This window comes from Gambusia affinis, linkage group LG08 (assembly GCF_019740435.1).
Source record: "Gambusia affinis linkage group LG08, SWU_Gaff_1.0, whole genome shotgun sequence".
Classification (NCBI taxonomy): Eukaryota; Metazoa; Chordata; class Actinopteri; order Cyprinodontiformes; family Poeciliidae; genus Gambusia; species Gambusia affinis.
Genome location: NC_057875.1, coordinates 3,312,094 through 3,553,433, shown reverse-complemented (window position 1 = coordinate 3,553,433; position 241,340 = coordinate 3,312,094). Strand labels below are relative to the sequence as shown.

The window sequence follows — 241,340 nt, the reverse complement described above, 5'->3', positions numbered from 1 at the left end:
CAATGAAACAACAAAATAAAATGTTGAAACTTAAATTAAAAACAAAGCAGCTTGTGTGTCTGAATTATTTGATTGTTCACAGTTTTCAAACGTACAAATATACAAATAATTCTAGAAAATCAGAAAGTGAAATTCATTCATCACAACAAAAACACAAAATCTTACCAAGTATTTTTGTTAGTACTAAATATAACAAAACTAACTTACAAATAGCATTTCTGTCAAATCTAGGAATTTATTTGAACTCAATGATTCCTTAATATTGAGTTAAAAAAAGTAATTTCTTTGGCAGATTAATTCACTTATCATAAGTAAAATAATCTGCCAGACAAATTAGCTTTAGCAATAAATGTGTTAAAATTTAGGGATATACACTGAAAAACATAATATGTTACCACGTTGGTCTAGTTTCTTGTTCAAATATCATTGTACACTTGAAACAAGACAAAACTAGATCCAAAGTTGATTTTCAGCAAGATATAGGAGCTTGTTTTAGGTAAATAATTCCTTAATATTAATTAAAATTATTAGTTGCACTGTCAGATTTTTTCATTCAAGACATTTACCCCATATAATTTAAAGAAATATAAATAGTAAAAGTATATTTATAGAAATGAACATGCTTTTCAGAAACCTGACATATCTATTTAAATATAATTTTATTTATCTTATGTAATATTTAAATTTTCTTAGACACTGAGTTCTAAGTTTTATATTCATCTAAGCTACAAGAAATAAACACATATGTAGAGAGGGGGTATTTTTCTAAGTATTAATAATTTGGTTCACAGAAAATTGGTGAAAAAGTTCACATTTATTGTTACGAGACACAATAAATGTGAACTTTTTACATTTTAAAAAAGTACACCCCCCCACCCCCCCGCCACACACACACACACACACGTTTTTTTCAACTTTTCAACGTTTCACCTGCATTAAAAATTATTTCATACTTATTATCCTCGCCCAGACTGATCAGACTGATATATATATATATATATATATATATATATATATATATATATATATATATATATATATATATATATATATATATATATATATATATATATATATATATATATATATATATATATATATATATATATATATATATATGTTTATTTTTGTTTACGCTGCTAATCTATTTCTGTTCTGTGGCGGCAGAAATATGTGGAGATATTAGTGGTTTAGAAAGAAACAGCGCTTCCTACTGTCATAGGCGTAGAATTGTATCCGAATGAGTTGCTTGTCAGGAAATATGTGAAAAATTTTGACTTTATTTCGGTTGTCTTGACCTATGCCTTTATTTGTATAATTTAAAACACGAGAAGAAACTAAACCATTTTTAACAAACGTGTACTCGTTTACTTTTGACAGCAACCGTCACTGGTGGTTGATCAGAACGTAAAATTACAGTTTAGGTCGGAACAAATGAGTTGGTTGTCGGACCGTTTTCAGCGTTACACCAGGTGGTGATAAATAAGAGCAGGTTTTTAACCGCTAGCCGTAAACTCGGTAAGTTTTGAAGATTAAACAATTAATTCAGCTAATATAAACTGGCCGAATAATTTCTCCGAGGTTGTGCGTGTTTAGCATCTGAAAGTCAGACGTACTGCCGGTTTTGAATCACTGATAGCTGCAAGAAGCTAACGGAGCTAACATTAGCTTGTGTCTCGCTCCATCTGAACTGAATAGATTATCGCTACACACCTTGACAGATGCCACGTTAACACATATCACTCTGAAAGCTTTAATCGGTGTGACAAACTTTCATTTAATAGTATTTACCTGAATAGTTTAAACAGGGGCGGTCAAGAACAGGCAAAGTCTGGGGGCAAAGCCCATATTCACAGAGGAGTTGTGTCTAAAATAAGGATCGTTTTGTTTACAATTTAAATGAAGACTTGCAAAAAATAATCACAAAAAATGTAAATTTCAAAATACTTCTTTGGTATTTCCCTGACTTATTGAATAGACATTACTACCTATTATTTCCTACAATCATCAGTTAATAAACTTGTAATACTAGTTGTGTTTAGTGAAAAATCCACAGTAATTTAAAGTTTCATATAAATAGAGTTGAAATCGAAAGAATTTATAAGAAAAATGTATGTATAAGTGTAGACAATAGACTTAGAAGCCTCACATTGAGTATAGAAGACAATAGTAAAGTCCATTGGAATATTGCTTAAGATAAAATACTTAATAAATATAAATTGTTTGTATGTTATATACTCCTTGGGAATTTCCTGTCTGCCATATTATTCAGAAATATGTAATGTGAATAAAACAAATATTGACGTAGTGGTTAGGTTACAAAAGAGAAATTAAGTAGCATATGAACCAGTTAATAAACTTTTTATTTAATTCTTTAAAACATATAGCGCTTGTGCATATATAAAAATACCAGAAATAATGTATAAATCAACAAAGAACATTCTTCCTTGAAACTAAAGTGCAGATATTTTGTTATTTCAGTAATTATTTATTACTTTTAATGAAGTCTAGACCGTCCTCTGGCGAAGCAGAAATACGGTTTATTTAGTCTGACATGGCTATGTTAACAGAAGGAGAAAGAAATGTATAACAAAGCATTGTTTTGGGAAGGTTATGGTTATCATAAATATGAAGAGCTGCAGCCTTCAGCAGCAGATAAAAGTCTGTTTTAGAGAGAACGGTTTAGCAAGATTGGAGCTGCTGCTGCTCATGATAGCAGACATTTTTACAATGTGGCAAAAATAAAGTGATTTACTATCAGCATAACTGGTGCTACTGTAAAGTGCAGAAAAAATACACTTTCAATTATTTTATTTTCCTTTCTATAACCTTAATTTGACCAGGAAGAGTACGTTTGTAAAAGAGTTGTATATCATGCCAAACAATTTAAGGTAAAAAGAAAAAACAAAAAAACATAAGGTTAAAAATAAAAATAAATTTAAATATAGCAGATAAAAACTAGGACACATTACCATCAGTTAATCCACTGAAAAACAATTTAAAATATAAAAAAATATTGCTTAGAAAATTAGGAATACATTACATCAGTGGAATAACCCTTTTTGCTCAGCAATATTTTCTTTCTTTTCTTTTTTAACAAAATAAAATAAGAAATACATAAATAGAGTAGTATTAATATAATTAAATCCCATGCCAGAGTGGTGCAACAAATACAAAAAGCATCCCAAAAACAAAAAAAAGTTTAGTTCTTTCCCTCTTCAGACTTCCTCCTAAAGTTAATCATTTTGATTATATTTTTAAATCTCTAATATCCATTATGTTTACATGGTAACATACAAAAATATCAAATTTCCCTTAAACCGTGTCCCGCTGTCTTTAGGGTCGCTCCGATGGCCGGGGGAGAAGCGGCGGGCGTCGACCTCAGCAGGAAGTTTGTATCTGAGTCGGAGCTCGACGAGAAGAGGAAGAAGAGGCAGGAGGAATGGGAGAAAGTCCGGAAGCCCGACGACCCGGAGGGTGAGTGCGGTGGATCCAGAAGACCCGGATCCGGCCGACTCCGGCCCTTTTTAACACACGTTTGTGTCTGTGTGCTCACCAGAGGTCCCGGAGGAGGAGTACGACCCCCGCTGCCTGTATGACCGGCTGCAGGAGCAGAAGGAGAAGAAACAGCAGGAATTTGAGGAGCAGTTCAAGTTCAGTAGGTCCTTTTAATCCCACTATACTGCAGCATTCTACTGTAAAAACCCTTAAAATGTGGATAAAAGCTTTAAAATTTGTATGGTCACCGCTCATTTTGTTTATTTTTTACTTTAATTTCGGGGTGGCGGCCATTTTGCCTTCCATTTCTGAGCGTTTATAACTAATTATTGCTATAAAATGTTACTCATTTTGATGACATTGATTAACTTTATGACTATGACCATCCTATTTATACAACTTATAAGTAATAATATGAAGGAAAATCAGCCATCATCCTCCTACCACTTCCTGTCAACTCCTTCATCTTTTTCGCCATCAGTATCATCCGGTTGTTGATCACATGACTCATGTGATGCGACAAAAGTCTGTAGATTTTACAAAATACAGTCATTTCGATAGAGCTGAAAAACCACCTCATCCTAGACATAAAAAACTTTATCAAAAACGGGAGCTTTTTCAAAATGGCCGTACTTCCAATGTGGTAATTTATTTTCATAATTCTAATTTGCATAATTTTAAGGTAAATGGAAATGTAGCTACATTCCTAATTGTTAGCCTTAGATTCTGCTAATTTTGTGTTTAACGTTAGCATCCAGTAATTTTCTTACATATGTTTAGTGATTTAGGGTTAACTTAGCTAAGATTCTTGTTTAATTAACCTAACTTGTGCAACAACCACTGTAGATTTTAGCGCTAACGGAAATTCTTCATTACAACCATTTGGAAAAGTGTCCACCAGGGAAACATATCGAATTTCTATGTTTTAAAATATGTATGCTTTGATTGATCTGGGTCCAGTTGTGTATGATTTGACACCAGAAATATTCATCTGTGATAAATGTTGGTAAATCTTCCTTGACGACCATCTTGAATTTTTTAGTTTTCTGTTTAGCGGAAAGCTAAAATCACTTGCTTAGCAAATTACTAGACAATGAAACTCTTTGGTCAGCTCTGTCCACCACTGGCAATAACTACTACTAATTTAAGGTTTGTTGGAATTTCAAGGATTATTTCTATTTGCTAAGCGCTGGAAAACGTAGTGAGAATATTTTTCTTGGTAATTTTCTTTGTATATTTTGTTTTTGCATTTAACTTTAGCAGGAAGGTAATTTACCTTAACACATATTTGGATTGTCTCAATGTAGTGAATATTTATTATCACTAATTTCTCAATTATTGATTAATGTGTGTAATTGAAATAAAGGTTGACATTTATATAGTACTAAACAACATTGTTGAAATTGGAGGGTTTTGTTTTTTGTTAAATAAATGTTTTTGTTCTTTGACCAATCAAGTGTAAAGGATGTGAGACATTTGAAAACATAAAATCTGTTTTATTTTAGTTAATGTTGTTCCTGCTGTAGGATACACAGTGCTATCATGCTACAGTCATAGTAATGGTAACAAATGATGTATAACAGTGAATTGAAACTGTAATTTTTTAGTTTGTGTATGTTGTTTTTATCTCCAAAGTGCAGTGCTGGAAATGTTTGAAAACTAACCTTGAAAATGCCTGAAAAATGTTTGATTTTTACTATTGCAAAAGTGACCGAACCCCATAGACAGAGGTCACTGTTCATTTTTGGATCTCTCAGATTAATGCCGTTTCTGTCTTGCCGTACTCTGACAGGAAACATGGTGAGGGGACTGGACGAGGACGAGAGCAGCTTCCTGGACGAGGTTTCCCGGCAGCAGGTCCTGGTGGAGAAGCAACGCAGAGACGAGGAAAAGCAGGAGCTGTTGGAATACCGAATATCCTTCACAGACTTAACTCTGTTTTATTATTATTAATGTTATTATTCATCATTTTGTGATTTTAAAGTTGCAGAAGGATGTTAAAATAGATTCAGTTGTTTGCAAGAAGTCTTGCTACTGACCATAATTTGATGCTGATGTGTTAAAAATAAGTATTTCTATTTGTAAAACCAATATCTAAGTATTATTTCTCAAAATGTTCAACAATCCTCATTTTATTCTCATATTGCAACCTTTTCTATCGTATAATTAAGATATTTTGTATCATTCCGTCTTTTGTTGCCGTAATATTATGACATTCTCAAATTATCACAATTTATTCTCATATTTTTCAACCTTATTCTCATATGTTATTTTTCAATATTGTAGTAATCTGGTGTGTTTTTTTTTTTCTGTTTTTCTCGTACTGTGATAAATATTCTCATTTTACGTCTTTATTTAGAATAATTATGACTTTTTTACTTCTATTATCACAACATTATTCTCGTATTTAACAACTTTATTCTCTTTCATTGTGACTTTATTGTAATTTTCTTACTTAGTTCTTATACAACATTTTTGTCGTAGAATTATGACTTTCATTGTCACAAACCTTCATCTCAACATATTAGATTATAAAAACTGACTTTTTTTCATTTCAGTAACTTAAGTTTGTATATAATCTATATCCGTCACATAAATTTAGATATTTCCAGCCTTCATTATTATTTTTTTAACTTTTTAATTGTTATAGGGTAGGGATAATGAACAACTAAAATTCTGCCTTAAAAAATGTAAATATTGAGGAAGAGTTAAATATGTGGACCTCATGGTGTCACACGCTAATCAGCTAATTAACTCTTTAATTAAAATGTTTTCTGCACCTTTAAATGTTCTCAATCTTGGTCAGCTGTTGTGAAGAAGCCACAAGTCATTACTAAAAAAGCCTGCATACAGAGCACTATATCCAGGAATATCCACAGAAAGTTGAGTGGAAGGAAAAAGTTTAACCTGGAATTTTAAACGTATTTGAAATAAATTTGATCTATCCCTGTTTGATCTCCCTAACTCTCCACCGTCACAGCGCTCTGGTCAAGCAAGCGTCGGCATCCGCGGAGAGTCGGAGAGAGTCAGAAAAGAAGGCGGGGCCTAAACAGACGGGGGCGGAGCCAAAGACCAGCCACCTGTCTCAGGCTCATTTATTAGTGGGAGCTGTGAAGAGACGCAGGTACGAAGTTCTTCAAAGGTTTTACGGAAACATGAAAATTACTCTTGGAAAGTAGAAAACTGAGAGTATATTAGTATTAATATTAGTTTTTTCTCCTTTTAATAGATGAAAAGTCAGGATTTCTAAAGATAAATGAACTTATGAGGGGAAAAAGGAAAAGGAAAACTTCTAAAATTTTCACAATTCAAATTCACAATTCACATTTCAAATTTTTCTGTATTTTTGTGTGATGACTTTGGAAACCATGGAAACGGTTTCTGAAGCCTCTTCTCTTCCTCTCAGCTCCTCGCAGTCGTCAGACGGCAGCAAGAAGCCGAGGGTGGAGAACACGAGAGGAATTGGAGACAGACTCGCAGGTGGGCCTCGGTCTGAAACAGAAAAATAAATGTTTTGGTTTTTAGCAGCAAAGATGCAGAAGAAGAAATTATTCGGAAGAAAAGACACAATGACTCAGAAGAAGGAAGGATGATCTAAGAAAGGAGAGGAGAAAGGAAGGAAACTAGTTTTCGTATCGTTCCCTTGTAAAAAGGCTAAAATGTTTTCAAAAAAACCTCAAATGAAAGACGGATCGTGTCGTTTTCACCAAAATATTGTGGATATTTTGTGTCTAAATCAAACTTTTTCTTCAAATTTTCTCAGTTCTTATCGATCTTCTTGAAGTAAACGGCGGTGCTGATTGTGACTGTTTTCCTGTCCAGAGCAGGACGGAGGAAGCAGGGAAGCTGAGGACCGCCGAGCCGTCCCCGGCCTCACGGCAAAGACGCCGCCGTCGGCCGCCCACGGCATGCTGCACCTGCCGTCGGCGGCCGTGTGCGTCGGCGTCTTACCGGGCCTGTGCGCGTACTCTGGCAGCAGCGACTCCGACAGCAGCTCGGACAGCGAAGGTAGCGTGGACGCAATCATGTCGCCGTATCCGCGGCACAACAGGGCCTACAGATAGACACACACTCACCCACCCACAGAAACACTAAGCGAAGCGTTCAGCCGCAGCTCCATAGCTGCACTTCACTGTAAAAATCCTTCAACTGTGGATACAAGCATTAAAATGTGCTTGCAGCAGAAAAATGGCAGCCATCTTAAACTATCAAGATGGCTACCATTATTTAATATTTGCAAATTTAGTGCAAAAATAAATTTTTCTTGATGACTATCTTAAAAAAATGGCAACCATCTTAGATTTTTCAATGACAAATGGATGGAGTATTACAAATTTAATGCAAAAATACATTTTCCTTGACAAACATTTTGAAAAATTGCAGCCATCTTGAGTTTTCCACGATGCTTGTTAAATATTTGCAACTCTAGTACAAAAACAAATTTTCCGTGATGATTGTCTTGAAAAGTGGCAGCCATCTTTAATTTTTCAGTGACTAATGGGTTAAATATTTGCAAATTTAGTCCAAAAATAAATTTTCCTTGATGGCCATATTACATTTTTCAAGATGGCTGCCATTTTTAGATATCTGCAAATTCTCCTTAAGGATCCTTTTGAAAATTTGCAGCCATCTTTAATTTTTCAGTGGCTATTGACTTTTTTTTTCTCCAAGAATTAATCCGCTGGGATTATTTGTGCCAGTTTAGGTTCTTGTATCCGCATGTGAAAGATTTTGCTGAAATCTTGAGTTACCTGCTGCAGCTTGTAGAGGTGTGTTCACTCCGTTCCTCTCCCAGCTGTGAGTTTAACTGTTTCTCTTTGTCTCCAGACAAAGTTCAGCCCTAAATCTCTACCTGATTTGTGCATCATTTCATGTTTTTTCGTCAATGTGGCTCTGAAATGTGACTCCTTCCCTCGATCACGTCTCACGCAGTTTAAGCCGACCCCCCCTGAACCACAGCGACTGCAGGCTGTGCTATTGGCTGAGGGAACAGAGACTGACAGCTGTGGAGCGAAGAAGAGAGGCCCCTTTAGGACTCACTGTAGGATTTTACGTTTGATGTGTTTTATCATCAGAGGAAACTTCTTTGTGTCTCAGATGTTGAAATATTCTGTGTTTACAGACAGATTTGTGAGAGTGTGTGACAGAACGACGGCGCTCCCTGCAACTGTCATGTTGTAATAAACTGATTTATTGATCAGCATCCAATCACTTGGATGTTTTTTGTTTTATTAATTTCAGAATTTAAGGTTTAATTTTCTGCACAGATTCAGTCACCAAAAATGAAAACAGAAAAATGTTCAAATGATTTTTGTTTTGTGGGTTTCTTAATTTAGTAGATTAGTAGTGTTGTTTTTTTATTTGTTGCTTTTTGTCCGTCCTTCCTCGCCTTTTGCTCCTTGTGTCCTTCCGCTCTTTCCTAACTGAATTCCTCCCTTGTACAGTTTCTGTTTTCGTCTGTACCTCTTTCACTCCTTGTGTCCTATGTCCTTTCCTTCTCTTATTTTCCTGTTTTGTTTTTTTTACCTTGTGCCTTGCCTCTATTTTCTTATCTTTCCTTTGGTCTGCTCTTCCTCGCCTTTTGCTCCTTGAGTCCTTTCTCTCTTATTTCAGTTAATTCCTTCCTTTTGTACTTCCTTCTTTCTTTTCTACCTCCTTTGCTTCTTGTGTCCTACTGTCATTCTTCCCCTTCTTTCCTTGCACACTTTCTTCTGCCCTGGCTTCCTTTTATCCTTTCTCTGCTTCATTTCTTCATTTCTTTCCTTCTATCATCACATTCTTGTCTTCTTTCCTTTCCTGTTATAGTTTTCCATCTCCTAACCTTTTTTGTTGCCTTTTCCCTTCCACCCTTGTGTCCTTCATCCATTTCCTTGTCCTCTTTCTAATTTTTTTCTACTTTACTCTTCTTTCCTTGACTGTTCTTCCACCCATGTTTCCTAACTCAATTCCTTTCTTGTTCACTTCCTTTTTCCTTCCTTTGCTCATCGTGTCCTACTGCTTCCTTCAGTCCTTCTTTCCCTCCTTGTGTCTCCAGGGGCTTAAACATAAATTCACATTAAATATTCAAACACCAACAATGTGATTAATCAGTATATTTATCGCCACATTGCAGGTATTAAAGCTCTTAGTCTACAAAAGATCATTGCACAATAATTAGGAATCTTTTTTTTAAATATGACGCTGACTGTAAAAAAATGTGAAATAATAAAAGCTGCTTTTATTCTTTAATAAACATTAACATTTTGTTTAAACTCTGGTACAAGGAAACAGAACTGCACCTCCTGATGCATCATTTATCTTTAAAAACATGTTGCATACAGCAGGAAAAACATCCAGAACTCAAGATAAAGAGAAAAATTCTCAACATGGGAAAACTATGGAGCGCCGTTTGTAAAGTTACATAATGAAAAATTAACAGCTATAATTTGGTCTGTTTATGCCAGAGAAATAAAATGTGGGTGTTCATTCTTCAAAACCATGTTTTCACATACTAGACATACTCTAATAATAAAATAAAAAGTATATTAAAATATGTTATATTAATTTTAATATTCAAACTAAATATTGGGCTTCTGAATTCAATATTTAGTTAGGCAGCTAAATATTTAGAAAACTAACTTTTGTTTTCTAAAAGTTAGAAAACTAACTTAGTGGGGACCTAAATATTTAGCTTCAAAACTAAATACTCTGTTCTGAACTAAATACTTATTTTAAAACTAAATATTTAGCTTCAAAACTCAATATTTAGTGCCCATCTAAATATTTTAATTAAAAGTAAAATATGTAGTTTGTGAATTAAATATTTAGTTTTAAAACTATTGCAAAAATATTTAATTCACAAAGTAAATATTTTACTTCCAAACTAAATATTTTGTTCCAACAAAATACCTAATTAAATATTTAAACTAAATATTTAGTTGGAAAGCTAATTTTTAAGTTCAAACTTAAAACATTTATTTGGGAACTAAATATTCAGTTTCCAAAGTAAATATTTAAATTAAAAGCTAAATACTTAGTTATGAAGGTAAATATTTGGACATTTAGAAACATGAAGAAAATGGTGAAAACATTTTATTCAAAAAAAAACACGCACAGTTTTTTTTCTCTGACAGGTGAAATAAACCAAAATATTGCTGTTAATTTTTCTTGTGTAATTTTACAAACGGCACTCCGTACAAAACTAGAAACCAAATGTGGAAGAAATGTTGGACGTTTTTTGGTAAAAAAAAAATTTTTTTTTAAATGACAAAGCGAGTCCAATCTCTAGGCGTTCGGTACTTTAGTCCAATCAGTCGACGCCCTGCGGGTCCTCTGTTGGTTTCGGAGTCAACAGATACCGCAGAGCCCAGTGTAGCAGAGACGCAGCCACTCGGAACCGGCTGAAGTCCTGGAGGTTCTGACCCGACACTCTGTATTTGTAGGAGAACGGTCTGCCGTCGCCGTGAGTACCTGGGGTCTTTTTCGGGGCGGGTCCGATCTGTTTTGGACTGTCCTCTTTTCTGGGAGATCCAATCTGGGAGTCAAAGAGCCAAGATGGCGGACTTCCACTGACTTCTTCCTCCTCTACTTCTTTTTCTTCTTCTTGTTGTTCCGCCTCGCATCGCTTTCTCTTGGGCTTTCTATAGCTTCCTGGAACGGTGTCGGTTCCGTCTGAGACGGGAGGTTCTGGTGGACTCACGGTGACTGATGAGGAGCTCGGTGGGAAGCTGGCGGTGGGTTGGTTTTGGTAAGGAGGGAGGAAGCTGGCAACCGGAAGCTGGGTGCTGGCAACCGGAAGCTGGGTGCTGGCAACCGGAAGCTGGGTGCTGGCAACCGGAAGCTGGGTGCTGGCAACCGGAAGCTGGGTGCTGGCAACCGGAAGCTGGGTGCTGGCTACCGGAAGCTGGGTGCTGGCTACCGGAAGCTGGGTGCTGGCTACCGGAAGCTGGGTGCTGGCTACCGGAAGCTGGGTGCTGGCTACCGGAAGCTGGGTGCTGGCAACCGGAAGCTGGGTGCTGGCTACCGGAAGCTGGGTGCTGGCAACCGGAAGCTGGGTGCTGGCTACCGGAAGCTGGGTGCTGGCTACCGGAAGCTGGGTGCTGGCTACCGGAAGCTGGGTGCTGGTTTCCGGAAGCTGGGTGCTGGTTTCCACGGCAGCAGAGTCCAGTTTCGGGGTGGACTCCGGGGACGAGTCAGAGGTGGAAGGGCTGATTCCCAGAGGGGGGTACATGTCCCAGGGGTTGGCGGAAAGCAGGGCGGTTGGGTCTGGGAAAGGAGCGACGTCCTCCATCAAAGGACGGGAATGCTCACCTGCGTCCCCCGCATCTCCCGCATTCTGTACTGGATCGCCACCTGCAGGAAGGACACGGTAAGTACTTTCTCAGGTAGGCAGACGCAATATGGCACCCAATGGGGAGTTTGAATGTAAAAACAGCTGTCAAATACTATGAAGTGGTATTGGGAGCACGCTAAAAATAATGAAGAAAGACAAAAATAAAGTTGTACAGAAAAAAGTAATATTATGATAATAAAGTGACTTTATTCTGGTAATATGAAGTTATGCTTGTAATACTATGACTTTTATTATTTCAACTTTATACTGGTAATATCACTTTATTCTCATAGGAGTTTATTCTTGCAATCTTTTGACGTTATCCTTTTGCTTTTTATATTTTATTTTTTCTTAGTATGGCTCTCATATACTTACAGAAAAGGAGTAGGGCCACAGAATTATGATCTGTGTATCAGAAGATTCCGCTGTTGTTTTGCGCCCCTATGAGTCTATACAGTACCATACCCACCTGCGGGATCGGTTATCTGCCACGCCACGTCCTCCACAGAGCAAGCCTGTTCCCTGCTCTCATCCGGAATGAGAAGCAGCTTCGCCGGGACGGTGAAGCTCGGTTCCCCCTTGTACCTGACCCGGTCCAGGTCCCACCTGGTCCAGTTCGGAGGCGGGGTGTGAGCAGAGGTGGAGGGTCGGGTGTTCCTGAGAGCCAGCAGTCTCTCCCGGATGTCCCGCAGCACTGTCTGCAGGCAGTCGTGCTGCCACTCTCCTAGCAGTTCGGACAGGTCCAGTCCGGCCTGAGTCCGCTGGGAGTCCTCCTGACCAAGAAGGGACCTCCAGGTTCTGCAGATCTTCATCCGGACCGAGGCCGAGCTTGTGCAGCAGGGCGTGTTGTCTTTAACTGGACCTGCCGCGGTGGTGGCCAGTTCCCCCACTGACAGGAAGAACCGGCTCTTGGTCTGTTCCGGGTCCATGTGGAACTGGAGCCGGTAGTCCTTCAGGCACACGGTGGTGTTCAGGAGGCTGCTGAAGCACTCCCGGTCCTCCTTCTCCTGGAGCTGCTCCCAGCCGGAGGCGGTGAGCACGGCCGGAATCTTGAGCTCTCCGTCGGACAGGAAGAGCAGCCCCGTCGGGCCATCGGAGCCCTGAGCCTGAGACTGGGTCATCTGGCCCACCCCGATGACGTGAGCCCTCAGCTGGCTGCCCGACTCATCCCCGCTCCCGTAGCTAAGGATCAGATTCTCGATCCAGGGAGTCAGTTTGCTCCAGGGGGGCATTTGTGGAGTTTGTTTTCAGCTTGATGGAGTGCGCCTGCGACTAGCTTCCGACAGGAAAGTAAGTACATAAAATAGGTTCCTCCATAATAACTTGTTCAAAAAGCTTTATTAAAAGCTTCGTTTGGAACATAAGTTTACAAACAAAACAAGGCAACAATATTAATCCAAAGTTTATGAATTCACAGATTGAGTTGCATGTATTCAAAATAATATAGAATAATGCGACACAGAACCAAATATGGAGGTTTACAGCAAATCAAAGTTATTAATCAAAGTACAAAGTTGTTGAGCAGATTTACTTTAACCAAAATCAATTTAGAAAATTTATCAATTGACATAAATTTGGATTAAGTTTTAAAAGTCTGCATTTATGAACAAAAAACCCAAAACATTCCCAGTGTAATTAAATTATTAATTCAAAATTCAGTTTTAACTTGTTTGCATAAGTGAAAAGAGTGAAGACAGAATATGTGTGTATATATGTGTGTGTGTGTGTGTGTGTGTGTGTGCGTGTGTGTGTGTGTGTGTGTGTGTGTGTATGTAGCTGCTACTTAATAATATCAGCATATTAAATAACTAAAGAAGAAAATAATTTAAATGACTATTTAATAAGTTATAATAAGTTAAAACTTTGAAAAATTTAAAGGATGCCAATACAGCTGCTGTTACTACTATTAGTAGATGCAGAAGCAGAAAATAAGCAAAACTTTATATATGACATTTCAAGATAAAAATCACAAAGTGCTTCAACAACAGCGGGGCTGCACAGTGGCGCAGTTGGTAGAGCTGTTGCCTTGCAGCAAGAAGGTCCTGGGTTCGATTCCTGGCCCGGGGTCTTTCTGCATGGAGTTTGCATGTTCTCCCTGTGCATGCGTGGGTTCTCTCCGGGTTCTCCGGCTTCCTCCCACAGTCCAAAAACATGACTGTCAGGTTAATTGGTCTCTCTAAATTCTCCTTAGGTGTGAGTGTGTGTGCGCATGGTCGTTTGTCTTGTATGTCTTTGTGTTGCCCTGCGACAGACTGGCGACCTGTCCAGGGTGTACCCCGCCTCTCGCCCGGAACGCAGCTGGAGATAGGCACCAGCAACCCTCCCGACCCCATTAGGGAAGAAGGGTGTAAGAAAATGGATGGATGGATGGATGCTTCAACAACAATAAGAAATACAACAAATATATTTGAACTAAGGCAAATTTACTAGTGGTATTAGCATTAGTAATAACTAACGAATAAAGTAGTATACGATAAAATAAACTTTTGATGTCCATATGAATCACGGGACTAGTTTAAATAACAATGAATTACACCAGTGATTTTTTTTCCACTGGTATAATCTAGAGTGACTGACATTATCTAGCGCTGCGGTGAGAACTCAGTCAGGGAAACCTTTAAAAGTCTTCAAACCTAAACTGTGAATGGAGTTTCTGCTGGGATATATGACAGAGCTAGATGTGGAGCACAAAAGAAGACTGGGTCTATCTAAATATTTGACAGAATACCAGGAACATTTTGCTTTTATTTTCCTTGCAAATTTCTTTAACATTGTAAATACCTCTCTAAATAATGGATTAATAAATTAAAGTCAAGAATGACAGCCAACTGTGGTATTATTTATTTATTTATTTATTTATAAAGTTTGGATTAAGCTTATTGGTGGGACGCTTTTACCTGAACTCTTTCCGCCCATTTCAGAAGGCGTTCAAGAATCCAAGACAAATGCAATACACGGAGTTGTAGACGCGTTTTTATGCAAATTTCCCACCAATTATTAGTGTAAATGAGGAGTTTTGTTGAGTATTTATATGTGCTGACAAATACACATTTCCTTTATTATTATTATTCTAAATATATATTCTGGTACATATGTCGTACAGTTTTGTCCTATGTTCCTGAATGCAGCATGTAACACATGCCTGTAACGTCGACTTCCAGCCTTTTGGAGCGATTCATGGTATTCTGAGTACAGTCCAGGGCACTCCCTGTGCCCCAAAATACAAAAACACAAAAAAAACTTCAGGTAAGACTTTACACAAGTAAATATTATAATAGAAAACTATATCATGTTGTTTTAGCCCGTGTCGGAGCCGTTAATCTAAACTGTAGATTGTTTTGCTGCTAGCGTAGCTTTTCCTGCCGAACTTGATTTAAAAACTGGTTACTTTAATACGTTCCAGCTTGCAGCACCTGTATGCCCTGCTTATAGAAAATACATCTTTGTTATTTTTAAAAGTGGTGCTTTTACAAAGTATTCGGCTCGGTAATGGATAAATATATTAGCAGCATTAATTAGCAAACGTTTATGAAAAACAGTGTGTACGCTTCTCTTGACAGAAGGAGACCTGTCCCAAGTCCAGACATGCCGAACTCCGCAGCCGGTGATCCCGGTTTGACGGTTTCGGATCCGCAGCACTCCCAGAAGCTCTTAAGAGTTCTTCGGACCTTCTGGCAGGAGCAAAGCTTCCACGATGCGCTCCTTGTGGTGGACGAAGAGGAGCTCCCCGTGCAGAAAAACATCCTGGCTGCAGCCAGTCCTTACATCAGGTCAGACACTCCTCCTGCACACAGCTGGTCGGACATTTATTGTGTTTATGGCAGCACTATGAGGGGTGTGTTCACTTTCATTAGCTGGGAGTGATTCCAGGCAGCTTTTATTTCATGTTGTGGCATATTCTGCTGTGAATAATTTTGTTTCAGGACCAAACTGAACTATAATCCTCCTAAGGAAGATGGGTCAACCTACAGAATTGAACTGCAGGGAGTCCCTATGGCCATCATGAAACAGATCCTGGACTACATCTTCAGTGGGGAGGTGATTCCCAGCTTTTTATCTTAAAATGTACTGTGTTCTCTCATTTATCGGGTCAATCTACACGATTATGTTAAAAAAACAAGGTATTGAGGTCAGAGATATGAAAAAAAATGGTGCAAAGATGTTTTTGTTATGGCCTACTCCAGTGATGTCAAAACTGACAAATTTAAACTACTAGCAGGTCATAAAATTCATGAAATTTAAAATGCAAAAATTTGTGACTTTACAGTAACATTCAGGTTTTTATCAAATCTATAAATTTTTGAACATCTAAAACAGGGCTGGGCAATCCTGGTTCTCGAGGGCCGGTGTCCTGCAGCTCTTAGATGTCTCACTGATCCAACACACCTGAATCCAACAGCTGCATCACCTCCAGAGTGCAGTCAGGTTCTCCAGAGTCCTGCTAATGACCTCATTATTTGACTCGGGTGTGTTGAAGTAGAGACACATCTAAAAGTTGCAGGAGACCGGCATTCGAGGACCAGGATTGCCCCTCCCTGATTTAAAACTTAAAAAAAAAACTTTGGACTGTCGCTCCAACTGACAGTCATTTTAGTAAATAATAAATCTATTGATTATTTTGATGATTAATTAATTAGATTTAAAAAAAGTTTCATCTAACCCATTTTTATATGTTGGCAAATTTTATGATTAGTCAATTAATGAAATAATCTTGAACTAATTTAGTAATTGATTAATCGTTAACTGGAGTATACAGACTAAAAAAATGCCATGTGGGGAAAAAAACAAACATATTCAGAGCAGTAGTAAAGAGAAAAACTGTAGGAAAAATATATACATTTTGCATTTAATGTAAAAACACCTTTGTAAATATGTTTCAGCCAAAACTCCCACATGGCAGTTTGAGCTTCGCCAAGTTCAGATTTACTAAAGGAAACATATTTATTGCATTTTAGGCAGAAATTTTTTTATTTTCTTATCTAAAAACAGAATTGAATAATTTGTTTATTTGCATCTTTTAATGTTTTTCTAATAGTATATAAAAAAGTTTAAGTGGTTAAATGAAAAATATGTAGGAAGTGGCTTTTTTTTTTTCTTTGATTCTTTGATCAGAATAATCAATTAATCATTCACTAAAATAATTGTTAGTTGCTGCTCTAATAATATGTAATGTTAGAATTTTTCAGAGAAGCTGAATTTTAACAGTTTTATTCTTTGTAAAGCAGAATCATAAAACACCAGTACAGTTGTTGGATTTGTTTCATATTCCCAGATCACCCTGAGCGAGGAGACCGTCCAGGACATGGTGCAGGCGTCCGACCTGCTGCTCATGACCGACCTGAAGCTGCTCTGCTGCCAGTTCCTGGAGAGCTGCATCACGGCGGAGAACTGCATCGGCATCCGCCTCTTCTCGCTGCATTACTGCCTGCAGCACGTCCACTACGTCGCCACGGACTTCCTGCAGACGCATTTCCGCGACGTGGCGCTCACAGAGGAGTTCAAGGAGCTTCCCCACAGCCGGCTGTGCGAGCTGCTGAGCATGGAGAAGCTCAACGTGGGCAACGAGAAGCACGTGCTGGAGGCCGCTGTGCGATGGTTCGCCCATGACCCGGACGACCGCAGGGTGAGGAAGCTTCACGTTCTCCAAAGCTGATTTCCAGCAGCCTGTCAAGATGATAACTTTTGTTGGATATTAATGTGATAAACGATAATATTGCCGTTTTGAGTAGGGCTGCACCAATTGCAATTTTCTGGCCAATCACCAAGTATCGATCTTTGAAAAGCCTGACATGCCAATTCCAATGTTTTTTGTTTGAAATGTTGCTAAATATAGCAAGAAAGTCGCTGAGTTGGTAACGGTGGGGTGACGATTGTTAACTGCAAACGTGCAGACGTGACCTGGTGGGTCTGTCGATCAAGTCTCATTTTTAGGCATTTGTTGAGGTAAATAAGATCAGGGGAAGATTAACTCCAAATGTAAGTGTCAGCTGATCACCATTCTGCCAAAATTAAGGCAGTTGGCACCAGTAAATCGACACAGGCCTAGTTTTGAGACAGTTTTCATGTAATACATTTATAATGGTAAAATAATGCAATAACACATTCTCAAAATCAATAAGCGTTACACTTTATTGAATATTTGACACTGGAACTGGAATACATTTTAAATATTCAAAATAACTAAATAAAACAACAAATAAAATGAATTATGTAGTGTCTGTAAACAAAATTGTCCCCAAAAAGGGACCAAAGCACCAGACTGAAGACTTAACATCCAAAAGAGAAAAACAATAAATAATAAATTCATCACGTGATTAATTGATTTATTATGACGGGCCAAGTTGTTTGCCTTCACAGTTTTTCGTTTCTGTGTCTTCAGGTCCATATGAAGGAAGTGATGTCGGCCGTGTGGATGCAGGGCTTGGACCAGAGCTACCTGAGAGAACAGGTGCTGCTGCAACAGCATTTTACACATTAGTATCTGTAGATTCTCATGTGCCATTTCAAATTTCTAATTCTCAATAATCTGAAGGTTAATTAATGTTCTAAGAATATAAACTCAAAGAAACTGAAACACTTTATTCCTCCTTCACCTCCAGCAGACACTGAACTGCAGCCATAGTTTCCTAGTAATAATTTTTACATAAAGTGTTGAAGTTTAATTAGTTTTTGTGTTTTCGATGTTTATTTTGTGTCATGTGATCAGTCCATGGCTGAGCCGCTGATGAGGGAGGTGATCAGGGAGTTCTGCCAGAAGGTTCTGACGGAGGATCCGCCGCAGGGCGAGGCGATGCTGACCGCCTTCAAACCCCGAGGTTACTCTGAATGCATCGTCCTTGTAGGAGGAGAAGATCGAAGGTAGGAATCTGTATTTTCATCTTCAAGTTGGAACACAACTTACTGCAGAACTACAACATGTTGGGAGCCGTTTGGGTCCTTACTAAGCCTGTCTTAATGAATTAAATTTACCTCATTAATTTTCATTCAGATTAGCATTTTTTCAAGAGCAATTTTGCTGACAGTCATTATGATCTATTTATTATTGGTTTTGGTTGGTTGTGTGTTTTTATTTTTTGTTGTTGGTTCTCATGTTTTATTTTGGACATTTAAAATATCTTCCAGTTCCAGTGTTAAGTGTTCTTTACAAAATTAAAGTTTATTAGTCTTGGTATACAACATTTATTTATAGATAAATATATTTCCATGTCCATTCTAATTTGTTTTAGGGAGGTGTATTTCAGATGTAATGCGGTCAGTGACCTCTGTCTGATCGACTGTTTCCCTCCGAACAGAACCAGGAAGCCGACCGCCGTGACGCGCTGCATGTGCCCGCTATATGACACCAGCAGGCAGAAGTGGATCGAGTTGCAGCCGATGAGCTTGGCCCGTCTGGGCCACGGCGTGGTCGCTGCCGGTTAGTGCGCCATCGGAATCTGTTCCAGAATAGAAAGGCTTGCGATTAATGCTTCTTAAAATTAAAATCAGTTCCGATGAATTAACTATAAAAAATAATGTCCGCCGGACCATCTTTTAGTGTTGTAGTTTGTTCGCCGTCCAGCAGGGGGCGCCGCTGTTCATCCTTAAGCGGAGCCTTTTGTCCAGAAACAAAGATGGCGGTGGGATAACAGAAACGGTCGAAACAGAGTCCGTCGTCGAATGGAAAATGCACTTTATTCTGTTCTGTTTTAAAATATCAACACTCGACAAGCTCATTAAGTTAATTTTTATCGTTATAGCGGCCATTTAGGTTGACGGAGCAACGTCAACCTCTCATTCAAAGATTGTTGATGTGCTACGAAGACGAGGTGACGTGGTTGAGATAACGCAGAAAAAACTAACATGATGACAATTAGCAATGTTGATTTTGAGGTCTGTCGTGAGTTAAAACACTTCATGTAGCGAATTTTTAACATTTCTTCAGGAGCACAAAAGTTCTGTCTGAATATGTCTGTTCACGGGCAATTAAGTGTTTCATATAGCGTCACCTCCTAAAATAATGACCTAAGAAGTCATTTGTTTTTTGCCAAACAAACGAACAACAAAAAAAACACATCAGTCTTTCCAAAAGATGTTTCAGGCAAACACATTTTGCCTGAAAATATGTTTGCCTTAGGCAGGTGGTGATATGTTATTCTTTTCCTTTCATATTTTATAAATATGTCTAAGTTTGTGAGGAAACTGAACTTTTCTGTTTATTCAGTCGATATTATATACGGTATATACATATATTTGTTAAAAATGGAACCCTTCATGTTATGGAAATACTGTCGGGTCTCTTAATACAAGAGAAAACTCTGCTTATCGATTAAATTAGACAAAGTCATTAATCGATAACTTGCATCCTTAGAGCAGAGCAGCAGGTGGGTGGTTGACGTGGCTGTTTCCTGTGTGTCAGAGGGCTTCCTGTTTGTGATGGGGGGAACAGATGAAAACGGCACGATCCTGGATACTGGAGAGAAATACGACCCGGACTCCAACTCCTGGAGCCCCATCCCCCCGATGCTGCAGGTACCAACAGCTGCTCCTGGTTAATCTGAGAGATTATTAATCTACAAACTGCATCTGTCCGTCTACTGCTCTGTTGACAACCTCCATAGACATCCAAATTGTTTGTGTTTTCACCTTTTGACCACAAGGTGTCAGTATTGCTTTCAAAGTCAAATCACAATAAAAAGTGGCAAACTCGTTATTTTTGTTTCGTTTCTAATGCAGTTATCTTAGTACACATGAAATAAGACAAACTACCTTGCAAGTAAAATTTCCAGCTAAATCTAGGAGTTTTTGGTAGCACGTTAGTTGAAGGGGTGTGCATAAGATTGATATCACACTGTCATGAACATGGAGTCTTCAGACATGTTTATGACTTGTCATGAAGTGTCACTAAGTAAATAATGACATTTTTAATGCAAAGTTAACACATTTAATTGACTTTTAATGCAACTTGCATTAAAAGTTGCATTTTAATGCAACATGTAAAAAATGTTGCATTAAATTGTCAACTTTGCATTGAAATAATTTACAAATGTTGATTACAAAGTACTAGTTCTGCTGGCAGACTTTCTCACTTATAAAGAGACATTTTATAAAAAACTAGTCACTTTTAAATCAATATTAAGGAATTATTTACCCAATACAAGTTTCTATAACTTGTTGAAAATGTACTTTTAAGTTAGTTTTGTCTTAAGATGTTTGCTGGACATAAATACTTTGTAAGATTCTGTGTTTCTGCAGTGTTTGCACTAATTTTTACTGACTTTAGCACCTTTTTCTTTCTGATTTGGTTATGATGGGAGTCGCAGCTTTCCCAGTTTTAAGCACCTTATCTGATCTCAGGTCAGCCAGTTTTTACACACACATATTGGCTTTAAATAAAATCTGTTTCCTGCCTGATGCTTGCAGCCTCGTCAGAACTTCGGCGTGGTGGAGATGGAGGGGCTGATCTACGTGCTGGGAGGAGAAACCGAAGACCTGGCGCTGACTGCGGTGGAGGTTTTCGACCCGCATTTCAGCACCTGGAAGATGCAGACGAGCATGACGATGATGCGGAAGGTAAGCAAGGAGAACTTCTCTTCTTTCCAACGTTGATTCAGTTCTTTGAGATTCACTGACACTAAATTTTACACATCAATACAAAATAAGATCGGGACCATTGCAAAATCTTGATTCTTTAATATTGTTATTCATTGTGTTTGAATTTAATTAGATGTAAAGGTAATGTGTTTATACATATAATTTCATTAAATTACCAAAGATAATTTGTTGAACATAATTTAAATATCAGCTTTGTTGAAGTTTTCTGCACACAAACCAGGAATTTGACTTTGGTTCCACCTTGTTCTTAATTTTAAATATGAATATGCAAAAGCACAACCAAAAGACAAGGTTGAATTATTTACAGTTTCTAAACTTTTAATAATTTAAAATGAACTTACACACAATAACATTTTAAATAAGTAAATAAATGATAAACATATGACAATAAATAAAGAAATAAATATATATATATATAATTTTTTTTTTTTAATGGTGAGCATGAGCAGTTTTTTGAAAGTTCACCTCTGTGACCTGCAGGGGGCGCTGTACCACCTGTGAAGAGTTCTTGAAAAAGAAAGCATTACTTAAAATACTTTTTTTTTAGCAAATCAACTATTTAATACTTCCTAAATAAAAATAAACTTTTTATAGACATTAGTGATTACAGAAAAATGTTCCACAGTCACTGATTTGAAAACACAAAATCCCACAAAAAGAGCTACAATGTGACTCATTGACATTTTTTTCTGTAATTTCTGGTTGAGTGTGTAATTTCTTATTCTTGCATCGTCTGTCAGAAACATGCTGTGCAGCAGCAGCAGGACTGTCTCAGGGCCCAGTCAGCATGTGTGTGGTGGTATCTTATCATATTTGTAATTTGCTTTTATATCCGCCTCCTTTACTTCTGTTATCTGAACTTGTTGTTCCAGCTGAAGCTGCTCTTTGTGACGTTTCTTTTCTGTTTCTTTGTAATAAAAGACCATTATTGTGATGGAATGGCTTCATGTTAGGACATCATATGAACCGGCACCACAGACTTCTGCTGAGCTTTACAGCCTTACTTTATAAAACTGTGACCAACATGAGGTTGTAACACTTATTTCTGAGCCACTCAGAGGAGAACTAGACTTTAGAACACAAATTAGTCGAATAATGATCATTTTAGATTGCTATTGTGAGGTGAAAACTGCCAGATTTCGTTATTTTTTAGAATATTTAGATTTACCTTGCACCTACAAGAATTATTTCAACAACCCTGAATCAATAATTTATGCAAGTCTGAGATTTTAACACCTTAATTGCGATTAAGTACATAGATTTTAATACATTAAAAATGTTAACACAATTAATCGCTATTTTTTATACGGATATACAAAACTCCTGAGATGGAACCTTTGTGTTATTGTGTTTCCAGTACGCCCATAAATATGGTGCGCAAGCAACATCTGCAAACGACAGTAATGGACGTGAAATCTGCTTCGCTCTGACCACTGGGAGTTATTTTCTGGCACTTGAAATTATTTTATTCGGCCCCTGACCACAACTCAAGAAAGGTTTAAAAAAATAAATAAATCTGGTCAACAAATGGAAAAGTATTGATGACCCAGAACATTTCTAAATTGTCTGTTTCTTTTAATAAGGCAGCAGCCCAAAGGCATTTTTTCGTTTTCAGTTTTTAATGATGTAAAAAATGTGTTTATTGTTGAGCAAGTACATAAAAAATGTTACTTAATGAATTTTGTGCCATTTTTGGAAATGAGTGCTAAAAGTTTGGGCAATGTTGCTGTAAGTACTTGGATTTTTAACAGTCAATAACCAAAACAAAGAAAGCAGCCAACTAAATTGGTTCTTTAAAAATGATCTGTAATAATTAACTTATCAGTCAGGTTTATTTGTTTATTGCATGTCAGCAACAAGGCAGTTCAAAGTGCTTTACACCATAAAAACTCAATTATAAAACATTTTAAAAAACAATAAACAATTGAGAAACCAGAGACGAACATTACGTTTTGATGAGTGCCATCATCAAAACCATCAACACATCAAAAATGTTGGTCAACGTTTCATTTACTACAATTCAAAAGCAAATCTGAACAGGTGGGTTTTAGTCTGGGTTTAAAGGCACTCAGTGTTTTGGCTGTTTTGCAGTTTTCTGGAAGTGTGCTACAGATTTGTGTAGCAAAATGCTGAATGATGCTTCTTAGGGGAAGCTAAGTGCACTAAATGCTTTCAAAGTTAGTTAAACAGAGCCATTACTTCTGCTTTTAGCAGACGTAGCCCACGACTGCTGTTTTTGTGTTTAGTTTGTGTTTTTAAGTGTATGTGCTGCAGCTGAGTAAATAAAAACACAGATTACATTTTTTGCTGTTAGGTGGGATGCTATGCCTCGATGAATAAGAAGATCTACGCCATCGGCGGCGGCTCCTACGGGAAACTCTTTGACTCTGTGGAAAGTTTTGACCCAAAAACCCAGCAGTGGACGGGCCTGTGTCCTCTGAAGGAGAGACGGTAAGCATGACCCCGTCGGGTGACCGTCTGCACATCGGCCATGACGCCACGCGGAAGCACGAGTTGCTCAACAGGAAGTGAAACGAGGCTTCTGTCGCAATTCTGGATGGGTTAGCGTTAGCTTGAGCAGCGCCGCGCCACATCCACACTGACACATGATGCTGTGGAGTCACGCTGCATTCAGTCTGGAAAGCTCTTCCTCTTCTTCTCATCAGCTGTGGCGTCGATGCAAAACAGCAACTGAACCAGAGTTTTGGTTTCAATCATCATCAGATTCTTACCTGTTGAAGCCGCTGTATGTTGTTTTTTTGAGGGGTTTCTTTGAATAACCACATCCCAGCTCATATCTGTGGTTTTCACGTTTCCTCCATAACCTGATTCACACACTCACTTACTTTTCGTCTGCACTCCTCTCATTAGTGAGGCTGAATCTTAAGATCTTGTTTTTAGTCACTCGTCAGATCAGAAACTCATCACTTCAACTTTAAAATATCACATATTTAGAAAAGTTTTTATAGTTTAGGCAATGGTAATAAATGTTTCTGGACGATAGATCGTCCCTGAAATTATTGTGATAAACGGGATTTTTTTGAGACCAATTTGAAGTAATATAATGGTAATGGCATAAAAATCCAAGAACACATTATCAAAGATCAATAATCTACATTTAACACTTCAACATTTTAAATATCTGAAAGAAACAAAACAGAAACAACAAACGAAATGAATCAAGAAGTTTCTGTAAATGGACTGAAGACTTATCATCCAGATTTTTGTAGAAGAGAGAAAGGAAAAAGAAAAAACAAATCATGAATTATTGAGCTCTTTTAATTTAACGTGATTAATTGATTTATTACTTATTGACTGTTTTGAAGTTTTACTGTGATCTGGGTTGTTAAACAAAAATGACTCAAATCTGTTGAATTTCTCTAACTTCTGCGATCGGAAACATTCAGCCTCGTCAATAATCAAACTTTATTCCAACCCAGATTCAGCTTTGATTGAATTGTTTGAGTTGAGAGAAACAGAAACTAAACAGAGGGCAGGATGTGGTGAGTGTGTGTGTGACCATTTGGTCAAGATAAGTCATGTCACAAGAGTCAGCTGTTTGAATGGAAATAGAAACATATATTTTGCCATTTTTTCAGCTAATATTTGGACAATATATCAACATGTAGGCCTCATCTTCTGCTAGAGCTGATTTTAATAAATCTTTTCTCTTTCTTTTTATAAAAAAGTGATTATAAATCACAGAATATATTTTCAATATTATTTCTATCTCCGTTGTAAGTGGTACGACAAAGTATTAAGGTTATGCTATGAGAAGCTTTAATTACGAGAATATAGTAATAATCAGTGACGTGCGGTGAGGTTCATAGCTGGTGAGGAACTGACTTAATCAAAATCAGATTTACAAATAATTTTGCTGGAGGGCTAAAAGACCATTTTTCTCCATGTGATGCCAAGCTGCTCTGCCGCCGTAGAGTAATTCTGTTAACTCAATCAAACTTGGACATGTAGATGTGATTAATTTCATGCTGTGCTCCACAGCAAAGGGAGAAACCGTTAAAGTACAACTCAGAACCACTTCTTTCTCGCTCTCTGCATCAGCGCAGACTGGTTGTGCAGTTAGCCAGAGGTCGATCAATCCCCGGTGAGGCTCGGCTCGCTGCTGCCTCTCCAGCTGCGCTTTCAAGCATCTGAATGGGAAAATAAAAAATCCAGCGTGTTAAAATATTCAATATTTTTACTTGTAAAACTTAGAACAAAGTATAACTTTACAAAATGTTCAACGTTACACAATTTTAATTTTGGGGTATTTTTTGTGTTGAAGTTCCCATAAAACTGCTACTTTTTCTTCTAATTTTATAACTTTATGTATCTAAATTTCTGATTTTGAAGACGTAGATAAATAAATCTCTTAAATATTCTGTCTCTCTTTATTGTGACATTTATCAAACAGAAATATCTGTTAAATATGGTCTAGAAAAGATAAGTTTGGTCTGATCTCACTTCAAACATTGAGAAAAATGTTTGTGTCCTTTTATTCAGTATCAGCTGTGGAAAGATGTGGTCTGTTTTTGAAATTTCTGAACATTCTTTGATGAAACCCAGGAAGTCATGTCAGATATGTGTGTTGATATTCCTGTTTTTTGACACACTTTGTCCCGCTCAGGTTCGGTTCGGTGGCCTGCGGCGTCGGTCAGGAGCTCTACGTGTTTGGTGGAGTCAGAAGCCAAGAGAGTGAAAATCCTGAACAAAGACAGATGATGACCTGCAAGTCCGAGTTCTACCACGACGAGATGAGAAGGTCCAGTTTTAAAAGCTTAATCCAGATCTTGTTTTTAGTCAAGATCTTGTTTTTAGATCTTGTTAAAAATGAGTTTTAACTCACATTAAACTCATTTTAATGTGAGCTTGAATTGAGACAAGTAAAAAACGTGACTATGAAACGTCAATTATTTCTTATTAAACGGAGGCGGTAAAAACATTATGTCAAATTTTCCCCCTTTTACACTGGAACTGAGAAAATAAAAATAAGTAGCAGCTAGGGGCCTGTAGGCAGTGATTAAATCAGGGGTGTACAAACTTTTTCTGTTATTATGTAACTTTTGTAACAATATATTTTTTTACATATTTGTTGAAACTGTCACTATGTTGAGACAGTTTAAAACGGGACAGATAATCGGTGAAAAGATCGAGCTCCTCTGCCTCCCAGTGCTACCTAGAAACAACGAATCACAGCTAGGAGGCGGGTCTTAGCGCTGTCAGTCAGTGTTTTGTACAAGCTGCTCATGGACCTTACCAGAGGGGCCGCTTTTCATTGGCTGATGCCCATTCTACGTGGTCACGTGGGTGGCCGTCTCACAAACACGAGCTTCCCGTTAGCTAAGTACAGCATAATAGCAGTACTGATACAACGTCTACACCTTGAAGCTTGTCTGCTACACAGTCTTACGTTAGCTAAACAGATCAATATGCAACGTGTACTGTGACTAGAAACCGCGACACGTTGGACCGGGTCCTGCAAAAAAACAGGACATTTCCTCACTTTCTAAAAATATCCCGAGACGCCCGGGACAGGACGTGAAATACGGACATTATCCCGGGAAATACGGACGTTTGGTCACCCTAGCAGAAAAGGCTTTGGACTAAACTGTTACTCATGTTAGCCACTCTAGCACCAAGTACAGCTGGTCAATCAACCATCGCTGTGTTCAGGGAAGCGCTGATTAATAATCCAGAAATAAATATCAAGCCTGGAAACTTGATATCGTAACGGACTGAATGTTTTGTTTTTAACGTAATCTTTGCTCGTCTTGCGGGGCGCAGGCGATTGATACGGTAACAAGTGTGCTTAAACTATAAAGAGAGAGAGAGAGTAAAAAGGTACGACTGGTTTTGAGTTGATCACCTGTTCGGATTATTTTAACTTTGTTTACCTTTGCTGTGGCGTATTACAGCCGCTGTAGTTTCTAAACGTTGGACTAATTGCCTCGTTTGTTTGTGAGTATACGTCATTCATAACAAACATCAAATAAAACAAATAGATTTCTTAAAATTTTAACAAACAAATGGCGTCTCTTTACCTTAACAGAGCTCTATGGTTCCTCTTATCAGTCTGTAGCTTCTCATATTGAGGTCATCAAACCAAATTTCAGATCTACCGTAACTGACTGACTGACACCTGCTGGCCTCAGGTTTGCAACCAGCTTGTGACTGAAAAACCAGTAACCTCCTCCCAGAAGATGACATGACCTTGTTATTTCCTCTGTCTATTGTAGTAGATGATATATTGTAAAAATCCGGTAGAAATGATGCACTAATGGAGTCATGTTTACATAGAAATAATGCGCTACGAGGCTTTGCTTGTGAGACTTGCGGTCACGTGGGTCGGTTGTGGGCGGAGCTAGGTAAGGTCCATTGTGACCATACAGTAGTTCTTTGCTACGCGACTGCTAGCGTAGCCTGTCATGAATGCTAAGGCTAGTTAGCATAGCCTCTGACGACGTGGATAAACGGTTTTATCGTAACTGTAAGTTGTTTTCAGACAAAAGAAAATTTTTCAAAATTGTTTTCTTTCATTAAAAAAAAAAACGTAGGAAATTTTAACAAAAACTTTCTCAAATACGAGTAGCAATTCATAATAAAATTACTCAAGTAAAAAGTAGAGTGTAATATTTGTACAGTGTTGTAAAAATATTCCTAAATGTACTTTTTTAAAAACTGTTGAACTTATTGTAATTGAGGAAATGAAACTAGTTGCTAACCGACTCTGCTAACTGGGTTACACTCTGAGCGTGAAAAGTTGACGTGTTTTCTGAACGTTGTGCTTCAGTTGGATGTTCCTTGACGACCAGAACCTGTGCATCCCGGCCAGCTCCTCCTTCGTCTACGGGGCGGTTCCGATCGGGGCCAGCATCTACGTGGTGGGAGACCTGGACACGGGTCGGTAAAAAGAACAGCACGCGGTGCGTTCCAGGTCGGTCACGTCGCTAACCCGTAGCTTTTTCTTTTTTTTCTTTTTCTTTTTTTGCGTGTGCGTAGGGACGAGCTTCGACTACATCCGGGAGTTTCGGCGCAGCACCGGGACGTGGTTCCGCACCAAGCCCATGTTACCCAGCGACCTCTCCAAAACGGCCTGCGCCGCCCTTCGCATCGCCAACTGTCGCCTGTTCCGCCTCCAGCTGACCCAGGGCATGTTCCCCATCAGGTTGTGATTCCTGGCACCCCACGGCTCACTGCTGCCCCCTAGCCCCCGATCAGGCTTACGGTGTCACAGAAAACTGTTGGGGATCGTGGATCTTTACCGTTTGACTTGACGAGACTAAAACTCATCAAAACAAGTTTTTCATGGTGAAGGATTTTTTCCCTTTTTATTTTTTAGGAATTTTAAAATATTTTCTATTTAACTTGGGACTTTATCTTTCTGTTCTTTTACAGATTATTCCTCATTGTTTTATATTTACTGGTGGGTCGGGGAGAGATTGAGCACTAATATCTAAAAAATTATGATGCTCACTTAATTTAGAGGAGATTTTTAAGGAACTTTTACCCTCGGCACAGGTAATCCTTTAGCATTTAAGTGATATTCCTAAAATGATCCACATATTAGATGGTAAACACTTTTAAACTAAATGTTAACATCTATTTAATTTGTTCTGGCTGAGGCTTGTTAAACTGGGATGGAGATTTAACGGTTGTGGTGTTTTTTATTTTTATACAAAATCTTTTAAAGTGGCGCTTTTGATGCAGCTTCACTCCAAAAATCCAGAGAGTCAGAAAATGTCGAGTCACTGGTTGCTATGGCGATTTCCCGCCTTTCCCAGAGAGCAGTGGAGGCTAAATTTAACCCTCAAACAAAAGGCGACTGTATAAAAACTATGGTGTCAAAATCAATTATGGCCCATGAATATCAGAACCTTCTGGTGGATAAACTTGTACATTTTTATACATGTACAATGTTCTAAGAAGAAGACATGGAAAATTAAATAAGAATGCATAAAAACTATTGTTTCATGTGGCTTAATGGGAGTACTGTGTGTTCTGGGAGAATTTGACAGAAAATTGTAATTCCTACAACAGTGAAAGGCACAGTTTTTAAAGTTTTTTTTAAAAAAGTGATCCATAGAAAGAAATATTTACGTTTCAATATATAAACTGTAAATGTGGAGACAAAGCTGTAGATGTAAAAGTGGTTTGAATACAAAAAAAACTTCTGAGTATTTTCCAGGGTAGGAATTCAGCCACGCCTGATTTTAACGTATCATTTTATTTATTGAATATGAAGCTTTTTTTATTTCAAACCTATATTCTTTCTTACTTGAGCTGCTGATTTAGGGCAGTTTTGTGATTTGAACCCAGATTTATTCTATCAGGATTACATTATTTTCTGGAGAGAAAAGGTACCTGCCTCAAAGATCTGGAGACGTGAGGCATATTTGGAAGTTATTGATGGATTCCCCAAATATCTTGATAATAAATTTGTTTACCCAGAAACAGATGTTTATTCAAAGTGTTTAAATGTGGATAGTTTTTAATTTGTGAAAGTGTTGGTGCTTCAAGCTGATAAAATGATGATGTGTTTCCAGATGAAACATCCATGTGTAGACCTGATTATTGTGCAAACACACCATTTGTTGCGTCGTCACTGTCGATCATTCATAGTTGCCGAGTCGTGAACATGTTTGAACAATTTAACCTGCTGGATTTTCTGGAGGTTCCCAGAACTCGTTCCTCTGGAGGAAATCAGTTCCTGGAGGCGGGAAACGAGTTTGCAGAGTCTACTTCATGAAAATGAATCTGAGCAGATCGATATTGTTCCACAGCACCAGATGTTTAGAATATTTGACTGAGAAGGAAATCTTGTTTTTAATCTTTTGAGCAACATTCAGTCAAGGAAAAATAAAGTTCAATTAAAGAAACGGAAAGAAATCCAATTTCTGTAAGAAAACAATAGTGGTGTGAAGGAGCATTTTTCCACACAGTCCAGTATTTACAGCACTGCATCACTGTTGTCTAAACACGCCTCACTTTTCACTAAGTGCTGAAAACAAAACGCTCGTTTTGTTTGAACACAGACATTTTCACATAAACATCACCTGCTAAACATACTGCTTTGTTATCCATCCACATGATGGCAACTTGGCTATCGTATGGGTAGGGTTGCCACCTTTCAGAAGTTAACATAAGGGACGCTCACCACGGCGCGTGTCGCTCTACTCTCATAGGGTGGGATGGCCGCTGCAGTGACGGAGAATATTTTATGGCAGTGTTTTTTATTTTGAAAAAGTGATTCATAGAGCAGTGGTTCCCAAAGTGGGGGGCACAAGAAGCGGTATGGATGAATAATAATAAAAAAAGGTACACAAAAGTGTTTCACTGTAAAGATGGTTTGTAGTTTGTTTTGTTGCAACCTGAAGTGTGAAATAAACTTCAGTGGAGTTTGAAAACAAAATATGTGTATAGGTTTATGTCTGTTTGAACGATGTGTGTGCCCTGTTGATTTTTTTTTTTTCTTTTTGGGGGGGTGGGCAGGGGGTAACTGTAATCCATGTGGGGGGCAGAAAGTCCACTGCCATAGAACAACCGTTCATACATAGAGGACTCCAAAATTGTACTCCAATCAGAATAGCATACCTTAAACACGTTTAATTACTAATTTAATATTCAAAATGTGTCCTCAGACAGGGCTCAAAAAGTATTAAACTTGTGTGAAAGTTCTGGTATTGTAAACAGTATTACTAAAATATTTATACAAATAAGGAGTTAGTTTTGGAGGCTGGTTTTAGACCAAATTTACCACAGGGGCCAGTGTACCAAGTGTTTTTTCATGGGGACACTTAAAAAAAAAGAATGAAACAAAAAAACACAGCAATATTTCATCATTTGATATAATAAGTGAGCCAAAGAGCCACTGGTGTCTCCAAAGATACAGGTTGCAGATTCTGATCTAGCAAATAAAAAGTGTGATCCTATCTCAATACAGCAGCTAATACATTAAATGAACACTGAATTAATTAAAGATGTCAACATTTCTTAATATAACAAACAGAAAGCCCTAACAAACCTTTTTAAAGTAGGAAATATTTATGAATTTACTGTTAATCTCTTAATATGATTTGTTCTTTAAATAGCCATTTGTATTATTTTGTCTGATACGACTATAAATTAAATAAGCAAATAATTGATTATTTAATAATCAAACCATAACAGTCTACTAAAACCACAATAAAAAAACTTAATCATGTCTAAATGTTCAGCCACAGGAGATGATTGAGGACTAAGAGACTCTGGTGTCTCTTCGTCTTTTACCTTCTGATGGGTCTGCAGTTCCTCTCCTGATCCATTCTGTCTGACATCACGATCCAGGACGAACACATTTGTTTTAATTGACTGTATTCATCCTCACTAACATGTTCAGCCTGGGATTTGAGTCTTCCCTCTCACGTCTGTATCTTTACGAGAGGTTTTGCTTCTAAGGACATGATGGTATCGGGTTGAGGATGTTTTAAAAACACGGCGGTTGATAGCAGCTCATTTCGCCTGCGTAGTGTTCGTCTCTAGGCAACCGTCAAAGCTACGGACAGCGTCGGTCTGTAACTTTCTTGGGGGTCCTATTTACATCCCGCCACGACAAATTAGCTGACCTTAATATATCCTGTCTTTTATTTTGGATATTATTGTTATCCTTGATTTGCGTGTGATACGCGAGTCTATCAGACATTTATAGAAATACGGAACAAATTGCGTCCCGTATCGGTTCAGTACGGGACGATTCCGTATTTTAAGGGACAGGTGGCAACCCTTCATATGGGGTAAGTAAATGTTAGTCAACACGCTAGTTATTACCTATACGAATGGTAGCAGTTAAGTTAACATTAGCATTTCAGCATATTTTAATATAAAAACTACTGTGTACTAAACTGATTAAATCCATATTGGTCAACATGTTAGCAGCTAGTGACACCCCACAAGTCTCAACCGGAAGTGATTCGCGCCATCTTTGTAGGCAAGCACAGTGCAAAGCCTACACAACCATGACTTTGAAACCAACAAAAACAAAATTGTTGCTGTGGGGATCAATCCCTATTAGTCAAAAAATGGAAACATGTCAGATGATGTGAACAAGCTGCCTCCAATCTACCATTATATAATTCACTACTTAGTGAACATAAAGAGTACATGCACTACGGACGAGCTTTGTAACCTGAAATTGATAGATGCATACTATCAATGTTTCAACGGTTTTGTAAAGGACATAGGAACTCTTCATGTGAATAACAAGGTTCTGGTGACTGGCAGAGTAAGTAGAACACACGTAGGCTACATGTCCATCTTAGCTTACAGATAAAAGCTACATTAGCTAAGCTAATTTTGTTAGTTCGACAGTATTTCTCTTAGTATTACTCAGAGGTGGGTAGACTACTCAAAATGTGTAACTGAGTGTCCAAATGTACTTATTTTTTATAAGGTAGATAAGAACAATATTTACCTTATGATATTGTCTAAGCTTAGATAAACTAGACAATGTTTAGTTGAGATATTATCTAGATCTAAACGTAGAACTTAGATATAGTTCTAAGCTTGTCGATTGTTTATTGTTGTCATAGCAACTCCTTAACAACTGTTTTAACATTTAGTTATGGTACCTACCAAGATGGCTGTCGGCTACAAAGCTCGTGGAAGTGTGATGTCACACGAGAACTTTGTATAGACTACAATTAGCTAACCTTAGCATCAGAGCCGCTGTTCGGGGGCACTTTGGTAGGCCTCTTTTAAATGGCTTCACTATTTCTGTTAGCACATGCTACCACTTATACACCCTGCAAGACTCTTCAAATCCAACACATTAGAAACATGTTTTGTATGTCCACTTTAATCATCTCTCAGATCAACAGACACTGTTTTTCTCTCAGTACATGTCTAGACAAGTGATTAAGGAAACAGGATTATAGAGTGTAACGTTACAGGAGGGGATGGGTTTTAATTAAAGCGAGCGGTTTAATCCATCCAACCCAGATCATGTGACTGATGGCAGCTAAACAACCAGTTTAAATGAGTTGATTGAAGAAGCATGCTGCTAGAACTGTTTAATCAAACAACTCTGTGCATTTAAAGTGTTGTGGGTCAACCGTTTTGCCCTTTGTGCAACAACCAGGTCAGTTTTTACCAGTTCCGAGTCCCGACCATGAACCCCTCAACTTTCACCTTTGGACAAATGATGAGAGTTTGTTAAAAGTTTAACAGGATTTGATGACAAAATGATCAAATGTGTTACAATTGTACAACAGGAACAGATACAGAGTGACATTCACCATCGCAGCGCTGCGCCACACTTAGCACACCTTATGGATGACCGTAGCTGGAGCGCATGTTTAGCTTTTTATTCTTTTCTGCGATCTGTACCCTCCAAGGGTTGTCTAATCAGTTTTGGTCTGTTTATGTATGCGTGGCGTCAGTCATACAAAAACATAGTTGTGTAAGCTGTGGCGTGTGCATGTCAGCAGATTAAAAAGTAGGCTAATAGATATAGAGAAAAAGATAGAATGTACAACACTAGACTAGAATAGAAATATACTTTATTGGACCACAGTGGGAAAATTCAGATGTAAAACAAGTTAAAGTCATAGAATCAAGTCACAAAAAAAAGAGTAAATAACATGGGATGTAAACTCTAGAGCTATGTACAACCTTCTCATGCTGGTTCAAGCACTGTTGTGGGATAACATTCCATTCAAAAATGGTCAAGTCAGCCACTGTGGTTGTGTTGGTACTTGTGACACAAACACACTGAATGCCTGACGTGGGACATGCTGGTTGAGGTCAGAACAGAAGACTGGTCATTCTAGCAGCCCCAGCCTCTGGAGGTAGACTGATAAATCTGTTCAAGTGTTGACATCTTGGAGTAGAGATTTATTTTTGCACCAAGACTATTGAAAAATATTATCCACGTTTCTGTTGCAGTTCCACCCATGTTTTAATGTTGCGTAGCACAATCTTTTTACAAAGTTTCAAAGTTTAAATTGGCATTGCTATGCAACTTATCTGGCCTTTTTTTTTTTTTTTTTTTAGAATTTTTTTACTTTAACCAACTAGATCCATTCTATTAGATCTAATGCTGTGACCCGCAATTAGAGCGTTGCAGTTAAAAGTCAGGTCTCCAACATGGCGACGCCCATAGACATTGTTTGCAGTACATTGTGCAAACATAGTTTTAGGCTTTACTTTCAGTAAGCAAACACCATTTAAATCTATAAGTTTAGAATTGCAGGTTTTACACATAAGATTGATTTTAGACAAATTCGTACATAAGTATCTAAATAAATAAACATGTTTCCATCACAGACGCAAGGAGTTACCATATTGAAGTCCGCCGTAATGCCAGTGATAGTTTCTTCCAGTTTCCCAACTTTAAATCCAACTTCAGAGGGCTTTCCAGTTGATTCTTCTCGACTGGGAAGTCAGAATTTTCAAATTCTCACTACAACTGGAAAATAGCATCAGAACCAAGACAGCAGAGTTCCAGTTAAAAAGTCAGGATCCCAACATGGCAACACCCATAGACATTATTTGCAGTAGTTCTTACAAACATTATTTTAAGCTTTACTTTCCATAGGCAAACACCACTTTTAATTTGTTCAGGTTATAGTTGCAGGCGCTACATATAATATTGACACTCTTGCATGTGTGTGTTGTAAAAGAAACGTTTCCACCACAGCTTACTACTGTTGATTCGAGGAGCGGCCATAATGAATCACAAAGTCATTCTTAAAAAGTTTTAACTGGGTGGCAGTTGGAGTTACTTTACAGTGGGAAATCTGACTTTCAATTGATTTATCCGACTAAGAACTGGGATTTTCCAGTGCTTACTACAACTGGAATGCAGCATAAGCTGGTCAGGACAGAATTTGAATATTCTGTCAGAATGACTTTATATTCACATATTATTATATCAGTAAATAAAATAATGGAAAATACTTTGTATGACATAAAACCAATACGATGGCATATTAAGGCCATTGTAGATAGAAAAAAGAAGAGTAAATTTCTGCCAAAAAATCTTTTTGAAATTTTGAGGTTAATCTAAGAAAAATTCTGGAAATAATTTAGAATTTTTTGAGATTTCAAAAGTTGATTTTTTATTTTTATTTTTTTACTTTTAAGACTCAGAAATCCCCCCATTTCCAAGTTTTTCTTGGCAGGAATTTACTCCATCTTTTTTCTTTGTACAAATGCCCCAATATTTTGTTGAAAACAAATGCATAGAAAAGATTGGAAGAAAATTTAAATAATATAAAAAAGGAAGTAGCTAGTAATAATCATCATCAAAATATTATTAATAAGAAGAATAAAGGTTGGCAGAAATAGAAAATGGCAAATAAATTATAACAACTCTACAGTATAATTAATTTTCTTTAAGTCAGATGAAATTCATCAAACAAAAAAGATCTATTTGGACTCTACGATAAACGTAAGAAGAGATGGATAGATGACCAAATGAATCAAAAAATGGATGGACATTTGCTTGGTGTACATACAGAAGGATGAATCGCAACCAAACAGTTTGTCTAGTAAACGATGTTCCTGTGAAAACTTCAGCGTTCAAACTGAAACAAAAACAAAACACTTCATATGCTTTTCAGCAGATTGTGAATTTAATCCTCTGACGTCAATGAAACACTCAGCAGAAGCCACTTGTTACAAAACTTCCTCCTGAGAACAAATTGAAGCAATCCCACGGCCTCTGTCAGGTTCTTACTGTTTCCTCGCTGACAGACAGTCACAAGGTGCCAACAAGTGAGTCGCTGTTTAGACAACATAATGCAGTGCAGTTTTTACTGTAAATGCTGGAACATGTGGAAAGAACCATGAGGCACTCCTTTAAACTTGAATATTGTTTCAACTCAGAAACTGGATCCATGTCTGTGACTTTTTTAAAAATCAAGTTATTCTTCCTCTGCTGCATGTTGTTAAAAGACACAGCAAGATTTCCTTTCCAGTAAAAGGACATTGTAAACATCTGGACTTTAGAAGAGCGCTGTTCTGCCTTGTAAACAACATTTATTACCAGCCTCAATTACTGCTTTTTGTTAAGATATTGAAATTATATACACATTTTATGCAAATGCCTGAAAATTCCAGGTAACTTTTATCTGGAATTAAAGTTCCCTGTTGACTTTTTTGATTCAAAAAGTTTTTGAATCAAAAACTTTTTGATTCAAACCACTTTCACGTCTACAGCTTTGGCTCCACATGTACAGTTCTTCCATCAAAACTTAGATATTTCTGTCTGCTTTCATCTAATATGTTGCTCACAGTGGTAGGAGTTACTGTTTTCTGTCAAATCCACTCAGAGTGCAGAAAACACACATCCCACCTCTCATTTGCTCCCGTTATATTTTTGCTATCTTTTTTTATGTTTTATATCTTTTTTTCAAAAATCATGTAGAGGTACAAAAATGTATTTATCCACCAGAAGGTTCTGAAAATCATGACTCATGAATGATCTTGATACCACTTATAGTTTTCATACAGTGGCTTTTTGCTTGTTAATTTCGGCCTCTGCTGCTGTCCAGGAAATGTGGGAAATCGCCATAGCAACCAGTGACTCTGAGTTTCCTGAGTCTCTGAATGGATTTTGGGAAATAAGTTGCATTAAAAGCTTCACTTTAAAGGATTTTGTATAAAAATGAAACATTACCACAACCCATAAATCTTCATTCTGGTTTAACAAGCCTCGACAAGAACAAATTAAATATAAGTTAATATTTAGTTTAAACGCATTTATGATCTAATATGTGGATCATTTTAGGAATACATTGTAAATATCACTTAAATCCTTAAAGATAAACCGCACTGCAGGACACAATTGCTTAAAAATTTCCTCTAAATTAAATGAACATCATAATTGCATAAATGTGTATGTATTTATGAAAGAAAAACAATAATTTATTTTGAATAAAACACAGACTGAACAGTCCTGTACTGTTGATGATATCAGGGACAGTTAGCAGAGGATACATTTCTATAAAAAGTTGGGAAAATAATAATAATGACACAGTTTACAGATAAATTACAACAAAGTAGCCCTGCAGACATCCTGTCATGAAAACTTGTCATGATGGACGTTCTGGGAAGCTCCTCCTCATCATGGAAATTTCATAATTTTCGTGATTTCCTAATGAATATCTTGTGATGCCTGGCATTCCTCGCTCTTTCCAACCTTCTTCCTTGTATTCGCTGACGCACTGAGCGCTGACACAACCTGCAGATATTCTGGCCTGTTTGAACCTGCAGCACCAGACAGCCGGAAGGATAGTCAGAGCTGCCCTAAAAGACGCAAATGATGACAGAACGGAAAAAAGACGGTTCCTCTTGAGAATCTCAGGTAAGACATTTGTTGTTGTGGCCTGGGACCCCTGAGATGGGCCGGCGTGAAGCTTTTATTCCCCGTCTGAGTCACTCACCTGTTCTGGTTTCTGCAGGCTTTTCCCCAGAATGTTGCCCTGATACAATGGGAAAGATGCCTCTTTAACAATTTTATCGACCCGTATTTGATTGAAAATGAAACCTGATCTTCTGCACAAGTGCCGTCTGCGAGTGGGAGAGTGGATGGATGACTCAAACATGTTGATGTGAAACTTTATGTCATTTCAAATTGGTCAAAAAGTTTACTGGATAGCAAAAACTGATACCTCTCACAAATTGCCAAATAAAAAATGCATAATTTTATGGCTTTCCATTAGTAGAAATACAACACGAAAATATATAAAGAATATTCAATTGAAAAATACATTTAGATTAAACTTTGTCGAAGTTAAAACTACTTTGCGTTTAAACAGAATGATTAATTATCATGTCTTTGTTTTTATGTCTATGTAAATAATTTAAATGATATAATAAAATAAAATACAATATAATACAATATAATATAATTTAATATAATAAAAGTAAAAGCTATATTTAAGATTAAAGTCTAATATAATTATATCAATATATTGAGAATTTGGAGCTATGATAATTATTAAATTAAAAGAATTTAAATTTGAAAACTTTTATAATGTCATAAAGTAGCAATAATTTTTTTTTCACTTTATTCTGAGTAACTAGAAAATTTTAATCCTGGAATAATGCATCATTTCCAGGGAAGAAGAAAAGTGGAGGAGGAAAGGGAAGGGGAGGAAGAGGAGGAGGGTTTTGCTTGAACGCCATTTTTTATGCGCGCGCACCCAGGGAGGGGAGAGCCGAGCGCGCGCGCGCCCTCAGCAGACACACTCTGGTACAAAAGACGCACGGCTCATCCGCTCGCCTCCCAATTGACGTCAGTCCGGCGTCACGTGACGGGGCAGGGTCCAATGAGCGCAGAGTGCTGTCTCCTGTTCACACTGAGACGGTCAGCAGGAAAAGCGGAGAATAAAAGCGATCGGAGAGGCAGAAATGGCCTACAACACCCTCTGAGGACCCCGGAGACGCCGGAACCAAGTGTTTTTCTGCCGATTCGACCCGAGGATTTACCGAGTCCGGCTCCGAGGTGTACCCACTGGTTCAGGCCATGGCCCTCACACTCTGAGAACGGCGCTGTGTCCGTGGAGTGGGGGGAGTACGCGCACCGTGAAGACTGTTCACGGAGAGGAAAATGGTGGATTATTGTCAGTGAGTGATTAAACGGTTGAAACATCTGGATCTGCTGACGTCCTGTTCGTGTGTTGGTAGGTAAGCTCCCTCACCCCTTCCCTTCCCTCCGCCTCATCCCAACGACCTTCTGATTTATTTTAAAGCAAACAAACAAACAAAAAACCCTCCACGACCCTCCGTCAAAACTCCACTGGGAACAATAAATACTGGGATTACTGGGGGAGAAAATGGATTACAACAGCGGCGGCGGGGGACCCAACGAGCTGCACAACAACCAGTTCTACCAGTGCGAGGAGAGCAAGCCCTTACTGGGGGAGATGTCCGAGGGCAACAACAACACGAAGCTGGGCGCAGGGCCGTGCAGGAGGTCCCTGCACCACTGCAGCAGCAGCGGGATGCGCTACAAGCTGCTGCACGAAGGGGACATCCAGGTGTGCGTGGTCAAACACCCACGCACCTTCCTCAGCAAGCTGCTCACCTCCAAGTACCTGCGGAGGTGGGAGCCGCACCACTTGACCCTGACGGACAGCGGCCTCAGCTCGGCGACGGTGAGTGTTGAAAACTGTAAGACACGCGTCTGCGTGGCTGCGGTTGTGAATGTGTCGGTGCGTGATGCTTCTGCATTCCTGCACCGGAGCCGGTCTTGTTTGGACGCGCATTCTGGGTTTTGACGCATTTCGGGTAAAAGGGGAAGCGGGTCGTAGACAAAGACGCACAACATCCTGAGGACACTTCTGGTCCTCCAGGTGAGGAGAGGAGCTTCCAGACCAGGGGCGCAGCTAATAGCCTATATCTGTTACCTTGGAGGGCCAAGATTAGAAAAGGCATCAAAAAAATAAGCATTAGCTACTTTATTCCAATTTCAGGTTCAATGTTTTGAGAGGTGAGCAGAGTACTACAAAAAAAAAAAAAGAAAAAGTAGACATCCAAAAATAAAAAAAACTATTTGGTAAAAAGTCAACTCAAGTACTGAGGAACTGATCAAATTATCAATCATTTAATACTTAAATTAAATAATCAATAGACCAAAATATAAAGTTATGTTTGGTCAATATTTTGTCATTGAAAATTGGTATGCCAATGACAAAAATGACAATAATTCATACAGATAACCAAAAGAGAATTTTTACAAATCAGCTTTTTCAATAATAATAAAAAAAAAAAACTTAGAAAACTTCAACACAAACTGCAGGTGTGTGTCTGAACGTTTGGTTAAAACAAGTTTCTTTTTCATTCAGTTACTCACAGTGGGTACAGTATCCAAAAATTTTACTCAAGTAAGAGTAACGATACTTTATTATAATTACTCAAGAAAGTGTAAAAAGTACAGCGTAGTAAAAATACTCCTAAAAGTTTTTCTTTTCAAAAAAAATTTACTCAACTAAATACAGTTGAGTAAATGTTACTATCAAATTAAGCAAGGTTGGAGAATATAATCACAATAACAATATTCTTTCATTAAACCTTTATTTAAATCTGAAATATGCAACATTAACAGAAATATGTTTTTTCAATATTTGTCACAACTGTCACTCTGTCTTGGCAGTACATGAGACAGATAATCTGAGAACAAAAAAATGAAGCCTCTCTGCCTTCACCCAGTTCTGCCATTGCTAGAAACAACCAATCAGAGGCAGGAGGCGGGGCTTACAGCTACTACCCATCAGCAAAGCCTGTTGTGAATGCTAAAGCTAGTTAGCTTAGCCACTGTTGATGGCGGATAATCAGTTTTCCCGTAAAGGTGCGTTGTTTCTCCACCATTAGCAGATTTAGCGCGTATACGAGATTGATTGACAGCGTGAAGACCCACCTCCTGGCTCTGATTGGTTGTTTTTGTTCTGTATTGGTACATTTCTTCTGATAGTTTATGAAGAAGATCAATCTTTTCACAGATTATCTGTCTTATATTCCAGTGTCAGGACATGGTGATATTTTTAACAAATATGTAAAAAAATAAAAATAAATCACACTGCAACTTTAACTAGGATAAAACTCTTTTTCACAAGAGTGTCCTGACAACAATACAGTTAAACAATTAGTTACAAAAACACAGTACAATATCAGTAACATCATTAAATTAAAACTGCTCTCCTAAAGTTCATTTAAACAGAGGCTTATAGACTGTTTTCTGTTTTCTGCTTAATGCTCCAAAATAACGACATAAACGCAGCATTTACTGACAACCTCAACAGAAAGGAAATAACTACAAAATTACAATTCTAATGTGACTAATGCCTTTTGGGTTTGGAAACATAATCTACTAAAAATTTGTTATTATAGCAAGATGAGTAATTGATAAGGGTAATTTGTTCTTTTTATGACGATAATAAATCCTACAGCTATAGTTATAACAAATTGCTCATACTGTTTACATCAAACCCTGATTCTGATGGTCGCTTCTTCACAGCAACTAACCTTCAACAGAAATGGTATTTTATAAAGTAGTCAGCTTTAATCAAACTCTGGTTTGTTTGGGGAGGTGTGAAAACATGATAGAAAACTGACTGGGACCAAAAACTCAAAAAGTGAAATCTTAACGAGGTCAATCATTTCCATCGGCATGATTTGTCATTTCTTTCTTTCTACCAAAAACTGGATGACTAAAGTCTCCAGTATTGTGCTTTGGTCCCAACAATTTTGTTTACAGAGACTTGATAATTCATTTTATTTGTTGTTTCTGCTGTTTGTTTATTTTAGATATTTAAAATGTCTTCCAGTTCCAGTGTTAAATTTTCATTGAAATTTAAAATTTATTCATCTTTGAGAATGTGTTTTTGTATTATTATGTCATTACATTGTTTTGTTTAAATATGGTCTCCAAACAACATTATTTTTTTGAGAGCTGCTGGGACAACGTATAAGTTTGTCATTGTGATAAGCTTCTCTAAAACGTAGGTTTTGGTTCAACTGAAGTGAGCTCTGGTGAATTTTGAATGCATATGTGAACATAAAGCAGACCGCTCTAAAAGCAGGAACTGGATTACGGCGCAGGGCATTCTGGGTAATTCTTGCTCGTAGTCTCTAATCAGAGACAAAAGAAAGATCCTGTATCCGATAACATCTTTTTGTCACATTTAGTGAAGAAGAAAGTTGTGTTCATATCTTCTTCAGAGGCTTTGGTGTAGTCTCCTTCAGTGTTTCTTGGTGCAGCGCCCCTACAGGTGAGGAGGGAAACAGGTTTTTGAATTAGTTTGGATTAATTTGACTCGGTGTGAAAGCGAACCGCAGCAGCTGAAAAGGTAGCAAATGTTGCAGCCTTGGTCCCCAATCAAATCGTGTCTACTAGATTATCAGGTGTGAAAACTCTCTCAATTAGCTGCAGAATTTTCTGAATTATTAACACAGACCTTTTGGGGAACGTAATTCGCCAGCTGGTTGGTCTGAGAAGATGTGACAGATGAACCTGCCTGGATGTTTGCTCTGTTGTCCGTCGTTCTGCTTTAATCTGTAAGACCTGATTCTGGGCAATAATTAACCCCAGGCATCTTTGTGTAGTCATCTCTTGTAATTGTTGGTAATTCGGCTGAATAATAAAACCTTTTTAGTTCCCTCCCCCGTTATCATCAACACCCTTGACATTTTCCGCTCGTTGTTGTATCAATACACCTCGTTAAGCACTTTTTAGACGTGTGCCCGTCACACCACAGAGCTCCGCTGCATCACGGAGAATATTTTTGTTGCTGCAGGAAATGCATGCATTTGACGGGGCGTGGGGGTGGAACCCGTCTAAGTTTCTTTTATTTTCTGTACTTATGCTTCATGATTCGAGGCCTGTCTTTAGGGGAAGCGTATTTTTAGCAGCTCACTCATAAGTGTTTGTTGCTTCCTCTTGTTGGGGGTGGAATTAAAGACCGAACTACTCTAAGAAACCCGGAAAGGCCTCGCCATGTTACCGGACGAACAGGAAACTAAATCATTTACGGTTTCATAAATGTTTTTTTTGTTTTTTTAATGAGTATGTTGAACATTTTCAGTCAGTCAATGAGAATTTGTAATGCGGTTATTTTATTTGTCATCATTTCTCCTAAGCTTACAGATACAATGACCAAATTCTAACAGAACTTCTTTTCTACATTTTCCTGAACTAGATTTTTTATTCCTGCTTTATTACTACTCATACATAAAATAAGGCTTTTTGTTCAGTAATATGGGTAATATTTCCTTCTGTTTACTTTTATTTATCTGAAATGAGGACTTCCTTAAGCTTTGACATCAGTTTCAACACCATGTAATTTTTTAGCATTATTTTTTTTTCGGAATGAAAGAAACATTCACAGCAACCTGCTAACTGTTAATGCTAATTAAATTGTACTGTTGAATTTTAACTAAGTAGCATAACCATTAATAATAACATTTTGTGTCATAGATAACTGAAATGTACCTGGAAAGTTTCAAGTTGGTACTTTATGAATTCCCTGTTTTCTGCATAGGTTTCCTGTAAGTTATTTTGTAAATAAGCTATTAAAACGATGCTTCGCCATCAACCTCCAACTACTTCCTGTTGTCGTCTTCTTCATGGTTTGTCCCAGTAGTAACATCTGGTTGTTGTGTGATGCGAAAAAAGTGTTTTCATTATTTCCATCCAAACATTTTTTTAATCCAAAACCACATTTTTTTGTTTTTAAATTGGCATTATTCCATTCAACAATTTTTTTCCCAAAATGCCACTTGCTCAGTTAAATATAAATACCCTGTGATATCTGATGCAGAGATGAGTGACTAAAGCGAATGGTATTCTGTAAGGTAGCGATGCTCCTTGCTGTTGCATGTTTTGTTAACAAAACAGAAAAACACGAGCGCTCTTGTGCGCGGCGTCATCCGTCAGCCAAAGTCCTTTACTGAGCCGCAGTGTGCTTTGTTTTTATGGCAGGAAGCGCAGACTGTGACGACGCTGCTCCTTCTTTTTGTTTTGAATCGAGTCATGCGGGTGATTTATCCAGAAATTCCTGTATCATGTGTCTGCGAGTCGTCACATATTCCCAGCCCCGCTCCGAGGCTGAAACATGAGGAAGAGGGCTGGTGTTGAGGGAGGGATGAGGGAGCGAAACGTGCCTTTCCTGAGTGGGGCCGTTGTGCTGCTCGGCGTCCTGTGTGGGCTGCAGAACAATGCCGACCCGTTCAGAGAGTCGACTCCCAGCGAGGAGAGGCCGATCACATCCCCACGCTCTGCAAATAACTGAGATGATTAGGAGGAGAAAATGGAGTCTGAGCCAGCAGGGTTCACATGGGATCAGTTAAACCAGTTCCACTCCCTTTAGATCAGCATCAGCTCTGTCTCTGTGTGTTTTAATCAACAGAATGACATGTTTGTGTCAGCTGCATCGAGGAACAGTTGCATCTTGGGAAATTTCCAAGTTTTCACTGAAAAATTTCGGAGATTAATATCAGAATTTCTCATTTTTTTTCTGCCAAATTTTCAACTTTTCAGAACCCGAAGATTTTCAAGTTTTATACATGAAGATTTCTGCGATTAAACACACAATTTCTGAGGTTTTTTGGTGGAAATGTTCTCTTCCTTTTTTACTTTTCTCTCTCCAATGGGCCTGATACGCCGTCGTACTGAAGAGATTACACACAAAGAAGCATCAGACATCAATTCCGATCGACGACGCCTCCACTAGTTACGATTGATCTTCTGTGTTAATTTAGCCTAAATTATTTTAACCAATAGTCAATATGAGGGCAAACAGAACGTTTTTATCTGATCTGGAAATTTAGCAGGAGATTCAGACGGGACCTTACAATCTGGTGCTGATGCTGGGAACATAACACACACTGACCATCTTCTCTGTAGAAAAAAATAGATTTTATGGTTTTATTTCCTGTTATGTCAGCAAAAGACATGTCAGGATTGTAGAATGGGTCAACTTTAATTAGTTCTTGCTTGTTGGAATTTATATTTGTAAGAATTTGCAATAATTTAATTGTCTTGCAGTGGCATGGTGGGACTTTTTTTGTTACTTTAAGCAGAAGCTTCACATCTAATTGGTCTTTTACTGAACTGACATTTTGATACATTTCAGGTTTTACACAATCAGTTTAAATTTGATTTCTTTAAGATTTTCCCACCAAATGTTCAGTGATGAAGTCACGCCGTCTAGATTGTAAAATCTTCAGGATTCATTTGACTTGAATTGCTCACAGTTTCATCTCCACATGTACAGTTTATACATCAAAACGTAGGTATTTCTGTCTGCTTTCACCCAGCGTGTTTCTCACTGTGGTAGAACTTAAAGTTTTCTGTCAAATCGACCCGGAGCTCTCATTCCCTCTCATTGTATTTCAGATTTAAATTGTTCTTTCCGAACTGGAACTAAAGGCTTCCTTTAGCCTGTCTTATCTCCTACATGAAACGACGTAGAAGCGTCTAAATTTACACTTATTGCCACTAGAAGATTCTGCCACTTATGGTAGAAATATTTATTTGATACGACTTACGGTTTGCTCCATGGCTGCTTGTTTAAGACTTAATTTCTTATTTGCTTGTGAAACGGTTGCTGCTCTGGGCTCCCAAATCCCCATAGCAACGAATGACTCAGCATTGTTATAGTTTTGATTTCTTTTTTCAATTTGTTAATTGCTTGAACTCTTAAATAATTAAGTGAAGCGTTCCAGAATCGAGATGTAAAACACACCTGAAATACAAACAGAATGTGTTATTAAAATTTCAAAATAAAACCAACATCTGTTCCTCTTCACAGGAACAGCCTTTGTTTCTCTTAGTTTTATTTCAGTAAGTTCAGTCTGGATTCAGTGTTGGTAGCTACATTTGTAACCTGCAAAGATTTCAGATTTAAATTCATTTTAAAAGTAACTTTTTGTTGTGCTCAAATAAATGGGTCAGAAAAAATGTTGGCCTGCCGTTTCTGAGTTCCAGCTCAGCTGTCTGCACATAAAGAGTATTCAGCCAGGCTTCCTCATGTGGTTGCTTAATGCGTCATTCAGCCTCAACTTGAAGTTTGGCCTTAATCCTAATCTCAGCAATCTCTGAACGAGACCTAAACATCAGTCTGATTGGTTCCAGGCTGCACAAAGGCAGGAAGCTCTGCACAGAATCATACCTCATAATCTTATCGGACTTCTAGAAAAAAAAGATAAAAGTTGTGTTTTTTTTTCCTGCACAAATACAGCTGTAATGACTTTAACGACAGTAACGAGTTCACACCCTGAGCCTTGACCTGCACTGATAAACCTTCACATTTCTGTTTGCTTCTGTTAATGATGGATTTCTAGGAGAAAGGAGAGATGAAAGTTCAGATCAGACGATTGGGTCGTGTTTTAAAAAATGAAGAGAAACGTCCCATAAACTCCTCCAGACACACTTTCTTACTACGGTGTACTACAGCCTTTACGAATGCAGAAGAACGGAGTAAATTTCTGCAAATGATTTTGAGACTGATCTCAGACGTTTTCTAGGAAAAACACTTGGAGTTTCAAAAGTTGAAAAAAAAAAAAAAACTTTTGGAAATTTTCTGACTTCTTAAAGCAGATAATTTTTGTCTCTTGAAATTTTTTAATCTAAAAACTTCAGAGTTTTTTTTTTTTGCCACATTTTTAACTTTTGGAACTCAGAAACGTCCCTTTTTTTTTTCTTGAATATTTCCTATATGAATCTAAAAATGTCTTAATTTTATCTATCATGTCTGACTTTTCACACTCAGAAACTTCAAAGGTTTTTTCTAGAAAATTCCAGAGTTTTTTGGTAGAAATCTTCTCCTTTTTAATGTCTCTAATTCTCTCCTCATCCTTCCTTCATTGTTTGAGAAATGCTGCTGTGATGCAGAGCGATGGGAGAGGTTCCCATTGTTCTGCTACGCTGCAATAATAGAAAACATCATAAAAAAAGCCTGCACCTCTGAAGCTGTTTAACTTTCTTTTCTTCTACATCTAAAATCTGCATTCCATGTAATCCTCTTTGCATGCTGCGTCTCCATGATGTCACACCGCCACCCGTTTTTCCTGATCGTTTGCATGCCTTTGTTTCACGCCGCTGCGGCGAGATAACGTACGGGGGAAGAGCTGCCATGTCTGCCGGGCGTTAAATGTGGAAGATGAGAAATGATCTGAAAGCCGAAGTTGTTGCTTCGTTGTTCTGGTGAAACGATGCGAAGAACTGAACGGATTATAGTATCAGACTCTAACCTCTGAGGAAGGGGTCAGAGGTCAAGCGGTTCTGAGGAGGGAGGAGAGGGGCTGGAAACGAGAGGGTGAAGTGTTGGGAGTTTCAAACTCAGCAGGGCCGGTCAAAACCTTTTTGAGGCCCTAAGCAGGTTTTCATTCAGGGCCCCCAATACCAGCATGCCAACATTTCATCTTTCCCAGAGTTATAATAATAATAACATACCTGCTGTTATTGTAACACATTTTGTTGGACAATAAATTGTCCTAGAAGTTTTTGCAATAAACGATAATATTTCTGTTTTGAGAACATTTTCAAGTAATACAAGACTAATGGCATAAAAATGCAAGAAAACATCCTCAAAGATCTACACACTTTAATTTCTAACAAACATTTAACAATGGAACTTGAAGACATTTAAAATATCCAAAGTAAACAAACAAAACAACTGAAACGACAAATAAAATCAGTTATGAAGTCTTTAAACAAAATTGTTCTTAAAAAAAAAGACTCGTTGAAACCAAAGCAGCAGACTGAAGACTTTTGTCTTTCTTTTTAATAGAAAGAGAGACAAAAGAGAAAAACAGTTTATCATGCATTTAAGCTTGTTTTAATCTAATAATTTCTTATTGCAGCAGGCATTTTTATTTGTGTAATTTGTAATTAGCTTATGATGTACTGGTTTTATTATGGCTCCTGATTTTAACCTTAAAGGAGAAGCAAACAAAAAAAAGATGCCGTAACGAATTCATATTTTGAAATGCAGTGGTATTTACTCAGTTTAACTACTGAAAGTAACATCTGCAGACGAACACTAAACCTACAGAAAAGAAAAGAGCAAGTTTAATATCTTTTGTTTTAAATATTTTGAGGAATGTGTAAAACATGCAACTTATAACTGCAAAGTAAAGTCAAATGATGCTCTTGTATCCAGTCCTATTTACATCGTTCTGGATCAGAAATGAATTTAATTAGCATTTTACCTAAAAAAAATGTCGCAGACTTAAATAAATAGAATCGATGTATTTCCTGTGAGTCGTTTTGGTGTTTCCCAGGGAGAAAACAAGCTACTTGTTTATGTGTAGACCTGCTAACCACAAACAAACCACAATCAGCACCAAGCAACCACAATATTTGGTTGGATGTCATATTTCAACGACCAAATGTGCAAATTCTGCAAATACACGGTGTATTCGTCCAGTTGGTTTGACCTTCCTTGCCAATGCCAACACTTTGTCGATGCGAGATTCATAATCTGCATCATACAATGTTCAGCCAGAGTATCACAACTGTTAGGTGTTCAGTGTAACATTTGTGGCAGAACTCGACAGAGCAGCAACAAAGGGTTGCACATCTGTTGGTAGCCATTTTCACATGCGAGTGTAAACGTGAAGTTAAACGGAGGAGACTAAAATTTCACTCTCTAAGAATCATTTTGTGCAAAACATTTAATGGACATGTTTTGTATAGACCATAGACTTAAATCCTAACCGTCATAAGAGGTCACTGGAAACTGTTTCAGGTTTCACCAGGAGCTTTGTGGTTGTGTAGAAAGAGCTTCTCTCTCAGGGCCCCATTTATCCAAAGACAGCCTCTGGAGTCTTCCGTCGACCTCTGACCCCTCACAGCTCTGCTGCTTTTCCACAGTAACCCTCCTGGCTTGCGGCGGCCTTGCACATGCTCGGCGTCTGCGCGCTCCGTGGGTCTGATTTACGGTTTTGTTTAGATAACGTTATATTTGGATCAGAGTTTGGAGCTGCTGGGAGTTCAGGACCGTCGGTTGCTCCTCCGTCGGTTGCTCCTCGGTCGGTTGCTCCTCCGTCGGGGTTGCTCCTCCGTCGGTTGCTCCTCCGTCGGGGTTGCTCCTCCGTCGGTTGCTCCTCCGTCGGGGTTGCTCCTCCGTCGGGGTTGCTCCTCCGTCGGGGTTGCTCCTCCGTCGGGGTTGCTCCTCCGTCGGGGTTGCTCCTCCGTCGGGGTTGCTCCTCCGTCGGGGTTGCTCCTCCGTTGGTTGCTCATGTTTTTTGTTCGTTTGCTCTTCATCGCAGGCGCTAAAATCATCACATCCAGTTATTCAGTAGTGACTGAATAACGCTGTAATAGTGGAAGGTTTTCAACACGTGCTTCGCTCTCATCACGACCCGTGTTGGTAAAGATGACGAAGACTTTGAGAAACTGATTCAGCTGACATCGTGTGTGTGCGCGTGTGTGTGTATGGGTGTGTGTGTGTGTGTGCGTGTGTGTGTGTGTGTGTCCTCCTCTGTTTGTCATGTAGATAAACAAAAAGAACAAAAGAGTCTTTCTGGGAACTGACTGTTAATTTTCATTTGAAGTTATAAAGATGCCTGAAAGATTTGGAGCAGCAAAATGCAAAAAACCCCCGAAATATATATTTACTCAACTGCAATTTGCCTTTTATCCACGGGAGCAGAAGGTCACTTTTAATGTACGAATCCTTTAAATGGAACAAATTATTCAAAATCCACTTTTTTTAGCCTTTAAAAATGTTTTTTGTGTACTTTTAGTCTCTGAGTGCAAAAAAAAATATCTCTGCATAAATATCTCTATAATGAGAATAAAGTCATAATACTACAACTTTATCATGGTAATGTTATGACTTTATTCTTATAATATTATGGAAATATTATTCTGATAATTTTCTGACTTTATTCCCTTCATTTTATGTTTACATTTTGTGTGTGGACCTCCTTCGTTCTCGTTTTTCAAAGTGTTTCCCATCACTTTAGTTTAAAGGAAATGCATATTGGCCTTCTTTGTTTTCATATTAACTGAATTCTTTAATGTACTAATTGAACCATCAGACTCAGTTAATGTTTACATGATTTTAATTCATAGTAAACAAGGTGTTTGTGTTTTCTTTACTTCTCATAACGTCTTGTTGCGTGATGCATTCGTATTGACTCTGTTCTTCAGCTTCCTCTTCATCTGTCATGAGTTTTGTTTTGTTTTTTTGGTTTGTTGCTCTTAGAACAGAGTTGAAAACATTCACAGAAAATCAAAAATATGTTACCTGTGTCATTAATTCTTTTTATCTGCTTAATAATATGGTTAATATGCAAGATTTTAGTATTTTTGTATAAAAGGAACATTTTGTTGGTTCAGTCTTTTTGTTTTGGCCTAGAAAAATATTATTTGTTGACATTTAGCAACAAGAACAGGCGATTGCTCCGTGCCTAGTTTAATTAGTGCCTGGGAAGCGGGGGGGCTTGTTTGAGGGTCAAACACAAACTACAGAAAACAATTAGTGTTGTGTTGAACATGTTTTAGTCTTAGATTAAATTATTTTGTACAAATAAAATATATATATATTCTAAAAAAGTTATTCTGCTGTTTTAGGAATTGAGAGTTTTCAGTAAAGTGCAGAGAGGAAATAACCAACCATTTACAGCTACAGGAACTCTAATTCTCTTTTAGTTGACATATTATCTATATAAAACACTGTAGACATATAAAAATAGATATGCATGTCTGACATTTGGCTCTGACACAGTTTAATAACTTCACTTCTTCAATTTGGCTTGTAGTTTGTAACAGTAACAGTTTAAGCGGTAAATGCTCGTCTCCGTTTCTGAGTATTGTGCTCTTCTCCTTCATTTTTCAGAAAAGGAGGGAATTGCCATAGCAACCAGCAGTGGTAGCACGGCTGACTAAAGTAAGCTAGGCTAATCCTAAAGCTGTAATCACAAACATTAGTTCCGCTAAAGCGTTAGCAGAGCTAAACATTAAATAGAGGAAGCTAATGCTAAAGCGCTAACTTCAAATTAAATTTAATCTTTTCTTCGAAAGGCTACAACCGTCAAGCAGTTTGATTTTGACCCAATCTACATCTTTTCTGATGCCCTTTGTTTATATATATATATATATATATTTTTTTTTTTTTTTTTCCTGTTTATATTTTGTTCCATGATGTTTCATGCTTTAAATAAAATTGAAAAACAAAAATGGAGAGGAAATAGAGGTGCTGAGTAAACAGTTTTAATCCACTTTGAAATAAGAGCATCAATATAAACGTTTAACTAAGTGATGTTTATAAAACAACCACATTTATTACAAGTTGGTGCTTTAGAATTAATCTGGGAAAAATAATTTAGGGGAAGCTAAGTGCGCTAGAGGTTTTAAAAGTTAGCTGAGGTGTAACATGAAACCTCAGCTCTGCCATTAATGGAGTGGGGGAAGTGTGCCCACCAGTGGAAACCAGGGTCATGTTCTTGTTTGCTTCCGCGCTTCTTTATTCTTTATTTATTCAGCGTGAAGTTAGTAGCTTCATTTGCAGCCGTAGAAACTTGATACATTGTCAAAAAAAAAAACCACGCGGGAGTGTGGGCCCGGGTTGAAATGCTTATGTTTCTGAGAAGACCCTGAATGTTTCCTGGATGTTGCACGCCAAAGTGTTTATACTGATCACAGCAGGAAAACACTGAGCAGAAACTGCTGCTGCTCTCCTGCAGGAAGTGCGAAGTGGCGTTCCTGTATGCATCGTCCTGCTGCAGCTTCAGTTCTTGATTACGTTCTTACTTCCTGTCTCGGGTGACGCTGAAACTTTCTCGGAGTCGTTTCTTCACAGAAGCCTGCAGCTGCGCCCGCCCACGCAGCTGCAGACGTCAAACCTCACAGCTGCGTCGTCATGCCAAACGGCGGTCTACGCCCCTCTGTAGCAGATGGAGAGGTTGGAGCCGCCGATGGCTGGAAGGAAGTGACTCCGTCGCTTCGAGAGCCGCAGCTTTGCATGAGGTGTGACGAAGTCTGGCAGCAATCACCTTCTGTTCAGGAACAAGAATTATTAGTGAAACTGCGACTAAAGTGACTTTGAAATGAAAAGACCCGGCAGGTGCTTTATCATTAACAACCCTGGTGGTTTTGTTGTTCCAGCTGTGTTTGGTTTGGTCAGCTGACCTGCAAAATGGCTGCTTGACCTTTCCAGTGGCGAGCTGAACACCTGTTGGGTTTCTCCTCGGTCAGCTGCTGGTCTCCTCCTCATCTTCCTCCGCTTTGGTTTCTCTTTCCTCTCTGGTGCTCCAGTGTTTCCTCGTGAGTCATCCAGAGAAGACGGGGGGGGGAAAAATCCAAGTTTTCCTGCAACTCAGCAAATGTTGCTCATATAATCAGGAAGATGATGATCGCAGAAAGAGTGCTGAGTTGTGCAGAAGGTTTTAGTTTTCAGTTCTTACTTTTGCCTAAAAACGGAACCATAAAATGTACCAAAATGAGGGTGAAAGTTGCTTTGGTCTCAACTGGATATATTTTTGAAGGATAATTTGGTTTACAGGCATCATAATTCATTTTATTTGTCGTTTCTGTTGTTAATTTATTGTGGATATTTAAAATGTCTTCCAGGTCTAGTGATATTTTAATATCCATTAAAATTTAAAGTTAATTGATCTATGAGAATCTTTTCTGGGATTGTTATGCCATTACTATGATACTACTTGAAAATGGTCTCAGAACCACACGATAATTTTTCCTGAATAACTTCTGGGACAATTTATTGTCCAGCAAAATTTGTTATCATGATGAGCCGAGGTGAGATGCCAAATGGACCGGATTAAATTTAATTAAAATGTACCAAAATTTTATGCTAATCAGTATGGAGTACAACACAAAGTCAGCCAAAGTCTGTGTAGCAGAGGGGGAAACCCAGATTGGCTGAAATGGACAAGAATGAAGTCAAATTGAGACAAATGTGGCAGAAATCTGGTCCAAATGTTAGTCCAATGTGTCCACATTAAATGGAAAATATTCTGGAATTTAGCATAAATTAAACTGATATTTGTGGGAAATTGTAAGCAAGACACCAAACTAGATTAAATTGGTAAGAATTAAGGTTGCTTGAAATTGAGCTCAGTCCAACAAAAGAATGAGATGTTGAGCCAACCAAATTGAAATTGAACTCAAAAATGTTCGAAATGAGGCAAAACAGGTGGAGCTGAGAATTTCATCCACAAAATTTGAGCTGCAGATGCGTAATTCATCAGCATTCACTCTGGAACGTCCAAAATCAGGCACAAAATTTGACCCAAATTGGTGCAGAACTTAATGAAATTAAACCCAGAATGGAAATAAATCCCAAAGCATTCTTAAAGGGAGGAGAGCAAGACTTGACCTAATTATACACAATTCCTGAATCAGGTGCCAAGTTGGCCAAAACCAGACACCAGACTGGCAAGAACTGGTTTCAAAACGACCAAAAAGAGTCATAAAGTTGGCAGAAGCAAAGCACACAGTTGGCTGATGGCCGGGTTGTGGTCCGCTTGGGGTTTTTTGTTGCAACTTACAGGCTTCTGTTTCCAGAAAACACTGAGTTTTCTGGAAACTAAAACTCCAGTTTATTTTGGGGATGTGGCGTTTTAGGAACATTTCTGTTTTTGTGTCGGATGAATTGTTAAAACAATGTTTCATGTGACTGAACATTTCCCAGAACGTCTCTCAGGTTTTGAATCTGCCTTATGTCCTCTCTTCCCTTTATCGTTTTTTTTTGTTTTTTGTCTTCATCATTGCTCCGTCTGCTTCTCACGGTGGGGGAAAAGCATAACATACATCTCCATCCTCTTGTTTCTATGGCAACGCTGCAGAGAGCAAAGGAGCCGAGAGTTGCAGGAGGCTCCTTCATCCCTCGTTTATGATGAAAGGCAAAGTGAAAAGAGACGGAGTAAGGGGAAAAACGAGGGCTGGGAGCAGAAAAACGGTTATATGGAGGAGGAGAGGGGCCGGCGCTCGCTCTTGTACAGGATGTTGTATCTATGGCAACCTCGGCTGGTTATCAGAAAATTGAGGTCCCTTCTGTTCGTTCTGCTCTGCCTTTTCAGAGATGCGGTGCCATTTATCTCCCGCTTCATATTCTGCTCTTCATCTCATTACTGAGTCGTGCGGCGCAGAAACAAAACAAAACAAAACAAAACCCGGTTCGGCGGCCTGCAGACGGAAAGACTGCAGCCGGCGTTTACTCTTCCACAGAAAATGAAACATCTCCCCTGAACCAATATTTGCCGTGGACGTGGTCTGTAATGAAAATCCTGCGCGTGGAGACAGCCAGCGGTCTATGAGCTGCAGAGGGATGTGCACATGAAGGAGGAGCGTGTTTGTTCTTCAGCAGAGGGAGGAGGAGGGAGCTGTTTGCTCTATAGAGCGAGAGAAGGACGCAATTACAGAAGAGGAGCGCCTGTCTGTTGGAGTCGCCGAGCCGCTTTCATGTAGCGGCTCGGGCGAGTTTCTGTGAGAAAAACATGAAAGAAGGAGAGAGAACCCAATCCAGCTGAACGGTTTAGGTCAGGGGTGTCCAGAGTGTGGCCCGGGGGCCGATTTTGGCCCTCAGGAAGGCTACGTTCACATTGCAGCCTGAAGGGAAAATAGATGGAGATGGTAATTGTGCTAACAATGCTAATCGCTATTAAAAATAGCAAATTACATAATTATTTGTTTTCTTTCACTGCTGTATGCGATGTACAATGGCTGCTGAAAAAAAAACCCAAGTATTTTGTAGACTTGTTCAGAAACCATTTGCTGCATTCTTGTTGGCTGTGCAGGAGGCTCCACTTCTGCTTTTTAAACGTGTACAGTTTAGAGGTGCAAGAAAAAAAATCTATTCTATAAAGAATCATAATTCTTAGTCCAGGAAAGTCTGAGTCAATTCAAAGTACTGAAAAGTTGTATACATTTCTAATAATTCTGTTATAGTTTTTGTTATTTCAGAGAAACCCAGGCAGCTGAGGCTACATTCACACTGTGACCCAAATCCATGTTTTACACTCTGTTCCTTTGAGCATAAAGGATTTAGACAGCTTGGCAGAACTTTTGTTTTAAATCTGGAATGATTTACACGTCTATAGAAATCTGACTGCTTTTCAGTCACTCACTGCTGGAGAATGTTTTTAATATTTACGCCTCACTGTTTGTTTGGGGCTTTAAGTTGTTGTTGCTGCTCCCAGAAAAGGCAGGAATTACCAGACCTGAAAGTTTCTGACATTAGATCCACTACAGAGGATGTCCTCCTCCCTGCTCATCTCGCCACTAAACTATCTTCTGCTTCCTTTTATAACTGGTTTTATGGGAACTTGGTCAGATGTAATTTACAGTTAAGCAGTTCTCTCACATCAGCACTCCTTAAAAACCTGATTGCGTGTCGCTCTGCTTCATCTGCTGTCGTTTTCAGCGCGTCTTTGTGCCTCTCCTCCTTTGGGATCATAAATACTAGCCCACTCTGTGAACTCTTGGGCAGCAAAAAAAAAAAAAAAAAAGAAGAAAAGTAAAAGAATAATAAACAGGTAATTGTTAAAGAGCAGAGCAGCAGCTAAAGCTTCTGCAGATGACGTCTGCTCTGGCTTTTTGTGTTAATCTCCCACCAACAATAATTGCAAGCTAAATCATGCAATGACGCTAATGTCTGCAGAATCAGCGGTGAATCATTTGTGGCTCTTATTATAGAGCTGCCTTAAACATTTCTGTGAAACTCCTCCCATGGGTTGAGGAGGGAGAGCTTGGTTTCCTTGTGGTTTTGACTTGCTCTTGATATTTTTATCTGCTTGGGTCACGAACGCACACATGCATATTTCTCTTGCGTCCGGAAACTTGTGGTAATTTGTCAGTGTTTGGGACGGTCTGGGATCGCTGCTTCCCTCTCCTCCTCAGTTCAGTTAGTTTTTCCACCTGGTTTTCTACGTGTGAACACAGCATCACCGGCTGATTACACCGACTAAAGTACCTGCAGGTTAATTTGCTCAGGGCGGCTCGGGTTAGGAGATGTTTCTTTTTGTCTTTCCAGTTGACTGGCAGGAAAAATAAAAGCCTTGTTTCTGCTCTGGCTCTGCTCCAGCAGACATCTTGTACTGTCAACAACATGCAGGCTGACGCTGTTGTCTTCTTTCTGCCCTGCCTGCAGCCCACCGGTTACATGGAGACGACTTTGTCCTACAGCTCCATAGAGGACCTGCAGCTCCTCTCCTGGGACAATGCTCCCAAGTACTGCATCCAGCTCAGCATCCCTGGAGGCACCATCCTGCTGCAGGTGATTCACACACACCAGGAGGATGGAAATCAACTCCTTGAACCTGCAGAACCCAACGTCAGCTACCTCTGTAGCACAAAACAACACCAAAAACATGTTTAAAACCTCCTGGTTAATCACATAAAAGATAAATAGGTACAAAAAGGTGAAAAGTTATAAGCACAAAGATCGAGATAAAGTATTTTTTATCGATATCAAATTAGCAAACTTTTTTTTTTCTATCTACAGTGGCCCTAATATGCCTTTGTAAACAAATCTATGGAAAAAATCTAATTAAATAATATAAAAAAGAAATAATTAATAATTGAATGAATGTAGGCAGAAATGGATAATAAATCCTGAAAACTATAGAGAATAACGACATTTTAAAAGATCTAGCTAGCTAGTTATGTTGCTAGGTAGATTTTTAAAACCTCTTGAAAACCTTTGAAGAAAACACTGAGCGCAACTTCCTTCATTTTGTAAACAAAAATGGAGTTTCGTCAGATTTCTCTTGTCGTTGGTCAAAGACAATGAGCCGGCAAAGTGTCTAAAATCTGTGATTTAATAACATTAAACTAAGCAAAGTATCTAAAATCTGTGATTTAATAACATTAAACTCAGCAAAGTATCTAAAATCTGTGATTTAAGAACATTAAACTCAGCAAAGTATCTAAAATCTGTGATTTAATAACATTAAACTCAGCAAAGTATCTAAAATCTGTGATTTAATAACATTAAACTCTCATCTTGCTCCTTCTGGAGACATTTTTAATCAGGGACAGGAATAAACACATTAAATTGGATTTAAATTTATTTAATAACCTGGCAGTAAAAAGGGTTTTGAACTGAGAATGTTGCTTATTTTGTCGATCATATGGTTTTCAATTAAAATACAATTGATTTATTATAAACCCTGGAATTATCTCAATAAGAGATTTAATTCCATTTTGTCCAGAAGAACTGCTGGGCTGACATTTGCATCTTCCCTCTTTGTTTTGATATGTTGATCATTTTACTTGCTGCGTGTATTTCAGTGATCTAATCAAAAAGACACAGGATGACCTAAGGGACTAAAAAAAACAACAACAAATAAACACTGAGGGAGACACCTGGTGACTTCGACAAGGTGTTGGACGACCTCAGAGATTCATGGCAGCCTTAAAGACAACCAGGGCTGATTGACCACAGAGATTAGCACTTTAACCAAACCTTGAAGACGCTGTAACGTCTTCATGTAATTGTCTTTCCTGTAGGGCTGGACAATAAATCAATAGTAATATATGTTGCTACAAGTATGAGATCAATATCAGTAGATGGAGATTTAAATGAATATTCAATCTGTGGAATATTCACTGAACTCCAGAACCGCACAGCATCATGGGAGATGTAGGCAGAGGAAACACTTCAGCTACTCAACCTCTCACAGCGAGCTAAGCTAGGTTGATGGCTTCAACTCACTCACTCTTTGGTTTCCTAGCAACAACTGGAGTAACTTGCGCAGCAGCAGTTTAAGGTTCTGTGATTGCATGAAAAATAAAAAATAAAAGCATGAAGTGGAAACTGTGGATAGACCAAACTAACTGTGGATAGTTTGGCAACATTTCAGGTATTTGAAACAAAAAACTAGTCAATAAACATTGAATTTGATAAGTATTCAGTAGCATCCAGATGCGTTTTTCAGCCGTATCGTTCAGCCCTGTTTTCTGGTCTTTCTCCTGAGTCGTTTCCTGTCCCTGTTTGTTGTTTCTGAGATTATCTTTAGCTGTTTGTGGTATTTTGAATCATCATTCCTAGAAACATTTTATCGTCCTGACACGGTTTTCTCCCCCTGACCTCAGCAGCAGCTCTCACACGGCGCTGGACACACTGTCCCCGCTTGGCCGTCCATAACACGGACCATTTCTTTCTCCAAACACACACCGCGCCCTTGCTGCTCCTGTGCTTTTTTTTTTTCTTTTTTCTTTGACAGCAGTCGGTCGGCTTAAAGTCACCAAACATGACTCTGTTTGTGTTGAGGAGTGCAAACCGCTCTGGACGCAGGCAGGCAGGAAACAGGTGAAATGATTCCTCCTTTGCGTCGCAGCAACAGTTCCCCTTTCCGCGGCGTCAAAGACGATTGTGATTTAGAGACGCTAATGAGTTATTTACGGCCCCGCCGGCTGTGTAAACACTGGCTCGTCGAAGCAGGCATGTCTCGGTCAGAGGTGAAGCTCGCAGGATCGTCGTTAAACGGGCAGATTTATGTCTCGCTGCAGGTTGATCCAGGTCTGTTATGGATGCGCTGCAGCAGCTTTGTTTCACACAGGAAGCTCACAGGAAACCTCATGTTTTTGTCTTGCATTCATGCCCCTTATTCATTCGCGGGATGCTACAGACTGATGTATTTTGTTTGGATTTTATCTGTTAAGTTGAGCTTTTGTTCCTTTTTTGGGTGCATTATGTATTCAACCCCTTTTGAGTGAATACTTTGCAGAACAAAGTTCGTCTCGGTTACAGCTACAAGATAAACAGACTGAAAGTTATGGAAAATAGCTGAAGACGATCTGATCTGATCTGATCTGATGTTGAGCGGCGAGCAGCAACTTTCAGTTCTTCCCACAGATTTTCAACTGCTTTTAATTACGGAGTTTGACTAGGCCATTTGTATGCTTTCAACTCAACAGTACTTTATTTATCTAGACTTGTCAGAAAACTAATTTTGCTTGAAGACAAATTGTCTCGGTAGTTATTGCGATAAACAATGACACGTTATTTTGAGACAATTTTCAAGTAACATATTAAAAATGTCATATAAATGGAAGTTCACCCTCAACAAACAGTGGAAGACATTTTAAATATCCAACATAAAACAATCTAAAGAGAAAATGAAAACCACACACAACCAAAACCACAAATAAAATAATTACAAAGTCTCTGAAACAAAGAACCCACCTTTCAAAAAGTATCAACCATCAAAATGGAAATGATCAAACTAAGTTTAATTGATCATGCAATTAATGGCTTATTTCAACAGTCTTAGTTGTCTAGTATTTAAATCCACACTGTAAAAACACAAAACCATACCAGGTATTTTTGGTCCAGTTTTTACTGAATGTTAGTTTTGTCTTATTTCAAGAGTTCTAACATTTCAGAGAGATTTAAGAATTTTTTTTTACAATAATTCCTCAATATTCAAGAAAAAATATTATTTCCACTGGCAGATTATTTCACTTAAAATAAAAAAATTTTCCCATGTTATAAGTGAAATAATCTGCCAGTGGAACTAATAATTTTTCATCAATATTGGGGAATTATTATAAAACAATCTCCTATTTCTAACTGAAAGTTACTTGTAAAATAGTTTTCTTTTATTTCAAGTGTACTAAAATATTTGCACTAGAAACTGGACCAACAATATTTGGTAAGGTTTTCTTTTTTGCAGTGGATTCTCCATTTCTGTCTTTATATAGGTTTTGAATTTATAATGGTCTTAAAAAGTTTTACATTTGAGTTTGAGCTGAAAAAGTCCTTTAAAACCCGGTCAGAGAGATGTTGGATTAGGGGATGAGATCTTTGGAAGAGGTGCTTTGGACTTCCTCCTCCTCTCTCTGCTCCTTTTCAGCTTCTCTGGACTTTGGGGTCAAAGTTGAGGTATTATATGAGCTTTGGACACCCTGATCAGCTGCTCCAAATTGACAAGAAAGGATAAATAACTTGCTGCCACGGTTACGCATCATAGCAAATGTGCAAAAAGTAATAAAAAGTTGAAGACCAAATGTCAAACCAAAGCGGTGAACTAATGTGTAGAAAAAGAACAAATGAGGTTTGATGAAGAAGTTTCTCACCAGTTTGTTATTTTCATGTGAATGTAAAAGTTTTTGTTTATTTGGACCTGACGCTCTCTTTGTCTCCGTGTCGCTGCAGGCTGCCAACAGCTACCTGAGGGACCAGTGGTTTCACTCCCTGCAGTGGAAGGTGAGCTTTCTGTTGTCTTTAACTATTAATTCGTCAGTTTGGTTACAGAGCTCCTCACTCCCAGACTCATTCAGGAAAAGGTTTCTGCTGTTGTTGCTCAGTTTGTCACCGATCTGACCTGTAAAACCTGCCGACAGCTGAAGCCGACACCGTCGCTTCCTGTGCTGCGGATTTATAATCCATGTGTGTCCGGAGGTCTAAACATGAGGGAAATAAATTATACTGGATAATATTTGATACGCTGCTGCTTTTTTAGACTTATGCATTTAAAGTTGTTTTGATCCAACCTTTCTGATGGGGTTTCAAGTTAAATCTGTAAAAATAACAGTTTAACAGTAAGAAAATTAGTTTGTTTTATGGAAGAGGATTAGTGGCCACTGAAAAAAATTACTTTAATCTCACAGTTATGACTTTAATCTTCTGAGATCAACAGTCAGAATTCTGATTATTTTTCTCAGAATTTTGACTTATTTTCAGAATTCTGTCTTTTCTCAAATTCTAAATTTTTCCTCAGAATTTTCAAGCTTTTTTCTCAGAATCCTGTTTTGTTTTGTTTTTCTGAGAATTTTGACTTTTTTTCTTGAAATTCTGAATTTTTTCTCTGAATTCTGAGGAAAAAAGCCAAAAATTCTAAGAAATAATTATTTTTCTTTTTTAAAGGCCCCAATCCTCTTTCATATTTAACCAACAAGGAAATAAAAAAAATTCCATTTAAAGCTGGACTAAAATCAAAGAATTACAAATAAAAACTTTCTAGCCCTCCACAGGTTTGGAAACCTCGGGGCAGGTCTGTCTACATGGATGGAAATAGGAAGCAAACAGATTTTTCGACGTTCCTTTCCTCTGATTGTATATTTCTCCTGCAGAAAAAGATCTACAAATACCGTAAAGTCCTGAACAACCCGAGCCGCTGGGACGTGGTGCTGAAGGAGATCCGAGCGCTGGTGGACATGGCTCTGACCTCCCCGCTGCAGGACGAATCCATCCACCAGGCCCCGCTGCACATCATCTCCACCCTGCTGGCAGAGGCACGTCTGTCCCTCGCCTGTCCCTCGCCTGTCCCTCGTCTGTCCCACGTCTGTCCCACGTCTGTCCCTCGTCTGTCCCTCGTCTGTCCCACGTCTGTCCCTCGTCTGTCCCTCGTCTGTCCCTCGTCTGTCCCACGTCTGTCCCTCGTCTGTCCCTCGTCTGTCCCACGTCTGTCCCACGTCTGTCCCTCGTCTGTCCCACGTCTGTCCCACGTCTGTCCCTCGTCTGTCCCTCGTCTGTCCCACGTCTGTCCCACGTCTGTCCCTCGTCTGTCCCACGTCTGTCCCACGTCTGTCCCTCGTCTGTCCCTGAGTCCAGTTGGCTCCTGAATCGCTTCTTCTAGCCTGGGCTTAAATATTTGTGCATAGATTTTAGAACAGAAGCTGCAGTTTGCATGCAGATCCTTTTCTGTTTACAACCTTTGTTTCTTCTTCCACTGGTGTTTTTTCCCACAATAACCGATTCATCTGGACACCTGCACTGCAAAAACACAAAATCTTACAAAGTATTTTTGTCTAGTTTCTTATGCAAAGAAACTACTACTAATAACTTTAAATCATTTACAAACTTTAAATAAATTACAACACTTGAAATAAGACTAAACTAATTTACAAGTAAATTGTCAGATTATTTCAGTTATAACAACATATTTTTTCATGTTATAAGTAAAATATTTGTTCATTAATATTAAGAAATTATTTACTTAAAATGAGCTACTATATGTTGCTGAAAAGTTATTTGTCAGTTAGTTTTGTCTTGTTTCAGCTGTAATGAGCCAGAGGTTTCCAAAGTGTGGCCTGATTTTGTTTGGCCCCTAACGGCAAGTTAAGGGCCAAAAAAACAGTTTGGGCAGTAAAACAGGAAACGATTGATGACACAAACAATTTGGAAATTGTCTAAAGCGTTTTTATGTTTTTGTTCTTTCCTGATACACTGTTTTAAAAAAAAGTTTATTATTGAGCAGGTAAACAAAAATAAATCAACAATAAACTAATTTTTCATTTTTATTTTCATAAATTTTGATAAAATTTTCCAGTTTTGTGAACTTGGCTCCAGTAGTTTCTTGTGTTGACAGTTTTCATTTCTTCCTGTCTGCAGAACTCGAACCTGAGCGCTCAGGATCACGAGAACATCATCGTGGTGAGTTTCCAGGTGAAACCTCTCCAGCTTCCCGCCGTTTTGCCCTTTGACCCCCTGGACGTCGACCCCTGCAGTGTTTCTGGCTGCATGCGGAGCGCCCGTGTTTGTGCAGCTCACCTGATCCTGCGGCCTGGCGCCCTGCCCAGGTAAATACCAGATAGCATATGGAAATATTTATCTGCGTGTCTCTTTTGCAGGCGATTGCTCCGCTTTTGGAAAACAACCACCCGCCGCCCGACCTGTGCGAGTTTTTCTGTAAGGTGAGACCAGCAGCAGCAGCAGCAGCAGCTCAGCTGTTGAACTCTGCAGATTCAGGATTTTTTAAAGAAGTCTTCCTTGTTCTGCTTGTTGCAGCACTGTCGGGAGCGGCCGCGCTCCATGGTTGTGATCGAAGTTTTCACGCCTGTAGTCCAGAGAATCCTCAAACACAACATGGTGAGAAACCATGAAAATGCTCTAAGATTCAGGGGGGTTTTGTTTTAAATCAGTGAACCTGGAAACCTTTTATCAGCTGCAGAGTCTCAGCAGTGAAAACCACTTCCTGTCCCGGCGTGGGCCCACCCTGCCCAGTTCCTTTATGGGATGGCAGACTGGTAGTTGGCTTGTTTCCATTAAACATTATATCCCAGTGTTTTACAATGTAGGGCCCGTGGGCCCCTGAGGGGACGCGAGGCGCTGTGTGGGGACCTCAGATAATTGGAGCAAAGATGAAGGAAAAACATGCAAAAGTAAAAAAAAAATTAATCCCATAATTTAATCTTAAATTTTTCATTACTGTTTTTGTTTTATGTTTTTAAATCATTTTAAAACAAAATATAAGTTATGAAAGTCATAACATTACGACTTTATTCTCATAATTTTCTGACTTTATTGTCATGTTGTTTCAACTTAATTTTTTACAGTTTTATTCTCCTCGTGTTATGCCTTTACTCTCGTACTTTTGTGATTTTTATTTTTGTGATACTTTATTTTATGTTATTTCGACTATTTTCACACAAGTTTATTCTCGCAGTTTTGACTTGATTTCTTAATTTTATGACTGTATTTTTGAAATATTTTGACTATATTGTTGCACACCTTTATTCTCACAATTTTATGACTTTGGTATATTATCTCAACATTATTTCTGTATGTCTTATTTTTAGTTTTTTCTCAGTAAAGCTCTAAGACTTAGTAATCCTCAAACTTTGTGTTTTTCTTTTCTTCTGGCAGGACTTTGGGAAGTGCCCTCGGCTTCGTCTCTTCACTCAGGAGTACATTCTGGCTCTGAACGAGCTGAACGGCGGGATGGAGGTGGTTAAGAAGTTTATCCACAGGTGAGCGAGCCTCTCTGAGCGTTTAGACGTGGTTCCGCCTGCAGAATCTCTGGATTAAACATGGTTGTGTTGTAGCATGCACGGTCCGACGGGGCAGTGCCCTCACCCCCGTGTGCTGCCCAACCTGGTGGCCGTCTGCCTGGCGGCCATTTACTCCTGCTATGAAGAGTTCATCAACAGGTCAGTCATTTCCTGAAAGTCATGCTGCTTTTCCACTAGAAACGCTAAATCTTCAAACGCTTCACTTTTAAAGCTAATTACTGCCTTTTATAACCCGTAGCTGCACACTGAATGCCTCTCCGGACTGTTTGGGGGGTAACCCCTTTTGTAATCTCACATTTTATGATCCCAGTGTTTAGCTAGAGCTGTTGACCCAGAGGAGCCGTGGCGATGTTTGCCTCCATGTTTCCATTGATTAGACAAACCCCAGGCTGGTAATTTCCCACATCTTGCAGCTCTAATATGAAGGAAACGGGACAAACAGTCATTTCCAGTTGTTACCAGGAAGGCAGCCCATAATCGGATCGGTCATCAAACCCACATTATGCCATTTATAGCCCTAAACTAATTTGCAGCATCCCGCAGCGCCACAGAAAATACACAAGCAATTATAGGAGAAAGAAATAAATGGAAAATAATTAAATATATTGCATGATCATTGGACTGTGGAGAAAACTCTGAGGCTTTTTATGAGAGCTGCTGTTAGTGGTTTTTTCTTGTCAACAAACTCTTTATTGAGCTATATTAAATTTAATTTGTTATACATATGAAACAAATGTTTTATATCCTGTAAAAAAAGAAAAAAAAAAGCTGTTGGAGCGCTTTGTTTTTAGTACTTTCAAGTACATTTCCTTTTCTCAGATTTTAATTTTACAGTTTCAGTCACATTTCATCATCTTACCAAGTTATGTTTTTTACATCTTTTGTGGTGGAGATTTTTTTATTTTAATTTTTTTACATACTCAACAATTAACTAAGAATGAACTATTTTAATTGAGCAAAAAAGATAATCTTTTTTTTTCTTTAGGAACAGGATTATACATCCAAAACCTGAAATGTTTTTTCTTGTTAAATGAAGGAATGCCATTTTCCTTCATTTAGTTTTTCTTACCAAGAAAAACTAAATCCAGTTTTGTCTTAATTTTAAAACACTTTGTGTATTTATATTTGTTTTAAAATCCAACATTAAAAGCAGATTTTGTGCGCACCAAAGTTTACTTTAGAGGATAGATCAACGAACGGATGTGGCCCTAGTTACTATGACAACAGAAGGAGAGCGGAAAGCTCGGAAAAGATGATGTTGCATCTATTGTTCATCAAAAGTAGATTTTAATTTGAATTTAACTCTAAACCCAATCTGACTGAGCTGGAGTTATTTTGCAAAAAAATAAAAATAAACAATGAGCCAAACTGTTGAGACATTCGACCTGTTGCTGTTTGAATATTTTCGCAAAGTGAAATAAATTACAGGAATAAAATGAAAACAAGAATTACATCACCGAATGGAAACACTGCCTTGTTTACCCGGCATTTGACCTCTTTCCAGGAATTTTTGTCTGGATGGTTCCGGTTGTTTTCTTTTGGGTCTTTATTACCTTCAACCCCAAAGCTTCTCTTCTCCCAGAGCTTCCGTTGCCATGGGAACCGTCACCGTGGCAGCCATTTCTCCAGACTCCGTTTACATCTCTCTTGCCCTCTTATCTCATTTCCATGTTTACCATGCGTTGGAAAGTTTGACTCGGCTTCATTTCTTTTCTTTGTTTGTTTCCTGACTTGTATACTCTTTTATCACGGCTCAGTTCTGATCCTTCCACCCAAAAAAGATTCCACCTGCAGTACTAATTCTAGCAAGATATAGGAGCTTGTTTTTGATCAATAATTACCCAATATTGATAAAAAAGTACTAGTTTCACTGGCGGGTTATCTCACTTATAACAAGATAATTCTCCGATGCATTTAGAGCAAAAATCTGCCAATGGAATAAGTTTTTTTTTTTAATCAGTATTAAAGAATTATTGAGCTTAAACAAGCTGGTATATCTTGCTGAAAACTTACTTATAAGTTACTGTCTTATTTCAAGTGCACTAAGATATTTGCAGTAACTAGACCATGAAGACTTGAGCATCAGCCTGCTGTTTAGACGCAGCCATGATGGTTTGTGATGTTTCTCCCACCTGCAGCAGAGACAACTCTCCCAGCCTGAAGGAGATCAGGAACGGCTGCCAGCAGCAAAACGACCGCAAGCCGCCGATGCCGCTCCGGCTGCTGCGACCAGAACCGCCGACGCCGCCTCCCTCCACCATCCTGCCTCTCTCCAGCGCCCCCCAGCCGTCTCCACCCGCTAACCTGGCGGCTCCGTCCATCCCCATCTCCTCCCCGACGCCCTGCCTGCCGCTCTCCCCTCCGCCCTCCATCGTCAACTCCAGCGAGATCCTGGTGGAGCTGGAGCGGAACAACAACACGGCCAACGCCAAGCGGAAGGGCGGTCCTGCAGGGGGCGACAGCGAGCCCAACCTCATCGACTGTCTGCTGGTCAGCCCGGCTGTGAACACGCTGTCCATCCAGCTGCCGGCGCAGGCCGACCGAGTGCTGGGCTGCTTCGCCCTCATCCTCAAGATGCTGTGAGTTCACACAACTAGCTCCTACTTCAACAAAACATCATATTAACATCATTTACTCAGCTGAATTGATTGACAGTGTTTAATCAATCACAGTTTAAGTTCAATGGACTTTTTGCAGATTTTCCCACAGAATGTTCAGCTTAGACTGATGACGTTACATCTAGATTCTGACTACCATCTTTTTCTTTTAAACTGCCTTCATGCTCACAGTTTCATCTCTACATTAGCAGTTTATGCATCAAAACGTAGGTATTTTTCTCTACTTTCACCCACTGTGACTCCCACTGCTGTAGAACTTACAGTTTTCTGTCAAATCACCCCAAACTGCAGAGTACACACCCAAACCCTCATTCAGTCCCATTAGAGTTCAGTTCTGATTTTTGTCTGTCTGGACTAGAACTGAGGGCTTTGTTTAACCCGTTTTACCTTCTACATAAAACATTATTCACATTTATAATTTTCCATGTGAGCCCATCAGAAAGTTCTGACCCTCTGCGGTCAGAAATGCATATTTTGTTACACAGTAACAGTTTGTTTAGGGCTTCTACTCATTTCTCCCTGCTTCCTGTGAAAGGCGGCAATCGTCATGGAAACAAAAGATTTGGAATTGAACCTCTGGTTTCCATGGCGATTGTGGCCTCAGAGTAATTTCTTCTTTAATATGTTATTAGACTTCCTGGAACTCTACACTCAAAAGTGCTCAGAAAATTATATCTGACGTATGATTTTTTTTAAATGTATTTATTTTTATTTTGTACTTTGGCCCTTTTGCGTTTACGTATGTGAGTGTGTGGCGCAACAAAAGACCTTTCTCAATGCAAAGTACTCTAATATGTTCTTGTGTGCTTGGCAGTTACGTACTGGACATGTACAGTTGAAAGTTCATTCTTGCTGTGAACAGAAGTATGCGGTACGGTAGTTCTGCTATTGGAACAGGACGTAGTTGCTAATGTTGCTCAGATAAGATGTAAGGTTTTCTTTATCGTGACCTTTTCTCATTTATGTATGTGAGTCTTTGACGCAGGAATTGGCCATTTTTTAGTACCAAAATACAAAATACATTCCTGAGTGGCAAGTAGAGCTGAAGGTTTTTTTGACAGTTGAAGATCTTTCCCACAGTTTCAATAAATGTTCCAGTTTTACTTGGGAATGGGATTATTTTCACATCAATAATGGATAGTAAAATAAGAAAAAAATTTCTGCCAAGTAAATAGAATTGAGAAGAAGCCATTAATAAACTGAGCCATTAATATTTTTTGAAAATAACGTCAGAATATTACGAAAATAGTCATAGTATGACTTTATTCTCGTATTATTTCTTATTAAAGCCATGTACAAAAACAAGGTTTTCTCTTAATTTTATTTTATTTATTTGTCGTAAGAAACAGCATAGAGGTTCATTCTAGTAGGCGGAGCCTGAAGAAGCTGACCAATCAGAGCAGTTTCTGTCTTTGGAGTAAAAAGCTAATTTTAAACTCCTGCTTTATTTTGTAAACATTTAAGCTGAACTGAACACTGAGCTGTTAAATTGCCATTATGTTAAAATCTCTGTCATCCACACACACTAACTGGAAACACACACACTAACAAAGCGCTTCCTTTAGTGATAAATGCTTTCAGCAAACCAGTCAGTGTCCCAGTTAGAGAAAGGTAAGTGTGTGAGCCCCCTGACTGGCTGATCGCTGCTGATTACAGGGTGAAAGTGGAGCGGCGGCAGGGCGTAGACCCAGAGACTAAGCTGACAGGCTTAAAAAGCAACAGTGTTTGTAGGGTTGTAGCTTTTGTGACAAAGCTGGAGTTACTTAATCTGTGTAATCTGAGGCTGCAAGAGCTTCTGTTACATCAGCCCAACTGTTAATCTGCGTCATCGCAGCGCTGCTCGGGTTTCACTTTCTGCTGTCTTTTTTTTTTAAATGCTACGGACCTCTTTGCATTGCCCTCATGGATTTCTTGCTTTTCTTTTGTGATTTTTCAGGTCGGACTACGATGACTGGAGACCGGCTCTGGCCAGTCTGCTGCAGCCCATCCCGTTCCCGAAAGAGTGAGTGCTCATATCCTCACTTCCTGCTCAGCCTAAAAGACTCAGGAGTCAAAAGCTCCTGAATAAAATAAGCAAGGAGACGCTTCTGTTTGTTTTCACTTCACTATGAGAAATGAATTAAACAAGCAACTTGTAGAACCACCTTTAGAAGAAATAACTCTCTGGTTGAGGTCTGGACTTTGATTAGGCCATTAAAACACCTTGCCTCTTGTTTTCAGCCATTTTGCCATCGACATTCTGCTTTCAAATGAGGTCAAACCATCAACCCTCCTCTACTATGCTAGTTATCATGCTAGGTGTTAATGTTGTGCTGTAGGGTTGGCAGAACTAAAGTTTTAGTTGGTGGAACTGATGTTTAGGTTTAGTGATTTGGTGTTAGTGCAACTAGCGTTTCAGTTAGCAGTACTGATGTTTCTGATTAGTGCTTTAGGGTTAGCACAACTAGTTTTTAAGTTGATAGCAGCATATTTATAAAATATGTTTTAGAGCATTGGTGCGGTTCTTCTAGTTTAGTGTCATTGTCTGAATATGACGATTCTGAAGGAATTATTGAACCTCCAAATCTTTTATATTTCTGATTTGGCTTCAAATCCTGCCACGTTGGTTTCCCTCCAACACCAGTAGTGCAACCATGACCTAACCTCCTTCTGGCTCCATTCGCTGTGGATGTAGCTGTGTTTCTAAGAGGCTCCTGCGGGGGCCGGCTTCCTGACGTAGGTGTGTGAAGCAGCGGTCCCAGCCTTCCTGCCCCCAGAGAGCCTGCTGTTATTGGACAGGAGCAGCCCAGAGCTGTTGTTGGCTGGCCCACCCAGAGCTTCATTAGGGTTGACTGCTGAACATTTTGTTGTTTCTCCAACGCTGGGATGCACCTGCTTCTCACCTGCACCACTGCTGCCCTGTTGGCGCTTTAGGCGTCATTGGGAAGGGCAACAAGCTGGCAATAAAATGAGTCATCTTCGCCACGCATGAGGAGAGGGTTGATTTATCCGACTGAGTGGCTGGAACAACACAAACCCAACAGTTAGCACGTTAAACGTAAAGATCCATGATAGGAAAACAACTGGGTTGTTTGGAGCAGATGTTCTCCCCAAACAGAACAAATAGGAAAAATAGGAATGTTTGGCAATGATGCACAGAAGCAAGCTGTGCATGGTGGAGGAAGGCTCCTGGTTGGGCAGCTTGCAGTCACTGACACAGAGCAAAAAATTCAAACACAGCAGCAAATCCACAATAGAATAAGTCTCAAATGATTAATCGTGATTAATTTATTACTTCAATAATTGTCAACTGATTTAGTAATTGATTAATTGTTAACTGGAGTTTTCTGTGTGTCTTTTTTTCTCTTTCAAAGTCTTGTTAGGGCTTTGGTAGAGTGTTAGCAGTTTGAATTTCAAACAAGAAAATCTCTTTTTTTCGCAAGAAAGCAAAGTCTTCAGATTAATTGTGATTATTCAATTATTGAAATAGTCGTCAACTAAAGTGCAGAGTTGTTTATTTTTTCATTTTAGACCATGAAATGTTTATTTTTCTAATTAAAAAAATTTATTTAGTTATTTATTTACATTGTTTTATGTATTTTAAACATAAATTTATGATTGAATAAAAAATCTGCAGAATATGCCAATTTGTAGCAGATTAATCGATTGCTAAAATAATCAGTAGCTGCAGCCCTACAATAGAAAGACTAAGAAATAAAAGAAATCAATAGGTTACAATGGCCTAGTTAAAGCCCAGAAATCAGCCTGTTTGAAGTGCTGCAAGTTGACAGCAGCTCAGACTGCAATAACAAAGTGATACAGAACCTTTCACTAATTTCCTCTAGAGGACAATTAACTCTCAGCAGTCGGAAAATATAACGAGCTCGTTGGCCTCCTGAAACCTGTGAACTTGTGTCATCAGCGTCTCGTCACTGCAGGTGAAACAAAAAACTCTCCTGTTTCACACATCTGTCTTTGTTCTCCTCCCTGCAGAGCTCTGGCTCACTCCAAATTCACAAAGTAAGTATCTGAAAGTAGCAATGTATGCAAACCCAACTCAGTGGCTTCATCTGGGCCTGACGCTTGTTCCTCTGAATGCACAGGGAGCTGAAATACGTCATCCAGAGGTTTGCAGAGGATCCCAGGCAGGAGGTGAGTGGCTGCTCCTCTGTGTGAGAGAGAGAGAACAGAGGAGGAAAAAATAGCAACATCTGTTTCCCTGTGGCCTTCAGGTTCACTCCTGCCTGCTCAGCGTGCGCTCGGGCAAAGATGGCTGGTTCCAGCTCTACAGCCCAGGGGGCGTGGCCTGTGATGACGACGGCGAGCTGTTTGCTAGCATGGTGAGGCCATTACTCCAAAGGCTATAAACGAATGCTAATATTAGCGTTATAAATTCTGTTTTGTTTTATATTTTTATTGCTACTACAGACCAGGATTCTTTGTCTTTAATAAAGCTTGAATTAAATTGGATAACATCTTCCCACATCCTGGACACAAACCGTTTAGACTTTTATCTTCAGGTCAGCGCTACAGAACGCGAGTCACTAAAATCTGCTGCCACAGAGACGATTCTTCTTTCTTGTCCTTCTCCTTTGTAAAGACAAATACATTTATATATTTATTGATTTTGTCCAACGTTCATATTAAAGTGTTTTCAATAAGAGCAAAGTGGAACCAAGTCCAAATTCCTTGTTTGTGTGCACAAACTTGGCAAAAAAAGCTCTTTTTTTTATTTCTCTGAATTAATTTAGTCTCAAGTGGAATAATTTTCTACAAGGGCTCCATTTTGCACCTTAAAGCACAGCTACTCATTCAGAAGTTGGATGCTTCCCTCCTGGTGAGGAACTGTTGTCAGTAGTTTTATGTCTAACATGCATTGATTTGTAACTTCGTTGTCCGGTTTCCATGTTATTGTTGATGTTTTCCCATTGAAATGAGTTAACCTCCCTCTCTCCTGCAGGTCCACATCTTGATGGGTTCCTGCTACAAAACAAAAAAGTTCCTCCTCTCTCTGGCGGAGAACAAGTTGGGTCCCTGCATGCTGCTGGCCCTGCGAGGGAACCAGACCATGGTCGAGGTCAGGATACAATTTTTACACTTTTTTAGACACTTAAAGGCTGAAATTTCCTACTCAACCTTTGACCTCCTGGGATGATCATGATGATCAGAATTGCACCTTTTTTTTTCACCTGGTTTATGAGACATTAATATTTTGTGTTGCAGCTTACATTTACCATTTTAAGATTTGCATTCGTCTCTTTTCTTTTAAAATCTACCAGAATATTTTTTTTTTGGTAGATTTCTTAGTAGGTTTCAATAGCACTGAAACCTACTGAGACAAAAGCCATTAGTTTTACAGATTTTGTCTTTGTGTTCTCAGATTTTGTGTCTGATGCTGGAGTACAACATCATCGAGAACAAAGACACACAGCTGCAGATCATCTCCACTCTGCAGAGCACGCAGGTGGGCTTTCGGATGTACGAGCAGCTCTGCGACCGTCAGCGGGAGCTGAAGGAGCTGGTGAGTTTCTCTTCCCACTCTCCCCTGAAAGATGCATGTTTTTAATAATTAATTTAGGGGAACCCATGTGTGCTAAATGTCTTCGAAGTTAGGTAAAGCGTTAAACAAAAGATTAGCTTTGCTTTTAGCAGATTAGTGTGCCTACTACTGGTTTTCTGCGCTTTAAAAAAGAAACTTATCCTGTGTATTTTTTTACAACTCCAACTTTTTCTTTTTGTTCTTTTCAGCAAAGAAAAGGAGGTCCCACCCGGCTGACTCTGCCCTCCAAGTCCACGGTTAGTTCACCCTCAGTCTGTTAAATCAACTCTCCTTCCTGGCTGGCAGACAATAAAAACATTTGCTTCGTCTCTTCCTCACTGCAGGATGCAGATCTGGCCCGCCTGCTGAGTTCAGGCTCCTTCGGGAACTTGGAGAACTTGAGCCTGGCCTTCACCAACGTCACCAGTGCCTGTGCGGAGCAGCTCATCAAGCTGCCGTCACTCAAACAGCTCAACCTCTGGTCCACTCAGGTCTGCAGTCGCTACGACGCGAAACAAACCGCAGGCGGACGAAGCTGTGAAATGACTCACCTGTGGTTTGTTTTGTGCTCCGCAGTTCGGGGACGCAGGACTCAGGTTGTTATCCGAGCATCTGGCCTGCCTTCAGGTCCTGAACCTGTGTGAGACGCCGGTCACCGACGCCGGCCTGCTGGCTCTGAGCTGTAAGAGATCGCTTGCTGATAAATCTTCTGATGCGTTGGCAGCCGTAGCTGATGGAGCTGCTTTTTGTGTTTCAGCCATGAAGAGCCTGTGCAGCCTGAACATGAACAGCACCAAGCTCACAGCCGACACGTACGAAGACCTCAAGGTAACTCCCGGCAGCTGGAGCAGAAGTTACATGTGGAGGACTCCAAGGTTCAATCCTTGGATCCCTTCTCTTTATCTGATCCTGTTGTTTTTGTTGGAAAGTTCTGAAGCACAAAATCCCTGTATTTACTTAGAAAATCAAGACCCTGATAAATTATTTTTTTACTTTTTCCACCTTCAACGTGACAAATTTGCTGTTGACAAATGTGCATACCTTGGTCACATGTGGAGTACCCCAAGGTTCAATTCTTGAAACCCCTCTTATTTAATATCTACATGCTCTCTAACTTTGAACTGCCTTGTTGCTGAAATGTGCTTTACTAATAAACTTGACTTAATAATGTAACAATCAGCAGATTTTAAGTCTGGTTTTCTCTCCGCAGGCCAAACTGCCAAACCTGAAGGACGTTGATGTCCGGTACACGGAGGCCTGGTGATCCGCCACAGCCTCCTGCCCCATCCACGATCACACACACACACACACACACCCCACCATCAACTGCATCGACCCGAACCTCAGCGCCTCTCCGCCAGCCAGGTATGGAGGAGATTTCTTCAGCTTCAACCACTTCAGGGTGCAGCCGTGAAGGAAAGGTCAACATTTCTCCGTGGACGTTTCATCCCTCCTCCCTTCCACCCTTTTTTAAGGATCTGTTTTAATCAGACTGCACAGGGGCCACACACATTTCATCCGTCCTTGGCCCTAAATGGTCTCTGAGTTTTGAGGCTCCCTGTGATGAACGCTGGAGACGTTCAGGTGTTGTGTCCGAAACCGTTTTCCCTCTAAGATGAGTTCCTCCCACCAGTTCTGACCTGATGTAGCGTCAATAACCTCAGGCTGCATTCAAATACAATATCGTATTCTAGATTAAATACGAGTTTTAATCTAGATTAAATGAACTTAAAATCAGACAATCAAATTTTAATATCATGAAATACCACTAGACTTAATCAGCACTTTCTAAATATTTATCATATATTTGTTTTCTTAATAATAATTCAGAAAAGATGGAGACAGAAATCAATTTTTTGTTAAACCCCCATTACATTACCAATAAAACAAAAAGTATTTTAAACGTTATTTTCAAGAAGCCGTGACTCAAACTTATTGAATATGGTTATATTGGAAAGGGTCAGGTTTAAGTTTTCTGTTTTGTATCCAGAAGTTTAGATTATCATGTTGAATTTAATTTTATTACATTTATCTAATAAAATAATGTATAACACTGTTGATATCTGACCAGATCTGGAGGGACACTGTCCCCTGTTAGCCCCCATCTAGAACCACCCATGGTCCAGATGGACTTCAGCCCCTGAATAATTCTGCTTCTGGATTTTTTTTGTCCAGGTTATAAAAATGCACAATTTAGAAACTTGTCATGAAATTCTGGATCAAGGTTATGGGCCAAGCCGTGAAGAAAAGACAGCTTTTCTCCAGATTATTACACCACCATGGGACATTCAAGTCCACTCCTAAAACAGATAAAAAAAAAAACAACTAAATTTGTTTCACAGAAATTAAAGTTCTTTTTTATCTATGAATATAATAATAAATGTTAAACTGTTGCACTTTTAGCTTCAGTCGTATTGAGATAAAATCACAGTAGGGCTGAGCAATATGGCCAAAAATAAAATCTGATTTTTTAAATCAGTTCCAGTTTTTGATAATAATAGATCTGTCTCACTTTTAAAATAAAAAAAAAAATAAGAATAATAATAACAGAAAATATTTTCTATCATCTCTTCTGTGACTTAATTCAGAGTCACAGAATTATTGGAGCTAGGCTATAAAAATGTATTGTTTAATTTTGAGAATATAGTCATAATATCAGCAGAATAAAGACACAATTTTACCACAATAAGTTACAAGATTACACAAAAAAAGTTGTTTTAATGAGAAAAAAATCTTTTGGTTATCGAAATCTAATGTAACCAGTTCAGCAAGTATTTCCTTGAAACAGACGGTTTTTTGCACAATCATTTCAAATTTTTGCTACTGGATAATTTGATGACGGTCACCATTCCTCATTTTAAGTTTTTGTATAGGAGTTATAAAATTACTACTTTCTTCTAACATTAGGACTTTATTATGGCTATAGTATGGGTTTATTCTCATATTACTTTGTCTTTATTATTATACAGCTGTGTTCTTGTAATATTCTAGCTTTATTCTCGTAAATAATTAAAAAACAATCTTAGGTTGGCCCTAAGTTCAAAATCTAAATAAACTGAAGACTTGTCCAAACACGATGGCGGCCCTGGGCGTACCAACATCAAAATCCAGATTTTTTCAAAAATGTAATCTTCGAAAAACAAAAAAATCTATTAATTGATTACATTTTATCTAGAACCGCGTCTGGTGTAGATTTAATGGTGTTGAATTTGCATTTACTGGTGGAGAAACTCATTTTGCAGCGGAAACTTTGCTCTGCACAATAGCCGTTCGTCTCCGAACCGATGTAGCTCCCTGAACGGACCGACCGAACTCTATCGGAGTTTGGGCCTTTCAGTTTTTCCTAAAGAAAACAAACAAACTACTCCTAATGTTCGTCACATGGGAAAAAAAACAGAATTTTTTATGATCTTGCACATATTTTTCCAGATTTGGAAATGGATGCGTTCGTGTTCCGCTTGTTTTCGGGAGGGAAAACATGGCGGCTGCTGTTTCTTTTTCTTTTCTTTTTCATTTGTATCCGGACGAAAGAGGAAAACCACTAAACCCCGAGTGACGTTATGTTAAGTCCTCTCGGACATTTTTTGGCTCTGGAAACAAACTGTTGTTGGACAATTTTGCCAAAAAAAAAAAAACAACTTCTATAGCCAACCAACTTCTGTCGACACTGTTCCGACTTTGAAGAGAGAAAACGATCCGGACGGATTCATTCGTGTACATATTGGATCGGAGCAGTTGTTTGCTACATTCCCTCGGAACCAACGTTTTGAACTTTTTGTTCCCCTCCGGTATCAAACACACGTCGGACGTCCTCTGTCTGGTTAATTTATTGGCGTCAACCTGCCGACCTCTCCCACAGGACAAGACGTTTTGTTTCCTATTTATTTAGTGCCATCGAGGCTGTCTGTATCGACCCGTAACGGTCCGAAAGGTTCGGTTCCGGTTGTCCTGTACATACCGGTGTACATAATCGTCTTTTTGGAGTCCTTTACCTCCTCTTCATCCCCTTTTTTCTTCTCTAAGCCTGATTTCAGCTGCAGGCTTGTGTTGCCTTCATCTTAACGTTTGTTTGTGGTTGTTTTCCTTGTTTTTTGTTTTATTTTTTCACACAAAGTGCACTGTAATCATAAAAAAAGGAAATGTTTTAATGTATATTATTTTAACGGTTTTCAGCTCTCCTGATAATTTAATCACTTTAATCAGTCTTGTTTTCTGTGTTGTTGTTACTCTAGGTTTTTTTTTTGTTTTTGTTTTTTTTGCACGTATGCGTTGCTGCATCATCTTATATTTGTTTTATATATATATATATATATATATATATATATATATATATATATATATATATATATATATATATTTATGAGGTTTGTAAAATCTGATAAAAGGGGCGGGGAGTTTGATCACTTATCTCCCGAAAATGAACGACTGAAACGGAGGGATTTGATCCCTCAAAAGGCCAGTTCAAGGGGGGTTGATGAAAGCCGATCTGACCGTAGCTGAGCTTTATTCGTTTAATGTGGCCATTTTTTATATAAAACAATAATGATAATGCACATATTTCTCGTTTTTCTTAAAGAATGTTGTTCAGATAATCATATCAGAGGTGAGACCCAGTGGTTCCACATTAGCAGCTCGAATTTTACTGCGTTAGCTCATCCTTTAATACTTTTTAACTTTCATTGGAGCAGGTAAGAGGGAGGTGAAGAAAAGAATGTTTATTTAATTCTTTAACTTTGCTGATACAGCCAGGAGCCAGTTAGGTTGAAAGATTAAAAAAGCGCAACAAAATTATCCTTATACGTAGCTTTAAATGCAACATTTCATGTAATATGAAGGTTTAACACAAAGTGGAAATGCGTTTGGAATTTTCTGTCTTAATGTAGAGAACGGTTTAAGCAGATTTTTAGAAAAATTTGATTTAAAAACACGCAATTCCTGTTATCCTGGCACTACCACATTATGACCAGCAGGGGGTGCTGATTCCCCAGTAACGAGCTTTTAAAACACAGAGGGGAATCGGTGGAAATAAGGAGTCATAATCAATAAATTAGAATATTTATTCACTCCAGCAACTCCATAATTAAGTGAAACACATTATATAGACTATTTGCACAAAGATGAACATTTTCAGGCCTTTATTTGTGTTAATTATGATGATTTTTCTGCTTGCAGCTAATGGAAACACATTAAATTCTGTGACAGTGCATCAAACAAATACAAAAACAATTTAAAGACAAAAATATGCACTTAATATAACATATGGTTGAATGTTATTTTGGAAATGTGATAAGGTCACGTTTCAATTACTTTAATGTGATTTCCCAGCATAATAGACATATGAATGCTGCACTTTCTCACCTAACTGGCTCCTGGTTTTGGTTCCCAACATGCAGGCATGAGGCGGATCTCCCAGAACCGTTCCTGTAAACAAGTGGGGCCTTCTGGGCCGCAGCGTGTCGAGGTTTCAGTGGTTGAATAGAGACTCCTCTCTCCTGTTTCGTCTCTGTATCCTGTGGAGCTTTGTCCTCATTTCTTCTGCCATCTGTTTTGTTATTTTTAATTATTATTGTAGCCAATCTGTTAAGAGTTTCAACACACATCTGTGTCAAATCTTATCAGATTGTGAGGAAGAAAAGCAGCCAGATGTGGCACAACCTGAAAAATCAGGCTGGACGTTTTTTGTTTGCAGCTGGAAAAGTGGCGCCCATCACGTTTCTCTCTTTTTCAGTCGCATTGATCCGCTTTTTCTGCTGGGTTATTATTACTGTTATCAATTATTATTATTATTGCTGCTGCTGCTGTGTGGCTGTTGTAATAAAAATACAAAGGCTCTGACAGGAAAAATAACTATGATGTGAAATAATTTCAATCAAAAATAAAATGTCTGTGAATATGTTTCAGCTGACCGAGTCATGTGTGGGTTTTCTTATTAGGCTTTTAAGAATAAATTAAATGTCTTAGAAAAACAATGCAAAAACTGGATAAAAATTCAACATTTCTTTTATTTAAAAGAGCAAGAACCAGAAACTGAAATACTTTTTGTCCAGAGAAAAATCTCAAAAGTAAATTACTGTTGTGGTTTTTGCATATTAAAAAAACTTTTTGATCTACTTTTTATTCTTTCCCCCCTTTTTTTAAATGAATTTAAAAAATCAGAATTAAATTAACAGTTGAGCTTAAGTGACAGCAACCAGTTATGTATGGAAAGCAATTCAATCTACAGCAATTATTGACATTTTATAAGTTATCCACTGTTTCCATTTTTCTTTAGTTTTAGAATATTTTTTTGCATGTTTTGACCCTTCTAAGCCACCGTACTCTGATATATTAATGCACACACAGACGGCTGGTTCTCAGTTTTCATTTTATCAAAACATCTCCAATAAACTGGAGACATTACTGTGATCCTGATGACTTGATCGCTGTTTAGGTGGCAAACTTCTTCTGCCGGACAGGAGCGGGGAGCTGAGCCACGATGTCCTCCAGGGGGCGCTCCACCACAACCAGAGACAGATCCTCCATCAGGTTCACAGACAGCAGGTGCTGAGGGACAAAGCAATAACGTTCAGTCTGTGGAAAGGTTTGTGAGCTGATACAAGTGTTTTGCAATGTTTATGATTTGTTTTCTACCACATCATGTTAGGGGCATTGCAGACAGAAAAAAATAAAATAAAATTTCTGCCAGAAATATTAGAAAATTTCTAAAAAAAACTATGAAATTTGAGTTTGAAAAGTAGAAAATTTGCTGGAACAAAAATCTGATTTTGAGGCTCGTCACTAAAAGTTTCTAGAAAAAACTTTTTAAAATTCAATATTAAAAGTCAAACATTTGCTTGAAAAAGTAAAAAATATTAAGACTTCTGAAACTCAAAAGTTCAAAAATGCAAAAATTTTGACTGTTCAGTCTCAGAAATTGGCAAATTCAGACATTTTGAAGCTTTTTGTATAGAAATTTTTAATTTACATTTATTTTTGCCCTTTGACATCTACATACAGTACGGACCGAAAGTTTGGACACACCTTCTAATTAAATTCAATCCGAAACGTGAAAATTTTAATCATAGTTTAGTATGTCGTCCGAAACGTGAAAATTTTAATCATAGTCTAGTATGTCGTCCGAAACGTGAAAAATTTAATCATAGTTTAGTGTGACGTCCGAAACGTGAAAATTTTAGTCATAGTTTAGTATGACGTCCGAAACGTGAAAATTTTAGTCATAGTTTAGTATGACGTCCGAAACGTAAAAATTTTAGTCATAGTTTAGTATGACGTCCGAAACGTGAAACATTTAGTCATAGTTTAGTATGACGTCCGAAACGTGAAAATTTTAGTCATAGTTTAGTATGACGTCCGAAACGTGAAAATTTTAATCATAGTATAGTATGACGTCCGAAACGTGAAAATTTTAGTCATAGTTTAGTATGACGTCCGAAACGTGAAAATTTTAGTCATAGTTTAGTATGACGTCCGAAACGTGAAAATTTTAGTCATAGTTTAGTATGACGTCCGAAACGTGAAAAATTTAATCATAGTTTAGTATGACGTCCGAAACGTGAAAATTTTAGTCATAGTTTAGTATGACGTCCGAAACGTGAAGAATGTAATCATAGTTTATTATGACGTCCGAAACGTGAAAATTTTAGTCATAGTTTAGTATGACGTCCAAAACGTGAAAATTTTAATCATAGTTTAGTATGACGTCCGAAACGTGAAAAATTTAGTCATAATGTAGTATGACGTCCGAAACGTGAAAATTTTAGTCATAGTTTAGTATGTCGTCCGAAACATAAAAAATTTAATATGACGTCCGAAACGTGAAAATTTTAGTCATAGTTTAGTATGACGTCCGAAACATAAAAAATTTAGTCATAGTCTAGTATGACGTCCGAAACGTAAAAAATTTAGTCATAGTTTAGTATGACGTCCGAAACATAAAAAATTTAGTCATAGTTTAGTATGACGTCCGAAACGTGAAAAATTTAATCTTAGTATAGTATGACGTCCGAAACGTGAAAATTTTAGTCATAGTTTAGTATGACGTCCGAAACGTGAAAATTTTAATCATAGTATAGTATGACGTCCGAAACGTGAAACATTTAGTCATAGTTTAGTATGACGTCCGAAACGTGAAAATTTTAGTCATAGTTTAGTATGACGTCCGAAACGTGAAAAATTTAGTCATAGTTTAGTATGACGTCCGAAACGTGAAAATTTTAGTCATAGTTTAGTATGACGTCCGAAACGTGAAAAATTTAGTCATAGTTTAGTATGACGTCCGAAACATGAAAAATTTGGTCATAGGTTAGTATGACGTCCGAAACATGAAAAATTTGGTCATAGGTTAGTATGTCGTCCGAAACATGAAAATTTAGTATGACGTCCGAAACATGAAAAATTTGGTCATAGGTTAGTATGTCGTCCGAAACATGAAAAATTTGGTCATAGGTTAGTATGTCGTCCGAAACATGAAAAATTTGGTCATAGGTTAGTATGACGTCCGAAACATGAAAAATTTAATCTTAGTATAGTATGACGTCCGAAACGTGAAAATTTTAGTCATAGTTTAGTATGACGTCCGAAACGTGAAAATTTTAATCATAGTATAGTATGACGTCCGAAACGTGAAAATTTTAGTCATAGTTTAGTATGACGTCCGAAACGTGAAAAATTTAATCATAGTTTAGTATGACGTCCGAAACGTGAAAATTTTAGTCATAGTTTAGTATGACGTCCGAAACGTGAAAATTTTAATCATAGTATAGTATGACGTCCGAAACGTGAAACATTTAGTCATAGTTTAGTATGACGTCCGAAACGTGAAAATTTTAGTCATAGTTTAGTATGACCACCGAAACATGAAAAATTTAGTCATAGTTTAGTATGGCGTCCGAAGCGGAAAATTTTGGTCATAGGTTAGTATGTCGTCCGAAACATGAAAAATTTGGTCATAGGTTAGTATGTCGTCCGAAACATGAAAAATTTGGTCATAGGTTAGTATGTCGTCCGAAACATGAAAAATTTGGTCATAGGTTAGTATGTCGTCCGAAACATGAAAAATTTAATATGACGTACGAAACGTCAAAATTTTAGTCATAGTTTAGTATGACGTCCGAAACGTAAAAAATTTAGTCATAGGTTAGTATGTCGTCCGAAACATGAAAAATTTGGTCATAGGTTAGTATGTCGTCCGAAACATGAAAAATTTGGTCATAGGTTAGTATGACGTCCGAAACATGAAAAATTTGGTCATAGGTTAGTATGTCGTCCGAAACATGAAAAATTTAATCTTAGTATAGTATGACGTCCGAAACGTGAAAATTTTAGTCATAGTTTAGTATGACGTCCGAAACGTGAAAATTTTAATCATAGTATAGTATGACGTCCGAAACGTGAAAATTTTAGTCATAGTTTAGTATGACGTCCGAAACGTGAAAAATTTAATCATAGTTTAGTATGACGCCCGAAACGTAAAAAATTTAGTATGACGTCTAAAACGTGAAAATTTTAATCATAGTTTAGTATGACGTCCGAAACGTGAAAATTTTAGTCATAGTTTAGTATGACGCCCGAAACGTAAAAAATTTAGTATGACGTCTAAAACGTGAAAATTTTAATCATAGTATAGTATGACGTCCGAAACGTGAAAATTTTAGTCATAGTTTAGTATGACGTCCGAAACGTGAAAAATTTAGTCATAGTTTAGTATGACGTCCGAAACGTGAAAATTTTAGTCATAGTTTAGTATGACGCCCGAAACGTAAAAAATTTAGGCATAGTTTAGTATGACGTCCGAAACGTGAAAATTTTAGTCATAGTTTAGTATGACGTCCGAAACGTGAAACATTTAGTCATAGTTTAGTATGACGTCCGAAACGTGAAAATTTTAGTCATAGTTTAGTATGACGTCCGAAACGTGAAAATTTTAATCATAGTATAGTATGACGTCCGAAACGTGAAAATTTTAGTCATAGTTTAGTATGACGTCCGAAACGTGAAAATTTTAGTCATAGTTTAGTATGACGTCCGAAACGTGAAAATTTTAGTCATAGTTTAGTATGACGTCCGAAACGTGAAAAATTTAATCATAGTTTAGTATGACGTCCGAAACGTGAAAATTTTAGTCATAGTTCAGTATGACGTCCGAAACGTGAAAAATGTAATCATAGTTTATTATGACGTCCGAAACGTGAAAATTTTAGTCATAGTTTAGTATGACGTCCAAAACGTGAAAATTTTAATCATAGTTTAGTATGACGTCCGAAACGTGAAAAATTTAGTCATAATGTAGTATGACGTCCGAAACGTGAAAATTTTAGTCATAGTTTAGTATGTCGTCCGAAACATAAAAAATTTAATATGACGTCCGAAACGTGAAAATTTTAGTCATAGTTTAGTATGACGTCCGAAACATAAAAAATTTAGTCATAGTCTAGTATGACGTCCGAAACGTAAAAAATTTAGTCATAGTTTAGTATGACGTCCGAAACATAAAAAATTTAGTCATAGTTTAGTATGACGTCCGAAACGTGAAAAATTTAATCTTAGTATAGTATGACGTCCGAAACGTGAAAATTTTAGTCATAGTTTAGTATGACGTCCGAAACGTGAAAATTTTAATCATAGTATAGTATGACGTCCGAAACGTGAAACATTTAGTCATAGTTTAGTATGACGTCCGAAACGTGAAAATTTTAGTCATAGTTTAGTATGACGTCCGAAACGTGAAAAATTTAGTCATAGTTTAGTATGACGTCCGAAACGTGAAAATTTTAGTCATAGTTTAGTATGACGTCCGAAACGTGAAAATTTTAGTCATAGTTTAGTATGACGTCCGAAACGTGAAAAATTTAGTCATAGTTTAGTATGTCGTCCGAAACATAAAAAATTTAATATGACGTCCGAAACGTGAAAATTTTAGTCATAGTTTAGTATGACGTCCGAAACATAAAAAATTTAGTCATAGTCTAGTATGACGTCCGAAACGTAAAAAATTTAGTCATAGTTTAGTATGACGTCCGAAACGTGAAAATTTTAGTCATAGTTTAGTATGACGTCCGAAACGTGAAAAATTTAATCATAGTTTAGTATGACGTCCGAAACGTGAAAATTTTAGTCATAGTTTAGTATGACGCCCGAAACGTAAAAAATTTAGTATGACGTCTAAAACGTGAAAATTTTAATCATAGTATAGTATGACGTCCGAAACGTGAAAATTTTAGTCATAGTTTAGTATGACGTCCGAAACGTGAAAAATTTAGTCATAGTTTAGTATGACGTCCGAAACGTGAAAATTTTAGTCATAGTTTAGTATGACGTCCGAAACGTAAAAAATTTAGTCATAGTTTAGTATGACGTCCGAAACGTGAAAAATTTAGTCATAGTTTAGTATGACGTCCGAAACGTGAAAAATTTAATCATAGTATAGTATGACGTCCTAAACGTGAAAATTTTAGTCATAGTTTAGTATGACGTCCGAAACGTGAAAAATTTAATCATAGTTTAGTATGACGTCCGAAACGTGAAAATTTTAATCATAGTTTAGTATGACGTCCGAAACATAAAAAATTTAGTATGACGTCCGAAACGTGAAAATTTTAGTCATAGTTTAGTATGACGTCCGAAACGTGAAAAATTTAGTCATAGTTTAGTATGACGTCCGAAACGTGAAAAATTTGGTCATAGGTTAGTATGTCGTCCGAAACATGAAAATTTAGTATGACGTCCGAAACATGAAAAATTTGGTCATAGGTTAGTATGACGTCCGAAACATGAAAAATTTGGTCATAGGTTAGTATGTCGTCCGAAACATGAAAAATTTGGTCATAGGTTAGTATGACGTCCGAAACATGAAAAATTTGGTCATAGGTTAGTATGACGTCCGAAACATGAAAAATTTAATCTTAGTATAGTATGACGTCCGAAACGTGAAAATTTTAGTCATAGTTTAGTATGACGTCCGAAACGTGAAAATTTTAATCATAGTATAGTATGACGTCCGAAACGTGAAAATTTTAGTCATAGTTTAGTATGACGTCCGAAACGTGAAAAATTTAGTCATAGTTTAGTATGACGTCCGAAACGTGAAAATTTTAGTCATAGTTTAGTATGACGCCCGAAACGTAAAAAATTTAGTCATAGTTTAGTATGACGTCCGAAACGTGAAAAATTTAGTCATAGTTTAGTATGACGTCCGAAACGTGAAAAATTTAATCATAGTATAGTATGACGTCCGAAACGTGAAAATTTTAGTCATAGTTTAGTATGACGTCCGAAACGTGAAAAATTTAATCATAGTTTAGTATGACGTCCGAAACGTGAAAATTTTAATCATAGTTTAGTATGACGTCCGAAACATAAAAAATTTAGTATGACGTCCGAAACGTGAAAATTTTAGTCATAGTTTAGTATGACGTCCGAAACGTGAAAATTTTAGTCATAGTTTAGTATGACGTCCGAAACGTGAAAAATTTAGTCATAGTTTAGTATGTCGTCCGAAACATAAAAAATTTAATATGACGTCCGAAACGTGAAAATTTTAGTCATAGTTTAGTATGACGTCCGAAACATAAAAAATTTAGTCATAGTCTAGTATGACGTCCGAAACGTAAAAATTTAGTCATAGTTTAGTATGACGTCCAAACATAAAAAATTTAGTCATAGTATAGTATGACGTCCGAAACGTGAAAATTTTAGTCATAGTTTAGTATGACGTCCGAAACGTGAAAATTTTAATCATAGTATAGTATGACGTCCGAAACGTGAAAATTTTAGTCATAGTTTAGTATGACGTCCGAAACGTGAAAATTTGGTCATAGGTTAGTATGACGTCATACACGTGAAAATTTTATTCATAGTTTAGTATGACGTCCGAAACGTGAAAAATTTAGTCATAGTTTAGTATGACGTCCGAAACGTGAAAATTTTAGTCATAGTTTAGTATGACGTCCGAAACGTGAAAATTTTAGTCATAGTTTAGTATGACGTCCAAACGTGAAAATTTATCATAGTTTAGTATGACGTCCGAAAATTTGGTCATAGGTTAGTATGACGTCCGAAACATGAAAATTTGGTCATAGGTTAGTATGACGTCCTAAACATGAAAAATTTGGTCATAGTTTAGTATGACGTCCGAAACATGAAAAATTTGGTCATAGGTTAGTATGGACGTCCTAAACGTGAAAAATTTAGTTTAGTATGACGTCCAAACGTGAAAATTTTAGTCATAGTTTAGTATGACGTCCGAAAGGTGAAAATTTAATCATAGTTTAGTATGACGTCCGAAACGTGAAAATTTTAGTCATAGTTTAGTATGACGTCCGAAACGTGAAAAATTTAGTCATAGTTTAGTATGACGTCCGAAACGTGAAAAATTTAGTCATAGTTTAGTATGACGTCCGAAACGTGAAAATTTTAGTCATAGTTTAGTATGACGTCCGAAACGTGAAAAATTTAGTCATAGTTTAGTATGACGTCCGAAACGTGAAAATTTTAGTCATAGTTTAGTATGACATCCGAAACGTGAAAAATTTAATCATAGTTTAGTATGACGTCCGAAACGTGAAAATTTTAGTCATAGTTTAGTATGACGTCCGAAACGTGAAAAATTTAATCATAGTATAGTATGACGTCCTAAACGTGAAAATTTTAGTCATAGTTTAGTATGACGCCCGAAACGTAAAAAATTTAGTATGACGTCTAAAACGTGAAAATTTTAATCATAGTATAGTATGACGTCCGAAACGTGAAAATTTTAGTCATAGTTTAGTATGACGTCCGAAACGTGAAAAATTTAGTCATAGTTTAGTATGACGTCCGAAACGTGAAAATTTTAGTCATAGTTTAGTATGACGCCCGAAACGTAAAAAATTTAGTCATAGTTTAGTATGACGTCCGAAACGTGAAAAATTTAGTCATAGTTTAGTATGACGTCCGAAACGTGAAAATTTTAGTCATAGTTTAGTATGACGTCCGAAACGTGAAAAATTGAATTCAATTAGAAAGTGTGTCCAAACTTTTGGTTCGTACTGTATATAAAGGGCATTATAAATAAAATCTAATATTAAATTCTGAGATTTATCTCAATTTTTTTTAAATTTTCGAACTTTAAATTTGTTTTAGGCAGAAAATTTCTCAGATTTATTTAAAATTCTCTCTTTTTCTACCTACAATGGCCCTAGTATGCAGTTGCAGTTTTCTGATTATTTTGCAGCAAAAGGTTTTTTATTAAAAAATTTTCAGCCCAAACTGCTGAGCTTCACAGATGGTCAATTCCAAACCTGCACATTCAGAGCGTGGAGGTTTTACGTCCGAAACGTAAAACCTCCATAAATCTCAACTAAAAACCCACTTGTTTAGAGTTGTATTCAAAACGTAATCAATTGCAAATTTATTGACGGAATCTGACTATGTTGTGTTTTTATTGTTGATTCTATGTTGCATTGTATTTTTGTGTTTGATTTGATGTAAAGCACTTTGAAATGTCTTGATGCTGAAATGTGCTATACAAATAAAGTTTGATTGATTGATTGATTGATTTACCTGGAAGTTTTTGCAGATCTTGAAAGCGTGGCTTTCTCTGAGCCTCTGTGTCTGAGGAAGACTCCGGAGAGTTATCTGATTAAAGAACTTCGTCTTTGCTTCAGGAAGAGGCTGTGCAGATAAAACACTAAGTTAACCAATTACAGTTTGGAAAAGGTCTTGTTACACAAAACATTTTCATTACCTTTTTTTGCACAAAATCATTCCTAGATAATGAGATTTTAGCTTTTTTAGGGTGTCTTGTTATTTTAAATGCTGCTGGCCACGCCCCAACTCAACGTTTACACTCAGACATAAAAATAGCTGTTAACAGATGAGCAATTATACAACCATACGTATTTGAAAAGCAACAATTGTACCTCCTGCACAATCAACAAGAATCCAGTAAGTGGTTTCTGGAGGATAAGTCAACAAGAAAATACTTGTGTTTTCCAGCAGCCATTGTACACCACATACAGCGGCAAAACCAGCTGACCAAATGCTGAAGAATTGTGACCAGGTGGCTTTGCGTACCAGACTCTGGTCGATGATACAGAACATGAACACGTCGTGCAGCAGGATGTGCGCCGGGTTGCTGGGGTTGAAGGCGATGCAGGTGATTGGTGTGTCGCGCTGCAGCCACAGCGGGTGCAGGCCTTGCCTCTGCAGCTGCCGGCTCCACTCGCTGTACTCCTTCTGCTTCAGGGAGAACTCAAAGATCTGCAAAACAACGACACAAAGTTAGCAGGTTCGATCCTCGCGGTGAAACAGAAACGTTGCCGAGGCGGCCACCTGCTGGTCGGCGTGAACGGAGACGAGGTTTCCGCTGGTTGGGTGGATGGAGACGGCCGTGGGGCAGGAGCTGTAGGCCGGGACCGAGCAGTGCAGCTGCAAACCACAAACAGATTCTGTTTCCTGTCGCTGTTCTGCGCCACGATGTCCAAACAAAAGCAAACGTCTGAGCACACCTTCATCTTTTGCAGGTTGAAGATGTGGATCTCGCGGTCTGTGTTCGCCGTCGCGAGCCAATGACCGTCTTCACTGGGAGACAGGATGTGGACCGGCTGTTTGGAGCCTGGAAACACAAAAAACATTAAGAATCAGGGAACATTTAACAGAAATGGTTCAAAAAGGGACTAAATAAAACATTTCTGCAAGGTTTCACCTCCAAACAACAGTTTTTTTAGACCCGGAACAATTAATCAGACTAATTGTGATTAATTGATTATTCAAATAATCATCAGCTAATTTAGTAATCAATTGATCATTAACTGGATTTAAAAAAGAGAACAAAACACTTTGAGCAGTAATTAAGCCAAAACTGTTCAGTAAATAAATACATTTTGCATTTCAAATAAAAAAAACAAAAAACTTTTGTTGTCTGTAAATGTTTCAGCCAGAACTCCTCAAGTGGCAGTTTTACCTTCACCTGCTTCTGTTTCAATTGGTTATTATTAAATTTGTCAACAGATTAGTTCTATACTGTATCAAAGCGGAAATTATTAATTGAAATAATCACAATTAATCAGTTATTGAAATAATCATCAACTAATTTGGTAATCGATTAATTGCTAACTGGAACATACAGACTCAAAAACTGAAAGAACACCTTCAGAGCAGTAAATAAGTTGAAACTGAATAAAACAAAAATACATTTTGCATTTATGAGAACAAAACAAGTTTGTCTTTAAATATGTTTTACCCAGAACTCCTCAAGTGGCAGTTTTAGCTTCCCTTAGTTCAAATTCTGTGAAAAATAAAGCAAAATCCCCTATTGAGCACCGTTTGCTATCCAATTAGTAATCGGTTAATCCAAATAATCGTATTCGTTCAATACCTTATTGGAGCTGAAACGATGACTAAAAGATTATTGAAATAACCGTCAACTTAGTAATGGATTAATTGTTAACTGGAGTATGTAGACTCAAAAAAAGGCCAGTTGCTGAAAAAATATTCAGAGAAATTATTAAACCTGAACTGTATAGATTTTGTATTTAAGATGAAAATACTTTTATCTGTAATTACATTTTAACCCCAAACTCCTCAAATGCCAGTTTCAGATTCACCTTGTTTAAACTCATTAAAAGAATGTTATGTTACTGCATTTTAGGCAATAAAATCTTATTTTCTTCTCTGTTGATTTGCAGCATTACCTCAGTAGTTAACCAATCAGAGGCTTCTGACGCTGTGACATCATCGCCTGCCTCTGAGCAGCCATCCAAACAAACCTCCAGTGAAACTCACCAGAATTGTGTTTGAGGGTGTGAAGGTATTTACAGTCCTTCTGGTCGAGAGCGACGACGACGACGGAGGAGAGGCTGGAAGAGGCGAACAGCCTGCAGGAGTCCGAGGAGAAGCAGAGCTGATGCACCGACTTCAGCTCTCTGGGCAGCTTGGACACCTGCATGGAGGACGAGACGATAAAACAAGAGACGGGTTTCTGAAACGGTTCTACATGCTGCGCTTTAAATATCAGGATGACTGCAATTAAGAGCATAAAACAGCTGAAATAATTTCTAGTTCAGACTATCTGTTATCAAAGTACTCCGCTCATTACAGCTGTGATATGCTTTTTAATTAAAATATTTATTTTTTCTCACAGTTTTTGCTTTATTGAAATAGATTGAAGACATCAAGAATTTTTCTAAATTTGACAAAACCTTTACTCTCTTTGAAAGCTACACACTGTAAGCCATCAACTCCATTCAAAGGTCACACAGGTCACAAAGCTTTTACCTAACATCCAGTGAAGCAGCTTGTTGCAGTCTGCTGCCGTTCTTCTAAAACTGAGATTTAAGTTTCCTGCAATATTTTACAATTTTACAATGTAATCATTCTTCAGCTGCTACAGACTGCGCCCTCTAGTGACTGACGCTGTTCAACATTTACTGGTTTTTCACAAAAAACTTCTGCAGTTTTCACTACAGAAATACAGAAATAATACAGAAATAATTTATGCATCAAGACGGAGCCACAGGTGTCAGCTTTTGGGGAAATATAAGAAGAATTGCTGTAGGTTTTACAGTTTTCTCCATATAAAATATTTTAATTCTTTCTGTTCAGTTAAATTTCATGGTTAAAATCTGTACTCCATTATAAAGGTCCAAATCTGAAAGTTCAAATAAAGAAATCCTGCTCTTTGTTTGGCTGTTTGCTGATGAAGATGTGTGTTTCCTCACCTTCTGGATGCTGACGTCGTTGCTGATGATCTGCAGCCTGTAGAGACGAACGGTGGCAACGGTGGCGTAAGCTAACCAGCTTCCACACGGAGACAACGCGCTGCAGCAGATATGGTCCTCGCCCTGCAGGGGGCAGCAAACACAACAATCAGTTCAAGTTTGATAACTTGTGTTTCACACAGAGAGAGAAAACTCCAACAGAACCAGAACCAGTCACCACTAACCAGGGCCCAACTGTTGTTCATTCAGCAGTTAGAACGGCCAGTTTCTGTTTCTGTCTGAAATAATTTAATTACTTTTGGAGCAGAAAGAAAAAACACTTAAATCCAATATTCCAATTTACTGAATCAGTCTCTACTCAAAAAGACAAAAGGTAAAAAACAAAAGGAATTTTTAAGGGAATTAGTACAGATTAAAAAACAAAAATAGCAGTTATATTTTGTTGTGGAGTTGACCGGAAGTCAATAAGACACACAAGTCCAACAACATGGCGGTTCTGGGCGTGGTGACATCACTCTCAACTATGGAAACCCAAATGGTCCAATGGTGTAAAAATCCAGATTTTTCAAAAATTACATATTAAAAAATCAAAAATCCAATTAATCAAAAAGATTGATTTATCCCCCAGCCCTGCTGTGAAATTAAAACTGATCAAATAAATTTATGAATCCTAAAATATTTGGCTGACATGATGATGTCATGATTTTCCTGCTTTTAAAATGATCAACCAAATAAAACACCCCGAATGTTTTCCTTCAGAGTAAAATCACTGAGATGAAAAGCTGGAACCAGTCAAACCATTTCAACATGTGGAACCCAGATGGTTACCGTGGAAACACAACTGTCCTCTACCTACCTTTGTCTTCAGCTGGATCAGTTTCTCTGGTTTCCTCTTCACAGGTAGACTCTCTCCAGGTGTTCCTATCAACACACGGTAGAGAGTATAATCATTTTAAGGATAAACAAATATAAAAATATGAAACTAATGACTTAAAATTCTGATTTTTAGGTATTAAAATACTTAAAATGAGGTAACTTGGCCTAATTACGTTATTTACAGTAGCTGTAATAGTTATCTCCAACTTGGCCACTAGATGTCAGTAATTGGATTAACTAACATTAGTTAGGGTAGCTCTATGGGACACTGGCTCCTAGGTCACCGGAACTCTGCTGGGGTTGCTAGGTAACGGGCTGGGATTTGCTGGGGTTGCTCGGTAACGGGGCAGTGCCTGCTGATTTGTGTCCTTACATTTGAAAGGTTTTTGAAACAACTCGTTTTTCAGACATAAAAAACCCCATGCACTTATTGCCGTAAAACAACAGTTTGTTTTAAACTGTTTTTAAAAGCAGTAGAAACCCGAATGAAAGAACAAAAAAAAAAGAAAAATGTGAATTTTTCATTTGACATTTGTTTAATTCTGCAATATTTGACTTCCCGCTGTCTCAGTGCTGCCCTCTTTGGGTTGAATGACAGCTACTGCAGTTAAATTTCCTATTAGTTCCAACATTAAAGCTTGATTAATCTTTACTGAATGCAATGCTTAGGAAAAGGAGGCAGATCTCGCTGTTCACTCAGTCAGGAAGGTTCACGTGTTTTCGCTGTAAACGTCTCTAATAACAGAAAAAAGTCACTCGATTTGTCACTTTAAAAATAAAAGTCTAGAGAAAAGAAAAGTCATTAAGTGTAGCAATAAAGTAATTAAATAGGCCATCCTCGTCCTGACCACACCCCTAATTAACTCCCTATGCTCATCCACAGTCTTGGCCACGCCCCTCGATGTATCTTGGCTCCGCCCACTTCGGTGGAATTTATGCTTTTTTTTTTTTGAGTGAACAGTGTTGCATTGCAGTGTTTTATGACCTTATAATTTGGTTTAATGTGTTTTTCTCACCATGTCTGTCGCTCTCTCCAAGCCTCCACAGCTCCAAATGATCGGGGAACTGGAAGAGCAGAAGTCCAGCTTTCTTTGCACAGCTAACAAGGTTTCTCTAGAACAGAGAGGATGCAGGTTATTTCCAACTAACAGCATTTATACGACACAGTCATGTGAAAATATTAAGGCATGATGTAAAAATGTCAGTTTCTTGTTTACATATTTAGACATATGGATATTTAACATCAACACAAATGAAAAAAAATAAACAATGTTTAACTTTTTTTTTAATTAAGTAAAAATGCAGTTTCTGATGAAGAATTAAATTAGAATATCTCAGCATCTCTTAATTAAAAATCAATACTTAGGAGTTTAAACCAGTGTTTTCCTGTTTAAACGTTAAATATTTAGCTTGTTGCGCTCCTGACACTTGAGGAAAGAGAAAACGTGGTAAAATCCACTCAGAAAGAAGCTGAGTGGATTTAAATAAAAACTGAAATCATGGCCAAGTCAAGCTGTCCAAGTGAATTCATCCAGGAAGTTTGTTTGTTTGTTTTTATTTCATATTACTTTGTCTCATACACAGTAAGATTTTCTCTTTCTGGACTCACGTGTGGGAAAGCAATTTTACAAAGCGCAGACTCCTGGGTGTTCTTCTCCACTTTGTCCAGCAGGGGTCTCACCACCAGCTGGGTGTCCATACCTGAAACAAACCAATCAGTTCATCTTTAAGCTTTAAAAATATTTTATTTTCCTAAAGATGAAGGCTTCATCTGGATATATAGTTGAACAAATGAGACAAAAACCTCAATGCAAAGTAAATATGACACTCAGATGTAGCAGCGAATCAACTCTGACCTCCAGAAACGACAGCCGAGTCGGTGTGAACCAGAGCCCTAACGTCATGCGAGTGGTTCTTAAAGGTTCTGGTCTGGACCCAGAGTTTGTCCTCCTGTCCCACAGTGGAGGAGATGAACTGGAACTGGACAATGGTTCCTTCAGACGTCCCGGCGATAACACTGCTCTCATCCTGTCAAACACACCGTTTCTTTGTTTTTCTTTTCTTCGGATAGTGATATTTACATTTCTTCTGATAAATTAAATAAATACAGAACTGTAGATATGATTTAAGTTCATAAATAAATAATCAGTTCACATTCAACACATGCTCTTCTTCTTCTGTCTCTATCCGGTTTTTGCTTGTAAAAAGAGAAATGAAGAATATAAAAACTATAGATCAACATTCCTCTATGCTGAGTCAGTAAATCTTGTTTAGGTTTGGACAATATGGTTGAAAAACATATCACAAAACTAATTATGATACGAGTCACCAATTATAATAATTTGATAATTATTAATTAGTTTTTTGTTTTAAATATTTTAATTATTGCCAAACTGGTGGCGTGACCTTTCCTATTTTATCCAGTTTAACTTCATGCTGTTATTTTTATTTTTAAGCAGTTATTAAGCTCAGTGGTAGAACCTGAAACTGCTGCTGGGCAAGTTACTCAACAGCTTGTTGCTAGGTAACCAGAGTGAGTGAGTGAGTTGTTGCTAGGAAACCAAAGAGTAAGAAAGTTACTTGATTCCACAAAGCGATATTAAGAGGCTAAAGACTTTCCTCTGACTGCATCTTCCAAAACGCTGCGCGTTGTTTTCTAGAAAATAACGGAGATTAATCTAAAAATTTCTGAGTTTTCAAGCAAACTGTCGACTTGTCACACTCTGAGTTCTTTTCCGACAAATTTTAGACTTTTCAAACTCAGAAACTTCTAAGGTTTTTTTTTTCCTTCAGAAAATTTCTGCGATTGATTTAAAAAACTTTTGAGTTTTTTTCCAGCAAATTGACTGGAAGCTAACTTTTTTTTCCTATCTTCTATGGTTCTAATACGCCGTTGTACATATTTGCTAAAGTCCAATTCCAACATGCTTTACTTGTCTTGGGTTTGGTACCTGTGAAACGGCCAGAACCAGCACATCCCACTTGGTGACCAGATGGGTTCTGATCAGAGTTCCAGTCAACCCGTCCCAGACCTGGACCTTTCCTGCAGAATCGCCGCTGATGATGGTGTGGTCGTTCAGAAAGGCGACGCTCCAGACCACCACCTCCTGGCTCTTTGAGGTTCCAACGCCTCGGTCCACCAGCAGCCGGTGAGTGGCGCGGCCTGCAGTCAGAACCAAACAGGAGGAAATAACGGACCCAGAAGCCAAAACCTGAGCAGGTTTTCTGTATGGGTCGTTTCAGGATGAAGTTACCTGTTTCCGAGTCAAAGATCCTGATCATGTCCATCATTCCTGCTGCTATCTGAGCACCAGACGGATGCCAGGACAGCGATATGATCCGACCTGAAGGATTAAAAATGTATCTGACTTTTCTGATCGATCAAACTGTGACTCTAGTGAGTTAGTTTTAATTTATCATGCAATTAATTCATTTATTACTCACTACGACAGGACTATTCACTATGACATAACATAATTTATTACTCTTATTATAGTGTTCTACATAGCAGGAAATATGTAAACTAATCAAGCAATTCAATAAATTTAACTTTGACTAAACCACTACAAATTGTATTTTTCTAGCCATGCGGAGATGGACTTTCTTTCTTTAGTGAGTTGCATCCCTGTTTTTCTTTCTAAGTCTTTATAAAGAAAGAAAGTGTGTAATTTGCCAGTGTGTAGTTTAAAGTGTGAGTGGTGGGAGACTCACCTTTCTGTCTGCTCAGGTTCCTCTGAAACTGAATCCTGTCCTCCAGGACCTCAAACATCTTCACAGTCCCGTCTTCACAGCCAGCCTGTCAGCGAAAACAGAGCTGGATCAGTCAGACCCAAAACACAACTTAAATCTAACTGGGACCAGGCCTCTCACAATAACACATTATTCTGGACGATAAATTGTCCCAGACGTCTTTACGATAAAGAATCATATTATTGTTTTTTAAGTAATATAGCCGTAATGGCAAAATAATGCAAGGTCACATTCTCAAAGACCAATAAACTTTAAATTCTAGTCAACATTTTAAAATGTCAGTGTCAAATTTATTCAAATACCACTTTTAAAAACAGCTTTAAACTGCTGCATTAACAATAGAATGAACAAAGAATGAAACTAAAACATCACAACGGAAAAGTTACAGGATCAGGCCTCAATTAAATGTCAACATGTAAAAATAAGTTTTAAAAAGCGATTTAAAATGACCCAGACTGCAGGCCGGTCTAATCTGGAAAGGTAACTTATTCCAGAGAATAGGAAATAAACAATAGAAACAACAAATAAAATGAATTATGATGTCTCTGTAAAAAAAATTGTCCTTCAAAAAAATGGGCCAGTTTAAAAAAAACACCAGATTGAAAACTTTCTTCATCCAGTTTTTGGTAAAAAAAAAAAAAAAAAAAAAAGAAGAGAAAAACAATAAATAATGCAAATGGAAATTAATCAGTTTGTTTTAATTAATCATGCGATTAATTGATTTACGCACTGCCAGCAGTGTCCCCTGGCTGTTGCCGCTGATTGTCCAGATTGGTCCTCCGTAGGCCTCGATGCTGTAGCGGGGCCTCAGGTTCTCCAGGTCATACTCTGTGATCTCGCCGTCCAAACCGGCGCTGAACAAACGACAGCCGACCCAACAAAGTGCCTCGATGGACCGCCCGTTCCGCCCGGCGATGACCTGAGCATCAACCGATCCAGGAATCTTTTCAGTGAACAGGAGACTGTGGAAACGTTCCAACTAACTGGAAATTTGATCCTTTACCTTCTCCTGGAAGTAGTTGTCGGCAAAGTTGAAGATCTCCACGGCGCCATCTGCTCGGGCCACAGCCAGCCGCTCCGTGTGGCTGTTGAAGGCCATGGACCGGATGGCGCTGGGCATGTAGTCAAAGAAACGGACCCGGTGCACCTTAAACTCCCCCATTTGGATCTGAGACAGAAAAAAACATATGAAGATACTAAATAACCAGTTCTAAACTCCTTAAATATTATAGCTATTAAGTATTTTCTCTGTATCTCAGAGAATATACTTTAAAACAGAGTTCCTAAAAGTAAAGGCAAAAAAAAAACCCCATATGCAGATAGTTGAACCCATTTGTGTAGTTTTAAAGTGATATCAGTTAAAAAAACATAAAATCTAATCATTAAAAAACGATTTAAACCACCAAAACTATAACTACAACATTAAATTACATCTTTTTAGTTCCTCATATAGACAAGTACTTTCTGAAAAGTTTAAATCCTAAACTGCCAAACAACAATTCCTTAAATCTAAATGACATTTGAAGGAACATGATATATACATATAAAACCTTTCATCGTCTCATTAAGAAACACTAGTTATTCCGTCATAATGCCGTTAATAATCCGCAATTAAAATTGTATTATTATTTTCGGATTCGATGAAAAGTCAGCTTAATTTATCATTTTTATTAATATTATTTCTCTTATTAGATATCAGAACCTTTAATGGGACAAATGTATCATGAAGCCGCACAATTGGCTGTAAAATCCTGTTTAAATCTAAAGAACGTGAAGAAAAAAATAACAGTTAGCTCCAAATTCTAACGATAACTGAAGCGATCTGTCGTTTAAAAGCACTAAAACGCCTCCTTACTCAAGTACAACAGATAAAAACTTTCTAAAACTCTCACTTTACTTTATTTTCGGCCAAACTCACCTTAGATTTAACGCTGCACGTTTCAAAACATCAAGAACCACGTTGACGACGACCCGGAGCAGGAAGTCCAGGGGGAAGTGCGTCATGACGTAACCTGCACGCATCACTTTCCGGTTGGCGGGAAGCTGAATGTAAACAGAACAGTTCGGATTCCTTGTACAGTCGTTTTGCCTTTATCTTAATGAACGTTTTCATGCGGGTTTAAAGACGCTCCGGCCGGTTGGTTTTCAGCAGGATGGTTCAGATATTCATACGGTAAGAACTGCGATATTTATCATTTTATTTCACAGAAGGTTTTCGCATTTTTAGCGGATGATTTTCCAAAAGATCCAGAATAACAGCAGAAGGTTTAGATTTGGAAAAAAAGTATTATAAGAGGATAGCGGGGCTTATTTGTGAGTCATAAAAATAATCATAAATGTTTATTTACTTCCCTCTAAAGTTGTTAAAATATTTTTTAACAGGTGCTCCTCAAATATCGTTCCGATGTGTAAGCTGCAGGCGAAAACATTTTAATTTTAATTAGGTAATGTTATAAACCTTATTTATTATCTCCTAATTTAGCTGAAATTCACAAAATATCATTATTTTAATGTATAAATTAATATAACTAATATTACTATCTCACTAGGTAGCAAATGAAAATATCAGATAATTTTTTTTATTTTATTAACTAAAATATTCACGATTGTGGGATGTTTTATATTTATATTTTTATATATAATTTTCTGTTTAAACTATAATTTTCTTTTGTTGATTGGTCATTTTGCTGTTATTTTTCTGTATGTTTTCCAACAGCTGATTAGCACTGGGGTTCTTGCAGTGCCTAGCGAAATTATTTGAACCCTCGAATTGCTCCAGATTTCATTTTTGCTCTGTTTTAGTTGCAGAAGTGATGACAGAACTTCCTGTTTAACCGGACCGTACTGCGTGTTTGTGCTCCTGCAGGGGCAGCGTGGACGGCAGCAGCCCTCCAGAGTGGCTGCTGGTGGAGCTGCAGGGAGAGATGATGTCCAGACGCAACTCTGGGCTGGCGGGTAACGTGATGGGAGACCTGCTCTACACCAAGGAGGTGGAGATCCTTCACACCCATTGAAACCATCCACTCACAATCAAGATCAGATGCATATTTTAACTGGGCTAAAACAATTAATAGTGATGAATTTACTAATTTGGTAATTGATTAATTATTTACGGGAGAACAAAGACTCAAAAAAAGTCAATTTGCTTTAAGGAAAACATAATCAGATCAAAAATTAAACCAAAGCTGGAAAAACATAGATGCCATTAATATTTAATTGTCTTTATAAAGAGCAAACTTTTATTGTTTTACATCAAATTATTCCTATTTACTAAATGACATAAATCTTAGCAGAAAAAAAATGAATTTTTTTGTAACTTTTTTTAAATTTAGTATTACAGTTAATTGTCTTTCAAACATATTTTGCATTTCTTCAATAAATGTCTCCAAGACTTTTCAATTGTGAATTGAAACTATCTTTTCAGTTCACATGTATTGTTTTTATTTCCAAGGTGTGGTGCTGGAAAAGTTTGAAAACTTACCTTGAAAAGTTCTTGAATTTTGCTCTGGTGAAAAGTGTTAAGGACCTACAAACATTTTCACTCGACGAAAAAAAAGAAAAACATCCACAGTTTGTGTTTTAGTCTCTCAACTTCCTGTGCTGTTCATCTTTTGTCCACCAGGGGGTGCCGGTGCTGGTCGTAGGACATCACATTCTCTACGGGAAGCAGGTCAAACTGGAGAAACCCTTCGCTGTCCTCACCAAACACTCCGGACATTCACAGGACACTGATGCTGCCGGTGACGTTACCATGGAAACGGACCATCAAGAACCTTCCTCTTCCTCATCCTCTTCCTCCACGTCCTACTCGGTGTCGGCTCTCATCAAACGGAAACTGATCTTTAAGACTCGCCCCAAACCCATCATCACAAATGTTCCCAAGAAAGTATAGAAGGACGATTACTGGCCGGTCCAAACGGGTCAGAGGCTGGTTCTGTGTTTTAAAGTGCTGCTTTGTGACGTTTTTCTCCTCTGTTTGGGTTGAAATGTTTCTCTCTCCTATTCCTAACGTAATTAAATGATATCTAAACTGCAGGAGCGGTTTTGATTGTTGCCTTATAATCTGTTCAGTTATTTTTTGCTTCAGTTTATTTAAATCAGCCACATTTATTTACAGCTCTGATAAAGATGTGTCAAACATACACTGAGGCTGAAACGATTAATTGGATTAATCATCATGAATTGATTATTGAAATAATTGTCAATCAATTTAGTAATCAATTAATCATTAACTGGAATATTCAGACTCAAAAAAGCCATTTGCTGGAAAAACACATTTGTCTGTAAATATGTTCTAGCTTCACCCCGATCACAATTAAAAGAAATGCTGTTATTGCATTTTAGTTAATGTTTACGTTCTTATTTAAAAAAGGGAATTATTTGTTGTTTTTTTTCATATCTTAATGTATTTCTAATATTGTTTAAAAAGGCATAAATGGTTAAATTAAAAAATCAGGTTTTATTTGTTTAATCTGTTAATCATCAGAATAATTCGTAATAATCTAAAATAAACTGATAACTCTAGGATTTAAGAAAAGGAGGATAAAGCAGTAGGTGCAAATATCTAGCAGTTAGAAACAGACACTTCTCAATGAGGATTTTTGTTCTTAATGAGATAAAAATTGTACTCAGATTACATTTTTCCACCATAAAATATTAATTGATTTTAAGGTATTTTACACATTTTTACCTATTCGCTATAAAATTAGGGTTAATCTCCCTAATTTGACAATCTGTTCAACTCACGGTGGTTAAAAAAACAGTTTAGACCTCCCGCCTTCAGAGAAAAACCACTATCTGACCAGCAGGGGGCAGCAGTGACAAACCGAATAGAAAGTTCAGGTTTCATCCAAAAATCATCAGAAAACATGTTTGCTGACAAACATTCGGGGTTTTCCCCTCTGCTGCAGCAGCAACATGTTACCAGAATGCTAATAGCTCATAGTGTGTGTTTGATGAAGGCGTTTCCACACGTTTAAAAAAAAAAAGGCCGCCTGTCAGAGGCCCCCGTGACTGAATAGACCAATTCATTGAGCAGCTCACCGATACACACTTCGCAAACTTCTAAACTTGCTTTCCAAAGTCAAAAATTACGAATTTAGTGGAATGGTTCCCAATGGTGGGGATGGGTGCCATCTAGGTTTTAAGAAAAGGATGATAGAGGAATAAGTGACCAAATAAAGGTCACTTATTTGTAAAAAGGTCACAAATAAGTGACCTTTTTACCCATCCCAGAGCCACGGGCCGCGGGAGCGCCGTCGGTGTGAACGCCGTTCAAGAAGCAGCAGAGATCAGGGTTTTAATCAGTCAGGACTGATACAGGGTGAGGGGTGGGAACGGAGCCTGGGGGGTTTGGAACCACACAGAACCAGATCCACAGTTAGCTAACACCGAGAAAATAACAAACACTGAAACAAAATAAACACTGAAACAAAACAAATATTGAAATAAAATAAATGTTGAAACATTTCCGCTGATAAAACTAAAAACGGGAATTAATGGAGAAAAACTATAATAAGAACGACATTGGGCCTTTAAAAAGCTAACGAAAAGAAACTGAAAATACAGATTACAACTTTCTTTATTTTAACTGACAGGCAGTTGCTATGACAACAAGAAACAAGCCACAACAATACTAGTACAACTATTGCTCATTTACAATTTTTGAGTCTTAAGCCTGATAATAAAAACAAGGTTTAATCAATCCGACCCAAGTTTCAACAAGATTTAGAAATCAATAGTTATAGTTTTTATCTTTTACTTTTTCATGTTGTTGTAAATAAATAACCCCAAAAATCAACAAATCCCCTCATTTTTTCTGAGTTTATCAAATTTTTTCTCAAAATTGTCCAAAAACATTTGGTGACCGCTGTCTCAGCCTCACTTGATGTCAAGTTATAGTGCATGACTGATAGAGAGATTAATAAAAGATCACATTTAACATCATTTATTAGCTCAAATATCATAAAAATTCCTTACAAATATTTCTAAATTAACATCACAAAATCTGTGATGTTTGCAGAAAACCACAAAAACAATCCTGGACGGACTGATTAGTGTGAAAAGATGTTCAATATTATATTATTTTAAGAATTATTGAATGCTGAAACACCTATATATTGATATTTTAACAACTGGATTGTTTTTTTATCAGTACGATCTGGAGCAACAGGCCCTTTATGAACATTCAGGTTTTTGATCTGGTCTAAATGGAAATGAGTTTGATGCCCTGATATCTGGGATAAAAACCAGTGAATCCTGGACTATTTTGAATGTAAACAAGAATAAAGAGTGAGATATTTGGTGGAGGAATGATGTCACACCACCAGCAATGGAAGACTCTGTGATGTCACCGTCACAGGCTGTGATGTCATCAACTGCAGAATTGTATGCAACACAATTCTGCATATTTTTCATTGCTCGCAATAACACTGACCAGTTCAGACGTTCGCAAAGCTCTTTAGAGAAGTTAACAGATCAACGATTGTAGTGATTGAATTAGAAAATGTCTCATCAATCACCGAGATTCAACAGTGGGACGATGGGATCCCACTGGAGACGGGGAGGCCAGCAGAACCCCCCAGGCAGGTTCCCTCCTGCACACCCGACTGTCTTCCACGGGGAAATCCAGCGACTCAACTACCTCCTGGAAATGGAGAGAGCTGGAAGGGACCAAAAACTGTCCCACCTGGAGGCCGAACTGGAAGAAACAAAACTCCAGTTAAAGAAACAAAAAGATCTGAAAGAAAGTTTCATCAACCAGGCCAAAGAAGCAAAGAGGGAACTTCAGAGATTAGAGAAGTTGACCCAGCAGTCCTTAACGCTGTGGTCATTGCTTCCAAGGTTCACAGTGACATGAAGTACATGAACAAGAAGTCCTTGCAGCAAGTCTTTGAGGAGTTGAAGGTGGCCCACCTCCTCAGCCGGGAAGCTTTTGTAACTGAAATTCAGGCTGAGAGGAAGAAAAGTGCGGCGCTCCAAGAACAACTGGACCAACTCCAGACTTCCTTCGAGGAGCTGAACTCCAAGCATGAAGCCAACGATGCTCTGCTGAGGGAGGAGGAAGAAAAACAAAAGATTCATGAAGCGAAGCTTCATGAGGAACGACGACTGCTGGAAAACCTCAAAGCTGAAAAAGACCAAATGTTTCTGGAAATGTCCCTAAAGATCGAGTTCCTGCAAAACGGCGAACAACTTCTGAAAGAAGAATTGACTCAGCTCAGATGTTCTTACAGTGAACTGAACTGTCGATATGAAAACGACGTTTCTGAACTGAAGCAAGAAGCTGAAAGATATCAGGAGGAGCTGAGACAGGAGAAACACTCTAACACTGAAAGAGAGAAGGAAAATCTGCAGCTTATCAACGATCTGAGAGCCGAGAAGGCGGAGCTCTCCCTAAATATGTCAGAAGAAATCACCATCCGACAGAAGAGGGAGAAACAGATGCACCATGAACTGGACCAGGTTCAGGTTTCATACGAGGAGCTTAAATGTAGATTTGAACAAGACGTCATGAATTTAAAACAGGAGATTGAAACCTACCAACAACAGTTAAAGGAGGAGAGAAAAGATCACATGGAGAAAATAGAGGAGGACAAAGTGATTCTGGACACCATGAGAGCTGAATATGCCATCCTCCAGGAAAACAAGACAACAGAAATCCAATTCCTGCAGGACAAAGAAAGGAGCATCCAGGCTGAGCTGGAGGAGGTGAACGGTTTATACCAAGAGCTGAACTGTCGGTACGAAACCGAATTAACGGCATTAAAACATCAGGCAGATCAATACAAGGAGGAAATCAGACGTGTCCAAAATGACCTGGAAACAGCAAGAAATGATTTACTGCTGGCTGACACACTGAGAGCTCAGGAAGAAGATTTCCACCTGAAAAACCTCAGAGTTTCCCAAGACATGGAGAAAGATCATCAGAACCAACCGGACCCGGTCAAAGTGTCAGAGGTTTCTGCTGAGGAGGAACTCTCAGGAGAACCTGTATCTGGTTGTTCCACCGATCCACAAACCTCAGAAGAGACCAAGGTCTCTGGAGAAACTGTCCAGGAGAATTTGGACCAACAAAACCTCCGGGACCAACAAAACCTCCGGGACCAACAAAACCTCCGGGATTTGTTGGCCCAAATCCTGGAGGACCGCAAAAAGAAGAAATCCAAAATTTCCTTCTGGAAAAAGATCCAAAACGCTCTGCGGTGGAGGAAGCCAAAAAACAACCAGAACAGTGAAGAACATCCAGAACAGGCCTGAAGTTCTGGATTGTGATATTTAGAGGAGGAGAAAGACGTGCAGGAGTCGAACCGAGGACTGGAATCGAACGTGTGGAGGTCATAGCCTCCATGAACGGGGCGCCATGACGCTCCGTCAAGACCAAATTTTAAAAGTTTTTCCCCTGATGACAAACTAGAAATTAGATCCCTTCCCGACCCAATTAGAAAAAACGAGGGCAGCACGGTGGTGCAGCGGGTAGCGCTGCGTCTTCACAGAGACCATCTGTGTGGAGTTTGCATGTTCTCCCCATGTTTGCGTGGGTTTTCTCCGGGTGCTCCGGTTTCCCCCCACATCTCCTAAAACATGTCGGTCAGGTCGGTTGGTCGCTGCAAATCGACCCAAAACAATTTCAGAAACTCCAAACCATAAAGTTCAGTTTTATTGTTAAACTGGTCAGATTAACTGGTCAGTTTTATTGTTAAACTGGTCAGATTAACTGAATTAGCCAAACGTTACGTTTTGCCCTTTTCCCTTCACTGGTTTAGAGCCACAACAACACTGGGCTCAATTTTATAGCAACGTATTGATTTAAGAGTTAAAATATTTTCTTTTAATAATAATAATGATTTCTGTTTATTTTCACTGTACTTTGTGCTTTTAATGGTTTGACCTTTAGTTGACCTTTTCTACACACTTTTTATATTAAATTGCACTGAATTGTAGCTCATTAAACTGTTTAAATCTGTATTTTAAAAAGATTATAAAAAGGATCATGCAGTGCCTGTTTTAGTGTGACTGTGGCTCAGCGGGTAGAGTGGTCGTCTTGTGACCAGAAGGTTGCAAGTTCGATTCCAGTTTCCTCAGCCACATGTTGAGCTGCCCCAGGGCGGGGCACTTAGTGGCAAGTTGCCCCCCGACCTGCATGTGTGTGTAAATGTGTGTGAATGTGACTGTAGTGTGAAAATCTTTGAGTGTCAACATGACCAGCAAGGATCAACACAAGTTCAGTTCATTCTCCTGTTTTTATTTGATAAATCCTGTTTATGTTTTTATACCAAACATTAAAAGCTGATTTAACAGGTTTGGATTTCTTCAGGTTCCAGGATGTTAATTGAAGATTAGAGTTTAATCTAATCATAATTTAATACTCTGGACCATGAAGAAGATCAAACTTGTTTTATCTGGTTTGTTTGTTATAAGAAAAAAACGTTTTTATCAAAAATAACAGTTACTGTGAGATCTTTCCGTTAGTCTTTATTTATAAATACAGATTCAAGATAATATAAGAAACTTAACAAAAAAGTGCAATTTAACATGAAAAACTGTAGAAAAGGTAAAAAGAAGAAGAATCTATGAAAGCATGAAAACAGAGAATTTAATCAGAAATCGATTCTTAAATCAATACTTTGTAATAAATATAAAGCTTTTTTATTGTCTGCTTGTATAAAAGAGAAGGAAAAGGGGCTAAGAAATGCCTAATTCAGTTATTTTTTTAACCAGATTTATAGTAAAACTGTAAATGATGTTTTATTTAGGACGTTACTTCTAGGTTTTGTTTGTCAACCTGGTTCAATTCCCAGTCCTGGGGAATCAGCTGCATGTCGTTTCCTTCTCTCTCCTCCCAACTTCCTGTTCAGCCTGTTAAATAACGGCCTAAAAAACTTTATTAGAGCCTAAAAATCTTTTTAAAAAACTAAAAAGATTCATTTCACCTCACAGCTGGACCAAAGGTCAGAATCTGTTTCCTCATCTTAAAAAACAACTTTCTTCCTCTCTCTCTCATTTTAACAGGTTACTTCATATTTACACACAAACACACCTACACACACACACACACACGCACACACACACACACACACACATCCCCTCCATGGGCTGCCACCTTATCGTGGTGGGGGGGTTTGAGTGTCCCAGTGATCCTAGGAGTCTTGCTGTGGGGGCTTCATGCCTCTGGTTGGGCCCCCCAGTGCAGACGGGTCCAAGGTGAGGAACCAGACCAAGTGCAGCCCAAAGATCCTGATGATGAAAACGACCATTGGAAACAGTGGTTCTGCTGGCCCCTACATGAGGCCCCACCCTGGTGCCAGGCCTGGGGGGGAAGGGGGGGGGCACGTTGGGGAGCCCCTGGTGGCCGGGCTTTAACCCACAGAGCCCGAAAAGAGCCGATGGGTTCCGGCTAGAAAGAGTCGGACTCACTGCAGTGCATGGTTCTGGTTCTGGAGCCAGTCTCCTTGAAAGGGGTTGGATGTTCTCCCACCCTGGAGTTGCCCCTTGTGAGAGGCGCTGGGCAGGAGTGGGCTGACTTGTTGCCCCCTGTCTTGGTGCCTGTATGTTGGGGTGAACAAGAGGAGCCTCTTCCTCTGCCTACGGGTTTGGGTCGGGTTCTGACTGTCTACCCAGCCTTTTTATGTCCTTGGAGGGGGTACTGGAGAGTGCCCCTCCTGGGAACTGCCTTGTTATACTGGGGGGTTTTTCTCTGCAGGGTCTCTGGGCTCCTTAGAGAAATCCAGGAGTCATTGATGTTGATACATTTATCCAGGGTTTCCCCCAGCACATCATAACCACCTGACCTCCTATATGGAGGTAGGAGTCCAGATTAAACCTCCTACATGGAGGCAGGAGTCCAGATTATCTTAAATTAGTTTAAATAAGCTATTACCTATTTTCTGACTTATCAGCCATGTTTAATATACTGAATGGAGTAACTTAATCATGGACAACATCCTAGTGATGCCCCTCATGCTACTGACAGCATTAAGGCTTACGCTAGCATTTAGATAAAATGCTAAATGCAATTTAGCTACATGCTAAAATTAGCAATTAGCCTAAATTAGCCAATGCTAAATTTAGCTAATCATTGCATTAGCAAAAATTAGCTATATACTAATTTAGCTAATTAACACTTAGCTAAAATGCTAATTAGCTAAATTAACATTTTGGCTAATATTAGCAAAAATGCCAAACATCTTGGCTAATGCTAACGTATAGCCAAAAAGTTAGCATTCTGGCTAATTTTAGCTCATACGCTCATTTTAACACGCTGAATGGCACAAGTCCGTGTCAGTTGACGTTCTTGCGATTCTCCTCATGCCGTCGATCGCGCTGCAGCTTTCTATAGGGTCGAAGCTAACTTTCAGTGTCGGAACGCCGGGTCCAGACCGACGGGCGCGCTTTGGCAGGCCCCGTTTAAACTTCAGAAATTTACTAGTCTTCACTTCATGTCCGCTGGTCTCACCCTCCGATCTTTACCGTCACGGTTCTGCTGTCCTTCTTTGTTCTTTGATTTGTTCGAAAGATTTGTTTGTGACCAAAAAAAACCTGAAACAAGAAATTTGTAAACTTTTAAATTGTCTCGGAAATAAGTTGTTTAGGATTTAGCTTCCGCTGTCGCTCCAAGATGGCGGACCAAGAACTCATATGACATCTTAAAAAGACATTTTTTTCTTTTAATGTACAAGTTCTTTTTGAAACTATACATTTAAAATTGAACAAAACAACAACAGAAAAACATAAATTAAAAGAGAAAGTCCCACTGGAGACACGCTCCAGGATTTTATAACTTAAATCTCTTTGGTGTTCAGTCTTTACACGGTTTTGAACAAAGTCCGTTCGACGTAAATGACCAAAATATCAACAGTTAAAAGAACAATGTTCGGTAGAAAAACATCACTGCTACACAGATGAAAGCTGGCATCCTAGGAAAATGTTTAAAACAATCTCTGAATTGATGAATGAAACTGTAGTAGAGGATGTAAACGGAGACTTGGACCCTCATGAATAATAAATTAGTCCTGGACAGCACCAGAAATCCAGATGCTTGATGATTCAGATTTTCTGCTTGGAGCAGATGATTGTGCTGTTGTTGACCAGTGGGACGGAGTCAAAGCTGCTGGTTTCAGACTCTGAAAAAACCAGTCATACAAATCAGATCCCTCATTTCTGTCTGCATACAGTCATTACAAAACTGTTGAGTTTTAAGTTGCTGAATGTTCCATACGTGATCATCTTTAATATGGTCTTGATCAGTAGCTTTCTAATGTTTTTTTTTAATTCTTTGGACTTTAGCTGCCGTAAACTAATTTTCACTCAAATTGTTGCGCTTGACGTTGATAAATACAGAGTGGGACTTAAGTTATCATGAATGAGCTAATCTTATGATCAATAAGCGGCCATTTTCTTAAACCCCTCCGTTTTCGAGCCGGTGTTCTATCAGAATAACATACATGCAGTGAGTACACATGCCTGCGCATGCGCATGAAGAAGTCCGACTGTCAAAGGAACTCAGTTCAGCATACGGAACAAGTTGTGACAAAAATGAGTCATTAAATTGTTTTCAATGATAACTAGATAGATATACATTCATTGTCGTGGTTTGTATAAAAGCAGGGTCTAGCTGCAGCCAACTACAACACACGCCCAAGAAAAACTCATTAACCTACTTAACCGCTAAATCAGAAAGTCAGACAGACAAACAGGCGTTTGACAAATTCAAAAGTGTATGACTATCTACGTCATGATTCTATGTTGCTGATTAAATAAAATCCTATGGTAATGACAGTGTATATTTGTCTGATAGATATAGCCATCAGTTTGTGCTAAACGTATGACGATCTGACAGAACACCGACCGTCTTTCCATCACATAAAGGGTAAATATTTTTATAATATTCTGACGCTGGTGAGGTAAACCTCTCCAGTATTTACATTTCTAAACAGGACCGCTATAAACCGTTTCTCTTTTCCGTTCTGCGATACCGCCGCCATCTTTGTTTATATCAACTGAATGACCAGCGGTGCCCTCTGCTGGATGGCGGCCAAACTACATTATAATTATTATAAAAATAAGAAGTTAATATTGGCACAGACATAATATTCATCTAGGCACGTTATTAGCAGCTGGTGAGCTCACTTCACTTAAAAAAACGTTCAAATATTTATGAATATTAAAATTACAAAAATGTGATAAAATTTGTTTTGTGTAGATTATGCCATCTTCATAATCTCACAGATTAATTGTTTGTGGTATTTAAGATGTAATTAGGTAAGATAATATATTATCAGATAGACAACGAAGTCTGAACTAATACATGCTAAATCTGGCTAAACTAATCTAAGGCATTATGAGCTTAAGTAAGCTAATAGGGAGTAAAGTCAGATACAAAAAAAAAAAAAAATCAAACTAAGATAATCAAACACAAGATAGGACTAAGTAGAAAAATGATAAGATATGCTAAGGTAGGCTAAATTCAGTTGAGCTAAGTTTATGTTGCCAGAACTAAGGTAGGCTAAGCTAAGACAGGCTCAGCTGAGCTAATGTAGCGATTTTTATGAGGCAGAGAATAGTGTTAACATTTCTACAGTTCTTAAAGGTTTTCAGAGAAAAAGTATAATTTTTATTTCAGCGAAAGAAATGCAAACAAAATGTGTTTTGGTGACTGGCTTCTGGTAATGAAAGATGTCTAAAGATCAAATTTAACAAAGGTTTCAGTTATCTAATGACTCAACACTGAGTATTGAGGTTATGAAAATTAGTTAAAATGAATTGGCTTTACAAACAAAATGAAAACTCTGAAAATGGTCAGGTGTAAAGACTAAACAGAAAACAAGTGAAAAACAGACAAAGTTTAAAGAAATTTCATAAATCTTGGAGAACTACTAATCAAGACCATTTTAAAAACGAATCTCTTGCTGTGTTGAAAAAATAAAAATAAAAATACACTATGAATAGATCAGGACTTTAAAAAAATGTCCCCTGAGTGCAAATGTTCTCTGTTTCTTCTAAATATTTGGATTCTGGACTCCCCACATTATCTTGAAACAAAACAGCAAATGCCAGAAATAACTGATTTCTTCAGGTTCTGCTTCATAGCGATCACCTTCAGATTGTTCCTGGATAACTGAAGCTTCGATTCCACCAGCTGGGTGTTGACTTTTTCAACATATATTGCATTACTAAGCACTTTTTCTAAGACTCTTGTTGCTTCATATCAAGATTTTGTGACAGAAATACAGCAGCTCTTGAGCAGTTTGTGTTGTTTTGACAGAAGCTGAGAGAAACTACTGACCTTTCAGTCCAACTTTTCACTTTTTCACCAAACATTCAGGTATTAGTTTTGTCACTGTGGTGTGTTTTCTTTATTTTTGACCAACTGAGAGCTCCCCTTCTTCCAGCTGTTTTAATTTAATCATCATTCTAAAACTAGACTTGCACTACCCTGAGATCAGTGCATGTTTTCTTATTGGTTGATTGTACATGATGGGTGCCATGACCAGTCCTGGAGAGCTGCTACTCAACTTTTAGTTGGCTCCCTTGTTCCACACCTGAGTCAAATTGTTCATTAGGACCTTTTTGCTCTGCAGAGGCCTGATAATGAGTAATTAATTTGAGACAGGTGTGCAGAAGCAGAAACTCATTTAAAAGTTTGCGGATAGTAGATATGCAGAGGTGGGCAGAGTAACTAAAAATGTATTCAAGTAAGAGTAGAAACAAAGTTGCCATCTAATTAAAAGTAAAACAGTATCAGGTGAAAAGTCTATTAATAGGAAATTTAGTTATTTTAAAACTCAAAGTGAAAATAATTAATATAAATATGGTGTATTATAAGCCTGGCGGGCCACCAGGCTTAATTTGTTGACTCAACATTGTTTATTAATTATATTAACAGTGACAGCAAAGACGAGTTAAAGAGTCTCTGGTGAAATGGTTGGAAGCACAAAGGTAGCATGATGTGGTCAGTATGTCAACACATAGGAAACTGACAACAGGAAGAGGACAGGAAGTGAAAAAGACTTTTTTACTCTCTAATCACTTCCTGTCTTCACCGATCTACATGCTAGCAACAATAAGTAATGGATAAAAGGTCCCAAAATTTTGGACAGTTAATTTCGGATTAAACAACTGAAGTGCAAAAAATCATATTTATTTTAACTGTATTTTTTATGTCTGCCTTTCTTAAGACTTTGTAGTTGGTGTTTAGGTATTGCTATTAATACAAAATTACAAACTGATATTTTCAAACTTCCTGTCATCTATTAACATTTTTTAACCCAAAAACATGGCAGATGACTGGATCGCCCCAACCACCAGGCTTAGCACGTTTTCTGAAATAACATCATTACAAAATAATAAAATAAGGCAAAAGGGAAAAAAAAAATCCAAATCAATTTCTTTCAAAATGAAACTTCTGACAGATTCATACTAAAATAAGTTTGTTCTTCATTCAGTGAAGTTATTCACAGTATCCAGAAATTTTAATCCAGAGTAGAGACACTTAATTATAAAGTTACTCAAGTAAAGGTTAAAAGTACAACATAGTAAAAATAGTCCTAAAAGTAATTTGTTTTCCAAAAAGTTACTCAAGTAAATGTAACTAGTTATTACCCACCTCTGTACAGAACCGGACTGGGACTGGATTTAAAATATTTTAAATTTTGCCTCAGGCACATCAGGGACTTTGACGTTTCCTCCTCTAATTTTCTCACTTCTGGTTTGTAAAAAAATGTCAAATAAAAAAAAATCACAGGTCTGCCACTAACGTCTCCTCAGTACCTACATGTCCGTCTGAACACTGTAAAGCTGCAGACGTAATGTTTATAAAAATATGTTTTTTACATATTTGTTAGAAATGTTGCATGCCATGACAGTTTGTTATGAGACAGATAATCTGTAAAAAGATTGATCTCTTCCACTACTACTACTTTTCATCTGTCTGAAGAAAACAACCAATCAGAGTCAGAAGGCGGGTTTAAGCGCTGTCAATCACAATCTTGTGTAGTGCTGCTCATCCCTTTCCATTCCCTGCTTGATTCCTACTGCAGCTTTTCCCTGTCAGCAGATCTTGTTGTGAATGCTAAATCTAGTTAGCATAGCCACCGATGACGGTGGATAAAAGGATTTCCTGTCATCTAAGGTGTTTCCGCCATTAACACATTTAGCGCCAGTATATGATTGATTGATTGATGGCGCTAAGACCCGCCTCCTGGCTCTGATTGGTTGTTTTTGGCCTCAGGGAGGAGATAAATCATATCAATCTTTTCACAAATTATTTGTCTCAAGACATAGTGACAGTTTTAAAACATATATATATTTTTTTATAAAAGTCACACACTGCAGCTTTAAGACCTGAATCTAAACAGTGGAAAGCACCATCCATCTCTCAGATTTCAGATTCTCGTCTTTGTAGCACCAGTGTTGAAGATCGCAGCTCTTTGCTCCACCTTGTAGAGTCAAACTGCAGTGAAACCTGGGAACCATCCGGCCGCCGCGGTTCAGGACTCTGCGTACGGCAGGTGATACTGCTCCTCCCTCTTGTTGCATCGTTTAGCTACGATGGCTAAGTATAGCACCAGCAGGATGAGCCAGTAGCAGGCGTACAGCACCGTCCCCGCTATCAACAAGGCCTTCTCCGTTTCGCTGAACGGCTCCTGGGTTTCACAGTAGACGGTATACGCCACGCCTCCCAGCAGCACCAGCGCCCAAACTGTGACCGGCACAGCGCCAATGAGGTTGACCACTATCTTCCTGCGGCCAGACGTTCCCCATCCGGCCTTGTTGATGGTGAGCAGGGCAAACATTTTGGCAGGAAGCAAGCTGGACATGTAGAGCAGAGAGTAGAGCGACATGAAGATCATGACCAGACTTCCTCGCAGGAAGCAGGCGTAGGTGGCCTTCACCATCCCAACCAGCTGCACCGTCAGCAAGAAGAGCAGGATGTTCCACAGCCGCCCGCGGTAGAACAGGTGGATCACTGTTGCGACCAGGAAGAAGGGGAAGAACCCGGTGACCACCGACTCGTAGGTCATCCACAGACTGTGCTTGTGGAACCAGAGGGCGTTGTAGAGCCATTCACGGAAGTAAGACTTGCTCCATCGTGTTTGTTGGTTGAGCCAACGCAGATACTGCGTGGGTGTCTCCGTCTGGCACTGCGACCGCGCCGTGTATTTAGTCTTGTAGCCGAAGCTGAGCACCCTGTTGGTGAGGTGGCGGTCGTCTCCAAAGCTGCACTTGGAGCCCAGGAAGGTTTGGTGGTACCAGGGCTCCAGGAAGCGCTGCAGCAAGGAGTTCCTGTACATCCCCAGGGGGCCGCTGATGCACTGGACGCAACCAAAGTAGGACTGGCAGGCTCGCTCGATGTTGAAGGCCATCCAGTAGCGCACGCTGCTCAGGAACGAGATCCACGAGTCGTACTTGTTGAGGATCTGGAGGGCGACATGGTGCAGAGAAACGTCTTGTAGAAAACAAAGAATTTTCTTCCAGCAAAGAACAACACAGTCAGAACAGAAATTAAGCCGAAACTCTCCAAAAATACAAACACTGAGCATTTAAGATAAAAAAAAAACATCCCCTCAACTCTGCTACTCCTTTTAGCTTCACCTGGCCTAAATTCTGTTTTTAAAAAATCCTATTTTATAAAATTATTAATCAGTTTATCCAAAAAAATAATCAACACATCAGACCTGCACTGTATTGATGTTAGAAGTGTTTTTATTGATGCATGAAATGATCAGGTGAACATTAGAACAATGCAAAATGTTTATTTTCTAATTTAAATTAGGGCTTGAATATTGCATAAAAAATATAAAATGTATATATAAACGACTGTCTCAAGTAATTTGTTCTCCAAAGATAAACCAAAAATAAAACAAAGCACACAAAAAAGCCAGCAATTATTTTAACAAGTAGGTGGATAAAAAGATAACTAAAAAAATAAACAAACAAATAGAGGTTACAGAAAATTAATAAAATACAAATTAAACAGAAAGCGTAAAAATTGGGGCATTTAGTACATATGTTGGTCATTGTTCTGTTAAAAACCAGAAATAAATTATAATTTAAAAAAACTGTAACCTTTTTTTTTTATCCCTTTAATTGTCAGAATAATCTAAATTAATCGTTAGTTTTAGCCCTAATTTTAAATTCTTTATAACATGGATCGGGTGTTTCAGTGTTTCTGATGGATTCCTCCAGACTGAGAGCTCTCTCGGCTCTGCTCACTGCAGAAAACTAATCACAAAGATCCTTCAGATCGACGATCAGCTCAGCTTCCCTACCTGCACGTCCCCGCCGACTCCCCCCACCATCGGGTCTTCCTCAAGAACCTTCAGCATCTCTATGGTACAAGCCGGGTCCAGAACAGTGTCCGAGTCGCACACCTGTACAGGAAGACAAAGGGTTGAATAATTCAGAAGGTCAAATTCAGGCTGCAGCTGCTGCAGAACGCGGATTGCTGATTATGCGTAAAAAATCTGCAGAGAAATGAAGGACTGCTGACAGAGAAGTGAACTGGATCATTCAGGTTCCACATCAGCAGGTCGGCCTCTGACCCGGAGCGCGACGCAGCAGATGAGGGGTTTTAAGTGTTTAGGCTGTTTTGGGAGAGGAAGTACAAAAATGTCTAAAATCACCCACCGCTAACACTAACGTGTCTTAGAAGCCGAATATTGGAGAGTTTAAGAGTTTGAAAACCGTGAAAACGTGAAACATTTTACTCAAACGTTCTAAAATATGGAAAATATGGAAATTGATGGAAATAAAAAAATTAAATAATGATTTGCTAATCGATGAAAGTAAAGATCAGGGCCATTGTAGGTAGAAAAAAGGGGTAACTTTTAACCAAAAACCTCAAATTTTTAGATTAATCTCAAAGGTTTTCTAGCACAATGGGCGCGCTGCGGTGGCGTAGGGGATAGCACGACCCACGTTTGGAGGCTTTGAGTCCTCGACGTGGCTGTCGTGGGTTCGATTCCCAGACCTGGTGAAATTTGCTGCAAGTGTTCTCCTGTTTCCTGTCAGCCTACTTTCATATAAGGGACACTAGAACCCACAAAAGAAAAAAGTTTTCTAGAACAAACTTGGAAAATGTTGAGACTAAACTCAACATTTTTATGATTTTACTTTATTTCTCTTTCTCCTACAAAAATTTGTCTTCAGTTTGGTAATTTGGTCTCTACTATCCATTTTGTGAGGGACAATTTGTTGTTTTGTTGATTTATTTTGGATATTCAAAATGTCTTCCAGTCCCAGTGTAGAATCGAATTTAAAGTTTATTGATCTTTATGAACGTGTTCTTGCAATATTCTACCATTAGCATAATATTACTTGAAAGATTTTCTCAAAAAAAACAAACAATATTGTTAATCGTAATAACTTCTGGAACGATTTATTGTCCAGCAAAATATTTTATTGCGACATTTTTCATAGGAAAAGCGAAATTTTAACAATTGAAGGAGTTTTTCTTACCTGAACATAATCCACGCTGTCACCCAGAGCTTTGAAGGCGGTGTACATCACCTCCCGTTTCCCGCCCCACTCCTGCATGACGCAGGAGTAGCGGCGGCCTTTAACCAGCCGGGCCACCCGGGACGCTTCCTCCATGTGCACCGCGCTTCTCCTCCCTCCTCCAACGCCTCCTCCTTTCCCGCCATCGCTGTGAAAGTTCCCCTTCCACACCATGCTGCCGGCCTGCTCCGCTCCGCCCATCACCTCCTGGAAAATGTCCATCATGTATCGGTCCTCGGGCCGGTTCCCGTCCACCACCAGCACCACCTTGAGGCCCGGGAAGGAGATCCGCCGGACGCTGCGCAGGCATTTCCTCAGATAGTCCGCGTCTTCCTGGTAGGCAGCGATGCAGAGGGCGACGGAACGGCGCAGGTGCTGAGGCCGGGCCGGGCTCCGCATCCGCCGGTGCTCCAGGAAGGCGAAGAGGCTCTGGAGGAAGAGGTGGAGGGAAAGGAAGGCGCCGTAGAGGCCGAAGGAGAGGTGGTGCTGCTCGGTGTGAATGAACTGGTAACCTTCAGAAACCAAACATGAGCGTCACAGTTTCTCCTCATGGAGACTTTACACTGAGCAGGGCCGACCAAAGACTTTTTGGGGCCCAAGGCAGATTTTCATTTGGGACCATCCAAACCAACAAGTTCATTATTCCTACTCTAAGTGTAGCTGTGTTTCCATGACAAATGTGTGCAAAACTTTGTCAATATGCTGCTAAAGTTGGATAAATAAAACAACCCAACAACACAGTTTCGCTTTTTCCATTAAAAACAAAACGCTTCTGGATATTTTTTTTCACACAATAAAACATTTTAAAAAATGGTGCGCCATCATCCTCCACCACTTCCTGTGGTCTTCTTTGTCATTTCCGCCAGTAGTAACATCCGGTTGGTGATCACATGTGATGTGATGCGAAAGTGTTTCTAATGCAGAATACACTAATTCCGAAATGGACGAAAAAGCACCTCATCCTAGCACCAAAACACGTTTTTTTTTTGTTTGTTTTTTATTTCCATGTTTCCATTAAGCTAATTTATTTTCATAATTCCAATTAACGTGATTATATGTTCATAGTAAACGCAGCTGGTGAGAGGGTGAGAGAAGACAACCTGTGACGTAGGCCAGTAGGATGGTGAACAGAACCACCGCAGCAAACAGGGTGGTGACCACGATGTTCAGCGCATTCCTGCAGCGAGAGGGCATCTGGTGGAGGAAGTCCAGACAAGGAATAAGAGGAAAAGCAACAAAAAAATAAAATCTGTTCGTCTATACAGTGCAAAGGACTTTGGAGAAAGCTAAAGTGGCTAAATTCAATAAACCTTAATGAACATTTGAAATTATGGACAAATATCCAAAATAAATAAACAAAACAACAGAAGCAACAAATAAAATGAATTATGAACCAAATTGTTCAAGTTGAGATCAAAACACCAAACTGAAGACTTTTGTCATCCAGGTTTTAGAGAGAAAAGAGAAAAACAATGAATAATGCAAATGAAAACGATTGAGTTTGTTTTAATTTATCATGTGATTAATTGATTTATTGCTTATTGTGACAGGCCTGGTCGATATCTTTTCCATTTTGTGGACACATAAGGAAAAAAAATTATGTTTTTTTATCTCAGTACAGGTTCAGAGAAACTCGTCTCTGGACAGTTCATTCATCCTACGCCAGCAGAGTTACGCATCTTTTCCTGAGCTTTTATGAAAGTCACCTGAAAACACTCCATCATCATCGTCACAGACGAAGTCCCGCTGCCAGTCCAACCAGTCCCCTCCTCCCAGTCTGCCCCGCTCTGGGTTAATAGCTCCAATTAAAGGCCAGGCGGGGTTTGTCTGGAGCTCAGCACCAGTTGAAACAGGAACAATTCTGGCCTTTCATTCATAAAATTACCTCCAGCCTCCACCTGGCCGCTCTCACAGCACAGACTCACAGACTTTCCTGACATCACATTCAGCTCTGAGGGATGGAGACGTTTATCGCCCAATCTGAGCGATTTTCACCGTGGATGATCCGGGATAAATGACATTCACGACAGAAAAAAAGAACCCGGCAGAATTTCACTGAATGAACCAGACATTTCTCCACAGTTATGCTCATGTGTCATCAAAGCCATTTAGAGGGAGTTTAATCAGAAATCAGAGCTTTGTACAAATCCTGGCTTCTCTAAACCTGCAACTCATTTTAGCATGGGCTAACACTGCAGAACAATTTATAGAAAAAGGTTCTGCCTTTCCCAGAAAAAGAAAACTTGATGTCATACAATGCTTCTTTGAACAGCTTAGGATAGGTTTATGATCTACACAAAACACTTTTTGGACAAAATAATTCTTAGATAATGAGATTTTAGCTGTGTTAGAGCCTTTTGACATTTTAAATCCAAGTAAGCTCCTGCTGGTCACGTCTTCCAACTCAAGCCCAACACTCACACGTGAAAATACATGCAATTACACAACCGTGCATCTTTGAAAATCATAAAATGGAACCTCCTGCACAAATAACAAGGATGCAGCAAGTGGTTTCTGGATTGCAAGTCAAAAACAAAACTCTTGATTTTTCCAGCAGCCAGTTTACAGCGCATACTGCCGTAAAACAAGCTGACCAAATGTATTGAAGTTTCGCTTGGGTTGCTAGGTAACAGCAGAACTCTGCTGGGGTTGCTAGGTAACGGACAGTGCCTGCTGATTTGATACAACTTATTTTTCAGACACCCAAAAATATTAATTTCCCAAAAACAGCTGTTTTTTAATTGCTTGAGCTGTTTTATGCTTAAATGGAAGTAAAAAGGTGTTTTAAATGTGAATTTAAATTTGATAAGTAAAATCGTCTACCACATAAAATATTACTTTTTTCATTAATATTAAGAAATTATGTGCTTGTAAAAACCTTTATCTTGCTGAGAAGTTTATTGTAAGTTAGTTTTGTGTTATTTCAAGTGTACTAAGAAATTAAGCACTAGAAAATAGACCAAAAATAATTGATAAGATTTGTGTTTTTGATGTTCATTAGCTATAGCTGTTATTTAATTATGATATTTCAACAAACTTCTCATATGTAGGCATTGTTGTGTTTTTCTTTTGAATTATTTTGTTGAAACCTTGGACACAATTTAAATAACATTTACAAATGTCAACGAAACACTTTAATAACATATTTATACAATAAACAGAAACAATATAAAAACTTAATTTTGTGTGCTTTGTTTTCTAATTAATGGCAAAAAATTATTGTTGGAGAGCAGATCACAGTAAAATCTTTTTGTTTTAAAAAATAAAATAACATTTCATAAAGGTATCTGAAACTAAACTATCAATCTTATCACATTAGTATTGATACTGATACTGTCTTTGTATTGATATTATCAATATTTTGTACCGATCCGCCCACATCTAATGTTTACAGCTTAGACAATGCATTCGTGTTTACAGCTCCGTGTGGGATATAATGGAGAGAATATAAATTAGTCAGACTGGAATTTTCCCCTCCGTGTTCCTGTTTTGCAGTGCCGGGGGGCCAGACACATTCTGGGGGAAGACGGGTGTAAAAATAATATCTGGACCCCGGCCTCAGACCTCAGAAACGCAGAGTGATGGATCCTCTGGGAAATCAGAGGCAGGTGGCTTAAATGAAGTGAGGTCTGTAGCATGAGTGCTAAGGAGAGACGTCCCAAGTAGAACCTGTTGATTCATTCCAACTGTAAAATTGAGAAACTCTGGTCCAGAAGACATTTCTCCAAAGGTGTCTTGTGAATCCTGTGAATCCTGTGAATGAGTGGATGAGCAGGGAAGGGTGGGAGGAAGAAGGGAACCAGTCGCTCCGTCTCCAGTCAATGTTGCATCAGCTTGTTTTGGAACGGGTTGTTCCTGATACGCAGAGGGATCCATCCTAATCAGACGTCCTCGAGTCTGTTCTTCTGAAGCGATGATGACGTTGCTGTCGTTGTTGATAAAATAAAAAAGGTTTGCAGTGAGTAGCTTTATCCCATGTTTATTAAGATTGCGTCCGCCTCTTCCAAAAAGGTGAAAGCGCTGCCAATAGATCCAGAGGTTATCGATGAAGGTCACTGAGCTGGTAGAGCAGGTTTTAATCAGCCATTTGTTTATCATGCCCAGCCTGGAGTGTTTTTCATCTCCCCATTGAGGTGATGGAATTGGACCACTGAGAAATAACTTCATTTTTAATTTTCCCAAAGTGTTCAGAAGAATATTAAAGTCCTTTTTCAGAATCTCAGATTTCTGCTTCGCCAGATCGTTGGCTCCAACATGCACAACTAAACACTCAATATCTGGCTGATCAGCGGTTAGAGAGAAAACTTTTTGAGTTAAATCAGACACAGTGTCACCAGGAAAATAAATCACTCTGGTTTTCTTGGGATTGCAGACGTGACGGATTCCATTTACTGCTTCATCTCCAACAATAAGCACTTTCTGCATACCTTTCGTTTTCCTGGTGGTCGCTTTGTCCTTTGGGGCTTTGGGGGGTGGATGTGTTGGTCTTGCCTCATTGTTGATGTTTGAAAGTGAGGTTTCACTCAGAGGCTCAGGCTGGAGTGCAGAAAATCTGTTTTTCAGTGGGATTCCCACAGTGTCAGAATGTTTTGAGGTTTGGGCTGGTCGCTCTGTCCTTGGGAGTCGGTGGAGCTGTTTTGGTTGCAGCTGCTTGTTTGTTTTTCTTCGGTGGAGCAGGTGTTGAAGTTGAAGGTGGGTTTCGGCTCAGAGCCGGCCACGCCGATTTGTCCAGGTGAGGGGTTCTCCCTGTCAGTCGTCTCATCGGATCTACAGTGAGAGACATTTCCTTCGACTTGGCATCCAGAGCGTTCCAGGGTGGGCTGCTTGATGCGAGGTGTAAATAACTCAGGCAAAGTTATCAGTAAGGACAAGAGAGAGCAGGATAAGCTGTTCCTCCTTCAGCTGCCACAGAAAGCAAAATTACAAAAATACCTAAATTAATTAAGGGCTTGAATTTCTTTCTAAAGGGAAAAACCACCACAAAACCAGAAACCAAACCCAATACAATAACGCATTATCAACACTGTGAAAGTTTAGTGGAAGCAAACAAAGCATCACCTTTGGTCTGTTGAAAGACTTTAAGGGGGTGAATTATGCAAGATTCATAATTTGCACATTTTTGTAACTCAATTTGGGTTTCCACAGATTCTAAAACAGCCCAAGTAGTTTAAACAAGATCCAGTTAATGTTTTTCATGGATAATGAGCCAAATTAAGAGACACTGCCTGTTACCTAGCAACACAAACTGAGCTCCAACATGTTTGGTCAGCTGGTTTTACTGTTGTATGCGTTGTACAATGGCTGCTGGAAAAGTCAAGTATTTAGTTTAGTTGACTTGCCATTCAGAAACAACTTGTTGCATTCTCATTGGTTGCGCAGGAGGCTCCACTTTTGCTGTTCAGATATATACGACTGGATAATTGTGCCTCTGCAGCCATTTTCACATGTAAGCGTAAACGTTGAGTTGGGGGGACTTGGCAACAGCAGCTGAAACAGCCTAAAACAGCTCATTCTGACAGGCGCTCCAATTGGCAGACCAAAATCTCATTATCTAAGAATGATTTTGTTTAAAAAAATTGGATAGCCCATAGATCTATCCTATTGTGATCAAGGAATTAGAATAGTTCACTTTTAAACTTTGCTGAAACGTCAGACACTGCTTGTTTATTCCTTCTGCAAGAACAAACCGGAATGTGTGATAATTAACTCCATCTCCCATCAGGCCTCACTTTCCTGATTCCTTTGCAAATGTGAGTCAGTGACTCTTGTGTAAAATGAGTAACATTCAGAGCTGAGCAAGCCTGCAAACACTAAATTGCTTAATGTGAGGAAATATGATAAACCACAGTAAAGTAAAGCAGGTACATGCTGCCACTAGGGGGCGTCTGATCAAATAAGGCTGAACAAGAAAGTCCTCTCATACAGGAATCACACAAATAAAATCACACGAACTGAGGTGGCCATGTCAGATCTTGTTAAGTCTAGAAGCGTTTTCTCATAAATTTAAAATGTTCTTCTAGAATTATGACTATATTTTTGTAATTAACAATTCTGAGTCTGTCCATAATATTTGTACACCTGACTGAAATCAAAGCCATTCTGTGGAAATGCGTTTATTGTCATTTACAATTACTTATAAAATATGGAAATTATTTTTTTAGAAACAAAAGTGACAACAAATCAATTAAAATAAGAAATCAGATCTGGTATAAAATCAAACTTAATTTTTAAGCCATATTGCCCAGCCTTGCATAGTGAGAGGAAATCTCTCTGGTTATATGTCAATCATTTTCAGAGACATTGGAGTGATTTTCTGAAGTCTTTAATGTCCTGATACATAAAAGCTTAGAGTATAAAATGGGTTGCACTTTTTTCTTGCCAGGACTTTATGTTCAGACAGAAGCTATTTGGCTGATTTACTGAAAGTAGGACTAAGAACAGCTTATTAAAGCACATATTGCCACTTTTATTCAGGAGGGAGACACATTAAGGGATTTGTAAACTAGGACATGGCAAGAAAAATAAGAATCTTTCCAGCAATAACAAAGAACTACTACAAACTGACCTTCAGCTACAGTACATATATAGAATCATGGGTTCATCTTCTAAATCAGTGAACAAATGTGCTGAGGCTAAAAAAATCTGAATATCCAAAATAATATATAAATATATTCTTATTATATTGTATTATTATTCACTCTTTGAAGAATATAAATTAATGAGTTACAGCAAGATTTAACTTCCCTTTGGGATTAATGAAGTATTTCTGCATTGAATTTGAATAGAATTGAATTTACTGTTAGAGTGCGGCCGCCATCCAGCAGAGGGCGCAGCTGCATCCTTAAGCGGAGCCGTTAATACGTCAGCAAAGATGGCGGCCGTGCTAGAACGGGAAACAGAAACGGTCCTAACGGAGTCCAATATGGGATGCAAAATGCACTTTATGTGGTTCTGTTTTAAAATATAAACACTCAAAAAGCCCCTTAAGTTGTTTTGAAATATAAAACCTCGACAAGCTCCCTAATTTCCAACTTACTAATGGTCATTCGTCAACTTCTCTTTCAAAAATGACTGATGTGCTGCGGAGGCTAGCATGCGATGAGAGAAGAGGCACAACAGAGAAAAATGGTAACGTGTATAAGTAATTATGCTTAATTTTGAGGCTGATGGGAGTTAATGAATGTCATGGAGCGAAATTTTAACATTCCTGATTATAAAAAATATATATATAACGCTACACGAAAAATGCCAAATAAAGGACCATTCCGTGTCCCTATTTGACTGTAAATTTGTTCATGAGGAATTACATGTTAAACACGTTTTCATCTTTTATTTTTCTATTCAGCAACCCAAGAGGTTCCTGTTGTATTATATTTTATGTCAAAATTTAGTAATAACAGAAAAATCCAACACATACAAAATAATGTTGAAATTAAATGTTTTTTTCTTTTTATATGTAGCATGTTATGAAAAATGTTTATATTACGGAGAGTAAATTGACCTTCCATCGATTAATTGTTAGTCGATCGATGTGGTCCATCAACTTTATATTCGAAAAGTCCCACAGAATAAAACTGGAAATATTCTTTCTGCATCTCTCTGCAAACATGAACCCCTCAGACCTGAACACTGTCCTGCACTGTGGCCGAGCCGCTACTTATCCCAAACTTTCCATCCAGTTTGTGTCTCTGAATGCATCCATTCATTCAGCGTTTGCATCAACCTGCCAGACGTCAAACCTCATCCTGCTTCATCTCAGATGTCTAATCTCACAATTATTCCGTTTAATTAATCCAGTTTCTCTGTCTGTGGGTCATTAAAGTGCTTACCTTCCTGATCCAGTGGACCCTGTGTGTGTTTGTCTCCCCCCCCAGATCTCCGTCCGTCCAGCCGGGACGTCCAGCCGTCGCCTCTCCTCAGCACAGCGCTCTCCTTGTTCTGGCCCCCTCCCTTCTCCAGCTCACACTAAATCTTTATTCCAGCTTGCTCGCTTAATTCAGGAGATCCCACATCCAAAAATACAGCTGGCAGCTCAGACGGCCACCCTCCTCCCTGCCTGGGGGCCGGCCTCCTCCGCCTATCCTCCTCCCTCTAGCTCCTGGTCCCGTCCCGGAGCATGGAGACCCTCCAACCCCCCAAGCTGGGATTGATCCGAGGCTTTCAGCCTGCAGATGATGCCGCTGCAGCTTTTGGGTTGCAGTTACTCTCCATCCCGACTCCTGATCCCGACAGTAGGCCCTGAAGGATGAAGTCTGAGGGTCAAAGATTCAGGTTTTCCTCTCTCCTCTCTGCAGAGTCAGCTTCTCTCTGCAGCCTGAATCTTTGTCACTTTGTTCCTCCAGCACCCCAACCTGCTCACTCTCTCTCTGCAATGCAGCCTCCAGCTTCCACCCCTCTCTGGCTGACTCAAAGCATCCCTTTATGGCTTTATTTGTCTTCCCTCCACCTTCTCCTCCGTTCCTCCCTACTGACGTCCTGCAGGTCGGACAAACCGCTGCGGCTCTGGGAATCAATACTATCCACGCTACTCAATTACATTTCATTCAGGTCAAGTAGCAGGACTGCAGATAAACAGATAAGGTCATTTTAGTGCTGAGGTTCCTCACATGAGGATTTAACCACATTAAACACTGCAAAAACACAAAGTTTGACCAAGTATTTTATTACCCTTCAAATACGACAAAACTAACTTACAAGTGACTTTCAGTGAAACATGGGAGCTAATTTTAGATAAATAATTTCTTAATATTAGTGTTGAAACAATAAATCAATTATATCAATTTATTTAAACTTAATGGATTGACTCATTATTTCAATGTAAATTTGATTGATTAACAATTAATCATAATTGGATTATTGTGATTAATCTATTATTTAAATATATTTGTATTTGATCAATTAACAACCGATTAATCATGATTAATTTACAATTAATCACAATTGTGTGGTTTAATCGTGACTGATTATTTTCATATAATTAAACTTAATCTGTTAATAGATAAATCATAACGGATTAAAATACAAAATTAGTTGATTATTTGAGTCATTGATTCAAATAATCACCATTAATTGTGATCAGTTATTTCAATAAAATCAAACTTAATCATTTAACAATTGATTAATCATAATAATCAATTGTTTCAATATAATTAAATTTAATCAATAATACTAGATTAATCATGATTAATCACTGATTGATTATGGAAATAGTTGTCAACTAATTTGTTAATTAATTGCTAACTGGCATAAACTCAGAAAATGCTGTTTGCTGGGAGAACAAAACTCAGAGCAGTAACTACACCAACACTGTAAAAAAATACAGTTTGCATTTAATTAATGTGCCAATTTGTTTTTTCTGACTAACCGATTAATAGTTTTTAAATATTAATTGGCAGAATATTTCACTTATAACATGGGAAAATGTCATATTATGAGTGAAATAATCTGGAACTAGTTATTTTCACCAGTATTAAGGATTTACTCACATATTACAAACTCATATCTTGCTGAAAAGTTACTCATAAGTTAGTTTTGGTGTTTTCTAAGCATACCAAGATGTGTACAAAAGGAACTAGACCAAAAATACTTCTATGTTTCTGCAGCATTCACACTAATAAGTCTGTTGCCATAAGTTGGTGGTTTATCAATCCTGTTGCATCATGGGAAGCATGTTGGCATCTTAATGCATCATCAAAACCCTGAAACTCCATCCGTGTTTCAGCTAATTATTCACACCAGCAACTTGTAACTTAGGAGATTTTGGAGACTCTTTCAGTGTAAAACTCTCAACCATTTCTCCTTTTATAGACTCTTAAAACTCCGGAGCCAAAATATCTGCATGTTGCCTCATCCTGAAAACATCTGCAGACTTTAGATAAGTTTGTTCACAGAGCTATTTTTGGTCTAGTTTCTGGTGTATTTCTTAGTACACTTGAAATAAGACAAAACTAGCTTACAGGTAACTTTTCAGCAGGATATGAGTTTGTTTCAAATAATTCCTTAATACTGATGAAAAAGTGCTGGTTCTCTTGGCAGATTATTTGATTTACAACACGGGAAAATTAACAGTGAATCAAATCTGCCAATAAAACTTGTAAGTTTTCATCAATACTAAGGAATTATTGTATATCTTGCCAAAACATTACTTGTAACTTGTAAATAACTTTTCACCAAGAAAAGTTACTTATTTGCATTAGAAAATAAACCAGAGATACTTGGTGAGATGCAAGTAAAAATTGTTCTCACTACTTCAAGGTATTTTTACTAAAAGTAAAAAGTAGCCATTCAATAAATTACTCAAGTAAAAAAAATATTTGGCAAAAAGTCTACTCAAGTTCTGAGTAACTGATCAACTTATCAATCATTTTATATTTAAATATGAGATCATAAGACAGACCAAGATACAAAGTGGAAATTTTGCTACTTTAAGAATGAAAATAATAATTCATGTAAGTAACAAAAAGCAACAAAATTTTGCAAAAGAACATTTTTCTAAATCAGTTTCTGTCAATTTGAAACTTTAACAGGAAGTGCAGGAGAGTCTCTGTGCCTGGTGGGTTTCTGGTTAAAACATGTAGGCAGAAAATCCAGATATTTTACTCAAGTAAGAGTAGAAATACTTCATGATAAAATTATTCAGGTTAAATAAAATGTATATATTTTTTAAAAAGTTACTCAAGTAAACGTAATTGAGTAAATGCAGCTTGATGCTCCTCAGCTCTGCATGAGGCAGACGGAAGGATTTTAAACATTTGAAGCGGCTCTGCGTGACGTTTTTCTGGTAAAACATCAGAGTCTCGCTGTGGGGGAGATCTCAGACTGCAAACAACTCAGACTGTTGCATATTCATATGGAGACAGACCAGGGGGTCAACCCTTAAACCCTGTTAGCCTTTTGCTAAACAAACGACAACAAAAGAAGGAATTCCTCTCCGTCAGACTCCAGACCACACATAGGCTGGTTGACACAAAGCAGCGCAGCCTTTGTTGGATATTTCTGCCCAGATCTTCTCGCCATGAAGTCCAGACTTCATTGGGCTTCTAAACATCTAGTAGGAGAAAAATAAAGACACCTTTGAGTGCGAGTCTCATTCAGGCGCCTCCTGATTCATGGCATACAACTCCTGACCTAGTCTTTGTTTCTTTAGATTTTCTTTCTTAAGATTCAGACGGTTCTGCAGTCTTTATTTTTTCTTAACATTTATAAAAGCTTGGAATAGTTGTTCAACGCAAGACTGCAATTTCAAAATTGAATCTTTTTCCATGATCAAAACGAGTCAAAGTTATACAGAAAGGCTGAAACTTACCCACAGACCTCCAATATTTACTTAGTAAACAAACCACCAACTTGTTATACTTAAAGATTTGTTTGCAGCATTTTGTTTGAAAAGTTGACCCAGAAAAAGTTAGCAGTTTAGTCCTATTTTTTTCTAGCGCCTAGGTCTTGGTACATTTGAATTCAGACAAAACCAACTTACAAGAAAACCTGAAAGACACAAGAGGTCGTTTCAGGTCAGTAATTCCTTCACACTGATTTTAAAATGTACTTGTTGCACTGGCAGATTTTTTTTACTTATCACATTTTGACCTTGTTATAAGTGAAACAATCTGACAGTGAAACAAATACTTTTTAAAATCAATATTAAGGAATTAATGACTTAAAACAAGCTCTTATATATAAATCCTGCTGAAAAGCTCCTTATGTTAGTTTAATCGTAATTCAAGTGAACTAAGATCTTTGTGCTAGAAACCAGCGTTATGGTAAAAAAAAAAAATCCAATTTTCCAAATCAAACACTGTAAAGTCACAAATCACCTTGGTAAAAACAATGCCGATTTTATTTATTTAGAAAAAAATGTTAAAACTAACTTGTGAAAATCTATTAACTGGGATTAACCAAGTTTTGATTTAATGTTCAAGTCTGATAACTGCCAGAACCTTCCTGCCAACCTGAAGTAAATTTAAAAGAAGTAAATCATTAAGGAGAAAATGAGACTAGATGAAAAACAAAGTGACATCGGACCGAACAGAAGTTTCCTTTATTGAACCGACTCATTTCAGCTTCTACGGCAGAACGACGATCTTCTTCTCCAGCTTCTGCTCTGGGAAGACGAACCTCCTCATCACGTCGTCCAGCTCCTCCAGAGCCAGCTGCGCGTGGAGAACGGCCGCCTGGTCCGGGTCCGAGCGGACCACCAGCTTCAGGGCCCGGTACAGGTCCAGGAGAACGTCGCTCAGGACCTGCAGGAGGCAAACAGAGCAGCCACACGTCAGGGCTGAAGCCGTTTCCTGAGTTTCATGTGAACCATATTTATTAACCCAGAAGGTAATAAATGGTGTGACTGGATAAAAAAATGAGCCAATCAGAAGCCAGGAGGTCAAAATTTACTGTTAATTTCTTTCACAAATATAACAAACTGTTGTGGTTCAACAGAACATTAAACAGTTTTACAAAATAAAATGGAGTATTAGAGCCATACTAAGAAAAAACAAACAAAAACCCCCTTACACTTAATAAAGCTACAAGAATAAAGTCAATATTACCAGAATAAAGTTGTACAAGAAAAAGTTTAAATATTACAAGAATAAAGTCAATATGACTTTATTCTTGTAATATTTACTTTATTTTTTGGAAATATTATGACGTCTCATATTATTCTGGCTTTATTCTCATAATACTGACTTATCTTTGTCTCCACTTTATTCTCGTATTATGACTTTATTACTGAAATATTATGACTTCTTATATCATGACGTCTTCTTCTTTGTTCAAGCTGTTGATCATATGGCTACAAAAAAAAAACCCTTTCCCTTGCAGTTTCACCAACTTCGATACATTTTTTAACCCCCAAATCGGCATGTTTATATTAGGCAAATCTATTTTATTATTCTAATTTATGCGACTTTACAGTTTGTGGAGGAAATCTCAGGTTTCACCTCTAACGACTTTTGTCCATCCGTCTTTGCTCTCACATCTTCTAAACCATCACTCTATCCCGCCCTACTCTGACCTTTGCCCTATTTTTACTTTTCCCACATCCCTCTGTTATTACAGTCCAGCTGGTTCTGCAGTGATGACAGGACTTGGACCAGAACCCAGAGCTGGAAGACAGCAGGAGCCACAGCACACCTGAGCAGGTAGACAAAGGTCAGGCGAAGGAGAGCAGACCAAGGAAATAACACTTTTAGATTAGAAAGATCTTCATTTCTCTGTTTCAGTGAAGCTTTTCTCGCTTTTCGATGTCTCCATTCGCTTTTACAAACACATTCATCAGATCTGGCATTGAAGAAACTAAGAAATGAAAAGGTTAAAGTGCCACTATGTCCATTTTTTTCTGTGAAAATGTCTTACAGAGTCCAACAGTGCGGCGTTACAAACTCCTCCATGTCTTTGTAACATGTACAAAATGTTCTTTTCCATCATTTCTGTGAAAAATACTTTTTTTTTTTTTTACCCATAGTTGAGATAATTTTAGCCTCCATATTCAAAAAGCTGAGTCACTCGTTGCTACGGTGACGGAATCCCAGTCGTCTTAAACCTCAGCTGCTGCGTAAAAACTTTAAGTTATGCTGAAACAGTTCTTGACCCATAAACCTTCTGGTGACCGAACATGTACATTTTTATGAGTCTACGGTGATTTTTGTCACAAATACGAGAGTTTAAAGAGAAACTTCAATTTCAGCTCAGAAGGAAAACATTCAGACCCTGAATATCATGGAAGTGAATGAGAGGTCATGTCTGCCCTCTGGGCTGATTTAACAGAAAACTGTAAGTCCTACAGCACTGACAGACACACTGGGTGAAAGTAGAGAAAAATACCTACGTTTTGATATATTAACTGTACATGTGAAGATAAAACTGAGGGAATGAAATCAGTTAAAATAAAAAAAAAATAAAAAATCTGAATATTTTACAGGGTCAGAATCGAGAGTCACATTAATAATCTGAACATCCTGCGAGAAAAATCTGGATATAAATTCACCAAACTTAAACTGTGATTGTGTGAAAACTGTAAAATGAATTAAATAAAGTAAAATAAAGACCAAATTTCCATCAGCCGTTTAAACGAGGATTTTAATGTAAAGTATGGCTGAGATACGGAGTTTTAGTTCTTTTACCTCTTCCACCAAAATCCCATCAATTTTCATCTTATTTTGTGAACATGGTAAAAAATGTCACCACCAATATGGAGAGCCAAAAGGGACAAAATACAAGCTACATCATTAAATTATTAATTAAATGTGCCATGAAATAAATGTTTAATTTAAATATTTAGATATTTTTTTAATATGCTACATTTGCAAATCATTGAAACAAAACTTAGAATAACTGAAGCAGAATAATAATTAAATGCATATTTAATTGCTTCATGTTTCCTGTTCCTATAGCGATACCATTAAATAATTGTATCTATAAAACTCTGATCTGTTGAGCTCCACTAGTTTAAATTATTCAAACATTTAATTAAACGTATATTTATTTCATGGTACATTTATTCAATAATCTAATGATTCATTTCTTGCTTCATTTTTCCACTTTTGACACTCCGTATGCCAACATCACTGCTCTTTATTCTTGATTGAGCTGCATTTTAACTGCTTTATTTGCATGTTCTTTTTTTTTTTCCAATGGTAAGAAAAGAATTTAAAAACTTTAAATTATAAAAAAAAGGATGAATATTAACAATTAATATCTTCATAACTTTCAAGATACAGTTTGAATTACTTGGGATTATCTAACAACAAACAGGAAAGCTTATTTCTTTAACTCCAAAAGTTTAAAAACAGAAAGCAATTTGCAATTTCAGCAACAATGTTTTGGAAGTAAATCTAAGATTAGACGTTAATTTGAGCACATCGACATAAAGAGTTTAACTTTTCTCAAAGTGTGAAGAGATTTTCTAACCTACTAACCTAAAAGCGCCAGAGATGCCATAAGATCAAACCATTCAGTTGTCTGAAGAGCTGCAGGAAACAGGAAGAGGTCACGCTAAGGTTTCTGACCCCGAGGCAGGAAACAAAAATAAAGGAAAACACAAACACACCTGAGACCACCAGGTGGAAAATTACAAGCCGTGGAGTTTAAGAAACATCCATTATGTTGAGGAGCTGCTTTGTAAATCTGACAAGCAGAACAAACAGTGAGCGTCTCAGTTTCACCTGCAGGTCAGGAAGTTTCCTCCAAAGCCCAACATCAGGACAGCAAGTTTCAATTTTAGATGATAAACCAACAAAAGCAGCTTCTAAAGCACGAAGCAGAAAGAAAATGACAGGTTTTTACAAATAAAAACCCAGAAAGTGTTGCATGTTTTCACCTTCCCCGAGTCAATATCCTGCAGAATCAGCTCTTAATGCAGCTTATTTAACTTTAGGTGAACTTAAAGTTTAATAATCTAATGTTCTCTACATGTTTTTAACTGTTTTGCAAATATTTCTGATACATTTCTCGCACAAATTGCAAAAGTTTGCATTTATATTTATACAGTTTTCCCTTTTTTAAATGTTATTCCATATTATTTATTTAACTTTTTATATTATTTTATAGTTTATCAGCTGGTTTCTATTTGTGACCTAATATGTATGGTAATTTCATCCTCTAGTGCATCTCTGATGTTTAAAGATAATCTGGGTTCACTGCAAAACCTCACAACCTTAAAGTATTATTGTCTAGTTTCTAGTGCAGATATCTTAATATCTAACTAACTCAAAAGTAACTTTTCAGTAAAATATAGAAACTTGTTTTATGTCAATAATTAATTAATGATTAGATGGCAGATTGTTTCATTTGGAACGTGGGAAAATGTTTTATAACCGAATCAAATCTGTTGGTGCTTTTTCATCAATATTAAGGAATTATTTACTTAATCTCCTATATTTTGCTACATGTCTGTTAGTTTTGTCTTGTGGTAATATAAATGTGGTAATATTTAGTGTTTTTGCAGTGCAGGGTGACGTGGTGCGTTGCAGAGTTTTGTCACCTGGGTGGTTTTATCGCTGAGGCCTCTGAGCAGCTGAGCGACGACGTGGACGGCGGCTCTCCTCACCTCGGCCTCCCGATCCGTTTTAATCAGCGCAGTCAGACACGAGCTCAGCTGCATGCAACAATAAAAAATAAAAAAACGTGTCACCATTTAATATTCACAGCAGGAAGAGGCAGGAAACCATCAGGAATCAGTGGAAATGAAGGCTAAACCCATGAAAACAAGAAGTTCTGAATTCACAGCATCGTTTTTGGGGTGTCCAAACTGTGGCCCGGGGGCGATATGTGGTCCCTGGTCTGACTGTGTTTGGCTCCAACAATTATTTAAAATTTACACGGTTTCATGAAGAAAAAAAAAAAAAACTACCAACAGCACCAGTTAATATTTCAGATAAAATAAAAACACTTTGAACTTTGTGTCAAAACGTTTGTAGCATTTTTCTAAAGTTCAACGATATTAAAGGGAATCTCTTAATGATTGTTGTCCAAGTGGGGATTATTGAGCTGACTTTAATTTATCATGTAATCAATTGATTTATTACTTATTGTATCAGTCTTGGCTAAAACTTTGAGACATTCTTCACATCTTTAGAGACAATTAAATTTAGATTTGCATCATCTGAAAACCAGGATCGCAGTCTGAGAATGTTTAACCTCATTTATGGCACTTTAACTTTTCAAGATGTACTTGTAGACATTAATATTTATCTTGGTGTATGAACTGAAAATATGAAGACTTAGACATAAAAGTGATTTAAATTGATATTTCACAGTCTAGAGTGTTTGATATCTGTAAAAAAAAAATCTAACTAAAACTGTGACTCTGCAAAAGCTGTGAAAAGTATCAGACTATAAACTCCTGATGCACATGGTGTTGCCAGTGTGAAAAAGATCTCAGGTTTATGAATAAGCGTCCTGTTCATCCAGCTGACACTGGAGCTCATTCAGAACGCGGCGCGCCGCCGTCGGAGCCGCAGACCTCAGCACAGGCAGTTCAGCCTCACAGTTTGTGTTTGAAAACTATTTTTATATCTCAATAACATTTAATCTGCAGCGGATTTTTCCTCAGAGGAACACAACCGTTACCTCAGTGTTTCCAAAAGTTGGGGCGAGGACCCCACTTTGGTCACAACTCAACACGAAAAATCTGCACTGCAAAAAATCTTTAAAAATCCCAGTAAGTTATTATTCTTTCATCTCACTGCAGAAACAAAAATCTTACCAAGTACTTCTGTCTAGTTTCTAGTCCTTATTACACTTGAAATAAGACAAAACTAACTTACAAGTAACTTTTCAGCAAGATATCAGAGATTGTTTTAAATAAATAATTACTTAATATTAACTTAAAAGGGCTACTTGATAAATTCACTTTTTTACAAGTCATTTTCCCGAGTTATAAATGAAATAATCCGTCAATGGAACTGGTATTTTTTCTATCAATAAAGGAATTATTGACAAAGTGAGTTACTTCTAGAAACTAAACAAATATACTTGGTAAGATTTTGTTCTTTTGCATCGTTGCCTTTTAAATAACATTTCTTGTATTTTAGTAACTTTTCACTCCCTTGTGAACAATAAATGTTTTAGTTGAATTATACTTTGACATGTATAACAGAGTTTTAGCCAGACTAAGCTACAAATATTCTATAAAATCTGCTAATCTTGAACAAATACATAAAATAAAGCAGATTTCTGTTAGAATATTGGAAAAGCATAATTGAAATGTGAAATATGTAATTTTTCAGCGGCGTTCTCACCTCTTGTGCCAGCGGTCCCAGAGAGTAGTCCAGTCTCTGGCAGAGCTCCCCCAGGTTGGACAGGCTGCTGGCCCGGACACTCGGGTCCGGATCTCTGGTTCCCTGCAGGAAGACGCCCAGCAGAGGGCGGCCGAGGTGCGGCACCAGTTCCCCTGGAGGACGAACACACGCAGCGCAGGGCGAGACTCTCAAACCAGATCCCAGAAAAAAAACTTCACATGTTGTATCCGGTTTGGTATTTTTGTTTTCTTTCTGTTGTGTTTTTTTTATATGTTGTAGCGATTTATGAAGGCATAATTTAGTTTCATTTGATGAGAACGACAGACATAAATACTACCTGCATGTTTTGAGTCAAGTCGTTTAAATTGTTGCTGTGTTTTGAACAACATGGCTGAAAAACGTATCATGACAAAAACATTTCATACGAGTAAATATCAAAAATGTTGAAGTTTGTTATAAATATCTGAAACATAGCCAAACTGGTGGTGTAAAATTATCTCTTGTTCACAGTTTTCACTTCATGCTGCTGTTTTTTATATTTAAGCAGTTATGAAGAATAGCAGCGGAACTTTAAACTGCAAGTTACTGCCAAAGGCGTTGCTAGGTAACCAGAGAATGAGTGAGTTGCTAGGTAACCAAAGAATGAGTGAGTTGCTAGGTAACCAGAGAATGAGTGAGTTGCTAGGTAACCAAAGAATGAGTGAGTTGCTAGGTAACCAAAGAATGAGTGAGTTGCTAGGTAACCAAAGAGTGGGTGAATTAGTTGATTCCACCAACTAATACAGCTGGCCGTGAGAGGCTGGACAGTTTAAGCCTTTCCTCTTATTATTGAATATTAATTATGTATTGTCTATTGATGTTAATCACATTTCTATTGTGATATATATTGTTTTATCGTCCAGCCCTAATTTGAAGTATGTATGATAAATTATTTGATAGACAGTAAATAAATAAATTCATTAATAAGCTCTGTCATGATGTAGACTTTTGCGCTCCAGATTCATAAAAGGCTTGAAAGATGAGAGTTCAACTGTCAGTTAAAACTTACAAAAATAGCAGCTTCATCTGCAGATTTGAACATTTCTGATGACTTCTTCTGGTTTATCTACATTTCAACCAAACATGTCGACATTTGATCCTGCATTTCTGTGGATTTTTCCTGCAGTAATCATCTCACAAGCATCAGCAGAAGCTTAAATTTCTCTTCAGTCAGAGGAGATGCTGTGTTTTGCTGCGTTCATTTATGTATTTTTCTGACTCAGCTCTGGTTCTGTGTGCCAGATTCCCATCGTGCCACTTTTCTGGGACAATCAGGGTGTTTATATCCCTGTGTGGAGGTTGGAAGGAGCTTCAGTTTGCCTCTCGGACAGCTGCTGTGTTTGACTCCAACGTCCCAACCGGCCAAAATGTGTCTTTTTGGCCAAGCTGTGATTTTCTAATTAGAAGGTTTTCTTAACCGACTGGACGTTCAGAACCTAGTTTTCCTTTTCTGGTTTGTTCCTAGTTTCTGGCAGAGAAACTTGCAGACTCCTTTGCAGAAGTTCTGCACTGAAAATGTTAGTAAGTGAATTTGTGGTTGGGTTTGATGCTCGCTGTAATGAAGGGTCAGTGCTGTGTTTGTGTTTCAGTCGGTCAGTTGGACGCCTCGGAGCTGCTTGGCTGAAGCAGCTGCAGGCGACTCTGTGCTTTGTGTCGCCCACAAACAGCTGGTTCCACAGCCAGCGGCAGCAGCAAACCTGCTTAAACTAAATTATTTCAACATGGCCGCCTCCTCTGAGTAGATATCCACGTCCCTCTTATGCAAAAATCAATAAATCAATTAATCACATGGTAATTAAAATGAGCTCGATAATTTCCATTTGCATTATTTATCATTTCTTCTTTCCCTCTTTCTACCAAAAACTGGATGACAGAAGTCTTCAGCCTGGTGCTTTGGTTTCAACAAGCCCTTTTTTTGAGACTTTATAATTGATATTATTTGTTGTTTCTGTTGATTTGTTTATTTATTTTGGATATTTAGAATATCTTCCAGTACCAGTGTTAATTGTTCATTAGAAATTAAAGTTAATTGATCTTTGAGAATGTGTTCTTTCATTATTATTTTTATGTCATTATCATTATATTATTTGAAAACTGTCTCAGCAGCAAAATTAGTTATTGTAACAGATCTATTCACATCCCCTAAAGGGGGCCCAAATTAACATTTAACACGTTTTTGATCTTCTATTTGTGTCTCTGCTGCCTCTAAAAACAGCTCAAGCACTTAAAAAACAAAAAAAAACAATAACAGCTGTTTTCCAGCTATAAGTTAATGTTTTTTGGTGTTTGGAAAATGACACCAAAAATGTCAAAAACCTCTCAATTATCGAGTCACCTTCATTGGGAACTATGCCGCTACCTAGCAACCCTAGTGGAGCTCCAGCAGGTTTGGTCAGCAGGTTTTACTGCTGTATAATGGCTGAATGAAGTGGACCACTTCCTGTCATCTTCTTAGTTGTTTTTCATCAGTAGCAACATTCGGCTGTTCGTCTGATGTGAAAAACGTGTTTCCATTTCGGTTTTACAAATTAAAGCTGTTTGGATGCGGCTGAAAAACCACGTCAGCGCAAAAACATTTTATCAAAAGGGTTTATTTAAATTGGTGTGTATCCATTAAGTAAATTTTAATGTTAATGTAAAGTCAATTCATGTCTCACTGAAACAAATGAGCCACACAGACGCTGTCTGATACTCACCCATCGCTCTGCTGGCCCGCATCAGAACCTCCCCGACCTTCAGCCGGGTCTCCAGGGAGCGCTCCTGCTTGGACGAAGGGAGCGACGGGCCGCGCTGGAAATCCTGGAGGAGCCTCTCCAGGATCTGACCCGGGTAGGAATCAGCCAGAACGGCCAGACCTGAAAGCAGTTCGGACTCGGTCTCTATTATCATTGTGAGCTAAAAGGAAGCTAACAGGAAGCTGAAGGTAACATAGAGCTAACATCTAGCTAGAGCTAAGAGGAAGTCAACAGCAAGCTTCAAGCTATAACAAAGCTAACAGCAAGACGAACAGAAATCCAGCAGCTAGATAAAGCTAACAGCTAGTTGACGTAACCTTAAAATGACTCCATATACAGAGAGTTATAAAAATAAACACGAGAGCGGAGCCGTTACCTTGGATGGCCGACAGGTAGACGAATGAGTCTTCATGTTCCAGGTTCTCCAGGAAGAGCTGGACAGGACACAGAGAGACGGGGAATTATGGAGATCCAGACCGAGGATCAGCCAGTCAACAAACATCAGAGGGAATAAAACAGATGATTGATCCGAGGAGAACCAAACCGGAGAGGAAAATCAATATTGGGGGTTTCTGCAGCATCAGCAGGGGCCTGGAGCAAAAGAGAATCCCTAAATAAGGGGCATCTTTTCCTTAACAAGCCCCCAGGAGGGCAGCGGCGTCCCACTGAGGAAGACTGCCTCATCCATTATGAATGTCCCAGGAGACGAGGATGAAACGGGAAACCTGCCGATACTCACGTTCGGATCACAAAGCCAACAAGAACTCCTGAATCTAGGAATTACAACCTGGAAAATTCCTGGATGCAAATCTCAAACTCAACAAAGGTTCGTTATCATTATTTTTAAAACCTACATTTTAAAAATAATGTTTTATTTTTGTCTCAAACTAAATATCTCAGTTTTCCAGGTTTTCATATTCAGAAAGTCATTTTGATGTAAATGATGTTTCAATATTTAACTTGAAAATGTTAAATATTAACTGGCTGTGATTCGGTGGAAGGAAAAGTCACAGTCGTAGTTTTTATGGAAACGTTCTTCTCTGTGTTTTTAAAGTGAAATTTGCAGCTGAGTTCACCAGCTTGACTCTCCTCACTCACGTGTTACTCTACACTGTTGACCGCAGTACAGGGCCATGTAACGCGCTGCTGATGCCCTGGCAACCCTCCAGAGGAGAGAGGCTTATAGGTCAAAATGTGATTGATCTGCATATGTAATATTAATGCGTTAAAGACTTTAGATTATGTTTATGCCATATCAGCCATCCCTACCTGAAGAAGAAACATTATGAAAGAATTTGCCAGTAGTCTACGAACCGTGAGGACTTTCTCCTGAGCCTGGACGGCCTCTGGGTGTCTGTGCTGCACCATCCGGGTCACGACCCTCAGGGCGACCGCTCGGGTGGGCACGTCTGGGTCGCACGCCTCCAGCAGCCAATCAGAGAGCGGTTTGTTACTTGGATCAGGGTGAACGGATCTGGATGGCGGACTGGGACGCTGTGGGAACCTGCTGACTGGCGTCTGCTGGTTTCGTCCTTCGCTCTTCGCTTTGCTGTTCTTTGCAGTTTCGTCGGGGTTGCCACGGCAACGAGCAGCATCAGCGGTGTTTTCGGGCCGGTAGGCGCCGTGAGTGGCGATGACGGCTCTGAGGTTGGACGCCAGCTCCTGGATGACGACATCGGGATGCTGCTGGGCCAGCGCCTCCAGCGGCCGGAGCAACTTCAACATGCAGGAATAATCCTGAGCGCTGATCTGACAGGGCAAAGTTAGGAAAAGACAACCAGAAAATCAATCAACTGCTGATAAGAAATGCATGTTATTGATTAATGAGTTGATCTAAAGTTGATCAATCTTAATAATTAAGTTGTAAGCGGCTATTTTCTTAAAAATAATCAAAGACATCAACAGCAATTCTTTTTTATTAATATACCGATCAGTTTGTTTTAATTTGCCATACAATTAATTAATAATAAGTAAAAGTATACTTTATGTCACAAAAACATTATACAGTCTCCAGTTGTGAAACCAGAAACAAACATTACATATTTTTTCAAGCGTCATCATCAAAACACATCAAATATCATAATTATAATATTAAAAAGAAATACATATGGTAATTAAATTTTAACATCATTTTACCAGCTGCATTCAATACTGACTGACTAAACAGAAGTGTTTAACTAAATATTAAATTTAGCGATATTTAGAGAGTTCAACATAACAGGAACGTCAGGTTCCTGAAAACAAGAATAAAAGATGAAAACTTAATCCTTCATTAAAAGAAAGATATTCATACAGAAGCACCGAGCTTTGGGAAGAATGTTAAAACTTTTATCCATCAAGTGAATTAACTCACAAAAGTTCTTAAATTTGTTTTCTATCACGTTACAATTTTTCGGCGAAATGCTTTCTGTCATCACTTTCTCACCTTCGTATCACAGCTTTCATTCTTGGTTGAAAATTTGACGCAGCTCGGCTGAATGAGGGTTAATAAGATGAAACTTAACTTAACGAGCTTTGCGAGTGTTTACATTTCTAAACAGAACCGGGAAAAGTGCTTTTTCCACCCCACAACGGACCCTGTTAGGACCGTTTCTCCAGATCTCCGCCATCTTTGCTTTTGGTTCCGTTAAGGATGACCAGCGGCGCCCTCTGCAGGTTGGCGGCCAAACTACAACAACGAAATTAGGTCTAAGCGGCTGTTATTAGTTCATAGATTGGAGCTAATTTTAATCTAATAAACAATTTATTGGTAATTAATTGTAAGTTGGTTAATTTCATGAGCGGTTTGAGGGATTTTGCACCTGAGGTGCGGACAGGAGCGTCGCCACCAGGCCCATCCCCATGCTCAGCGTCTGGCTCTCCACCGGGTTCCCAACACCTGGCGCCGAGGTCCCATCCAGCCCAACGCAGGCCCTCTGGAACAGGGACACCATGAAGTCCACAACCTGCAACCAGAACAGACGAATCTTGGTAAAAGTCCTATCCATCCATCTTTTTTCTCCATTCATCCACCCTCATCTTTCCCTCTCCCTCCCTCCCTCTCCACCCATCCTTCCCTTTATGCTCTGACCTGTGAGGTTTTCCTCAGCAGCTGCTCCTGCTCCAGACTCTCCACCATCCCAGCCAGCGCCTGAAGCAGAGTTAGCTTCTCTGCTCGCCTCTCAGCTCCACCCAGCACCTGCTGCTCCACCTCCAGAAGCGTCATGGCCGCCACATCCACCTCCTCTTCATCCTTCAGCTCTTCATCTACAGCAGCCGCCCAACCAGTCAGTTCCTGCAACAGACGCCATGTCAGCAAAACATTTCTGCATAACTTGAAGAGTTTGGCGAGTGTTTAGTTTTCTAAACGGGATGGAAAAAAGTGCTTTTTCCTCCCCCCAACAGACCCTGTTTGGGCCGTTTCTCCCTCTCTGAAGGAAAAACGCTTCAGTTTTTCCTGACTCCTGAAGCTGGCTGCTTCCAGGTGCCTGGGATTAGTCAAGATTCTGAGATTAAAGTCATTTTTTGGAGATTAAAGTCAAGGTTCAGTGGGAAAAACATGGAATATTTCTGAGTCATATTTTTGAGAAAAAAGTCAAGACTGAAGAAAAAAATCAGATTTATGAGACTAAAGTCATATTTCTTAGATTAAAGTCCTATTTTTGAGATTATGGACAAAATTCTGAAAAAGAGGCATCATTCTGAGATTAAATTTCATTGGCCTTAGTCCTTTGCTGTATGCTGGAGAGTTTCTTCTCTTTGTTTTTGTTTTTTCTCTGCGGTCTGCATGTTCTTCCGTGATGGCGGTCCTTTTGGTACCTGCAGCAGGTCCAGGAAGAAATCCCCGGCCAGGTCGGAGTCGCTGAGTTGGGCCAGCAGCTGCACCAGACACTCCAGCCTCCACTGCTCCCCGGACAGCTTCTCGTACAGCTCCTCATCCTCATCGCTATGGTAACAGCAGAAACTCTAGAGTTACGCTGAAAGCTAGAGACGCTCAGATGACTACAACTCAGCTCTGCATCGCCACCTGCAGGTCTGTCTGCAGACGAGCCTGACGCCGCCGTCGCCGCCCGCCGTGAAGTGGAACGCAGCCGCCACGTCGTTCCTACGCTCCCTCAGGCCAGAGAGTTGCCTGAGCAACGACAGAGCTGCAGATGTCTCCGAATGCTTCAGGAACCAGAGCAGGATCTCCTGACAGGGGGCGCTGTGGTGCACAAAGAAGACAACACGATTAATTCCTACGTTCGCTGCCGAGACACAGCAGAGAAGATTTCCAGTTAAAACTCACCGCAGATGGGAGATGCTCCGTTTGGTGAAGCAGAAAAGTGAGAAGATGACGGGAAGAACGTCTTGGAGTGCCGCAAGGAGAGTCGGACACGGACTGTTTCCAACGACCCAGATCTGACCCACAAAGAAAAAATGTCAACAATGTCACCCTGAAGCATCAATAATCACATCTAACACTGTATATAGACAAGATGAGATAATTTACTTTATTTTTCCCTTTGGCATTTTCCCTCATGGAAATTGTAATTACCGAATACCACAAAGTACAAAAAAAACCCAAAATATTTTGTAGACAGGTTGTATTTTATTGTTTAGATTTGGAAATTTTGCACATCCACACAATGCTGGAGGGCAAAAATAGACTATTCTTTTTCTTGCCATTGGTAGCCGTGCTGCTGCGGTAGAACAGCGCCGTTAAAATGAAACCGGAAGATGTAGGTGTTGTTAATTCAGTGCAGTAAATGGAAAAAGAACGCAAACAAACTGTTGAACAATAACTCAAAGCCCCTCGTAGTATTCTTGTTTCTCCCTGTGTCAACCACACTACATGCAGACCCGTTGCCATAGCAACTAACGCACCACAGCTCCACTAGCGTATCAGAATTCAACACCAAAAAACATGCAAAATATTTCCCACACAATATTACATTTTCAGACTTAATTTAAATTGTGCAATTATTAATAAGTGATCACAGCAGTTGATTAGCTAATTTTAACTCCTCCTCTACTGATGAGCTGTCTGGGAGTTGGTGTTTGGGTCGCTTTATTGTTTTGAAACTGAACTGAAGCACACCTACTTCCACAGCACATCTTCTTTTTTTTGTTTTCTCCCCTCCAGGGGCTCTTTTGTGGGCTCTAGTGTCCCTTATTTGAAAGTAGGCTGACAGGAAAGATGGAAAGAGGAGGGGTGAGACATGCGGTAGATGTCGACAGGTCCAGGAATCAAACCCACGACAGCCGCGCCACCACAGCACGCCCATTGAAACAGTTTGTTACCCAGCAGGTTGTTGCTAGGTAACCAAAGATTGAGTGAGTTAGTTGAAGTTACCAACCTAGCTTAACTCGCAGTGAGAAGTTGAATGCTGTGCAGTTCTGCATCGGAGTTCACGATTATATATATTGAATATTCCAACAAATGTATTACTGATCATTTCTCTATCACCATATTGATATTTATTGATTATTGTCCAGTCCTAATTCAGGGTACATTTGCTAAGAATGAGGTTTAAAGTGGATCTTATAAATTTCTTTATCAGATACAACTTATTTCAGCTCATTTTTCTCAGAAAAAGCGTAAATAAAAAAACGACCTTGTAGACATCCTCCAAACAGCGAGTGAGATCCGACTCCTCCACAGCGACATGCGGATGATCTTCAACTACAAAACAAACACAAGAGATGGTGATGAAGGCTATGGGTTCGTGTAAGAGTAATAAATTAGAATATAACTGAAAACCTTATTTATTTCAGGAAACTTATCACTAAGAAAAAAAACATTATGCATATTAATCACAGCTGTTTTACAAACATCCTTTATTTCTGTTTATTATGGTGATTTTTCCCACTTAAAGTTGATAAAAACTGACATTTAAAATTAGAATATTATATCAAATCAGTAAAAATATGTTTTTAAAAGAAGCATCACCAGACGGTTCTGACCCTAACTTTTTAAAAATACTAAAATATGACTTATAGTTTTTGTACAGTGGCAGTTTGTTTGAGCCTAAAGGAGGGAATCACCATGGCAACCAAACACTCAGCGCAGTTGTTACGTTGTTTACTTGTTTCTTCTTTTTTTTTTTTTGCCTATCATTAAATAGGATCCAAATTATCACAACGCTATCAGCAAGTACGTGATGTCTGTTGAATTTTTTAGCTGTATTGACCCCTTTAAAAAAACTTCTCTGAATATTTAGATATTTTTAAACTACCAATTACTTCTTAGTTACTTTAGTAACTATTTGAACATCAGGCCAGTCTGCGGACGTGTTACTGACCGGAGGTGGTGATGCATCGGTGCAGCGGGTCTAGCAGTGGGGTCAGCAGGTATTGCTGAGCGAAGGTGGGCCTTTCCTGAACCATGGAGAGTGCCGCCCTGGTGGCGACTCGCTGGAACTGCTGCGCTGTCAGTTTGTCTCGGAAATGCAGGAGATCAAGGATCTGAGAAGCATCAATTCGTTTTAGCCACAAATATTTATAAACAGTATTAAAAAGGTTGCAGAGGACAAACTGAGTCACACAAAGATTACACAGGTTTGCAGTACAATAAACAAAAATACAATAACTCAACAAGTACTGGTAGGTATGTTGACACAGTGGAATGAAAGGTTTTCAGGGGTGTGTCTTGCTAACCTCTGCAAGTCGGTTAGCAAGGAAGATGGATGGATACTTCTGAGAAGGAGTAGCTGCTAGCTATAGCAGCTAATCAAAGAATTAAGGAAGGTTTTCCAGTGCAGACTGCTTTCCATGCAAGTCTGCATTCCTGCTGACCAGCTGATCCAAACCGCAGGTAGGAATGAGGGATGGGGCTAGCTATAACGAGGTACAGGTGCAGCAGTCTACCTGCAGCACCGTTAAGCAGCTGGAGGAAAACGATCTGATCAGCAGAAACCCTGAGTCTGTTCCTGCTCAGATGGACGACCTGCTGCCTGCGTCACCCTGCAGAGGAAACAGTGATGCTGACCTGAGGACAGACCAGCCTGAAGTATCCGTCCGCTGAGCCCGACTGCTGAGGGCAGGCTGCCAGGATCCGCGCCACAGCGTCACATTTCCTCCAGTCCGAGTCGCCCCCTGCAGGAGGAAAATGGACGTTCAGCCAGGAGAACTCATGAGTGGTTTACAGAAGCAGCATTTATTATTTTCATTTAATTCCTTCTCCAAATTTGTAACTTTTCCCCAACATTAAAGTTATTGTGGCATTCAGGTTGCCAGACATTTAAGAGTTACAGCTGGTATCTAATCTTATCTAATATAACCATTTAATATCTATCTATCTTTCCACATATATCTAAATGAATTTGACTATATAAAAAATATATATTTATGACAAGTACAAAAATACATATAGCAAAATAATAATTAATTTTTTATTTAAGATATGTATATTTTTATTGTTTTTTTTTCTTTAGTTATTTCTTTCTTTACTATTTTTTCCTTCAGTAATTGTGTGTGTATATATATAATTTTTCCCTTTAGTTATTATTTTTAGTCTAGTTTTTCTTTGGTTATTAAGTATATATTTCTTGTCATTCTCATCCGCCCTCTGGGCCCCCCAATGGTAACAGTCTAGCTCCGCCACTGCTGATGGGAACCTGCAGGAAAACATGCAGATTATCTGTACATCATCTCTTCTCCTCTTGCTCTTCCTCCTCACCTGTTCCTCCCTCCAGGACGGCTCTGACGACCGCCTGCACGCCGTTGGGTTGCATCAGTCGCTCAGACAGCAGCTGACCACAGAGACGCCTCAGCCAGGCCGGCGCGGATCCCAGAGCGGCTCTGGAGCTCCCAGCTGGACCCGACTGGAAGCAACCAGAGAGGAGAGGGATGCGACTCCAAAACCAGCATGTAGGAGCATAATGATTCATGGAACCAACACAAGTTTCATCAAAACTCAATGAACAGAAAAACCAGAACCGCCTTGAAAAAACATCTTTTCTTGCTGGATTTGCTTTCCGTTTTATTATTATTACTGATCCTATTATTATGTTTTATTTAAACGGAAGCTCATTTCCTGCACTAGAATAATATTTTGGACAAAAAAAGGTCAAAAACAACCACAGTTAGAGGAGTTTGTTGTTGGTGAAGAGTTATGGTTTTCAACTCATTTTTGCTGCCATCATGTGGACAAAATAGATCACTGCAGCCATGAGCTCAATATCTGTTAGGATTTTTCAGATCAGCAGAAAAAATTTAATGGAAAGCTCCAAAATCTGATAAACAATTTCTGATATTTGCAGGCATGATCATTTTTTTAATTGGTGGATAATTCAGAAGTTTATTCAAAATTCTTGAAATCCAAAAAACTTTTCTTTCATCGTCCATTTCCTGCATGTTGATGGCTGCAGCTTTTCTGTAGAGAAATTCAGTCTGCTCATTAATTCATTCCAGATGGATTCTTCTGCAACAATGTATCAACATGATGCTACACGTACATCACAGGGCTAACAATTATTTTAGTAATTGACTATTCTGACTAAAATGACTAAATAAATTCAATTTATTAATTTTAATCAAATTAAAAAATTTAATTTTTAACTCTTAAGCTTAATTTATATAATTTTACATAATTTTAGAACTGCATAAAAATGCAAATAATAATTAAAATTCCTTTTTAAACTAATAAAATAAAAATGTTATTGCTTAAAATACAATATTGTAATTTTCCTTCGGGAAAAGGTTGATTATTTGTACCAAAGAATTAATCAAAAAGTTCAGTTCATTTCTGCCTGACTTTACATGAATACATTGTAGAGCTGAACTGGTGATTATATTTTGATGAATGAATTAATTGCTAGGTAGCAAAAGTTACTTACCGTAATAAGAGAGTTAACTAGAATTTGAACCAGGCGAAGCTATAACTGCCACTTGATGGATTTTTTTTGAGTGCATATTTTTGTACAGTTTTTGCTTAATTACTGCTCTTTATTCTTTCTGCAAATTACTTTGTTTTTTTTTTGAGTCTGTATATGCTAGGTAACGATTAATCAATTACTAAAATTTGTGGATTCATTGTTTCAGCCCCAATACATATCAACATATGATGGATGATTCTGTTCTCTGCACAATAAAAACAACATTTGGGTCAGAACAGGAAGCGGCACCTGTTTGGGTCCACCCTGCAGGACCAGCAGCTCCTTGACGACGATCGGCTGGTAAACTTTTCCAAGCAGATTCCTGAGCGCCTCTTTGCACGACCGACACTCCTCCGTGCTGAGTGGCTGCATCAGGGAGGAAAAACAGAAACCAAAGCAGCAGGACTGAAACGGTCTGAACTACATTCACACTTCTTTCATAAGTTTGTAATCAGAATTTTCAGCCGTTGTTTACACTTGGATTTACCACATCAAGAATTATGATACATGTCTCACATCAATGATTTAAAGGGGAAACATCATGTAAAATCAACTTTTTTGAGCTTTGCATCATGTTCTAATGTCATCCCCTCATTAAAAACAAACCTGGAGTTTTGCTCTGATTCTTTCATACATGTTTGAGAAATCCTTTAATCTCCATGGCAACTATTCAGCTGTGCAAAATGCCTGGTTGGACCTAGCTCCGCCTCCAAGACACAGCTCCTCCTCAGAGCTGCAGTTTCCAACTCAGCTCCTTCAGACTAGCCAGCAGCAATTAGCAAATACCTGGTGGAACTGTGCTCAGAATAGAAGCTACTACTCAGTAAAACGATGGTAAAAACGTTGTTAAAGGGTTAATGGAGGAGAGATGTGATTTCCTGTATTTCATGCATTTCAGGAAGAACAGGAGCTTCTTAAAGAGACAGAGGTCCAATTTCAAGATGTTAAATCAGGACATAAAATTTCTTATAAACAGACTTTTTATAACAATTGAAGGTAAAATAGTTACTTGATTGTGGTATAAAATGCCATGATGTGCCTGGAAAATACATAATACCGAACCTTTAAAAGTTGGATAAAATGCAACATGGCCGTAAGGCTGCAGATCGGTCTGATTTAGTTCCACATTTGGAAGTGGCAGAGATCATGGGTTGTTTTTAGTGAAAAAGCCGGAAGAAGCTGGCATTTGGTAAAAAAAAAAAAGCGTATTTGGGTCTCAGTAGCATGTAGGAGGTAAACCCACCCTGTGGTCCTCTCGGTGCGGCTCGTAGCCCAGCTGGCACAGAGCTGCCATCACGTCCCCCAGATGTCTGCTGAACACCAGCGTGGCAAGAGTCGCCAGCTCAGCCACCTGCAGCAGGACTCTGGTTGTGGTGATCAGACGGCGACCTGCCGGGGGCGACGCGTCCCTCCGGATCAGCTTTTCCACCACAGCACCAAATGCAGACCTAATTAAACGATCATGAAGTTTATTAATCTGAGGGCTCGAGTATTTCTGACTCGACAATTTTGGCTCACATGACAAAAAGTTTGGGTATCAAATCTGGTTCGCACTCCAATTCAGAAGGCGACAGTAATTTTGTGTGGCCATTTATTGCACCATTTATAATTTATTATGAAAAATTTCTGATCATGATCATTTCGATAAATTGTTGGATGTTAAAAAAAACAAACTGTCAGGATGCTTGGAAATGTTACTTTTGCCATTGTTATTTCATATAACATGGGAAAATATTATTTAAATCACAATTTCTAGAAATATTTTTAAAATTAAATGAATAAAAACTTAATTTAATTAAAGAAATTACATATTTCTTTAATTATCTAAATAACCGTCAATTTGAAAATATAATTAAAGGCAATTGCTGTTTTTTAGTTATATAAATCACACTTTTTAAATAAAGTGGTGTCCTGAAGAAGCTTGTTTTAAATGGTAATGTTTTTTCAGAACAATATTTGTGTTTGAATCCTGTGCAATGCAGTCACAGGCATACAATTACTGAAAAAATAAGTTTTTTATTGTTAGTACCACAAAATATCGTGAAAAGATTCTAAGTCTATATCGTGCACACCTAAAAGCTATTTTCCAACCGCCGGTAAAATCATAGAAGAAGAAGAATGCCCACCTGCGGCCCAGTGGGACGCCGACCCCGGCGCTCAGGTAGGGACAGACGCCCAGAGAAACCACGAACTGCAGCGCGGCGCCCAGCGTCTTCTGATTGGAGACGCTGAGGACGTCGGGCGGAAGCGGCGGCGCCATTTCCGGCGTGCGGAGGCTTCCTGAAGGGGGCGGGGCCTCCTGGAAGCGCTTCAGCTCCTCAGTCAGGTGTCGGGTTAAGGCGAGGAGGAGGAGGAGACACTCTTGGACGAAGCTCCAGGTGACGTCATCTGTCTCGGCGCAGTACCAGTCAGCTTCGCCCTTCGTCTCGTCCCTCAGCCGCGCCGCCCGCTGCAGGCTGCCGTCGCTCCGAAGCCGCTCCAGAAGGACGGACCTGTTGGTCCCCAAGGCAGCATGGAGGGCCTCCTGCTGCGACGTCTGCGCAGACACTTCTGCAGCTGCAAACGCAGAAGATCAGCGTGTAACAGTATTTACGTTTAATGTTAAATTGAGCTGTATGTCAAAACTTTCCCTTTTGCACCACCTGGTGGTAAATCATAGAAGGTGCAAGTTCCATCTTAGATGTTTTGGAAAGAATGTAAAAACTTTATAATTTTTAATCTTGATACAAAATTTTTCCTAAGGTATAAACAATTAATCTAATTATTATATAGCACATTACATATTCACAAGTGTACATTTTTATTACCTTTAGCCGTTTTTACATTTTGGTTAAGGAAGTTGAATTATTTGTATCTATTTCCAAAAGTACACACAGAAAAGCTGTAAATATACATGAATGTTGTAGGTTACTGAATGTTTTTTAAATTTGTCATGTCTGCAATATCTCCTTTCTGCTTTTTTGTGCCAATGTATTTACTGCAAGAGTTTACACCCTGGCATACATTTTCATATCCCGTGTTCTGTTCATTTGATTTTCTCTGTATTTGTAAACAAAGAGCAAACGAGCAAAGCTACTGATGTATTTAAATGTGCTATAATGGTGGAAAGTTATGAAACAAATCTGTAAGCTTGTACATTTATGCCTTTTTTTAAAAAAAGAAGAAACTTTTTAAGTCAATTCAGCACTGTTTTTTTCTGTATTGGATTGGCATTGGCCAATACTAAACATCAGATATCCGTATTGTAAGTGAAAAAAGTGGATCGATGCATCCCTATTATTTGCAAACACTGGAAATTTGCAAGGTTGCAAATTAGGGCTGAGTGGTATGGCTTAAAAAAACATCTGATTTTAATTGATTTCCCTCCCTCCCTCCAAGCCTTCCTTTCTAAAAAAACGAAATTATAAATTATCAAACATTTTCAAAAGGTGACTTATTTCAATTTTCCCCCCTGTGTCTGTTTATTAGCAGAATAAAGACACAATTTTACCAGAACATCTTAAAATCACGAGAATTTTCAGTAGTGTTCAATAGTCATTTGATAAAACGACATGTTATCAAATGCCATTATCAGGAAATATACAATAAATAAATTGATCAATGCTCCAGTTATTAATCAAAGGCAGCTCTCAACAGATGGGGTTCCAGCCTCTATTTAAAGGAACTCAGTCTTTTGGCAGTTTTCTGGACGTTTGTTCTAGATTAGAGAAGCATAGGAACGGAAAGCTGCTTCTCCATATTTGGTTCTGGTTCTGGGGATGCAGAGTAATCCAGAAACAGAACGAAAACTCAAGTCACTTTGAAACCGTTTTTAACTAATATAAATGATAATTGAGAATAGTGAGAACTCTCAAGTATTCTCAAAGCATACTTGAGAATCCAAGTATGCCTTCTCAAAGATCAATAAACAGTGATTTCTAAAGAACTCTGGAACTGGCAAATATTCTGCAAAATAAATAAAACTATAAATAATTTGGGTTCTGGAGTCTCTGTGAACAAGATTACTCTTCAAAAATATTATTCATTAGATTCAGAGAAAGAAACAGACAAAACGATCACGTAGTACTTTTATAAACAAAAACTACAAACTAACAAATCTATAACAGAATTGACGCAAACCATGTCAGAAATTGCACAGAATCAGATTTCTGAGAATTTATCGCGGCTGAAACTCACCGCCCAGAGGTTGGGTCAGGATATTTATGGCGGAGAGGATCTCGGAGGTCATCTCGGACTGCTAGCTTTCATCACCGCTCTGACAACAACACGCAACTGTTATTTATTTCTGATATAAATCCCGCAACATCAAGGTACACGCAGCTTCGGCTAAAAATATATACCGAACGGACGCTTGCGTCTGACGTCATAACGCAGCGCCGATATGAACGGGAAATGATTGGCTGACACTGTGGTGCATTTAGTGGACAGCTGAAAACGTCAAAAATGTATTTAGTTCAACTTAACTCGGATATCAGACTCTCCATTTAACAGTCTATAAGTGAGCCTGGTGTGAATATTGTGTTCAGAACTAGGTACATTTCCTCCGTTTGATTTTCTAAATAATTTTTTAAAATTTATTTATTGTTTTTATAAAAGCTGTTACTGTTCCTTCTATGGTCCAATCCTCACATAGGCTAACAGTAGAATCTGTAGTGTGAACAGGTTTTGTATTAGAAATGACAAGGACAAGAACATTAAAAGTAGTCAGTCAAGGTGGTCTGGATGGTTTTCCCCACCTCTATGATTCATGAGCCCAGATTTCATGAAGTGACTGTAAAAACTTATTTTGGGCTTCAAGTTTCTCAAATAGTTTCACAGTGCAGCTTTTTTTTTTTTTAGACAAAAACAAGATCTCACCACTAGTCATTTTGTTTAACCAAATAGGTTTTGACACTTGTACAGGTAGTATATTGGTTTAGAGATGGTCGAGGGTAATACGACCAACTTAAACCCAACACACCATAGACATGTAGAATACAAGAATGTATACATTTAGTTGAATTTGATTAAAGTTTTTAATGTAGAAATTTTACGAACCACACTCCACACCAGTAGTGCATACCTTAAGTTTCTTAGCAAAAAAGAACCTCTGGTGGCTGGAGGACAATTGGTTCTGTTGGGGTGTAGCGGAACTGGCTGAACCTCAGCTGCTTGCGGTTGTAGCGCGACTTGGACTTGCACCTCACAGCTGGTGCATGCATGCAGAAATGTGTAGATTTAGTGTTAACATGTTGTTAGTCCTTGAGGGCCAAGGGCTTCTTTCTAGAATCTTTTAAACCTAGCTTGCTCAAACTGCCAGCTTACCATGCCTGGTAACTTGTTTTGGATCTGCTTGACGATGTACAGAGGATCTGATAAATTATGACCAGTGGTTGCTGACCATAATTGCGTCAAAGGTGACACATTATCCTATCATTGAACAGGTTAGGTTTATGGGAGACTTTTTTTTTCCACCACATTTGTCTGATCGATTCTGCCAGGCCCACTCGCCACTTTAAATCAAATAAGCTGCTGCTGGTTACATCCAACTTAAAATTCACTTTCACAAGATGGGCAATTATACAACCATACTGCTCTGAAAAGCAGAGCCTACAACACCTGGTGTTAAGTACTTAAACTAGAAACAGTTGAGAAGCATGGATGGAAGTATGTAAGCGATATGAATTTTGCATAATGGGTCACGTTTAAGTTATCAACCCCTGATTCATCAAAGAATCTACAGGAGTTCTCAACTTAGGAACTCCTTTCCAATGTAATTGTAATTTGAAATACTGTGCCAGTAAAACTATGAAATTGTTATCCAGGGAGTAGACTCTCACCAAAAGTGATATTTTGCTCACAATGTCTGAGTCAGACATTGTGAGCAGTAAAGCCCCACATTTGAATCATACTGAAAGCACAACCTGTTGACATCTAACACCAGCGTGCTGCATATTTGCGGTCCAACATTTTGCAGAGGGAAGACCCAGCATGCAAATGCATTGTTTTTGACATATCTAGGATCAGTTAACTCGTCACAAAACAACAAACCATCTTGACAGTTGCTATGGGGACCAATGTTTACAACCGTTTGCCACATTGTCTTTCCTGTTGAGCAGAGATATTTGCTAGATTGCAAATCAGACCAAGGGTCTCCCCCTAGTTAACTGAGGTTTTTTTTATGAGGATGGGTAGATATTTGTTTTTCACATGTACAGTTTAGGATTAGTCGGGCAGCCGCTTTCAATTCTATTAATTGTGTGCAGATTTGTGATGTAAATGCAGCCACTCATGCCTTCCCAGAGGAACTTTTTAACTTTTAATGTAGAAAGTACTCCTGGCTCAGTTATCCTGTATTTTTGTACATCTGTTGCTACATGCTAGTCCAGGAGGAGTGAATGCTGAAGGTCATTAGCTGCGTTTCCATCGTTACTGTGCGAAAAACTTTGTCAATATTCCATTAATGTTCGAAACCCCCCCACAAACATTAGATATTAAAATCAAGTTAATCAATTTGCCCATGTGAAAAGTCATTAAACATGCTGTGCCATGATCCTCCCATTCCCGACCGTCCTCTTCTTTTTATGGCGGTTCAAGTGTGCTCTACCGCCATCTACTGGACTGGAGTGTGGATCGGGATGCTAAATACATCACATACATTTTAAAACTAAAATAACCAAAACAAAAATAAATAAAATAAATTCTCTCTATTAATTTCGTCTTTTTAAGGTACCTGAACAAAAATAAGATAAGGAAGTGGAAAGTCCTGTAGCTAATACGTAACAGTTCCGCCTTCTTTGTCTTTTCCGCCAGTAGTTATAATATCCGACTGATGATCACGTGACTTGTTATCGGCTACACTGATGCACTAATTTTGATATAGCTGGAAAAAAACACATAATCCTAGCTTTATTTATTTTGATCAAAACCCATCTTTTTTTCCCCAAATTGCTGTGTTTCTATTAAGTTGATTTATTTGCTTAATTCCGTGGATTTTGTGCAATTCTAAGGTCAAAACAGCAGCTAACTACTGGGTTTCTTTAAAATTGTTTGAAATAATTTGAAAAATAGACTGAATTTAATGCACCGATAACTACGATCAACTGGAATGGATTTGTGATTGAACTGAACTTTGTCAAGATGACATTGTGAATTGGTGTTTTACAAATAAAAGGAACCAATTTAGGCCAAACATTTAACTGCAAATCCATTAAAAATGTATTTAAATATTGACTCGGTGTCAAACTTCCTATGAGTCGCTCAAAATGAGAAGTTTCTGCTGGAAAGTGCAGAGGAGCTACAAATAGGGTTGAATTTTCTTTGAGTTTTGTAAACAAGGATATATAAAAAATAAGGCTTAAAATAAAAAATATGGCAAATAGTACATGTTCTACAATGCTTTTGCAGTGGCACGATTTATTAAAAATGAGAAGCGGTTTAAAATGTTGCAGAAAACAAACTGGGCAGATGATGTTTGATGGGGAAGGCTGCATTTATTCTGGATTTTGAACATACATAAAACCATATGTGCCACTGTAAGCAAAAATGTGAATATTTACAAGACAAAAAAAAAAAATCAATATTCACAGAAGAATTATAATACAAAGAGGAAAAATCCTTCAGTAACCCTTACAACAACATAACATCCTTTAGAAACGTGAAAGTTTTGAATTTAGCAAAAAAACAGAGGGTTGTTAGATCTGCAAACTGCAGCCACATTCTGAGTTTTAAGGAAATAAACATTAAGAGTGTATCTGCTTGCTCAGCATTTTTCTTCAGTGCATTTCACTTTAGTTTAAAATGTAACTCAGAACTGAAAACGATAAGAAAACCTCAGTTTCGAGGTGTAATCAGAAGATAAATATTGTAGTGTTTGTTTCCACCGCTTCCAAACCAAGGTTCATAACTCACCGAATACCTCAGAACTGAACGCTCCTCCAACTCTGATGGGTTTTCTTTGTTTGTTTGATTTTTTAAAAGATAACCCAAGCAGTAAATTCTGGTTTGTTGTGGGAATTTTTAAGCTGAGGATCCTCAGTCAACTGTTAACAAACCTGGGTCAGGTTCTTACACATTCCAACAACTCCGACATATTTTGAAGGAAAATATGGATGTTTTTCACAAAGTAACAGGTCACCCTCCCCATTCAACCATGTTGCTACAGCTGCAGTTTGCCACTAGATGTCACTACAACCTGCACCACGTACCTCTAAAAACAGCTTTATGCTGTCCTACTTCTATATTCTTCTAAACAAACTTTAATGCACTACCACCTTTTAGTCACTGAACTGATTTTTTAAATAATCCATGTATGTTTTCTGCAAAACGGTCTCAGAGCTCATCTACCAACTAGAAAAAATGTTTTACTGGATGAAAAATGGTAAAAATAAACAAGTTATTTCCTTCCCAACCAACTTTGTGCTGAAAAAGCAACTTAACGATTCCAGCAGCATTTCAGGAAGCCCATGTTTATTTATGTAAGGTGCTATGAAAGCTGAGTTCGATTTACATCAACCAAACTGTTCATAAATCCAGGTTTAAACATAAATTTGTAGACTTTCAAACTGAAAGCTGGAGTTTATAAATGCAACTTGGAACTGCAGGTGTAACTCCTGACTGAAGGGCTGCTTGAAAATGTCGTAAATAGTGTTTATGAATGTAGCCTGATGTTTAAAACAGAGATTAGAAATTAGATAGGTGATAAAAAGCCACACTGATCCACTGATTTGCAAACAAACATTATCTCACTGCAACACAATCTCTCCAAAAATTCAAAATGGAGGATCAAACTAAAGCAGGTTGATTCAAGTTTAGCTCTAGAACCAGTGTGGTGGTAAAAACAATTATTATTCATCCTGCTGTGAGAAAAAATATTACTTTTTGTCTTCCTGTTGTTGGACAATGCCATCGCCACCTAGTGGTCAGGTTTGATCATTTCAGGCAAAAGTGGCTGCGTAAAGTAGACGCGTTTCTGTGCTTTGATAGTAAAATGGAGGAGGGCGACCAGTTGACTGAAAGTACGATTTCCAACGGTAAACACTTATAAACAAAGTTAATCCTCTTCAACACGAGATTCTCTGCATCTTGTAAAACTCTCCCAACCTTCGGAGGTGAAAGTTGAAAGTCTCGTTCGCTAGCAGAGATTTTATTCCCACACAAACAGAATTTTTTTTGATGAAATACAGAAACTGTTTCAGTTGTGTTGTGCAGACAGCGGTGCTGCTCACCTCGACGGACCAGAAAGCAAAAAATAAAAAAACAATGAAAAAACAAAAACGAAATCCCGAAAAATATTAATTGCAGATAGCAGCTAGTTTAATAAACAGTTTCTGTTCCCTCCGTCGGGAGAAGAAGAAGATGGTGGCCAGGCGGCGGTTCACCCCAGCAGCAGACCCGACAGCGCGTTCAGGTCTCTCATGTACGGGTTGTCGCTGAGGATCCGGTCGATCCGCTGCTTCTGCTCAGGAAAGATATCGTACAGCTTCCTCTTCAGCTCCAACGTCTCCCCCGGCGACCGCTGCGGCGGCGGGGCGGGCGACGGCGAGGGAGAGCGGCGCGGCGGGTGCCACTCGGGCGGCCCAGAGTGCGGCCAGTGTGCGGTGGGGTGGGCCGTCAGGGAGGCGGGGTTACGCAGAGTCTGGACGTTAACAAGCGGCTGCTGCTGGGACGAGGCCCGGAAATCCGGAGGGGGGAACAGCGGCGGTGAAACTCTCCTGGAGAGAGAAGAAGAAGAAACAGGCTGCAGATAAATCCCAAACAATCAGAGTCACAGATCCACATCGCATGACTCACCTGCTGTCTTTCCGCAGGAAGTCGTCCAGGTGGGGTCCGTCTTTTCCAAGCGGGTCGTCGGGAATCATGAAGTGATCCTCAACGAAGGTAAACTGAAGAAGCCTGTCAGGAAACACAAAGTGCAGCGTTCACACAAATGAAACAGGATTTGTTTTAAAAATTAAGTATTCAAAAACTAACAGCAATTTCTAGAGGGGAGCTTTTATGCTTCCTTTTTCTGGCTAGGACAGGTCTGTTTCAGCGCCTCTGCCACTTTAAATCCAAATAATCTGCTGCCGGCCAAATCAAAGTTTACACTCACAGGTAGGGATGGGCATTTACAGTATTGTCATTTATCGTGAAAAGTAAGCAACAGAGCAGTATTGTAAAAAGTCCAAGACTGTTTGACTCTTTAAAATAAATATCACATTCAGTAGAATTTCCTATAAAATATCCCCAGAAAACTCGTTTGGTTTTCTCGTGCTCATCTTGATGTAATACACAAACCAACCAGTAGGTGGTGAGGAAATCACACAGAAAATAAGATTTCAAAGTTTCTGCAGCTGAGTTTAGGATTTAAACGTTGAATAAATAACAGCTGTTAACACTCACATTTTTCAGCAAAGCTATTTACATTGCCATGTCTATTTAAATGTTTCACCACAAAACTAGGAATAATTAACATTTAAGATTTATTTTGATGAAAAATTATTTTGTTCTCTGGTCTGTAAATGAATCTAAGAAACATTGATCGTCTCCAATTAAAAAATAATTTTACGTTCTATTAAATTTTAATAAAAATGTGACTTAAATGAAAAGACAAATAGAAAATGTGCCACTGATATTATGGAATACACTAAACAATAGAATATTTTACTAATAAGAACAAGTTCCTGTGATGATTCTGTTCCCTGTTTCTCAGAGAAACCTTTTCAGTAAAGCTAGACAAGCTATAAATCTTTATTAGTCAGCTGCGTCGCTGGACTTTCCAGCACCTTTTCAGAGTAATGAAACACGTCAGCGTCTGACGAACTGAACTCTACAAATCCCAACCAATCACCTCTCTTGAATGATGCGACGCCATGTGTCCGAGGTGTCAACAAAGTCCCGCAGGTTGTCGTTAGTGACGATTATCCCGTCTGTCTTCTCTGCTAGGTGGAGCAGGAACCTGAAAAACAAGGAAAGAGAGACGGAGCGGATTGTTTGGATTAGACACTCAGGATTTTCCTGGCGTTCAAAGGTCAGACATTTCCAGAGCGGAGAGGAAAACCTGAAGAGCTCAGTCAGGATCCTGTTTCAGTCTGGAGGCATTTATGACACAATCTGACCTCAAGTGGAACCGGTAAACTTTCAGAGATATTTCCAGAATTTCCTCAAATATCTGTTCAGTGCCAATGCTTCAAATTTAAGAGATTTAACAAAAGGACGAGGCTTTTCTCGATCATTTGTAGACCACCTGAAAAACTTGAATAAAAGTTTCATTTGAGTTTTCTTCCACCAGATTTTCCCGTTTACAGAGAAATAAATTAGCTTCTTATGCTAGCTACACTTTACCTCATTTTAGCTTATTTCATTTTTCTATGTTGCTAGCTTACTTTTTCTAGGTTTAGCCCTTTATTGTTCTTTGTTTACACAATTTAACTTTATCTTATCGCTTAGTTCATATTGGTAGTTTAGCATGGTTAGGGTAGCCAACTTAATGTTTTCTATGTAGGTTTACATGCGTTTCTGTGCTTTTTAAGCCATTTTTATGGTGGAAAATGAGGTGAAAACGTTTTTTTTATTTTTACCTGTCGTCATGTGAAGATATTCTCTGGCCGCAGACTTCTCTGGAGGGGGTGAAGGACAGCAGCCGCAGGTCTTCCAGCTGGTTTAGAAAGTGTTGCTCTGCAATAAAAAGAAATTTACGGATCAGAACCAGATATTTGGAGTCAAATGATGATCTGGAGTCTTTGAGTAATTTAAAAATGTCCCTGAATTTGGGGTTTATGAAAAGAGGTTTGTAATATTCCGTATTTTGGCAAATACAAGGCCAGTATCTCCAACATTGATATCGTTTCTTTTTATTATTTTTGTTTAAATTTAAAATAGAAATAAACCAAACTTAAAGGTGTTGCCTAATCATTTTAAGAACACATTAATAAGATAAGAGAGAAATAATAATAATAATTTATGTTCTTTTTTTTATCCAAATAATTATCAAATCTGGAAAATCTAAAACTAACCATCAATCTTACCTCTAGTATCGATCAGATACTGAAACCAACTTGGTATCAATATTATCATTAAGGGCTGGAAGAAACGGCTGAAGACTTATATCAGTCGATATCAATAATTATTGATCAGGTTGTTGTTTTAAATACCTGAATTACTGACCTTTCCTGTTTTAACTGTAGTTTTCACACCACATCTTCTTTTTTTTTAATTACTCTTAGGCAGTTATGAGGCAAAACCTGATACTGCTGCTGTACAAGTTACTTAACAAGCTGTTGCTAGGCAACCAAAGAACAACTTCCCACTTTGGTTACCTAGCAACCTTGAGTCTGACCAGCTAAAGTCTTTCTTTTCTTTAATTCCCAACATGCTATAAATATCGATTATTGAATATTCTATTGCACATATTATCTACCGATATTAATCGCGATACATATTGTTATTGATTTATTGTCCAGCCTTATTGCCTATATAATAAAAAGGTAAACCCTACTTACTTTTGTACTTTTTTGTAATTATTTTTGGTAAAAGAAAATTGGAATCAAGTAGTTTTCTGATAATGTAAATTTCAAAATAATTCTAAGATAAAGAGTTTCAAGAGTCTAGATTCCATCATCGTTGCAATATATATATATATATATATATATATATATATATATATATATATATATATATATATATATATATATATATATATATAAAGCACCTTTCTGTGTTTAGTTTTGAACTTTAAGGGTTTTGAACTTTAAGGTGAGCGTCAGGTTTACCTGTAGCGAGTCGGTCTCTCTTCTGACGCCACTGTGGAACGAACACGGTGATCTCCCTGTGGCCTCTTCGCCAGAACATTTCCACGGCCAGAGCAATGCCGCGGCACGAAAAGAACCGGTGAAGGCCATGACTAGAAAAAAAAATAAAATAAAATAAAACTTCAAAACAATGTAAAAAGATGCAATGCAGTAGGTCTGAAGCTAATGGTTATTTTAGTTTTCTATTAATATGACAAATTCTGCAGATTTTTTATTTAATCTCTTAAACTTGTTGATGTGGAAAAATTACAATAAGGTCACATCTACTAGTTGTATTGCTATATATTTATTCCAAGTTCCTGTACATTCCCACCAAGTTTTGACTATTTGGGTTACTTATACAAGGTTGGACGTCGTTTTTCACCAGTCTGTTTCCCATGCTGTAGATCTCTTATCCTTTTTGTATAAAACTCGTGTGTTGTTGCTTTTCATCCAGACTTGCTTCATTATTGATTGTCCTACGAACTCTCTGAGTTGTGCACAATTCATGAATAAACCTGACTGAGTGATTTTACCTGAACAGTGCTTGGAAATAGTTTTTTTTCCATGACACTTGTTTTGTAACATAGCATTCCTTTAGAAATTTAAGAATTCATGATAAGAATTTTGAACATCATTAATGATGTTTAATACACATTTAGCAGAAGTTTTCTTTAATTTCAGATGCAACTTTGTACAAGTGTGGGGAGAAAAAAAAACTGAATCAGAGAAAACAGAAGCTCAAAAAGGGTAAATCTATTTAATTCAGCGGTGAAACATACGAGTCTTGCTTTGCTTTGCAGAAATTCACCTGAATGCACAAACATCTGTGACTATGATGCAATCAGAAACAACAAACCCAAACATTTTAAAGATTAGCAACAACTTAAAAAAAACACAGGCTTTTATTAGCCTCTACAAAACTTCCAGGAGACACAATTTAAACCATCAGTTGGCACAAAATGTTGCCGGTGACGTTCACAAACTGCAAGCGGACGTCAGACGGCTCCAATTAAACATGTTGGTAGATAGGGCAACAAAAACCACAACGCAAACAACCAGCAGCGGCAGCCCAGATGAGAAACTCCCTGAGCAGGAAGCTGCAGACAGATCGCACAACTATAGACATTATCACAGCCAGCAGATCTCTGGTGCTGTTCATCAGGCCCAAACCACCAAACCAATACGTGTCAGGGATTTTTCTTTTTGCTTGTTTGAGCAGCAATGTTTGACAGTTAAAAATAGCACAAAGTTTCTTTCATCACTGATGGATATTTCAGGTACAATGATTTTTAAAAAAATCCTGGAGGCAAATTAGCTGCCTCAAAAATGTATTAAATATTGTGTAATAATAATAAATACTGTTAAGCTATTCAGCGCAGTGTGGTCTGGCCGGAAGGTTATTTATGTTGCACAACTTCGCTCTTCCGTCTGCTAACGCCTACACGTTGACGCAAGTATGCTAGGCACTATTTTTAGCTGTGGAGGAAGATGTAGGCCTGTCACAATAACAAATGTTTCTGGACGATATGGTTGCAACCAACAATTTCAATTAACGATTATTTTATTAATCGATTATTCAGATGATTAATTGGATAAAATAGATGGCCACATTCTGCAAATTTTTCATTTAACCAATTAAGAGTTTTTTTTCTTTATATAACAGACAAATATAAAAAGATGCAAACAAGCAAATGATTTAATTCCTTTTCTAAATAAGAAAACTTTTTAAAAAATGTGTTGTCAGCTTTCATTTAATGAACGCTGGAGCTTTTGAAGCAAAAGATGAATCTGCAGCTAAAAAATGCTTCTAACATTAAAAGGTAAAAATTTCAGCCTTTTTTACTTATGAATACGGTGTAGAGCTGATCTGTTGATTATTTTAAAAACAATTAATGAGATTAGTTGTGATTAATCATCAACTAACTTAGTAATCTGATCAAATATGATTTTTTTTTTTGCATTAACCAATTAATAATTGGATAGCAAAAGAAGTTTTTTTTTTAGATTCAAGTGAATCTTAAACTATGCAGTTTCGTCTGAAACATACTCTCAGAAGTTAAAGTTTTTGAATTAAAATTCCTCCTCGTCATGAGAATATCTCTCCCTTCTGCGCTGGTTCTTTCCCTTTCTGCTCGGGTTACTATCGGGTTTACAGATCTGGACTCACGTGAGCTGTGGTTTTACAGAGACACATGCAAGCAGCCTGAACAGCTTAGTGACGCCACAAACAATATTTAGCAGCTTTCCTTCCAAGCTGATGTTACGCGGCCAAAATAGCAACCGAGGAGGAAGATTATTGGGACTTTTGGGGCAAACGGTGATGCAACGAGTTATAAAGCTGCAGCAGAAACAGGCACTAAAACATGGCAGATGCTGAAATCATAAACTAAAGAGATAAAAAAAAAATCCAACTTGAAATCTGACAAAGTTGCTGCTGAGACTGATGATACTGATCAGGGGGAAACATTACAGACCCGTTTCACTTTTCCTGGTGTTTGCAACTCTGTACAAACATGTCAGAGTATAAACAGGGGGCAGACAGACGTGGATCATTTTCAGCCAGGGGTCAATATATGCAAAGAGCAGGGAAGTTCCCACAGCTGCTGAGAGAGAAAGTGATGAATGACATGAAAGCGGGGGTAAAACGTGTAATAACCACCAAACTCTGTCGTAACGCAACCCAAGGAGGGAAAATGGCTCAACCTCGTTTGAATAATTTTAAATATTTGTTTTTAGGATCAGGGCATGTCCTGGTCTGTAAACCTTCACTGGGACGTTTTAAACAAAATAAAAATATTTTTGAATTATTATTTAGTGATAAACTCTCAATAATTCAGATTTTATTAAAAAAATTCTGACAGATTTGATCATTGAAGAGGTTATTTCTAACTAGGGGTGAAACGATTAATCAGAATAATCATGATTAATCAACTAATCGTTAACTGGAGTACAAGAATTCAAAAAAAGCCACTTGCTAAAAAAAATTACACACTCAAAGCAGTAATTAAGCAAAAGCTGTACTAAAAATAAATACATTTAGCATTTAAGATGAAAAAAGAACCTTCTCTGAACACCACACTCAAAGCATTAATTCATTGTTTTTATCCAATTAATCACCAAAATAATTGATAAAATATCTTCAGACCTTTACCATGGAGAGAACAACTGTAGAAGTAAATATCAAGGCGGACCTTTTTATTTTGTGCTGGAAGAAACTGTTTACATAAATCACATCTGGACTTTGCTATTTTAAAAAGATTTACTCTGTTAAACTAGTACTTTTCCATCAATATTAAAGAATAATTAACTTAAAACAAGCTCTTATATCTTGCTGAAAAGCTACTTATAAGTTAGTTTTGATTTATTTCAAGTGTACTAAGATATTTGCACCAAAATATTTGGTAACACTTGGTGTTTTTGCAGTGTACTGAGGGTTGTTAGAGTAAATGGGGTTGAAAATAAATGGATGAGATACTTTCTGCTATTTATTCATCACATAAAATCCCAGTGAAACACATTAGTGTTGTAAGAAAAACAGGCACAACCGAACTGCTGGTCATGTTGAAACATTCGGCTGAGTCAGAGGTGCATTATGGGTACAGTTCGGGTAAAGCCGGAGGAAGGAAGGAAGAAACCAGAACGTGAAAGGAAGTAGTTGCACAAGTGAAGAGTCAGGATAAGGTCATGCAGGATGAAGACCGAACCCGTAAATCAAAGTGAAAGCAAAAACTCCTTTTATCTTCATCTGCACATCAAGTTTGGGACAAACAACTTCTGGATCAATCAGAGATTGAAATCGCTGATTTTCTTTTTGTTACTAGAAAAGGTATTTTGTTCTGAGAAACACCTCCGTAACGAGCCGCCCTCGCTTCGACATGGTGCTACAGCTGCTCTGAGGCCTGCTCACAGTCATACCCAAACACGATGAGTCATGTGAACATGTGAAGGCGTGGGCGCGCCAACGACGCCGGGGTGGTAGCACAGACCTGCACGCGTGGTTTTGTGTGGCGCGTGCGTGAAGCGGCGATGGTGCTGATGGGAAGGGTGGCGGCTTCACGAGTCAAAAGGAGAACATGTAGTACGCGGAGTGGGACGTGACACCAACTTAACACAGAATCGATTTGTCATCGGATGAATTGCAGCTTCACACAGATTCTTAAATTATTAAAAAAAATAAATAAATCAAACTAAAACTGATTCTGATTAAATATCAACATGAGCCGGTTATGACTGGCACTTATTACCAACATTTACTCCCTTCTTTGTTTTTGTATTATCTCAGAAAACGAGGACTGACTCAAGAAAATCTCAATTTCAGCCAAAAAAAAGCCAATGACTGATCGCTTATGGTGTGCCAGTAACTCCTGTTTACACCTGAACCACAGCGGTATCACATTTATCACCCCAAAGGTGAGGGAGGTGAACAATTCTTATCAAAATGTTAGTCACGATTTTTCTTAAAAAGTGTAACCAGATTGTGATTCTGTCACAAAAATTCTTAGTTGAGGTTGTTGCTAACAATTCTTAATCCACTTAAGGCTTTTTTATACAATATTAGAAATACAGAAAACGACTTGATTCCGTTTTTAAACAAAAAAATATTTTTGTATATGTTTGATTATTTGTAGCAAAGGATGAATCTGCATATAAAAAAGGCTCAGATTTTCCTCTGACTTAACATCAACACATGAAGATGCTAATCTGTCAACTGTAGATTTTTATTTTACTACTTTGTACCAAGTACTACTCTGACTGTATCATTCTTTCAATAAAAAGCCTTTTTTGAGTCTGTATTCTCTAGTTAATGATTGATTGGTTGACAATTATTTCAATAACTGATTAATCACAATTAAGCCGATTAATCATTTCTTAAAATAATCAATAATACACTGTATTGATGTTACGTTGAACAGAAAGGACTGAGATTTTCACAAGTATTTAATAATTGATGCTAGAAGTATTTAATAGCTGCAGATGCTATAAATGATCAAACATACACTTAAGAATAAAGTATTAGTCAATGAAATGTTTTATTTTCTTATTTCATAAAACTGATTTGTTTATTTTCATCTTTTAACGTATTTCTAATATTGTATAAAAAAGGCTTAAATGGTTTAACAAAAAATTTGCAGAATCTGGGATTTTCCCCCGATTAATAGTCAGAATAATCGATTAATTTACAACTAAAATAACTGTAAGTTTCAGGCCTACTGTAATGGTTTATTTTCAATACACACATGTCAGTATTCTTTATTTATTGTCAATCATACGAGATTTTATCTGGCAGGAAAAGGAGCCCACATTTCTCCTCCAGTTCATCATCTCAAGAGTTTTGTGGCGACTCAACCCTTAAAGGACCGAAAGTGACCAAGAACTGAGAGGCTGTGCAGACTCACGCCATCGCCACGTTACTGCCGTCTATAATGATGTGCCTGAGGTCCGGGTTCCCCCGCTCGTTCGGCAGGTTCAAGGTGAACTGGGTCCGCAGCGACTGGTGGAACCGAGCCAGGCCGGTGACCGGGGGGGCTGGCGGGTCGTTGGTAGGCGGGGTCCGGGCCACGCCGCCCTGGAAGTTCACGTGGCTGATGGTCTGGTAGGCAGAGGCTGCGGTCCGGTTGATGGGCTGAGCCGACTGGGAAGGAAACACACAATGAGGGGTGGGAACTCAGAGCAGCAGCTCATCCTCAGCTTTGTTCAGTCAAATCTGGGTGAAAATAACACCACAAAACATTTAAAAAACTAATAAAAAGGTAAAAAAAACCCAGAGTAATTACCAAGACTGGAGTCGTGTAAAACTACAGAATTAAAAAGAACAAAAGCTCAACTAGTCTAGGTCCAACTTAGTTCTACTTAATGTAATTATATAAATAATATCTTATCACAAGTCATTTTTAACGTGTTGTAATAGAAAATCTATTTTTATTATTGATTTTTTTCCATCCTGGTTATTTTTAAAAATCAAGCTAATTCATTCAGATGTTTAAAAAAAAGCTAAATAAACTCCAGTTAAAGGCGCATTTCTAGCGTTAGCGAGAGAAATTTTTATATTTTACCAAAGACAAATAAGAAATCCTACAACCGCTAAAACCTGACACAACTCCAATTTTTGTTTACATTTCAAAAAAGTAAAAAAGTAAGTTACGCTCAAGTTCTTCTTCAGAGGTTTCAGTAGGAAGGAGCAGCGCCCCTACAGGCGAGGAGGGGAACATGTTTTCACTCAGTTCAGTATGACAGAGAACCGCAGCAGATAAAAATATATCAATGTTGTATTTTTGGTCTCAATTAAACTGAGTCTACCAAACTGTCAGGTGTGAAGACGCCTTCAATCACTTTTCATAGTACTTAGTAAAACTGGAGTACGAGTCAGTGGCCGATTTGCTATAAATGGACCAACAGGGTAGCATCTTTTACGGCATAACTACAATCAAAACCTCAGCACTGAAAAGACACAAAATCTTACCAAGTATTTTTGTGAATATTTTATTATACTTAAAATAAGAAAAACTAAATTACAAGTCATTTTTTTATCAAGATGGCAGAGCTTGTTTGAAGTCAATAACTCTTTAATATTGATGAAAACGTACTTAATCCATTGGCAGATATATTTACTTATAACAAGACATTTTCCCCCTGTTGTTAGTGAAATAATCTGCCAAGGGAATAAGACCTTTTTCATCAATATTAAGGAATTATTTACCTAAAACAAGCTCCTGTTTCTTGGTGAAAAGTTACCTATGAGTTAGTTTTGTATCAAAGTGTACAAAGATATTTGCACTACAAACTACACAAAAATACTTGGTAAAATGGTGTTTGTGCCGTGCCTGATCCTGGACTGGATGGAGAAATTAACACATATTCCAACAAAAACAAACAAACAGAAACTCACGCTGGGAGTTGAAGCCAGAGAGGCGTTACTCAGCCACTGCGGCGTGCTGCGCAGCGTCGTAAGGCTCTCCACCTTCACCGGTCCGCCCAAAGTTTGAGTCCCGCATCGAGACAGGTAGTCCCGCTGCGTGACTCCGCCCCCTCCCCGCGCCAGGTAGTCTGTTCGGGATCCGGACTGCGTGGGGTCAGGGTGCGGCATCGTCATTATCCGGGACATTCGACCGTCTGCCGTTTTGGCGCTGGTGGGGATGATGTTGTCGTCATCGTCGATCGTAATCACCTCGTAGTTCCCCGCTCCGCCCTGAGCACTGGAGCTTCTCTTGATTGTGATGGCCTAAAAATGATGTAATACACAGTAAATACATGTTTATTTATGTAAACAGATCCAATCAAGGTAATCTCCAACACGAAATATTGTTACTATAAAGTTTACGTGTGGAGATTAAAGTCTGGAAGCAGCACAAATTTTTTATTTTTCTCTGCAGAGCTGCTGAAACACTGAATTTCTTTAAATCAAAACTAAAACCCCCATTTGTTTAATGGGGTGCACGAATTTATCAGCAAGCTCATTTACTGGAGCTGATTTAATTAATTTTGGGAGATCTGTGATCCATTAATACTTAAATGTGAAGCCGATCTATCTACCTCAACAAAGGTCTAGAAATCAACCACCGTCCTCTTCTGCTCTGCAGTGAGAGGTTTGACTGACAGACCGGCCCACCAGGTCAGATAAAAAAAATTAAGTATCGGCCAAAATCGGAATAAGCAGGTCAGACTTTGGTAATCGGAAATCGGCCAAAGAACTGCAATTGGTGCACGTCTAGTCTGTAGATCTCTTAAACCCAAGTAAAATATTCAAGATCCGTTCATGGTTTGACAACATTTATTATAGTCTAGAGTGATTCTTTATTGTCCCTTAATAACAAAATGTATTGGTATCAACAGGAAATTGATAGATTAATGGAAGCTTTAAAACGTATGGATTGTGCTGTAATGGCCTGAAACGAGGATTATGGGATTATTTGTGGTTTAATGTGAGATTACCTGCTGAGTGCTCGTCTCACTGCCACTGCACTTCCGCCGGTGTCCCAACCCGTTGCTGCTTCCTCCTCGCTGGCTCGGCTTTATGTTCTCTTTTGATCTCCCAGAGTCTCCCAGCTCCCGCTCCTTTTCCCTTTTACCCATTGACGAGGTCGACGAAGACGAGGAGGAAGAGGGGCAGAGGGTGTCAGCGGGACGCACGGAGTTCATTTGTCTCTCTCTGTCCCCTACTTTGCAGTCCTGATCACAACGTTTGGTTTCTTCAACTATTTTCTCCAGGATTAGAAAGGTGTCCTCCGTCTGCCCCGTCGCCTTGACGACGCGCTCCACCACTTCCTGCTGGTAGCCCATGGTTCTGGAAAGGAAAAGTAGATCTCACAAGGTAGCTACAACTTTTAAATGGCACCCACAGTAAAACTCAAGCACTTAAATTAAATAATTTGTTACCGTTATTAATTATGTTTTGTGGTAGTGTGCTATATTTTACAGCAGGGACAAAGTTAACTACAATTTTAGGTTTTGAAATGTCTCTCTCACCTTATACAGAGAACAAATTTGGTGCACTGTACAAGATTATACTCGCATAAACTAATTCAAATTCAAAAACCCTTTATTGATCCCAAAGGAAAATTAAATGTTATAACTCATATAAATTCAAATTAATTAATAAATTAATTAAAATCCAGAGTCCCTTGGCAAGTTACAAAAACAGATTTAAACATCTCTTCCAGTAGACTGAAAGCGCTGGAGCTCAGCTTGGGTTGCTAGGTAACGGGCGGAACTCTGCTGGGGTTGCTAGGTAACGGGCTGCGCTGTGTTGGGTTTAGTAGGCAAGGGGCCGTTCCTACTTTTAAAAGGTTTTTGACACCAAAAACATGAACTTGTTGCCAAACAATGACTGGGTGTTTTTGTTTTTAAAAGCAGCTGAAACCCAAATGGAAAAACAGAAATGTGCAAGGTGTGAATTTCCCTTTAGAGGTTTACCTGAAAAAGTTCACCAGGCAGCGGAGGTTGGTTTCCGGGCTGACGGCCTCACCATCGTCTGGTACGGCCTCGCCGGACTCCTGTGTGATCGGACCGGCCACTGTGTTCGCTTTCCCTGAGTAGCAGGAGGAGGAGAGCGTGGAGGAAGCAGACGGGGTTTTGGACCTGCAGCTGCTGCCGGCGCCCCGGACCTCCCTGTCCCGAGGTCGCTCTCTTGCCGTCCTCTCTGGCGACTCCTCCTTCCGTTCCAGGGAGTACTGTCTCTTTGTGTCCCGAGTCTCGCTCTCGGACGAGCGCCGCTTGTGTGAGGGTCGGGTACCGTTGAGCAGGACCGCCTCTGGACCCAAACCCACTTTCACGCCTGCGCAGACGGATGCCGCCACCGGACCGCCTTTCTCCTCGAAGCTGGTGTCCAGGATGCGGTTGGAGAGCTCTGTCACCGGAGTGCTGCTCTGTGAGCGGTCCTGGTCAACCTCCGCCATGCTGGGAAGCAGCGCCTGGTTGACCTGATAGTGGGAATAAAAATTATACACTGAAAAAACAGAAAATACCACCAGGTATTTTTGGTCCAGTTTTGTCTTATCTCAAGACAAAACTGGACTAGAAACTAGCTCACTTTTGAGAACAAATGCAGCTAATTTGAGCCATAGAGCAAAAACTGAAAGGGTTAATTGTGATTAATTGATTACTGAAATATTCATCAACTAACTCAGTAATTCATTAATCATTGAATAGAGTAAACAGACTCAAAAATCTATCCAGAGGAAGGGCTTTAGACGCTCAACCTGAAAGCTAACTAAGCTGGGTTGGTGGCCCATCAACTAACTCACTCACTCTTTGGTTACCTAGCAACAACTTGCTGGGTAATAAGAACTTTCAAGTTCCCTCCAAATTTGGTTGCCTAGCAACAACCTGCACAGTAACGTGCACAGCAGCAGTTTCTGTTTTCCTCATAACTGCATAAAAATAAAAATGTTGTGGAAACTGTGGATAAAACGGGAGGTTATGCCAACAGTTTGGTATTATTTAAGATATCTAAAACAAAACAAAAAAGATTAATGATATTCTATCGTGATAAGTTTTTTAGCCATGTCGTCCAGGCCTGACTCAGCTGCAGAAATAAATCGACCTTTTGATGATTTTCTCATTTATTGTGTAAATACAAACATGCATTTTTTCCCTAGAAGCGAAAATCCTAGATCATATGGATTTAACCAACCAGAGCCGATGTGTTTGTGCTGGTGGGGCTGTGAACCAGTCCCAGTAACTCCTCCTTCAGGGCACTGGGCAGCAGCAGGAGCTCCATGGTGTATTTATCATCTCTTTCCTCCACGAAGGACTTGAATGCTCGCTTCACCGCCGATTCTCTGTCACTTGGCAGACTCTTCTTCTCCTGCACAGAAAACCCAAACAAATGAAGAAAAAACACAAATAATTGCCAACTTAGAAACTTTCATTAACGTAATTTCACCAGTCCTACTTGGAAGAGAGCAACAAACTGCTGAACTCTGCTTTGCGCCATCACAACAGGCTCAGCTCGGCCCACCAGCCACAGACGGCCCGGCTCCGGCACCAGAACCTCGGCGCTGGTGTCCCGTATGAGCCTGTCCAGGAAGAGGCCTCGGGCTCCGGCGAAGATGCAGTGCATATCCGTGGGATAGTGCTCCTCTTTCTGCAGCTCCGGGTCGCAGAGCCCTCGAATATACTCCTTCAGAGAAAAACCAAAAACATTAATGCTGCAGCTTACGGCTCTTTTAGTGATCAAGTATTTTGGCGACTCATCCGATAAAATAATATATTAGAAAAGATAACTCATTCAATTCCTTTTTTAAATTAGAAAATTTACATTTTATTGCCTAAAGTGCAACAATATATTATTCCTTTGATGATTTGAAGCAAAGGATGCATCTGCAGCTAAAAAAATACTAACTAACAACAACATGAGAAAATCTATAACAATAACATTTTCTCTGATTAACCGATTATTAGCTGAATAGCAAAATGTGCTTAAAGGGAACATAATTATTACAAAGTTGTATTTTTCTCTTAAATACAAAATGCATGTTTTTTTTTTGTTTTTGTTTTTTTACAGCTTTACTCCAGGTAACGATTAATCAGCTACTAAATTAGTTAACGATTATTTTAATAATCAATTAATTACGATTAATCTGATTAATCGCTTAATATTTGAAGAGAAAATGGTATTTAATAAGAAATATTCCTCACAGAATTTGAAGCTAAAACAGTGACACTCGACGAGTTTCGGGTAAACCATATTTACAAAGTTTTTTTTAATTAAATACAAAAGATATATATATATTTTTACAGCTTTCGCTTCATTACTGCTCTGACTTTATCATTCTTTCAGCAAATGGCCTCTTTTTGAGTCTTTATATTCCAGTTAACAATTAATCAATTACTAAATTATTTGATGATTATTTTAATAAACGATAAATCACAATTACCGGTAATCGTTTCATCCCTAAAAAGATGGATTTCAAAATCACAAAACAGCAAAATTCTTCATTTTAAGCAAATACAAAAAGAGAAAAATAAAAAAAAAAAGGAAAATGAAAGAAATGTTGGTGGGCATTTGTATTAATTCACGTCACGTGAGGCCGAAACTGAACAATTTGCAATGAATCAGATTCAGATACTCTCCTGGCTGAGGGAGACGTTTGGGTGAATCAGCAGCTTTCTGACTGATAATGTGACACGCCCGTTTAGCATTAATGAAAGACTCGACACGAGGGAAATGAGTCAACAATGACATCAGGAGAGGAGCTCAGGTCTGCGTTAATCAAGAGAAACACGGTGAGGCTGCCTGACTCAGCTTTTACTGAATATCCAAGACTGTTTAAAAGTTAATAAAATTAAAATAAACTTTTGTAGGAGCTGGAAATAATTTTAAAAAATCATCAAGTTCATAAACGTAAAAGATAATAAATTGCATTTACTGAAAATCTCCAACTGAACACTTTACAATAAAATAAACAATTTCATAAAAGTTGTATATAGAAAAAAAAAAACATCAAGTTGACAAAAAAATACAAGCATAAGTATAAATGGTCTTTACTAAAAATTTTAACCTGAAAAAAAAAAAAAAATATATATATATATATATATAAATATATATATACATACATATAATATGTAATAAAACTGAATAAATGAATGTATTACAGGTTAACTAAAAATAAAATTTGTTCTCATAAAATTTTTAGAAAATATAAAATTGATAAAGAAAAATTATCCTTTACTAAAAATCAAAAACGCAACAAAAAATATATCTCAATAAAAGCTGAAAACGTCCGCATTCAAATTTTAATAAAAATATAACATTAAATATAGAATAAATAAAATAATTAGCCTTCACTGATTTTAGCTAGCTAGCTAGATTTGTCAATAACATTGCATTCTGATATTGGCCCAAATTTTCATGTTGTTGCATTTTTTTGTGATAATTTTGATATTGCTGATGAATTTGCAGTAAAATTACCTGGTATATCAGCTTTACCATCGTTGTCTGACGATTTTAGTCTTTTTTTACATATCGTTGATATGTAAAAAGATAAGCAGATAAGCAGAACTGGGCCATCATTAACGACCGATGTTTGTTTGCATCTTGTTGCTGTTCGTGTTTCAAGAGCAGATTTGTCATGTGACATTTGTTTGGGCCTGTGATAGTGATGCAGCACGGGACTGGAACATGTTTGAATGATAGTGATGCAGCACGGGACTGGAACATGTTTGAAGCAGAGAAGCAATGTGGGTATTGTGGTCGCTTTCTTAATGTTTCGAAGAAAATACATGAAGCATCGGTAAATATCAGTTATCAGTCATTACAGCTAAGTTAACATCAGATAAATGACGTTTCCTAACTGAAGCTGAAGTCGTTTTAAAACTTTTGGATACAAAAACTGATTTTAGAGAGTCTGGATAAACAGAAACACTGATGCTAAGCTTTGTAGTAGTAGGAAGCTAAAGTTGTCTGCAGCTCTTCATTGGAGGCTGATGAAATCTCCACTGATTATTATTATTATTATTACCTTAGGTGTGGTCATGTAAACGGCAGATAAAGAAAACCAGAACATAGACTTCCTATGTGGAGATCCCCTGGTTAAAATACGCTCTGAAACTGCAGCTATGGTCAGAAATGATTAGTTAGCATTTAATGTTGCAGAAAATATGTTAAACTGCATCAGCAGCTCCAAAGCAAAAATATATTAAAAAAAAAATCTGCAACATAACTTTACAACAAAGCAACCAACTTTTCACTGGCAACCAAACTGAATACAGAGCTGGAATCAGGCTTTATGAACCTTATAGTCACTGTAAAACATTTATTTCAAACTAAATTGACTTTTTTTGTGGCGAAAATTGTTATTTTTGTCTAATCATCACAGTGTTCAATTTATGCAACTTGTTGAGAGATACTTTACTGACTTCTGTAATCCTTTGTGGTTACACTAAAAAAAGGACAAAACCAATGACATTTAACAGTATTTTAAGTAAAAATACTGTTGGACATTCTCTACTATGAATGTCGCAATAAATCAATCAATTACTTGCATGATAAATTACAAGAAGCTCAATGATTCCCATTTGCATGATTTATTGTTTTTCTCTTTTTGTCCTTTCAAAAACTGGATGACGAAGGTTTTCAGTTACTTTACTAGTCATTTTTTAAAGAATAATTTTGTTTACAGCCTTCATAATTCATTGTATTTGTTGTTTCAGTTGTTTATTTATTTGGGATATTTAAATCAATTTCTACTGCTAAATGTTCATCAGAATGTAAAGTTTATTGTTCTTTGAGAACGTGTTCTTGCATTACTTTGCCATTCACATTACAATACTTGAAAATGATCTCAAAACAACAATATTATTGTTTATTGCAGTAACTTCTGGGAAAATTTATCATCCAGCAAAATTTATTATAGTGACGGGTATAATCTCTACTTTCGAGTAGGAATGCACCAATTGTAATTTTCTAGCTTTCTGGCCGATCATCAACTCCGCTTTTGGCTGGCGCCAATTTTTTTTGTATAGAAAGTTGCAACAAGCAACAAATTAGCAACAGCAAAACAGAACAAGTTGCTGCTTTTCAAACTTTTGCAATAGCAGATAAGACCAGTTTATGATGTGATTATTGGCTGATCACAGACAATGAATAAAAAACAAAAATTAAAAATTTACTAAGGGCAATTTATCCGTGCCATCCTAGTTTCAAGTGTGTCAAAATTAAATGACCCAAAATACTTTTTTTTGTAAAAGTACTAAATTATACTTATATTTACTCAGCATTAAAAAGGACAGCTGATTAAACTTGTTGAAACATGTTTTTTTTTAATATAACTTAAATTGAACATAATTAATTGTTTTCTGCAGTCACTGATGCATTTCACTGAATAAATCATTTCCTATTTCCTTTTGCCAGGTGATGTTTACGAGAAAAGGTTCAGAATGTGTCCTGCAGAGCTACATGAAGGTTAAGTAAAAAACCTTTTATAGTTGGGCATCAGTGTGAAAGGCCATATAATATATATATATATATATATATATATATATATATATATATATATATATATATATATATATATATATATATAACTGTTAGCATGACACAGATATATATACCCTCATATATATATATATATATATATATATATATATATCATCTATTGTTGTGATTCATTACAGAAAACATAAACAGGTCAAATAAAGACAACTCATGAAAAAGGCTTTTACTTGAAACAAAATCTCATTTCCAGCACCTCATTCTTGAAACTAGACATTTAATAACCATCCTTTTGATTCTATTTTAATCAAAATTTTATATATATATATATATATATATATATATATATATATATATATATATATATATATATATATATATATATATATATAGCTTGTTCTTGTTCATTTGGGACAAACTACAACCTTGTACAATGATGATTATCTCCTTATGACTTATCCATTCACATAAAAAACAAATTTTCTGTTTTAATTGAGTTTGTTTTATCAAAGTAAAGCATTTACACATTATTTCATGAGCAGACATGAAGACTAGAGATACAAAGGTTTTTAAAAAGAATAACTTAGTTTTCTGCATCATTAATGTCCACTCTTGCTTTCTGTGCTATTAACAGTAAATCTCCTTTAATGGGGTTTTCCACATCTGTCTCACTTTGTTCTTTGTTTCTACTAAACAATCCAAGCTGGAAGAAGTTGATGGCTAAGAGGAAACGGTAAACAATGCCAAAGAAATTCTGATCATGGTATGATGAGGATTCACTTCTTTTAATTTGGATGTGGGTAAAGTCAACATTGTTACCACCTCCTGCCAAACCACTGGTATTACGCTAACTTCTGGTGGAATCTCAGAAAACTGCTCCAAAACCAAGGGGAAAATAATGCATGCTAACAATAGTAATAGTAGTTGTGTATTTGGAGCTACACAACCTTTCCAATCAAAGCTTGCTTTCCAAATTAGGACAGAAATAAGGAGCAGTAAGTACATGGCTTTTTGGTACAAAGCTATTTTGAGTATGTTTAAACCAAAAAACTGTCAATTTTCTGCCCAAAACACAATTTTGTATACAATATGAAACTCTTGTACAACTCAATAAGTCTGTATCCAATACATAAATAATCCTTGTAGTCAGTCTGGGACAATCACAGCCTGCTTTTTGTGCTCCAATTGCTTAATTTGGGATTAAGCTTTTAGCTGCACTGAATTATTAATGGTTTATTTGTTTGGCCAGGTTGTAGTTTCAGGAATTTGCAGTTTCAGAACAAAATACCCAGAATATAGACCAGTGTTGATAATGACTTAACTGATCAAGCTTTTCTAAAAATATGTAAAGGCTCAGATTTTCATCAAACCCAAAAATAATAAAAGCTCTTTATTTAGAATATGCATCATCACTGTTTTTAGTTAGAAAATCCCATTCTACAGTAATAAATAATAACTTTTTTGTCCTTATTAGTGATCCACTAAACAACAGTTATTCTGACAACTAGCCATTTGCTAAAGATCATGGGTTGAACTTTTGTGGGGGTTTTTTGATTTGTTTTGCCAACATTTGTGATTTTCTGTCTCTTTTCCCAGATATCAATGTAAACTGAGGGACTATCAGGACTGTCTTTCTATATTTATACACAGTCAGTAATATTAAAAAGCTCTAACAGTTGGACCCATTTTCTTTTTACATCAAAATGTTTTGAAAATTTTTAAAACATAGCAGTTCAAATTATCCTAGATGTCATATTAAGCATTGAAACAACTGGTTTTGACAGTCTGTTCTGAAGATTTTTGCTCAGATAACTAAAAAAAAGATCAGTTTTACTTTGAGAGAAAGTGTCCAAAACAGGCTTTTAAAGTTTAGTTATTGTTTATGTAATCAAAATAAGACGGTTTGCTCTGGAAAGACCCTTCCTTTTATCCTCTTGAGCTGGAAACTGTTGAGATATAGACTTGTTTTCAGTTTTTATTTTATTAAGAGCTATCTTCACCTGCTGAAAATCGGAAGATTAGATTATTCTGGTACTGATTGGTGCATCAATACTTCAAAGTCCAAAAAAATAATTAAAACCCTGGAAAACTGCTGATAGATTTTGGGAGATGACAAGAAACTGTAACAGTTGATTTGAGATTTTTAAACACTAAAATAAGACAGAAGAGGAAAATACAAAGAAATAATGATTGTATTAAGATTTTAAACCTAATAGTAAGTGAGATAATAAAGTTAATTGTTTAATTTAAGGTTTTTAAGACACTGAAGTGAGGCAGAGAAGCTGTTGGTCAGAAAAGTTGAGGTTCATGCTATTGACACACACCTGTTCACCAGGGAGTGGTACAGTCGATATGCACTTCAGGTTCCCTTATTTCTGACTAAAAACGGCAACATGTCACAGTGAACTGTTGGTTAATGTAAAGAAACCGACGTGACAGCGTTGGTTTGCGTACAGAAAGGCCGGTTGAAACCCACCTTCGCCTTGGACACGTCGTCTCTGTTGCCCCGGAGCTGCAGCCATATCTGCCGGGATGTTTTGCTGCCGTGCGGCTGTCCTGTGTGGTCCAACAGACCAATAATTGTAAACGTTACTTTAAAAACTTGCTCTACTCGGGGCCTGGCACATTTCAGCTCCTCTTCTTTGTCCTCCAGGACCGTAAACTCGTCCACTGTGGGGGCCTCCGCTTGCTGCCTCCCGGCCGACGCAGGGAGCCTGTTGCCCGGCTGCTCCGGGCACGCAAGCTCGGTGATTCGTCTCATTCCGAGCAGAGGCCGAGTTGTTGACATCCCGCCCTGTCGCTTCTGACCACCGCGCCTCTATATTCAAACCTCCAGGCGCTGCTGGCGGCTTCTGGGAGTTTTCATGGCCTCTTGTCTGCGTTTGTTACAGAGCTGCGACGTAACGTTAACCGCCTCTAACAACATGAACGCGGCGGCAGCAGCTAGCGTTAACAAGTCGGAAGCTCGGTCTGACGTATCCGGAAAGTCCCAGTGATGGCCTCATCAGAGCACGACAGCCCGGCCGAGTGTTGTGTCTTAAGATGATTATCTGCCCAACAGTTAAGAAAATAAAAACTCCGCACAAACTAACCAAATTTCTGACGCCATCCCGATCATTAAATAAGACCACAGATTATTTAAAATGTGAGGATGAAACAAACAAAAATAGGTTTCACATCGGGGTAAAACCACCGCTCTGCCCTCTAGTGGTGAGCAAGTGATACTAGCTTAAGATTGATAAAATACTTTATTAAAGCTGCAGTATGTAACGTTCATAATGTTTTTTGTTGTTGTTTTTTTTACACATTTGTCGTGCCAGATTGGTATAAGACAAACAATCTGGGAAACAAATTGAGCTCCCCTGCCTCGATTTCTGCTTCCACTACAGCTTTTCCCCGTCAGAAGATCTTATTGTGAATGTTCAGGCCAGATAGCATTACAATGATGGATAAACTGTTTTTCTGCAACGGTGAGCTGTTTCCCAGTCAATGGCACGTTTAGCAGTGAATGAGAATGATTTACAACACGAAGACACTCCTCTTTAGGGCTGGATATTTTCAGATACCAAAATACCTCGGTGAGGAGATAGAGATCAATTTTTTTCACAGATTGTGTCTCACAACAAACTGTCACAATATTTTAACAAAATGTAAAAAACATATTCTTTTTAAAAGCACGACTCTTACTACAGTTTTAATCCCAAACAATAATTAAATGTCGTAACTCCTATTATGTAAGGTTCTTCAAAAGAGTTTTAGTAGACTGATGGCTATGGGCAAGAAGGATCTCCTGTAGCAGCCTGTTATACAGCGACTTTGAAGACGTCTCTGACTGAAGACACTCCCTACTTTCACATCTACATTTGACATCTTCATTCATGATAGACTCATTGGTTCCTAAGGATGACTAAGGTTAGAGGTGGGTCTGGATAGACATTATTTGTCTTAGCATAAATAATTTAAATATTACTTTTAATTAGATTTCACTGTGTTTTATTGTGTTTTGCAGGATTTAATCCTTCAAGCTGCTTGTGTACTAAAAGACAGATCTTTATGTTTCAGTGAAAATGTTGACATTTTTGTGTAAATTTGTTTAATTTTGCATCTCAGTGCTGCCCTCCTCAGATGAACAGTGGCTATGCAGCTGTACGATGGCACAGTTTGGTTTGTGTCTATGTCACATTTTGCCCAATTTGCCCTGTAGTGAGGTTTTGCTTTTAGATACGTTTTAGTATATGTCGAACGTAATATACGTTGTTTAAAACAGCAAAACATTAGCTTCTATGCCTATTTAAGCCGCCATCTTGTGAGGCGCGACATGCTCTAAATCCGCCATCTTGTTATCCCAAAATACTAAATTAGATCATTTATTGCTGTGAATAAGCAATAGATTAAGAATCAATTGTCTTAACAGTTATTGATTTTTAATTTTAATCTAAATTACAAATTTTGTTTATAACTGGCTGCAGCATTGTGTGTATTTTTGCACAATGGCATACTCCAGATGGGCAAATATTTTCCTATAAAATCTTAAATTAAAATGAGTTTGCCTCATTTAAATTGATCTTCCTGCAGAGTAGAAATGTTGTGTTTTCAAACCAAACCGCTGAGTTGTTTAGAAATCCTACGAGGGCGCTCAGAGCAGATTAATCTACTCTTTTTAAAAGTGCTTTGGTGTGAGTTGAGAATAGCCCAAAGAGTCCCTTTAGAGGCCTGATTGTTGTACTTTACTGACCACAGTCGATAGCCAGCTTCAGGAAACAAATGTTCTCCCCTGATCACCTGATATTACCCCAGTGCAGCAACTCGCTGCTGGAATGGAGATTAAAATGGAGCCGTTTAGAGAGAAATATTGAAACAGAGGAACACAAACCTCACAAGGGTTGCACACAAACACAGAAACAAGTTTTATGGACACTGAATGCTGGCAACGACATAACAGGAGCTTAATTTATACCTAACATAATATATAAACCTTATATGATTTTGTCTATATGAATGTTGAGACAAAGAAGAAGACAATGTCCTCAGAACAACAGTTTGAAGTGCTTGTGTGACACAAATACAATGTCCTGCTGTTCATCTCAAATCTACTTAACCTTAAAGTTACAAATGATGGACTTATATTGATATTAAAATAACTTCAGTGATCTAAAACATTTTTCAAAGCAGAATAAATTTTTGATTTTTACTAAAAATACACTTTTATGACATCATATTTCAACAAATTAAAGTCTATTCCCTGTATCTCCTGGAGATTTTATTATGATTTTGCAGAAGATATTTCTGATGCATTAATATTTCACCATTTCAACATGGTTTTAATGTAATATAAATAAAAAAAAGGTTTCTACTCTGATTCAGAAGCTGTTGATAATTTCTGTGTTTTTTTCAACTGAAGCTCTTGATGACCTCAGAGTTTTACCAGCAGGACGTTCTCAAGTGTTGAAGACGGGAAGCATGTTCAAACTTCTCATTTCTCTCAGGAATGTTGCGTAACTTTCCTTTAAAGTTTCACTTTAGTATCGGTTGAAAGGAAACGGATGGAGGTGGAGTGAAACTACAGAAAATGCAGATGTTTTCATGGAAGATATTACAACAACACATTATATTTTATTTTAATTTATTTTAAGCTGCTGTACTCTTCCCTCTAACAGAGGGAGCCATTCTTACTGTCTCTATTGTTTAATTATTCCGATGATTTGTTTTGTTTATTCTATTTAGGAAAATTTTTTTATTTATTTAAAAAATATTTTAGAACTATTAAAGTAAAAAAATTATTTTACATATTGTGGACATAGTTGATGGTTAGGGGCACTGTTTTGAAAAACAATTATTTCCAGTTGAGTTTAATCAACATCATATAAGCAGTGATTTAAAATGTTATTTTGACATTTTAGACCAAATTAAAATAGCAGATTTTGTTTTTATTCATCTGAAAATCAGAGTTTCCCAACGTCACCACTAGATGGCGGTGTAAGTTCATTATGGCAACCGTAGGTTCCCATTTTCGCTTCTCCCAGCTGACAGAGTGTAATATCGACTTAAGGATGCTTCAAATCAATATTTTTCATTATTTGAGGTCCAAACGCACACTGCAAAAGAATATTGTCTTTATTAAAGTTCATAGTGTTATTTTAGCCGCAGAGAAACAGACTAGCTGCTGTCTCTACTGTTCAAAGTCTGCCTTAATCTGACGCTGTTGGTCAGAAGTCTTCAAAATACCATATAATAAAAATAAAAATAAAAATAAAAATAAAAATAATAATAATAATAATAATAATAATATGCTGTATCTCCAGCTGTTTAAAATAGTAAAAACTGGGTTTCCTTGTATAAATTAAACACATTTCCAAACTAAAAACTCCAGAATTCACAGGAAGGAAGGAAAGGAGGGATGGAAAGAGGAAAGAAGAAAGGAACAAAGGAAGGAAGGAAAAACACAATAAACAAGACTTGAAAGGAAAGGACCTAGAAGGATAAAAGAAAAGAAGGGTATAGGAATGAAGGGGAGGAAAGAAGGACGGAGACAAAAAAAGAAAAGAAAGCAGGATAGAAAAAGGAAGAAAGGTTTGTCACAAGGAAGGACTCAGTATGTAAATAAAAGAATATGAAATGAAGCTGGAAACTGAAATATTTTCCAACTTTTGTTCTCTTTTGTTATATTTCTTTCCAGATATAAGAATCCAGTGGATTGGTTTAAATTCTCAATTCTCCAGCAGGGGGCGCCACATGTCAGAGATATGTGTGTGCGCGTGAGGGCGTGTGCGGGTGTGTGTGTGTGTGTGAGGTGGTGTGTGTGCGCGTGAGGGCGTGTGAGGGTGTGTGTGCGTGTGTGTGTGTGTGTGTGTGTGCGCGCGTGAGGGCGTGTGAGGGTGTGTGTGCGTGTGTGTGTGTGTGTGTGTGTGCGTGTGTGTGTGTGTGTGTGTGTGTGTGTGTGTGTGTGTGAACAGCTGTGTTGGCACCTGCGGGGCGAAAGGGAGACTGACCTGTTCTTCTTTAGTTCCTCTCGGCATGACAAAAAAAACAACAACAAAAAAACAAACAAAAACAAAACAAAAAACCCCCCTCCTAAACAAAAAACAAAAAAAGAAATCCGGAAGCGGAAGCAGCCGGACGGTGAAGTTTTCCTTTCGTTAGACGGAGAAAGCCCCTGGCTGGATGAATTTTCCAGCGGATATCGTGACGGGGAGGAATCCAGGCTAAAAGCTGCTTAATTAGTGAACAGCGGTTCCACTTAAATATGAATCAAAAAGCAAATATGATCCGAGAGACGAAGATTAAAGCCTCGCTGGATGAAAATGGCGGCCAGAGGTGGCGCCATTATGGGTCTGTTAAAAAGAACGTAACCTATTTTAGTTTTTATAGTGTAGGTACAAAGATTGGTAGGTAGGTCCCAATGGAGGAAGGAAGGAAGGAAAGAAGAAAGGAAGTATTATGGAATGAAGAAAGGAAGGAAGGAAAAGGCGAGGATGAAGAGAGGAGGAACGGAATTGAGGAAGGAATGATTAAAGAAAGAAAAAAGAAATTAATAGAATGCATCAATTATTTTCAGACCATCTAAATTTACCAGTGAAACGTTCCTCAAAACCCCTGATTAGCTTAATTTAATTCTGCCGCCATTTTCATTTTTGCAAGTCAAAAGTATTTTTTCTTAATGTGTGAATTTTTAGGCACCTAATTAATTCACTCAAATTAAAGGTTGAATTAAAAAAAAATTCTTTGTGAGATTGTTATTTTCAATGAAGAAGAAGAGATGCATAAGTGAGGAAAATGGAGGGAAAAGTGCTTCGTGGGCCTCATGTAGAGAGACTCGAAGATAACACTTTGAGCAAAAACACACACACACTCACACACACCCGCCCACTTAACAAATTTATTTATGTAGAGCTCAGCTCCAGCCTCCCACCTCCTCCAATCACGCTGACTTTTCTCCCCCCCTTCTTTCTTTCCTTCTTTCTTCTCCTCCATCATCCCTCTTTCCCTTGCAGGTCATGGGAGATATCGAGGAGATAAATATCGCAGGCAATAAAAGGCCTGCATCATGAATAATAAAACAGCCGTAATCTCCACCGATGATTTATACATCTGATGGTCGGACACAGTCGCACTCAGGGGCGGGCGGGGAGTCGCACATCGAGCGCCGTTAAATTGAGACGAATGGTGATGCAGAATGTGGGGCTGGCGCTGGATGCACACACACACACACACACACACACACACACACACACACACACACACACACACACACACACACACACACACACACACACACACACACACACACACACACACACACACACACACACACACACACACACACACACACCAACATGTGCTAAAAGACGCTGAAAATATGGATCTGCTGGAAATGAACACAATCACTCTGGATCTCGTCTTTATTTTTGATCCACCACAAATAACCAGAGTTGGGTAGCAGCTCGTTACATTCACTTGAGTAACTTTACTTTTAGGAGTAGCCTATTTACTTTTTACTTTTACTTGAGTAATTTTATCTTGAAGTATTTTGACTCTTACTTGAGTAAAATTTCTCGATTTTCTACCCACTGAATGAAAAACATATTTTAACAAAAACCTCATCAACACAGGACACACACCTTCACTTTTCTGCTGAAATGAACACAATCACTCTGGATCTCGTCTTTATTTTTGATCCACCACAAATAACCAGAGTTGGGTAGCAGCTCGTTACATTCACTTGAGTAACTTTACTTTTAGGAGTAGCCTATTTACTTTTTACTTTTACTTGAGTAATTTTATCTTGAAGTATTTTGACTCTTACTTGAGTAAAATTTCTCGATTTTCTACCCACTGAATGAAAAACATATTTTAACAAAAACCTCATCAACACAGGACACACACCTTCACTTTTTATTAAAGTTTAATAAAGAATATAAAAGCTTTATGATTTTGCTATAATGAAGAAGCAACCAGAAAGGCTTTCAAAACCTTAAAACAACTCTAATTCTTAAGAGCTACCATCTCAAACTACTTTCAGTATGTTTTCATTTGTAATATTACTCTAGATTTGGTTTGGTTTGGACCAAAATAGCAACATTTGTTAAATTTTTAGCTGCTGAGATTTTCTTTCACACTGCAGTGAATCAAACGATGCAAACTAATTGAAAAACCTGTTCCCCTTTTCGCCAGTGGGGGCGCTGCACCAAGAACCACTGAAGGAAACCACACGAAAACTTCTGAAGAAAACACTGAGTGCAACTTCCTTCTTCATGAAATCTAAACAAAAAATGCAGTGGATTGTAGGATTTCTCTTTTATCGTTGGTAAAACACCATTAGATATTTCTCCAGTAACAGACTAGCAAGTTTGTTTTGATTATCTTTACCCAGAATGAGTATTAGGGCCATAGTAAGAAAAAATAAAATCACAAGAATGAAGTCATAATAATACGAGTACAAAAATAAGTCGCAGTATTACGAGAATCAATTCACACTACGACGTTTTTCTCATAATATTATGACAATATTCTCCAAATATTGACTTTCTCCAAATACAAGAACAATTTGCATCTTTATTCTTATATTCCTTCAACCTTCTAACTTTATTCTCATAATTTGGCCCTAATACTCCACCGTAAGGATGTAATGTCTGTATCAAGTAAATAAACGATCGCTAAACCTCTGACTGAATGGAACAGGAAATACTTTTATTTGATATTCACAGCCGGAAGTGTCGTTGCAACGTAGCAGTTAGCTTAGCACACAGAGAGGTAAGTTACGTTTATTTTGTTCTGAAACGATCCAACGTCATTTAATACACAGACGTTCATGTGGTCATTTTTATGAAGCTACAGCTAACATGAACAGATGGTTCATATTGCTGGATGTTAAATTGTCCCAGATGTTATTGTGATAAACAACAATATCATTGTTTTGGAACCATTTTCAAGCATTATAATGGTAATGGCATACTAAGGCAGTTTGAAAGATCAGTAAACTTTAAATTCTAATGGACATTTGACCCTGAAACTGGAAGACATTTTAAATATCCAAAATAAATAAACAAAACAACAGAAACAACAAATAATCTGGACTATGGAGTCTGTAAACAAAATCGTCCTTCAAAGCAGATTGAAGATTTTTTTCTTTCAGTTTTTTGTAGAGAAAAGAGAAAACCTATAAATCATGCAAATGGAAATGATTTTAATTTAGCATGTGATTAATTGATGTATGGCGACAGACCTAGTTTCACCTCTACACCTCAGATTAGATGCAGGTTTTCTGGTTTTTGCTGTTCTGTTTTTTAGCTGCAGAAATTAAAAAAATTTACCTTCTAATTCTGTGTCATAAAAACCAAACAGCACATGGATTGTATTTGTCGTTACGCTGAGTGAGATCATTTCTTAAGCCCTGTAAGAAATGACAGCCTCCTTTCATTTTCGCCCACTTCTTTCTGCTGGCTCGCCTTTTCCTCTCTCCTCTTGTCTTATCCTTCTCCTCCTCACACGATGAAGAACGACAGCAGGAGAAAAGAGGATTTAGTCGTAGCATGTAACCTGCATGTAAGGCAGCAATATTACACCCAGGTTAAGGCTTTCAAATCTCATCAAATGTCAGGAAAAATGGAAATATTCCTCTGTTTTCTCCCTTTGTGGCTCATTTCTACTCTTTATTCCCACTTTTCATCCATCCCTCCTCTACTGAAGCCCCCCTTTTGTTTTCTCCTCCTTGTCCTTCTCCTTGTCTTCCTCCTTCCCTCCCACTGACAATCCTTTGCAGACATGCCTGTTCGGTGCTGCAGCCCATTTAGGGCCCCTCTGCTGCAGCCTTCTGGTAATTGGAGCTGTAGTCGGGGCCGGCACATGGGACCAGGGGGGTCCTGGGTGTGTCTCTGCGTGTTTGTCTGCTTCTTAGTGGACAAGGAGGAAACAGAAAGCAGTAGACGGGGGAAAAGATACACAGCAGAGCCGAGTGTTAAACCGGGACAGGAGGAAATTAAAACAAGGAGAATGTGGCACTGAAATTTACATTTACCGACACGTCAGTGGCATCACTTCCTACAAATTCCTCTTTGAGACAAACCAGGATCTGTGTTTAACCTGCTTGAAAATTCAGACTTAAAATGTAAGAAAAGTGGAAAACCTTCAAGAAAAGCTGTACAATTGTCTATTTTTTATTTTATTTTTTTAAAACTATAGGATATCAAAATAATAAATTTCAGTGCAAAAAACTGACACTTGGGGCGTGCTGTGGTGGCGTGGGGATTAGCGCGACCCACATTTGGAGGCCTTGAGTCCTCGACGCGGCTGTCACAGGTTCGGTTTATAAGTGGAATAATCTGCCATTGACACTATTAATTTTCCACTGGCAAATTATTTTGCTCATAACAAATTATTTTTTTATCAATATTAAGGAATTATTGACTCACCTCTCGCTAAAAAGTTACTTACAAGTTAGTTTTGTTGGATTTCAAGTGTGCTAAGATTTTTGCACAAGACACTAGACGAAATTTAGTCTAATGTCAGTGAATTCAGTTGATATTTATAGCACCAATTCACATCACTTTACAAAAAAAATCATTTTAATTCAATCACCTACATTCTAATTGATCATGGCGATCAAATAGTTCATTAAATTCAGTTTATTAATTAAATTAGCCTAAAAGTTTCTAAGGAAAGTCAGCAGATTGCATAGAGTCATCAACTTGCAGCATTATTTCCTCCTGAATGTAGCGACTGTAGGCCGTCTCTTGCGTTTTGTCGTTTACTTTACAGCAATCCTTCATACTTAGCATGTATGTGGTGACAGTGGAGAAAAAAATGTAGCAGAGTGAGGAAAAGTGGCGATTATGTCCTGATAAAATCCAGAAAATTAAGGTTTTATTTTCTTACAATCTGAAGACCGTCACTAACAAGCATGTTGAAAACCTCAGTTTATCTCTGTTTCTCTCATCTGCTCTCTGATTGGTCCGTTTTCCTCGCCGTCGCGGTGGGAAGAAGAGGCTCATCAGGCAAAGCTTTGTGGCGCCTCAGTGTGAATTCAAAGTGTCTGGTTCTCCTTCAGATGAACAATTTATGACATGTAGGATCCGATACGGAGCTGCCAATAGACATACAAATATCTGTTGGAGGAAAAGGGAATAAACTCTGAATATTTGATTAATTAGCGACATAAAACGATGTGGGAGAAAAACACAGCAGAAATGATTTTTAGAGCAGTGTTCAGATTAATAGGTTAAGGATCAGAAGATGCTAATGTTGTTATGGTTTTTGTTGCTGTTTGATGCCGGTTTGCATCAAAGTAAAAATCAAAGAGGACTGAAAAGTAAAACTAAACCAACACAACTGGAAAATTGTGCGCAGAAGTTTGAATTTATTGTGGTTCAATCCACTTCAGGCAGATTTGTTACCGGAGTTTTTTAAGATTACACCGTTTTATCATGTTATTCCCTCATCAAAATCATTCCTGGAGTGTTGCTTTGATTCTTTCATGTATGTTTGAAAAATCCTTTTGTCTCCATGGAAACCATTTGGGATGCCTAAACGCTTGGTCTCAGAAAGTGTTGCCTTTCCCACAAAGCTCCTGCAGACTAGAGGCTTCTTAAAGCTGCAGTACGTAACTTTTATAAAAATATATTTGTCTATCTATTTGTTTAAATTATCATTATCTCGTGACAGGTTGCTAAGAAACAGATAATCTGTGAAAAAATTTAGCTTCTCCCAGTGCTAACCAGAAACAACCAATCAGAGGCCAGAGGCGGGTCTTAACGCTGTCAATCACAATTTTATGTGGTGCTGCTCATCCTCCCTCTGGCTTAGTTAGAGTTTTAATGTTTAGAAATATTTAACAGCCCGAAACTAAACGTCACTGTGCTACTAGAAACTTCACGTTGACTATATTATTAAATAAACTCTTAAGATGGATCTGTGACAGAACAGAACAAAACAAACAGAAATTTATTTTCAACAAATAAGTGAAAAGGCTAAAGCTTTGTGTGTTTAATGTCCAAACTGCAGCTGCAGAGTCCTTCAGAAAACTGTTCGCTCATTTCTCCTTTGCTCTTGCCGTTTGTCCACCAGTGAGCGTGCACGACGTGCACGTCGGTGTCGCGCACGTTGATGTCGTGCACGTGTCCGGCAGCAGGTGAGCAGCTAAGCTGACAGAGACGAACCACCTCACTTACCTGAGCTGGCGTTTACCTGAGCTGAGCCTCCGTTAGCACCGTTATGAGTGTTGCATCACGGAAACACCTACGGCACACGCTCAGCGACGATGCAGATGGAAAACAACAACAACAACAAAAAAGAAAACCAAGAAGAAAAAACCGAGTGTGTGATCACATATGGTACTGAGATTATGGGCCGTTATTAATAACTTACAGGGACAGAGATCGCTGCACTTCGGAAAAGCTTATTTACGCAGCAGACTCTGGCAATCTGCACCTGCTACCTCTGCAGCAGGTTGTTGATATCTTTATGGCTTGCAAGGAGCAATTTACAGAAGCATAGATGAATTTGATGCTTATAGCACCAAGCAGAGGCGCAGGGCGGTGAAAATATTCCTTAAACTCATCTTCAGAAAAAAAGAATCTGTTTGTTTGTTTAACCTTTTCAGACAGAAAACTAGTATTTTTCTCACAAAAAGCAAATAGCCTTGCTCACAAAACGCTGGGTTTAGCTGGGTTTCAAGTAGTAAGGAAGCGCACATACCTCCAAATTGCTAAGCAGAGGGATTCAGGGGAATTATAAGATGTTCTGCTTGTAGTTTAAAAGCAAAATGTATCTGCAGAATGTAAAATAAAAGCTTTGGCATCATATTTAACAAGAAGGAAGAAACAGGATGCACAGAAGGAATTTTTTGATAAACATTTATAAAAATCATTTTCACCCCTGGTGGTCTGGTTTGATTGGAGACCAATCAACTCAGTTTGATTGGAGATCAATCAAACTGAGCTGAATGGCTCGTAGTCTTTCACCAAAGACGAGAGAAATCCTCTAACCACTAAAATCTGAAGCCACTCTGGTTTCGTTTTCAATCGTGAAGGAGTGTGTTCTTTGGAGGTTTTCTTTCCTTTTCGTTTCCTTCAGTGGTTCTTGGTGCAGCGCCCCCACAGGCGAGGAATGGAACAGGTTTTTCAAAGGATTTGGTTGGTTTGACACATTGCAGCCTGAAAGAGAAACACAGCAGCTGAAAATGTAGTTTAAAACTTTTGTCCCCAAGTGAACCGAATCTACCAGACTAGCAGGCATGAAAACACGCCTGGACTCTTCATGAGGTTGAGTGACGGAGTAAAATACAAATAGCTTTTTGCAGCAGTTTGCCTCCCTGTTTAAACTTTTCCCATCAGTATTTTTTTCTGTTAATTTTCTGTGGATCCTCAAACCTTAATGTGCTTCTTGGTCTGTGAAATTCCAAATGGCTTTATTTTTGTTTGACTGAACTTTTACAGTAAAATGACAAAGCGCAGTGTTTTACAGGAGGTCAGTGAACGCCTCTTGGGATCAGCCCCTCTCCCCCTTTGCTCCTGCCAAACACGGGGCGCGTTTTAATCATAACCTTTCCCCCTTTTGCCTCCGGAGTCTTTTCTCAGTTTGCTGTTTCAACATTTTACTCAGGCTTTGATCTGCATCCATCCACGTGTCTCTTTCCATCCCACACGCTTTCTTTCTTTCTTTCTGTCTTCATTTTTTTCTTTCTTCCATTCAGTTCCTGTTTGCTTTGCAGCTTTTCTCCGCTCACCTTCACCTCCGCACCTCCCGCCTCCCTAACACGTCTTTTTCAATCACTTTCTCCTCTCAATCTCCTTTCTTCTTCTTGTTCTTCTCCTCATGCATTTTATGTTTTTCAAAATCAAACATCTGTTGCTGGGTGTGCAGATGGGAGTCCGGCCGTCTCACTCGGGTTGATATCTCACTTGAAGAAGAGACGCTGACAGGAATCAGAGAGGTAATATACAAACAGGTTATCAAAAAGATGATTCTCCACCTGTACCTGCCTGCCTCTGCTCCTCTGCAGCAGGAGACCAGGTGTCGGAGCGGGGAGGTGGTTTAATTGTGTGGGGAGTCGGATCAGTGTGTGTGTGTGTGTGTGTGCTTGTGTGTTCTCTGCAGCTGATAATTGGAGAGGCACACCTGGACGCCGGTCACCTCCCAACCCCGACCCGCCGCCCTTCAAACCGGCACAATTCGCTCCGGGTGTTCGCCGGATGTGTGTGAGCGCTGAACTCTTGTGCCCAGCCAGTGTGCCCATCTTGCCCATCTACAGCCAGTGTGTGTGTGTGTGTGTGTGTGTGTGTGTGTGTTTCTGACTGTCCATCTCTTCCATCTCTGAGAGCAGGAGGTTATTCAGCTGTTCTATAAAAGATTCAAGCCTGACTGATGACCTCGGCCAACTAAAAAAAAAACAAACTCACTTCTTTCTGATTTTTTTTTTTATTTAACCTTTTCTTCAGCAAAGAAAACACATCAAAAATTCTCTTTCATTGCTGCACCGCCTGCATGAAGGCAAACCGGCAGTACACTGAGGAAAGCAGGAATTCATTCTTAACCACCCCTGATTTTCAAGTTCAGGAAATTAAAAACCAAAAATTACAAACGGAGATTTATTAGTTTAGGATGTTTTATGAAGCTAAATTAGAATAAAAAATATTTTTAAAATATTCACAAAACATATAACAAGAAGTGTACAACATAATTCACAAATGTGTGTGAGGCAATAAAATTTACAAATGAATAAACACGTTCTTATATTTTAACATTACAAACTGCACCAATCCACTTTTTTCACTTCTGATACCGATACGGATATCGGAGGTTTACCGTCTGATACGATCCGATACAGAAAATCATTGCCGAATTGACTTGAAAAGTTATTTTTTTAAACAAATTTATCTGATAACTCTTCTTTAGTACTGCTCTCTCATATACGGCAATAGCTTCACAAGCTTGGTCAAACATGAAAAAACAACTTAAATTTTTTCAGTCATTTCAATTGGGAATAACAGCCAATGTAAAATCAATAATAAAAAATCAGAAACTGATGAAAACAATAGTTTGACTTGGTCAAGTACTAGTTGCATTTTTGCTGTAAGTAAGATAATCTGCCAGTGGAAATAATATTTTTTTCATCATTTTTAAGGAGTTATTGACTTAAGAAGCTACACTGTAAAACATTTGAAGGTGATTTAACTAGAAATGAAAGTCCACCTGCTGCCTTGAAAATGCAGTTTAAGTCAACAAGAACATTTTATTGGTTTACTCAGAAATTAAAGTTCATAAAATTGATTAAACAACAAGAGACAAGTTGTCTAAATATTGGTTTTGAACTTCATTAATCTTGAATTGTGAATTTTAACTTAATGATGCAATTTAAACCAAATAATTATGTCACAATAAACAAGAAAAATCTTCCCTCACCTAGTTAAAGAACGAACATTTCTTTATTATTTTTTTCTACTCACGTTATCAAGCTAAAACAATTTAAATTGCAAGAACAAAATATCTGATCTGATGATGAATTTGATTAAATATCACAATGAATTTTGCTCAAACACATTTAGTGTGAACAGGACATTATCCTCAAGCATAAAAATTAACATTTGCCTTAATAAAACCCAAGAGTCAGATCAATGTAACGCACTTCCATCTCAGGATACAAAAACACGCCGCTAAGCATTCTGGGAAATAATTCCCACTACTGTCTTTTTTTTGTCTGTCTTTTTTTAAGTGCTAAATTAAAAACTCTTGGAGGTTTGACTGAATTACTAAAAAGTTAACACAACTTACAAGAAACTCACACGTTTAGGTTCAAAATCTAAACATTGTTAAATTTATTTGACATAGACAGTAGAAGGCAGTAGAAACTACTAAATGTAGCTCAAAGGTTTTACAATCTGCTGAAACCTTAAGCAAGATGTAAATATCTTACACTGAACCTGGTATAAGATATTTACACTTTGCTAAGATGTAAATATGTAGAGTAATTATCTTACACTAGGTTCCAGTGTAAGATAATTACTCTAGACCAAAAATACGTGGTAAGTTTTTGTGTTTTTGCAGTGCACCAGATGTTCTCAGTCCACCCTCATCATCCGATTCAAGATGAATTCCTGTTTACTAGTTAAACTCGAATGAGGACTTCTTTTTGTTGCTTTCAGGGTATAATATTTCTAAAATGGATCAGCAAACAATCCACCGTCACACAGAAGTAGCTCAGCTTTCTGTAGAAAGTCTCTTTAAATTATTTGTTCAGGCTGAACTCAGACTGGAGGCAGTTTGAGGGAGTTTAAGCACTGATACTGCAGTGCTACAAGGATTTTATCTCTAATTTTCTCTGTCCTCGCTCTGTCTTTTAATCTTGTAGTAAGTGCCCCAAGCGTTAACCTTATTACCCTGCAGACCCAGGGGGCATGTAATGAAACACTTCCCTCATTCAGGAGGTCAATTTGCTCTCTTTTCTTTATGAAGTTTAAAGCCTTTTTCATCCCATCGGCATTCCTGCCCGTCTGATTTCCTTCCAGTCTGTCTTGCCTTTAATTAGGCGATCTGCCTGTGTGTGTTTTACAGAGTAAGAGAGAAATCCTGTCTCACGCTGATTCATTGAGACAAGGTTTGATCTGTTAGTTGCAATATTCCCTCCTCTTACTTCTTGTGAAAAAAAGAGAGAAAAACTTCCCTTGATGCTTTGACTGTTTGCCTGAGCGCAGACAGATTGCTGCTCTGATTTTCTTCATCTGAAACACAAAAATCAGGCATTACCAATTACAGATGACACACACAAAGCATCGTGAGCCTCGAGCTGTCATCACGCTCAATCCTGCTGTCAAGAAATCAAAACAGATCAAATACGGAAACACAAAGAGAGAAAACATCCATTCGTTCGACAACAACTGCTTCGTTCCCGCTGCAGCTTTCTGTGGAGTCCCGATTGCATTTAGTTACATCATAATCAACATATTGCCCATGTGCTGTTGATCAGTCATTGATCTGTACTTTACAAACTTTAAGAAGTATTTCTGTAGGAAATGTTGTGTATAGTTAAAAACTATTGGTTTAAAAAACAAAGCTTGAATTAATCGACTTAATGGTTTATTTTATTAAATGTAGTTACAATCAATTTACTAATAGAACCTTTTTTTGTATTGTTGTTTGGCTGCCACCCAGCAGAGGGCGCCGCTGGTAATCCTTGAGCAGAGTCTGTAGTGGGGAGGAAATGCTCTTTATTCGGTTCTGTTTGTAAATATGAACGTCTAAGAAACTTATTAGCACATAATTTAGCCGCATCAGTAATTCAAATATTACTGATGAGCTACCAATCGATGTCCTGAAGACAGAAAAGCAGAGGCATGATGCAGAAAAATGGCAACATGATGGAGAAAACATGGCACCAGTAAAGATGGTTGATTTTAAGGGGTTTTGTGAGTTGATTAGCTTCATAGAGCAAAGTGTTAATATTCCTTCAACAGCAACCAATGACCGTACTTCTCTATGAACGTCTCGTCAATAGAGAATTAAGTGTTTAGCATTTATTTTCATCTTTTATTTTTCCATTCAGCAATCTAAGTGGTTTCTGTTATAAATACACTTAGATTAATCATAAGAACAAACTTTTATAAGTTTTTCTGTGTGAAATAATGTTTATACATTAAGACTAAAAACAATAAGACAATATCAATTGAACGTCTAACTCCCATTTACTCTTACTCCTCTTCTTTTAATGTTGCAGTTTGTCCGCCAACCAGCAGAGGGCGCCGCTGGTCATCCTTAAGCAGAGCCTGTTGTTATGAACAAAGATGGCGGCGGTATTACAGAATGGAAAAGAGAAACGGTCCAGACAGAGTCCGTAGTGGGGAGGACATGCACTTTATTCAGTTTTGTTTTAACATATAAACACCCAACAAAGTTTCCTTCAGAAGCAGGAAAAGACAATATTTCTGTATGAATGTCTCTGTTCATGGAGAATTAAGTGTTTGACACTTAAATTTACATCTTTTATTTTTCTATTCAGCAACCTAAGACGTTCCTATTTTGTTATAATGAGAGAAAAACACAATTTTCTGTTTATTCACTCAGTATTCAAAAAAGCTGGCACAAAATAATGTTACATTTTAATACTTTTTCTTTTTAAATTTAGCAAATTGTTGCCTTCTTAAAATACAGGCAAGTTATTTTTTCCCATTTTTTTAATACCTAAAATCATCTTTTGGCAAAACATACCCTGGCCATTATTTCTGGAAGAAGAGAATAAGAAAAAATTAGATTCCCAGTTTCCTTCATGTTATGAAAAGATGCCTCAATCCGTCTTGGTACAAGAGAAAACTCAAGTTTTATCAATAGATTGTTAATCAATTGATGAGATCAATCAACTTTAGATTAACTAGTTAATCAAGAACTTGCATAATTAATATTAAACTTTAGATATCTGATGACAGGCTGCACGGTGCTCCAGGTTGACTTACATTAGTAAAACATCAGTTTTATCTACCATTAATCAATCCAACTGCACTGTGATGAGGGATTTAGAAGTGATAAATAACAATGTAAATAACAAAAAATGTGCTAGAATGGAAAAAGACTTGGTACTTTAATAGTTTGTACATCTGAACTTTACACTGAAACTCGATATTTAATGATTGAGACAGGCGTGTTTAGTGGTGAGTCAACAAGGCCACAAATGACAGTTAATCGAGGGAGTTCAAATGAGAAATCTCATCAATGGAGAAAGAGAGAAAAAAATTGCAAATGAGCTTTTAATGTCTGCAGTGACTTTCTGGACTCCACTGAGGAGCTTAAAGTTGTAAAAACTCCTGAACTTTCTGATATCTTCTGCCAATTTTTTTATTTATTCATTTAGATTTCCAGCTTCTTTGTGTCTTGCTGTAATTATGTTTCGTCCTCCGTGGATAAAGAACAGATGAGCGTCCAGGCAGTGAAAGTCCTGCTTTGGGTTAGGGCGATATTACAATCTAAATGTCTCAAAGTGGCATTATAATTATCTGCTGTCTGTGGACATCCACACAAAACCTGCTTGTTTTGACACCCGGCTTATTTTATGCATATGGCTGAGTGGAAGTTTTAGTGTCAGTTTTACATGCAGATGAGTCATTATACATAAAAAAAAATAAAAATTAGAGTATACAGCATTTAATACAAGGCTTGTTGTGATGCTGATATTATAGTTTTGGAAATGAAAACAATTTGCTTTGAAAACTACAATCCAACTTTTAAAATTTGAAATTAATCTGATACATTTTCTGAAAAAAAAGGAAATTTCTGATTTTAAACAGATGAAAATTTGCTTGAAAAAATTCAAATGTTTTCAGATTAATCTAAGTTAGTAGGAAAAACTTGAAAATTTCCGAGTTTGAAAAGTCAAAAATTTGCTAAAAAATGTCAAAAATTTTGAGATTAAAAATGGGACATTTCTAAGTTTGAACAGTCCAAAAAATTTGCAAGAAAAAAAATGTGAAATTTTGGGGTTAACCTAAGAAATTTTGGAGAAATAATTTCCAGGATTGAATTAGTCAAAAGTTTGTCAGAAAATATTCAGAACTTTTGTGATTAATTTTTGACATTTTCTTGAAAAAAACATGGAAATTTCTGAGTTAGAAAAAAAAAATAGCTAGAAAAAATTTTAGATTTTGGGCTTAATCTCAGAAATATTTGAGAAACAAAAATTCCTGAGTTTGAAACGTCAAGAATTTGCTAGAAAATATTCTGAAATTTTTAGATTAATCTCAGCAATTTTCTGGAAAAAGCTTCGACTAGTCAAAAATTATTCAACTTTTGAAAATTTTTGACTTTTAAAATCAGATATTGCAAACTTTTTTCTATAATTTTTTTTAGATTTTTATTTGTTTGCCGGAAATGTGCTCTTTTTTTATCCCATCTAAAATGTCCCTAATACGCTGTCGTAGATTTCAGCTCATCCTTTCTGCTCCCCATTTAGTGAATCACATATCCTCTATTTTTACCTTCTGTTCATGTCACATTAGTGGATCTCTGTCTCGAAAGGCGACTGAACCTCATGACTTCCAGCTCTTACAACGCTGAGAGATTAGGAAAAAAACATTTTTCTGTACTCTGAATCTGTATCTAAATGACAATCTGAGCTTTGAGATGCTTAGTTAGGCAAACTTCTCAGGTATGGCCTCAGTATTATCTCTGTGTGACACGTAAATCCCAGAGGAAGGCGGCAGGCTGAATCAGAAGGAGAGTCGTTGTCATGCAAGCTCCTCATCTGTTTTTAATAATAACTCTTCTTCCTCTGAGATTCACTGCTTCAATAATCTTCCCCCTTCGCCTTCCTTCACTTTTCCTCTCCATTACTCTTGTGATGCTGTACTGTGACTTTATATTTAACTAAATGCTGTAAATGCACATCAGCACTTGCTCCAAATAGTCCTCTGGGTTGTGCATGGCCTTAAAATATGTGTGTATTATTTCCCTTTAAATTATCCTAACAGCAGAAATGATGTACTGACCCAATATTTGCTGCCTCTGAAATAAAGTATAGATTTCCCATCAAATGTTAAAATTAGACTTGCCTGTAGGTGTGTTGTAAAGATCCTACAACGTGCATGAATCCTACGCTTGCAGTCAAACACTGAACAACAATTTTGATGTGGGAAGATAAAAAAGAAAATACAGAAAGCAAGGCCTTTAAAAACTATTTACTGGGAGAGTAATCAGTTTTGTCATTAGTTAATCAGAAATGCATCGGCACCGATCCTTTGACAAAGTAATTTGCTCTTAGAAATTTCTTGTTTTTGCTTTATTTTTTGTCACCTTTCATTGTTTCAGATCAGAAAAGGCAACCAAAGTAAAAATAAAATGCAGTTTTTAAATAATGATTCTAATTTTTGGGGGATCAGAGCTAAAAACAGCATGAATTAATTATGATTAACCACATTTTCACATTTAAATTCAGTGCCTGTGTCGAGACATGGCCAACGCCTGAAGAATCAAGTGTTGAATTATTACCTGAAATATCAGTAGAATATAAATATTTACACAAATATTTTCACATTTTAAGCATGAAACCAGGACGGATGGATGGATGGATGGATGGATGGATGGATGGATGGATGGGTGGATGGATGGATGGATGGATGATCGATGGATGGATGGTTAGTTGATGGATGGATGGATGGTTAGTTGACGGATGGATGATGGATGGATGGATGGTTAGTTGATGGATGGATGGGTGGATGGATGGTTAGTTGATGGATGGGTAACCCTTCCCTTACCCATCCATTTATCCTGTGATAATCACAGTGTTGCTATAAGCGAGAATCAGGAGTTTTCATTATTAAAGCTTAAATCTCTGTAATGTTTTTAATCATCATTAAATCTTTGATAAATTTATCCAGGTTCCTTTTGATGCCCTGGAAAGTTTTGGAAACCAAGTTTAATATTTAGACCTGAATAAGAGGAAAATATAGATAAAATTAAATACACCCAACCAACCATCCAACCATTCATCCAACCAACCATCCAACATTCATCCAACCATTCATGCAATCAACCATCCAACCACTCATCCAACCACTCATCCAACATTCATCCAACCAACCATCCAACCAACCATCCAATCATTCATCCAACCAACCATCCAACCATTCATCCAACCACTCATCCAACCATTCATCCAACCAACCATCCACCATTCACCATGGATGGATACATTTATCATAGATTTAATGATGATTAAAAACATTACAGAGATTTTAGCTTTAATTATGAAAACTCCTGATTCTTGTTTATAGCAACACTGTGATTATCACAGTTGAGTTCAATATTTTAGTTTTCTGAAGATCGAGTGGTTTCAGGTAAGGTTCAGGAGCGTAGAGGTTAAAGTTTAGATAAGCAGAAACTCCAAATAAAAAAGGTTTATTTGAGATGTTTGGTGCGAAGCTGCAGCTGCTTGATCATTCCGCCTGGCGCTTCCTGTCCTCTCTGTCACACTGTCTCCACTCCCAGCATCTCTCCTGCGGTATGAAAACTTTATTGGATGCCGGCAGAGTCCTTGAGGGGAAACACTTTAAATGTCTCTGCAATTATACTTCTAATAATGGCTTCACCCACCGCCACACACACATCACACACACATCGAGACATGCATGCAGCCGGGGGCCGACAATGACACAAAGGAAGTGGAAGTTACTCTGTCAGTCAGCGAGGCTATTAATCTCTGTCACCTGGAGCGGTGTGTTTGGGTGAACGTGTGAGTGTGAGAATGTGTTACAAAGCTAAGGGTGTGTGTTACAATCAAAACATGGCCGAAAGCAAGCTGAGGTTTCCTCAACACATCAACCAACAGATACAGAATACATTTAAACAGATGTTTGATGCAGAATCGAAGGCTGTTTTTCACACCTGACAGTCTGTTACATTTGGTTTGATTTGAGAACAATGTTGCAACATTTGTTACATTTTCAGCTGGTGTGGTTCACTTTCACACTGAACTGTGTCAAACCAACCAAACCCTTTGAGTAACCTGTTCCCCTCCTCACCTGTAGGGGCGCTGCACCAAGAGCCACTGAAGGAAACAACATGAAAACCTCTGAAGAAGACACTGAGCACAACTTTCTTCTTCACCAAATAGAAACAAAAATGGAGGCGTCAGATTCCAGTGGATTTCTCTTTTGTGTTTGGTAAAAGATCACTAGACATTTCTCCCGCTAGCGATAGCCTAGCGCATTTGTTCGGGTTGTATTCACCCAGAATTCCCTTCACTGTATCCATGTCCTGCTTTTGGAGCGGTCTCTGGTCCACTTGTGTTCGAATTGCACCAGAGTTCACTTCATCCTAACTGAGGTCCACAGGTGGACTAGTTAGCTTCTTTGGTCCAGTAACACATTCACACCTCCACAAAGTTCTAGACAAGCTGGAGTTCGATTAAAACAAACTGAACAGGATTGGTGTGAATGCAACAGAAAACAATTTTCACTGTTGTAATGGAAGATGGACCTCAGCTACTTCAACAGCTCTCACCGTCTTTGATCCAAAATCCAGCAGCTTTGTTGTAGCTGGTATTTTTTGTTCCTGAAGAAATTTAGCAGCACTGCTCAATTTAATACGATGCCTCGTAAGTTTATTGTCTTGTTCATGAGAACTTTCATTTTGGTATAAATGAAATGCAGAAAAACGAACCAGCAATGTGATGAATGAAGGTCTGAAGACAGGATTGTGTCCTGATTGAAACTTGAGGGGAAAACCTTCACTTTTCTGTGAAAATAGAGAAACAAATTTTCTTATTTTGTTTCAGATTTTTTCTATTTGTCTTTTTAATAATTTTTTCCAACTTGTGGCATTTCTTCCTACCTGAACTTCTGGTCCCTTCTCTCCCATCCTTCTCCATTCACCCTACTTTGCTCCACTTTGCTCAGCAGTCATCCTCCATCTTTGTTATTTTGGTATTTGAATCATCATTAGACCCCATCCATCTCTTCCTCCTCCACTGACCTTCTGCTTTCTTGCTTCACCTCCATTCTTCCCTCTCTTTTCTCTATTTGATGAGGAGAAATCTAGGAAAGAAAGGTGTTGCACCCTGATGTGAAAGATGCCAAATGTCTGGGTCACGCTCACACCGAGGGCCGACCGCTGTGAGTTCGTTTGTGTGTGAGTGAAAGTCTGACAGGTTCACAGCAGGGGGCGCGAATCAGGATGTTGCCGTGTTTTAGTTAACACTTTGATAAGAGCTGGGGCTACGACGGAGTATTAGGGTCAAATATACATATATGAGAATACAGTCAAAATAATACAAGAATAAAGTCAAAATAATACAAGAATAAAGTCATAATGATAGAAGAAGGCAGTGATATTACAAAGAGAATAAAGTTATAATATTTTGAAAGTAAAAACTTAATATTATGACTTTTTACTTACAATTTCATAATGAAATTCTCTCAGTTTGATTTCTTTCACTTTCTTGCCTCTGATACGGCGTCTTATTGGGACAGGTATACGTTTCTTCATGCTGTAAAGTCATGATCTCAGTTACTGGAGGAAATTTAAGTTTAATTTTTAAGTTTGGCTGAAAGTTTGTGCTGCACAGTAAAGTTTTTCCTTCACACGAGAGTGTGAGAGTTTTCTAAATAGTGAGTTTCCACAAATATGTAAAAAAAAAAAGAGTAATTTAATAAAAGCTACATGCTGCAGCTTTAAGGCCAGCATTATGTAACATTATTATATTTCTGCCTGTTTATTCACATTTATTTGTTGTTGCTCATTCCTTACTTGTTCATAAAGCGTTAACCTCTGTCCATTTTTATTTCTTCTTTTAAATAAAAAAACACTGGGGTTTAAATTTATTTAAATCATTTCAGAACCTGGTAAAGACAGAATCTCTTTTGTGTATTTTCTTTCACCATGACTGTAAATGGTTTTTGATCTGTGATTAAAAGCTGATGCCTGTGAAGTCACGGATCGCTCTCTTATCAAGGACAGTTCACTGCATTGTCATTTTTTAAGCAGCTGGAGCATTTTAACAGTTTTATAAATTATTCAAACTGACCACTTAGTGAACCGTGGAGAGTAAAACCGACCTTTTCTTATTTTAATATGTGAAACAAAGGTCTACAAGCATTGATATGGGCTGATTTGCACTTTTCTTTTGACAACAGCTCCTCATGATGTGAGCTGACAGAGACAGTGTTTCTGTGGGTTTGCTGTCCTTGCCCAATAAAGCGAAAGCGTTGCAGATAAATGTTGTTCTCCACACACCTTGCGTCTCTCATATATCTCTGTTAGTCCACAGGCTGCAGCTGCAAGGCCGCGCTCCCAGTGTGTGTGTGCTCTCATAAATGTGAGTCGGAGCGTGCTTCATGTTAATGTTTATGAGAATGGATGGGATGAGTGTGTTTACTGCCTCCCGGCTTTGGAGAAAATCACTCATGAGATTTAAACTTGAGAGATTTGCTGCTGCTGTGTGTGGTGAGAGTGTGTTGTGATTTAAGCTGCACAAGCTCTTGGTGAATTCAAACACTTTCACAGGAAAACGTGTTTTCATTTCAAAAATCGACTTGTTCTCGTTTTGACTGTGTTTACTCAGTTTATGCAATTGAATAAACAAATGCTCCTATTATTATCCTTTGTCAAGAAAAATCTAAATAAAATCTTTGATCTGTTTACTGTGATCATTTAGTGTAACAGGCTGACAGACATTTTATCACCAAAGAAGACGGATGACAATCATCTGATAAAATCACAGTTTTGATTTTAATTTGAAACAAAACAAGAGAATATAAATCTAAAGGCAAAAATATCTGAATTATTTCACCTGGAAATGAGACGAGGTTAAACAACCTCTGCTTCTTCTGAAACAGAACATATTATGCAAACTTGACATCTTGCAGTTTTCTGTACTTGCATTTCGGTTTTTACTGCTTTTAAAAACAACCCTACCTTAGAAAACCGCCCAGAAATCTTTTTTTGGAATAATTTCATGTTTGTTGGTGTCTGGAAAGCAAACAGTTTCAGAAACCTTACAAATTTGCAGGTACTGGCTGTTACCTAGCAACCCCACTAGAGTTCCGCCTGTTACCTAGCAACCCAGCCGGGGCTCCCGCACATTTGGTCAGCTGGTTTTACCACTGTCCAATGGCTGCTGGAAAACACACATGTTCTGTTATTGACTTGACAGAAACTACTTGCTGAATTCTGGTCGGTTGTGCAGAAGGCTCCACTTCTGCTTTTCGAAGATGTATGGACGTATAATTGCAAAAGGGTTTTCAACCATTTTCACATGTGAGTGTAAACGCTGAGTCGGATGTTATGGCCAGCAGCGGCTCATTTGGATTTATTTATTTTCTATTCCTGTGTGTTTAAAAATCATGATGTGATGATCAGAATATTTCAGTCAATATGTAACTAATGTCAGCTAAGCTTTAGTTTAGCAGAAAGCAACCAGCAGGGTGATTGACAGCGTTAAGACCCGCCTCCTGGCTCTGATTGGTTGTTTCTGATTGAGTGACGTATTTCTGCAACTAGTACTGGCAGAAGGCCGAGGAGCTCCATTTTTTCACATTATCTGTCTCATATCATACTGTCATGACATAATATGGATTTAAAATATATATATAAAAAATATTTTTTTAGTAAAAGCTACATACTGCAGCTTTAATGATGAAAAATGCAATGTTCTTCCTTCTCAAAGTGACTTTTTGTAAAGCAATAGATTCATTCTCCAAGTTAAATATGACTCCTCTATATGAAAAACGCCATTTTCTCTCAGATTTTCAATGTTCTGCTTGAAAAGTCAGCAGCTCTGAGTTATACCAAGGTGGATAATTACCTTCTTTTTTAAGGGGGCACATGGTCCATTGCCAACAAGGAAGTAACATTACGAACAAGAACATCAATTTGAAAAGGGATGAGATTAAATTTCTGTTCTTTAATGTGTTTCTTTGAGATTCTGAGCACAGGTACAGTAGAACAGATTGTAACTTATTTAGTGTGACCTTTGTGGCAGATTTGTCAGGGTAGCCTGTTGTGTTACAAAGTAAGATTATATGGTGCAGAGGATATTTAGAGAGAAAAGTACAGAATGAGAGAGTTTGATAATGCCCAGTAAAGCCTTAGGATGCATTCACACCAGTCCTGTCCGATTTAATTGAACTCTAGTTCGTTTGCCTAGATAGTTTGTTTGGGGGTGTGTGAATATCTGCAGACCTCTGAGAAAAGGTGTTGCATATTTAAGATGAAAGTTTTAAGAAGAAGATACAAACCAAAGATGACAACAAGAAGACTGAATGAGAAGGAGGTGAGAAACCAAGATGATTTGCAGAAGAGGATTGTAGGAAACAGAAGGATCTGCAGAAAACTGACTGGATTTTAAGATCACCAGCTCTGTTTCCATCGGCTATATAGCTGTTCCATTTCACATTTCAAAAATACATTTTTTTAATGAAATCACAAATCAAAACAAAACAAAACCCCTCATTTATTGATAGGTTTTGGTGCTAGCATGAGGTATTTTAGCTGTATTATAATCAGTTTATTTCACAAAACTGCAAAGGAAACATTTTTCACATCATACAAATCATGTGACTAGACTAGTCAGTTTAATATTTATTCACCAATCAAGTTTATTTGTATAGCATAAATCAGCAACAAGGCAATTCAAAGTGCTTCACATCATAAAAAACACACAAATTGTTTTTTAAATAAAAGCATCATAAAGTCACTCATTGTGAAACCAGTAGGAAACGTTGAATTTTGCAGAATAACGTCGTTAAAATCATCAATACACATCAGATATGTTGCTCAAAGTTACATTTATTTTGATTCAAAAGGTGGAAGCCTTGATTTAAAGGATTATAAGTAAAATTTGATAAAAACTCATTTGATCAAAAAGTTTTCCTTTTTGATCAAATGTTTAGTTGGTGTGTTTTGGGTTTTCCTGGACTGTTTACAGTTATGATGTGTGAATCTTTGTGTTTTGTTAGTGACGTCGGTTGTTTTCTTTGGATCATTTCTGACTGTAGAAACCTCCAGTTATTGTTTATGTGACTCGTATGATGTGAAAAAAGTGTTTTTTTTAGCCAAAACATTTTATTGAAGAATGAGAGTTTTCTTGTTTTTTGTTTTAAATTGGGGTGTTTCCATTTAGCTAATTTATTTTTGAAATGTGCAATTGCAGAGTTATATAGCCAGTGGAAACACAGCTGGTGGTCTCCTCCCCAGACGTTAAAAGCCAGCCAGTTTTCTCCAGATCCTTCCTTCCAAGCTCTTTTGCCTGTCATCTTGGTGTCTCACCTCATTCTTGTCCCTGGTTTGTATCTTCTTTTTAAAATCTTTAACTTCATGGATTGGCTTATTTTTCCGTTAATTTTCTAAATGACTCCAACCAGCTGGGCGGATGTTTCTGCTTTGCATCCTCAGACTTGCCTGCTGTCTGATTCTCCTCTGCAGAGGCTGAAACTCTCCAGCCGATCCGCCTTGAACCTGAGTGTTTTCTGTGAGTGCGCGGTACTACATCTGCCTATTAAATTTAAACACCATTTTCTTGACTGCTTTATAAAAACCAGCACAGGCGAGGCCACAATTTAGCCCTCCACTTAACACTCTATCACGCCGTCGCTGTTTCCCCCCGCACTCGTCCCTTTCTCAGCGTAAATCTATCTCTCTTTACTCCACTCAGAAGTCCATTACAGCCTCCCGCCTGCAGCCTCCTCGGTTTGTTATCTGTCCCACTCACATTATCTCCACCTCTCCTCTCTCTCTCTTCATTATCGTGCTAAAATCAGATCTGACATTCTTTCTCCATCTCTTCATCTTCGGCTTTTACCGTCACCGATGCTTCTTCCCGTTTTCTTGACTGCCCGACTATTTTTTTCTTTTGCAGATGTTCCATGGACAAGTTGTGTTTTCCCCCCATTTATTTAAACCGTCTTTCTTTTCCTCCATCCATTCTTTCTTCTTCTCCGCGGTCCTGCGTGCACTTCATCACTTTTGGCAGCACCGACTTAAAAAAGAAGAGAATTTTATGCAAATGCAAGTCTGAAAAATGAGTGTTCACCTCAGTGGCAATGTGCAGAGGGAAGCAGCGAAGAGCCTCATTACAATATTTTCTCTTTGTTGTGGATCCGGAGGATAATAATTAAGAATGATTTGTGATTCTTGGGAAGAAGCTGAGCCTCTTCAACTCCTAAAACCGAAGTTTTACACATGTAGACAGAAGATGAAGGTAAAGAAACAACTGTTATTCAGAATTTCGAGGCAAAATGAGATGAGAAACAAGCCAACAACTAGCAAAACCCTCAGCTGAAGGTAAATCAGCTTCTATAGTTGATGTGTTTCTGACAACATAATCAATGTGATCTTGGAAAATGTTGCTCCTCTCCCCTTTTCTGCCTTCATGCAGCAGTTTTCTGATGGACGTTCCTCCGAGGGTTTGCTGTCTTCTGTCTGTTTGCTCTCTCTGACTTTTAAAACTGATGCAGCACCACTGAGGCCAAATATCATGGGGTCAAAGGTTGAAGAAGTCGGGGTCAGCATCCAGATATCCTCCCCTGATGCACTTGTTTACATTTACTGACAGTCATGGACAGACCGGTGACACTTTAGAAGGAAAAATTGGGAGAAATATCACCAGTTATTCGATTTCAGTCACAAAACCAGTTTAAAAAAACTTTTTTGTAAAGTAAATTGCTGAGAATGCCTTCCAAACCTAAAATATAGTTCAGTTTCATCATATTTTTAAAAAAGTTTTTCCCTTTTCCTAAATAGAAACACAGAGGCGAACCCAAAAGGCAGAAGAGAAAGCAGCTGCCATGGCGGACCAAAATGTCCGGTGGATATCGGAGACGTCTCTTTGTTTTGCTTTTTCTTGTTAAAAATAATCCCCAAACTGTTTCCATCGCTTCTTCCCCGTCGGCCATGTTTGTTTACTCTGAACTCACGTTTGGTCTCAAAAGATTTCTGGAGATTTCCCATCTTTCATATAAAGTGTGATGTGTAGTTTTCGGACACTACACACACTCAGGATTTGAAAATTAACCAATAACTTTAAAGGTGAACTTTTATGCTTTCTTGAACAGTTTAGGTCTATGTAAAACATGTTAATTACATCTTTTACACAAAATCATTCTGAGATAATGTTCTCTGTGATAATCTGTCTTCCTACTTGAGCTATTTTAGGGCGTCTTGTCACTTTAAGTCCCATTAAGCTGCTGCTGGCCACACCGTCCAACTCAACGTTTGCCCACGCATGTGAAAATGGCTCCAAACAGATGCACAATCATACAACCGTACATCTTTGAAAAGTAAAAGTGGAGCCTGCTGCACAACCAACAAGAATGCAACAGCTGGTCTCTGGATGGTAAGTCAACAACAAAACACTTGTCTTTTCCAGCAGCCATTGTACAGCATAAACAGCCAAACTCAGCTTGGGTTGCTAGGTAACAGGCAGAACTCTGGTGCGGTTGCTAGGTAACAATGCATTGCCCATTGAATGTGACTTAAAATCGTGAGGGTTTTGAAACATTTTCTAGACATTAAAACATTAAATTATTGTTTTGATAATTAATGCATTGTTTTACTGACTTCCTTTAAATCTCAACTAAAATCCCACTTGTTTAGAGTTGTATTTGAAACGTAATCAATTGCAAATTTGTTGACGGAATCTGACTTGATGTTGTGTTTTTGATGTTGATTCTATGTTGCATTGTGTTTTTGTGTTTGATTTGATGTAAAGCACTTTGAAATGCCTTGCTGCTGATATGTGATATACAAATAAAGTTTGATTGATTGATTACATTAATTATAAAATGGCTGATTGTTCTTTTAAGTGCGTGGGCTGTTTTTAGAAACAGTTGAAACCCAAATAGAAGAATAAGAAATGTCTAAAACCTAAATTTTCTTAACAATATGTTCCCTTTTTAAATCTTGAACGGTGAACCAGGCATAAAGATGAAACTCATTTTTAATTCTTGTATCCAACATCTTGTCTTTCCAGTTCTGATGCGATTCATTTGAGCAAAAATACGGAGTAGGAGTGAGCAAATGGTGAGTTCAAAGTGCGGCACGGGGGCCATTTGCGGCTCTTGGAATAACACTTTGTGGCCCCGACTGGGGTTTAGGAATGGTACCACAAAATAATTTTTCGTTTATGAGTCACTTGTTTTTTACTTTGATTTTAATATTATAGTAAGTTGGACCACAAACATCCAGAAACTTTTTACTCAGCAGAGTTTGGCACTCAGTCATTAAACTTGGTGAAAACAGTGAGGGTTTCAATCGAAAGTTCTTGTTTTTGCTGTTGAGTTTGACTAAAACCATTTCCTACACTGCAAAAACACAAAATCTTACCAAGTATTTTTGGTCTACTTTGTAGTGCAAATATCTTTTATATCAAATAACATTTGAAATAAGACAAAACTAACTTATAACTTTTCAGCAAGAGATAGGAACTTGCATTAAGTTCTTTCTCTTTAAAATGTTTTGTTTCAACCTAAAAAGTTAGAACACTAAAGTTTTCTGTAAAGAATCTTTCTTTTTCATGGAAATATTGCTCGCTTAAATCACAAAAATGAAACGATCTAGCTTTTTTAACTGGAAAAAAAATAGGGCCGATCAGTTTTGTCAACTTGGTGACTTTGGCCCACAGAGTGAAAAGTTTGGACACCCCTGGAGGAGAAAGTTGAGGACTAACAAAAGCCAGAGGTGAGCCGAAGTTTCATCGTTGTTACTCCTGCTCTGCAGCCTTCACTCCAACGCAAACATTCCCAACTTGACCAAGAAACAAGAAACTGAAACTCCCTTTCAGTTGAGCATTTATGACTTCAAATTCTCAGTGATTATAACTCAAAGTGTTAGTCAACACAAATGCACACGAGCAACAGACGTGTGTGGTTTCCTTAATGAAGTAAAATACTGGAATTGGTGGAGTTGCAGATGGAGACAGATTGGAAAGGACAGGAAGGAAAAATAATAGCCAATTTAGCCTTGTCATCTTAAAGCCGCTCTTTGGCATTTTAGATTTTAGTTATTCCTCCTCAGCACTCCGTTTGTCACATTGCACAGGAGGAGAAAAAAACTTCAGTTTCTATGCAGAAGGCTTGTTAGCATCAGCAGAATGCCAGTTTGAAACCAAAGGGCGATTGTAAGTGATCTCTGAAATCCTGAAAAAGAAAAGCAGCTGATGAAAGAAAGGATTGGAGAAGGAAGACAGAGAGCATGAGGGTCAGTGTTTCTTTTTTATTTATTTTTCTGGTTGAAGAGGATAATGAGGAAAGAGGTCAGGAGGAGTGAGATGGAGAGAAGCTAAAAATGGAGGACAAAGATAAAACGAAACGCGGTTTAGACGTGTTATGGATCCACTAGGAAATTTACCAACTTCTTTTATGGTGTTGATGGATTTCAATCTATTCTCAAAGACTTTGACAAAACTGCTTCTTAATCTCTGAAGAAAATAACACAAAGTCATGACTGAGATGATAGTAAATCTTTCATAACCATTTGTTCACAGGTCTGTTCGGGTTGGAAGATTGTTAGAGGAAGGAAAAGTGTCCACTGGTGAACTTGTAACGGATTGTAAAGATTTTTCTTTCTCAAAAGACTCACCCTCCCTGTGACGGGTCTTTCTGTTCAACAGTTCTGCAAAGAAGAACAGGTAAAAATTCCTCCATAATGATGTTAACGACTTTTAGCAAAGATGGCAGCTGGTTCCACCGAGGGAGGGAAACTTTTTGATAAAAAGTTTTTTGCACTAAGATGAGACAAAGACCTCTGAAGCCAATTAGTTGCTCTCTGAGAAAAGGGGAGTAAAAACACCTCAAAACCTACCAAGTATTTTAGTTTCTGATGCAAATATCTTATTACACTTGAAACAAGACAAATCTAACTGAGAAGTAACTTTTCAGCAAGATATAGCAGCTTGTTTTAGGACACAACGTATTGGTTTCACTGGCAGATTATTCCACTTACAACATGGGAAAATGTCTTGTTACGAGTTAAATAATCTGCTAATATAACAAGTCACATTTTTATTAATATTAAGGAATTACTGACTTAAAGGAAGCTCCTATATCTCCTATATCTTAATTCTCAGTTATATTTGTAACATTTCAAATGTACTAAGATATTTGCGCTCTAATGTTTTGAATATTCTGTTAATTGTTTGGCTCTGTTTTGGTCTTCCACATTAAATTCCAATGAAACATGTTTATGTTTGTGGTTGTAATGTGAAAAAATATGGAAAAGTTCAGTGCAAGCCACTGTTGCTGCCATAATTGTAGCTTTTTTTGTAAACAAGTTTATTTCCTCTGCTTTTGGTACACAATATTACCAACTATTTTTGCTCTAGTTTCTGGTACAAATATGTTAGTGTGCTTTAAATGAGACAAAAATAAATTAGAAGTAACCTCTAAGCAAGATGTAGGGGCTGGAACCAGATATCTTGTGTTTTGTGTTCTGCAGAATCGTCTCGGTTGGAGGCACCTTTAAAGTTCTGTTACATTTTTAACCTCTAATAGATGTTTAAGAGACTTTTTATTTAAAACTCACATTTTCCACGTTGTTGTGCTTCCATTTGGATCTCAAACACCCAGCCATTTCTCTAGTCGTTCTCTAAATCTTACCAAGTAATTTTGAAATAGTTTCTGGTGCAAATATCGTATTACACTTAAATTAAGACAAAACTAACTTACAACATTTGGTGGCTTGTTTTAAGTCAATATTTCCTTAATATTGATGAAAAAATACTAGTTCCACTGACAGATTATTTTACTGAAAACAAGACATTTTTCCAATGATAAAAGTAAAATTTTCTAGCACTTTTTTATTAATATTGAGAAATTATTTCCTTAAAAAAACTCCCACATCTTCTTGAAAAGTTACCTGTAAGTTAGTTTTGTCTTATTTCAAGTACTAAGATACAAAAATACTTGGTAAAATTTTGTGTTTTTACAGCGCATGTGTGGTGATTTTGATTTTATTTCTTATGGAACAAAAACGCCGCAATTGCAAAAGTGTGTTTTTTTTATTGACATTAGAATATAAACGTAGATTTGTCAAAATCTGTAATGTAATCGCAGCTACTGTTGCTGCAGATTCCTCCGTCTTTAACTGCTTTGGAAACTGAACTGTTTTCCAGCACAGATTAAAATAAAAAATATGAGGTGAGCCAGTCCTGTAGTCCAGAAAAGCTTTTAGAAAATGCAGCAGACCAGAGTTCATGAGAACGCAGCAGCATCTGACGGCCTTGGAGTGAGGACAGATTCATACGTCGGGTCTGAAAGCTGCATGTCTGTTTTCTTCTGTGTTGGAATACTTCTGTGTGAGTGTGTCACATTTTATGCAACCCAGTATTTCAATTAAAAGCTGAAAGCTGCCCTTTGTTTGGCGTTCTGTTGAGGAGAGAGAAACAGAAAGAGTGAAGCATGTTACTCTATTCAGACATCCAGCAGGAATGAAAAGGAAAGATTCAATTTTGTCTCCGACTGCTGCACACGAAGGACAAACTATTCATTGATGTTTAGAGAATACACACCACCTACCTTCACATTTTCAAGCCCCAACAAATACACACATCTGCCGGCACACACATTTACAGTGCGAACACAGTTGGCGGTCTGCATATGCTGCACAGACTCCGGTTATAAAGATAAATGTGAAGCGCAGCCTCAGCCCTTCACGCTGAGACTAAACTAATATCAGCTGCTGCAAACTTTGTTCTGACGGCATGAAGTACTGCAACGTAATTTGAGGAATTACATTTTCCAGATATGAAAAACCTTTTACAAGACGGCGACGACTCATTCCAGGTGAGACATCTTTCTTTAAATGTCGAACAAAATCCAGTAACGCTGGCATTACCGGGTTTAAGACTCTGGAGGAATATAACAACCACAGAACCGGGATGAGAATTTACTCACAGCTCAGCACAGAAATACAGTTTTGGTAAAATAAAAAGCAAACCCTATTCTACAACTTTTTCTGTGCCAAAATCATCCATTTCCCCTTCCATACCTCAGGTCACAGGGTTAACAAACCCACAAGTCACATATGCACTCCTTATTTTCATATTTTTTTGATTTAAACTGGATTTAGAGCCAACTAAAACACTTTATGAGACTTTTGTCCTATTAAATGTTGGACAATCCACATATTGATTTGTTCAGTGTCTGGATGGGTTCGGCGTCACCTGATGGCACGGTAATATAGAGCTGCGTATCATCTGCATATTTATGGCAGCTGATCTTGAGGCCCCAGGATTGAACTTTGGGGTTGCAACCTAATTAGACTCCCAAATCATCACAATTTGCTGTAGAAAAGCTCAACTTGTGCCGCCCCCCAACTCAACGTTTACACTCACATGTGAAAAATGGCGGCAAACAGATGCGTCTCTACACAACCATCTCTGAAAAGCAGAAGTGGAGCCTCCTGCACAACCAATGAGAATGCAGTGAGTGGTTTCTGGATGGTAAGTCAACAACAAAACTCTTGCCTTTTCCAGCAGCCATTATAGAGCACATACAGCGGTAAAACCAGCTGACCAAACCGTGCTGGATCTCTGCTGTGGTTGTTAGGTAACGGGTGGAACTCTGGTGGGGTTGCTAGGAAACGGATGGAACTCTGGTGGGGTTGCTAGGAAACAGGCAGTGCCTGCTGATTTGTGACTTTACATCCTGAAGGTTTTTGAAGCGCCTCATTTTCCAGAAACCAAAAAATATTAACTTATTACCAAAAAAACGGCTATTGGTTTTACTTTAAGCGGTTAGGCTGTTTTTAGAGGCAAGACCCAAATAGAAGCGCAAAAACAATCAAAAATGTGAATTTTCCATAGTAGGTCACCTCTAATGAAAAAAAACCCCAAACTATGTCGTTTACCAATGTGAATAAATGTTTGAAGATTTTATTTGTCTATAATTAATTTTCTCCTTTCTTGAATTTTGAAGTGACCAAACAAAATTATCCAGAGGGCCGTAAATGGCCACACTTTGGAGCGCTGTTTGCAAAAACCCAGCTGCCACAGAAATAATATCTGTCGTCAAGGTTGTTTTTCCATTGAACACTAAACAGCTCGATACCACCCATTTCTACACTGATTCAGCCTCGTCTTCCTATTGGATATAAACATATTTACTAGAAAGAAAACCTGTTTTCTGCATTACATTTCAAATGTCTTCAATGAAAGCAAAGTGGAGCTGAAGCCAAATTCCTTGTTTGTGTGCACAAACTCTACGAATAAAGCCAAGATAGTTCGACTTGCAGTGTTTTGAGTGAGTAAATATATTTGAGATATAGAATATATCATCCAGGGAAAGATCTGTGTGGGGTTTCAGATTTTTATTTAAGTTTGGTGTTTTCTGGGGTCTATCAGCCATCAAAATATTGCCGCCGTGCTCTGAGGGCACACTGTCACTGATTTAATTTTTTCCATCTCTGTGAACTGAAGGTGTCAGTGCTATTTTTTGTCTTCATTTGATTCTGTCATCTGTCTGGGAAGTAACAGACCGGCTGCTTGTTGGTGTCTCAGCTGACATCTTCGAAGAAAAATGAGGAAGAGTCTCCTCTTTGCTCTCCAGCTCTCTTGTCTTTCATTAGTTGCACAACCAGGTGTGTCACTTTTCGTTTTGGACAAACTGGTGCAGCACTCCGAATGTCTATAAGCCGGGGCCATGAAAAACTACCTGTCAATGTTTTATCATCTCTCTGTCATGTCTGCTTCATACACTGGATTTAACACTTTCTTTACCTCTAGGGCCAAATAATAAATTGGCCTGATTAATAAGTGAGAATAAATCAAAAATCCCAATCTGATGGTATAGATTTGTTTTTAAGGGTCGAATGTGAGATGTGTGATAAGTTGAAAAACTATTATTATATCTCTAGTGCAGTTCTAAAATATTTTATACAGTATATTTTATACGAAGAATGGACAGTAAAAAAAAGGTTCAGAATAAATATTAATTCATGTAAGCCTAAAAACGATGTAAATACAAAAATAAAATGTTTAGTGTATATATTTTTCATGTTGTATATTAATGTTTGAATCATTTTATTTAAGAAAATTAAAATCAATACATCGGTAATCAGCTAGTAAGCCTTTTGTGGGATTGATTGGTAGTGACCACATTCACCAGTAGGGGGCTTTCGCGCTGTTCTCTCATTGGATTAAACTGCAGCATAAGAGAAGCAACTGGAAATCCCTCTCGAGTCTTTCCTCCTATTTTCAGGTAATGCTGATCAAAATATCATAGTCTATACAATGTTAAGATATTTTAGATTAAATCCTTCTTTGTTTTGTAAAATTTATGAGTAGTTAGACATAACGTTTCTATGTTACACAACTGATACACAGTGTGTCAGTTGTGTACCAGCTAATAGCCTTTAAGCTAACGGCAGAAGCTAGTAACCTGTTTACTGCCATTTCTGCGTGAGGAAACATGTTAAAATGCAGATATTTAGCCATGTCTTCTTATTTGGTTTATTAAGTAGTTCTTATAGAAAATCTTTTATTAGTTTTGTTTTTCTTTAGAAGCGGTTTCTTGAGTTAGATATAACATTTCTGTGTGTCACTTAGTAGTAAATAGTCTTTAAGGTAACGGCAGGAGCTTGTAACCTGTCTGTTATTATTTTAATGTGCAAAAACATGAAACAGATATTTGCCTGTTTATTAATTATCCATAATTAGTTCTTTCTTCTAAACTGTTGCATGAGAGAAGCAACCGAAAATCACTCTCCTGTTTCTTTTTCCCATATTTTAAGCTGAGATATCTGGCCTTGATTTTGGAGTCCTCAAGGAACCAAAACAGGCTTTAAGTGAAGTTTTAGATCTCAGACGGCCGTATCAGGGTTCAGATTTCTCCTTAAGTCTGTAAAAGAGCCGAGCAAAGCTGGACAACTCAGACCACTTCAATTACATGATCCTGAAAGGTCATTATGGAACTTTTGCCCGATAACACCAATAAATTAGAGCCTCCCTTCGACTCCAAGGACCAAACAGTGCTGGATCTCTGCAGTACTCTGAATTCTGTTCTGCGGTTAAATGTATGTTTTGCAGCAGTGAAAGTACAGGCCGAGTCTCTGCAGGCCGTGCGGCTAATTAAACCGCCGCTCGGCCTCCGCTGCAGTTAATGCTGTTCAATTATGAATGAGTGAGAAGGGGTGAAGAGGGCAGCACAATCAATGAAGAGGGGGGCTTGTAGGGTGGATGTAAAGGTGGTGCCGAGGCAGGCTGAAAAGGGATGAATGTGAGGTGGAAAGAGAAAAGGAGCGAGGCAGTAAATCAGAAGCTGTGGAGCTGATGTTGTGACAGTGTTTTTGTAGCTCTGATTTGAGCAGAGGAAGGTCTAATTTAGTGTCAGTCAGGCTGAAACGGGCCCTTCGGCGACATGGAGCCTGGTGTTTGTTTTGGTCCTCCTGACAGCCTGAGGCGCCTCTCTTTATCTCCTACCTCATCGTCTTTTTGTCTGGATGTTGGTTGTTTCTCTCTGTGGCAGACGCCTGTCTCTCTCTTTTTCTGTTTCTGTCTCAGATTCACAACAAAAGGAAATAATTTCTTCAGCAACTCAACTTCCTCCTGCTGTGACTTTGAAATCTGCGATAATGCAGAAATTTTACAAAGATATTTGAGTCAGATTTGATGTTAAAAATATTCAAGTTTTCACAGCTGATAGTCCAGTAGATTTGGTTCTTTTGAGGACAAAAACTGCAACATTTGTTACATTTTAAGCTGCTGCAGTTCTCTTTTACTCTGTGTCAAATAAATCAAACTCGTTGAAAAACTGTTTCCCTCCTCGCCTGTGGTGGCGCTGTACCAAGAACCACTAAAGGAAACGACACAAAAACCTTTGAAGAAGACAGTAAAAACAAAATAAAGCAAAATAAAACAAAAAAACGTGAATGTGTTACAATTTTCTAATTTTCTAAAAATTTTAATGAACTGATTATAAAAATTTGAGACAAAATCAGCTGTAGACTAAATATTTTCTTTATTTTTATCATTACTGGTTAAAGTGACCAACTGATCAGCAACTATGAAGAAAATTGGTTAATATAAACTAACATTTAAATTTCCCTTTGCGTTTAATAAAGTATTTATTAGCTAAATTGAACTGAAATATTTCTTTCCATAGTTCAAACAGCAAAGCTGACTATAAAATACAAATAAAACCTGAGAGGAAAAACTAATGTAATGAGCACGTTGATATTTTTTTTTATCTACTTTTTTTTTTTTTGCATTTTCTAACTGCGTGACATGTAATTTATTTTAATTATAGTAGCAGTTTTATTTCCTGGTCACTTGATATTTTCCATTGTGGCCCAGAAAAGCACCTTTTGACAACATGACAAGTAATTATTCCAACCTTAGTGATGTTATTTTATGTCGATGACCTTTTTCTATTCCGAACTCAGACATTTGCTGCACTTCTGCCTCTGCTTTGTGTTTCTATGTCTCTGATTACAATTCAGTATAACTGAAATTACAGTGACGTATCAAACTGAACCTTAATAAATAAATAAAATACACATGAAGACGTAGAAAATATTGTCTGCATTTAAAAAAACAAACTGAAACATCTGTGGAAACTGGAGCTGGGCGGTAAATTAATTTAATCTATTAGGCAAATTTTTTGAAGATTTAATTTTCAGAAAATCTGAGAATTAGACAATATATATATATATATATATATATATATATATATATATATATATATATATATATATATATATATATATATATATATATATATATATATATATATATATAAAATATATTTTCACCAATGGACTCTCTGGGTTTCCGTATTGTGCCCAGCTCAGGGTGGCCATCTTGTTTTCCATATTCTATTTATTTGGAGTTTGAATTTGAATCAACTTTATGATGGAGTACTAGGGCTACGCTACATTTTACGTTGTAAAACTAGAATAAATTTGCATAACAATAAAATCTAAATAATAATACAATGAACTCATAACATTACTAAAATAAAGTGGTAATTTTATGATTTGTTTGACACAAAAAATAACAAAAATGAAAATGGGGAATGTTGAGTATCTTTTAAAATAACATTTTAAGACAATTTACAAATAAAAAAATACTTTAACACTTCAGCCTCACATTATCAGTAACAGGACTTTGAAAGAAAGAATCACTTCAGATCTCAGTAAATCTAAAGTCTTTATAACAACAAATTAAGACTTTCCTCTGATAAAATTGTATTTTTCTTCTGCTAATTTTATGACTATATTCTTGTAATTAAACAAAATTTCTCATATCCTGACTAATACTTACAGAAGAAATGATTTACATGATGCATTCTCTGTTATTTGTAATTTCGTCATTAAAATCCGATCTAATATGAAAAAATAGGAGCTTTCATTTTTAAGCCCTGTGGAAAACTCTTTCAGATGAACAGGAAAGCGTCATTTCTGAGGTTTTAAATGCAGATCCTAACCGCTCAGCGCTTCGTTGAGGGGTCCAAGCCTCCACAAAAATCTCTTTTCAAAGGTTGCTAAGCGATGATTAGACAATGGTCCATTGGAGAGCAGAAAACTGAGATTTCAACACAGATATCGCCATAAAAAGAGAAAAAATTCTCACAAAGCAAAAAAAATTATGATAATCATGATAATCTGTTCTGGAGGTTTTATTATACAGAAAACAGCTCCGAGTGATGATCAACACAGGCAAGGTGTGGAAAGTGTTTTTGTCCCTCTTCTTCTTGCCTGACAAAACGTTTCTTCACATTCAGACAGAAATAAAACCAGGCTGCAGCATTTCTCTGCAGGGTGGAAACATACGAAACGCACACAGACACAAATCGGGACGCACACATATGCACAAAATTAAATCAGCGTCAGCAAGCTTGGCACTTGTGCCTTCCTGGCCCCCCGACCTGCTGGCTGATTCAATTTTCTGGGCAAATCTGCCGACAGTGACCGCTACCGTTCACCTTTAGAGAGAACGGAGCGGGGAGGAAGCCAAGCCGAGGCTGGCAGGTCGAGAGAGGCAAAGAGAGGGTGAAAGGAAAGGTGACTCTTGCTGCACATTTTCGTAGTTAGTCGGAGGGATTGCGATGAAAGTGAACGTCGACGATGATCCTGGGTGGCAGGAAGAGCTTCAACTTCAGAGGAACTGAGCAAAAAAGGAGAAAAATTATGATTTAAAAGGATGTTTTCTCTTAGGCTATGTTCACGTTGCAGGCCTTAATGTAGAATTCCAATTTTTTATTTTAATTTTTTTTTTTGACATCTGATTTATTTATTTATTTTTTACATGGTCGTTCAGACATATATGCAACTTGTGCGTTTTTCCTTATGATGTTTTGCTTTTACACAATCCAGTTCTGCTTCTCTTCAGCTCAGATGTATGGTCCGTCTTAAAGCTGCAGTACGTAACTTTTATTTAAAAATTTTTATTTTTATTTTTTACATATTTTTTAAAATTGTCACTATTTTCTGACAATTTGAGACAAAAAGATTGATCTCCTCCGTCTCCTCCTTGAGCTTCCACTGCTGTCTGAAAAAACAACCAGTCAGAGCCAGGAGGAGGGGCTTAGTGCTGTAAATCATCCTCATGTACTGGCTGCTAAATGTGCTAATGGTGGAGAATCAACTTACTGTTACAGGTAAAACATTTATCTGCTGATATTGGTGGCTATGTTAACTGGTCTTAGCATTCAAAATAGGCTTTGCTAGCTGCAGAGCAGTGATTGACAGCGCTAAAACCCGCCTCCTGGCTCTGATTGGTTGTTTTTAGTTAGCGGTGGGAGAAGGCAGAGGAGCTCAATATTTTCAGATTATCCATACAGTCAAGACAGTTTCAACAAATATGTAAAATAAATAAATAAATACATTTTTATAAAAATGACACACTGCAGCTTTAAAGCCCTGCTCGCTCCTTTCCAAATGCCCCAAAATTTCTGAACAGATTTTCTTCACAATCCTCTCAAGGCTTTTGTTATCCATGTTGCACCTTTCTCTAATAGCCGTTTTCCATCCACTCAATTTTATGTTAACAAACTACTTGCCTTTTTTGACAATATTAAACATTTATTAAACTGCATTTCCATGATCTGTATGCAATAATCATCAAGATTATAAGAAATAAATGCTTGAAATGTTCCACTGGATCCAAGTTTCACTGCATGAAGCGAAGTGACAAAATATATAGAACTATTTCATGATATTCTAATTTTATGAGCTTTTCTTGCAGAGGAGAAAATTTTTTTACTTAAATCTTTTGATCTCTCATTTTTCCAATCTTTTTTTTTCTTTTCTAAGTTATTAAAATTTATGCTTGAATGAAGCTGCAAAGAGGCAGGAAGAGATGGATTTTGGAAAAGATGTAATGGAGGCAAAAGGAAAATTTTGACTCTGGTAATCTGAACGCTTTTCTGTAAAAAAAAGAAACACCTGAATTTTATTCCTGAGAGAGATTTTAATAACACAAACACCATCCCAAGCTGATGTAGTAACATGACACCTTCACACGCCCACACAAGCATGTTGTCTTGGTCACACTTTTTTTTTTCTTTTTCTTTTTTTGAATTGTGACGATTTCTTTTCTAATTAATGATAACAAAAATATGGAGTTCTGAACATTTTCTCTGTCGAAACAAGCAGAGAAAGTGTGAAACCTTCTGAAAATTTTCCATGTTTAAGCCTTTTGTTTCATGACGGCTCAAAAAAAAAAAATCAGTTTCTATTCACTGGATGAAAACTGCAGCCCAAATTTTAGTTTCTGAGTGGCTGTTACTCTTTGTAGATGATTTATTTTGCACAAGCTGTAGATTATCGTGAGATTTTGTCTAAAATTTTTAAGAATCTGCCTTTTGAAAAGTTAGATAAACGGGATTTTTCCTGTGTAATTCTGCTTGATGAGAATCTTCACAATTCTCATCCGGAATTAATCCGGAATTTCACTCCTTTAGTAATCTGAAATTTATCCCATTGACTTGGATTTTTCTGATAGAATTTAAACCAATCAGCAAGCAGAAGTTGTGACCAATCATGTAAGTTTGCTGGGCTGTTTTAGAGATGTAGTCTGCTTGGAGTTAAAGTTTTTCAGTCCGTGTTGAACCACCATTAGCAGCCATCTATTATGACTATACTCCTTATATTACAATGTTGTTCTGTTATTCAAACTTTATTCTTGTAATTTTATAACTTTATTCTTGTACAAATTCTTGCAATATTATGACTATTTTTTCTTAATTTTCAATTTTTTTTCTTAGCGTGGCTCTAGTTTGTAAATGTTTCTATCTGCCATCAGACTTCCTCTGATCACGTTTCATATTCAAACCAACATGCGTTCATAATAACATAATTTAAACATGAACATGTATTATTTTTCTTTTTCTTTATGATACAGAATCAGACAGTGAAACAGAAAGAGACGCAGGAAAGAGCAGAAACAGAGGAGGTCACATATTCTCACTTCCATAGACATAAGCTCTGATTAAATTGAGTATGTAGTCGCTGGCTGCTCCTCAGGTGTTCGTGTGTGTGTATATGTGTGTGTGTGTGTGTGTGTGTGTGTCCTGTAATATTGTCTGCAGTCCCATGAGCTGAAGCTGAGCAAACTCAATCAACTCCCACTCACCTCTGAGGCGCTCCTTACACCGTCAGGCCAGGATTCGACTCTGACCCGGCAGAGACCAAGGGCGAGCGAGCTTCACTGTGCATTAAGGAGAGAGAGAGATCTGTGTCGTCGTGTTTATGCGGCGGGGGCGGCGTGTCTGAGGCGCCCTTGAAGAAATCAAAGCGTTCTGCAGATTGAATGCATTAGCATGAGAGGCTGAGGTTTCTGTGCAGGAACAAGCGGCTCTTCATGTCTTACTGTCAGGATTAAAATCCAGGCAACTCCCTCTGAACTGTGCCACACTGAAAAAACGAGCAGTGACCTTTCACCCAGATTACCAAATCCACTGAAGGATTCAGTTGATGTGGAACTAGAGATGCACCAATCTGATATTAAAGGAACAGTATCACGTAAAATTGACCTTTTGTCAGCTTTAATTTGTTTTATAGCGTTATTTCCTCATCAGAAACATACTTGGAGTTTAATCTCCATGACAACAATTCAGCTGTGCAAAACACCTGGTCGGAGCTAGCCCCGCCTTCGAGGTGCAGCTCCTCCTCTTAGCTGCAGTTTCCAAGCTTCAGAGCTTCTGTCCTCCCCCATCCAGCTCCTTCAGACTAGCCTGCAGCAATTGGCAAACACCTGCTGAGTTCATTATAGGAGCTGCGCCTCAGTTCGATGGAAAAATGTTGCTAAACAGTTTTACCAGTTAATAGAGGAGCCATGTTGTGATGACTCCCTGAAGTTTCAGAAAGAGCAGGAGTTTTTAAACAGACAGTGGCCCAATTTCAAGGCCTTAAATCAGGAAGTAAGATTTCTTTACAGTAATATTTGATATTTGTAGCATTTTTTTAAAAAACATAGTTAATGTGCCTGGAAAAATCAATCTGATATTGAAAAATAATCTAGATTTGCTTTCATTGACAATGTTCCCGATCCATAAGGGCAGATCTATTCAGTGTAGTTCTGTGTTTTCTGCTCTCAGTGACATCTATATTTAGAATTCCCAATTTTCCTTTCTGAAACATTTGAAGTTTGTTGCGGTTTATTTTTTCCCACATGTTTGACCAAGATAGTTAACCTATTGTTTTTGTCACTTTCAAATTCTTTATTATTAATTTTACATTGTTAGTTACAGTAGTAGTTTTAGGTTTTTCATACTTTGATTAAATTTTAGGTGCAGAATTCAAAAGGTTCAAAAACTGTATTCAGTTATTGACTGGCGTTTTCTCACAACTTTTACTGCTGCCATGTTTCGGACTAGTTTAAATGTCGCCAGGAGGATTAATGAATGATGTAATTTGCCGACAGCTTTTGCTTCTGTGGCAAAAGTGAAACAATTTCACATCCTTTTGAAAGCTAATAAATACATTAATAAACACAAAAACAGAAAATAATGCATAATTTCACAAAATAGCTCCAGTTAGTTGCAGTTTTTCAGTTAACAAAAATGTTTTACTGGTTTTCTTGATTTACTTTTAGTTAACTGCGCTAACCTTGAAACCTACTTGGGTTTCTTGTCTCTTGTCCCTCCAGAGGCCAGATTTTTGGCTTATCAAAGTAAAATGGATTAAATTAAAATAAACACCAAACATTTTAGATGGATAACTCCGTCCTTGTCCATCCACTTCACTAATATCTTGACTTTGTTGATCTATACCTTCCAATGAGACAAAATGTGAGCATGTTGAGGGATTAGGATTACCTCTTTACCTGCTGATACGCATTACCTTCCTCTCCTCCACCGTTTTTTTCAGAATGACTAAGCGTGAAGCAGTGCATGCTCACAGGTCGGATGCTTTGCACAGACAGCAGCCATCAATCAGCTGATCAATCATAATTGGCTCATTTGCATATTACCCATAAACTCACAATCATCACTCATTTATGCAAATCATGAAAGCAGGCTTGAGGGAGGAAGGGAGGTCAGTGCTGAATCCACACTGAAATTAGAGCTTTATTTAGATTTATGCAGATGTTAACAGTAATGATATACAGCCGGCTCGGCGAGGAACGCTAATATATCTGCTGCCAGAGTCACTGAATAAAACACAGAACGGACCGGGAAGACTCGTATCTGCAGCAGGTTTTATATAGTTGGGCACAAAGTTTACAACTGTATATTTATGCTGCATGTTCAAGTTTGGTTCTTAAAAATTGGAAAGTTTTATGGATGTCGTTGAACTTAGAGATAAAAAAGGTTTCCACAAAAAATCTTACTAAATAACTTTGACTTTATTTTTCCACCTGATAGTCCGGTAGACTAGGTTGGATTGGGGACCAAAATTGCAACATTTATTACTTTTTCAGCTGGTGCAGTTCTCTTTCTCACTGCAGGGAGTCAAACCAACCAAACCAATTGAAAAACCTGTTCCCCTCCTCGCCCGTGGGGGCGTTGCACCAAGAAACACTGAAGGAAACAATATGAAGAAAACACAGAGCGTATCTTCCTTCTTCGTGAAATGTAAACAAAAATGGAGTGGCGTTAGATTTTTGTGGTTGTGGCTCTTTTGCTAAAAGACAAAACAGCCATTTCTCCCGTTAGAGCTAGACATCTAATGAGTTTGTTGAAGTTATATTTACCCAGAATGCCTTGCGACATACTCCTCTTCCTGGTTTTGGAGCCGGCCCCTTGGTGTTCACTTAATCAGAACTGAGACTGTGGCGAACCATAGTTGGGGTAGTGTGCAGGCTAAAATTGCATTCCCACCAGTCCTGTTCAGTCCACTTTAATCCAACTCCAGTTTGTTTGTCTAGAAAGTTTGGTTCATTTGGGGAGGTGTGAATTGGCAATCGATCTCGGATGCTTACCATAAAGGCAAACTCTTACGCCTGAAAACCTAGTGAGGGAGCGAGAAGTAGGCTAGGTATGCTAGCTTGACTATGACAACCTTCACATATAGAGGCGCTGCTGAGTTTTGTGTATTTCGGTTCAGTTAAAATGGAGACTGGAGGGGCGTGCTGTGGTGGCGCAGTGGCCCCACGCTTGGATGCCTTAGTTCTCGACAGACATTGTGGGTTCAACTCCCGGTCCTGGCGACCCTTGCCGCATGTCCTCCCTCCTCTCCTCACCCTCCTTCCTGTTTGCCTACTGGTGCAAAAAATACGAGCCACTAGCGCCGCAAAAACTCTTAGGAGAAAAAAATTAATAAAATGGAGATGGGTCTATAGGTGGACCAGTTTGCTTTTTTGGTCCAGCTGATGATGTTACTCAGTGGGTAGAGAATCCAGAAGTTTTATTGAAGTAAGAGTAGTGCTACTTCATAATAAAATTACTCAAGTAAAAAGTACAGTGTAGTAAAAAAAACTCCTAAAAGTAATTTTTTTGTTTTTTTTTTGTTTTTACAAAGAGTTACTGAAGTAATTGTAACTGAGTAAATTTAACTACTACTTAGTTCTGGCAACAGGGGGTAGATTGACAATTTTTCATAATTGAACCTGTTTGTTTGGACCAGGACCTGTGGATGATGTTGGACTGTTATCTGAATTTGTTTTTAATTTCCCTGGGATTACAGAGCATAAATCCAAAGTTCACATTCAGTCCACAGGACTCTGTACTTGGATCTGTTTCTTTTATACAGTTTTATTTTTGAGTGTCCATCTGAATCCTTTCTATGACAAATTGTTTTAGAAATTGTGGCATTATTTTAAATTTTTTTTAATTTATTGTTTTCCCCACCAGGGGGTGTTTTTGTGGGCTCTAGAGTCCCTTATATGACAGTAGGGTGACAGTAATCCTAGATTAGGGTGACAGGAAGGGGGAAGGAGAGGGGAAAACATGCGGCAAATGTTGGCGGGTCCGGGAATCGAACCCGCGACGGCCGCGTCGAGGACTCAAGGCATCCAAATGTGGGTCGCGCTATCCCCTACACCACCACAGCACGCCCAATTATTTTAACTAATCTTTTAAGTGTTTTTAGAAGAAAAGGAGCATTTTCAAAAGCAGCGAGGGCGTTCTCCCAGCCTGGATTAAAGTTATTATGTTGTTATATTTAAAAACAGGTTATTTTGTCTTGCAGTGGTTTGTACGGCTGTGTGAGCAGAGCAGAACTGACTGTTGAGGAAAAAGCTGAAAGGTTGTTGGCTTCAAAGCGGTTCAATATGTCAGATAAACACACAGCTCAATGAACAGCTGGAAAACAGAGTAGAGACGGAGACGGGAGGCGAGGAAGGACAAAGATGAAAAGGGACGAGAGGCAAAGAAAACATGGAACAACAACAACAAAATCCAGATTAGGATGAGAGGCGAGCTAAAATGGAGAAAAACAATAATATCCGAGAAGGCAGCAGCGAAGGTGAATGAAGCAAAAATGTCTCTGATCATGAATTACTATGAATATCAGATATTGATCAGAAATCTAAAATAGATGTGTTCACAAGTATCTTAGTTTCAACATTTTAGTGGATCTCATTCTTATCGAATCCATCTGAATGTTTCACTATTATTGATATTTTTTTTTAACAGTCTTTACCAATACTTTGAAATCCATCACACATAAAATGTACATTTTTATTTGTCTCATAGTTAAACTACAGTTTCTGCGGCTTTAGAATGACTAAATGTGTATGTTTTTACATTTGTGGTGTTTTCTCAATTCCCCAGTTTGACTATAATTTATCCTAGCTGTTCAATAAGTGTTAGTTTATTTAATTTTATTTAATTTTGGTGAGTTACTTTATTTATTTAAAGCATTTTGTGTGGCATTTGATTCCAGGAAACAATCACAAATGAAATCCGACTGATTCCAGGATGAAGATCATGGGAGAAAAGTTTAATGAGAACAAAGTCACAATTTTACAACTTTCTCATAGTACCGTACATTTATTCTCAAAATATTATGAATCTATTCCCATATTGTTCTGTAATTTATTCAACTTTATTCTCTAAATTTTATGACTTTAAATATTATGACTTTATTCTTATGTCTTCATTTTTGCAATATTATAACTTTATTCTCTAAATATTATTACTATTCTCATATTATTCTGACTTTATTCTCATAATTTCATTTACATTTTTATTTTGTATGTCCATTACACTTCATTGTACAATGATTGCTACAATTTGGTAACCTATTTTATCGTTTGTTTAGATATTTTATAATGAAGAACAAAATTCCAGCTCATATAAATCAATAATACAAAATAAGAACTAAAACCTGGGTACATGTTTGTGTCTCTGACGTTAAGTTTAGACTCATAAATCTCGTGGTAAGCAGCCATTTTGTTACCTAAATGGCGGCTTCATTCAACATCGCCTGAATGAAGCCGAATAAATTTTTTACCTTTTAGTTTCTTTTTGTAGCAAAGCGAGTCTCGTCTGCAGCTAAGAAGCTTCATTCACTTTGTAGACGTCGTCTTCTGGGGCTGGAAATATTAAAGTTGTACTTTTTGTTTTTAAATCCTAGATTAGAACATATGGAGCTGCTGGACAGAAAGAGCAAAGTAGTTTTAATTCACTTGTAAAACCCGCTTGAGCCTTTCATCTGTGATGTCTAATTCTTTGTTAGATTTCTTTGGGTAGTTGTCATAGTGACCAAGGCTGAACATTAAAAGCCTCACAGATTCATTTCTCATGCTAAACTCAAGGATAATATCACGCCTCACCTGACAGAGAAAAGAGGTTCTGTTAGCAGATCGGCTAGAAGTGGTTTATATAAGCCTTTTTCTATAGCTGCTGTCCGCTGCTCTGGGTGGAAAAAACCTGAAAGGGCCAAAATGTGACAAAATGCAGTCAGGAAGAGATGATAAACTCAACATAGACGAACAGAATAGCATAGAAATAATTTTTATTTTCCCTCAGTGGGGAAATTTAAGTGTGGCAGCAAAGTGGGAGGCAAGACGAAGCATGTAGATTCACACAAAGATAAAATATAAAACCTGAAAGTAAGAATAAGACTCTGCAGCCAGAGCAAATTTAAAGCATAAGAATAAAAAAATACTGTGTGGTCATGAAAGAATATTGTACTGCAATTCAAAGAAATGTTCAACCAAGTCAGATAATTTAAAAAATGTGCATAAAAATGAGGAACATTTGCAAAAAATGAGAAAAAAATGTGCAGGGGCGAAACTACGACGGCATATTACAGCCACAGTAAATGCAGAAAAAGAGGGGTAAGTTTTCGCCAAAACCTGTTGAGATTACTTTTGGGCATCTTCTAGAAAGAAACTTGGAAGTTTCCGACCTCCAACAGACGAAAATTAGCTTGAAAATAGCAACAATTTTGAGACTACTCTCAAATTTTCTAGAAAGATTCAAAGTAAAAAAAAAAAAAAAGACTTTCGGAGCTCAGGAATTTCCAATTTTCTTTTCTAGGAAGTTTCTGAGATTTGTGTAAAAATTTAAGTTTTTGGTGAAAATATGCTCATTTTCTTCTGTCTACAACGACCCTAATACGTCGTCATAAGTTTCTCAACTCTTTGCATTTATTTGCTCTCAGACAATAATTTTCTGCACAATTTACTTTGAAATAATTTACACATTTTTTTTGTTTTTACATTCTCTGCTCATCATGTACGGTAAGTATTTTGTAGACACCTGTAAACTTTATTAAAAATGTTTTCCAAGGTTTTCACAAAATAATGTAAAGGAAAAAAACCCCAGAATATCAGAAGTTTGATGATGTGTTAAATATTAATTATCATATTGGTATCAATATAGGAGATTCTGGACTTGTAACTACTTGGAATTGGATTGATACAAAAAATATGCACACCTCTAGTATGCATAAATTATATCCAGATTTTAAATCCTAATCTTTGAATTAGGATTTGTGTGTTTAAATCTGATTCGTGCCTCAGCGACTGACGCACTGTGCATGGCAGCGTGGGCTTGTTTTTGCCGGGCGCTGTGCCTGTGGGTCGGACTGACCCGCTGATTAGGCTCTAAATGATTAACGCTGGTGTCTGTCAGATCTCATTAATGTCCTAAATGTGGCCTTTATCAGCTCCGATACATCAGGTCACTGCCGGCCGATTAGCAGGAAGCTGAACACGTGAAGCCGAGACTCAGCCGAGGAGAAGGAAGGAAGTTTAATGGAGCAAACAGTGAACATCGATGGTCCTCTGATTGGCTTCCTGCAGCAAAAACAAGAAGCAACATTTCTGTTTTTGCTCACCTGTTTGTGGATCTGCTTGACATTAAGGTGCATCCATTCTTTATACTGCAATGGTATATTAGGGTCATTGTAGAAAGAAAAAGGAGTGAATTTCAGGCAAGAAAATTCTGAAATTCTCAGAATAATTTCAGAGATGGTCTAGAAAAAAACTGAAATTTTTGAAGTCAAACATTGAAAATATGCTACAATTTTTTTTAGATAAATCTCAGGAATTTTCTTATTTTTTCAAACAAAAAAAACATTCTGAGATGAATTAATATTTTCTGAGGTTTTCTACGAAATGTTTGTCTTTCAAGCAGAAGTTTTTTTCCTAGAAAATTTGCATCTTTTCAATCTCTGAGAAATTTGGTTATTAACATTATTTAATTTAAAAAAGTCTAGAATGCAGACTCAACTATTTACTATTATTTGAACTGTTAGTTGATGAGTTTCATCATTAAGTTCTGGTATAACCAGCTGTTTGGGTCACGTCAAATTTATGAATGTGACGTGACCCAAAATGAAAAAGTGCCTTGGAGTTTTTCTTCCTCTGTGTTTTGTGTTTCTCACTGCAACCAGTGACTGATTCAGCAGAACCGTGCAGCGTGGATCGGACGCTGAGGCGCAGAACCAACTGTCAGTGTTTCTGTCACGCCTCGACAGAAGCTTCTCCATCGTCAGCTGATCTGCTGACTGTCATATTGTTCCCTCACTTCCTGCAGCTGTTTGCTGCTCTAAAGTGACCAGATAGAAGATTTGTTGAAACTTAACTTGCTTGTAAAGACGAGGCGCGAATCGATCCGGGTTTCTAACCAGGTTTAAATAAAAGCAGGATAATCAAATAGCAGCTTTCCTCGTGTAGAACATTGGATATTACGGCGCCCCCTACAGAGCCATAGGGAATTATTTTAGTTATTTTTTTTTTTATCTTGCGGAAAATTAATAGACATCTCTTTAACTCTTTCTAGCTTTCCGGTGAATTGTTCAGGAGGATCGCTCTGCTTCACGTTGGGGCCTTGTTTACCTGCCGGTGTCGACCAACAGAAGAAGCCGTGTTGTCACCTCTGCAACTCGCGCTAAATTTGTAACATCAAAGGCTGCAACATTTGTGAATTTCCTGGAGTGAAATCCAACATCCAGAGCGGCTGCTGCCTCATGAATTTGTAAATAATCAGATTTGTCCTAGTTTAGATGGTCATTAGGGGAATATTCTGTAACATGTCAGTTATTCACATCAAAGAGTCTACATCTGCAGAGTATTTCCAGAAATCCTCCCCAGCTGCCAGAACGCATGATTACAACATTTTCACGTTAGGTCACAAAACGTCTTCCTGCGTAATCACCTTCGTTAGCTTTAGATGGATTTCTAGTCAAACGTATTAAAATTTAGCAGCACATCTCTGTCAGAGGGAGGAACTGAAGGCATCATGGTGACTTTTTCTGTTTTTGCTCGTCACCAGTTGTCCAACCTTCAAATGGAGGAGTCTGTATGTATCTGGGCCGCCATTTTGTCCTTGTTAAACCATGGAGATGATTACCAATGCTCGGTAACATTAAGCAAGATTAAACTTGCATCGAAAAGGTGTTTAATGGACCCACTTTGATTGAGTTGAAGTCTGGAGGAGGTTGCGTTTCATACTAAATCTGTTTCATTTTTGTATTTTCCTGTGGATCTCTGCTGTATGACGGCAGATTAGAGCAATTCTACGTAGAAAAAAGAAGTACATTTCTGCCAATATATTTTGAGATTAATCTCAGAAATTTGCTAGACCAACAGTCAAAACATTTGCAAGAAAAAAACTAACATTTTGAACTTTATCACAGAATTTTGAGATTGTTCCCAAACATTTTGGGTTTTAAAATTGCTAATTGTTAGACTTTTAAACTCAAATTTTCATGTTTTTCTGCTAGAAAAAACTCAGAACTTTTGAGACTAATCTCAAAAATCTTCCAGAAACTTTTGAGCTCCAAAGAAAGAAGAAAGATTCTACATCGTTCAACTGCTCCTAAAAACAACCCAAGTGCTTAAAAGAAAAAAAAACCTAAAATAACCTTCCAGACACTTTTTGGTAACATATTTATGTTCTCTGGTTTCTGAAAAATGAGCCGTTTGTTTTTAAACCTCCTGACAGTTTTTAAGCAATCAGAACGTCTAAAAACACTTCCTGATTGTTAAGTCACTTTCAATGGGCACTACCCTGTTACCTAGCAACCCCAACCAAGCCCAGCCCGTTACCTAGCAACCCGAGTGGAACTCCAGCTATGTTTTCTCATCTCATTTAATACTATGTCAGTTAAATCAGATCTTTTAATCAAGCAGTACCTAATTTACTGATGAAAAGTTGCACTTTCTTTCTCTTCCTTGAATATATACATGTTTTTTTTTTACTTTCTCTGCTCTTGGTTGACCGCTACATTCAGCTACTCCACCCACCTCAGAAAAATTTACTTTAACGGTTCGCTGAGACTTTATGTGCAAACATGTAAACCTGATGCCTGTGCAGGGCAGTGCAGCTCATCACTGTTTTCTCATTTTCAGCATTACCTGGATCCGTTGTCATGGCAACCGATGCCTAAAGCCTAAAGAGCAATCTGCTCTATCGTGAACGCTAACGTTGGAGATCAAATATCTAGAAGTAGTTTAAATTAAAAGATAAAAATAAAATTCATATTTTCCTCCCAGCTGTTGCCTTTTTTTTCTTTCTTCTTTTGTTGTCCTCCCACCTTCTCGTGTTGCTCCTCATCTGTTCCCGTCTCACCTCTGTGTTTCCCTCTTGTCTCCCCTCCACAGGTGGTCGAACAGCTGTGGAGAGCAGCAAAGTTCTCCGACGCAAACAGACACCTGGACCAGGCAAGACAAACCACGGCGCCACCGAGATCAAACAGGAAGTTGAAGGTGACTGCTGGGTAGGAAACAGGCAGAATGGAACAATTAAATGTAAAACAAATGCAGGATTCATGTTCTACCTTAATCTGTTTCCTAAATTAGTGCAAAATATATTAGAAAGTAATCATTTTTTACCCATACAAAGGTCTGAATATAACCAGAATCACAAAATCACTGAAACACAAAGTTTTTCTGTCTGACAACATGAAGACGGTAAAATAAAAACCTTAAAAAAACCACATATGATGGCCTATTTCAAGATAATTAAAAAACAGAAGAGTTTGAATTTGAAAACAGAAACACACTTTCCCCCGTTATCTAGCAGCATTTTTGGTGAGCTTGTTTTCAAGCTGTATGTGTTGTACAATGGCTGCTGGAAAAGACAAGTGTTTTGTTGTTGACTTGCCATCCAGAAACCACTTGCTGTATTGTTTGTGCTGGAGGCTCCACTAATGCTTTTCTAAAACGTATGGTTGTAGTGTTGCCCTCCGTTTCACGTGAATGTAAACGTTGAGGTGGGGGTGTGGCCACCTCAGATTATTTGGATTTAAAGAGACAGAGGCCATAAAACAGCAGAGCAGACTAAAATCTTACTTTCTAAGAATAATTTTTTGCAAAATATGTAATAAACATGTTCTGTATACCTAAGGACTTAAAATATGTTGTAAAACTGTAGATGGATATAAATACAAAATAATAAAAAAATGCACTTCTTGAGAATAATAGCCTATTTATAAGATAAAAATGTCTCTCATTGCTCATAAAGGCTTAATGTAACAATTAAAAAGTAAATAATAAATATTAATTATGTTTTGATGCTTCTTGTGTCATGCTGTGAGCAACTCACAGCATTGAATCAAGGAAAATTCAAGAACGCGCCTCCTGATCCAACAAGTAGGTTTTTTTTATCTCTGTAAATCTCTTCCCTTCCTCAGTCTCAGACAATTAAAAAAGTAAACACGATTATTCATCACATGATTAAATAAGAGCTCCTCAGGAAAAAGCACACGATCGCCGTCCACGTGTCGGTACACCTCAGCACCCCTCTCTCAGTATAGGATGTCTGAGTGTGTGTGTGTGTGTGTGTGTGTGCAGAGGTTAATTTAGCCCAGCAGTGAAGAGCCCTTGATAAAGAGCAGCCTGATCCCTGTTTAATTACCTTCCGTCTACGTTTCATTGGCACACCCTGGGTCACAAATGTGTGTCTGTGCGCTGAATGTGGGATTTGTCTCTGAGCAGCGACTCGCACAGCAACCCTTAGCAGCTCTGCGAACTCCTGTGACATTTACCCGTCTACTCATGTTCCAGGTTTGACATGTCAGACTTTACTGAATGAATTGTAAACAAATACTTTCCTTCAGAAATCATCAGCTTCTCTAGCAAAACAAGGAGATTTAATAAAGTCATCACAGGTTATTGAGTTACTGAGTGGCACCTTTCTTCCTGTTGAAGGTGAGTTTTTCCTCTCCACTGTCGCTACATGCATTCTCAGTATGACTTTGAATACAATTTTCTGTCATTCCTTGAGAAATTATTTCTTGTGAATTGACACGTTGCATGTTATTGTTTACGTATGAAAATTTCAAGCTTGTGTAAAAACCTGGGGGCCAAAAAGACGATTCTTTTTGCATCCATAGCAGCGCTGCCGTGGTAGAACAAATCTGTTAACTAAACCTGGAGATGTCGGCATTATTCATTTAGTGCAGTGCGCCACAGTAAATGGAGAAATAGCACAGAAAACACGCTGGAGAATAACTCAAATCGTATTCTTTTTTCTGGCTCTGTCTGTCGGTTATGCTACACACAGTCTTGTTACCATAGCAACTGACCGATACAGATGTATCAGGATTCATCACCAAAAAACATTTCCCACACAAAGAACAGAACATTCAGCCCATTACAGTTTTATGTTTTCTGGTTTGATGTTTATTTTTGCAATCATTAATTATTGAACGCCTGAACACAGCGATGGTTGATTAGCTAATTTAATCACCAAATTATTGATTACTTGTCAGAGTTGGTGTGTGGGTCGACTGTTTTTTATTATTTAACCTAATCAAAACACATCTCATTCCACAGCACATCCACATTCTAATGTTGTCAAAGTCAAGCTAGCATAACTAACATACGTACCTCTCCCTCACAAGGTTTTAGGTGGACCAGAGTTCACTCTGTTGGTCCGCATCATTGTTTGATTGCCCATTCGCTCCTCCACAAATTAACCAGACTTTCTAGACAAACAAACCTCAGTTGGATGAAAGCGGGTTAAACAGGGCAGGTATGAAAGCACCCTTAGTGTACACGCTAACCCCTAACTCTGGTTCTTTTACAAACTGTGGCCTCTGTTTTGTTGAAGTGAATTGTGTATATGTGAACATCAATCAGATGGGAGAGCGCTCTAAAACCAGAAAGTGAAGTTACACAGGGCATTCTGGGTAAATACAACCAAAACAAATGTGCTAGCCTAGCGCTCTGAGGACAAATAGCTCGTGGTCTTCAGCCAAAGGCAAAAGAGAAATCCTACAACGGCTACAATTTGATGCTGCTCTATTTTTGTTTACATTTTGTGAAGAAGGAAGTTGTGCTTAGTGTCTTTTTCTGAGGTTTTCATGTGGTTTCCTTCAGCTTGTCCATTAAACTTATACTGGAGCAACTTGGAATTACAAAAATAAATTTGCAGATACTGAAACTTGGCTGTATCAAAATTAGTTTATTTTGAAAACTTTAATGCAAACACTTTTTTTGCATCACAGCAGGCATGAGATCAACAGCCCGATGTTACTACTGGTGGAAACGACAAATTAGACAATAGGAAGCTGTAAGAAGAGGATGTAGCTGCATGTTTTTTAATAACTTGTTGCGTGAACAAACTTCTTCACATCTGATTTTAATTGCGTTTCTTGTTAATTAGAAACACCTCCATTGCGTATTTGTGTTTTACATTAACAAAATATTGACAAAATTTTGTGCACATTTGTAATGGAAACCGAGCTTGTTGTTCTTGGTGCAGCGCCACCACAGGTGAGGAGGGGAACAGGTCTTTCAACTGGTTTCGATCATTTGACTCGGTGTAATGTGATGGCAAACTGCAGCAGCTGAAAATGTAACAAATGTTGCAATTTTGGTCCCCGATCGAACCGAATCTACCAGATGTGAAAAACTCATAATCAGATACTTATTAGGATGTAATCGGGCTGATATATACTTAATAAAGCATTCAGTTACTTCATATAAATAAACCTTTGGGGGCCTTCAATTAGTTTCCCAATTTGCTTCAGTGTGGCCCTCCTGGTGCGGCGCAGACAAGCAGAAGTACAAAGCTTGCAACAAAGAAGAAGCAGCAGACGCATGTGGGGGGGAAAAACCGAAGCCAGCAGGTGGGAAACACAAAGCAGAGAAATATGGAGGGAGAGTTTGAGAAGAAGAGATGGAGAGTTTCCAGAGGAGAAGTGAGTAATGATGGGGAGTCCCTGCAGCGCTCACACAGAGAAACAACTGCGGCCCAACACTAATAACACAAACAGACGTGTGCATGCGCCGATCCGCTCGCAATCCCACTTTCTATTGATGCTGCACAAAGTCATCAAGATGGATGACGCGAGGCGGATGAAACCGTGTATCTCTCTGTTCCTAATTATACCCTAACTGCTGTTCTGGTAAATCTAATTATTTAAAGATTTCCTTTCCTCTCTTGTAGGAAAATTTTCCCCTTCGTTCTGAGCTGAGCAGCGACTAACGAACACACACATGCTTGTAAATACAGCCGCCTTGTGCTCCTCGTGGCGCTGCCTCTGCTCCGGCTGACGGCGGGCCCCAGATATACCGGTAATTTAATTAGGCCTAATAAAATGGCTGAGTGCAGCAATCAGCGACACATCACTGGCAGAATAAAGCGACTGCACGCGCATGTGTTTCTTAAAATGCCTAATAACATAATTACACACACAACGGCGCGTCTCTCCGCTGCTAAACAATGCAGGCAGAATGCTAATGGACATTTGTGCCGATTTAATTGTTTTCCTGCATCGCTCCTTCCCTCCCCCCTCCTCTCTAGTTTCTGTTCAAGACTGATGACAACAACTAGAGCTCACAAATAAAGAGCGATAACTTGCAGACTTTGTTTTAATTACAGCGTAAACAACACAGCGGTTATTAAACTGCTCATCTGCTCCCACAAATTAATCAGAAAATAAAGTAAAACAAATGAAATTACTGGGAAATTCAAAGTAGATAATGCAAGCTTAAATTACATTTAACTTGTAGTGTTTTATTAAGGATGCAATGTAATAAATGGTAAACACTGGATTGTTTTAGGTTCTGGGTTTGAATCCCGATCTGGGGTCTCTCCAGTTGTTTTCTCTCCAGTTCAGCCTCATTAACTGAGTTTCCATTAACCATAGAGTCGAGCAAATTGGACTTACAAAAATAAATTAGCATAATGGAAACGCACCAATTAAAAAAAAGAATTTGAGGGGTAAAATGTTTTTGCATTGGGATGAGGTATTTTTTTCATTTGCATCAAATTAGTGTATTTAATAAAAACTGCAGTGGAAACACGAGTCATGATCAACAGCAGGACATTACTACTGGCGGAAACAACAAAGAAGACGACAGGAAGTGTTAGGAGGATGATGGCGATGCATGTGTTTAATGACTTATTCACATGTGATTTTAATTGTTTTTTATTTACCAGAAACAGCGCAATTGTGAAATTATGTTGTTTCAACATTAGCAAAATATTAATTAAGTTTATAATGGAATTCCAGTTATTGTCATCGTACACCTACTTAATTTTATAGTACTTACACGATTTATGCTTAGTTTCTGACTAAGCTTCCTGTTTTACATCAACTTAGTTGTTAATCTCCTGTTGCACTGATAAAAATGGGTCTAGATGTGTGGAAATGTTTTTTTGTGGACATCATTGATTAATTGTAGTCGTATTTTCTCATCAATTGTTCAATTAGGCATGTTTTTTTCCACTCAGGATACTTCCACACCAGTCCTGTTTAGTCCACTTTAATCAAACGACGGCTGAAAGCACAACATCATCAGAGCAGTAATTAAACTAAAAAAATCTCACTTTAAAAGTTCTAAGTATTTTTAGAGGTGAAGATGCATCCTTTACTTTAAACGATCAAGCATTCACAAAAGGAACAATGTTATTGAATTTTAGGCAATAAATGTTTGTTTTTCTTATTTAAATAATGAATTGAATCATTTGTATATTTTCATATTTAAATGTGCTTCTAATAATGTATAAAAAGACTTGAGTGGTTAACAAAATTTGTTTTAGATCTAATTCACTGTCAGAATAATTGATTAATTTATTCCAAAAATAATTGTTAGTTGCAGCTCTTAATCAAACTCCGGTTCATTTACCTAGAAAGTCCTGTTTGTTTGGGGAGGTACGAATGCTAATCGAACTCTGATTTGGACCAAAAGAGCAAAATCTGGTCCGCCTACAAACCTCGGTCTCAGTTGACGTGAACTCTGATGCGGTTTCAGTGCATGTGTGAACTAAAAAGAACCAGAAATCACTTCAAAACCAGGAAGCTCAGTGTCTTCAGAAGTTTTATGTCGTTTGCTTCAGTGGTTCTTGGTGCAGCGCTCCTACAGGCCAGGAGGGGAACAGGTTTTTCAAAGGGTTGCTTGGTCTGACTCCGTTCAGTGAGAAAGAGAATCAGCAGCTGAAAATTTAACAAATGTTGCAATTTTGGAACCAAATCCGACTGTCAGGTGTGGAAACACCATAAAACAGATATGGACGGAAATCTCTCTGATTTCTCAATTCCTGATCAAAAATGTGTTAACGAGAAAAACCAAACAGCTGTATTTCTGCATCCTTTTATATAAAATCATGTGAATAATCCATTATGAAGGACATTTAGTTTTTAAATTCTTTAAAACGTCGCCTGGTTTGAGCCCTACATTTATATCTCTGTGGAATGAGTGAAACTTCATCACTTATTAACCGTGTTGCCTGCCTTCACATGGAAACCTCATCTTTTCATTAGTTTCTTCCTCCACTTTCTAACTTTTTTTATTTTTTATTTTCCCTCCTCCTGCTTCCCTTTTTTTCGTCCTTGAGCTGAAAATGGAGAGGTAGGCAGCGACGAAGAGACAGATATTGGTTTGACACTCTGTAACATCTTTTTGTGGGCAGCAAACACACTCAGAGGACGCTCTGCGTGTGTGTGTGTGTGTGTGTGTGTGCGTGCGTGTGTGTGTGTGTGTGTTGGTGCATTTTGTGTGTTGATGAAAAACTCAGTGAGCTGACTCAAGGTTGCCGTTGCTTATGAAACTGGTGAACTATCTGGCAGATTTCAATGAACATAAATGAACATGTGAACAACAGAGAGAGGAAAGAAATGATGTGGAGGGCTTGTGGTTGCTAGGCAATATCACTAACCTTGATCTGCGCTTCTAGCTTTTACTACAAGAAAGCAAAGGTGTTTTTACACCCTGCTAAGCTTTATTATACCAGCCTCGCTAATTGCTAAGTACACAGTGTATTAGTTTTCTTTAATATATACCAGGAATAGCTATTTGAGACCTAAACTATTATAAAAACCAAGCATTTTTTGGCCCTAATGGGATTAGAATCTGTTTTGACCTGTTTTAAATGAACAAAATGTTGCTTTCTGTTTTATCAGGGAGTTGTATTATTTGAATTTGTGCTTTCTCTATTACTAAATGTGTGGAGCAAAACAGAATGATTTGATTTAAAAGCTATATAACAACTCAGTAAGTTAGAATACAATCAAAAAGATGAAACCTGACGTACGATTTCAAGTATTTCTGCCAATGAAATCCCAAAATTCATTAATATCAAAAAGGATTTTGACTGAGGACTGAAACCAAATCAAAAACCTACTTAAGAAAGAGCACAAAAAAGAGAGCAATACTTTCTGCAGATAACAGAAAGGCTGAATGGAGCACAAATATTTTCTCCTTTTTAATCTCTGTTCTATAAACAAACAGCAAAAACTGATATTTCAATGGTAATAATAGTGCTAACTCCTAATAAATGATGGACAGATAGTTGAAACATTGGTAGATTTTAATTTTTAAATTTTTTTTTTATTAATTGTATTTTAAGTTGCTATTAAAAGTGACACAGTATCATATTTAGATTTTTTTCTTTCCAATGGCGTTCAGGCTTGGATGATAGTTATATTAATTTTCTTGATCATAAGGAGAAATTTGCTCTAAAAGCGCTGGCTTGGAAACACAACAAACCGGTACCCGTCAGACACATCTAAAAGCTCTCCCTGGTGAGCTGAATATGGTCGCAGCCATAGAAAATGACTGATGCAAAAATTGAAACCAGTGACTGTAAATTTCTGGCAGAATTCAGGTTGACAAATTTCTATTCTTGACTTATTTTGGCATCCAAACTCCACCCAGTTTAAGAACAACCAGCCAAGTAAAAACTCTGGATCTCACATCGTGTAAACACCTACAAAGAGTAAAATTTCCCCTTTTTTGTTGTTTTTAATTTTTGGAAGAAGTGAAACAAGTAACTCATAAACCAAGTTTAGTTCTAGTCCAAGTTTATAACTTGACTAGTTCTAAACTAAAACTTTTGCTATAGTAAATGTTTTAGGGCCCCTTGTCATTTTAAATCAAAATAAGCTTCTGACCAAACCTCTCAACTCAGCGTTTTACACTCACACTTGAAAGTAGCTGCAAACAGATGCACAAATATACAACTGTACATCTTTGAAAAGCAGAAGTAGAGCGTCAAGATTGCAGCAAGTGGTTTCTGAATGGTAAGTCAACAACAAAACATGCAGTGGTTAAACCAGCTGGAGATCTTGGGTTGCTAGGTGACGGGCGGAACTCTACTGGGGTTGCTAGGCAACGGCTTGACTTAACAACTGAGAGGTTTTTGAACCGTCTCCTTAACCGAAACTTAAAAACATTAACTCATTGTCAAAAAACCAACTGGTTCTTTTTTTAAGTGCTTGGATTTTTTAAATAAACAGTAGAAACTCAAATGAAATTATAAAGGTCTTATTATTAGAGAGGTCGTCTGTTTTTGCCATTTTTGAAATACCTTGATTCTTTAACAATGTTTTTTCCCTGCTGTTAAGCTGTTTCCTCTGATGCTGCAACAAATTGGTCAACTCCAGAAAACAGTTGACTCGATGCAACACCATGTTGTCCCTTTCTGCACACATCTTGCTTTACTCCTCAGGTTTTCCATCAGTTTGCCTCACTTGCAGCAGTCTTTCGATCCTCTAATCGCACCATTCCTCTTACATCTGTTTTTCCACCGTCCATCTGTCTTCCTCATGCCTTCTTTCTTCCTCTTCTCCCAGTTGGTTATTAATGGTTTTAATTTAGTGAGAGGAAAGACCTTGGTGCCCAAAGAGCCGTCCTCTGTCTGCCCCCCAGTGTGTATTTGTGTGCGTGAGAGGAAAGGAAAAAGATGGAGGCCCCCCTGCTCGGGTCTGTGGAACCAAACGGCAATAACACTTTGTCTTCTTTAACCGAGCTTCTCCTTCAAGGTATCTCTCATCCTTCTTCTGCGGTTCTCTCCCAACTCTTTTTTTCCTTTCTGTTTCGCTTCCCTTGATCCGTCTTACTCTTTGTGTTACTTCAGGACTTTATTAGGTTTGAGAAAAATGTGCTGTCTCCACGTTCACCTGCAGCTGGTTGCGATCGGCAGCCCCTGGGTTTAGCGCTTCCCTGTGAGCCGGCCCGTTCGAAAGGTTGCTTGTTATTACTTGTGGTGCCATCTGTGTTGCATGGCAACCATTGATGCGGTGTTGTTTGCACCGTGTATCCCAGAGGTCACTTGTCAAATAGGGTTTGGGGTAATAACTATCATTTCTTCACAAAAATATCTGTTAAGGAAATGACCCGGCTGTCCAGGGAGAATGTCCTTTTTTTGCGTTGTGTTGAACATCATTTTACCATTTGATGTAAATTTCTCCATTGGGGCACAAACTGCGATAACTTTTGGTAATATTCCACACAAGCAAAAGAGACTTACAGATTTACAGTGACAACTCCCAAAACCTTCAAGGCAGGGGTGTCCAAAGTGTGGCTGGAGGGCCATTTCTGGTCCTTGAAATGATTGTGTTTGGCCCCTTACATGTCAAGAATGGTAAAAGTTTAATTGAAAATGTGTGCCATTACTAAAGGTAGTATATGATTCTAAAACAGTGTAAAAATTCTACCAGAGCAATCCAAGTCAATGGAAGAAAGCCCAAACATTCTGCGAGGCGAGATTTTAATCGATCAGAACTAGAGTGGAGTGTTTCTCAGCCGTTAATGTTGCCACTAACGGCTTGGGAAACGCTCACGTTAGTGGAAGAAAAGAATAAATATAATGTGCTAGAAGGTGTTTTCTTTCAGACCAAAGAAAACCCAGCGTAAATGATCATTTCATTTTAGGTGCTGAGATGCAGTTAGTCAGTGTGGGGTGCAGCGCTGCTCACCGCCTCGCCACCTTCATATCACAGACATAGATCTGGGTGCTGTTGTCATGCTATGTATTTTAAAAGTGTTTTTAAAACAATAAAAGTTCTGCAACTCATTTTGAGAAACTGAAAAATATTCATTTAGATGTAAATTTCTCCGATCAGATAAATAGTCCTGCGATGTTTTCTTTCTACCGATATCTTTATGGTGGATGTTTTCAGCTTTTTTTTTTTCTAACTCAACTAAGGTTGAGTGCTTACTTCTAACTTGTAACTTCTAAACCAAAACTAAACCAAAAGTGTGTGAACAGCCAATAAAGGCCGGTATGTTAATCAGCTTTGGGTTTTCCATCTTCAACCTCTGAAACGATGCGGTGTTTGTTTTCAAAATAAAGTAAATTTTAACATTTCATGATATTTAAATTAATTTCAAACTCGGGTTATGGTTAGGTTAAATGCACAAATATAGGCTACTTGAAATAAGACAAGAACTAACTTACAAATAACCTTTCTGCAAGATTTAATGTAGAACGGCTTAATTCAACTTTGTCCCGTCTACATCTAAATACTTTCATCATTTCCAGTCAGCAGAGAACAATGGAAACGAAAACCGAACATCAGGTTGTTTCTCTTTCATCATTTTTACGTTTTCTATCAGAAGTTACCTTTTCGAATCTTTCTTCCCTTTTTCCCTTTTTGCCAATTACTGTGAATCGGTGCAAGATGACCACCCAGGTCTCAGATCTTTGTCACTAATCCCCACCCAGGCACAAAGCCTCCCCCCCGAGAGGAAACACATGCACACGCAGAGGAGCTCAGCATTAATATTTTACTAATATGACAGTTGGAGATGATGTGATTTGATGCGTGTGTGTATGCGTGTACGTGTGACTTGCACCCATCACTTTTAATGAGGGCAGGCGAGGCATATGAAGAGGAAGAGCAGTTTTCCACAGTCTTTTATTTTTTTTTTTTCTGTGCAAGTGCTGGCTTGCATATGTGTGGAACAATAGCAATGAAGGAATGACGGGATGTGTGTGTGTGTGTGGGTAGGTGTGTACGTGTGTGTGTGAGAGAGAGTGAGAGGTGGAGATCAAAAAGACAGATGGGTAAAGTCAAGCATTTCATAACTGTGAAGCTCAGACTTCTGTTCTCATCTATTTGCAGCTTTATTTACAGTAACGGTCCAAGAGGAGCGATCAGCGATGTACGGAAAGTCATCAGTGCACACAATCAGTGACAGAACTGAGCGATTTTAAAAAAGTTACTCCAGTAAATGTAACTAGTTGCTTCAACAAAATTGCTGGTAATGATGCATAAAAGCCCTTCAGATCACTGAAAACTGAAATTTGAACACTTTTATCCAGTGAATGAAAAAAACCAACTTTAATTAATTAACTTTTTTTAATAATTATTTTTTAACATCCAGAGAGTGTTCCTTTTTATACAATCTCTCTTGAGTCGGCAGATTTTTATTTAAAATTGACTTTATAAAAAAATTATGGAGTGCATTCCAACAGGAAGACGTTCAGGCCCACAGCATCACAGATCCTCCACTGTACCTCTGAATGGGACTTCTGGATGGTTTCTTGGTTTCAGTCTTTTTAAAACTTTCTGTTATTCCTCTGATTATAGATATGGGAAAGTTTGATCCGATTAATCGTTTAGTTTAGGAAGAAGTCAGAAAAAAACATTGAAACGGCAACAAGTTGAACTAGACCAGTTTCTCCTGGACTTTATGCTTATATCACTGCAATCAATGGGATGTTGGCGTTCAGCAGAAAGCAGCGGATTGCTTATTAATAAAAACGAAGAGTGATAAAAACCAATGAAACAATAAAGAGACGCAATAACAGAATAAGAGTGTTTTTAATGGAGGGAGAAAAGAGCGACAGAAATGGCTGGACTGAAGGCCAGACGCTGAAACAAAATTAGAGTCTATGGTGCAGCTAAATGTCAGAGTGTGTGTGGGTGTATGTGTGTGTATGTGTGCGTGTGTGTGTGTGTGTGTATGTGTGTGTGTGTGCGTGTGTGCGTGTGTGTGTGTGTGTGTGTGTGTGTGTGTGTGTGAAGTCGTTCCTCTGACCGTGGACATGCGAGCTCTAAACTCCTCTTACCCCTGCAGACACACACACGCTCCCACCTCATTAGCAGCGGGACATGACATTTCAGGACCGTTCTGGCCGGCCGATGGCAGAGGAGGAAGAGGAGGATGAAGATGACAGAATCTTTAATAATTCCTCGTTTTGATCCGGTTCAGACTCTCCTGCCGTTAAAAGTCCCTCTGAACCAACAACAAATTAAAGGGAAAAGATTCCCACATCATCAACAAACACGTTGTTTTTTTGTTTTTGTTTTTTTACATTATGTAAAGCAAAACTAGTGACAGATTTACATTAAACAACCTAATCTCCAGAGTAAATAAATGCAAATATCAGAAAAGCAATAACTCGGTATCATTCTCTTAATTCCCTTCAAACCCTTTAAGAAACTCAATCACCTTATTTCTTCAAAGTAAACAGATTTACTGTCGTCTTTTTATCACCGTTTCAAGTTGGTTTTTTTCTTTGTCAGTTTAATTTAGAACCAGATTAAAACAGACATATCTTTACAATAATTCTCTTATTTGTGATCCAATAATTCAGTCAATTTAAACTTAAAGTTTATTAGCACCTGTCCTGTTTTGTCCGCTTTAATCCAACTCCAGTTCGCTTGTCTAGAATGTGAGTCAAACCTGAGGTCTGAGGGCCAAATCCGGCCCGCCAAGTGTTTTTATGTGGCCCTGTAATCCGCTGTTGGGATGCCTCGATAAACCATTCAAGATAATTATGTTAGAAATCAAATGACATAATTTTTTTTTATCCGTATAAAATGACATCACACATTTAGAATCTCACAAAAAATAGACAATGACTAGCATTAGTTTTAGCTGTCAATTTGGCAAAATAACGCGCTCAATTTTAAATGTACGCCTGATTTTTAAAAGAAAAAGCAATGCAGTGACTTGGTACGACTTGGCAACACTAAAACAACTAGACAACAAGGTCAGAAGAATGTTTTTATTAAAAACATAGCTAAGGAGAGGGAAGTAGCTCAGTTATGCTAGCTTGACTTTGCCAACCTTAACATGTAGATGTGATGTGAATTTGGTGTGTTTCGGTTCAGTTAAAGAATAAAATAAAAATACGTGATCTACACCAACTCTGACGGGGTTAAATTAACTAATCAACTAAGCTGTGTTAGCTTAGCTAATAGCAGCAGTAGCTAATCTACCACAGAGATTACTCATGTAGCATGTAGCATCAGTCACTTATTTATAAATGACTGGTTCATTTTCACCACAACCTTTAAAGTTTCTGTTAATCTAAAATATTCCAGAGGTGTTAAAATGTTTTAATTTTCCTTATTAATTTATATAAATCTTATTCAGCTTTTATTTTACTAATTTTATATGCAAGACAAAAATTATAAAAACAGAATTTGGTGGAAAACAATGAAGTTTAAGAATATTTTTTATTGCAGAAGTGGATATTTAAATATTTTTATTGCTGTTTTCTGCATTAACTCCTTGTCATTTCATCATTTGTATGACGGGGCTTCATTTGGTAAAAGGTAACTTATTCTGGATTAACCCAGTGCTTTTTGGAGATGCTTGCTGCAATAATCCATCTTAATCACAAAGGTCAAGGGGATCGGATCCCCCTCAACTTGACATTTTAGGTTTTCTCAGTCAGTCGCGACATGTTTGTTTCCTCAGTTTATTGTTGGGCTGTAAAAGTCTTGCAGGTTTTTTAATATCCAGACAGAGTATTTATATTTTTGTCTGTAAACTGCGATGAGAGCGTGCAGCGTGAGCGCCTGCAGAGCTGCCGGTGCATCCGGGAACGCCGCTGCCGGTTAGGCGCCGTGTTAATGTCAGCGAGCTGATTGTTCGATCGGGTCATTTTGATGCTTATCAGAGAAACCCAGGAGGCTCCATGAATCACCGGCTCAAATCAGACGAGTTCATGGATTCATCTACGCATCTGAGACTGGAGAGAAACCTGAAAGTATTCACACGCCGTTGAACTTCTTCACATTTTATCAGGTTGAATTCATACATTTTAGCTTCATGAGATTTTAGGCAACAGAGAAACTGAAATGTGAATTTGACTGGGAATTAAACGTGGTTTTCATAATTTTTACAAATAAAATTCTGTATCTCTATTTTAATCTTCATGTGGAAAAAGATAAAGTAAAAAAGATTAAAACTCTAAAGTGCTTTAAGAGGAAAAAAAATAGTCAGAGCATCAACTGAAACCCTGATAAAAACTTAAATGATGAATAAAAACCTCAGATTGAGATTAATGAAAACACGTGGAAAAGGGATTTTTGTCTAAGTTCAGTTTCCCAGCAGAAACACAGCAGGAAGATCTGAAGACGTTCATGTTTTTGGATTTTAGGGCAGATCTGCTTCATCTTCTGCATTCAGGTTGAGCCATTAGTGCTGTTTTCTGTGTGAATTTTAAAAATAGGTGATTATTTTCCACTTTTACATTCTGGATATGAATTAAAATAAAATAAAAAATCTCTCTCTCTATATATATATATATATGCTGTATTTTTGTTCACTTTTCCGCCCACTTCCTGGTTTCCATTAGCATATATTTGCCATCTGTTTCCAAGCATTCGGCCTTTTTCTGCTCTGCTGTCTGTTACTCGCGGCGCCGCAGCTACCCAGGTGTTTGGGTTTAACAGAATCATTTCAGCCATTCCAGGATCTTTCATCGACTCTGAACGAAGTTTGCCACTGCATCAGAGTTTGATAGAGATATGTTAACTCATCTCCTCCTCCTTTCTTCATCCATCCGTCCGTTTCTATTCTTCCGCGCTGCAGCTGATGATTCCTTTAATGGAAAATTCAAACAGACCAGCCCCTCCTCCTCACCTCATTTCCCCTTTCTTCGCTCTTCTTTTCTCTGCCTCCATCTTTCTCACCTGCCAAAATATCACAAAGCGTTTTCTGGTCTGTGTTTTGCTGTCGGAGACGCTGATCGATACGGTGGAAAGGCCAGGCAGGCGGAGGGAGGAGGGCGAGTCAACGGCAGCAGCACTGATCCTGATTGCTGTACTGCCGTCTTAAATCATCCAACTTTCTGGCTTTGTTGGTTTATAACTTCCTCAGAACAAAACAATGTGCTGAAGCGGTACTTTGTGCAGGTTTAAAAACTTTTTAAATATATTTGGAACATATTTTCTGCACTGTTTCGGATCCACCGAACATTCTTTTGGCAGATTTTTTGTTTTATTAAATTTGCAGCCAGATTTCTGCAGATGGCTGTAAAACGAGTCCCTGGTGCCCAGATTCTTACGCCGTTTCTCAAAACAATAAATAAAGAAGTGGACGGATGAAATTTAAAATGGAAAAGCTGGATTATCTTGATGAACTTAATCTGAAAACCTGAAAAGATTCCATCAAAAACATCAACAATTAAATAAAATATAATCTTAATAGTTACCTCATTGCTAAACACAAGTAAAGTTTACTGGTTGTCTTAACAGTTCAAAATTGTTTTTATTGGTCCTTTTTATACATATTAGTCAGGATGTTATAATTTGCATATTTTATCTAGTTTTTTAAAATGTATCTATTTTTGTTTTTTACCTGCACCAGTAACACTTATATATTTAAATGTAATTGTTTTTCAGTATTTATTCTGTGTACATTTTTGTTGACATTTTTTGTGAAATGACAATAAAGTAAGTCTGTAATTAATTCAAACCAGGAATTAATAAGTATTAATAATAATTAATCGATGTCTTTTGGGATTGTTTTTTATACTTTTGTAAAGTTGATTCCCTTAAAGAATAAATTTAAAGAGAGAAAGTATTTAGACATATGTTTTGTGTTTTTATGCAACATTTTTCTATTATTTTTTATTAAACACTGAAAATAACCCTTAAGTAATATTTAAATATTTGTTTGGAAGATGTTTATTTCAGACAGCATCAGTGCGTTGACAAAGTACACAAGGGCTGAAGGGATTGATTTGTAGTAATCGATTAATCGTTAACTGGAATAAACAGAGAAGGCCATTTACAAAATGTACAAATTGTTTGGACAGATTTGGTTTAATTACTTCTGATTGTGCTGTTCTTTAAGCAAATTGCTCTTTTATGAATCTCAATGCTCAAATAAATGATTGCTAAATTAGTTGACGATTATTTCAATATCGATTAATCACGATTAATCTCGAATAATCATTGGAGCTTTACACTGAAGTTTGCGAAATGTAAAAAAGCTCAAGTGTTTGTATCTTCCAGAACATGAAAATTCGAGAATATCTGCAAACAGAGTTCTGCTGCACCAGAACCGAAGACAGAACCTTAAATTTCACTGCAGACGAACCCAGAATAGTAATAAATTGAATTTTCCCCAAACAAAAGCAGCCAGAGGTGAGTTGCAGAGCTTATCCTGCGAGGTCAGGGTGTGCTAACCTCCTTCACCAATGAGTGTTTCTGTGGAGGAAACGAAACTGCGCTGGAAAATAAAACGAACAGGAGCTAAACATCCTGCTGGCTGCGAACGAAAACAGAGACAGGCGGTTTTGATGAGACGAGATGTTCCACTCTTCATGAACCTTGACCTTTAGGTGAAGGAGCGGGAGTGCATCAGACTGAAGCAGTGAAACGTGAAATGCATGAAAGCTCAGAGGAAACCGGGAACACGTTTTTTTATCTTTAAGTTTTTCATATTTAAGTTTTACAAGATAATTTTATGCTAATTAAGTTGTTGGCCCAGAACAAATGCTTCATTTTACTGTTATATTTTATATAAATTTTTTTTGAAATTGTAATTACTGCCTTATACGATCACTATAAAGCCATATTGTGCCGTGTAAAATCTGTACCGTTACTTTAAGTATCTATGAGTTTTTGTTGTTGGGAAATCTTTGTACTGATCTGTTGCAAAGTTACTGTTTGTTTCTTTTCTTTTGCGAGTTTAGATCCAACAGATGGGCTCTCCTCATTAAACCAGCTGAATTTCCAGTCTCTTACTGTTTGAGTGGAACATCTCTGCAGCTCTGTTGTTCGTGCCAACACCCTCACCGCAGCAGCAGCCTCCTCTGCAGCGCTGCTGATCAATCTGGTCTCAATCACCTGTTCATCCGAGCGTGTGTCCTTATCTGGGTTTGCTTTGGAGGACATTGTTTTCTTAACTCAGTGTGTTTTAAAAGTATATTTCCATCCAGAAAGAAATGAAAAGAAGAATATTAAGGTGCATCTTCCTATAAAAGCATATTGCTGTTGCAGTGGAAAATATGTCTTTGAACTCTACCAGATAATATTTTCCAGATTATGACAGTAGTGAGCTTTAAAAACAATCCAAGCACTTACGCAATAAGTTAATGTTTTTTGTGTCTGAATTAGAATGTAAAGCCACAAATCAGTCGGCACTCCCCGTTACCTAGCAACTACAGCTGAGCTCCAACACATTTGGTCAGCTGGTTTTACCGCTGTGTGCGCAGTAAAATGGTACACAATTCGAAAGCCAAAAACCTTCGACTTCTGTTACTCAGAAAATGTTCAAGATTTTTTTTTTGCTTTTCAGCTGACAATTTTCCTTTTTCCTAAAAATTGTCTGAGAATAATCTAAAAATTTTATTTCTGAGAAATGAAAAAAAAAACTGTATGCCTCCTTTTCTGTTTTTTTCCATATTCAATGCCCCAAACGCCATGATAGAAGTGAGCCATTTCAAAAACCTCCTAAATGTAACTTCACAATCACAAATCAGCTACTGCCCGTTGCCTAGCAACCTCAGTGAAGTCCAGCACATTACCTAGCAACCCAAACTGA

The 241,340-nt window shown here is 38.0% G+C and overlaps 9 protein-coding genes and 1 long non-coding RNA gene across 17 annotated transcripts; 5 read left to right on the top strand and 5 right to left on the bottom strand.

Annotated features, from left to right (window-relative positions):
- The first annotated feature begins 1,438 nt into the window (after window positions 1–1,438).
- Window positions 1,439–8,706, top strand: psme3ip1 (proteasome activator subunit 3 interacting protein 1). Of its 5 annotated transcripts, XR_006371410.1 has the most exons (9): window positions 1,439–1,518; window positions 3,341–3,477; window positions 3,560–3,658; window positions 5,291–5,412; window positions 6,477–6,622; window positions 6,905–6,978; window positions 7,321–7,506; window positions 8,431–8,539; window positions 8,621–8,706. XR_006371410.1 is itself a non-coding variant. In XM_044125815.1 (8 exons), exons 2-8 carry the CDS (start codon window positions 3,351–3,353, stop codon window positions 8,677–8,679), a joined length of 813 nt encoding a protein of 270 aa, XP_043981750.1. In that variant the 5' UTR covers window positions 1,439–1,518; window positions 3,341–3,350; the 3' UTR covers window positions 8,680–8,706. The 5 variants fall into 5 exon arrangements, 3 of the variants coding, with proteins under 3 accessions (XP_043981750.1, XP_043981752.1, XP_043981751.1); XR_006371409.1 differs by having other exon boundaries at window positions 7,321–8,539; XM_044125815.1 differs by lacking the exon at window positions 8,431–8,539.
- Window positions 8,707–9,695: 989 nt separating this feature from the next.
- On the bottom strand, window positions 9,696–13,082 carry acd (ACD shelterin complex subunit and telomerase recruitment factor). The gene is made up of 2 exons (XM_044125814.1): window positions 12,279–13,082; window positions 9,696–11,829 (listed from the first exon to the last, which is right to left on the bottom strand). Exons 1-2 carry the CDS (start codon window positions 13,039–13,041, stop codon window positions 10,787–10,789), a joined length of 1,806 nt encoding a protein of 601 aa, XP_043981749.1. The 5' UTR covers window positions 13,042–13,082; the 3' UTR covers window positions 9,696–10,786.
- gan (gigaxonin) lies at window positions 12,187–29,949 on the top strand. 2 transcript variants are annotated; one of them, XM_044125812.1, is made up of 14 exons: window positions 12,187–13,099; window positions 14,913–15,055; window positions 15,370–15,579; window positions 15,733–15,847; window positions 17,082–17,432; window positions 18,189–18,257; window positions 18,516–18,667; window positions 19,102–19,223; window positions 20,205–20,317; window positions 21,209–21,358; window positions 23,715–23,851; window positions 26,028–26,162; window positions 28,191–28,300; window positions 28,400–29,949. In XM_044125812.1, the coding sequence occupies exons 3-14, from the start codon at window positions 15,395–15,397 to the stop codon at window positions 28,570–28,572; spliced, it is 1,812 nt and encodes a 603-aa protein (XP_043981747.1). In that variant the 5' UTR covers window positions 12,187–13,099; window positions 14,913–15,055; window positions 15,370–15,394; the 3' UTR covers window positions 28,573–29,949. The 2 variants fall into 2 exon arrangements, with proteins under 2 accessions (XP_043981747.1, XP_043981748.1); XM_044125813.1 differs by having other exon boundaries at window positions 13,076–13,099; window positions 14,971–15,055.
- Window positions 29,950–38,634: 8,685 nt separating this feature from the next.
- On the top strand, window positions 38,635–77,625 carry LOC122836114 (c-Maf inducing protein). 3 transcript variants are annotated; one of them, XM_044125808.1, is made up of 22 exons: window positions 38,635–39,063; window positions 39,137–39,537; window positions 55,999–56,124; window positions 60,010–60,060; window positions 60,927–61,088; window positions 62,188–62,229; window positions 62,427–62,489; window positions 62,584–62,664; window positions 63,442–63,545; window positions 63,621–63,725; window positions 65,726–66,166; window positions 68,142–68,207; window positions 70,178–70,204; window positions 70,288–70,336; window positions 70,417–70,524; window positions 71,145–71,261; window positions 71,565–71,705; window positions 71,933–71,980; window positions 72,068–72,214; window positions 72,300–72,405; window positions 72,481–72,551; window positions 72,934–77,625. In XM_044125808.1, the coding sequence occupies exons 2-22, from the start codon at window positions 39,217–39,219 to the stop codon at window positions 72,985–72,987; spliced, it is 2,430 nt and encodes an 809-aa protein (XP_043981743.1). In that variant the 5' UTR covers window positions 38,635–39,063; window positions 39,137–39,216; the 3' UTR covers window positions 72,988–77,625. The 3 variants fall into 3 exon arrangements, with proteins under 3 accessions (XP_043981743.1, XP_043981741.1, XP_043981742.1); XM_044125806.1 differs by having other exon boundaries at window positions 39,133–39,537; XM_044125807.1 differs by having other exon boundaries at window positions 38,635–39,537.
- A 448-nt stretch (window positions 77,626–78,073) lies between these two features.
- On the bottom strand, window positions 78,074–96,055 carry utp4 (UTP4 small subunit processome component). The gene is made up of 17 exons (XM_044125809.1): window positions 95,964–96,055; window positions 95,049–95,213; window positions 94,776–94,964; window positions 94,007–94,091; window positions 93,550–93,639; window positions 93,247–93,458; window positions 92,152–92,323; window positions 91,905–91,996; window positions 91,312–91,408; window positions 90,276–90,340; window positions 89,420–89,542; window positions 88,485–88,641; window positions 87,209–87,315; window positions 87,033–87,128; window positions 86,775–86,960; window positions 86,262–86,372; window positions 78,074–78,266 (listed from the first exon to the last, which is right to left on the bottom strand). The coding sequence occupies exons 2-17, from the start codon at window positions 95,205–95,207 to the stop codon at window positions 78,150–78,152; spliced, it is 2,058 nt and encodes a 685-aa protein (XP_043981744.1). The 5' UTR covers window positions 95,208–95,213; window positions 95,964–96,055; the 3' UTR covers window positions 78,074–78,149.
- A 13-nt stretch (window positions 96,056–96,068) lies between these two features.
- chtf8 (CTF8, chromosome transmission fidelity factor 8 homolog (S. cerevisiae)) lies at window positions 96,069–98,080 on the top strand. The gene is made up of 3 exons (XM_044125811.1): window positions 96,069–96,218; window positions 96,912–97,035; window positions 97,668–98,080. Exons 1-3 carry the CDS (start codon window positions 96,199–96,201, stop codon window positions 97,935–97,937), a joined length of 414 nt encoding a protein of 137 aa, XP_043981746.1. The 5' UTR covers window positions 96,069–96,198; the 3' UTR covers window positions 97,938–98,080.
- Window positions 98,081–109,482: 11,402 nt separating this feature from the next.
- has3 (hyaluronan synthase 3) lies at window positions 109,483–121,452 on the bottom strand. The gene is made up of 5 exons (XM_044125805.1): window positions 121,372–121,452; window positions 114,643–114,736; window positions 113,504–114,054; window positions 112,315–112,416; window positions 109,483–111,462 (listed from the first exon to the last, which is right to left on the bottom strand). The coding sequence occupies exons 2-5, from the start codon at window positions 114,734–114,736 to the stop codon at window positions 110,533–110,535; spliced, it is 1,677 nt and encodes a 558-aa protein (XP_043981740.1). The 5' UTR covers window positions 121,372–121,452; the 3' UTR covers window positions 109,483–110,532.
- A 4,110-nt stretch (window positions 121,453–125,562) lies between these two features.
- On the bottom strand, window positions 125,563–147,238 carry tango6 (transport and golgi organization 6 homolog (Drosophila)). Its single transcript, XM_044125804.1, has 19 exons — window positions 147,065–147,238; window positions 145,015–145,444; window positions 144,132–144,336; window positions 143,138–143,254; window positions 141,691–141,835; window positions 141,001–141,107; window positions 140,315–140,477; window positions 139,628–139,695; window positions 138,319–138,431; window positions 138,058–138,234; window positions 137,850–137,976; window positions 137,122–137,325; window positions 136,853–136,996; window positions 135,366–135,800; window positions 134,428–134,485; window positions 134,013–134,171; window positions 131,278–131,429; window positions 129,519–129,632; window positions 125,563–125,781 (listed from the first exon to the last, which is right to left on the bottom strand). The coding sequence occupies exons 1-19, from the start codon at window positions 147,114–147,116 to the stop codon at window positions 125,605–125,607; spliced, it is 3,147 nt and encodes a 1,048-aa protein (XP_043981739.1). The 5' UTR covers window positions 147,117–147,238; the 3' UTR covers window positions 125,563–125,604.
- A 3,102-nt stretch (window positions 147,239–150,340) lies between these two features.
- Window positions 150,341–173,287, bottom strand: n4bp1 (nedd4 binding protein 1). The gene is made up of 12 exons (XM_044125803.1): window positions 172,548–173,287; window positions 166,031–166,258; window positions 165,770–165,943; window positions 164,551–165,056; window positions 163,570–163,921; window positions 162,527–162,859; window positions 161,037–161,272; window positions 155,620–155,750; window positions 154,429–154,525; window positions 153,699–153,806; window positions 152,660–152,761; window positions 150,341–152,580 (listed from the first exon to the last, which is right to left on the bottom strand). Exons 1-12 carry the CDS (start codon window positions 172,857–172,859, stop codon window positions 152,244–152,246), a joined length of 2,916 nt encoding a protein of 971 aa, XP_043981738.1. The 5' UTR covers window positions 172,860–173,287; the 3' UTR covers window positions 150,341–152,243.
- Window positions 173,288–207,651: 34,364 nt separating this feature from the next.
- Window positions 207,652–241,047, top strand: LOC122836110. Its single transcript, XR_006371408.1, has 5 exons — window positions 207,652–207,732; window positions 218,105–218,380; window positions 221,033–221,230; window positions 223,974–224,078; window positions 240,490–241,047. It is a non-coding gene; the product is annotated as an uncharacterized LOC122836110 (long non-coding RNA).
- Window positions 241,048–241,340: the final 293 nt, after the last annotated feature.

Coding starts and splice junctions, on each gene's coding strand:
- tango6 (XM_044125804.1), bottom strand. CDS start 147,116: ATGACCTCCGAGATCCTCTCCGCCATAAATATCCTGACCCAACCTCTG. Junction 141,108..141,690: donor CGTCCTGGAGGGAGGAACAG/GTGAGGAGGAAG, acceptor TTCCTCCTGCAG/GGGGCGACTCGGACTGGAGG. Junction 136,997..137,121: donor TGCTGAGGAAAACCTCACAG/GTCAGAGCATAA, acceptor TTCTGGTTGCAG/GTTGTGGACTTCATGGTGTC.
- gan (XM_044125812.1), top strand. CDS start 15,395: ATGCCGAACTCCGCAGCCGGTGATCCCGGTTTGACGGTTTCGGATCCG. Junction 18,668..19,101: donor GTAGGAGGAGAAGATCGAAG/GTAGGAATCTGT, acceptor CCCTCCGAACAG/AACCAGGAAGCCGACCGCCG. Junction 28,301..28,399: donor GGTGGGAGACCTGGACACGG/GTCGGTAAAAAG, acceptor GCGTGTGCGTAG/GGACGAGCTTCGACTACATC.
- psme3ip1 (XM_044125815.1), top strand. CDS start 3,351: ATGGCCGGGGGAGAAGCGGCGGGCGTCGACCTCAGCAGGAAGTTTGTA. Junction 3,659..5,290: donor TGAGGAGCAGTTCAAGTTCA/GTAGGTCCTTTT, acceptor GTACTCTGACAG/GAAACATGGTGAGGGGACTG. Junction 5,413..6,476: donor AGGAGCTGTTGGAATACCGA/ATATCCTTCACA, acceptor CTCCACCGTCAC/AGCGCTCTGGTCAAGCAAGC.
- LOC122836114 (XM_044125808.1), top strand. CDS start 39,217: ATGGATTACAACAGCGGCGGCGGGGGACCCAACGAGCTGCACAACAAC. Junction 70,525..71,144: donor GCGAGCTGTTTGCTAGCATG/GTGAGGCCATTA, acceptor TCTCTCCTGCAG/GTCCACATCTTGATGGGTTC. Junction 72,406..72,480: donor CGGCCTGCTGGCTCTGAGCT/GTAAGAGATCGC, acceptor TTTGTGTTTCAG/CCATGAAGAGCCTGTGCAGC.
- chtf8 (XM_044125811.1), top strand. CDS start 96,199: ATGGTTCAGATATTCATACG. Junction 96,219..96,911: donor ATGGTTCAGATATTCATACG/GTAAGAACTGCG, acceptor GTGCTCCTGCAG/GGGCAGCGTGGACGGCAGCA. Junction 97,036..97,667: donor ACCTGCTCTACACCAAGGAG/GTGGAGATCCTT, acceptor TTTGTCCACCAG/GGGGTGCCGGTGCTGGTCGT.
- has3 (XM_044125805.1), bottom strand. CDS start 114,736: ATGCCCTCTCGCTGCAGGAATGCGCTGAACATCGTGGTCACCACCCTG. Junction 112,417..113,503: donor ACAGCGTGGATTATGTTCAG/GTAAGAAAAACT, acceptor CTTCCTGTACAG/GTGTGCGACTCGGACACTGT. Junction 111,463..112,314: donor GAGTCGGCGGGGACGTGCAG/GTAGGGAAGCTG, acceptor GTCGCCCTCCAG/ATCCTCAACAAGTACGACTC.
- n4bp1 (XM_044125803.1), bottom strand. CDS start 172,859: ATGTCAACAACTCGGCCTCTGCTCGGAATGAGACGAATCACCGAGCTT. Junction 153,807..154,428: donor ATATCTTCACATGACGACAG/GTAAAAATAAAA, acceptor CTTGTTTTTCAG/GTTCCTGCTCCACCTAGCAG. Junction 152,581..152,659: donor TTCCTGCGGAAAGACAGCAG/GTGAGTCATGCG, acceptor TTCTCTCTCCAG/GAGAGTTTCACCGCCGCTGT.
- utp4 (XM_044125809.1), bottom strand. CDS start 95,207: ATGGGGGAGTTTAAGGTGCACCGGGTCCGTTTCTTTGACTACATGCCC. Junction 88,642..89,419: donor ACGACGTCAGCATCCAGAAG/GTGAGGAAACAC, acceptor TCCTCCATGCAG/GTGTCCAAGCTGCCCAGAGA. Junction 86,961..87,032: donor CCGTTCACGCCGACCAGCAG/GTGGCCGCCTCG, acceptor GTTGTTTTGCAG/ATCTTTGAGTTCTCCCTGAA.
- acd (XM_044125814.1), bottom strand. CDS start 13,041: ATGCCCCCCTGGAGCAAACTGACTCCCTGGATCGAGAATCTGATCCTT. Junction 11,830..12,278: donor GCAGATAACCGATCCCGCAG/GTGGGTATGGTA, acceptor TCCTTCCTGCAG/GTGGCGATCCAGTACAGAAT.